This window comes from Lepidochelys kempii, chromosome 25, assembly GCF_965140285.1.
Source record: "Lepidochelys kempii isolate rLepKem1 chromosome 25, rLepKem1.hap1, whole genome shotgun sequence".
Classification (NCBI taxonomy): domain Eukaryota; kingdom Metazoa; phylum Chordata; order Testudines; family Cheloniidae; genus Lepidochelys; species Lepidochelys kempii.
This window is the reverse complement of record NC_136404.1, coordinates 7463638-7749834: the sequence shown is the minus strand read 5'-3', so window position 1 is coordinate 7749834 and position 286197 is coordinate 7463638. Positions and strand designations below refer to the sequence as shown.

Genomic DNA, 286197 nt, shown 5'->3' with positions numbered 1-286197 from the left:
TAACTAGCTGTACTCTTGAGGCCCAGGATAGATCCCTTACTGCTAGGTCAACCTTCTTCTTGGGGGGATGGATAGCTCAGTGGTTTGAGCATTGGCCTGCTAAACCCAGGGTTGAGAGTTCAATCCTTGAGGGGACCCATTTAGGGATCTGGGGCAAAAATTGGGGACTGGTCCTACTAGATGACTTCCTGGGGTCCCTTCCAACCCTGATATTCTATGATTCTATGACAGCTCTACCACCATAAAGGGATTGGGAGAAAAAAAATTAAAACTCCACTCCAAGTCTCACCCTCCCTTCAAAAGAGTCCTTCTCATGGAAAAAGCAATTTAAGGTCATAATTTGCCCCCCACCACACCCTCCTCTACTACCCATCACATAAAGATGTAAGAGTCAATTGTGCAGCAGACACCCTTCTCTGATCAAGCAGGAAAAAGTATTTTGGATGTTTCTGTGAAGAGTGGGAAAGAAATCCAGGCTTCCCCAGGAGCAGAGATGATGAAGAACCCTCAGAAAGGGCTGGCTGCTGATGAAGGATAATGTTACAGGAGTGCTCCATGACTGGACATATGTAAATAGTTAGTTGCTGGTGCCCAAGAATATGGAGCATAGGTCCTGGGGTTTTGTAGAGTCTTTTTGCTGAAAGTGCATTTTGAGAGGCACCGTAAGTCATCACAAATGTGGCAAATAGTTTCAGCCAAAAGGAAAAAAAAAAGTCAAAAATGTTTCACTTCAACTTTTTCCATTTCAAAACGTTTTGTTTTGAGCATTTTGAGATAAAACATTTCACTTTATTTCAAGTTTCAGAGTAGCGGCCTTGTTAGTCTGTATCAGTAAAAAGAAAAGGAGGACTTGTGGCACCTTAGAGACTAACATATTTATTAGAGCATAAGCTTGATGAAGTGAACTGTAGCTCACGAAAGCTTATGCTCTAATAAATTTGTTAGTTTCCAAGGTGCCACAAGTCCTCCTTTTCTTTTTACTTTATTTCAAAATAACCTTTTGTTTCAAAATTTGGTTATTGAAAAATCCCACACGTGCAAAAAACAAGGGTAAAAAAACCACATGAAAATGATCCAATCCAAATTTTAAACTGACCCAAGAGACGTGTTTTGGGTCACACTGAACATTTTGGTGGACCCAAAAGATTTTTTTCCCCCCCCGACATGGCAGAAGAGAAAACATTTTACTTGGAAACAAATTTTTCTAAATTTTTCTGTTCTGTCCCCAAAGCAAAGATATTGAGCTGAGTGAATAATTCATTCATTGGTATATAAATTATTCGCTCAGCTCAACCAATACAGCCTGTTGTTTTGCCCTGCAAATGGCGCTTTCTCTGCAGCTCTTTGTATCTGCTCTGTATGTGTCTGGGCGAGATCTGGGCCTCCTTCTGGTCAATTGTCTGAGGACAAATTGTGGAGCCTTATCTCACCAGCCAGCCTCAAAACAATCAGAAACAGGGGAGCACATGCAAGAATACAATACAGCCTGCCACTGAAGTAGAGAACTGACTCCCAGTTCTAGCCTGTCCTTATGGGTCAGCTGCACCTCACCTCCCTGGAATCTGATGCAGAGCAGTTGACGGGTGCAGTGCGCCCCGCAGCCCCTCCAACACATCCTGGCATAGGGTAGCACGCTTCCGAATGGTTGAATTTTTTCCCCAGGCTGCAGTCTTTGTGTCTGAATTCAGGATTACACACACACTACAGTACCAGCCCCAAACTCTGTCTAATTAGAGGCCGGGAATCTCCACAGTTCAGATCACACACTGAGCCCAGAAATCCAGGTGCTTCGCCTCACACCTGTCACAGCCACGTCGTGGGAAGCTAGGCCTAGTGGTCAGAGCCAGGGTCTACAGTCACAGGACAGGAGTCAAGAGTCAGCCAGGTCAGGATACCGGAAGATCAGAAGCAGGAGACAAACATGAGAAGAGAACTATGAATCAGTAACCAAAGTCAGGCCGGGTCAGTATACCATGGGGTCAGAGGCAGGAGACAAACCAGAGATTGGAACCACAAGTTGGATGCCAGGAGTCAAGCTGGGTCAAGGGGAGCAGGAGCGGGGTGGATCCCCATTTCATGAACAACTTCCTGTTTGTGTGCCAGGTTTATATAGAATCTGGGGCCCACTCCGGACCCCCAGTATTCTGCCAACCAGGTTCCAAGACTGGCTGCCTCTGTTGGGGTTCTGTGGTTCCTGACAGTGCCATGAGGCTGCAGATGAAGGCAGACAAGTTCCTGGGCAGAGGCCCCCTCGTGAGATTTTGTGGCATTCTGTAGTCTCAGCAGGAAGCACCCTGAGATTAGCCGGTCTCCTCACACCATGGTACGTCCCATCATCAGTCCTGGCTGATCCACCGATCTATGCCCCAGCTACAGATGCAGACCCAGCCAGCCCCGCAAAGGTTCTGGAGAGGAGGAGGGAGGAGCACTTGCATATGGGGCTTTGGCTTGGTTCATGGATACCGGAGCCATCTGTGCAAGTCAAATCTAGATCTAGCCCCTGGATGCATTAGCAATGGGTAGACAAAGAGATTCCAAACCTCCTCAGAATGTAGGATTTCCAGAGCAGAGGGGGTTGGCTTAGTTTCTCACAGACTGAGAAGCCAGCTCTAATCTGGGTCCAGGCTTTGAATCTGATTTCCAATTCTGATCCCATTTTCAGGGGTCTGGATCCAGCTGTAACTGGGAGGGAGCAAGATTTTTATCCAACCTTTTCAGGCCCTCACCGGAGTCTTGGCTTGATTTCAGATCTCTGAATGGGCCAAGGGGCAGGTGGGAGAGGAAGCTGGACTGAAAAAGCAGGCACAGTTCCCCTAGCCATATTTATGACTGTTTGTGTTGTGCGGCCTTGGGTCTGCAGTCATGGACCAGGATCCTGTTGTGCTAGGCACTGTACAGAACAAGTAGGTTTCATGCCATTGCTGGATGCTGCAGAGAGCTTTTGGCTATTCGGCATATTTCATGGCATGAGTTCTGGGCTCTTGGTGCTCAAGAAAAACAATTTGATCACAGCTGAGCTATTTCTGCTGCTGCACTGGCCCTTCTGGATGCCACAAAAGTCCGAGGTCAAGAATTTCCGCCCTGGTGCTTGTATTGAACATGTCTGGGTCCTGCCAGGGCACTATGGAGCATGACTAGTTGGGGGGAGTCCACCAGAACAGTGAACCACTCGCTAAGAGCGTCCTAAGTGAACTGTGCACGCTTGCTCAGTACAAGCGGTCACGGGGTTTGGGGTAAATAACACATGTTCTTAAGAGCCCATCATTCCATATTTACACGTTACAGTGTGTGTGAAACAGAATCATTTAACTCCGGCATGTGAACTCACATACAGAGGGCACTTGTTGCATAATCAGGGTGTTTTGCTTCTTCCTTGAAGAAAGAAAGAAGTTTAAAGCTAGGATGACCAGATGTCCCAATTTTATAGGGACAGTCCCGATGTTTGGGTCTTTTTTCTTATATAGGCTCCTATTACCCCCCGCCCCCGTCCCGATTTTTCACATTTGCTATCTGGTCACCCTAGTTAAAGCAATGTTAGGAGTTGAATTGAGTCCATGTTGCAAAAGTTTATTCACCAATATTTTAGTGACTTCTAAATTTCACTTCCATCATGTTCTCACACTTTCTACTCACTTTTCACAAACATTTGCTCAAGGGGTCTTTCCTTTGTACATGTGTGTCCATGGAAAGAAAATGGCTAGTCAGGCCAGTTGCTGAGATTCATTTGATCACATTTGCCCAAGGGGTCTTTCCTTTGTACATGTGTGTCCATGGAAAGAAAATGGCTCAGGCCAGTTGCTGAGATTCATTTGATCACAAAACGGAATTAATTTCAGGCAGAGGTAGGAGTAGTTTTGAAAGGTTAGGTCATCCAATCAGGGAACTGAAAAAAAATGCCACGTGACACAGGTCACCAGTCATATAACTCAAATATTGACTCACAAACTCCAAACCTCAAGGGAAGGAATGCAGGGAGCAATTTGAGGGAGTGACCCACCGGCTGAGATTTGCTCACAAAAAGTATTCAACAGACAATGAACAAATGTATAAGGTAACAACTGGGCTTTGCATTTCAAAGAAGCCAGGGAAGGCTTCTAGGAGCTTTGGGTGCCTAACTCTCTTAGGAACCTTAGAAAATCTCAGCCTCTGTGAGCAGAAAAATCTCTTTGTTGCAGGTTGTTCAGCTATCTCCAGTGAAGTAGCTGGTTGCAACACCAGAGAAGAAGCAGGAAAGTCTTGGATCTGGATCGAATGTTCAGATTAGGCATCTCAGTTCAGGCCCATTTCTAATAAAAATTCAAGGTCTGTAGCCTGAGTTTAAACTCCTTTGAAGGGTCGTAGAAGCTAGAGCTAAAAGACCCACTGGATCAATAAGTCTATCTCCTTGCTATAACCCCGAATGGGAGATCCATCAGATCCAATCCCTCGATAAAGCAGGCATCAACTAGAGAGAAGATCCAATCTGGGCACTGACTTGCTGCATGACCTTGGGCAAGTCCCTTTGCTTCTCCACCCCTCAGGTTCCCCATCTGTAAAATGGGAAGTCTCTTTAGTTCCCAGGGGAATTGGAAGAGTTAATCAGTCAATGTTTGCCAAGTGCTCTGATCTCAGCAGAAGGAAAGGGCTAGAGAGAGAGAGCACAACATTTGATCTTAGCTGAAAGGTTGAGCATAGTTGGAACTAGAAGGGACACTGTCAAAATAACAACCACACATTACAAAGGAAAGTCCCTTACCTGTGCTACTAACATTATTCAATAATTATTAAAATGGAAGAGAGATAAATAAACTAGCCCTCCTCTCACTGGGATTATTATTTGTTTCCTTATAACTAATTTATTATTCTTATTAGAGGTAGTCAAAATGGTTCAAGTTTTGATTTTTTAATTTTATTTAATTTAATTTAAATTTAGAGAAATTTTTCATCAGGGAGATCAAATTTCAACAAGGAAAAACCCCAACACCCTAAAAAATTTCTATGAAAAATTGTGTCAAGATATTTCCATTTTATCAAATTTGAGGGGCGGGGAGTAAATACATTTTGAGATTTTTTTCCTGCTTTCCCCCCTCCCAACTGTATCTGATGATGCTGGTTGTTACTACCCCTCATTGCTCAGTGGCAAGACTAGGCTGGTGTTAAGGGCCCTGTGCAGAGGTTGCCTTCGGTAGCATGTCTCCTTCCTTTCTGTTTCACTGACGGGGGCAGGATCGTGTTATGAATAATCCCTAGCTCGTACATAGTGTTTTTCATCCATAGACTCAAAGAGTTTTACAAAGGGAGGGTCAGTATCATTCTCAACATTTTACAGGTGGGGAAATTGAGGCATGGGTGGGTGAAATGACTTGTCCAAGATCACTAGAACCCAGGGGTCCCGAGTCCCTTTCCTGTGCTCTGACCACTAGGAAACACTGCCTGCTAATTAATAGATCAAGCCCTTACCTATGCAGGTCCAGCTGTACGTACCCATGTAAAATTTTCCCATGGAAGTCAATGGGGTTGTCAAGCTGCCCTGCCGTGGCTCAAAAGCATAAGTCCCAACCTCTGGGCAGTGTGTCAGGAATCAGGGCAGAAACCCCACCTTGGTAGTGAGTTCTAGACTTGGATTTCACCAACCAGTTATCGAGTATAAACTTCTCGGGCGCTGTAACAGCCTTAACATGGAGTCAGAGACTGTCCCCTTGGGTACTCCAGTCTGTCCTGCCACCCAGGTGAGTCTGGCTGTGTGATAGATGGTCCCTTACACCACCAAGAATCACAGCAATATTCAGGTTAATCTCAGTCCCAAAGGGTCAGTCACTTATCCCAGGTCAATTGCACCTTAAACCTGACACCGAGGACAACCCTTGTAGCCAATCCTATAATAAACTATCTACAGATTTAAAAATTTTATTAAAGCTAATGTTAAAAAATTATATAGTACACAGGTTAAGAAAAGAGTTTACTATATGGGGAAAAAGAACTAAGAAAGTTATGCACAAGGTTAAAGCAGGTAAACAAAGATACAAATGAGTTCCAGTCTTAAGTTTCAAAAGGTAATAGAAGCATCTATGATAAGCAAGCTCTATGTGTCCTTTAGGGCTAACCCAGGCCAAGCACTGGGGATCTCTTGTTTATGCGTAAGAAACCTTGATCCTCCATGTCCAAGCACCATAGAGATACAGTGCCTTCTTCTTAAGGTTTCAGAGGAACAACCGTGTTAGTCTGTATTCGCAAAAAGAAAAGGAGTACTTGTGGCACCTTAGAGACTAACCAATTTATTTGAGCATGAGCTTTCGTGAGCTACAGCTCACTTCATCTGATGAAGTGAGCTGTAGCTCACGAAAGCTCATGCTCAAATAAATTGGTTAGTCTCTAAGGTGCCACAAGTACTCCTTTTCTTTCTTCTTAAGGGTTTTTATTCCCTTCTCCCCATGTGCTCAGAGCTGCAAACTCAGCTGATGGGAGGAATTCACTTGCAGGACTCACCTCATGGGCAAGGGAGAGTAAACCACAAAATATTTTGTCCTCTTTAATGTTCTACACTAGTCCATCTGCTGTGTCAGGCAGGACTGAACATCTGCTGGAGACCAGCTTTCACACGAGTTAATGTCTCTCTCCTGGCTGGTGTTTTACAGTTACAGAGGCTCACAGTGCAAAGGTTCAAATGTTCCTGTAGCAGAGCATGACTCACCCTGCGACACCTCCTGCTAGTTGTCCTGGGAATTAGCTCTTTTTTCAGCCTCTGGAGCACCCTCTGCAGGCCAGTGTCCCGCTTGCCGCTGGACCTTGAGTCCCTCCTGGACGCTGGTGCCCCTTTCATGCCAGGGTGCTGCCCCCTGTCAGTACCCCCTCAGATCTGGGTCTCCCCCCCCAGAGCCCCCTAACCCTCTATCCCACAACTCACCTCAGTCTGTGGCTACTGCCAGTCACTATCTAGCCCCCATTCGCTGGGGCAGACTGCAGCGTACAAGCCACTCATCACAGGCAAGGCGGGTTTGGACCTGCTGCCTTTGCCTACCCTGGGCCACACCCTTGCACCTTTCTGGCCTTTGACAAGGCCGTAGCCTGGGACTTTCCTAGGCGGGAGCTCCCCAGCTCTGCTCCCCTGAGGTACTCTGTTCAGCTTCCCAGCAGCCAGGCCCCACTCCCCCTAGAGACAGAGCAAGACTGTCTACTCCTCGCCCACAGCCCTCTTATAAGGGCCAGCTGGGCCCTGACTGGGGTGAGGCCACAGCTGAGGCTGCTTCCCCATTCAGCCTTTCCCCAGCCACAGCCCTCCCCAGGGCTGCTTTTAACCCCTCTGGGCAGGAGCGGGGTACAGTTCCCTGCAATATGGGACACCGATGGTTAACGCCGGGGGCAACTCACGAGCATTCCATGAAGTTTAAACACCAAACACAGTCTTACCATCCTAATCCCTTCTTTCACTATGCTCACCCAGGTGAGCCAGACTGGTTCCAGCTCTGTATTTGCCAGTGTTTAATGGAGACACGGGGGGACCTGGCATGCGCTGGCATCTGGTCTGCCAGCGTCACAGGGGTGTTTTGCCTAAGGTCCCAGTCCGACAATGACTTACCCATGTGAGTAACTTTACTCACCGGAGTAGTCCCACTTATGCTACTCTAAAGTTAGCCACATGGGTAATGTGTTCGCAGGATTGGGTCCTCAGTCAGCACCGTAAGAGAGGGGGCCCGTTGTTATGCCCTGCGATCTGACCCTGCCAACACATCTGACCCAGCATAATGCAGACAGTCTCGCTGGATCAACTCTGGGGGCAGCTTCGCATGGAAGCCAGAGACGCAGGTTCTGTTCCCGGTTTTGCCACTAACCTGCTGTGTGACTTCACATCCCCTCTCTCTCCTCTCCTGCCCCTTGCCTGTTTCGACTGTTACCTACTGTGCGTGACTGCAGAGACTGTCACCTACTGTGCGTGATCCCCACAACAAAGCCCCGAGCTCAGCTGCAGTGTAGATAGCCGCTACTATCATATAAAGTCTACCCAGGGCAGTCAGAGGTCGGGCCCTTCGTTTGCCTGACTGTAAACGACCAAGATCCATGCGGATGGTGATAAAAGACACTGACAAATAAAATAGGCCATAAATAATAATAACAATATCATAAAAATTTCAAATATATTGAAAACCGGCCCCTTCTCTAAATATTGACTCGCTCTATTATTTACAGAGCTGCTGATTTTCTGTAAATGTTTAATGCCGAATAGATTTCTTTTAAAGCACAAATCTGAACAAATTCCACAGTTAAAAATCCATTGCACAGCACAGCATAATTTAGGGCCCGATCCTGCCAGCCTCGCTCACACAAGTCATCCTGCTGCTGTCACCTGGGGCCTAGTCCACACCCCACTGAGATACGTTTACATGGCACCTGGGAGTGAGCTGCCCAGCCCAGGTCCACAGGCAGGACTCGCGCTACCAGAGGTTGTGGGTCAGGCTGGAGCTTGCGGTCTCAAGCCTGGGGGGTTGAGAGCCTGAGCTGCAACATCAAAGCAATGTCTAACTGTTATTTTTAGCCTGCTAGCTCAAGCCTGTGGACCTGGGCTGGGAGGCTCACTCCCAGAGGCAGTGTAGACATACCCGTAAAGTTAATGGAAAGACTCCAGTTGACTTCATTGGGCTTTGGATCAGGCTATGACAATGGGTGCGGATAATGGGTGTTATAAGAAGATTAGATAGATAGATAGATAGATAGATAGATAGATAGATAGATAGATAGATTAGCCTCAGTAAAGTAATGCCATTTCATTACGCCCTGTGGCCATGCAGAACCCCATTCACATCAGGGATCCACCCAGACGGAAGAATTTGTAAGACAAGAGCCTAACCCCCACTGAAGCTGTCCACACATCAGCGTATATATTAGCATCTATTGTCTCAGGCAATATCTTTTATATTTTATTTCCTGTGATTTTTGCATTGCTCTGTGGACATGCCCAAAAGGAAAATCCACTGGTACATGAACCCCATTTAATTCCATTTAGAATCCTAATACACAATATGGTAATCGATCCATCTAACACACGTGCTAAATGTGACCATTCGTACAACTAGCGGTTGGAAAATACATTTCCACATAGGCTAAAGATCCACACACAAACCAACACACACCCTGCCAGGGCAGAATCCTTCTTAAAACTCTTCTCTGCCATAATGACTATAAAAAACTTGACAGTGGTTAAGCCGCTGATGTGCTCAGACCACAGCCTATCATGCTGACCAATGCTGTCTCACTGTTTCCTTGAGCTTCCCCATCTGCCTGTATCCCTCTGTTGTCTCTTGTCTTATCCTTAGATTGGAAGCTCACTGGGGCAGGGACCCTCTTTTTGTTCTGTGTTTGCACAGCCCTTTCGCACAACAAGGTCCCGCTCCATGACCGGAGCATCTAGCTGCTACTGCAATAAAACAAAAGAAGAATTATTAATAATTAAGGCTGCAAATCGTTCACGGAGGTCACTGCTTCTGTGACTTTCAGTGACCTCCATGAATTTTGCAGCACTGGACCACCACGGACCACCACGGCAGCTGGGGAAGCCCCAGGGCCAGCCACACCGGCTGCTGCTCTGGCAGCCCCAAGCAGCTGGTCCCTGGCACTGCCCTGGAGCAGCGGGCCAGGACCAGCGGCGGTGGGACCCGGGGCAACCCCCCCTCCCAGACCAGCAGCGGCGGGGCCCCGGGTCGCCCCCCAGCAGTGGCAGGGGCCACGAGTTGCCCCCCAGTCGTGTCAGGGACCCTGGGCCGTCCCCAGCGGTAGCAGGGCCTCTGGCTGCCCACCCCCAATGGAAGAGTCGCCCTGAGCTGCCCCCTCCTCCAGCAGCAGTCTTCAGGAGCGCCCCCCTCCCAGCAGGTAAGATTTAGTCACAGGTATTTTCAGTAAAAGTCATGGACAGGTCACAGGGCTGTGACTTTTTGTTTCTTGCCCGTGAACTGTCCATGACTTTTACTAAAAATACCCATGACTAAAACTTCCCCTTATTAATAATAATAACTCAGCCCTGGAACTCTGCCTCCTCCAAACAGTTGCTTTTCGTGTGAATCATGCCCAGCGTATTCTACTGTGAGCGGCAGGAGACACTGGAGGCACGTCAGCGAAAGGAACGGCGATCGCTCTAATAAAATAATATAATGATTTCTAATCATTATTTCCTAGCAGTGTGACCGACCCATCCTGTGCACCCAAAACAGCCATTGACGTTAACTGGGGACTGAGACCCTTGGCGCTGGGGGTGTCCCTTCCTGAATGCTTGAAAAGCAGCTAGGACACCACAGGCTTACAGACTAAGGCGGGTGGTGATGGTGACTGAGGGAGGAGCCCCTGAATGAGCTGCTGCCACTAAGAACCAGATCCTGCTTTCCTTGCTCCCCACCAGACGCCCCCAACCAGTGCCGGGTTTACAATGGCACCAGAGGCTCCATGGAGCTGGGCCCATGCTGAGAAGGGGCCCCGGCCTGCTCCGCTTGCCCTGCGCCCCGAGACCCCGCTGGCTCCCCCCGCCCACCACTTGATCCTCTCGGCCTGTCTGCTGGCTGGTTGAGGGCTCCTCTACACCCTCGGCCCCACCCTGCTGCTCCTCTCTGCCCCCTGGCCCCACCCCCCGCCCCTCTCCGCCCCCTGCCCCCACCCCCTGCTCCTCTCTGCCCCCTGGCCCACCCCCCTGCTCCTCTACACCCCCTGCCCCACCCCCCTGCTCCTCTCTGCCCCCTGCCCCCACCCCCTGCTCCTCTCCGCCCCCTGGCCCACCCCCCTGCTCCTCTACACCCCCTGCCCCACCCCCCTGCTCCTCTCCGCTCCCTGCCCCCACCCCCTGCTCCTCTCCGCCCCCTGGCCCACCCCCCTGCTCCTCTACACCCCCTGCCCCACCCCCCTGCTCCTCTCCGCTCCCTGCCCCCACCCCCTGCTCCTCTCTGCCCCCTGGCCCACCCCCCGCCCCTCTCCGCCCCCTGCCCCCACCCCCTGCTCCTCTCTGCCCCCTGGCCCACACCCCTGCTCCTCTACACCCCCTGCCCCACCCCCCTGCTCCTCTCCGCCCCCTGCCCCCACCCCCTGCTCCTCTCCGTCCCCTGCCCCCACCCCCTGCTCCTCTCTGCCCCCTGGCCCACCCCCTGCTCCTCTACACCCCCTGCCCCACCCCCCTGCTCCTCTCCACCCCCTGCCCCCACCCCCTGCTCCTTTCCGCCCCCTGCCCCACCCCCCTGCTCCTCTCCGCTCCCTGCCCCACACCCTAGCTCCTCTGCCCCATGGCCCCACCCCACTGCTCCTCTCTGCCCCCTGGCCCCACCCCCCAGCTCCTCTGCCCCATGGCCCCACCCCCCTGCTCCTCTACACCCCCTGGCCCCACCCCCCTGCTCCTCTACACCCCCTGGCCCCACTCCCCGTGCTCCTCTACACTCCCTGCCCCACCCCCCTGCTCCTCTCTGCCCCCTTGCCCCACCCCCCAGCTCCTCTGCCCCCTGGCCCCACCCCCCGGCTCCTCTACACCCCCTGGCCCCACCCCCCTGCACCTCTCTGCCCCATAGCCATACCCCAGTGCACCTCTGGCTCTGGGCAGTCTCTGCTTCCCAGTGGGGCCCCACCCGTCTCCCCGGAGCTGAGCCACTTGGGGCTGGTGCAGAAGCCTGGCCAGTCTCAGCCGGTGTGAGGGTGAACAGTGCGGGGGGGGGGCTTGGCTGGGCCCCTCCGGGCAAGTGGGTCCTGAAGGGGCCCGGCTGGGACCGGCCCTGGCCTGGCTGATCGCACCACTCCCGAGGGGCCAGAGCGATTCCCGGCCCTGGGACCGGCCCTGGCTGTGCTGCCGGCTCAGCCCAGCAGACAGTCACCTCCCAGCAGGGCCGATGAGGACGGCCGGGAGGCAGGGCGTGGGAGTGGGTCTCTTGGGGGTCTGGGCGGGTGCTGGGCTGCGAGGGGGCGGGGAAGATGTGTGTGTTGGGGCACTAGGGAGTGGGGGTTCTGTGGGGGGTGCTGGGCAGTTGTGGTGGGGCTGTGGGCAGTGGTGGTGTTGTGCAGGGCACTGTGCATTTGTGGGGGGGGATCTGGGGGGGGCGCTGGGCATAGTGGGTCCGGGGGGACTCTGGCCATGCGGAGTCAGGGGGGTGTTGGGTGGGGGGGCTGTGTGGCGCGGCATGGGCTCGCCCCCAAGGGGAAGGGGCATGTTGGCAGCACGGGGCCGGGTGGGCCACTGTGCGTCTGGCAACTGCCGGTTTGTAAATAGTGCCCTCGCGCTGGGCGGAGCAGGGCTGCCCCTGCCATGCCCCATTGCCCTTGGCCGGCCCCTCGCTCCTGGGGCTGACCTCCCCGCGCCATGGTCCATTGCCTCCGTGGGGGCCCACAAATATGTTTGGCACTGGGCCCACAAAAGGTTAATACGGCCCTGCCCCTGACACCATGGCTGGGCCCTACGCAACGAACTCAGGGCAGCCCAACAGGTCAACCCAAGCAGAAGAGTGAAATCTCTGTGATGACCCATTGGTTTCATTACCCGCCCTGCGGCACATTTAGTCTAGCCGAAACCACCGTTGGCATTGTCTACACATAGAAGTTGCAGTCGTTCAACTTAAATCGGTTTAATGGGTGCTTTAACTAAATCCATTCAAAAGCCAATTTAAATTAAATCAGGTTTAGCCAAGGAGCGTGTAGACAAGGCCTTAGTGGTAGCTTGTAGCCCTTCTTGCTTCCCTTGCTGTGGAGTGGAGGGTGAGTTAGGACGTGCTGTCCTGGGGAAATTGGCCAGAATAGCTAGTGCCGAATAATCTATTCCACAATAGCCATCCCGGAATAGCTGCACTACGAAACACACATAGATTTAGCCAGATCCTTGATCTTTTACTGAAGTGTAGATTTTACCTACCTCCAGCTCCACCAGCAACACTGGGGTCGATGGAGTGGACCCGAGGACAAAGGCTGAAGTGTACAGCGAGGGAGCTAAACGCAGTGTATTTTCCTGGTGTCGACAAAGCCATCGGGAAGAAGCGTGTCGCTGAGAGGGGGAGTCAGACGAAGCCAGTCTCTTAGTTACACTGGTGATGGCTATTAGACAATATGCCAAGCTAACACACCGAGTCCTTCTTGTCAGAGCCGTCTGCGTCCTGTTGCAGGGGCAGGAGACAAACAGCCCGAAAGGAGGAAACGAAGATTAAAGGGAGCGAGCGCCAGGCTCATGGCCATATGCATCTCGCTTTCGAGAGGTTTGTTAGCGCTAAAGAGGCCCTTTTATCCCTTTCCAAGGTGTTGTAATGTATCCCCTGCCGCCTTTCATCTCTGCCGGGCTGATTGATACTCAGAGCCCTAATGAGCATGACGGGAAAAGTGGTTTGGGCTGGGGGAGGGGGAGTTTGAGAGAGACCCCACTCCAAAGGTTTCAAAACACTTTCTGTGATACAGCTAATGAGAGGATCAAGGCAGAGAGCGAGGCAAGCGTGCAGGAGGGGAAGAGAGGGAAAGGAGGAGAGAGGGAAAGGAAAAGTGAGGGGGGGGGAAAAGAGGAAGGAGAAAGTAGTAGATGAGGGTGGGGGAGGGGCTAAGAGCAAGATCAAGGCAGGGTGGGGGGGCTAAGAGAATACTGGGGATGGGGCAGAGTAGATCTGATGAGCTCCAAATGGCAGCTGCCTCTTTCTGTCTTCCACCCTCTCCTCATCCCATGAACCTCACTTACTAATACGTGAGAGGTTGCTGACACAGGGCTCCTATTGCTGGGGCACTCACCCCAGTGCATGCAGTGGCATCCCTCTCTCCTTTCCTTCTCTCGCCAAGGCCCTGCCATCACTACTCAGCACCAGGGCAGAGCTCCGAAGCTGACACCAAGGGGCGAGAGCCCGCATGCTGCTCTAGCCTCACCCTGCTTAGCTAGAGCAATGTCCACCACTCTGCGAAGACCAGTGCCGTTAAAAGCCCTTCCTGGCCTGTGATGCACAGGAGGGTCAGACTCAGTGGTCTGCTGGTTTGGCCTTAAACTCTATGGAACAGAGTCTAGGAAACGAGGGTGGGATTTGCAAAAAGACCTAAGAGACCTGGGCTACCCATGGATTTTGTACTGGCATAACTATGCCAGTCGGTGCTGTGCAGTGATATAGTCCGAGCAGTGTCACTCCGAGCATGGCGGCAGGCTTACTGGTACGGAGGTGCCTTAGACCTGTCTGGCTTATTCCCCTTCCCCTACAGGACTCAGCTATACTGGCAGAAGCCCCTCTCTACTGGTAGGAATGCATCCAGACCAGGGGAAGTCCTGGAGTTTTCACTGCCCCAGTACATTCAAAGGGGTACAATTTTGCTGTGCAGGCAAGCCCATACGGGCACAAGTGCCGTTGGCTTTCAGTGGGATTTGTGCTCCTCAATCATTTAAGTGTGTTCAAAAATCACTTGCATCCTCTCCAAGGGTAAGGGGGTGTTAATGAGACCATCTTTTTGTCCTGTGTGTGCACAGCATCTGGTACAATGGGTCCACAACTGGGACTCCTGGGGGCTGCAGAAAAAATAAAAATAATAATAATTGATCATCATAACTGCATGACGAGCCCGGAGACCGACACTTTAGAAGGGTGGGGGGAGAGGCACCCAGACTGATGCAGAAGAGCCGCTTGGAGAGACAACCCAACAAGCTTAATGTTGCAGGAGTCCAGCCATGGCCTGTGTCTGTACAGCCCCGGCGCAATGGGCCCATTCTCGGATGGAGCCTGTAGGCCCCATACTAATAAATATACAAACACCAGTGCGAGAGGCAGACAGGCGGAAGGAGCAGGCATGGGAAATGGCTGCTTAGGAAGGAGTACTGCGGAAAGGGATCTGGGGATCATAGTGGATCACAAGCTAAATATGAGTCAACAGTGTAACGCTGTTGCAAAACAATTGAACATCATTCTGGGATGTATCAGCAGGAGTGTTGTAAGCAAGACACGAGAAGTAATTCTTCCACTCTACTCTGTGCTGATTAGGCCTCAGCTGGAGTACTGTGTCCAGTTCTGGGCACCACATTTCAGGAAAGATGTGGACAAATTGGAGAGAGTCCAGAGAAGAGCAACAAAAATGATGAAAGGTCTAGAAAACATGACCTCTTAAGGAAGATTGAAAAAACTGGGTTTGTTTAGTGTGGAGAAGAGAAGACTGAGAGGGGACATGATAACAGTTGTCAAGTACATACAAGTTATAAGGAGGAGGAAGAAAAGTTATTGTTCTTAACCTCTGAGATAGGACAAGAAGCAATGGGCTTGAACTGCAGCAAGAGCGGTTTAGGTTGGACATTAGGAAAAACTTCCTAACTGTCAGGGTGGTGAAGCACTGGAATAAATTGCCTAGGGAGGTTGTGGAATCTCCATCACTGGAGATTTTTAAGAGCAGGTTGGACAAACACCTGTCAGGGATGGTCTAGATAATACTGAGTCCTGCCATGAGTGCAGGGAACTGGACTAGGAGACCTCTCGAGGTCCCTTCCAGTTCTATGATTCTATGCCTGGCTCTGACAAGTGGACTCTGTGTATTTAAATAAAAACATTTGAAATGAGACAGGGGGATGGGTTCGGGGGGAAAAAATCCTCGTCTCTCAGTCTCTCTTTCAAAGCATGAAGGTGACACCCCAGAGCTAAAAGGGTCAGTGTGGAGAGAGCACGCCGGCACTCCTGCTGCCGTCTTCCCAGCTGCATTAGCAGCTAATGTGCATCCCTCACAGCATCCGTCTCTGCTGACGAGCTATTCAGCACTCCATCTGGGGAAGCGACACAGCAGGGGATGGGAGGCACAGGTGGGACAGGGTGGGGAGTGAGGTTTGGAGAGATGGGCCAGGAGGGATGTCCCGGAGCCTTGCGGTTCTCTTCTGCCAGGGTGTCTAATGGGGCCTCATTCCCCTCTCAGTTACACTGGTGTAAATCAGGAGTAATGCCAGAGGGGCTGTGCCGGCGTTGGTGAGACGGGGAGCAGGCCCCAAAGCCCAAATTCAGCCCTTAATACAGCCCCCTGCTGACTTTAGTGGGGGAGGACTGGGCTCAGCGCTTGGTGGTTCATTTTCTGGCCTAGATGCTAAGCAGGTTCCTAACCCCATCCCCCTGTTTTGAAAGAGGCAGGGAGGAGAGAAGCAGGGAGAGAGAGTGAGCTGTTTCTTGGGAAGATCAGACATTTAGGGCAATCAATAGGTATTGCCGTGACCCACGGTGCTGACCCAACTCACCCTCCTTTTCCTCCCCTGTTTCACAGCACCAGCCACTCCTGATCCAAAAATCCATATTCCTCTCTGATCTCAGGAGAAGAGCACTTACAGGGCACTCCTGATCGCTATCAACCACACACACACCTTTCTTTGTCTCCTTCCTCCTGGCTTCTCCTCCCACTGCTGATCCATTCCCATTTACACAGCCAAGGTCAGCTTGATGGCAGCAGAAGCACCTAATCAGCTGCGTGGCAGAAGCACGCCATTCGATGCACCACCGAAGGGTGAGGAGCAATGGAGCTGGGGGGTACCGGAGAGCTCGTCGCCCACCAGGGCATGGGGAACCCTGCCGCTCTTCCAAGCCCATGCCTGAGACGGGGTTGGGCCCAGGGTTGTGGCCGGGTGGGGGAAGAGGGGCTGATTTTCAAAGCAGGCCTCCTTTATTTGGGAGTACCATGATGATGCACCCACAGTGTGTTCCATGCTGGCCAGTGGGATGGGATCATTGGTCCAGCCTCCATCAGCTGGTAGCTGGTACCTATCAGAAAAGCTGGGCAAAAAGAAAGGCCCATCCCATAATGCCCCTGGGGCGTGATTCTGCACAGCACCTCCAGGAGGTGCAGTGCACCCAGCCATGGCCCATGTTTGAGATTCTGAACCATGCAGCTGCCTGGAGTTACCTGGGCTGCCCGTGGACGATCCACAGCCCAGCACCGGCCAGAAACCCCCATGCAGTGTCCTGGCACCCTACCATCCCCCAAGCCAGGGGATCTAGGGTGGGGGGTACAGAGCCAGCTTCACACACTGCTGGGGGGTTTCTCTGGACCGAGGGGCTGTACAGAGGTGCTGTGCTGGAGGGCACCTGAAACAAACTCCCAAGGTGTCCTCTCTCTGCCTCCTGTTGCTCCTGGGATGGAGTTTTCAGGGACTGTCTCTGCTTTGGTTGATCTACATCCTAGCCAGGGAATCACAGTGACTCCTTCCCAGCCACTGCAGGGTTGTCCTCAATGCCTGGGATTTTCTAGGATTTGCTTTTCACATCCCTCTGTCCCAGGGATGCAATCCTCATGTCCACAAAGGTTTGTGCCCCAGCTGCTCATCATTCTGCCGGTTTAGCTGGCCCTTGGGGTCACATCTGACTTCCTGCAAGACCTGGAGGGCAGCTACAGCTCATCAGTCTTGCCAGACGAGGGACTCAGCCGTGTATCCTTAAGCTCAAAGGATTGCACAGCCTTACAGAACAGTCACCCCCACTCTCCCTGACACAACACCCCACAGAGACAGAGATCCAGAGAGGTGGGGAACCCTACATGCTATCTGCCTTAGTTACCTGCCCCCCGCTCCCATAAGAGCTGAGCACCTCCCAATCTTTAATGCATTTATTCTCACAGCTATCAGGGAGGAAGGTGCTCAGATCTCTGTTTTCCAGATGGCACAGAAGGGCTAAGGGACTTGCCCAAAGGTCAGACAGGGACCCTGTGCCAGAGCAGGGAGTGGGAACTCAGGTCTTCCCCCATGATAAATGAGTGCCCCAACCACTGAGCAGGCCTTCCCCACATTGCAGGCAGGGCCCTTCTGTACCTCCTAAGCACTGAGGGTTTGCAGCTAGGCAGCAAATTCCCAGCGCCCTCCAGGAACAGTGCCCAGCACTCTGGGTCCAGGTCCCCAAGCATGCCAGCCACCTGCCCGAGGGGACATTTCCGGGCTGACTGAGTCCTTATCACCCTACCCTGCAGTGTTGCTGTGTGCAGTTAAACACAAAATTTAAGCTTCTCCGGAAGTCCCTGAAATAGGCTGCTGCTAAAGAAGCTTTTCTATCTTTCCGATCGCAGTGGCACTTAATTAGCCTTCATGCCAGAGAGACAAATGATTCCTCTAACAAAAGAGGGACCGAGCTGCTCCCCTGCCTCTCCCTCTGGGGCCCGTCATCTGGCAGAGCTGCCACCAGTCAACTGCTTTGCAGCCGGGCACCTACATATGCCAGTAATGGGTTTGGCTCAGGTCCTCAAATGTTGTCTTCATCACCTTGGAACCCCACTCACTTCCTCTCCTCCAAACACTGCAAGCTGCGGAGACATTCTAGCGTTTATGCCGCTCTTTCCCAAAAGTGACCCTCGCGGCACCCTGGTGAGTATCCTTCTGGCCATTTAACAGATTGGGAAACGGAGGCAGAGACATTGAGTGACTTGCACAAGGGCACAGAAGAAACCGATGTTAGCACCAGGGTTAGAACTCAAGAGCATCTTGCTGCCAGGCCTGCGTGCAGATGGCTCGGTCTCTCCACTCTGTGTGTGTGTTTAACAGGTAGGAGTGGGTGCTGCACCCTTCCGGTGTTGATCATACTTTGTGCACAGGCCACCAGACTCATTACACTGATGCCCTAAAACCAGGATTCAAATCTGCATCTCCCAGAATCCCACTAATCTCTCCTTCCCCTTGTCCCCCAGGGCTAAGACTGTTAAACAGGGAATAATCCCTGAGGTTCCCAGCAGCCTCATCTCCCATGCCAAAAAAATCACATCCAAAGGCCCTTTTAAATCTCCCGGGCGGGCCCCAGGGCTCCTAGGTGCGCGCGGGGTGGTGAAGGCAGCCAGGCAGGCATGAGGAAGCCCTGGCCGTGATGGAAGAGGGCACCCATCAGCGCAGCCAGCAGCAGCTCACTGGGCACCAGCCAGTGCAGGTGCAGCGCTGCCCAAATGTCAGGCAGGCCGCATCCGCACGGGCTGGGGGCCCATTGACTGTTCTGCTCTGGGGCCCGGAATTGCTGTCGGCAGGCCTGCAGGTCTCCAAATGTAACTGTAACACCATAATTAAGAGGGTGTGTTTCTAATGGGGTCCCAGAGGGATCGCTTCTTGTCCCCTAAGCTATCAAACATTTTAATCAGTGACCTGGAAGAAAAGATAAAAGCATCACTGATCATGAATAAACAGGGGAATCTCAAGTAGGAGTAGAGAGGTTATTTTACCTCTGTTTCTGGCACTGGTGTGACCACTGCTGGAATCGTGTGTCTAGTTGTGGTGCACACAATTCAAGAAGGATGTTAATAAATTGGGGAGGGTTCAAAGAAGAGCCACGAGACTGATGCCTTATAGTGAGACACAAGGAGCTCAATCAATCTATCTTAACAAAGAGAAGTTAAGGGGTGACTTGATCACAGTTCATAAGTGGGGAACAAATATTTGATAATGGGTTCTTCAGCCTACAGGTCTAACATGATCCAATGGCTAGAAGTTGAAGCTAGACAAACTCAGAGTGGAAATAAGGCATAAATTTTTAACAGAGCGTAATTGACCAACGGAACAATTTACCAAGGGTCGTGGTGGATTCTTCAGCACTGGCAATTTTAAAATCAAGACTGGATTTTTTTCCCCAAAAAGCTCTGCTCTAGGAATTATTTTGGGGCAGGTCTCTGGCCTGTGCTATACAGGAGGTCAGACCAGATGATCACAAATGGTCCCGTTTGGCCTTGGAATCTAGGAATTTGACCCTAGCCGACCCCAGAGATCAGAACTGAGCTTCCAGCCTGCAGAATAATAAGCATTACAGCCGTGTTCCTCTGGACCCAGCCTCTGAACCCACCCACCCTCCTTTCTCCACCATGTTGCTCTTGACATTCAGCATCTCCCATGGCTTTGCATCCACACTGGCACCACCAGATGAGATTCCTCAGCCTCTGTTGCCAGTTTGTGCTGCTGCTAAAGCTTCCCCTTCACCCCAGAGCCCTGCTCCAGCAGCTCACGGGTGTAAAAAGGACGCTAGGTGCTAGTGGTATCCCAGCCCCAACTGGGAGCATCGAGGGCTGTCCACTGTCAAGCCAGTCAGGGGTCTCAGGCCAGTTCCCAGCAGCCACATCTCAACAATCATTTATTAGTAGTAGCCCTCAACTGAGATCGTTTGTGCCAGGAGTTGCATGCACAGGAAGACACAGTGCCAAAGGGCTTATGCTCTAAGTAGACACGCGGTGGGAGGAGAAGTGACTAGGCCAAGGTCACCTAGCAGCTTGGTGGGCTAGCTGCGATTAGAATTTATGTCTTCTGAGTCCTCCTTGGTACTTTTCCCACTAGCCCACGTTGCCTCGGGAACACCTGTGCACCTGGGGGGAACTGACTGTTTTGTCAGTGGCAGCTGAGGCTCAAACGAGCGTACTCTGCTCTGCCCCATAGAGGGGGATCTCTCCAGAGCGGGACAGAGGCAGCAGAGGGGAAGCATGCCCTGCCATGCCGTAGGACGCACAGGAGGGCTTCAGTCTCAAGGGCTGCCGGGAGATGTGATGCCAGGAGAAACAGCCTGCCTCAGGGAAAACGTGGGACCCCGAACTCGCATCCCAGCAGGCTGCCCACTCTGCTGCTCCCTGCCAAGCAGCCTGGCCCAGATTGTGCCCCATTAGCTGTTTTCACCCCCTTTCCCATGAGGGGCATGGAGCTGCCTCCGCTCTGAACGAGGAGAGCTTTATTGATTTCTTCCTCTCGTTTGCCAAAGGGAATGGGTGATGGAGGGGGTGGAGTATTATTAGCAGCTTCTCCCTTTCAGGGCCAGTCAGCCAGAGCCTTTAAATAGATCGGAAGGAGTCCAAGGGCCTTGGGTTAATTGATTGGCCAAGCGGATAGGCGATCGTTCCCAGCTGCATATCGGTGATGCGCCGGAGAGCTGAGAGTGGCTGTCTCCTTCCATCCATCACTTGTCTTTGTCCCTTTGATTTCTTCATCATCTCCTCTCGGTCCATCTCAGACTCTCCCTCTCGCGCTTCCTCCTTCCACTGGGACCAGTTCCGCCCCCCTGCCCCACTGTTGGCTCCAGAGGGAACGGTGCACGAATGCATGCAACACACTGCCCCCTTGGGCCTGCATCTAAGGTCTACTTGGCCCCCGCCAAGCGCTTCTCCAGCTACCTGGATATCATCCCAGCTCACAGGGAATCTGTGAGTGGGATACTTAGGATGGCAACTCAACACTGCCCCCTCCCAGTCCCTGTCAGAGGGGCAGGGCCAAAGGAAGGGGGAGTGGCCAGAGCATTTCTACACTCCAGCTATTCCCACCTGCCGGAATGACTCCTTGGGGTATGAGCAGCTAGGCATAAAACTAGAGCAGCCTTCAGGCTTCTCTGACACCAGGAGCTGAACCAGGCCCAGAGCCAGGGAGCTGCAAAGGTAACACACAACCACCTTTGTCCCCCACCCTGCTCCTGCCCCAAACACCACTTGGATGGGCCCAAGAATCAGAAATGGGCTGGAGCCTGGCCTCCAGATCCAGACCACCCCAAATCTGGATCTAAACTTCCCAGCGGGCCCTTTTCTCTCAAATGGGCTGAACTGAAGGCCCCGACCCAAACATGCCCAGGCTTGGACGAGTTTGCATCTCAGTCTGAAATGTACAGCTTGGGCCCTTCTCCTTAGGCAGAACATCCTAGAGACTGACCCTCAGGGCTTTCTCGCAGGCAAGCACCCAACTCTGCTCCAGGGCACTTGAGGAAGGTCTGTTGCACACCAGCCTGGGGGGTACACACACCCAAGGGCAGACTGAGGCTGGAGGAGATTGCCTTGATGGATGATCTACATGGGAAGTGGATCAGTTCAGAACCAAGCCACAACGTTCAGATCCAGAGGTGAGATTCTACCCTCCACAGCCCCTATACATCACTGCAGCAGCTGAAAAAGCCCCACAGTTAGCAAGGAGGGGAGAAATCCCCTGGCAAAATCATGGAGAAAGCCATCTGTGCCCTCCCGCTCCCAAATCTATGGAGCCTAGAACTGGCTGGGAAATGGAATTTGACTTTTCAATTGTTTTGGAGGGTTTTTTTGCCCTGAATTGAGACAAAAAGTCAAAAATTTTGAAATACGTTGAAGATAGATGTTTGGAAACATCAGAAGGCCTTTACTGAAAGGCAACTTTTCAATGATGTCAAAACATTAGAACACAATCTAACGGTCAAAACAAAACGAAACAAGAAAGTCAGCCCCAGCTCCGCCATTTTGATTTCAAATCTTTTCGGAACTATTCCATTGGAAACCTCGTAGCAATCAACACATTCCCAGGAAGTATTTTGATTTTGACAAAACAGCCTTTCCTAACAGGCAACTGTTCCATCAATAATTTCTCGCCTGTGTCTCCAACACCCCTCTCGGAGGCCCAGCATGGAATCTCACCCCAGATCCGACTCATTTTCCTAAGGTTTGTGGCTGATTCGGCTTGATGATCAACCCCCGTTCCTTCGAGGCACTGAGCCCCAAGCCGAGAGTTGAGTGCCGGCCCCTCCTGTCAATGTCAGTGGTAGTCAAGCGCTCTCAGCACCTCACGGCTTCTTGAGCTCCCCGTCCTAGCCCGGTAAAGCTCAAGAGCAAACAGCGAGCTGCTTGGTGTCTTCGGGTGACACTGCTGTGATAGGGAGGCTACGTCGCTTATCCAACGTCTAAGTCATTGTTTGTGCCGTCAGAAACGTCCCATAGGATCAGGCCCTGTATTAATACCCAAGGTCTCTTTCCAGATAGGGAAATTATTGTGTGCTACGTGTGAAATTCGTTTGGCTTGTTAGGACAAGAAGAATCCTCTAGTGCAGAGGTTCTCAAACTCTGGTCTGCTCACCCCTGAGGGTCCGCAGACTATGTCTAAGGGGTCTGCAAAAAGTAATTATTACCATAGAATAGTGGTTTTCAACCTGTGGTCCGCATACCCCTGGGGATCCGCAGACTATATAAGATTTCCAAAGGAGTCCACACCTCCATTTAAAACTGTTTAGGAGTCCACAAATGAAAAAAGATTGAGAACCACTGACCTAGTGGTTAGAATTGGTGGGGAGGGGACTGGGAGTCAAGACTCCTGGGCTCTATTCCCATCCCTGCCCCTCACTTGCAAGTCATGTAGCTGTTCCATGCCTCAGTTTCCCCATCTGTACCTACATCACAGTAGGGTGTTTTTTATTCCATTCTTCATTTATACTCCAATAATGACTAGGCAGGATGGGCTGGGCACCACACAAAAGTATCATAAAAGGCATGCCCTGCCCCAAAAGAGCCAAGGCATTGTCTACACAGGAAGGTTTTTCAGTATAACCTAAGGAGTGAATTTAGACTGATACCTGTAAACCCCTGTCAAGGTTCCTTCCCCACTCTGAAAGCTAGGGTACAGATGTGGGGACCTGCATGAAAACCTCCTAAGCTTACTTTCACCAGCTTAGGTTAAAACTTCCCCAAGGTACAAACTATTTTACGTTTTGCCCTTGGACTTTCGCTGCCACCACCAAACGTCTAACACCGGTATTATTATTATTAGAAAAGAGTTTGTTTGGAAACGTCTTTCCCCCCAAAATCCTCCCATATCTTACCCCCTTTTTTCTGGGGAAGGTTTGATAAAAATCCTCACCAATTTGCGTAAGTGACCACAGACCCAAACCCTTGGCTCTTAAGAACAATGAAAAAGCAATCAGGTTCTTAAAAGAAGAATTTGAATTAAAGAAAAGGTAAAAGAATCACCCCTGTAAAATCAGGATGGTAAATACCTTACAGGGTAATCAGATTCAAAACATAGAGAATCCCTCTAGGCAAAACCTTAAGTTACAAAAAGACACAAAAACAGGAATATACATTCCATCCAGCACAGCTTATTTTACCAGCCATTAAAAGGAAATCTAACACATTTCTAGCTAGATTACTTACTAACTTAACAGGAGTTGTGAGGCTGCATTCCTGATCTGTTCCCGGCAAAAGCATCACACAGACAGACAAACCCTTTGTTCCCCCATCTCCAGATTTGAAAGAATCTTGTCCCCTCATTGGCCATTTTGGGTCAGGTGCCAGTGGGGTCACCTTAGCTTCTTAGCTTTTACAGGTGAAAGGGTTTTGCCTCTGGCCAGGAGGGATTTTATAGCACTGTATACAGAAAGGTGGTTACCCTTCCCTTTATATTTATGACAACCTCAAATCAATGGGTGTGAGGAAGTCTGGGATACTGGTGGTTGGACTCCAGCCCGTGTAATGCAGTGTAGATGCTGAAGCCCCAGGTTGGGATCCAGGGGTCAACGATTCCTAACCTAGGGTTACAAATGAGTGCAGACACTCACGCCCTAAAATAACAAACCTGGGATCTGCTAACTCGGATTCTGCTATCCCTGGGCTTACACTGCAGTGCAGACAGTCCCTGGGCAGGTCATGCCCACAGATCAGGTGCCAAGCAGAAACAGGGCAAAGAGCCAATGCCAGAATGGGGTGATTAAAAGGTGACTTTAAAAACCATCTGTCTCCTTACTTTCCATGTCCATAGACGGGGCACAATGTTGGATGATTGTTGTGCTAGGAGAAATACTCCGTGTGTGTGTGTGTGTGTGTGTGAGAGAGAGAGAGGGAGAGAGAGAGAGAGATGTAATTTGTGTGGGCTTCTCTGTGTGAGAGACACATCTGGGATTTGTGTGTGGTGTGTGAGACAGGTATGGGATTGGTGTGTGTCTCTCTGTGTGTGTACCTCTCTGTGTGATCGGTGACCTGGGCACCTGTTGTGGGGGGTGGGGAGGGCGGGAGATCTGTGCTTTGGTTTTGTGCCTGTCGGTGAGATCAGGGATGTCTGTGTGTGGACGTCCCTTAAGCTCTAGGCAATGTGTTGCTTCCAGCACTTTTAGGTTTGTAGGGACAAGCGGAGCTGGAAGGGCAGCGTGACAGGCAGCAAAGTTAACTGAGGAGCGGAGCAGGGTTTGCAGAGGTGCAGGGCTCTCTCTGAGTAAGCCACACTCTCCTTATACCTTGGGCTCCTGTACTTATCCCTGCCCTGCTCTGTTTTTAGCAGTAGCTTCATATCAGCATCCTCACCATTCAGGCCTCTTTAAAGCGCTTTGCGGGTGGAATGAATGTCTCCTTTTCTCTTTCACGGTGATGATAAAAGCTCTCTGGAGGAGAGACCAGACAGGAGCTAAGAAATGCGAAGCAGCACTTGGGAGATGTTTCTATGTGTGCATACACACGTGTGTCTCTCCCTGTGCATCCATGTGCATGTAAGTATGTCCCAGCCTGTCTTCAGGGCATGGATGTCCCATGGTTGGGCGTGTCTCTTCTGCGTGTGCATGTCTCTTTCCCTTAGAGCACGCGTGTGGATCTGTGTCTGTGTATGTATCTATGTGCTCTGTGTGTATGCACTTCTGTGTGTGTCTGTGTGAGAGTTTTATTTATTTTTCTCCTCTAAAGCAAAAACTAGACTCCTGATTGGGAGCAGTCTCTCTCTCTCTCTCTCTCTCTCTCTCTCTCTCTCTCTCTCTCTCTCTCTCTCTTTGCTGAGCCGCCCTCTTAGGACACCAAACAGAATTACTTTAACTAATCACTTAGCCCAGTGTCTAGCACTTGCCTCCCAGGATCTCAGTGTACTTTATACGCATTCATGGAATTAATGCACCCTGGTATTTTGTATTGCTAATAAAATGTCACTCATCACTGAAGCAAAACTCCCATTGGGTTCCATGGGAACAGGATTGGGACCTTAGTTTGAGTTGAATGAGAATTTTCGGAGTGGGGGAGCAGTGAATGAAACACACACCACACCCACATTCCCCCCCCCGCAGCCCTCCTGGCTTGGAAAACTCCCAGGAAGGCTAGTGGTGGGTGGAACCTCTAGCTTCAGCCTGGACAAGCACCCGAAGTTCTGCTCTTTCTCCAGGTCTTTTTGGGGACTGCAAACCTGGGGTGCTCCTTGCTCTCCAGCCAGATCATGAATCCCAAAAGAATGCTCTCCCTTGGCCCATCTGTTTCCAGACGTGTAGAGAGAGAATCGACACCGATTAGGAGAGCAAAAGTTAGCCCAACTTGTGCTGTGCCCTGCGCTACCCGGGTGGTCAAACTAGATCAGGGTTCTCAACCTTCGTTGTACCGTGACCCCCTTCTGACAAAAAAAATGACTACGCGACCCCAGGAAGGGGACCGAAGCCTGAGCCCGCCTGAGCCCTGCCACCCCGGCCAGAGCCCCATTGCTTGGGGAGGGGGGCAAAGCCAAAGCCCAAGGGCTTCAGCCCCAGGCAGGGGACCTGTAATCTCAGCCCCACTGCCCAAGGCTGAAGCTCTCAGGCTTCAGCCCCAGACAATGGGGCTCAGGCTTTGGCTTCGGCCCCTGGCCCCAGCAAGTCTAAGGCAGCCCTGGCGACCCCATTAAAACGGGGTCCTGACCCACAGTTTGAGAACAGTTGGACTAGATGATCACAACCATCCCTTCCAGCCTTAACACCCGTGCAGAAGAAATCGAAACGCCGCCCTGAGGCCATACAGTTCTAAAGTGACCACTAACGGCAGGAGCACCTTGGGGCCTGATGTTCAGGGTTGCCGTGTGCACACACAAGGCCCCTGGGCTTCAGCTGGCACTGCGGGGGCCCTGCACCCCTGCAAGTCAGGGCATTCACCAACCAAGTCACCCAGAATCAGATGCCTCTCTGGAAAATGCCGGCCTGAGGTTTTTAGCCAAGACACAGGCAAAAGGCCAGAGATACTGGAGGTAGCAATCCCTGGCCCCCCTCAGCTGAGAAATGGCACTTACCTGTTTGGGGGACGGGGGGGAGGGCTTGACTGATATTGGTAAAGAGCTGGGAGAACCTTGGAGAAAGATTAATTAATATATTTATTAATTATTAATTATTATTATTATTTGTTGTAGTAGTAATACGAAGACAAGCCTCTTAGGAGTGTGAACTTCCTTTTTGCATAAACACGTGTGCATTTGGCCGTGTGTGTGCCTGTCTGGGCAGGCTTGTGAGTTTGTGTGCACACGTGTGCCAATGGGTGTGTCCGTGGGTGTGCACGCCCACGTGCGGGAGTGTGCATTTGGGTTTGGGGTGGGGTTGGGTGGCTTTGTTTCCATACCGTTTTATTTATTATTCCTTGTCCATCGCCGGAGTGAAAAGCCAGGGAAGTGGCTAAAAGCCGGCTGAGAGCCTGGTGCAAGCTGCTCTTTGACGCCCGGGATATACTCTCCTCTCCGTCAGTTGAATTCAGATGATTATGTTTTTAATATTTGAATATGAAAGGGCGAGAAATCAATCGGTTGTGTGAGTGTTTGGAGTTCAAAGAGACTCACTCACCCAGAGCCCCCTGAGTCAATAACCCGGCGAGAATCAGGAAACTTAAACACACACGCACAAAGGGAAGCCCTACTCGTTTGTTTAATATTTCATGTGCTGGGGAATTGACTGGGGGAAGGTCTGGGTACAGGGCAGGGGATGAATCACAGAGTTGGAAGGGACCTCAGGAGATCATCTAGTCCAACCCCCTGCTCAAAGCAGGACCAATCCCCATCTTTTGCCCCAAATCAACTAAACAGCCCCCTCAAGGATTGAACTCACAACCCTGGGATTAGCAGGCCAATGCTCAAACCACTGAGCTACCCCACCCCCCGACTCCTGGGTGTGGCTGTCCCACACAGCACATGTCTGCAGGCTCTTGAAAGCCCAGCTGTAGGCACAACGCAGCAGTGCCCCATGCCAGGGAGGCTTGGCCCTTGGAAATGGGCTATAGTCCAGGGATTCACCCCATGGAGGCTGGTGGGGGAATGTCTCCTGGGATCAGGTGCCTTCTCTTTCATTCTGAGGTCTGAAAACAGGTCCACTCACCCTGGACCTTCATGTTTCTGGGCCTGTAACAACCCCACTGTGGACACAGTTGGACCTGGCCATTGCTACTTTTGGGGCCCACCATGACCCCCCCCCCACACACACACACACACCTCTGCCACCTTCCAGTAATTCTGTGACGGCCATGATGGGAAAGCTAGCTGTGCTTGCCAGGGTCAGCCAGAGCCCAGCACCAGCCAAACCATTTAGCAGACTCCTTTCAGCACATGGCACCTAGACACGACCACCCGCTGAGACGCCAGCCAGGTCCCCGGAGAGGCTGGGTCACAGGTAGCAGCCCCACCTGGCTAGCAGGGTTCCCTCCCACATGTGTGTTGAGGTTTGATAGCCACAAGATGGGGGGGAGGAATGGGTGGGCAAAAGGGCTGCAAAGTACTCAAGAATCCCCCATCCCGCTATGCTGTGCCCATGAAAGACGGGTCAGCAGCCCAGGTTAGGTGAGTAACAGGCAAGAGAAGAGTGACTGTGGGTATGTCTACACTACAATTACAAACCTGCGGCTGGCCCATGCCAGCTGACTCGGGCTCGCGGGGCTTGGGCCACGGGGCTATTTAACTGCAGTGTAGAATTCCGGACGTGGGCTGGAGCCAGGGCTCTAGGAACCAGCAAGGTGGATCCAGCTGCTGCCTGAGCCTGGAAATCTGCATTGCAATTGTACAGCCCCACAAAGCGAGGCCGAATCAGCTGGCACAGGCCAGCAGCGGGTTTTTCACTGCAATGTAGACACACCCTGTGGCTCCCGGTGTAGAACTGATCAATGAAATTGTTTTAAATTGTTCACTTTATTAATATAACTTCATAAGTAAAGTTTTAGAATGAAACTACATTCATTCATAAAACCAGGTACCCCAATAACTGGCTAATTGAGTGTTATTTTCAATCCAATTGCTGCTTAAATCACTGAAACTTGCACGCTTCAACACTGTAACTTCTGTTCCCTGTTTGCCATTCCTTACACTTCTCCATGTTTCAGAGTAGCAGCCGAGCTAGTCTGTATCCGCAAAAAGAAAAGGAGGACTTGTGGCACTTGTGGTACTTAGAGACTAACAAATTTATTTGAGCATAAGCTGTAACGAGAGTGATCACTTAAGGTGAGCTATTACCAGCAGGAGGGGGACACTTTTGTAATGATAATCAAGGTGGGCCATTTCCAGCAGTTGACAAGAATGTCTGAGGAACAGTGGGGGAAATAAACATGGGGAAATAGTTTTACTTTGTGTAATGACCCATCCACTCCCAGTCTTTATTCAAGCCTAAGTTAATTATATCCAGTTTGCAAATTAATTCCAATTCAGCAGTCTCTCGTTGGAGTCTGGTTTTGAAGTTTTTTGTTGAAGAATTGCAACTTTTAGGTCTGTAATCGAGTGACCAAAGAGATTGAAGTGTTCATGTTGTAACCCAAACTCCATTTGAACTTGTCCCAAACTCCATTTTAAAATCCTCACTTCATTTTTGCAAAATCCTGCTGTAATCTGATTAGTGTAGTTTAGCTGTGTGAATGAGGTATGTATGGATGATAAGGAGGACTTGTGGCACCTTAGAGACTAACCAATTTATTTGAGCATAAGCTTTCGTGAGCTACAGCTCACTTCATCGGATGAGCTGTAGCTCAGGAAAGCTTATGCTCAAATAAATTGGTTAGTCTCTAAGGTGCCACAAGTACTCCTTTTCTTTTTGCGGATACAGACTAACACGGCTGTTACTCTGAAACCTGTATGGATGATGGAAGCAACCTCCAGCCCCAGCCTGTCCTGATGAAATAAAGTGTAAACACCCACAGCTGAAGATGCAGACAACAGCCCTGACAAAGCAAGAAGAGACCACCCTAAAAAGAAAAGAACAAAAGTACAATTGAAGAAACATCAAAGCCAGGTCCGAGGCTGAAAGTCAGGTCTGCAATTGACGGGTGATCAATCACACCGGACCCAGAGGCAGCGTGACACAGCAAGACCTATAGACTGTGGATTCAAACTAAAGCCTACAAAAAGGATGTAGGAGATGGAAGACTTTGGAGGGTAACATTCTGCTGCCAGCATGGAAGGGCATCGGTGCATGCCCAACAGAGACCCAGCCCTCCCTTGTGCCCGGCTTTCCTGGCCAATTAGCCGCCACAAGCTACGAACCCAAGCCACGAACTCAAGCTGCATTCAGGACTATAAAGCAGCTGCAGAACATTTGGGGTGTGTGTGTGTGTGTGTGTGTGTGTGTGTATACATAGGTATAACAATATTAGTTATTGGTCTTAAATCAAATTGTGTTATTATAATAAACGTGACATCTTGTCTTATCCCCTGAAACGATCCTGTGCAGTTTTGTCTGCATAACACTGGGAAAGGCCCAGAGTTAATGTTCTGGGGAGGGATATCGCAGGGGAACGGGCATCGGGGGACCTGGGTTCTGTCCCTGACTTGGTAACTGACCTAATGAGTAACATGGGTAAATCACTTGCCCTCTCTGGGCCTGTTTCCCCTCCCACCCTTTGTCTGTTGAGAATGCAAGCTCCTCAGGGCAGGGGCCGGTCCTCACTCTGGGATTATGCAACATCTCGCACAATGGAGCCCTCTCTGCACTGGGCCTTCTAGTCAATTGCATAATATAATAACAACTCTCATACAACACACACCCCTCCCCCAAATTCCAGGGGACCTCTAATCACCCCAAACCAGCCGGCCCTCGGTTTTTCATCTCGCCTGGAAAAGGAAACCCCCAGCGGCGCCACTGGATGCTGATCGCCATTCTGATGCCATTGGGTGCTGCTGATCATTAACAAACACAGAAATAATCCTTGGCACTTGGTACTTTCCATCTTCAGAGCACTGGGCAAAAACTTGCCATCCAAATGGCAGGTTTGGGGCGAAGAAAACGACTTTTACAACAAAAGGGAAATGTTCACAAGAAATGGTCATTTTTCTTAAATGTGGGGGGAGGCTGATAAAAAGTAACCCCCAGATCCGAGGGGAGGGTTTGGTGACTGAAATTTAAAAGTTTTAAAGCAAAAATGCTCATTTTTCAGTATCCAAAAGTGAGGGGGGGAATTAGTTTTCAGTTTTTCAATTAAAATGTCCCATAATATTGAGGAAAATGGATAAAATTTCACTTTAATCAAAAATTGACTCTAGGGAAAAATAAAAATTCCCAACCAGGTCAGCTGAGCAAACCATGGGCCCTGCCTCCAAGTGAGAATCCTATCCTGGGGCTCATCTCAGCAGACCTGAGACATCCCAGCCCACGATTGATTGGGAGCCTTGTCTTACCCGACGCTCACCTGCAGGCAGAATATGATATACTAGGGCCGGCAGAAGTAGCCAATTGCCGTTCAGTACACCTGGCACAGCCGATGGAAACCCATATCAGGTGCCTTTGGGATACATGTTTGAATTTGAATATCACTGATACTCTTGAAAAACAATGTCTCAGTTCAGTTGCCCTGTCTACGGGATGTCAGATAATCATCTTCATTCACTACAAACTGGGCAACCAGTGACCTGGAGATAAATAAGAACATAAGAATGGCCCTACCGGGTCAGACCAAGGGTCCACCTAGCCCATGTCTTCCGACAGTGGCCAGTGAATCCCAGCCATCTATCCAGGGCAAGTACTTAGGCCTGATTCTACGTAAACTGGCACCAGCTTCATTGGCTTCAGTGGTGTTTTGTCCATTATACCATAAGAAAATTTGGGCCGTATTGACTCTTATTACCAATCCCCAGAGTCATCCACCCTCAAGTCAAGATGGGCCCAAATCACCCAGATCTGAACAGCTCTAACCTTGGGAGACGTCTCAAACATGATGCCACATTCTCATCACCAATTCCCAGTATCTGGTATGTTTCTTAAAGCGCCAGCTCCTGGAAACATGTGAATATGATCATTCATATGCTGTAAGGAGAGTTTAGCACTGGAATAGGCTTCCAAGGGACATTCTGGAATCCCCATCATTGGACGGACAAACACCTGCCAGGGACAGTCTAGGCTGACTTGGCCCTGCCTCGGCACAAGGGGCTGGACCTAGATTGAAGAGAAAAGCTTGAGAGCTTGCCCCAAGTACAATGCAAAGGCTCAAAACTCAGAAGGCAAATTAAAATAACACAAGATTTATTTTTCATTTTTAAAAATCTCATGATTTTTAAGCCAATCTCACGAGCTGGAGCTTAACCTGATTCAGCCAGGGACTGAGTGTTTTCCTGGCTATCAGCTTAGGCACTGACTTTTGGTTTCGCCCGTGGGTGCTCCTTTCCGCCCCTTCCCCCACGTGCGAGCAGTGAGTGGGCTTCGGGGGGAAGAGGCTGGGACTGAGGGTGGGCAACGGGGCCCACAAAAGATTAATCCTGCCCTATTGGTGCTGAACATCCCCTATTTCTTTTTCTGTGAGTGCTTGAGCTCGAAGTACCCACAGAATCAGCACCTATGGCTAGCAGGGATATCCAGAGTTATTGTAATTAGTGAGGACAAATTTGGGAAGAGGTATTGAGCCTCATGCTTCAGGCCTCAAGCCAGTTTCTAACAATGAAAGCTCAGGATGAGACCTGATGTGCAGGCAGATGAGGGGGAGGGATAGCTCAGTGGTTTGACCATTGGCCTGCTAAACCCCAGGGTTGTGAGTTCAATCCTTGAGGGGGCCATTTAGGGATCGGGGCAAAAATTGGGGATTGGTCCTGCTTTGAGCAGGAGGTTGGACTAGATGACCTCCTGAGGTCCCTTCCAACTGTGATATTCTGTGATTCTCCCAAATTTGCCCCTGCAGGGTTCTTACACCTTCCTCCAAAGCATCTGGTGCCTGCCACTGTCAGAGACAGGACACTCGGTGAGATGGACCTTGGATCAGATCCACTCTGATGGTGCCAACCTGCATCTTGTCACCATCTAAGATAGTACTGGATTGGAGAAATGTCATCCCTTCGACTCCATGTCATCTCTGCCAAGCTTGACCAATGCATCTCTCCCCCGACGCACACACATGCACGGGATCCAAGAACACTCGTTGAGGAATCAATACATTTTTTATGTTACATTAAAAAAAAATAAAAAGAAGACACACATTTAGCAGTGGCCCAAATTGCTGATAATTGCCTCCAAGTGCAATGCCTCAATACCTGGCGGCTGCAGGCCTGAAAGGCCTTTGTTTCCTGCTACAATCACCAGCCGGGAGCAATCTCACCAGACACAAAAAGCAGCCTGTTGGAAAAAGCCGCGATTTCTCCCTAATTTCCTCGCCACTTATCTGAGCTGAGTTCCGTGCAAAGACCAAGATTTTCCTCCCTCTTGGCCAAGCAGCTTCCCCCCGTCAAGGTTCCTTTCCCACTCTGAACTCTTGGGTACAGATGTGGGGACCCGCATGAAAGACCCCCTAAGCTTATTCTTACCAGCTTGGGTTAAAAACTTCCCCAAAGTACAAACTTTGCCTTGTCCTTGAACCATATGCTGCCACCACCAAGCCTTTTAAACAAAGAACAGGGAAAGAGCCCACTTGGAGACGTCTTCCTCCAAAATATCCCCCCAAGGCCTACACCCCCTTTCCTGGGGAGGTTTGAGAATAATATCCTAACCAATTGGTTACAAAATCATCAAAGACCCAACCCCCTGGATCTTGGAACAATGGAAAAATTGGTCAGGTTCTTAAAAGAAGGGCTTTATTAAGAAAGAAAGAAAGAAAGAAAGAAAGAAAGAAAGAAAGAAAGAAAGAAAGAAAGAAAGAAAGAAAGAAAGAAAGAAAGAAAGAAAGAAAGAAAGAAAGGTAAAAATCATCTCTGTAAAATCAGGATGGAAAATACTTTACAGGGTATTCAGATTCAAAACACAGAGGATCCTCCTCTGGGCAAAACCTTAAAGTTACAGAAAACAGGAATAAACCTCCCTCTTAACACAGGGAAAATTCACATAAAACAAAAGAACTAACCCGCCTTGCCTGGCTTATCTAGACTGGTTGCAATATTGGAGACTTGGATTAGGATGGGTTGGAGAACATGGATTCCTGTCTGGCCTCTCTCAGTCCCAAGAGAGAACAAACACGAAAACAAAGAGTACAAAACAAAAGCCTTTCTCCCCCCCACCAAGATTTGAAAGTATCTTGTCCCCGTATTGGTCCTTTGGGTCAGGTGCCAGCCAGGTTATCTGGGCTTCTTAACCCTTTACAGGTAACAGGATGTTGCCTCTGGCCAGGAGGGATTTTATAACCCTGTACACAGAAAGGTGGTCACCCTCCCCGTTATATTTATGACACCCCCCTTCCGTTCTCCCCCTCCTCTCGCCCTGTGCATCTGCGTTGACAGCATTCTGCACTTCGCTGGGGTATTGATTTGGCTCTCGCTCAAAGAGGAGCGAGCCAGGGCACTGAGTGGTAGAAGCACCCCCTTGTTGTCACGGTCCAGGCTCTTCCCCAGCCGTCTTTGCTCTGGGAAGAAAGAGAGAAACAGTGCCCTTGAGGGGATCGGGGAGAGGGAACCTCAAATCCTCAGTCTGCGTCTCTCTGGCCTCCCTGATCCGCTGCCCCTCTCCCCACAGAACAATCCTCTCCCCATATCCTGTCCCTCTCCAGTCTCCTTCCCTCCTCTTCCTCACCCCCCAGGCTCTCCACAGCTCCCAATGGAGGAGAAAACGCCAAGTGAAAACGTAGCTCTAAATACAAAATGGAGGACATGGCCTGAAGCATCATGGGACTGTGTGGGAGCCCTCCCCAGGCAGGGCCGCTGCTTAGGCACAGTGCTGAGGCTGCTTTGAGGGCAACATGAAAGGTGGCTTGAGAGCTGCTGGATAAACACTTTTGTTTGACCTCACGCAAACTCCTGGCCTTTCGTGGCTATGCGCCGCCTTCTCCCATGCCCACCTTTGTTAGCTTTCCTGAGCCTGGCAAAGGGGGTCTAGTCAGCCGAGGGAGGGGGTATTAACCCACACTGGAGGCTCACAAGACAAGCACTATAGAAACAATGAATTAAACTACACACCACCAGATCTCCTTCATGGGTCCTGAGAGTTCAGCTTTGCCAGCATCCGAGCATTAAAAACATCCCAATTCCGGCTCCCCCAAACTCACGAGATTGGCTTCAAAATCACGGGACTTTTACAAACAATACATTTGGTGTTCAGTGATTTGCCCTCTGGTTGGGAGGCATTTAGGGGCTCACGGTTCCCAGCTTTTTCCCACAACCACAAGAGCTAGGAGCGGATTATTTTTTGAAACACAAGCTGAGATATTCATGTAATCCCAGGGTGCCAGGAAATGAGGATTTAAGAAACCCCACAAACGTGGTAAAAGTTGGCATCAACCAGTGGTGCCTCATTCTGCCTGGTGATATTTAGGGAGAGTAAGCAAGGAAGAGGAGGGGCAATGGGAGGAGAGGAAGAGAGAGAACTGCAATGTGGCACTGGGAAGCTGGGAAGCCCTGAAAAGCTGGTACTGTTCTGGCAACTGATGGGTGCGCAGGCTAACAGATCAGCTCCCAAGGGCAGCAGGCTCTATCCCCATTCTCTGTCTGACACACATGCAGATAAAGGCTGGGCCAGTCAGGCCAAGGCAATCTTGTCTTCTTGCTACACACGCACGCCCAGGTAGAGCGGCAGGCCGTGTTTGATTCTTAGTACCACAGCACCTTGAATTCCCAGCCAAGACCAGGACCTGTCCTGGGTGCTGCACAGACACCCAGTGAGAGAACAGTCCCTGCCCTGAAGAGCTTCTAACCTCAGTAGGGGAAGGGCAAACAGAGGGCAAGTGACTTTAAAAAAGGGAAGAAGGAGGATCCTGGGAACTACAGGCCAGTCAGCCTCACCTCAGTCCCCGGAAAAATCATGGAGCAGGTCCTCAAAGAATCAATCCTGAAGCACTTGCATGAGAGGAAAGTGATCAGGAACAGCCAGCATGGATTCACCAAGGGAAGGTCATGCCTGACTAATCTAATCGCCTTCTATGATGAGATTACTGGTTCTGTGGATGAAGGGAAAGCAGTGGATGTATTGTTTCTTGACTTTAGCAAAGCTTTTGACACGGTCTCCCACAGTATTCTTGTCAGCAAGTTAAGGAAGTATGGGCTGGATGAATGCACTATAAGGTGGGTAGAAAGCTGGCTAGATTGTCGGGCTCAACGGGTAGTGATCAATGGCTCCATGTCTAGTTGGCAGCTGGTATCAAGTGGAGTACCCCAAGGGTCGATCCTGGGGCCGGTTTTGTTCAATATCTTCATAAATGATCTGGAGGATGGTGTGGATTGCACTCTCAGCAAATTTGCGGATGATACTAAACTGGGAGGAGTGGTAGATACGCTGGAGGGGAGGGATAAGATACAGAAGGACCTAGACAAATTGGAGGATTGGACCAAAAGAAATCTGATGAGGTTCAATAAGGATAAGTGCAGGGTCCTGCACTTAGGACGGAAGAACCCAATGCACAGCTACAGACTAGGGACCGAATGGCTAGGCAGCAGTTCTGCGGAAAAGGACCTAGGGGTGACAGTGGACGAGAAGCTGGATATGAGTCAGCAGTGTGCCCTTGTTGCCAAGAAGGCCAATGGCATTTTGGGATGTATAAGTAGGGGCATAGCGAGCAGATCGAGGGACGTGATCGTTCCCCTCTATTCGACATTGGTGAGGCCTCATCTGGAGTACTGTGTCCAGTTTTGGGCCCCACACTTCAAGAAGGATGTGGATAAATTGGAGAGAGTCCAGCGAAGGGCAACAAAAATGATTAGGGGACTGGAACACATGAGTTATGAGGAGAGGCTGAGGGAGCTGGGATTGTTTAGCCTGCAGAAGAGAAGAATGAGGGGGGATTTGATAGCTGCTTTCAACTACCTGAAAGGGGGTTCCAAAGAGGATGGCTCTAGACTGTTCTCAATGGTAGCAGATGACAGAACGAGGAGTAATGGTCTCAAGTTGCAGTGGGAGAGGTTTAGATTGGATATTAGGAAAAACTTTTTCACTAAGAGGGTGGTGAAACACTGGAATGCGTTACCTAGGGAGGTGGTTGAATCTCCTTCCTTAGAGGTTTTTAAGGTCAGGCTTGACAAAGCCCTGGCTGGGATGATTTAACTGGGAATTGGTCCTGCTTCGAGCAGGGGGTTGGACTAGATGACCTTCTGGGGTCCCTTCCAACCCTGATATTCTATGATTCTATGATTCTATGACTTGTCCGAGCCCTGGTCTCTGGAGTCCTACAGCCTTATCCACTAGGCCATGCTGCACATCTCTAGTTCCCCCACCCACCAGGCAGGCTAAGCAGGCTTGTAATGTGCCCATGCAGGGGCAATAGAAGCAGGTGTTTCCAAGGCACATGCCCCAAAGGAGATATATGAGCCTAGTGCGGGCTGGAAAGGCAAGTGTGGAGCTGGTATGATGGTCACCACCTTGGCTGACATGCCAAGGCCTGAGCCAGACACCTCTATCTCTTGGCGTAGGAGCTGCTACAGCTTGAGCAAAGCTCCTAACCAGGGCTGTAAAACACACAGTTTAGCGGGTTACACGGGCATGCCCCTTCCTTTGGCTGAGCCCTCCTCCTCCTCCATCTCCTGCCTTCAATACCTTTCCCCTTGCCCATCTCCTTTCCTTTTACTGTCTCCCCCCTTAAGTGATTTCAAAGCTGTTCAGTTTCTAAGCCCAATTACTCCAGCACGACACCCCGCTTGCGCTTGGAGCATGGTCCGCTGGTCCCCCGAGCTGCCCAGATGGCTGGCTGCATTCAGCCGAAGAGAGCATGAGGGAAGGAGGGCCCAGGCAAGGGAAATCAATATGCAGGGTTTATCTCTGTGCCCGGTGGTGCGTAGAGCAGGATTGGGGGCTTGCGGTGTTTTCTTCTCAACCCTCATTATTCCAAAAGACCCTCTGGCAGAAAATCAGCATGGGGTGAATCCACTGCGGAGCCAAATCCTTCCCCACCAATCCGCCTTCTCGGAGACCAGTGCTTGGGCTGAGGCTTTGCAGCTAATCCCAACCGTTAGAGGAAGTTAGAGAGATCCCCCCACTCTCCCTCCAGCCATCCCCCCCCCCCGGCCCATGATGAAGGGATTGTGTAAGCTGTTTCCCTGATGGCATCCTGAAATGTGTGTGTGTGTGTGTGAGAGAGAGAGAGAGAGAGTGCATACATGACCATGTATTTCCCTCCAAAGGATGTTTGAGTGTCCATGTGTGTATGCATGCATGACATGTGTCTGTGAGCACATGTCTGTTCTTGCGTGTGCAGCAAGCAGGCACATGACTCATTGTGTGCAGGCATGTGTGTGTATGGACATGTGTGGCACATGTGTCTCCCCAGGATGTTTGTGGGTGCATGCATGTGTGTGTGTGTGTGTATTCATGCCTGGTGGGTTTGTGTTGCCTCTGTGTGTTTCTGATGGACCTGCCTGTAAATGCCACTGTAAAAATTGATCTCTCCCTCCATTTTTCCCTACCCTGTAAGATGGTGTTAAGAGAGCATGCTAAGAAATTAACGACCTGCAAAGGAAGATGGAAATCTTTCTTCACACAGTACAGAGCTCCCTGCCAATGGAGGTCAGGGAGTCGAATCATCCCCACTTATTATTGTTACTTTCCTCCTCTTGAGGTCCTTGCTCCCAGTGGTCTCAGGCTCTTTACAGTCCGTAATTAAGGCCTCCCCACATCCCTTCTTTCCTCTGAAGCTACAAGTGCAAAGCAGATTTCCTTAGGGTCCATCTCCCCTGCAATCAGACATGTGATTGCAGCAAGTGTGGACACACCTAAGCTAAGGTCAATCTCGCTCACTTGAATAACAATCGCAGTGAAGCAGCGGCAGCAGGGGTTTCAACATAACCGGTACACCCAGCCTAGGTACTTACCAGCCTAGGTACTCCGGGACCAAGGTACTTACTCGGACTATTAGCCTGGCACGACTTCATTGCTATTGGTACTCGCACCAGCTGGATCAAAGCTAGCTCCGGTAGATCTACACATGCTGCAATCACACCTCCCAACAGCAGGGTAGACATCCTTAGAGATGGGCAACAGAGTCAATGGGCCACTGCCCTGCTTTGCAGGGTGAGGGGCACAGGCAGAAAGAAAGGCTGCAGGTAGCCAATTCACAATGCACCAGGGGCTGATGGGGCGTTTGGAATTTGCTTGGGCATTATCCTGTGAAAATTTCCAAGATTTCAGGGGGAACAAATCGTCCCAATTCAGGACAAAAAGTCAAAATCTTGAGAATTTTGGTGAACTGAAAAGCTGACAAAAGAATCAATTCAGGTCAATCATAATATTTTCTTTTGATGTTGACCCTTTTTTATTTTAAATAAGATTGGGGGGGACTCTAATTAGCTTAAATTTCAAAGTAAAAAGTCATTTCTATCCAGAGAACTGGAATCTTATGTTTGGAAAATTTCAAAATGAAACATTCTGATGATTTCAAAACTTTCTTTCAAACATTCTTAAAGTGGAGAAATCTGCCTCAATGGACCCTTTCCTGTAAAAAGTTTTGCTTTCAATGGGAGTGGCATTTTTGCATAGAATATTAGGGTTGGAAGGGACCTCAGGAGATCATCTAGTCCAACCCCCTGCTCGAAGCAGGACCAATCCCCAATTTTTGCCCCAGATCCCTAAATGGCCCCCTCAAGGATTGAGCTCACGATCCTGGGTTTAGCAGGCCAATTCTCAAACAACTGAGCTATCCCTCTCCCCAAAACTAACCTCCTCTGACCAAGGAAAACATCTGCCAAAACCCAGGATGGAACCAGGGACCTTTAGTCTAACACTCTCCCCACTGAGCTATTTCAGCTGGTTACATTGTTTATGTTGTCATGAGAACATTTGGCTGCAAAATTCCTGACCCACTTTGTTACAGGGCTTGGGCTGTTTCTGTCTGTTACATATGCATCAGTGGGGCTCCTCCCAAATGCAGTCATTAAGGTTGTGTCTCCGTTCCACCCACAAGACCAGCCCGAGTATTAAGAAGCAGAGGTGTAACCAGCTATAGTATCTCAGTATCTTGAAGGGTTTTATCCTCCCAACATCCCCACAAGGTAGACAAAGCTGTAAGAGGCACAGAGAAATTAAGTAACTTGCCCAGGGCCAAACAGGAAAACTGTGGCAAAGGGACATGTCCCCCAGTCTCCAAAGTCTGAGGTCAGCACCCTAACCTGTGGGCCACTCTTCCTCAGGAAGAGCTTTGTCCCAGTACACCCCTATAGCATCTCTCATTCTGCTCAATAGGAGCTATTTGTATCCTTCAGTCAGAGAAAGGGCCCCCTGGATTTAAGATGAGCTGGATAAGAGGAGGGAAATCAACTCACATGCTTCAAGGCATGAGATCTTCACAGGGATCAGGAAGGAAATCCCCTAAACCCAGGCCAGGAGCATTTCTGAGGGATGGGACTCACCCTCCTTGGAAGCATCAAGCACTGCAGGAGGCAGGCTACACCTTGGGTGTCTGAGCCACTACAATAAATCCCTGAGCCTTTTAAATCTGCCTTGTGAAACTGCTGACGAACCAACCCAGGCACAAAACCTACTTGCCTGTTCTTTGCCATGGTGATAAAAAACAACAACAAATATTTTACTCATCCATCCAGAAAAGAGGGGGGGGGGGGCAGGAGACAGAAAGAGATGCAGTCTAAAGCAGATAGAATTGCTCAGAGCAGTTGAGCATTATTACATGTATTATGGTGGCATCTCAAGGCCTCCGTCGGCTAGCCGCTGTATGTACAAACAGTCTGTGCCCCAAAGAAGGTCCAGTCTACGCAGACTTGAGTAGGGAGGGAACAGAGGCAAAGTAACTCAGACAAGGTCACACCGCAGATCAGTGGCAGGGCTGGGACTAGGCGCCATGTTTTCGGACCCCCACGCCCAGGCCAAAGCCTCTGGAGCACATGGGCACCTCAGAGCTTTCTCGCGTTTGCCCTCCGAGGAGCTTACCGAAAGCTGCCCAATCTCGGAGCTGCCCCATCCTCCTTTTAATCAGCAGCTGGTTGGCAAGCCCAGCGCACAGGCTTCCTCCCACTGCTCCTTACGGCCTGTCCCGTGATCCCTCTCTGCCCACGACGCTCCACCTCTCGTGTGCACACACGCCAGGTGCCCAGGCGAAGGTACCATTCAACTGACACGCCGCAAACCCTTCCTAACCCAAACCCTCTGCAGGGAGCTGGCTTCCAAGAAGTGCGCCGGCTTCCCAGACAAGCCTCCCAGTCCACAGCACATTTCCAGCCATACATAATCTAATATACGTTACCATAGTGCCAATCAATAACTCAGTAGGCCAGCTCCAAAATTATGCTCTTAAAGGGACTGTGCGCCTATTTCCCTTCCTCATTTCAATCCAATCCCCTGTGGTTCCTGGTGCTGGGCCCCAGGGAAGTGACTCTTATTTCAAAAGCACCGGGCAATGCTTGGGACAATGGGATCATAGAATATCAGGGTTGGAAGGGACCTCAGGAGGTCATCTAGTCCAACCCCCTGCTCAAAGCAGGACCAATCCCCAATTTTTGCCCCAGATCCCTAAATGGCCCCCTCAAGGATTGAACTCACAACCCTGGGTTTAGCAGGCCAATGCTCAAACCACTGAGCTATGCCTCCCCCCTACGATTAAGTCAGTCTTCTCAGCGATGACCAGAAGTTCTGGTTCTGTTCTGGTAGCGATCCCCAACCGGCCTTGCTGTCCCAGCACTAATGCTCTGGGGAACTCTCTTTATACCAGGCAGCTGCAAAGCTCTCAGCCTCAGGAGAGATGGTGTATCGCTCAGCCTGTGCTGGGTCGGTTCTGGTCCTGCTGACTCCACTTCAGATACAGCAGTTGGGTACATTTTCAGTGAAGAGCCTTGTCCGCCCTTGCCGGGGGAGAGGGAAGCGAACTGTAATGCAATTCATTCTGATGAATGAAAGCACAGGGCAATCCTTGCTCAACGCCCCATCGCTGACACATGTCCCCGACAGAGATACACACGAAACCCCATCACACACCAGCCCCTCCTCACTGCCACGCACCCTGCCAGTCACACGTACACACAGCCCACCCGAACACACTGCACGCACCCCATCGCATGCAAGCTGGGATCTCAGAGCCCCCACCTACCACGTGGTGAATCCCAGGCAGCGAAAGCCTCACTGACTTTTGTGATACTTTGTGCCCAGCGCCGAGTCAGATGACGACGTAAGAGTCTCAGAAGGACATTTTTAGTCCTCGTGGTTGAGGAGAAAAGCTTGAAAATGGGACCCCTAAAATCTCAAAAATCAGAAGACAAAGCAAAACAGCCCAAAGACATTTTTTTTTAAGTCTCGTGGTTTTTAAAGACCTGTCTCACGATTGCTGAGCATTCGGCATTGGCAATGCTAAGGGAGGGATACACATGCCCACAAAGCCAGATGATGCTGCAGTGACAGGATCCCAGTGCCAGCAGAACCCTGAGCTATCAGACATTGCAGCAGGGGGGTGTCAGCACTTCCTAACTGACCTGTCTCCTTCCACTTTCTCTGCGGTGTACACTCCTGGCGGATTTGTGGCTGGAACCCAGTGATGTGCGAAAAGAAATCCGCACGCATGGGGGGGAAACAACAATTTATATTGACCCCTGGTCAGCCAAAAATTGACACGTGCTTGGTTGTGTGCAGGGGGAGAAAGAACTAAAAAGCAAAAACTGGCAAGATTTCTCTGCAAAAATAAAAAATAAGTGAAATCACACGCAACAACAGCCCATTCACATTGCTGCTCAGATAGTGGAATTTGGTTAATTTTTATGGCAAAATAAATAATAAATAAAGAAGGCATCAGCTGCTGAAATGGACACATTTTGATGGTGATCAATTCTCCTAAACATCACCCATTTACAAGCAGGTTTCAGAGTAACAGCCATGTTAGTCTGTATTCGCAAAAAGAAAAGGAGGACTTGTGGCACCTTAGAGACTAACCCATTTATTTGAGCATGAGCTTTCGTGAGCTACAGCTCACTTCATCGGATGCATACCGTGGAAACTGCAGCAGACTTTATATATATACAGAGAATATGAAACAATACCTCCTCCCACCCCACTGTCCTGCTGGTAATAGCTTATCTAAAGTGATCATCAAGTTGGGCCATTTCCAGCACAAATCCAGGTTTTCTCACCCTCCACCCCCCCACACAAATTCACTCTCCTGCTGGTGATAGCCCATCCAAAGTGACCACTCTTTACACAATGTGCATGATAATCAAGTTGGGCTATTTCCTGCACAATTCCAGGTTTTCTCACATCCCCCCCACCCCCATACACACACAAACTCACTCTCCTGCTGATAATAGCTCATCCAAACTGACCACTCTCCAAGTTTAAATCCAAGTTAAACCAGAACATCTGAGGGGGGGTAGGAAAAAACAAGAGGAAACAGGCTACCTTGCATAATGACTTAGCCACTCCCAGTCTCTATTTAAGCCTAAATTAATAGTATGCAATTTGCAAATGAATTCCAATTCAGCAGTTTCTCGCTGGAGTCTGGATTTGAAGTTTTTTTGTTTTAAGATAGCGACCTTCATGTCTGTGATTGCGTGACCAGAGAGATTGAAGTGTTCTCCGACTGGTTTATGAATGTTATAATTCTTGACGTCTGATTTGTGTCCATTTATTCTTTTACGTAGAGACTGTCCAGTTTGACCAATGTACATGGCAGAGGGGCATTGCTGGCACATGATGGCATATATCACATTGGTGGATGTGCAGGTGAACGAGCCTGAGCCTCTGATAGTGTGGCTGATGTTATTAGGCCCTGTGATGGTGTCCCCTGAATAGATATGTGGACATATAATAGATATTATACATATATAGATGTCCACATATCTATTCAGGGGACACCATCACAGGGCCTAATAACATCAGCCACACTATCAGAGGCTCAGGCTCGTTCACCTGCACATCCACCAATGTGATATATGCCATCATGTGCCAGCAATGCCCCTCTGCCATGTACATTGGTCAAACTGGACAGTCTCTACGTAAAAGAATAAATGGACACAAATCAGACGTCAAGAATTATAACATTCATAAACCAGTCGGAGAACACTTCAATCTCTCTGGTCACGCAATCACAGACATGAAGGTCGCTATCTTAAAACAAAAAAACTTCAAATCCAGACTCCAGCGAGAAACTGCTGAATTGGAATTCATTTGCAAATTGCATACTATTAATTTAGGCTTAAATAGAGACTGGGAGTGGCTAAGTCATTATGCAAGGTAGCCTGTTTCCTCTTGTTTTTTCCTACCCCCCCCCCAGATGTTCTGGTTTAACTTGGATTTAAACTTGGAGAGTGGTCAGTTTGGATGAGCTATTATCAGCAAGAGAGTGAGTTTGTGTGTGTATGGGGGTGGGGGGGATGTGAGAAAACCTGGAATTGTGCAGGAAATAGCCCAACTTGATTATCATGCACATTGTGTAAAGAGTGGTCACTTTGGATGGGCTATCACCAGCAGGAGAGTGAATTTGTGTGGGGGGGTGGAGGGTGAGAAAACCTGGATTTGTGCTGGAAATGGCCCACCTGATGATCACTTTAGATAAGCTATTACCAGCAGGACAGTGGGGTGGGAGGAGGTATTGTTTCATATTCTCTGTATATATATAAAGTCTGCTGCAGTTTCCACGGTATGCATCCGATGAAGTGAGCTGTAGCTCACGAAAGCTCATGCTCAAATAAATGGGTTAGTCTCTAAGGTGCCACAAGTCCTCCTTTTCTTTTTGCATTTACAAGCAGGTACCCTTCCAGTGCAAAGGAACCAACTTACACAGAGCTGTGGACTGTACCCAAAGGGATTGGCAAAGGGTTCAGTCAAGGGATCCATCGTTCTCGGGATGCAGGGGGGCAGATTGGACCAGTTCATGGTAGCTTGGTGAGCTGTTGTGTTATGCTGGAGAATCTCGCTTTCATTAAAAACACAACAACAACAAATGTCATTAGCCTGTCGCGAAGAAAACCTTCCAAATGTGAACCAAGTATGAAAGATGTTGCCAGAAGCTGCAGACAGCCTGAAACACGGGCTCAGAGAGGTGTGACTTGCCCCGCTGAACATTCACTCTGAAGCCTAATGGTGACATGCTCCACATCAACCTTGTGAACTGCTTCACTGCCAAGCAAAGCATTCAAGGAAAAGGAGGGGCAATGACATTGTGATGATCTAATGAACCTGAGCAACTGGCAGAGACTGCAAATTATTTTCCATCTCACAAGGACTGGATAGAGTTTGGGGGCTACCAATGGTTACTTTTCTCCAACCACGTGCCCAGCAGTTGGGTCTGACTACCCTGCATTAACAGTGTAGAACTGGCCCACCTGCTTTGAAAGATGAATGGTTGGCACCAAGGAAACATGAAAGACCAAATGCCTCTGTTAGCTGCTTTCTCCTCTTCGATTAATTGGCAGCTGTTTCAGGCTGACGAAGGCTCTGAGCAGTGCCCCAAATGTACTGGTCTTTCTAGCACTAGAGGGACAGCTGGTTGGCAAATGTCAATTATTTCTGTGGGGAATGTTGACATTTGGGGGATGGTTCAGAATTTCCCACGAGAAGTTTCGGAGGAGCCAAAATCACCCCCTGCAAATATTTCCTCTTTATGAAAACCATTTGCAATTTGAATTTTCCCTTCTTTCCTTCAAATAAAACAAACCCCATTTTTTGGTGGAAAAAAGTTTCATTGAAAATCATGGTGACTGGCTCTAAGTGGAAGGCTGAGTTCTGGGCTAGAGATGCCCATCATCAAGCCGACAAGTTAAGAAACCCACTTGGCAACAGACAGCTGGCATGGCAGAGAACAGCTGTCCCAGCAGCCTCAGGGGGGAAACTTGCAAACCAGTCTGGGAATTGAGGGTGATCCCCGGGGCTGCTCCGGAAGCCCGGGACAATCAGGGGTCCCTAGCCTCACAGTCTCAGGGCCAGTGAGAGTCTGTCGTTGAGGAGAGACTGTCAGGGCCAGGGAGAGTCTGTCAGGCCCGCAGTGTGGGGCTGATTTCTGACTCCTTCCTCTTCCTTGCCACCCACATTCAGGGTCTGTCCAGATCCTGCCACATCCTCAACATCTCAGACCCACCCCTTTCTCTCCATCCCCACAGCCATTGATTGGCATCTCCGTCGTATCCCATCTGCCCCATAGCAACCTCCCCGCAGACCGACCCACCGCGTCCCATGCCAGTCCATGTGGAATACAGTCACTAAACCTATAGGCTTGTCCATGCTGGTTCCCCAGCTGATTGGTTAGTCTCTAAGGTGCCACAAGTATTCCTTTTCTTTTTGCGAATACAGACTAACACGGCTGTTACTCTGAAACCAGCTCCCTCTGTTACTTCCCATGTTAATAACTGTCCCCCTCCTTCACAGCGCTCCATAAAAATGGCCTCGCTCTTTTCATCGTGAGATCTCCAAGCGCTTTACAGAGGAGGCCCTTTTACAGATGAGGAAACTGAGGCACAGAGTGATAAAGTGACTTGCTGGTGCCTGAGCTGGGAATAAAACCTATTCCCAGTCCAGTGCTCTATCCACTAGGCCAATCTGCCGCTCCCAGCTTAGCTTCTTGTGTCAGTCCCTGTGCTTTGCCAGCATCCCCACCCCCATCTGCCTGTCAGTCAAGTTCTCAGTTGGTCCCTTCCAGGCCTGCCTCTGCACAGATTAACGTCCCTGAGCTCTGTCCCAAGGCCTCTCCCTACTCCCTAAATTCTGCTCCTGCCTACACTGGCCAATGTTGATTTGGAGAGAAAATCCCTTTGGTTGTTCCCCTTCCCTGTCCACTGTCTAACTGCCCAGACTGCGATCCCTTTGGGGCAGGGACCTCCTGTCTCCAATGTTTGGAAAGAGCCCAGTGCATCATGGGTGCAGCAGCAAACAAATAACCAGGGCTGATAATAACCCCTGTCCCTGCAGATTTCAGCCTCTGGGCAGAACTCCCTGCAGCTCACTGTCCCTACCCCGCAAGCCCACTGACCACCGCTGGGAGCGAACCAGTTCAGAACTCCCTCCAGCTCACCGCTCCTCCAAGACAGGCGACTGCCGCTGGGAGCGAACCAGTTCAGAACTCCCTCCAGCTCACCTCTCCTCCAAGCCAGACCACCACCGCTGGGGGGGGGAACCAGTTCAGAACTTCCTCCAGCTCACCGCTCCTCCAAGCCAGACCACCACCGTTGGGAGCGAACCAGTTCAGAACTCCCTCCAGCTCACCGCTCCTCCAAGCCAGACGACCACCGTTGGGAGTGAACCAGTTCAGAACTTCCTCCAGCTCACCGCTCCTCCAAGCCAGACGACCGCCGCTGGGGGGGAACTAGTTTTCTTGTCCCCCGGGAATATTTTCAAGAGCTCAAAATGTTTTCCGGTCTCGAATCAGCATGAAAAGTCGAGGTCCCACGGGGAAAGCATTCCTTTGTTCTCCGGGTCGGCCCAATCAAGGCGTGTCATTTCGAAACTTTTTTGTTCCTGACATTTTTTCGAGCCAGGAGATTCGTTGACCCCAACCCTGTTCCACAGTTTCAGTTTTGACAAATCGGCATTTTTTGACCCAAAGAAATGATTGATCAAAAAACTGCCAACCGGCTCTGCCCACAACTCCATCTGCTAATGTGCCCGGACAGGAATCAGTCCAGAGAGGCGAGACCGTCCGCTGCCCACCCCACCCCCTGCCGCCGTCAGGCCTGGGACTCCCCCAGCCCACTTCCCCGGGATATGGCACCTGATCAGAGGAACTGAGCCAGTCCGGGGCGTTGCACCCACCGCTAGATCATCAACGCTGCTTCCACTGAGGGGTTCTGGCGGGGAGCAGCCAGGGGCAGCAGAATCCAGGGTCAGTTCATCGTGACCTTTGGTGACCTTTGCCCCCTCGCCCTCCCCCGGGTTTCAATCCCATTGCTCCCAACCTGTGAATGCCAAAGAGGTTCAGATCCCCGTCTTCTCCTCCCCCCGCCCCCCCCCGCCCCCCCCAGAGATGCAACCACCATACGGATACAGAAGCCAGGACACCTCGGTCGTACTCCCACCACCCCGTGCCCCCACCCGTCCCCAGCATGCTGCCGCAGCTTGAGCAGCCTGGAGCCAGCCCCCCGAAGGGTGGCCGGGTTTCCGCAGCCTTGTCAGCCAGCCCTTCCGTCTTCCATTAATTCACTTCACACTCTCCGCATTGATTCTGCTCAGCTTTCTCTCCCCTCCCCCCACCCCGGTGCAGCTCTGCCGATGGGCAGCCGGGGCTGCCTGCTGCATGATCCATACAAACTCACTTACTCAGGGAAATCAATGGGCCAGAAAGCGCGCACACAGCACAGCACGGAGCCTGTCTGGGGATCGACCGCGCAGCAAGGAGACCCAGAGAACAGCACACGGCGTGCTGCCAGGGCTGGGCGCCCCATGGGGCGGGGAAGGGCACACGGCGTCCAAGTGCTTTCCCCACGGGGCCTGATTCCTACCCCCCCCGGGGCCTGGCACAATTCGGGCCTGATCTTGCAACATGTTGGGCACCTTTCAGCAAGTGTCCTTGGCTTCGCTGGCGGGAGCTGGCCTCAAAGCACACCCAGCCCCATCCAAGATCGGACCTTAAATCAGGGGTGTTTCCACTGAAGCAAAGATACCCCAACGTGAGATCAGAATCAGGCCCAGAAACCACCTGTGAGTGAATGGGAGGTGGGTAAAAGCTCCAAAACAGGCCAGTTTTCATTCTCCTTAAAAACTAAGTTTGGAAGTAGCTTAGTGAGAGAAACTAGCCAGGGTTATAAGGGTTAACATGGATTTGATGCAGTATATGTGCATTTGGGGGGAAGCACGGTCTAGTGGTTAGGGAGGGGGCAGCTGGGAGCCAGAATGCCTGGGTTCTAGTCCTAGATCTGGGAGTGAGTTTGTCTAGGAGGGGACTGGGAGCCAAGGTTCCTGGGTTCTCTGCCACTGCCTGACTGTGTGACCTTCAGCAAGTCACATCACTGATGTGTCTCATGTTCACCCACAGTAAAATGAAAGAATCCCTCTGTCCCACAGGGTTACTGAGGTGTAAAGCACAACCGTGCCTAGTAAAGATTGCCTGGTGGGGTTCCAGAGTGAACGTGTCCCGGTGACACCAGATCAAAAGTGGTTGTTTTAAAAAATAAAGAGATATCATTCCTCCAGCTCAGCCCAAGCAGTTAGCCAACGTTCCAGGCCTTGCAGGTTTTTCCCATTAGGAGAGACAGATGATGGAGGCAGGTGTTTCTGTAATGTAATCCTGTCTATTTACAGATAATGTACAACATCCTTCTTCCCCAAACACGGGAGGAGGAATCACACAGCGGGAGGCTGTTTCTTTGCTCACAGTTCCAAGCTTCCTTCCAGCCAGCACTCTGCCCAAAAGCTCTCCCTTGGCTTTCTCTTGGGGTCACACTACTTCTCTTGCTGTCTCTGGTGCTTCTGCTTGGTTTGCTCCTGTCTTTCCTGCTGGATTTTTCACTTCTGCCCCACATAGACACATACACAGTTGCAACCAAACCAAAACCCAGCCTTTGCATTTCCATTAAGTCTTTGGGTGGTGGCTTCTATTGTTCCAGCTACCACAGGGACACTTGATTGCTTCCTCATCTAGCCTGAATGGCAGGCAAACAGCACACCCATTAGCTTCAATCAAGTTTCACCCAATCTCCAGCATAATCACAATATTTTTTTCCAGCTTCCAGTGCCAGAGAGACCCCCTGGACTCTGAGAGTTAAGCCGGGCTTTTTCTGGCATCATCATTTAATAAAGATTCCACAGGCCAATTTCCACCCTTCGTGACACATGCACAGTCCCACTGTCTGCAGCAGATTCTCACCTCTGTCACAACCGCGTTATCAGCAATGAGGTCACAAAGGTGTCACGGAAGGCAGGATTTGGCCGGTCGGTCAGAGCTAACAATTCTGGTGCTGATTTAAGAGCAGGAGACTACAGAGCCTGGCCCAGCACATCTGCTTCTGTCATTTCTCACTGCACGCCAAGGGCGCGCATGGTGTGGGACGATCCCAGGATGCAGAGCGAGAGCGTCAGGGTTCCGGAAAGGGGAGCTGCCCCATCTCTTTGCCCCCTGCCTCCAGCTGAGCTGCTGCCACGTCTTGCATTGATGCTGCCATGCTGAGTGAGATCCCACCGGCACCCTGACTTTGCAAAGGGTTCAAATTGCTCAGACCCCTCGGGGCTCTAGGCCACTGAAGTCAGGGGCAAAAATCTTATTGCCTTCAGTCGGAGCGGGAGTGGGCTCTGGGTCTCCAACACGGGGTCGCTGATTAGCTGGGATGCCTTTTTGCCTTCTTTAAATAAACAAAGGGCCCGATCCCGCTGCCCATGCACCTGCTGAGACGCACCTTAAAGTGGCAAACTGTCCCACTGATTTCTGGAGCGCTACTTCCCGCTGCAAAAGGAAGGCAGCATGGCCTAATGGAACCCACCTGAGCCTGGGGGCTCGGGAGACCTGGCTTTCATGCCAAGCTCTGCCACCCGTGCATTGGTGAGCAAGTCACTTCCTGAGCCCATGGGCGGTGGGTGGCATAGGCTGGGGAAGGCTGTGTCTCTCCAAACAGTCCTGTCCACACTCCGAACACAGACCCCTTCCTGCCTGCTTCCAGTTCCCTTCCTCCTCTTCCATGAGCGAGAGGCTGGGGCAGGCAGGCTGGAGCCAGTGCTCACAAGGCCCAGGGCTGGGGGCGTTGGGGCTGGGGCCACGTTGCACCACCTGGCACTGTGGGCACTGGGACCGTGCCACCTTCCCGGCACTGGGGTTGGGGGCTCTCCTGCTGCGCTGCCCACCTGGTACTCTGGGGCTAGGGGCTTATGGGGGGGGGGCTGCCAGCTGCTGAGGGGGGCGGTGCTCTGGGCTCTGGCGGCGGAGAGGGGATGGAAGGGGAGGGATGGGACCTTGGGCAGAGGGGGAGGGGCCGGGGGCTAGCCTCCCCCAATGGCTCATTCACCTGCCACCCATGTCGGTGCCTCAGTTTCCCCACCTGTAAAACAGTGCTAACAATACTGGCCCTCCCTGGAGATCTAAGGAGGATAAGAACTAGGTTTTAGTATGATTACTTGCAGAGCTAAGGTACCACATGGAGCACGGAGGGCCAGGTTTTCCATAGTGTTCAGCTCCCCTTGTGACACTTATTTTCAAAAGAACTCAGCCCTCAAAACAATGCCACTAACCCAGCTCCGTGGCGGAGGGCCTCCCTGGGAGCAAAAAGCCCCTCTGAAAACCTGCATGATTGTTGGCACTCCACCTAGAACCAGACACAATCGTTAACGATCCATCTTACTCTAAGACTGCTCCTTCTGTGCTGGAAGGAAATCCTTGGGTATTCTTTTTGGATCACGGCAAGAAATCCATCTTCCAGCCCCCAGATGCACTGGGCTGGATTCTCATTTGCATTCTGCTCTGCCAGCCTGACGGAGCCTCAAAAAGAGAGCAAATTTAAGGCCCCTGTATGCTGCCAGACTGGCCTGAGTGTAAATGAGAGTTTGCCCCCATGTGGCTGGCGGACCCAACCCTGCAAACATTACCAGGCTTTCTAGCTGCACTGGAGTCAAGGAGATGGAGGTAGGAGGCCCCGCAATCGCAGGAAGGGTTTGGAGGCTAGCCCCTGTGTGGGCCCTGTCCCGCATCCCTATTTCAAAAGTCCTCTTCCCTTAGAAGGGACCAAGCCTTCCTCTCTATTTCGCGCTGCTCCAGGCAAACGAGGTACCCCCCGGGATAGAGGAGAAACCTGGCCCCTCTCTGGGACACAGGGTTGCCAGTTTTGGTTGGATGTATTCCTGGAGGTTTCATCACATGACATACTCAGTCTTCAATTCCTGGAGATGCCAGGACAATCCTGGAAGGTTGGCAAGCCTACCCAGTGGGGCAGCCAGGCCAGAGCCTGTGGCATCTGTTTGCCATGTGTTTAGTCCTTGCCCATTTTTCTATCTATAGCAATCCCGATGGGGGGAGCAGGAGAGAACAATAACTTGGCTGAAGACATCCACACACACACACACACACACACACACACACACACACACACGGTCAGCCCTAATGGTAAATGCTGGAAATTCCCCGGTTTGTGGGTAAGCTGGGCTGTTACGCAGGAGACTCAGAGCGCAGCAGCCAGGAACTCTTCCTAGCAGACCCCCGTCTCTGAGATCAGTGTGGTTCAGCACTGGAGGCGCAGCGTCTCTTCTTCCCAGACTTCAACCTCAAACCTTAAAAGGTGGGGGGATGGGGGTTTGAAGGGAGAAAGCCAGGAGCAGGAGAAGGGAGGTGGGGGAGCCAGGTTTTGCTTTATCATTCGCTGGAGGGCACAGCTTAGTGTCAGGAGCATCAGAAACAGCGAGAGTCCACAGCACCATCCAGCACTCATCTGATCATCCTTCTCGAGCAAACACACTGAGTCCCTTTGGGTTCACTTTGTGCATGTGACCATAGAAACTAAGGCCCTCTCTGCTTGCGGTGGCCCATAAAGAGGCTATAAGAGAAGGGATTTGCCTTGGTATCCCTTGGCCAAACTCTCCATTCTTTCCACTGCTGTTCCATGCACGCGACCGATGGCCTCCAGCTCAGAGGTGTTTTGCATTTTGTATTCCTTGGGCAAATTCTCCTTCTCTTCACTGTTGTTCCATTAATAGAACAATGCCCTCCACCCCAGAAGTGGCTGCATTTCAGTGCTGCTGTTTGCATCTAGTTTGTGAAGCACTTTAGGGTCCACGATGCTGCATAAATTTTCACTTACCAAGGGCCTTTACACCAGACGCACCGGATGAGTGACACTGCTATTGCATCAGGGTAAAACGCCCCAGACCAGAGCGCTCCACAACCCGGCGGGGTCAGACTAGCCCATGCAGATGTAGCTATCTAGCAAATAGAAGTTCAAGAGTAAGCAGGAGAGAAGTAGCCTCCTCAGAAAGAAAACCAGGGGGCCTGAGAAGAAAAGCACTGCTTCCAGATCCAGGCCTGGTCTACACTACTAAGTTAGGCTTCCGAAGGTTCCTAGAGATGTCTGCCTTCTTTCTTCCTCGGCGTTAGGACACTTTCCCACGCCACTCTGCGATGAGTTTGGCTAGCACCATTGCAGTAAACAGGCTAGTGCCATATGGGCCAGGGTGGCTTCAGGTCTCCAGGAGCAGCTGGGCTCTCTGTGGCTTTGTGAGTCTCACGATTGAGATATCAGCTAAAACCACCACCACCTCCTGTGGAAAATAAGGCCAGTGCTCAGTGCCTTTGCACTGTACTCGCACCCATGGAACTGGGACCGAAATTGTATAGCTTCATGCAACACAAAATCCTTCCCCCTTCCCTGGTGGGCCATACTCACCAGCGCTGGGGCTGGAGAGTGGTGCTGTGCAGAGGTGCTCCAAAGCTCAAGTGCCAATAAGCATTTCTTATTAAAAGAGATTACGGGAACGAGGACAGGGAGTTTTGAAACTTAGCTTTCCCTTGGGACTGTACATCCAGTGGATACATTCATCTGTTTTTATCAGCTGCTTCTGGTGTGGTGGCCTCCAGTGGGGAATGCCGGACCCTAATGTGGAGAAAGAAGAGGACTAGGGAGGACATGTTCTGTGAGATTGTACAAGACAGTGCTGCACTGGACTGTGGACAAAGAGCTTGGAGGGCCAATATGACCAAGCATGGAGAAAGAGAGAGAACAGAAAAAAGGTCCAGGAGTCCCACCAAGAGTGGGAAACGCATCAGGACATAATGGGGGTTCACAGGCAGCAGACCCAAAAACTGCAGACCCTGGTTGACCTACAGGTCCAAAAATCCCAGACTCTCCACTCTTTGCAGTCCTTGAAGAACTCCATGGTAGCAGCTCCCTACATACCACATGGCATCGCAGGCTGCATCGCTACCCCATCACTCTACGCTGGGGGACAGAAGGGAAAACCACAGCATCACATATCATAGAATCATAGAATATCAGGGTTGGAAGGGACCCCAGAAGGTCATCTAGTCCAACCCCCTGCTCAAAGCAGGACCAATTCCCAGTTAAATCATCCCAGCCAGGGCTTTGTCAAGCCTGACCTTAAAAACCTCTAAGGAAGGAGATTCTACCACCTCCCTAGGTAACGCATTCCAGTGTTTCACCACCCTCTTAGTGAAAAAGTTTTTCCTAATATCCAATCTAAACCTCCCCCACTGCAACTTGAGACCATTACTCCTCGTTCTGTCATCTGCTACCATTGAGAACAGTCTAGAGCCATCCTCTTTGGAACCCCCTTTCAGGTAGTTGAAAGCAGCTATCAAATCCCCCCTCATTCTTCTCTTCTGCAGGCTAAACAATCCCAGCTCCCTCAGCCTCTCCTCATAACTCATGTGTTCCAGACCCCTAATCATTTTTGTTGCCCTTCGCTGGACTCTCTCCAATTTATCCACATCCTTCTTGAAGTGTGGGGCCCAAAACTGGACACAGTACTCCAGATGAGGCCTCACCAATGTCGAATAGAGGGGAACGATCACATATGCTGACCTGTGAGAACCACAACTGGTGTATGTATGTAGCCACAAGGGATATGTTTGTGCACTGAAATGGACAGAAATGTTTACTCCCTTTCCAATTCTAAAGTTCCAACCTGTTGATTTATGTTAAAAGTTTGTCTTACACTGCCTGTGGGGTTTTGTGCATTGTTTTTCTGCACTGTTTTCCTCACTTAATAAAGTTCTATTTCTGGAAACTCAGATAATTTGTATTAGTTCACAACAAGTATTGCCAAACGCAGAATGGCAATCAAAGTAAAGTGTCCTCATAAATGCACACCAAACACCACTGTAATCCATAGGTTCAGGAGTACACCCAGTCATATTTACCAATGTACAGCCAAGCACTACACAGTTGTTAGCAGCACCCAAAGTTCCCGGCCCAGAGAACACGCCAGCACAGAACACTCCTGGGGCTGCCTGTTAAAGTGCTCTTTCAAAGCCTCCCTCAACTGCACAGCTCTACACTGGGCTCTTGCAATAGCCCTCACGTCAGGCTGTTTAAAGTCAGCAAACAGCTGCTCCTCCTGCACCCTGGCAGCAGCTTTTCCTCACAGATATTACACAGGACAAAACAGGAAGCTATAGTAGTTGGGATATTTTTCTCACTGAGATCCAAGCTAGTGAGTAAACACCATCAGCGTCCCTTCAGCCTACCAAAAGCACATTCCACTGGTCATTCTGTGCCTGCTGAGCCAGTAGTTGAATCCTCCATTGGTGCTATCAAGATAGCCAGCATACAGTTTCATGAGCCAGGGTAGGCTGGGTCCCTGTGACAGGGAATGAGGCCCTCAGCTCCTGTCTTCTTGTACAAATGGCTGTAACACCTCCGGTTTGTAAACACCGAGTGCAGTTTATTTGTGTTACCCCAACCACCGCCCCTTTACAGTCCCATGCAGCAACCCTATTCACAGTGCCATACAAACATCACCTCCTTTTGCCAGACAAATGGGAGGGCAGAGATCTCCCTTTGCCCTGGCCCTGTTGGCCTTTCTCTTTCCTTTCTTCCTGTTCACCTTTCTACTCTTGCAGTTAATGGGCTAACTAGCTCCGCCCAGTCCAGGCCGATCTCGTAATTACCCCCAGCTTCCCTCAATCAGCCCATTCTCTGGGAAACTAATTGGACTTACAGTGACCAGAGTGCTGGCTCTCAGCAGTCTCAGATCACGAGTGGCATTTCAATATCGCCCATGGTAATCTGCCGGTCAGGAAAGAACGACCCTGCTTGCAGCTTTCCGAACAAGTCCTGTGTTTTTAAAGATGTAAGTGCCACAGACCTTCCCTACCAGCCCACACTGATATCAGTGACACTGCCCTGGTGACCCACTTGGGTAAGTGTAGAGGAGTAACCCTTTCTGGGGATGTGCTGTGGGGCAAGGTGCCAAAGCAGGGGCACCCATGCCTGTAAGGCCCCATGGGTCTGGAACCCAGGCCTGCAGAGTGGCCAGGCAGCGAGCATCTCCATACTGCCACCCAGCAGCAGCAGGAGCCAGCTTACACCCCACTGCCCATGACCTTTTGTGGACACAGACTATGGGAAGTCCCGCCTTAAGGAGTCTGACAGGCAGCAGTCTGTCCTGATTGGCTCCCCGCCCTATATAAACCCAAGGGGCAATCCAGGAAGTGTACAGGTAATAGTGTGGATCTTCTGTAGCTGCCATGACCATTCCCACTCCTTGTTTCTGAGTTCCTGGCTTTGATCTTGGGGTGATTTGGACTTTCCCACCCTGTGACATTTGTTCCCAGCTCCCCTTGTTGGAAGCCTGACAGTGCCATCTCTTGCCCCACCAAAGTTTGAGAACCCCATTGCTGCAAATCCATCCGTTACATCCCGTACGTTGCTGAGAGTCACTGTCCTGTGCGGCAGGAGATGATTAATGGCCCTACACGGTTGTATGACAGCAGCTCCCGCTGTGGATTTTCCAACGCCGAACTGATTTCCCGCTACCCGGCAGCAATCCGGCATTGCAAGCTTCCAGGGTGCGAACGCCACTCACATCTCAACTACCAGCGCAGCTCTCATTCTGGTGCCCCTGCACTTAAGGGCCGGGGCAAGGTCAGTGCACTGATCCAGGTGTGCAGCTTTGCATACCCAAAAGTTCTGACACTTCTCATCGTCCCAAGCCTGCATTGCGAGGCGATCCCCCCAGTCCGGGCTCGTTCCTCGGGCCCAGAAACAGCGCTCCACTGCCTGCCGCTGCTCCATGAACACCCCCAATGTGCTTAAATTCTTTTTCACATGTCCCTGAGCAAACCGTCCTCGAAGAAATCCTCACTTCCCCGCATCATTACAGTATTTCTTGTGGGTCTGCAAGCACAGGAGAATCGGCATCCGCAGGCTCCGTGCTTCTGGCAGAGATGGTGGAAACAGAAAAGTGACTTGTGGGTTTGTGGGATATTTTTTTTTAAATATGCAAAAATTATGGGATATGGCTAATATTATGGGATGGAGAAAGTTGCATGCTGGGAACTTGACCCGTAGCTCCCAGAGATCCTTGGATGAGGCATTTCTATCACAAGAGATTGTGAACGTTTCCCAGAAGGCATTGAGCCAGGTAGTGGTATGTGGCACACTGGCTGCACCACACTTTGCAAAGACACACACATTCCTCGTGAGTACGCACACCGCCAACGCAAGCAGCCCAGTGTGCCCGCGCCCCAGCACCGTGCAAACATGGATGGCTGTCCGCAGATGTAACTTGCGTTGCCCAAAGTTCGCAGTGTAGGTACGGCCCTAGACTTCACTGCCACCAGCTACAACACACTGCTAAGCAGCCGGGCTTTTATTCCCTGCGGCCCTGGCACTAGGGGGCGATGACACACACAGCTCGCAGGCGGACACGCCAAGCCGCTTGGTTCTGCAGCACGGGGCTGGATGTTGCAGGGTAATGGGCTTCTGAGTGAGATTTCTCTCCTTTCCTGTTCATGGCTGTCCAAGACAGGCTTGCTGGCGGCATTTCAGGGCAGCTGATCCCACTTGGACCTGCAGGGACAGAGGCAGAACTAAAGGATCAATAAATAATGAAACAGGCCCGAACCTCTTTGCAGCACCAAGCTGGAGATTTGGGCAAAGGCCTAAATGACTCTTCTGGGAAGAGAAGTCTACTGTATCTCTACTGGGACAGGCCCGACAATAACGGCACGAGCCAATAATTTTCAGCCCTCCTGGGTAGATGGGGCCAAGCTTTGACACTCAGGTCATGGGATGGTCTGTGCAGCGGGGTTGGGGGTGTAGCAGGAAACCCAGCTACATCCCCAGGTGGGGAGGTGTGAGATGAATGGGAAAGCGTGTCTTATTCCCAGCTGGGAATTTCTTTCCCTGCTGCACCCTCCCTGAGAAGCCCTTATGAGAAGGGGTTTGCCCTGGTGTCCTTTGTGCAGAATCTCCTTTCTCTCCACCATGGCTCCCTGCACAAGAGTGAAGGCCTCCACCCCAGAGGCGGCCTCTGTCCCATCCCCACCCCAAGACCCAACTCTCCCCTGCCCTGCCCCTTGGTGCCGTCACTGTCACCCGTGCAAAGCGAGTGTGAACCACCGCCCCATCAGGCAGGTGGTGTTTTGCACCTGCTTGGCACGGGTGGGAATGACTGCAAGAGAGGCGGGGCCATGGATAACCAGGCCCCGGGCATGGAGTTTGCGGCCTGTCCCTGCATGGTGCCCACCCTGCGCTTGGCATCACTGGGGAGCAGAGATGGAGCCTGGGGCACCGGGGGTGCGGCTCATAGAAATCGGGGACCCAAGGGAGCCACGGCTGGGACAATTTCTCTTTTGTTAGCAAAGGAGATTCCCCACCCCCCTCCACCAATGCTCATTAATTTCCCCCCAACCCCATGAGCTACTCATTCCCCGCCCCCATTCCTTATCTCCATGTGACACTTTAATGAGTTTCTTCTAGGGGAGGGCAAACTGAGGCAGGAATCTGCGCTCCCCCTCCCTCTCCCCATTGGGTATCGATTGCATGAGGCCTCCGGTCCCTCCCCTCTCTGTCCCCCGGTCCAGCGGCAGCAGCCTGGTGACACTCGGTGGCCGGACACAGTAACACCAGGGAAGGAGAGGAATGGGGGGAGGGGTTCGGGAACAATCAGGCGCCCCCAGCACGCACCCGCTGGGCGCGGCAGGATGGCCAGGCTGGGGACATATTCTGGCACCCAGGGGGACGGAACCAGGCCAGGGGCAGGAGTGAGCTGGAGACAGAAGAGATGCTTGGCCAAGTGAATCCAGAGTCGCTGCCCAGGGTCCACTGGGTTGGCACCAGCTGCCCAGACAGCAGGATCTGGCCTGTTGGTGTTGGGCACGGCACCACGGCAGCTGCAGGCCACCCTCCCAAGCGCTGAGTGTGCCCATTGGGACGGGGCAGCCAGGAGCGGAGCTGGGACTGGGTCTCGCGAAACCTCCCGGGGCAGCCAGGGGCTTTGCAGAATCAGAGCAGAGGGCGGCTCAGAGCGGGAGCCCGTTTCCTCTGAGCCCCCAACCCGGGGCGGGCTCCTCCCTCTTGCAAGTGAAACACGGCTGGTTTCTTTTTCTTTGCTGCATGTTTTATGTCTCTCCTGTTTTCCCGCATGCTCTGGCCCTTCCTTTCTTCCTTTCATTTTCCCCTGGTCTCTGGTTCTTTCTCCCTTTCCCACCTTGGGACTCGTTGCTGGCGCTGGCCAGCCCGGAGAGGGCCCTCTGCATAGCAATGAGATTGATTGACCCGTGACCCCGGCCGGGGAAAGGCCTTCTGCCAGGTCTCGTAGGTCACTAAGATGCTGACCATCAGTGGTTGCCATGGTGATGCCGCCATTCCCCTGGGGGGCCTGTCCGGGAGCATGGAGGGGCTGGTCAGCGTGTCAGGCCAGGTGCATTAGTGGGGCACACGGAGGGGTGGGGGTAAATTCCAGGCCCCAGTGCAGAATCCAAATGGGCCAGATCATTGCGGAAGAAATTCAGCCCCTGCCCCCGCCCCCACCCCCACCAGGAGAGGGTGAGAGAGGGGTTGAGGGGCGAGGCAAGTCAAGTCTGAAGCTGGGCTTTGCACAGAGAGATGGACAGAGCCGGCGGGAGAGAGAGAAAGGAAGGGAGGGTGGAAAAAGAGAAAGAGGGAGAGAGACACATCTGCACGGAGCTGGCCCTTTGAAATCTGTGGGGAGTGAATCGCAGCCCTGTGAGGCCACCAGCTCCAGCTGCCATTAGCCACTAGCCCCTGCCCAAAGGGGCACCAGCCACTGGCTGTGTGGGCTAGGGCTGGGTGGTGCTGTCTAGTGGGTAGGGCACCATGCTGGGACACAGGAGACCTGGTGTCTATTCCCAGCTCTGCCGTGGATCTGCTGGGTGAGTGGGGGTGGAAAGTCATTGACCTTTGACCTTTTCTTGGGGGATCCCAAAGCACTTTGCAAACATTCATTAATTTCCACCACCCTCTGCCCCCGGCTGAGGATCAGTGTTCTATCCCTATTTTATTGATGGGAAAACCGAGGCCGGGAGCAATGAAATGTCTCCCCTGCTCTTCAACCAAGGTTGTACTGCTGGCCATGGAACCCAGGAATCCTGAATCCAAGTCCCCGGGGTTAACCACTAAGCCACGTTACGTTGCGCCGTCTGTGGTGGGAAGCCGCGGGCTTTCAGTGTGAACTTTATTTATTTATTTATTTTTAGATTGCACGAAAGCCAATAAGGGCCAAGTCAAGTCTCCAGCAGAGAGCGGGGGGGACGGGGGATGGGACGTAGGTTTTCCTTAACATCCTGCACTGAGCCACACACAAGCCGGCAGCTGCCTCCAGCAGAGAGGGAGCAGACTGCTATAGGTGCAAAGACTGTTACAGATCCACATAGACAGCCGAGAATTCCCACGTTGCATTGGGGCTGAGTTTGGTGGCTGGTCTCCAAAAGAGGTGGAAAGCCAAGTTTTCGGCACCCATCTATTGTGACAGCTGATTCAGATGGCTACAGGTCTTTAGAGATTCTAGCCCTAAAAGTGCCTACTACTGCTGCCAGCGGAGGGAATTACTCCTTTGGTTCTATCAACACAGGCTCCTGCTCTGAGCACTGAAGCTGGGCAGGGTCAAACCCCACTGGCCGCCCAAGTGCTCTCAGGCAAAAAACAGCCCCACTGAGCCGGGTTTCAGTCGCTGCTGGTGGGGCCATTACACCAGGCAGGAGTCCCACCCAATGTGGGTTTGGTACAAATCAAACTCTCTCTCCAGCACAACCGAAATGCTGTTTTGTTGGCAGCTGATGCAGCAAAGAATTACCATGTCCAAGCTGTCTTGCACACCCAGAGCTTTGCTGGTGCCCCTCAGTCCCAGCCCGCACCCCCCTACAATTCCAGTCCTTGCCTCCCCCCACATACCCAATTCTGCCAATGCCCCTCAATCCCGACATGCAGCCCCTATGCTGGGGCTCCTACCCACAACTCTGCCGATGCCCTTTGGTCTCAACCCTTAACTTCCCCTGGTTTTCCAGCCCTGGCCTCCCAGGGCGACCCTGCCAATGCCCCTCAATCCTTACCCACAGACGACCCCCCACGACCAGATGTCCCGATTTTATAGGGACCGTCCTGGTATTCTGGGCTTTTTCTTATATAGCTGCCTATAACTCTCCACCCTCTGGCCTGATTTGTCACACTTGCTATTTGGTCACCCAACCCCCCGACCCTCCTTCCCCAGAATCGCAGTTCTGGGCTCCCTCGAATCTGACCTGCTGCGTCCCCTGCTGTTCAAATCCTGCACCTCCCTTGCTTAGAGTCTTCCGCTTGTGCGATCACACTGGAGACTAACTCCCAACGGACCCGACGGAGACCCACTGCGCTCGTGTTGCTGGTGAACAGAGCCACATCTGAGCCAAGTGGAGCTGCTCCTGTATTCACCTGCCTAGGCCCTGAGCCTCTCAGGGCTCTTAGTAAAAACGGAAGAAGAGGGCGAGCGAAAACCCACGCTGGAATTTGGAAGCACCCCTTCCTTCCAACCCGGGGGATAGGGGTGCAAATGGGGGCCTCTCCCCCATTCATCTGTGGGTCAGTGCAGCAGGATTCACCCACAATGAGGCCTGGATCGATTCCTGTCTCCTAGTGCTAACAGGCCCCGCCGTGACCGTGTAGGGCCCCAGCACCATGGCTCCCCTGGCTCTCCCATGCTCCGGCCTCCTCCCCTTTCCAGAACTCTTTTCTTTCTTAAATGCTTTGCTAACATCTGGTGCCCCGGTTTCGCCCCTGTGACCTTTCCGCCTGACCTCCCACCCCGACCTTCCCATTCGAGCCTCCCCCGGGTAGGAAATGAGATGTTTGGAGTGAGATCATTAGGATCCACCTATTCACCGGCGCCTGGCTGCCACGAGCCACTCGCAGCTGCGGGCAGAGCTGGAGTCAGCAGGGGAATGGGACTCATTCAGCACCAGGGTGCCTGCAGGCCCAGCCTCTCCCCACAAGGGGGCGCTGTGGAGCACGGGGCAGAAACGCTGGCTGTGGGGCAACTCCCAGCGACTCCAGTCCCAGCGTAGCCCAACAGGGGGTGCTGGAGAGAGCCCTGGGTGTCTCCCAGTTATTCCACATAACTTGTCAGGGACGTTATCCCTGGTATGCAGTGTGATGGGGTGTATGAACCCCCCAGGGGTTAACCCTGGCTTACGTGCAGCCTGAGCCCAGTTGGATCACCAGCGGCACCTAAGGGGAGTTAGACCGAACTGATGATCAAACCCAGCTGTGGAGAAGCAGGATCCTCATAAAGGAAGGAGCAGAGGGCTTTGTGAAAAAGACCAGGGAGATGACCTGGGAGAGGAGGTGTTTCTGCTTGTGGGGATAAAGGCTGAGAACAGGCTAGGAAATGGACTTAGAGGGGCCTGAGCCAGGAGGAGGCCTGGGGGACTGTGCTGTGAAAGAAGAGAAGTGGGTGTGAACCGGAGCCCTGAGGAAGGAGGGTGGGGATCTGGGGGAGAAAGCCCCAGAAGCTGAGGGTACCAGGGAAGGCTGCGAACACCTGGATGCAGACAGCTGCAAGGGGACAACCGTGGGGGATGGTGATTCTCACTGCAGCGGGCACCACACGAGGGGGGGGGGGAGGCGGGCTGAGCCCAAAGGAGCACCAGGGTGGTGGGAGATGAGGGGTCGTGGCGAGCCTAAAATGGGGTTTGGAAAAGTGCTGGGAAGTGAGGGGGGCTAGAAGAATTGGAGCTTGGGTTTCATCACGGGCTCAACACTGACGATCCCGGGTGAGGAGTCGTGGGGCTTAGTAACCTCCAGGATGAAGAGACCAAACTGGGGAATCCCAGTCCAAATACCCCCAGCAGAGGGGGGACTGAGCCAGGACTTGGCCCGAGGGCTGAGTTGCAAGAAGAGGCAGACCACTGCCAGAGAAGGCAGCGCTGCTAAGCCACACCCTGCTGCACTCACAATAAGTCCACCCTCCCACGTGCAGATGGGAAACTGAGGCACAGGTCACCCAGTGAGTCAATGGCAGAGCCAGAAATAGAACCCAGGTATCCTGACAATAAGTGCCCCACTGAGACCTTTAGGCCGCGCTGAGCTAGCTGCCTGCTGCCATTTAACCACGTACTCCAGTTCCTCAGGATGCCCAGCTTGGAAACTTGAGCTACAGATGGGTTTAAACTGGAGCCATTTTATCTGACACTGCAGCTCCCCTGCGCCCTGAACTCCAGGGTGATCCCATAAAAGAGGAGCCATCTCCAACCCACACATTGGTTTGGGGGGTTGGCAAAACCCCAGGCAGCCCTGACTCTGCCGGGCACAGCATGGCCGCGCTGCCCCCAGCAGGCCCCATCACACACATGGAGCAGAGCAATGGGGAACACAGGGCTGGGCAAGGATGCACTGAGTTCATTCGTGCTCAGGGCCCAGCACCCTCTCCCCTTCCAATGGGCCACACAGGAGCGCCAGGGTCCTGTTCTCCCGTGTGCATGGTGGCCCGCACTGCAGGGTGAGAGCAACACTGCCTGTCCCACAGACACACCGAGGCGCGGCTCCCTGGACAGCTACAGCTGCTCTGCCTTACGGCGGCCGGCTCAGGAGCGAAGGGACTGGTGCTCTGGGCAGGGGGGCCAGCACTGTGAATGGCGGGGGGGGCTGGTACAGTGAGCATGGGGATGCAGAGCTGGTGCTCTGGGCCTTTGTGGGTTGGAATGGTCCCCGCCGGAGCCTGTTGGCCCGAGCCGGAGGCAGCCAGGGGACTCCGGAGTCTCCCTGGGATGGGAGAATGTGCTGGGGCTCTGGGATAAATCGCTCCAGGCTGAGCCGTGTGGTACGGGGCCGGTGACTGCGCTGGCCAAGCCGCAGGCAGTGCAGGAGTCCGGCCAGCCTCAAACTCCTCACCAGCAAAATGGGTCCCGTGACTGGACCTGCGCAACAGCAACAATCTGGGCTCGTGCAGCAGGCCCCCCGGCCAGCTCAGATCCATGCCCCACGGACAGGGCATCAGCCACGAACCATCCAGATCGCAGGACGGAGGGGAGGGGCGGCAGGGAGATCTGCCTGCTCTTTACTGGTACATCCAGGTCCCTGCACCAACAGCATTAGTCCAGGCACTGGGTCAGAGCTGACTGCAGCTGGTAGCTGGAGAGGGGGAATAGTCTGCTCATGCCAGCCCCATTAGGGCCTAGCTGAGCCAGCCCCACCTACTACAAGGCCTTGGGCAGGCGTCCCATGGGGATGGGCCAGGCCTCCGTCCAGCCGTGGGGTGCACGACTGTCCCTGCCCAGTGCAGGCAGGGAGAAAAGCACTGGGAAAGATGCCTAGAGATGGGGAGCGGGAGGGTAGGGTGACGACCAGATGTCCCGTTTTTGGACAGTCCTGGTTTTGGGGACTTTTTCTTATATAGGCACCTATTACCCCCCACCCCTGTCCTGTTTTTTCACAGTTGCTGTCTGGTCACCCTAGGGGTGTGGGATACGGGTGGCTGGGGGCAGAAGGGAGCAAGCTGGAGAGGCCGGGATGGAGGGACCAGGTGCAGGCCTATTTCTGGGGTCCCACTGCCCCCTAGTGGGGGAGCTGCACATTGGCACCTTCGCAGCACAGTGTTTGCTCTCTGACCGCTTTGTTCCTGGGGATGAGCCCCCCCCACTCCCGTGCTCCTACCCTCCAACCATCTGCCCTTCGCTAGTGTCCGAGCAGCTTCAACAGGCCGGGCGGGGCTCGGAGAGGGCAATCCTCGGGCACAGTCAATCCCTCCCCAGGCCAGGGTGGGTGTTGGGGTCAGCTGCCTGGTTGGAGCTGCCTGCCTGAAGGCTGGGCCTCTGGGCAGGGCAGGCGGCTCCGTGGGTGCACAGTTCCCCCCTGGCATGAGCCTGCCTCAGCACCCAGCATCCCCACCCCAGCCCCAAGGAGTCAGAGAGAGTCACTTCCTGGGGTCAAGGCAGGGATCTGGATGCCCGGGGCGGGGGGAGAAGTGACGCAGAGATGTGGATGCCAGGATGGGGTTGGCGGCATCTCAGGGATCTGGATGCCTGGGACGTGGAGGGGATACAGGGATGCTGGTGCCCGGGATTAGGGGGAGCACAAGGATCCATCCCAGATCCCTCTCCCCCCCTCCGCCCCCCCCCCCCCCGGCACTGCACTCAGCCCATGGCAGCAAGGGGAAGGGCTGGCTGCTCTTGTGGTTTGGGCTCCTGAATTCAGGGTCCGGCTGTAGCAGGAAGGCAGGTATCACCGGGGGGGGCTGGAACCATCTTTATAGTGTGGGTGCTGAGAGCCATTGAACCAAACTGTAAACCATGAATATGATGGAAATCACTTCAAGCCAGGAGGTGCTGCAGCACCCCTAGTGCCAGCATCTCTGGGTGTCATGGGGGCCTGGCCCCTATGACCTGCTGGCCAGCTGGGCTCAGGGGAGGGCAGGTGGCCCTTCTAAAGGGGAATCAGGGAGTGGAAGCTGGGCGAAAGTTGAGCTGAAGGCTGCAAGAGCGTCCCGGTCCCGGGGAACAAGCCTTGGCCAGGGAGAGTTGGGATGGGAAGAAGCGGAGGGAGCGGGTGGGCCTGGCTTCTCCCCTGGGAGAAGCCCCAGCACTGGGGTATGTGTGAATTGCATCAGAATAAATCAGAGCCCGAAAGGAAAAGTTTCCAGGGCTGTGGCGTGGGGGAGTCCTCAGGGGCCTCTGAAGGGGGGAGACAGAGGCAGGGGGCAGTTGGGCGTCCGGACAGGCCGGAAGCTGCAGTGCTCCCCGGAGCCGTGTGGGGCCTCAGCCCCCTCATGACCGGACCAGCCGGGTGCCCTCCAGCCCCACCCTGCAGGGCTCCGTCCCCAGGCAGCCTCGCACGCGCAGATGGCCTGTGGCGGCTGCATCACTCGTGCGAAAGGGCCGTGGCCCAGCAGCGGCAGTTCAGCAGCTGCTCAGAGCGTTTGGCTGTGGCTGCTTCTGCCCGTTCCAAGCCTTGGACCCAGCCCTGTCCACCCCAGCTCCGCCCCTACTTACTCCCACTCCAACCACTAGGCATGACTGCCCACACGCCGGCCTCTGACACCCCCCTACAGCTTGGCCAATGCCCTACCCATGGCTGAGCTCTCACCAGCCGAGGCCACGGTTATGGGCCCTTCGTGGGACTCTGGTCCAACTATGGGGGTCTGTAGCCACGTGACTCACTGGCACAGCGCCTCCTGCTGGTCATCTTGGGAATTAGCTCTTGTCCAGCCCAGAGCGCTCTCTGCAGGCCAGTATCCCACCTGCCTTAGGGCCCTTGGGCCCCTTACCCTGGGGTTCTGCCCCAGCAATACCCCCACTCTCTGGGTCTCCCCACCTTGCCTCACTGGGGCACAGTGCAGTCTGTAATGGCCACTCATCACAGGCAAGGAGGTTGGACCAGCTGCCTCTGCCTATCTCCAGGCTGCACCTCTGCAACCCCAGTACCTGCTTTGGCCTTAACCAAGGCCTCAGCCTGGGGAGTTACCAGGCTGGAGTTCCCCAGCTCCTCTTGCCCTTCCCCAGCCCTGTTCCGCCTCAGGTACCCTGCTCCCAGGCAGCTCGGCCCCTCTCTCTCCAGAGCTAGAGAGAGACTGACGCAGCTCCTGGCCCACAGCCCTCTTCTAAGGGCCAGCTGGGCCCTGACTGAGCATGGTCCCAGCTGCGGCTGCTTCCCGCGTCAGCCTGGCCTTTCACAGGAGCAGGGTAACTGCCCCGCGACAGGGTCCCTGCTTCCCCCTCCACACACCCAGCCTATCCCTGCCGTGGGCTTCGGCCGCCTTTGGACAGTGTGGGCCCAGGATCTGAGCAGAGGACATCCAGGCAGAGCCCAGCCAGCCGAGGGGGCTGGCAGCAGCCACACGCCCTGCAAGCGGCTCAGCCCCATGCCAGATAGGAATCTCTTCCTCCTAGCGGCCCACTCTCCTTTCCCTTCCAGCTGCAGCAGCATCAGGGGCCTGCTCCAGCAAGTGACCGACGACCACTGTTGACAGGGAAAAGTGCAAACGTGATGAGCCTGAATTAGTGCAAACAAAAAGGCTTCTGATCTACCTCCAGGACTGAGTTAGATCGTGCCTGGTAAACAAGACACGCAAGATGGGAAACCAATGAGTCAAAATGGGTGTGTCAGAAATTACGCCTAATTAGTGGATAAACTAATGAACAGCTGGGCTGTTCCCCCCTCCCTCCCTTTTGGGGTCCTCCAAAGAATGAGATGGTGGGGAGAAACATTGGCGACAGGGGGTGACCTTCACCATCCTGGCTAGAGGCGCCGACTTTGTGATTTCCTGGGGGATGCTTGACCCCCCTCCCCCGCTCCAGGCCCCGCCACCACTCCACCCCTTACCCCAAGCTCCACCCCCACCCTGCCTCTTCCCATCCTGTTCTGTCCCCTCCCCCGAGTGTGCCGCACCCCAGCTCCTCCCCCTTCTCCCCAGAACCTCCTGCACGCCGCTGAACAGCTGATCACTGGTGGGCGGGAGCCAGGAGCCATGGGGGGTGGGGGGAGGAGGAACTGATCTGCGGGGTGGCCGATGGGTGCTGAGCACCCACTTTTTTTTCCCATGGGTACTTCAGCCCCAGAGCACCCACGGAGTCGGTGCCTGTGATCCTGGTTGCTCCTCAACCATCCCCTGGGATCCTGGGCCTTAATCATCCTGAGAGCTGTCCTAAGCGGACCAGGCCAGAGAGAGGGACCGGCTCAGACTGAATCCCAAACACTGTCTGGAATATGAAACTTTCTCCCCTCCCTGCCCTCACGCTCAGTGGGTCCTTTTCCTTCCCCACTTTATTTCTCCTCTTTCCTCTCTCTCTCCTTTTGCCTTCTGGCTAATAAGAGTCTGCCTTAGCCAGCCAAGGTGGCATCTTTTGCAACACTGTTGTGACCAGAAAGAGGCAAATAAAAGCAATGCCCTAAACAACCCGATGCTGGTGCAAGTTTGCCAGGCCTGGGAGTGGCTGATCAGACCCGTGTTTTTCCAGCAGGGAGGTTGCAAGTGAAAGTCTGCACCTGAGCCCAGAAGCTGCATTTTCTATCTTTGCCGTTCTTTTCTCTCCCCTTTTGCGCGTGTTTCTTTCGTCTCCTTAGGAAGCGGGATCGGACTTCACTGCAGCAGCAACAACCGCTCCAACCACCTCAATTAACTACTCTTTTCCCCTAAAAGGACAGGTATTGCCATTTAAATGACTTTTCCTTCTAAGGCAGCATTTCTCAAACTGGGGGGGTCCCAACCCAAATGGGGGTCACAAGCCTATTGCAGCATGGCCACCCTTCCTTCCGCGCTGCCTTCAGAGCTGGGTGGCTGGAGAGCGGCGGCTGCTGGCCGGGAGCCCAGCTCTGAAGGCAGAGCCCCCGCCAGCAGCCGCGCAGGTGTAAGGGTGGCCTGGTCTAGTATTGCCACCCTGACTTCTGTGGTGTTGCTGGGGGCGGTGCTGCCATCAGAACTGGGTCGCACAGTACGGGAGGTGGGGCGGTCATCACAGTCTGCAATATTTTCAGAGGGTGTCCCAGTAAAAAAAGTTTGAGAACCGCTGTCAAGGCTCTCTCCAGCTTAAGGCAACAGGGACTGCGTTAAAATGACCGCCTTAAACTTTATATTTCAACCGCTTTCCCAGTTTCGCCTTTTCTGTATCTTTAACAAAAGGTGAACAGAATTTTAATGGGGTTCTTGCCATGGTGCTAAGCAGGCTGGGGTCTCCGTATAGCAAACCTTGTGAGAGCTCTTTAATGTTGCACCATTTCAGGGTCACGTTAACACCTTGCAATGAGGATGTGAAGGGGCCACAGTGCCTGGAGACTGCAGGGTGGGGTGTCACTGATGGCAGCATTGGGGTGGGGTAGCTCAGCCATTAAGCCTTCGCTGGAGCCCTCAGCCTTCCCCATATGAGCTCCCCTTAGACAGGCCTATAGTACAGGCGTGTGCAGAGGGGCAGGGAATTCTTCATCAAACCCCATCCCATAGGGAGCAGGCTGAGAACTGTCCCAGAGCCAAGTGGGCAGGATGATCAAACTGGTCTTTCAATGGTTATCCCTGGCTGGGACTTGTTAGGAAAATAAGAATCACCACCCTGGATCAGATACAGGATGCGTTTGGTTGAGTACCCTGGCTCAGATAGCGACCTGTACTAGCTGTCCGGGAAGCCTTATTGTGTAGTGCAGGGTTGTTGTGTGCCATTAAACAGCTGCTGCATTCCACCCCAGAGGTGGCTGCAATTCAGTGGTGGGATCCGTGATTCCTAGATATGCTTCATAAAGCAGATTTCTCTGGTTGCAATCTGACTAGCTGTTACTCTTCGATGCCTATTACTTTGTTAATAAGAAATGTCGGCAGGGAACACAAATTCTGCATAAGCCTGGTGTAAGGAACACATTGGCCCTCAGCAAAGTGATCAATGTGGTCAGTCCAAGCAGCACCCGCTGCACTAGTGATAAGAGACTGTGCAATGGGGGTTCATGAGGTTACTGATGGCAGGGGAAGGACAAGGGGATGGATCAGCCAGGGGAATCACAGAATAGTAGAATTGGAAGGAACCTCGAGAGGTCAGCTAGTCCAGTCCCCTGCACTCATGGCAGGACTCAGTATTATCTAGACCATCCCTGACAGGTGTTTGTCCAGCCTGCTCTTAAAAATCCCCAATGGCGGAGATTCCACAACCTCCCTGGGCAATTTATTCCAGTGCTTCACCAGTTAGGAAGTTTTTCCTAATGTCCAACCTAAACAGCCCTTGCTGCAGTTTAAGCCCATTGCTTCTTGTCCTCTCCTCAGCGGCTAAGAACAATTCTTCTCCCTCCTCCTTGTAACAAGCAGCAAATGCCAGCAAAACTGACAGCTCCTGTTCCTGGGGGCAGGAGGAGACCACAAGGGCAGGAGCCCTGGGTAATAGGCCCGCTGGCATCCCTACAAGGAAGTCAAGCAGCCAAGAGCTCCCCCGGTGCCACCCTTTCCTTTCCCCTGGCTGGGCAACCCCTGGGTGCTAACAGGCTGTCACGCTGCAGAGAGACAGTCCAGTAACCCTGGCTCCCGGCCGGCAGGCCCGTGGCTGCAAGATCACAACACTGGCAGACATAACGGAGTGGAGGGGTGGGAGGCAGGTGGGAGGCCTGTGTTTCTGTGTCTACATTGGCAGCTGGGGGGAAGGGGTGATTCCCAGCTGGAGATGACGTATCCAGGAGCAGAGTACGTGCTCAGCTGAGACCACAGGGGCACACTCAGGACAGAGCAAATATGTTTCGCTGAGCCGGGAATCCCAGCTCCAAGTGCAGACGTGCCCTAGAAGTCCCCGCCACTGGCCCTTTGAGAGCAGGTACAGGCCCCAGCCACATCTGCACTGCAATAAAAGACCCGCAGCTCAGCTGGCTCGGGCTTGGGGGGGCCCAAACTTGTGGTGTAGACGTTTGGGCTGGGGCTGGAAGCTGGGCTCTCGAAACCTTCCCCCGCCCCCTTGCAGGGTCCCAGAGCTCAGGCTCCAGCCCAAGCCTGAACATCTACACTGCAGTTCTGCAGCCCAAGCCCCATGGCAGCTGACCTGGCGTTTAATGGCTGTGTAGACGGACCTAGTCGAGTGGAAGGATGCAGGATGCCATTCTCGAGGAGAGCCACCAGGTGGTGCCACAAGCCAATCCGCTGGCGTGGAGTCAGGGCCGATCCATCTTCTCTCTTGCCAGGCGACGGAGCCAGACTCCCCGCTACATGCAAACCCTTTCCCATCGCCCTCTGCACCCAGAAAGGGGCCTTCCCCGCGGGCGTCTCAGCCCAGCTCCCAAGCCACAAAACCCAGCAGCACAGCTGGCATGGCCCAGGCCCAGGGACCCGCGATGGGGAGCACCAGGCTGCAAGCTCAGCCTTCATGGGATCATAGAAATGTGGGGCTGGAAGGGACCGCGAGAGGTCTCCAGTCCAGCCCCCTGCACCGAGGCAGGACCGAGTGACCCACCTAGACCAGCCCTGACAGGGGTTTGTCCAGCCTGGTCTTAAAAATCTCCAGTGACGAGGATCCCACAACCTCCCTGGGGAGCCTGTTCCAGAGCTTCACTTTCCTTACAGTCAGAGAGTTTTTCCTAAGATCTAACCTAAAATCTTCATGGTTGCAGATGAAGCCCAGTGCTTCTTGTCCTGCCTTCAGTGGACAGGGAGAATCATTGATCACTGTCCTTTTTCTAGCAGCCCTTAACAGATTTGCAGGCTGTTATCAGGTCCCACCCTCAGTCTTCTGTTCTCAAGACTCAGCAAGCCCAGTTTTCTTAACCTTTCCTCAGAGGTCAGGTTTTCTAAATCTTTTACCACTTCTGTTGCTCTCCTCTGGACTCTCCCCGATTTGACCACAGCTTTCCAAAAGTGTGACACCCAGCACTGGACTCAGGCTGTCCCCTGGCCGCCCAAACCAGCAATATCCACCCCTGCCACATTCACGTATTATAGAGTGAAATCTACCCAGCCATTTGGCTTCCAAGGCTGACACACTAATGAGCAGGGAACTCCAAGGGTCACAGTTAGGGTCAGCTGGTTGACGGGGGCAGAAGATGCTTATCTGACCCTTCTGGGAATTAGCCAGGTTTTCGGCGTGAGAGTAAAGTCAAGAGATGGAGAGAAAAACAGCTCTGACATGTACTTGTTGGCACGTAGGGCCAGACTGTCCAGATCTCAGGGCTAGATTTTAATGTGCTCAGCACCCAAGGACCTGATTTGCCACAGAGCTCAGCCTCCAAGGGGCCCACATGGGGGGACAAGCTCTTCTGAGAATCTGGTCCCTAGAGGCAAATGCCCCACTCGATTATATCCGTGCAACCCCACTGGAGTCAGTAGGCCTCATTCTTTTTTCCCCTGGTAAAGGGGGGTAAATCAGGAGCAACACCATTGTTGTCCATGGAATTGCGGCGGTGTAAATTCAGCGTAAGTGAACCGAGGATCCAGCCTTGATGGACAGCTGGGGGGGAATATTTAGCTGGGTCAGGCGATCTGATTTGGATACAATCAAATCCAGCCTTGAACCCAGCACTGGGTCTGAGCCCAAGGAAGGTGCCTTCTCTCTAGGCTCAAATCTGTTTAGTTCATCTTTTATCCTGTATTGGTCAGGTTCATGCTGCCCCTGGTTCTGGTCAGTAGCGAGGCAGAATTAAACCACCAGCGGGATACCAGCTCTCCCCAGACGCTCAACCCTGGAGGGCTGGAAAGCCCAGAGAGGTTGCAAGGAAGAACCCAGACTTTGGGGAGCTTATTTGAACTGAAGCCTTGAGCCTGATTCGGATCCAGCTCACCCTGGTGTAAGGCAGGAGTAACTGCACTGAAGTGTCAGACGCCGCCACCGATATCCAGGGCTAGTTTCCTGTGGAGCAGGGCGGTTGAGCTGGGTGAATAGCGCGGGCTAACGGAGTCCTCGGGAGTGCTGGAGCAATGGAGGCTGGGCCCCTTAGTGCTGCTGCTGATGGCCAGAGGGGGTGTCACTTGTCAGGCCTCCCTACATCTTCATGGTGCTGCAGCGGGCGCAGTCAGTCACCCCAGGGCCGAGCGGGTGTAAATGCTCTAGCTACTCTGGCAGCACCTCCCTGTGCACCGGTGCGCATGACTGCATGCGGGACCAGGCGATGGAGAAGCGACCCCACAGATGTAATCTGAGATCGATTTCACCCCCTGGCGTGGTGTGGATTGCACGTACCCTGGGAACTGCCCAGCTGCGGCTTGACTCCAGGTCTGTCCTAGCCCTGCAGCTTGCAGCTGGCCCTTCCTCCTCGCCCGGACAGCACATGGGGCGCCCAGCGTAGTCACTGTTCTTGGTTCCCTTGTGGCTGCCGTCACTGGAGCCGCAGAGGGTGAGCGACGGGCAGGGCTTGGCTTTGGGATTTGCAAGCCCTCGGTTCCACTTCCCTCTGTCCCATGCAGGGGCCGTGTGCTCTCAGAGCCACAGTCTGCGCTCAGTGTCGCTGATGGAAATCCGGAGTCACTCCCCTGGAGTTAACTCCAGCTTTATCCCTGGTGTCCCCAAGAGCAGGATCTGGCTCTGGAGACGTTTGGGGGAAACTTTGGGGAACTTTTCATTCAGCTCACTTGGATTCCCCCAAACTGGGAGCAGCTGGGAAGCAACACCTCCCCGCCACCCCCCAAAAAAAAAATGCTGCTCTGATGACATTCCCGGAACGGCGGTGGAATCCAGGGAGCATTACAGACTGGGGACGTTCCGAGATCCAGTATCCGTGCGGGGCAGCAGGCAGCTGGCGCACTGGCCCCCTAGAGACAGGGGTTACATCCCGCCTGCTGCTGCCTGTCTCAAACTCAGTCCGGGTGGAGGTGGATATAACTCTGCTGGAGGCACAGAGCCAGAGGGGAAGCATCACACTGGGGTCTCTCTCTAACGCTGCAATGGATGCTTCACTGGCCTCCCCACACCCTCGCCCCTCTGCAGGGGAAGCACCAGCCACATTCACAAAGCACCACGCCTGGCTGGGGGCCTGGCAGAAGTTTCGAGCATCTAACTACCTGCAATCACCAACCCCTATTACTGGGGGTGGTGTCAGTGGGCCTCTGAGCATTCTCGGCACCAAACCACGCTGCCATGGAGACAGAAGGAACCCACCAACCCCAAAACAAGCTATCTTGAGTCAGGTGCCTATTTGTTTCCAAAGGCAGCGTGGTCTAGTGGTTCTAGCACAGGGTTGAGGACCAGGCACTGCTGAATTCTGACCCTGATTCCATGGATGGCCTTGGGCAAGTGACTCCCCTGCACCACCCTCTGCCTCAGTTTCCCTATTTATAACATAGAGGTGGGCAAAGTGATATTGGGAACTGTGTCTTTAAGGGCTGAGCCTCCCAGGCAGAGAGTCTGGGCAGGGCAAAGCTCTTGCTTTGCACAACCAGTTGGACCCGGAGAGAATAAACCAGATCTCGAGCGAGTGCCTTAAGCGCTGAGTGACCCCTGATCCCCCCAAGTGGCACTCAGCGGGCAGGAGGGGTGGGTACAGTCAGAGCCAGCATCTTGTGCAGCCATTTATCCCAGTACAGTGCGGACACAGGGAGCTGGTTCTGACTCCCTGAACCTCAGCTTCCCAGCAGAAGCAAGAACAGCAGGGGGCCTGCTCTGACTCTGACCCCCGGCATCAGGTCCTTACTTGAGCTCCCATTCCCCCTTCTGTCCATGCCCCTGACCGTATGCCTGGCATGGGGGGAGGCCTGGCACAGGAACCAGCAGAATCTACATAAGGGGCATCTCCGCTAGCCACCAGTGGCTGTCTGAAGGCCCCTCTGCCTCACTGACTCAGCTCCATCTGGACGCGGTGGCGTTTCCCACCCTCTTGCCTTCCCACAAAGGGCTGGCCGGGGCGGCTCGGGCCCTGCATGATTGTTCAGCGTTGAGAGTCGGGCGCTGAGCAGGGAGCACAGAGCATCAGTCCACGTGCTCTGCACCCGGGAGGTGGCAGGGCTGGGGGAGGGGGGCTCTAACCAGCCAGTGCACCCGCCTTTCCTCGCGTCACGTTGGATCGCTTTCACCGCGGCTTCTCCACAACAACCAGCGTCCCCTCCCCGCCAATGCCCGTCCTCTGTGCCCGGCTGGCTCACCACACTGGAGAGGGGACCCCTGGCAGCGCTGGCTGGCTATGGTCCCAGTTGAGAGCCCTGGGATGGACATCCCCCGCCCCCGTTGCGGTTGGGCCCTGTGTAGTGGAAGTAACAAGCAATGACACCATTAGCCAAGGAGCCGCTGGCCGAACAATGGCTGTGAGCACACAGGACACACGGTGCCACTCCCGCCCCAGCGCTGTCGCTGCAGAGCCTGACTCTAGCCACGCCGGGTCCGGGCGATGCCCGCGGACCCCCACTGCAGGACACCATTGCTGCCTATGGGGGAGGAGAGGGGTCCGTCCCACAGGGTGCGGGACCCCGATGAGATTATACGGTGCTGGTGATTAATGCCAAGACCACGCTCACAAATTCAAAGCGCTTCATAAATTACACCCTCGTGTCCCAACAGGGGATCTGGGATTCTGGCCGGGGGTTGCGCCCAATGGGGCTCTGAATGGCCATCCCCTGGGGCTGGGCATTGCCACGTCTCATTTCTCTGAGTCCGGTGGGGCTACGCCAGCTACCGGGTGTGGAGAGCGAGATGGAGAAAATGGCAGGCTAAGCTGCAGAGCTAGCAGGGCTCCTACGCCTTTAAAATAATGCAGCAAAATTAGCAGCTCTGCAGTCATTAATATGCAAAAATGCAAATTAGGAGGTAATTAAGCTGCAGCCCTCCGGAGGATATTTCCATCATAATGAATTCTATTGTCAGGGAAAGAGCAGCCAGGCGGATTTATGTTGCTTCCCATGAATATAAAGTATGAACATCAAAGGCTTGTCCTTCCTGCCCGCTCTAACCGTGGTGTCTGGGCAGGGGCACATGGCAGGGCCATCACAATCCCTCCTGACCCACAGCCCGGGCTGCCCACCTATAAGTCAAAGTGAGAGCCAAGAAGCCGGGCACCTGCAACAGGGGAGAAAATGTTCTCTCTGCCGCCCCCCCACCCTGCCCCGCCCTCAGTACTGCATCCCCGCCGACAAATCCTGACAAACACAGCCGGTGTCGTTCTCCGGGCAGCTGGCAGAGAACCTTCCAGAAAGAGACCACGCCCGCAAGATGGAGGGCATAGGACTGCGGGGGGGGGGGGCGAGGTTCTCCTGCGATCGCTGGGACCGGCCCTGGTGACCTGGGCGTCCCTGCTAGCCCGCTGCCCTCTGAGTGTTTCTGGGGTGCGTGGGGGGGAGCGCGATCTTGGGGTGTGCCCATGTCAAGAGCGCGTGGAGTGGGTGCACGAGGGTTTTTACTGGGGGGGGGAGTCTAAGCGAGGGGGGAAGGGGAACAGGGCACACCTCCCTCTCAGTCCCAGCAGGACACACACTGGGGGACGCCCCAAGCTCTGTGTGTCTGAGTCTTTAAATCAAGACTTGAGGCCGTCCTCAGCCCGGGGCTCTGGGCCTATCGCGGGAGTGGGGGGCTAGGTTCTGGGGCCTGCAGCGGGCAGGAGGTCCCTGCTGGCCTTGACGTCTGTGAGTCTTCACCTGCTGTCGCACTGAGCACCCCGGGGTTCCTCTCCCATCACTGGGGACGGGGGGCCAGGGCCCTGCTCCCCCCAGCTGGACTCACCACGCTCAGTAAGCCCCACGTGGACCGTCCCAGTCCCCCGCATTGCTGCGCACACACACACCCCTTCTATGCTCATGGGGCTGGATACTGCCCCACTGAAGGCAGGTCGGTTCCCCGGATGCACGTGGGAGCCAAATCTGGCTGACTGGGTCATAGAAGGCAGAGACAGAAAATACTCACAAGACCCTCCCAGGGTCTCCATGGCTCTGCCTCAGCACCAGTCCAGCCCAGCGTGTCAGGAGACCTCGCTGCCATGGCCGACGTTGGCTGGATTTCCAGGATGGGCCTGAGAGCGGCTCATGGGCTCCAGGCCCTTTCCCAGGTTTTCTGGCCGTGGCGTTGGGGAAGCAGGCAGGGAATCCTGGCTGACTTCCAGGTCGGATTGGGGAGCCACCGAGAGGCAGAAATGAGCCAGCGGGGAAGCCAAGGAGCCCCATTCACTGATGGGGCAGCGGCATGAACCAGCCAAGTGTTTCCAGGCGTGCTCAGAGCAACCCAAAAGGAAATTGCTGGAGGAAGCTCTCGGCACAGCCCCAAGGGATGGTGCCAGGCACCCAGCAGTGGCTGGTACCAGCTCTCCCGGCCCTTCATGGGGGTCAGGGGAGAGGAGAGAGGTGGTGCAGGACATGAACAGTGGCCGGTGCGAGCTTCGTATCAGGTGTGAGTGGGGCACAGAATGTCAGTGACAAAGCAATGTTCAGTGCGTGTGCAAACCAAAGGCGACCGACAGGCCAAGCGGGAGCTGGAGGGAAAGCAGGGTGGGAGATCCATCAGCGGGGGACAGCCTCCTTTAGCTCACAGCCTCCTGCTTATTGCCTTCCCTGCAGCCCAGATGCTCAGTTTGCCCTATCCCCCCACTTAACCCCAGCTCAGGGTAAATCAAGTTGCTTTGCCCCCTGCGATTGTTTTCTGACCACGCCACACCCAATGTCGAAATGACCCCGTCGTTCAGATCACGGGTGAACGTGGCCAATTCACAGCGTTGGCCCAATGGTGGAGAGGCTCCTGATTATCGCTCAGGCTCATTGGTAGCATCCCAAAGGGGCTGAATAATACATCATTCTGTGGACAGCCGTGTCAGAGAGACCGTCAGGTGCGGGCACCCGATTTTCTCCTCTGTACCTTCTTTTTTGCTCCCCTGAAGGGTGGGGGAGCCATAAGAACTCGCGCAACTCACTTGTAAGACGTGTCTCACATCCCACCTCGAACGATTGCTCCACACAGAGGATAACAGTCTACTGCTGCAGCCAGCTAATGGGCTGACTCTTGTTAGGAGTCAGCAGTTTGGTGCTGGGTTCATACTCTGTTGGCGAGCAGGTTATTATGCTCACAAGCACATTCTCTGACGCTTAGACCCTGATTTCCAGAGGCAACCCACACCACATAAAGCAGAAGGGGAAGCTGCTGCAGCCTTGGGTTGGCTCGTTCAGGCCGTGGATGCTCATGCTTTAAGATCTGAAGGTTCCCAGTTTAATCTCCACTGTTGATGACTCACCCTGGACAGAGGTGGATTAAGGTTTCATGGGGCCCCGTTCACCTACAGCCCTGCCAACGGCCCCACCCCGTTCTGCCCCATTCCACCCAGGCTCCCTCCCCATTCCAACCCCCACTCCGGCCCCGCAGCCTGTTTGCTCCTTGCACTGCAGCCCCAAGACCGGAGAAGCTCTGTTCCCCCCGCCAGGGCCCTTGGGGCTGCCATGGGGAGTGAGAGCTCCCCCAGCTCTGAGGCCACAACAAGGAGCTAGAGCTCCAACAGTCCTGGGGCTGCAGCCAGGGTTCAGGTGCCAGGGCTTCTCCCATTGCCCCACGCTTCTGCCAGGGACCAGGGTCAGGGCACAGGGGTGCCCATTTTTCCAAGGCACCCCAATTAGCCAGAGCCCATGGGCACAGGCCCCTTTGGCCAATCCGCCGCTGACCCTGGACATTATGTTCCCATTCACTGGATTTGAACCTGTGGCCTAACAGGGAGGGTTGCTCTCTCCCTGAGCCATTCGCTGCCCCTGAAAGCAGTGGTTCTCAACCTTTCCACGCTACTGTTCCCCTCACAGGAGTCCGATTTGTCTTGCGTACCCCTAAGTTTCACCTCACTTGAAAACAACTTGCTGACAAAATCAGACACAAAAGTAGAAAAGTGTGACAGGAACTATTACTGAACAATGGCTGACTTTCTCCTTTTTATGATATTGTTAAACAATAAATCAATTGGAATATAAATAACTTATTTACAGGCGAGTGTATAGCATACCGAGCAGTATAAACAAGCCATTGTCTGCATGAAATTTTAGTTGGTACTGGCTTGGCTGGTGTTTTTTATGTCACCTGTTGTAAAACTCGGCAAATGTCTAGATTAGATGATGGACCTCCAGGAAGAGCTCTGCCTACCCCCAGGGGCACCCGTACCCCTGGCTGAGAACCTCTGCCCTAAAGCATGGTGGGTACAATCGTTTTGCAGCCATGTGTATCGCGCCCAAGTGTGCTGAAAATAGCCCTGTTTTTTCTGCCCTCAGGGCGTGGGCCCCTTGGCCTCAGACCCTCGGCGTCATCAGCCGAGACGCAAACTCCAGCAGCCGGCTTCCCGGCTTCTCGTTTCATTCATGGGACCGGCCGCGGCAGAAAACAAACTGAAACCCACCCAAAATGAAATAGTTGGCCCGGTGCCACCCTGCAGCTGCTGTCTCCTGTCGGAGCCTGGCATTTTTCAAATGTCAGGCAAAGCAGTGCGGGGCCGCGAGACACCCCAGCTTCAGGGGCCATGGAGAATTGCCGGTGGGGGGCAGCGGGGCGGGGGGGTGGTCAGAGATGGGTGCGTCAGGTGGGGGGAGGGGACGCCCACAAATCCTGCAGCTGTTACTGTCACAACTGAGCAAAGGTGGCAGGGCGGGGGGGGGGGGGGAGGGCTGGTTTTGAACCGGCTCCGTCTTAGCGCCTCTGTGGTTGAGGCAATAGAAGAAAAAAAAAAGAGAGAAAAAAAGAAGCAGGAAAGAAGGGCAAAGAGGAGCAGCTGCTACTGAGAGCCGGGAGCTTTTCTTTCAAGCCGCAAAGTTCACACTCACTCTGTTACTCGCCAGCAGACACCCCTACCCCCACCCTGGCCAAGAGGAAAGACCGGGTGTGGCCAGGGCTGGGGTGGGGATCTGGGACGATCCCCCTCCCTTCTTCTCTTCAAAGGGTGGCCGGAAAGGCTTCTGGCCACAAGTGAAAAGGGTGGCCAAAGCCACAGTCGCCCCCGAGAGCTAGAGAGGCCTGGGTGGGAAACCGCCCCCGTTGGGAGGGTGGAGATAAGAGTCACAAATGTCCATGTGGATCTACACACACACCCCCACATGCCCTGGGAAACACCCCGCCACGAGGACACAACAGACTAGACCCATGGGGATGGAGCTGGCGGCATACGGTATCTGGTGGCCCAGAGAATTGCTCTGCCATGGAAGTGTGTTTGTGTCACTCTCTGCCCTGGGGTCAGTGGGATTTGAAGCACAAATTCTGGTACTTGACACAAGGAGCAAGTCTGTGAGCTGGCAGCTGTAATAGACTCTGATTCCTCTTATGGGGCTCAGCCCCTATAGAGCGGAGGGGGAACAAAGATCAACAATCTGCTCCTGTGGGTTACCTTTGCAGGGTTTTGTGTGTAATATGGTGTCTGTATGTTGGGAAGCACGGGGGTGGGTGTATGTGTTTATGTGTAACATTGCTCATGTGTGTGCGTATGTATTTGTGGCTGTGGATGGAATGTGCGTTTGCGTTGGCGTGTGTGTGTGTGTGACCGTGTTGTGTAGGTAAGTGCAGGTTTCACAGTTCTGGGTCCATGATTGTAGCCGTGTGCGAGGGCGTGTACACTTTTGATTGTATGCCACACAAACCAAGCAACCTCGCAATCGCCGCTTAAGCAGCTGTGCACACAGAACGTACGCACTCGCAGCCCTGTGCCAATGCCCTGCAGTGGATTGCCCGGACCCAGGAATGTGGCAGCAGTGGGCATTGCCAAGTACCATCTGTGGCTGCAGGGCTGTGTTTCTGCAGCATCTCCCCACCACACGCACACACACCTTTCCCCCCACCCCCACTCCTCTGCAATCAGAGATGGCGATGCAGTGGCATCTTGAAAGTTATTTCATTTGTCACACGATTCCGGAGCCAAGTACATCGCTCAAGTCTCAGATGAGGCTCAGGGGAGTCGAGGCTGGCAGGTCGCAAGCTAATCACAGAATCCCTCACAATCTGCTACCTACAGTTTTATCTGCTTTACATTGTGAGGACATATCCTTCCTGCACCTTCATCAACTCGAGCAAAATTCCTGCTCCCCCTATCACCCAGACAGGGGCTGGGCCTAGGGCAATGGATCACATACAGGGCAGCTGACCCAACGCTTCCCCCACTGCTCCTACAATCCCCAGCTACAATGTGGATCATCTTCCACCTCCACTCACTCGCTTGTGCTGAGCGGCTGCAGGCGATGATGCAGGAGCCAGACAGGACCCCACTCAGCTGTCTGTGTAGTCACTGGTCAAGTGGTGTTGCCAAAGAAAATGAGTCAAGGCCGGGGGGTCTGAGTTGGTTGGGGACGCTCTGAAGAAGCTGGGACATCTCTATGAGCTTTTTCCCTCTCAGAGCGGTCTTTAGACCCAGTAGTCAGGAATTTTGCTGTTTCTCACTGAATTTGCCACTTCTCCAAGTGCTGGTTGTTTGTCAGCACTATAGACATCCTAGTCCATAATTCTGTTGTGTTTAAAAGAGTCAAGGGTGGAGAGGCACCTGAGGGAGGGGTTAGAGTTAAAGCACTGAGCTGACATGCAGCAACTTTCAGTCTTGTCCCGCACACGTGCTGGGTGATTTTCACACCTGTTGTGTGCCTCAGTTTCCCTGTCTCCCAGGGCTGTTGTAAGAATTAACATTTGTGGGATGCTCGCCTACTGCAGTGACGAGTGCCACAGAGACGCCTACCAGTAATTAAGGGCTCTCAGATTCTAATCCTAGCCCTGACATGGACTTTCTCCATGGCAACGGGTAAATCCCTGACACAGTCTGGACCTCGGTTTCCCCATCTTTAAACCAGGGACAATGCCGGCTGCACAGGGCTGTTTGGAGGATTAATTAGACAGTGAGCCGACCACAGTGTTTTTCTCCGCAGGCCATCTTGCTGGAGCATGGCAGTTTAAAGTCAAACCATCTACTACAAATGGGGAAATGGAGGTACAGAGATATGGCTTGACCAAGGATAAGCTGTGAGTCCATGGTGGAGCTGGAGGAAGGGTCCGGATCTTCTGACTCATGCTGTAAAAACAAGACCCGCTCTGAGCTTAGGGTGCATTGGTGGCTCTGGCATAGCCAGGCGGAAGATAAGGCTGTAGTATCCCTTTCACGGCCTTGTCTTGAGCCAGCCAAATCTGGGAGTGCAGTGGGAACAGGGCATGTTGCTCAGGCCCTGAGGGAAACAGAAGTGCCCATGCCACTCACCAGCAAGGGATCTATTGAGAGACCAGGGAATATTCTCCAGATGGAAAAATGGGCGCTGTGACATCCAGCGAGGGGCAGCTGCAGTGGGAGCCGGTTGGGGGAACCCTCAGGGCCGTAAGCAGAGAGAGATTCTAAATCTCTGAGGGGAGCACAGGGCAGGAATTGCTGACAGAGCCGACAGGAAGGAGGGCCGCGGTTTTAAGCCAGACAGTCCTGTTTTTTGTCATTTGCCCCCCGTTCAGTACTGGTAAAAAAAACAGACGTGGTTTTGTCCAGTATCATGCAAGGAGAACATAAGAATGGCCATACTGGGTCAGACCAATGGTCCATCTAGCCCAGTATCCTGTCTTCTGACAGTGGCCAGGGCCAGATGCTTCAGAGGCAATGACCAGAACAGGCCAATTATTGTCCAGTCGCAACTTCTGGCAGTCAGAGATTTAGGGACACCCTAAAGCATGGGGTAGTATCCCTGACCATCTTAGCTAATCGCCATTGGTTGACCTATCTTCCAGGAATTGATCTAATTCTTTTTTTAACCCAGTTATACTTTTCACCTTCACAACATCCCCTTGCAAGGAGTTCCATAGGTTGACTGTGCATTGCGTGAAGAATATGCTATCTGGAAGAGCACATCACAGTGCATGCGGGTTCACGCCGGCAGGGGGTGGGGTCACGCTGCCAGGGGAGGGGGTCACATCAGTGCAGGGGAGGAGAGGGCATGCCATTCCCAGCAGTACCAGAATGTCCAGTATTCTGGGGATGCATCAGTGGCCTATTGCATCAGTAGCCCCGATTGATGGGGCAGCCCCCCTTTCTCCTCCCGCTGCCTCCTAGGGGCTTGTCTGAAGCCAACTCCCAAACCTACCAAGGGGCTTCCATTTCAAACAAACACAGAGCCAAAAGACTGCCCCAAACAGCCAACTGTGGATCAGGATTCCCTGCTGAATGGTGAGAGAGGAAAACCGGCAACGGACCCCAGCCAGGGCCACAACACAAGGGAGACGCCTGATTCCCCAGAGCGCCCCACCGGGGTCTCCTACAGCTCGTCTCCAGCACTCGGCGGCACCTGACCCAAAGCCCTGGGCGACCCGCTCGCCTTCCAGTGGACGAGCCCCGTGCGGGTGCCTCTACCGCACAGCCCAGCGAGGGGCACAAAGCACCCGGCGGGAGCTGGGCGCAGCCAGGCCGAGCCCAGGCCGCGAGGTGAGGGACGCGGGGCGCGCACCGTTGCGAGGCGGCGGAAGCAGACGGTTGGGCGAGGAGTGCCCGTGTTTACATACAGTGACTTGCAGATCCTCCCCCTCCCCACGACAGCTCCTCTCTGAGGTTTGAGGTGACATCCTGCCTGCGCTCGTGAAACGGGCCCTGGGCCTCCGGGCGCAGGTAAGGGAAACCGCAGAGGCAGCAGCAGCCGAGGCAGCAGGTCTGGGGGGGTGCACAGCCGCGGGGAGAACCACTCCTTCCGAGCCAGGCTGCTCTAGAAAACACATCAACAAGGGCCTGCAGAAAAACAAGAGCCCCCGCGGCTCTCCCTGCTCCTTCGCGGGGCAGCGAGCAAACACCGTTCAGTGGGCACAGCACGATGCCGGGAGTTAGGACTCTTGGATTCTGTTCCCAGTTCTGCCGCTGGGCAAATCACATCCCCTCTGTGTGCCTCAGTTTCCTACCCACCCCCTGTCAGATGGGCTCAGTCATGCGGGGCGGAGGGGCAGGGGGTGAAGCATCACTCATGTTTCAGAGCTACAGGAGCCCCAAGGATGATGGAAACCTGAGAAAGGTAAAAGTGTTCTCATGAGGGGGCCAATGCCCTGTTCGGGGACTATCCACTGAGTCAGAGCCCTTTGCTTTGGATGTTTCTTTGGGTCAGGAGGGGTCAGGATCAGTTGTGGGACCTGAATCCACCCCTCCAAGCTGGCCCCTTCTGTAACACTTCAGTTGTGGTTGTAAATTGCAGCTCCCAATCCCCGCTGTACCTCTCCCTCCCTTCCCTGCCCCCAGCAGCACCTGCCAGCTCTTCTGGCACGGGCACAGCCATCTTGTACGCCCCCGATCCTGTGCGCTTTGCCCTGGGCAGAAGGAAAGCCCGCAGTTCCAGAAAAATCAAAGGGATTTTATGGTGCCTTCAGATCCTGCAACCTTGAAAGCAGGTGTGAGGAAAAGGCAAAGCCTTGGAGATGCCAGGGTGACTAACAGAGGAGCGTATTGCTCCTCTTTTTGTTTTCCGTCTTCTTGGCTCTTGCACAAAACCACCACCCCTTTCTTGCCTCACTGATCATGGAAATAAAGAAAAAGAGAGTACACACATCCAGTTGCCCCCTTTCCTCTGCTCCTTCCCAGCAACCTGGGTTTCTGTTTTAGGCGGTGAAAAAGCAGAGATGAAAGAAATGGAGATATCTGCATTAACCCCTTAATACCTGCAGGCTCAAAACTTCCTGTCTGGAAGTACCACCTCCTGTAAGGGATACGTTCTGGATTATGGCACAGGGATAGCGTGTGTACGTGCAGTACTGCTGGATTAAAGCGTTGTTAGGCCGTCAGCAGGGGAAGCCAAAATGCTCAGCATCTGGTTAGATCCGAGCATGCACCAGGATGTAGAGATAAGATGAATTTTCTGGTGGCTGCCAAGCTAACCTGAGGTCAGCATGAGCTGGGGCTGCGTGAATCTGGTGAAAATTGTTCCCCGGATTTATGTGCACCCACAAGTCTTTGCTTCTTTCATTTCAGGCCATTTTGTGCCCCTCAAATCTGACTCTTCTGTTGAATTTGATACATTGGCTCCCCTGACCTCCTGGGCAAAACAAGCAGATTTCAAGCATTTGAAATATCAGAGTTCAAATTTCAAAGCCACCTTTTGCTCCTTTACGCTGACAAAGGGGGTCCATTCCCAAGTGAAAAGTTAGTGGAATGCAGCAATTTTTTCAGCAAATGACACTTTTCGAGTTGTAACAGATCATGAAAGGGGAGGGGGAAGATTGCATTTCAAGTTGTTCCACCTTGTGGTGTGACTATTTTGCACAGTGCTAGTGACAGCTAACAGGAGAGCCACCCCACTGAATCATAGAATCATAGAATATCAGGGTTGGAAGGGACCCCAGAAGGTCATCTAGTCCAAGCCCCTGCTCAAAGCAGGACCAATTCCCAGTTAAATCATCCCAGCCAGGGCTTTGTCAAGCCTGACCTTAAAAACCTCTAAGGAAGGAGATTCTACCACCTCCCTAGGTAACGCATTCCAGTGTTTCACCACCCTCTTAGTGAAAAAGTTTTTCCTAATATCCAATCTAAACCTCCCCCACTGCAACTTGAGACCATTACTCCTCGTTCTGTCATCTGCTACCATTGAGAACAGTCTAGAGCCATCCTCTTTGGAACCCCCTTTCAGGTAGTTGAAAGCAGCTATCAAATCCCCCCTCATTCTTCTCTTCTGCAGGCTAAACAATCCCAGCTCCCTCAGCCTCTCCTCATAACTCATGTGTTCCAGTCCCCTAATCATTTTTGTTGCCCTTCGCTGGACTCTCTCCAATTTATCCACATCCTTCTTGAAGTGTGGGGCCCAAAACTGGACACAGTACTCCAGATGAGGCCTCACCAATGTCGAATAGAGGGGAACGATCACGTCCCTCGATCTGCTCGCTATGCCCCTACTTATACATCCCAAAATGCCATTGGCCTTCTTGGCAACAAGGGCACACTGCTGACTCATATCCAGCTTCTCGTCCACTGTCACCCCTAGGTCCTTTTCCGCAGAACTGCTGTCTAGCCATTCGGTCCCTAGTCTGTAGCTGTGCATTGGGTTCTTCCGTCCTAAGTGCAGGACCCTGCACTTATCCTTATTGAACCTCATCAGATTTCTTTTGGCCCAATCCTCCAATTTGTCTAGGTCTTTCTGTATCCTATCCCTCCCCTCCAGCGTATCTACCACTCCTCCCAGTTTAGTATCATCCACAAATTTGCTGAGAGTGCAATCCACACCATCCTCCAGATCATTTATGAAGATATTGAACAAAACCGGCCCCAGGACCGACCCTTGGGGTACTCCACTTGATACCGGCTGCCAACTAGATATGGAGCCATTGATCACTACCCTATAAGGTCAGTACGCTGGCCTCTCTCACGGTTGTGGTGCTCAATACTCTGGCCCCTCTTACAGGCTATCTGTGGCTTACTCGTGTAGTCAGCACTCTACCTTCCCTTACTCCTTCTCTGTGGTTTATTTGTACTCTAGCCTCTCTTAGGGCATCTCTATGGTTTGTTCATGAGGTCAGCACTCTAGCCCCACTTCTAGCTTCTCTATGTTTTTTTATTCATGTGGTCAGCACTCTAGTGTTTCTTAGATTATTTCTATGGCTTACTTATGTGGGTAGCCCTCTAGGCTAATTTATAGGATCTCTGATTTATGTGGTCAGCATTCTAACGTCTCTTATATGTTCCCTCTGACTTACTCATGTGGTGAGAACGCTAGCCCTCCCAGAGGCTCTCTATGACATCCAGGCTCAAGCAGACCATACTGTCTAGGAATGAAGCCTCCCATTCTGAGAAAGCTCCAGGGGCTACAGCAACACGGGACATCATGGACACACCACCCCAGGGCTCGACTGTCTGCACTGGCTCCCCCATTCAATACACAGTCCAGTTCAAGTTTTGATTCTGATATTCAAAGCCTACCCTGGGATTGGCCTGAACTACCTTCGAGGCTGCCTCTCCCTCCACCATCAGGACCTCTCATGATAGCCCAGTGACACTGTCCACCACTAGGGTAGCCAGGTGAGTGCAGGAGGAAGAACTTTCTTGGGAGCTGGAGTGAGGCTATGGAACTCCCCGCCACAAGATAGAAGAGACCCCTGGCTACCCCATGTTTTCACACTTAAATGCAACTCTCAGCTCGACAGTTTAGCTTTCCCTCAATAAGTTCTTCAACGCACACGCAAAACACACCCCTCTCTCTGTCTCACCTGAAAACATGCACACGCATGCATACACACACCAGCCAAGTAAATACCTCTATGAACTAACCAAGCTATTTCTCCTACTAGCTTGCAAGGAAGATAGAGAAGGAGTGGTCATTACAGTGTCACCAGCTCCAAATGTTCAAAAATCATTAGTTCAGCCCCCAAAACTCATGAGAGATTAAAAAAAAAAAAGAAAAAGAGTCGAATATTGGCTTCTTTATATTTGCTTTGTGGTTTAGGGCACACTCGGGTCACATGTTCATGCTTTTCTCTGCCACCATCAGAGCTAGACACTCACTTTTTGTTTATAAATGAAAGCGGAGATGCTTATGTCATCCCCTGACTCCGGGAGCTGAGGCTTTTAATACCAAATACAGTGAGAATAATAATAAAATCACAACGGCTGGCAAGACTGAGAAGTTCAGACAGGACAGCAAAGAATGGGGGCGGGGGGAATGAGTAGACAGAAAAAAATGGACAGACACAAGGCTGAATTAGGACTCCAAGTGAAATCCACAAACCCAAGCATCCTCGAAGTTTCCCTCATCCCAGGCCCTCCCCACGAAGGCCTGCTCAGCACAAATGCTCCCTGTGCAAACCCTGATCCCGTAATGGGGAGGTGAGAATGGGTGAGCCTTGGGCAGGGGAGGGAGAGCAGCTACCTTAGGTTTCTGGACAATGTACCCGAGGGGGTGGGGGATGGAGTGGAGGAGTCACCGGGAGCTAATTTCAAACTGAAGGGGCTTGACAGATGGGTCTGCCCTAGATTTAACAACCGGCTGCCGTTAATCTGGCTTCCTGCGCCCTCCCACTCCCTCACCCCACCCATCACACACATCACTTGTAACTCACTGCAGCTCCCTAGCTTCTCCTAGCTGCTGGGGTTGGAAGCTTTGCTTCACCAGCCCTGCAAGTGCCATGTGGGGCATGGAAAGGGGGCTGGCTTGAAGCCCAGGGTGCAAGGTGTTTTAATTAGACTTCCCAGCTCTTTGTGTAGCCCACAAAGCTTCCTTTGTTAGAGGACGGTGTCCTCCCCCAGAGTCCATTCTGGGTGGCCGCAAAAATCCAGTTCCACTTTTCCCTGCCCAGGGCGGTGAACCCAGACTCATTCCCTGGGGGCACACACAGAAATCTAGTTTGAGTGCTCCTGCCCCTACCCCCACTTATATGGACCCCTCTCTTTGCCCCGTGCCAACGCGGAGTTATTTAGCAAATCTCTTTGCAAGCTGTTGATGGGCACAGAGAAAGCTTGGAAATCAGAGTTTCTGACCATTCCACCTGAATCCTGGGAAACTGGTTGGTTGCAGTGAAGCCCCCTCCTCCCAGAGTACAGGAAGTTCTATTAATCAGCCCCACAGAACTTAAGTCTGAGAATAAAAGACCTGGCTCAGCTACTTTCTCTGTGCGTGTGGGGGAGACACAGATGCCAAAGAGAGGCAGGGCTGTCTAGTCCAGTGGTTCTCAACCAGGGGTACGTGTACCCCCAATGGCATATTATCGCCTAGGCCGAGAAGGCCTAGGCCTAGGGCGGCAAATTTGCAGGGGCAGCAAATTTATAATAGCTGCATTCTTGTAATTGCGGCATTTTCGCACAAGCCTGCTGTCCGGCGGATGCCTGTATCGTCATTCATTCACGTTGTAACTACGCAGCAAACTGACGCATCAGTGACGCTGCGATTCTACCAATCACAGCGCTTAGCAAAATGACCAAGGAGGGCGTAAACATACTCGTGACAACCCTCAACGTTAATAAGGTGACGGGAAGGAAGAAATGAAGCGGTTCTCAGTTAAAAAATAATGCTATCCAAAAGAAAGAAAGGGAAAATGAAAGGATAGCAAAAATGCGCAAAATAGATTCCTTTGTTGTATCAGTTAGTGCCGTTCACAAGGTCATATGGGGGCGGCAATTATTTCAGGGCCTAGGGGTGGCAAAATCATTAAGCCGCCACTGCGTCCCCCTGGGGGTAGGCAGAGCTCTTCCAGGGGGTCCATCAACTCATCTACAGATTTGCCTAGTTTTACAACAGGCTACATAAAAAGCACCAGCCAAATCGGTACAAAACTAAAATTTCATGCAGACACTAACTTGGGTATGCTGCTCAGTATACTGGACACGGAAATGTGAGGGCGGTATTTAGATCCCGGTTGATTTATTTTATAATTATATTGTAGAAACGGGAAAGTCAGGAATTGTTCAGTAATAGCTGCGGCCACATCTTTGTATTTTTAGGTCTGATTTCATAAGCAAGTCGTTCCTGAGCGAGCTGAAAGTTGGCGAACACACAACAGGTCACAGCGGTACAGTAGTCTGGAAAGGCTGAGAGCCACTGCACTAGTGGATAGAATACAGGACTGGGAACCAGGAACTCCTGGCCAAGTACACACCAAGGAAGTACACCATGGTTGGTTGCCCCCAGTTTATCCTGGCAGCTGTTTAAAACCTCCCACCCAGGCACCCTTTCAGAAAATTTCTTAGACTACATCTTCACTGCCAAAGGAGGTGGGATTTCTACAGCAAGATAATGAATGCACAGTGAAAACATAGCCTCAGCTTTGGGTTCTCAAATGAATTTTTGGTGTAATTTCACGGTGGCCACAGTTTTGACAGTTAAAATTTTATGCTAGGGACAGCCCAGTCAGGCGGTTATTTGGAAGTGTCATACAACTTTCCAGTGTAAAGATAAGGTGTGCTACGACGAATACCACAAACGCCACACTAACTACACCGACTTTTAACCATTTCTCATACTTTTTTGGTAGCAAAGTAACTGTGAATATCAATGAACTTTTTTTTTCTTTCCAAAGGCAAAGGGGGCCGGGGAGGGAGGGCTGGTTCCCCGCCACAGCCAGAGGCAGCAGCCCTGTAATGGGTCCACTTTGGACTGCTGGGTCCGCCGGCTGCTGCTGCTGCAGGGGGCTGAACTGGTGGCCATGGAAAAGGCCCCAGAAGTCATGACGGCTGCACATGAAGTCCCTGGTGGCCGCACTAGAATCACAACCAGAGAGTCTCAAGTGATCAGCACCCGGGTTAGCCTAGCCTGGGCGAGAGCAGCCACACTGCGAAGTCGGGCTCAAGTTACTGCGTCCCAGTCACTAGCACTTCTGGGGGCTCGTCCCACGGTACTTAGCACTGCAGTTCACCCAGCCGCTCTCTGACTGCTCCCCAGTGAATTGTGGGAGAACTTGTCTGTCCTTTCGGGCGCACAGAGGGGATTGTGGGTAGAAACTGAAGAACTATGGTAATTTGTGTGTCCTCACAGCAACAGGGCCGGGTTACCAGTCTGAATATAAGCAGTGCTCAGGTTTTAGCCAGGCCAGCTAGCCCAGGGGTAAAGCACCACCACAGTCAGGCCAGAGGCTTTTGTGTGTGGATGGGAGCGGGGTTAGGAGCAAAACCCGAGTAAGAGCCTGGGTTAACTCTGCAGTGAAGATGAGCTCTGGCTATCCCAGGGCATTCTGGGACAGCCAGGTAACAGTAGCCCCTGCCAATGATACAATATGAACCAGGCCTGGATGAGCATTTTCTGTCTAAACTGTTTTTTTGGTGGAAAATTGAGTTTTCACCCAAACCCAAACATTCACAGACAATTTTTCATTTTTTTTTCATCCAAAACTTTCAGCCGAAGACCAAAAGGGCCAATCGTTTTTTAGTTTTCAGACGCTGAAAAATTTTTGGTTCGTGGGGGGTTTTTTTCATGAAAAATTGAAATTTTCTGCTGAAAATTTTCACAAAATACAAATATTTTCAGAGAAGAAAAAAACAACATCCCCCAACCAGCTCTAGAATTAACCCTTTGAACCCTGGCCCATCTCCTGCAACTGATTCCAGGAAGCAGAGATTAATCCCTTCCATCATTCCTGTCCATCGGTCTTTATTACCTGGTGTCAGAAGGAAATTGCATCTTGGGCAAAAACGAAGCCAACAAAGACATCGGTGTCACTCAGTCTGAATGGGAACTGGACGAGCGCTGGAGGAAGAGGAAGAATGTGGCATGGCAGAGAAATCAGACAGGGTGGCATCTGAGGGTATGTTTACAGTGCTCGTGTAGACATACCTGAACTGGTTTTAATCTAGCTAGCACTGATCCTGGAGCAGTGAGGCCATGGCAGCGTGAGGTTCAGCATGCGTTGTACAAGCCCACAACCCTGGGTAATTCTTTAGCCCGTGCCGACATGCATCCTGCTGGGGCTTGCTTCACTTGCTCTGGTACCCAAACTAGCCAGATTAAAGCTAGCTAGGGTACATGAGCTGCAGTCACGCCTCGTGATTGCAGCATAAACATACCCTTAGATCGCCAACATGTTCCAGGGGGAGCATGAAGAGAACTGCAAACTGCTGGACCAAGTCATTCAGAGGGGTCAAGAATGCATGTGAAATGCCAGCTAGGAGAGGCACATTTTAAATAACCCACAAGAAACCCACTGCCAGGTGAGGCCATTGCTCGTTGTGTTGCAAATCTACTTAATAAAGCCAAGCCGTGTGAGTCTGAGCAGCTAACAGATGGGCTGATCAAAGGCCAAATTATTTGTGGTACAAGCGATAGGTGGGTCAGAGCCAGGGTATAGCAACAAATGGACTTGACTGTGCAAAGCACAGTGGGTGTTTGCAGGGCTAGCGAGAACTGCTTTGCAAAAAGGGCTGCAAACATGAAGGGAAAGAACTGAAATGCTTCTAAATGAAAATACAGACCCAGGCGTGAAGGGTTAAACAAAGGGCAGGGCCCCAGTTTGTTTGCAGTGAAGGTGAAGGCAATCACCATGCAACATAAAGGTCCAGCACAAGGGGCTTTGCAATCCAGTCAGCCTCTGGCCCAGCTGCCCCCTGGATGTTCTGTCCTGGGTCTTCTCCGAGTTTGACTAATGAGCAGGGCACAATGGCCAGGCTTCTGCTGTCCCTAGCACTGTCTTGCTGTCCCGTCTCGTTCTTCTCCTCCCATTGACTCCAGGCACAGCTCCTCCCTGCTCCTGGTTCAAGATGAGTCTACGGAATCGATAAGGCTGCCACCTCCTTCCAGGAATGTTTGCAAGAAGAGGAGATGGGGCTTAACGTCAGCTGGTTAACCCAATCAAAAGCCAGGCAAATGGGTAATGATACTCCTGGCCCTTAGTCTATCCACAGCCACTTTCACCCAAGCATCTCAAAGTCTGATGCACATACTAATGGGTAAAGTTTCACAGCCTCCCATGGTCCCCTGTGAGGCAATTCTTATTCTCCCTCTTCTACAGCTGGGGAAACTGAGGCACAAGCAGGTGAAGTGAGTTGCCAAAGGACATCCAGCAAGAGACCGGAAAACACATCCCAGGTGTCCTGATTCACACTCCCCTGCTTGAACAAGTAGACCACACTTCTTCCTAAAGGGAGAAACTGAGGCAAGGAGTCCCGGTTCCCAGCCCCCTGCTTCAACCCCAGGGGCTCTCAACCTTTTTCTTTCTGAGCCCCCACACACACATGCTCCACGCCCCAACTGTGCCACATCTGGGTCTCTGCACATAAAAGCCAGGGCCGGCATGAGGGGGTAGCAAGCAGGGCAACTGGGCCTCCCCACGCCTCCACCCCCAAAGCTAAGTTGCTCAGGCTTCAGGTGGCGGGGCTCGGGGCCCTGGGCTTCAGCCCTGCATGGCGGGGCTTCGGCTTTCTGCCCTGGGCCCCAGTGCGTCTAAGGCCAGCCCTGCTTGGCGGACCCCCTGAAACCTGCTCACAGCCCCCTGGTGGAGAACTGCTGGCCTATCTTTCCCTTCCTGAGCCAGCAACAGAACCCAGGAGTCCTAGCTCCCAGCCCCCATGCTTTGACCACTAGACAACGCAGCCTCCTCCAATATTATGATTTTGAACACGACACCTCTTGCTCCTAACTCCCCGTTGCCGTTTTCTGCTGCGTGGCCGTCATGTGTTCCCAGGCCACCGAAGTGCAGCTCACCCACGGCGCAAAGGAAAATACGTGGGCAGGGGAGGGAAACAGAGTTCCCCCTGCCAGCCCTTCGAGCAGCTTCTTCTGCTTCTCCTTTCCTTTCAGCTGCGGTGACGTGAATTCTTGGGGTTGCCAGCGTCTAATTATAACTGCGGCACCGTGCGGTTAGCTCCCCCACCCACGCACCACACACTGCCAGAGAGAAGCGAAAGAGAAGCCGGGCTGCCAGGCTGGGGAGAAGCAGGAGGAGGCGGCGGGGATGCCACCTGCACCAGGTCAAGGGCTTTCTAATTATGTTCGAGGCTCTGAGCCTGAGAGAAGGACTTTCCACTCGGGGTTAACCACAGTTTGCCTCCCTCATCCCCATTGGGGCTGCCACCTCCTTTAGCTCTCACGCTCTGCTCTGCTGTTCGCTCTTTCCAGAACATGCCCTGCACACGCCACAGAATCATAGAACCGTAGGACTGGAAGGGACCTCGAGAGGTCGTCTAGTCCAGTCCCCTGCTCTCATGGCAGGACTCAGTATTATCTAGACCATCCCTGACAGGTGTTTGTCCAGCATGCTCTTAAAAATCCCCAATGGCGGAGATTCCACAACCTCCCTAGGCAATTTATTCTAGTGCTTCACCACCCTGACGGTTAGGAAGTTTTTTCTAATGTCCAACCTAAACCGCCCTTGCTGCAGTTTAAGCCCATTGCTTCTTGTCCTATCTCAGAGGTTAAGAACAACAATTTCATAGAATCATAGAATATCAGGGTTGGAAGGGACTTCAGGAGGTCATCTAGTCCAACACCTTGCTCAAAGTTTTTCTTCCTCCTCCTTGTAACTTGTATGTACTTGACAACTGTTATCACATCCCCTCTCAGTCTTCTCTTTTCCAGACTAAACAAACCCAATTTTTTCAATCTTCCCTCATAGGTCATGTTTCTAGACCTTTCATCATTTTTGTTGCTCTTCTCTGGCCTTTCTCCAATTTGTCCTCATCCTTCCTGAAATGTGGCGCCCAGAACTGGACACAGTACTCCAGCTGAGGCCTAATCAGCGGAAGAATTACTAGAATTCCTAGAGCGGAAGATTTCAGAGTAGCAGCCGTGTTAGTCTGTATTCGCAAAAAGAAAAGGAGTACTTGTGGCATCTTAGAGACTAACCAATTTATTTGAGCATAAGCTTTCGTGAGCTACAGCGGAAGAATTACTTCTCGTGTCTTGCTTACAGCATTCCTGCTGATACATCCCAGAAGGATGTTCGCTTCTTTTGCAACATGCCCCTTCCCTGTACTGTTTTCAGACCTGAATGGGCCGTTTGGGAAGAGCCAGGTTCTGGAATGATCACGTGGAGCCAGACCCTGGGACGGGGCGTGACACCTGAGGGGGTCTCTGAAGAGGATGAAGGATGTGGGCTGGGCCAAAAGGAGCCTTGATCACGGTGCCATGTACAGAGGGGGTAGAACTGATCTCTCAGCAAGGGTTGCCCTTGGGAGTAATGAGGCAAAGAGAGTGACAGTCCTGCAAAATGGCTGTTTGCTTTGTCTCCTGCCTCAGCACCCCAGTCACCCCTATAAACAGGACACCAGAGGTTCCTGCAATAAAAGGAGAGCCCTGCGACTAACAAGCTAGGACTCAGGTGAACCCAGTTCAAGTCCCGCCTGTGCCAAGGGCCTCCTGTATGGTACTAGGTCCCTTTTCAGAGGTCTGCTCCCATCTGGGTACCTCAGGAAATGGCTGGACTTTTTGAAATGAACCCGTGGAGATCTGGCCCTGGGTGTTGCAGGAGAAACTGCTGGGTGCGGAGCCGTTTTGAAACCCTGCTCTTCGGTTAGGTGCCTAAATGGGAGCAGAGTTCTCTTGACAATCTGGCCCCAATTTGGGTGGAAAGTTCCTGGAAAGCTGAGCTTGAAGGCCCAGATCCTCAAAGGTCAATATTGAGGTACTGAAATGCAGGGAAGATAGGAGCCTAGACACCTTTGAGGGCCTTTCCACCCCTATGTGTAAAGCAGGGCTAAGAGGATTTGCCAGAGGATTCAGAGGAAGGTGTTCCTTGTCTCTCCCGTGACATGCAACACCTGGGCCATCCACAGGAGATCATAGAAAATCCAGCCCTTGAGCTCCTGCTGGGAAGCGGGGTCTGGGGCTTGCCCCGGTCCAGCGCTCCAGCCAGGGAGCAGGGTTGGGGGCCACTCCACACAGCTCCAGGAGCAGCAGCATGGCCACCCTCTGGCTCCTACACGTAGGGGCTGCCAGGGGGCTCTGCTCTGCATGCTGCTCCCACCCCAAGTGCCACCCCCGCAACTCCCATTGGCCGGGAACCACAGCCAATGGGAGCTCCAGGGGTGGTGCCTGTGGATGGGGCAGTGTCCAGAGCTGCGTGGCCGCAGCTCTCCATAGGGGCTGGAGAAGGGACATGCCGCTGCTTCCGGGAGCCGCTTGAGGTAAGCACTGCCTGGAGCCTGCACCCCTAAGCCTCCCCCCATGCCCTAACCCTCTGCCCCAGCTCTGATTCCCCTCCTGCCCTCCAAACGCCTCGGGTCCCAGCCTGGAGCCCCCTCCTGCACCCCAAGCCCCTCATCCCCAGCCCCACCCCAGAGCCCGCACCCCCAGCCGGAGCCTGCACACCCCTCCGCCCCCCAAGCCCCTGCCCCAGCCCTGATCCCCCTCCTGCCCTCAGAACCCCTCAGTCCCAGCCCAGAACACCATCATACACCCCAAACTCCTCATCCCCAGCCCCACCCCAGAGCCCACACCCCCAGCCGGAGCCATCACCCTCCCCCGCACTCCAACTCCCCGCCCCAGCCCAGAGCCCCCTCCTACACCCCGAACTCCTCATTTCTGGCCCCACCCCGGAGCCCGCACCCCCAACTAGACCCCTAACCCCCTCCCACATCCCAACCCCAATTCTGTGAGCATTCATGGCCCGCCATATAATTTCTATTCCCAGATGTGGCCCTCAGGCCAAAAAATTTGCCCACCCCTGGTCTATCTACTGCTGTAGGAGCCATTAAGAAACTTAGTGAAGAATATTGAAGCTGAATGCCGAGCAATGTTCTCCATCGCTGAGCTCGGTCAGGCGCTGGGACTGGTTCCCAAATGTAGTGATGAGAAAAGGTGGGTCATTGAAGACTGGTCATTGCACCACTATGTTTGCTGAAGGGAACCAGTTCTACACTGGGGTGGGGAGGGGAGGGGGCGGCGGGTTACCTGGGACTTGAGAGTAGTTTTCTCCTGTTTCTCACTTCTGTTATTGTGCTTAGCATGAAGGAAATGAACCCCGAGGAGCCAGTCACTTCACTTCATAGTGGTTTCTATTACTCCTAGAATGATGCTGAAACTTGATGCTATGTAATGAAACCTGCTAAGGGAAGAAATCTGGGTAAGGAAGGGAAATCCCCACACATGCCCCAGGGGGACGGGGCAGCATCCTCTCCCCTATCCTTCCCCCTGGGGTAAATACAAAGTGTGCTGACAACCATGCAGGGGTCACTAGGACTCTAGTCCCATGGCCTGGTGGATTGGCCATACCCATCTGTGCCCGGGGAGGAAGGGGTACAGACAACCAACACGCAGCCTCTGGAGGGACAATCTGTAGGCCTCAGACCAGCCAGAGGTTGTGATAGCCCAGGGGTTCTCAAACTGGGGGTCAGGACCTCTCAGGAGGTCGCGAGGTTATTCTATCTGGGGTCACCAGCACAAAAGTTTGAGAGCCACTCTGATAGCCCTGGAAGAGTAGCCCAGAGCTGCCCCTTGGAAAGGAATGGGACATAAATATCTCGGGGGGAGACCTCTTCCTCGCCTTCCCCACCCCCCAGAAACAAACCCTGCAGCAAGCAGAGATCCTCTGAGCTTGTAAAATACCCTACTTTGAGGGAGTGAGGAAATGGTCTAGTTACAATAAGAGGTAAGCCACCAAGGACTGGGAAACAGGCTTCTTGGGTTCTAGTCCCTGCTACTGATGTACCATGTGACAAGTCACTGGGGCAAGTCACTTTGCTGTTCTGTGCCTCAGTTTCCCTGTCTGTAAACTGGAGACAATGATGTCACCCATGGTGAAACACTCTGAGAGCCTTTGGTGGAATGTGATACCTGCCATAAATGCATAAACAACGCCAAGCTCTTGTATAGCATTGTTCACCCATAGAGCTTGCATCATTATCCCATCTTACAGATGGGAAAACTGAGGCACGGGTGGGGAAGTGACTTGCCCATGCTCACCCAGCAGCACAGCCAGGAATAGAAGCTCTCTTAACTCCCAGTCCAGTGTGCTAACCATTAGCCCACAATGCCACCCCATCTCAAAGCTCTGTAAGAGTTTTTAAAAGTTCCATTAATTTTGTTAATGTTTAGTTTTCCTGCTTTCTGTGGCTACTTTGTTTCCAGGTCCTGGCAGAAGAAGTAAAGCCCTGATGAGGACTGCTCTTGCTGTATTTCCACCCTGACCTGCATGGGGAGGTGCATGGGGAATCTCCAAGAGACCCTGATCCCATGACATTTTCAGACTCACAAGGGTTAGAGATGGCTGATCAAAGCATCTGCACTTGTGGGTACATTCCCAGACCGAACCTCTCCAAAGTTCACCCATCACCAGTGACTTAAAATACATGGCTGGAACAAAGATGCGATGAAACTGAAGAACAGGAAAACAAAACCAACCACAAGGAGATTCATTGCTCTGTAAAAGGAACTATGAGACAAATGAAGAAGTCAAAAAAAAAAAAAGGGAATTATCTGCATTAAAACTAAGGATGGCAAGGGTATGCCATGAAACCAGCAAAATCCTGGAAAGATGGACGGGATACTTGAAGGAGCTTGTTGATTAATCTGAAAAACTGGAGAATACAGAGATCAAAAGAGGAGAAGAAAAAGCATTGTATATTACATGTGGGAACCAAAAAGAGTGTTGAAAAGTATAAAGTGAGGAAAAGCAGCTGGGGAAGATGGGATTGTAATTGAAATCGTAGAATCATAGAAATGCAGGACTGGAAGGGACCTTGATAGGTCATCTAGTCCAGGGCTTCTCAGCCGATGGGCCGGGACCCAAATTGGATCACCAGAATGTTTCAGAGGTTGGCCTGGCAGCTCCTGCAGCTCCGGTCCCATGGGGCTGGCTGTGCTCGCCCCCTGCTCCAGGCACTGCAAGTCCGGGGTGCCAGCACCACTCAGGTATGGACCAGCCATCATGATGACGAGAGCCCTGGCAGGCCAAATCTGAGCGAGTGGCACTGCCATCCCGTGAACCAGGGCACAGCTTCACTCACACCGGCTTGGTCCAGTCAGGGGAGCGGCTATTTACTGGGTCACAACAAATCATAACCATTTACAGAGGGGTCCTGAGCCCACAAAGGTTGAGACCCACTGATCTAGTCCAGTCCCCTGCACTGAGGCAGGACTACGTATCACCTAGACCATCTCTGACAGGTGTTTGTCTAACTTGTTCTTAAAAACCTCCAGTGGGAGAGATTCCACAACCTCCCTGGGCAATTTGTTCCAGTGCTTAGCTACCCTGACAGAAAGTTTTTCCTAATGTCCAACTAAACCTTCCTTGTTGCAATTGAAGCCCATTGCTTCTTATCCTATCCTCAGTGGATAAGGAGAACAATTTATCAGCCTCCTCTTTATAACAACCTTTTACATATTTGAAGACTGTTATTAAGTCCCCCCTCAGTCTTCTCTTCTCCAAACTAAACAAACCCAGTTTTTTCAAACTTTCCTTGTAGGTCACGTTTTCTAGAGCTTTAATCATTTTTGTTGCTCTTTTCTGGACTTTCTCCAGTTTGTCCACATCTTTCCTGAAGTGTGATGCCCAGAACGGGACACAATACTCCAGCTGAGGCCTTAGCAGTGCTGAGTTGAGTGGAGATGAGTTCTCATATCTTGCTTGCAACACTCTTGCTAATGCATCCCACAGTGAGGTTCGCTTTTTTTCCAACAGTATTACATTGTTGACCCGCGTTTAGTTTGTAACCCCCAGATCCTTTTCTGGAGTACTCCTTCCTATGCAGTCATTTCCCATTGTGTATTTGTGCAATTAATTATTCATTCCTTCCTCAGTGGAGTACTTTGCATTTGTCCTTATTGAATTTCATCCTATTTATTTCAGACCATTTCTCCAGTTTGTCAAGATCATTTTGAATTCTAATCTTGTCCTCCAAAGTGCTTGCAACCCCTCCCAGCTTGGTATCGTCCGCAAACTTTTATCAGTGCACTCTCTGTGCCATTACCCAAATCATTTATGAAGATATTGCATAGAACCAGACCCAACACAGCTCTCTGCAGGACCCCATGCGATATGCCCTTCCAGCTTGACTGTGAACCACTGATAACTACTCTATAAGTATGTTTTTCCAGTCAGTTGTGGACCCACCTTATAGTAGGTTCGTCTAGGCTATATTGCCCTAGTTTATCAGGTCATGTGAGACAGTATCAAAAGCCTTACTAAAGTTAAGATATATCACATCTACTGCTTCCTCCCTTTCCACAAGGCTTGTTGCCCTGTCGAAGAAGGATATTAAGTTGGTTTGACATGATTTGTTCTTGACAAATCCATGTTGACTGTTACTTATCACCTTATTGTCTTTGAGGTGCTTACAAACTGGTTGCTTGATTATTTGCTCCATTATCTTTCCAGGTACCAAAGTTAAGCTGACTGGTCTATAATTCTCTGGTTGTCCTTATTCCCCTGTTTATACATAGGTACTATATTTGCCCTTTTCTATCATTTCATGATCTCTTTCACCAAAGCTGCCTTCCACATTCAAATTCTCAACCAATTCCTTCTTATTTGTCAGAATCAAATCTAGAGCAGCCTCTCCCCTAGTTGCTTTCTCCACCTTCTGTAATAAATGCTACAATCTCTGAATGAAGATTCAAAAACGTATTTGCTAGAACTTTTTAATCAGATGTACACACCAGGAGAACCTCAGGAGGACTTTATTCCTTTACTGAAGGCAAATAATGCTAAGGAATGTGAACATTGAACTATAAGCTCGATAAGCCACACACTTAACGTTTTGTTGAAAATTGTTGGCATGCAGATACGTCAACATCTTGCAACAAGAATTAGCAGAAGTCAGTTTGGTTTCCGCCCAGGAGCAGGCACAAGGGAGGCAATCTTTGCCCTAAGGGTCTAATGCAAGCGTGCGATAGAAGCGCAAAGGGGAATTTATATGTGCTTTGTAGATTATGAGAAGGCATTTGATAAAATCCGATGTGACAAGAGTATACATATTCTTGAAGAATGTAATATTAACTCTCAAGAGTTATAATTAATAAAAAGCCTTTCCTAGGGATACAAAGCAGCAATCCAAACAAACTATGAACTGGGTATTGCAGCATCAAGAAAGGCATACATGGAGGTTACATTCTATTTCTGCAACTATTTAACATGGATGTAAAAGGTGTAATGAGGGAAGGTTTAGAAGACATCACCCATTGCATGCAGGTCAATGGCGTATACCTCAACAGCATAAGCTATAGAATCATAGAATAGAATAGAATATCAGGGTTGGAAGGGACCTCAGGAGGTCATCTAGTCCAACCCCCTGCTCAAAAGCAGGAGCCATCCACAATTAAATCATCCCAGCCAGGGCTTTGTCAAGCCTGACCTTAAAAACTTCTAAGGAAGGAGATTCCACCACCTCCCTAGGCAACGCATTCCAGTGTTTCACCACCCTCCTAGTGAAAAAGTTTTTGCTAATATCCAACCTAAACCTCCCCCACTGCAACTTGAGACCATTACTCCTTGTCTTGTCCTCTTCCACCACTGAGAATAGTCTAGAACCATCCTCTCTGGAACCACCTCTCAGGTAGTTGAAAGCAGCTATCAAATCCCCCCTCATTCTTCTCTTCTGCAGACTAAACAATCCCAGTTCCCTCAGCCTCTCCTCATAAGTCATGTGTTCCAGATCCCTAATCATTTTTGTTGCCCTTCGCTGGACTCTTTCCAATTTATCCACATCCTTCTTGTAGTGTGGGGCCCAAAACTGGACACAGTACTCCAGATGAGGCCTCACCAATGTCAAATAGAGGGGGACGATCACGTCCCTCTATCTGCTCACTATGCCCCTACTTATACATCCCAAAATGCCATTGGCCTTCTTGGCAACAAGGGCACACTGCTGACTCATATCCAGCTTCTTGTCCACTGTCACCGCTAGGTCCTTTTCCGCAGAACTGCTGCCTAGCCATTCGGTCCCTAGTCTGTAGCTGTGCATTGGGTCTTCCGTCCTAAGTGCAGGACCCTGCCCTTATCCTTATTGAACCTCATCAGATTTCTTTTGGCCCAATCCTCCAATTTGTCTAGGTCCCTCTGTATCCTATCCCTGCCCTCCAGCGTATCTACCACTCCTCCCAGTTTAGTATCATCCGCAAATTTGCTGAGAGTGCAATCCACACCACCCTCCAGATCATTTATGAAGACATTGAACAAAACCAGCCCCAGGACCGACCCCTGGGGCACTCCACTTGACACCGGCTGCCAACTAGACATGGAGCAATTGATCACTACCCGTTGAGCCCGAAAATCTAGCCAACTTTCTACCCACCTTATAGTGCATTCATCCAGCCCGTACTTCTTTAACTTGCTGACAAGAATACTGTGGGAGACAGTGTCAAAAGCTTTGCTAAAGTCAAGATACAATACATCCACTGCTTTCCCTTCATCCACAGAACCAGTAATCTCATCATAAAAGGCGATTAGATTAGTCAGGCATGACCTTCCCTTGGTGAATCCATGCTGACTGTTCCTGATCACTTTCCTCTCATGCAAGTGCTTCAGGATTGATTCTTTGAGGACCTGATCCATGATTTTTCCAGGGACTGAGGTGAGGCTGACTGGCCTGTAGCTCCCAGGATCCTTCTTCTTCCCTTTTTTAAAGATTGGCACTACATTAGCCTTTTTCCAGTCATCCGGGACTTCCCCCGTTCGCCACGAGTTTTCAAAGATAATGGCCAATGGCTCTGCAATCACAGCCAATTCCTTCAGCACTCTCGGATGCAACTCGTCCGGCCCCATGGACTTGTGCACGTCCAGCTTTTCTAAATAGTCCCTAACCACCTCTTTCTCCACAGAGGGCTGGCCATCTATTCCCCATGTTGTGATGCCCAGCGCAGCAGTCTGGGAGCTGACCTTGTTCGTGAAGACAGAGGCAAAAAAAGCATTGAGTACATTAGCTTTTTCCACATCCTCTGTCACTAGGTTGCCTCCCTCATTCATTAAGCGGCCCACACTTTCCTTGGCTTTCTTCTTGTTGCCAACATACCTGAAGAAACCCTTCTTGTTACTCTTAACATCTCTCGCTAGCTGCAGCTCCAGGTGCGATTTGGCCCTCCTGATTTCATTCCTACATGCCCGAGCAATATTTTTATACTCCTCCCTGGTCATATGTCCAACTTTCCACTTCTTGTAAGCTTCTTTTTTATGCTTAAGATCCGCTAGGATTTCACCGTTAAGCCAAGCTGGTCGCCTGCCATATTTACTATTCTTTCGACACATCGGGATGGTTTGTCCCTGTAACCTCAACAGGGATTCCTTGAAATACAGCCAGCTCTCCTGGACTGCTTTCCCCTTCATGTTAGTCCCCCAGGGGATCCTACCCATCCATTCCCTGAGGGAGTCGAAGTCTGCTTTCCTGAAGTCCAGGGTCCGTATCCTGCTGCTTACCTTTCTTCCCTGTGTCAGGATCCTGAACTCAACCAACTCATGGTCACTGCCTCCCAGATTCCCATCCACTTTTGCTTCCCCTACTAATTCTTCCCGGTTTGTGAGCAGCAGGTCAAGAAAAGCTCCCCCCAGTTGGCTCCTCTAGCACTTGCACCAGGAAATTGTCCCCTACGCTTTCCAAAAACTTCCTGGATTGTCTATGCACCGTTGTATTGCTCTCCCAGCAGATATCAGGAAAATTAAAGTCACCCATGAGAACCAGGGCGTGCGATCTAGTAGCTTCCGCGAGCTGCTGGAAGAAAGCCTCATCCACCTCATCCCCTTGGTCCAGTGTTTATAGCAGACTCTCACCACTACATCACTCTTGTTGCTCACACTTCTAAACTTAATCCAGAGACACTCAGGTTTTTCTGCAGTTTCGTACCGGAGCTCTGAGCAGTCATACTGCTCCCTTACATACAGTGCTACTCCCCCACCTTTTCTGCCCTGCCTGTCCTTCCTGAACAGTTTATAACCATCCATGACAGTACTCCAGTCATTTGAGTTATCCCACCAAGTCTCTGTTATTCCAATCACGTCATAATTCATTCAGACCTCCAGGTCTGGGCTATGCCTTTGCCCTAGTCTGCCTTACTTCCTCTAGGGAAGAACTTCAGAACATACATATTGCCATGAACAATATCAGCAAGACACATGGAATGATGATGAATATTAGGAAGACAAAAAGTATGATAATAAGTAAGTACAGCAACACACAAGGTAGCCAACACCTACACCTTGACGGTGAAGTGATGGAAGAAGGCAATAGCTTCTCCTATATGGCAAGTCTAATAACATCAGATGGAAGATGTTACCAAAAAAAAATCAAGAGAAAGATACAGCTGGCAAACAATGCATTCAATAACTTCCAAAGACGTCTGTGTTGTTGAAAGCTAAGACTGCACATCCTCGTTAGCTTGCTCTAGTGCTACATATGGTTAACTCGCCCATATGGATGTGGGAGCTGAGCACTTAAAAGGAACACCAAGAGACGACTCAGAGGGTTTGAGTTTTGGTGTTAGAAAAGAATGTTAGAAATTAGTGGAATAACCAAAACTACAAATGAAGAGATGACAAGAGGGATGGATTTTAAAATAGCACAATGACTTGAGACCGTAGATAAAGGATTAACATCTTTCTGCAGACACGTAGCTCCCCGATCAGAGAGCAACTCACTTCAACCTCTTGTGCCATCAGGCAAAACTGCAGGAAAACCAGGAAGAGGAAGGTAGAGAGCCAGATCTGTCGGAAATGTTGTCGGACGGACTGATCTCCAAAGGAAATGGGAAGATTGACAGTTCTGTTATGACTGCAAAAGATGGAATATGGTGGTTGACAACTTCCACATCAGAGACATCACTAGAAGAATTAGACGACGTAATTAGTAACGCACACACCATTAAAACTCAGCAGCATTAAAACAATCAATTCAACAGCTCAACAGGCCAGGAACCTACCAAAACTCCTTTCTACCCCTTCATTGTCTAGGAAGCAAACCCTTGACTTCCTCCACAATCCTTCTCAGACAGGTGTCTTTGGCAGCATGCCTGGGAAAGATCATCTAATTGAGACCAAGGGGTCAGCTCAGGATATTAGCTCCTCGCAAGCTGGTGGTGGCTGGGCAGAGTGTGACCAGCTCTTGGCAAGGAAGTCTCAGCAAGCAGGAACTGGAATCAGCTGAGATAGGATGGCTTGAGGCAAGGCCTAGGGTGCCACATTCCAGAGGTATTGTGTGTCTTTGGGAGGAGCTCCACTCCAGGAAGCAGCCATCTGTGTCACTGAGTTTGGGAGGAGGCCAGGCAGCCAGCTAGCAGGGAACCCTTGGGAGATGTGAAGCCATGAGAACTAAGGAAGCTAGAGATGGGGAGACCTGGGGAATGGAGAATAGTAAGAAATGGGGGAATGGGAACCACTTTCCTGTCTTTTGATGGGGGGAAGCAAAAATATCCTTCAGCTAGAGGATCGAGGCAGGCACCTCCTGCCAGTTCTGCAGCTAGGGACTGTGTGTCTCATTTTCCTTAGCGACTGCATCTTGAATTTTGTGATGGCGGTAGGGCCTAAGGACCCCAACCAGGAATGAGGCCCCCGTTACACTCCCTGTTGGATTGGCTTCTGTGCTGAGCCCACCATCAGTGCCTCCCTCCCACTTCACTGTGCTCCCTCTAACCAGCAAGAGGGGGAGGCTAATGCTTGGAACAGCCCAGGGTCCTTCGCAGGGGGGGGCATTTCCACCAGGTTGCAAGGCAGGTGGCAGCAGGCTCTGGCCTTAAAGTTTGGGAGCTATCGAATAAAATCCTGATGCCCTAGAGGGTTTGGGTTTGGTTTTGTTCTTTACAGAGCTGTGTCCGGATACTGGGAAACCCCCAGGCAGAGCCTGCAGCCTCCTCCTGGCAGCCCCTTCCCAAGTGACCATGGCAGGGTCTGGTTTTGTTTGCTGTTTCTTTGCAGAGCCCTTCTAGCCTCTCTCACTCAATCGACTCTGCCTGAATGTTGCCCTGCAGTGAAATCCCTGCTTTCTAATAAGCAAAGGCAAACGGCTGTGAAATTGATCACACAGCCTATGAGCAGGCTGGGCTCCCTGTGGGATACACACCAAGGCTTCACTTTGCCAGAGCTCTGGAGGTGCAGCCTCAGCCCATTGCAGGAAGGGGAGAGGAGGTGCATTTCCTGAAGGTTTATCCACCCCCCGGAGAGATTACCCAGCTGTGAAGGGAACCACAGCTCCCTGGAGTTTACCCCCAGCCACGTGGGGCAGGTGGAATGTATTTTGCAGCACACGTACCTAGCTGGATATTTCTGAATATCAAGCGCTGGGTGACAAGGGTGTAAATCCACACTTGCTCTCTTGGCCTCCGCTCTGGACTGCTCTCTTGGCCTCCGCTCTGGACTGATGCTGGTGTCACTGACAACGGAGTTGGGCCCTGAGTGAATATTTATCCTTAGAGCATAACCAATCCCCTCTAGACTACACTGATTCCACACAAAGGGAAGAGCCGCTGGGAATATCCTGAGTGCTCCCTTTTCTCTAGAGGTTTCTGGAGACCTCAAATGCCTCATCATCATTCCGTCACAGCCAGTCTGTTAATAGCCCCATTTCACAGAGCTCACGGCACTGAGAACCATGACCTGCTAAAGTCTCTCAGCTTCAAAGGCAGGAATAGAACCCAGGAGTCCTGACTCCCAGCCTAGGCCTCCTCCTGAGCCACTAGACAATGCATCCTTGCCAACTGCAACTGCCCCAATGGGGAGCAGACAGAGTCTATCCCTGGAAGGGGCAGGCCCTTTAGGCTCCCAGTGAACAGGCACGCACCCACGCACGCACACTTCCTCCCTGCCCCTTCCAAGATTGCTCCCAGCCTCGTTTGCAAGAAAGAATACGGGGGCAGCCAACAAGTGGTTGCTTGTAACGTTCTCCAGCCCTGGGGGTGCGTAATAATTTTCAACCACTAGGTGGCAGAGCTCAAGTGTCAAGTGCTTCCCCATGGCCGCCTGCCATGACCTAAGACTACCTCACCCTGACCTCACTTTCCACCAGGAAAGCTCCCCACCCTTCGACGCCCCCCAAGGCAGGTGGGAACAGCGTCCCCCCAGGGAGACAAGCCGGGCGCGTCGGTGCTGAGCCCGGCCAGATTCAGATCCCGCTGAGAACAGGACGACTCTGTCGAAGTCTGGGGAATCCCTCTGGCTTGACCCCACAGCGAGGTCAGAGTCGAGCCCACCGTCCTGAAGCGTCTGCTGTTGCTGGGAGGTGGGATGGTGACGCCGCAGGGTCCAAGTCAGGGAATTCCCTGGCCCCTGCAGCAGGTGTCATGGACCTCGGGTTCAAATCCCAGCAAGAGGCCAGGTAGCCACTGGTCTCCACGCAGCTTACTCCGTGCATGTGTTTTCAGCTGAGACCTTGAAACCCAATGTCCTATACGCTGGCCTGGCCATTACATTTTTTTTTATTTTTATTTTCTTTAATTGCAAGAGGTGTTTGCCTAGGACTCAAAAGATTCAATCCTGCCTCAACCACCCGCTTGAGCAGTGACTGCCCTGGTGCTGGCCTCTGCTTCTGAGATAGTATCATTCCAGTGGTGGAGGGGTTCCAGGCGTTCCAGAGAATGAATGTCTTTTCCGCAGAGCAAGGCAAAACCCTGCACCCCAGGGAACAGAGAAGCTTTTCTCTAGGGATCCCACATAAATAAAGTTCTGGGTCGCCAAGCAGGGACAAGCCAAACTGAGCTGATAGAAGAATAAATGGGATACAGAGTAACTGAGATTGGAAGCTCTCTGGGGCAGGGACTACCTCTATGTTATATGTTTGCACACTGTCTAGCTCAGTGGGGCCCTGGTCTGCTGCGGGAGTGGTAAATTATGAAGAGGACATTGGGAAGCTGAGTGCAATCCAACGATATGTGTTTTAATACAGTTAAATGTAAATATGTACAGCCAGGAACAAAGACTGTCAGCCATACTTACAGGATGCAGGATCTCTCCTGGAAAGCAGGGACTCTGAAAGAGATTTGGGGGGCGTGGTGGATAATCAGCTGAACATGAGCTCCCAATGTGATGCTGGGGCCAAATGAGCTAATGCGATCCTGGGATGCATAAACAGGGGACCATCCAGTGTGGGCAAAGAGGTTATTTTACCTCTGTATCTGGCAGAGGTGTGACAACTGCTGGAATAGCGTGTCCAGTTCTGATGTCCACAATTCAAGAAGGAGGTTGATAAATTGGAGAGGATTCAGAGAAGAGCAATGAGAATGATTAAAGGATTAGAAAACCTGCCTTGTAGGGGTAGACTCACGGAGCTCAATCTATTTAGTTTAACAAAGAGAAGGTTAAGGAGGAACTTGATCACAGTCTATAAGTACTTACCTGCGGAACAAATATTTAATAACAGGCTGTTCAATCTAGCAGGGAAAGGTCTAAAACAGTCCAATGGCTGGAAGTTGAAGCTAGACAAACTCAGAGTGGAAATAAGGTGTATATTTTTCACGATGAGAGTAATGAACCATTGGAACAATTTACCAGAGGGCGTGGTAGGTTCTCCATCACTGGCAGATGTTCGTCTAAAAGATCTGCTCTAGGAATGATTTCGGGGCAGGTCTCTGGCCCATGTTATACAGGAGGACAGACTAGATTGGGGTGGGAAAATTTTTTGGCCTGAGGGCCACATCAGGTTTCCAAAATTGTATGGAGGGCCGGTTAGGGGAGGCTGTGTCTCCCCAAACAGTCAGGCGTGGCCCGGCCCCCCCCTCCTATCTGACCCTCCTGCTTCTCGCCCCCTGACGGCTCCCCTGGGACTCCTGCCCCATCCAACCCCCTGGTTTCTGTCCCCTGACCCCCCTGCTGCCCCATCCAACCCCCCCCATTCCTGACTGCCCCCCGGGACCCCTGCCCCATCCAACCCCCCTGTTCCCCGCTCTCTGACCGCCCCAACCCCTATCCACACCCCCGGCCCCTGACCTCTATCCAACCCCCCCGCCCCCTTACCGCGCTGCCCAGAGCACTGGGTCAGGCCACGGCTCTGCAACTGCGCTGCCCGGTCACCCAGAGCCTTGCGCCGGCGGTGCGGTGAGCTGAGACTGCAGGGGAGGGAGGATAGCAGGGGAGGGCCGGGGCAAGCCTCCCGGGCCAGGAGCTCAGGAGCCGGGTAGGATGGTCCTGCGGGCCGGATGTGGCCCACGGGCCGTAGTTTGCCTATCTCTGGACTAGCTCTTCGCTAGTGCTTAGCCCTTGACTGCACTGTCCACCAGGAGCCCACCGCTCTCGTTATTAAAGAGCAGTGCTGACTACTCCCACCCCCTGCCCGGTGTCCCTCGTGCATCCAGAACATACACCAGCTTCCCTGGGCTCTTTGGCAAGGCAAAGAATGCAGGGCTACGTGTGTGCAGGTGTTTGGTGGGGCCTGGTGATCTGCAGCCCTGGCCTTCAGTCCCATCAGTTGCAAAGAGGAGGGTTAAACACCACCAGATCACCACGCAGCAAATGGAGATTCAAGACCCAGCTTGACGGCAGATCAGGGAATCATTGATACCCCCATTCCCCTCTCTCCTTTCTTCCTGCTTCCTCTCACTCTCTTTCTCTCTCTGCCCACACTGAGCCCTGACCCCCAGGCAAAGCCACCGTTGGTTGTGAGAGGGCACAATCAGTCCCTTTCTCCCCTCCCTTCTTCCTCTCATTCCTCTGGCCCCTCGCCCCCCACACACACCCGTCACCCCATCTGTGGGCTTAGTTCATGAAAGAGATAGTACTGAAGTCGCTGATGCATGTGAGAACAGAATTTGACCCTAACAATAATAACAATGGCTCACACGTCTATGGGGCTCTTCCCATCCCTAGATCTCAAAGGTGGGGCAGTATCTTTATCCCCATTTTACAGGTGGGGGAAACTGAGGCACAAAACATGTAGCTAAGCTACCCCAAGGTCAGGCAGTGAGTGAGTGGCAGAGCCAGAGAACAGACTGCAGATCTCCCACCCCACCTCTCTGTGCTCAGCCCGCTGAGCTGGAGTTTTGGTGCTAAAGGGCAGGTGGCTCTGGGCTCAGCAAAGGAACGTGGTTCTCCGTGATTCATGTTGTTTCCGGCATTTCTGGAGCCGCTCGATCATGCTGCAGCTCAGATCCCAGCTGAGAGTTTGCAGCCAGCTGGTTTCCTCCCAATACAGAAAATGGGGAAACATCCCACCAACGCATTGTCCAAATGGGAAGCTAGATACATAACACTGGCCGGCACATGGGACTCAGCAATTATTATCTCAGAAAAAGAAGCTTACAAGAAGTGAAAGGTTGGACATATGACCAGGGAAGAGTATAAAAATATTGCTCGGGCATGTAGGAATGATATCAGGAGGGCCAAATCGCACCTGGAGCTGCAGCTAGCCAGAGATGTCAAGAGTAACAAGAAGGGTTTCTTCAGGTATGTTGGCAACAAGAAGAAAGCCAAGGAATGTGTGGGCCCCTTACTGAATGAGGGAGGCAACCTAGTGACAGAGGATGTGGAAAAAGCTAATGTACTCAATGCTTTTTTTTGCCTCTGTCTTCACTAACAAGGTCAGCTCCCAGACTGCTGCGCTGGGCATCACAAAATGGGGAAGAGATGGCCAGCCCTCTGTGGAGATAGAGGTGGTTAGGGACTATTTAGAAAAGCTGGACGTGCACAAGTCCATGGGGCCGGACGAGTTGCATCCGAGAGTGCTGAAGGAATTGGCGGCTGTGATTGCAGAGCCATTGGCCATTATCTTTGAAAACTCGTGGCGAACGGGGGAAGTCCCGGATGACTGGAAAAAGGCTAATGTAGTGCCAATCTTTAAAAAAGGGAAGAAGGAGGATCCTGGGAACTACAGGCCAGTCAGCCTCACCTCAGTCCCTGGAAAAATCATGGAGCAGGTCCTCAAAGAATCAATCCTGAAGCACTTGCATGAGAGGAAAGTGATCAGGAACAGTCAGCATGGATTCACCAAGGGAAGGTCATGCCTGACTAATCTAATCGCCTTTTATGATGAGATTACTGGTTCTGTGGATGAAGGGAAAGCAGTGGATGTATTGTTTCTTGACTTTAGCAAAGCTTTTGACACGGTCTCCCACAGTATTCTTGTCAGCAAGTTAAGGAAGTATGGGCTGGATGAATGCACTATAAGGTGGGTAGAAAGTTGGCTAGATTGTCGGGCTCAACGGGTAGTGATCAATGGCTCCATGTCTAGTTGGCAGCCGGTATCAAGTGGAGTGCCCCAAGGGTCGGTCCTGGGGCCGGTTTTGTTCAATATCTTCATAAATGATCTGGAGGATGGTGTGGATGCACTCTCAGCAAATTTGCGGATGATACTAAACTGGGAGGAGTGGGAGATACGCTGGAGGGGAGGGATAGGATACAGAAGGACCTAGACAAATTGGAGGATTGGGCCAAAAGAAATCTGATGAGGTTCAATAAGGATAAGTGCAGGGTCCTGCACTTAGGACGGAAGAACCCAATGCACAGCTACAGACTAGGGACCGAATGGCTAGGCAGCAGTTCTGCGGAAAAGGACCTAGGGGTGACAGTGGACGAGAAGCTGGATATGAGTCAGCAGTGTGCCCTTGTTGCCAAGAAGGCCAATGGCATTTTGGGATGTATAAGTAGGGGTATAGCGAGCAGATCGAGGGACGTGATCGTTCCCCTCTATTCGACATTGGTGAGGCCTCATCTGGAGTACTGTGTCCAGTTTTGGGCCCCACACTTCAAGAAGGATGTGGATAAATTGGAGAGAGTCCAGCGAAGGGCAACAAAAATGATTAGGGGACTGGAACACATGAGTTATGAGGAGAGGCTGAGGGAGCTGGGATTGTTTAGCCTGCAGAAGAGAAGAATGAGGGGGGATTTGATAGCTGCTTTCAACTACCTGAAAGGGGGTTCCAAAGAGGATGGCTCTAGACTGTTCTCAATGGTAGCAGATGACAGAACGAGGAGTAATGGTCTCAAGTTGCAGTGGGGGAGGTTTAGATTGGATATTAGGAAAAACTTTTTCACTAAGAGGGTGGTGAAACACTGGAATGCGTTACCTAGGGAGGTGGTAGAATCTCCTTCCTTAGAGGTTTTTAAGGTCAGGCTTGACAAAGCCCTGGCTGGGATGATTTAACTGGGAATTGGTCCTGCTTTGAGCAGGGGGTTGGACTAGATGACCTTCTGGGGTCCCTTCCAACCCTGATATTCTATGATTCTATGATTCTCTTGCCATCTGCAATTCTTCCCTCCCTTCTTCATCTCTCCCTTCCTTGCCCCTCGGCCCATCACGCTTTCCCTCCGTCACAGTCACTCCATTCCCCGAGAGTCTTTCTCCGCCTCGCTCCCGCCCTGCTATTGAACCTTCTCGCTTCCTCCTTTTCTCCTCTTCTCTCTCTCTGCCACTCTCTCCCCCCATTCCCCCAGCCCCTCTCTCTGCCAGCGAGCGTCTCTTCCTAGACCTCCACACAGAGCACACAGCCCTGGGACGTTCCTCTTCGGGCCTTCTGCCAAAACCAATGTGCTTTAACCTTTTCCCACCCAGCACACAGCTGAGATGGGCGGAGCACCCGGGGCAGCATCTTCAGTCCTTCACGTGGCCCCAGAGCGCTGCAGGTGGGGCGGGAGCGATGCTTGAGCTCTGTGCTGCTCAAGATACCTCGTTCTGCATGGGGGCGGCCGATGAAAGGAGCCCGCGGGACCTGTTTTCTTTCCATTAAGAGGAGATCCCCCCCACCCTCACCCCTGCGCACCAGGAAAGTACAAAGGGTTTCCTGTTCGTAGGCGGATTCTATACCTGGCCAGTGACGGCATGCGAGGGGAACTCCACCTGTAGGCGGATGGGGGGGGGGGGGGCTTCTTCCAGACACTTCATTTTTATGTTTTGTGAAGAGACTTTTCCAAACCCTGGTGCCCTGCAACAGGTTTCTGTGCAGCCCAGGCCTCTCCTGTTGCCTGCTCTCGGGCGGGCTGGCACAATTCCCCGTGGCAATACAGTCAGGCTGCAGAAACATCACGAGCTTGGCTTAAAAATCCTGAGATTTAAATAAAAAAAAAAAAAAACACACCCTTGGACTCGTTTTATTTGCGCCTCGTTCCTGACCTGGTCATGTTTGGAAGCGTTTCTCCACAGCCATGCGTGATGGGGCAGAGACCCTGGCCGGGCGCTGAAAGAGTTAACATGGGGCTGGGGGTGAATGGCCCCACCCGGCTGCACCAGACTCAGGGGAAGATGAAGCCCGGATGCTGGGAAAGGAGCTGGGTGGTCGCTCTAAAGCATCATAGAAGATGAGGGTTGGAAGGGATCTCAAGAGGTCATCTAGTCCAACCCCCTGCTCAAAGCAGGACCAACCCCAACACCAAGAAGCTCCGGTGAGAAGGGGGCTGCAGGGAGAGGGGGGCAGGATACTTGGCCATAGAGAGACCGGCAGGGTCAAAGAGGCAGTCCAGGGTGGGCAGCTGACCTGGGGGATCCTCTCCTGAGTCGAGAGCTCTGACAAGAGGTCAGGAGAGACATGGAGCCGCCAGCGGGGTGGGGCAAGCGCCGGTGGGCAGTGCTGATACTAGGGGAAGATCCAGACTCGCCGGGAGAGCGCCCTGGGAGGTGTTCAGCTGAGGAGCAAAGCGGGATGAAAGGCCAAGCCCTGGGAGGGCAGAACGTTTGTACTTTTAGTGCGGGATTTTGTCAGGGAATTCCAGGGGATTTCCTGTCCCTGCAAGGAGGGTAAGCCTACAGATGCTGTGGGGAGAAGGCCTGAAGAAAGGCTAATGGCATGAGTCCAGGGAGGCAGCAAGGAGCCTGACAGAGGAGACCTTGGCTACAGGTTGGTGGGTCCCCTGATAGCCAGCAAGGAGGGTAGCAGGAGGCCCCTGAGAAAAGGATACAGAGAAGTGAAAACCCAGAGGGAAGATTTAGGGACCACAGGGCCCAGTCAGGAAAGACATTGGACCTTCTGTTCTCCCAGAACGGGGGGGACTGCACTGGGACCTTGCTGAAGGATGGAGTTGTAAGAAGAGGCAGACCACTGCTGGACCACCTTCAGCAGGGGGCACTAGAGATGAAAGAGCTGCTACGCCATGTCTGGCCAGATGGGGCGCTCCATCAGTGAGGCCACCCTTCCACACCATGAGAGCTAGAAACTTAATTTCTTTTAACAAAAGCTGAGCTTCTCGCCTAATCCCAGGACTCCAGGAGCTGGGGCTTTAAGGAAAATACCAAGTATCACAAGAATCGTGATGAAATCACAAGAGTTGGCAAGGCTGAGTTACCCCTCACTTCCTGTTCAAAACTCTTGGGTACTGTTCCTGTGCATTGTTAAACAGCTGTCACATTCCACCCTAGAGGTGGTTGCATTTCAGTGAAGGTCCTTTACCTGTTTTAGACAGGATTGTAAGGCTGTAACTGAATCTTGTAAAGCCCCCTGAGATCCTTGAGTGGAGTTTCAAAGTGCCCCGGGTGTTTGTTCCGTTTCCTTTCCCAGTGGTGCCTAGTTTCTGACTGTGACTGGGTGGGAACGCTCTGCCTTCGGAGAAGCCTCCAACTGTCAGATTGCAAAGCTCATCCACACCACCTGATCGTCTTTGCTCTTTGCGTCTGGACAGATAGCTTCTCCGGCGATATTTTAGGGAACTTCAAACTCTGTCTGGATCTAAAGGTTGCACTAACCCATATATCACCGCACTGGCCTCTTTATGGAGACTCTATTCTCCGGTGCCACTGTGAATTCAAGTTTTGGGGGGCGATTTTTCCTCATTTTGCCCAATCCATCTCTTCCATCTGTACTAGCTCCCTTTGCCTCTGTCACGGTTCCTCCCCCACTCTGAACTCTAGGGTACAGATGTGGGGACCTGCATGAAAAACCTCCTAAGCTTATCTTTACCAGCTTAGGTCAAAACTTCCCCAAGGTACAAAATATTACCCCCGCTATCCTTGGACTGGCCGCTACCACCACCAAACTAATACTGGTTACTGGGGAAGAGCTGTTTGGACGCGTCCTTCCCCCCAAAATACTTCCCAAAACCTTGCACCCCACTTCCTGGACAAGGTTTGGTAAAAAGCCTCACCAATTTGCCTAGGTGACTACAGACCCAGACCCTTGGATCTTAAGAACAATGAACAATCCTTCCAACACTTGCACCCCCCCCTTTCCTGGGAAATGTTGGATAAAAAGCCTCACCAATTTGCATAGGTGACCACAGACCCAAACCCTTGGATCTGAGAACAATGAAAAAGCATTCAGTGTTTTACAAGAAGACTTTTAATAAAAAATAGAAGTAAATAGAAATAAAGAAATCCCCCCTGTAAAATCAGGATGGTAGATATCTTACAGGGTAATTAGATTCAAAAACATAGAGAACCCCTCTAGGCAAAACCTTAAGTTACAAAAAAGATACACAGACAGAAATAGTTATTCTATTCACCACAATTCTTTTCTCAGCCATTTAAAGAAATCATAATCTAACACATACCTAGCTAGATTACTTACTAAAAGTTCTAAGACTCCATTCCTGTTCTGTCCCTGGCCAAGACGACTACAGACAGACACAGACCCTTTGTTTCTCTCCCTCCTCCCAGCTTTTGAAAGTATCTTGTCTCCTCATTGGTCATTTTGGTCAGGTGCCAGCGAGGTTACCTTTAGCTTCTTAACCCTTTACAGGTGAGAGGAGCTTTCCCCTGGCCAGGAGGGATTTCAAAGGGGTTTACCCTTCCCTTTATATTTATGACACGCCCCCCAAATCTCAGCTAGGGTGAAACACTGGCTGGGATTTCTTCCTGGAGCTCTAGGAAAACAGAGTTAATAAGACACATGCATCTCTAAATATACTACCAAGTACATAAAGACTAACAATATTTTCCACATCTCAAGGACGATTTTAACCAGTTGATTCTGGGAAACTTTCACGGGAGAGTGCATCAGCCACTTTGTTAGAAGCTCCTGAGATGTGTTGGATGTCGAAATCAAAATCTTGGAGAGCTAAACTCCACCAAAGAAGTTTTTTGTTAGTTTCTTTGACGGTGTGAAGCCACTTTAGTGCAGCATGGTCGGTTTGCAGGTGGAAACGCCGTCCCCAAACATATGGGCGTAGCTTTTCCAGAGCGTAGACAATGGCATAACATTCTTTTTCAGTGACTGACCAGTTGCTTTCCCTCTCAGACAGTTTTTTGCTGAGAAACACTACAGGGTGGAATTCTTGATCAGGTCCTTTCTGCATTAAAACTGCTCCCACACCACGCTCGGATGCATCTGTGGTTACTAGGAACGGTTTGTCAAAGTCTGGGGCCCTTAGTACAGGGTCAGACATGAGTGTCGCTTTAAGCTTGTTAAAGGCCTTCTGACACTTTCCGGTCCACTGAACAGCATTTGGCTGTTTCTTTTTGGTTAGGTCTGTCAATGGGGCAGCGATTTGGCTGTAGTGCGGTACAAATCGTCTGTAATAACCGGCCAAGCCTAAGAAGGATTGAACCTGTTTCTTTGACTTTGGGACAGGCCACTTTTGGATAGCATCCACTTTGGCCTGTAGGGGGCTGATAGTTCCTTGACCCACCTGGTGTCCAAGGTAAGTCACTCTGTTTAGGCCTATTTGACACTTCTCAGCCTTAACAGTTAGTCCTGCCTCCCTTATGCGCTCAAGGACTTTTTGTAGATGTTCCAGGTGGTCTGCCCAGGAATCCGAAAATATGGCCACATCGTCAAGGTAGGCGACTGCATATTCTCCTAATCCCGCTAGGAGACCATCTACAAGTCTTTGGAAAGTGGCGGGTGCATTTCGCAGCCCGAAAGGGAGTACATTAAATTCATACAGCCCGAGATGTGTGATGAAGGCTGACCTTTCCTTGGCAGATTCATCTAGCGGTACCTGCCAGTACCCCTTGGTTAAGTCCAAGGTAGAGATGAACTGGGCCCGTCCCAGTTTCTCTAATAGTTCATCAGTGCGTGGCATTGGATAGTTGTCTGGGCGAGTTACAGCATTTAGCTTACGGTAGTCCACGCAAAAACGTATTTCCCCATCTGGTTTGGGAACTAGAACCACTGGAGATGCCCATGCACTTTCAGAGGGGCGGATTACACCCATCTGTAACATATCCTGGATCTCCCGTTCTATAGCAGTTTTAGCTTGAGGAGACACCCGGTAAGGTTGGACCCTAATTGGGTGAGCATTACCTGTGTCAATGGAGTGGTATGCCCGTTCAGTCAGTCCTGGGGTGGCTGAGAACGTTGGCGCGTAGCTAGTGCACAGCTCCTGGATCTGCTGTCGCTGCATACGCCCAAGGGTCATGGAGAGGTTCACCTCTTCCACACCACCAGCACATTTCCCTTCGTAATAGACACCTTCAGGCCACTCAGCGTCGTCTCCTCCCTGGGCTGTAAACTGACAAACCTTTAATTCTCTGGAATAAAAGGGCTTTAGAGAATTAATATGATACACCTTAGGCTTTCGGTTGGAGGTGGGGAATGCTATGAGATAATTAACAGCTCCCAGGCGCTCCTGGACCACGAATGGCCCTTCCCACGATGCTTCCATTTTATGGGCCTGGAGCGCCTTTAAGACCATGACCTGGTCTCCTACTTCGAAGGAACGCTCTCTGGCATGTTTATCATACCAGGCTTTTTGCTCTTTTTGAGCATCCTGTAAGTTTTCTCTAGCAAGGGCTAAAGAGGTTCGGAGGGTGTTTTGTAGGTTGGTTACAAAGTCCAGAATGTTAGTTCCTGGAGAAGGTGTAAATCCCTCCCATTGCTGCTTCACCAACTGCAATGGCCCCTTAACCTCACGGCCATATACAAGTTCAAATGGGGAAAACCCTAAACTGGGATGTGGTACAGCTCTGTAGGCAAAGAGCAACTGCTGCAATACTAGGTCCCAATCATTGGAGTGCTCATTTACGAATTTACGTATCATGGCCCCCAAAGTTCCATTAAACTTCTCCACCATGCCATTTGTTTGATGATGGTAAGGAGTGGCAACCAAGTGATTTACCCCATGAGCTTCCCAAAGGTTTTTCATAGTTCCTGCCAGGAAATTAGTCCCTGCATCTGTGAGGATGTCGGAGGGCCAACCTACCCTGGCAAAAATGTCTGCTAGTGCCTGGCACACACTTTTAGCCCTGGTGTTGCTTAGAGCTACTGCTTCCGGCCATCGGGTGGCAAAATCCATGAAAGTCAGTATGTACTGCTTTCCTCTGGGTGTCTTTTTCGGAAAAGGACCCAGAATATCCACAGCTACTCGCTGAAATGGAACTTCAATGATGGGGAGTGGCTGGAGAGGAGCTTTGACCTGGTCTTGGGGTTTTCCCACTCTTTGGCACACCTCACAAGACTGGACATAGGTAGAAACATCCTTGCCCATTCCCTCCCAGTGGAATGACCCCCCCAAACGGTCTTTGGTCCTGTTCACCCCAGCATGGCCACTAGGGTGATCATGGGCTAAGCTCAAGAGCTTGGCCCGGTATTTAGTTGGAACTACCAACTGTCTCTGAGGATGCCAGTCTTCCTGCTGTCCCCCAGAAAGAGTTTCCTTGTATAAAAGTCCTCTTTCTACAACAAACCTGGATCGATTAGAAGAGCTGAGAGGCGGTGGGTTGCTCCGTGCCGCCGTCCACGCTCTCTGGAGGCTTTCATCTGCTTCCTGTTCGGTCTGGAACTGTTCCCTTGATGCTGGAGACATCAGTTCCTCATTGGATTGGGGACATAGGCTTGGTCCCTCTGGAAGCGATATAGGGGATGGAGCTGTTTCTGTTGACTGTGAACCGCTCTCCGCTGGTGCACTATGTTGGGATTCAGGCTCCGGCTGAGCCTCTTGTGTAGGGTTATCGGCTGCTGCCAGTTCAGGTTCGGTGGGGCCCTCTGGTGTTGAGGTTGCAAGTACTGGATTCAGTGCTGACACTGGGTCTGGTGTTGGTTGTTTGGCTGGTTCCGGTTCTGGGACTGGTTCCGTCTGGGTCTCTGGGACTGGATCCACTACTGCTGTTGCAGACATTGGCCTGGGGTCCAGGTCCATCACCTCTGACCGGGCCCTGATAGAAGTTTCCGGAACAGAGCTAGGCCCCACGGCTTGTTTAGCCTGGCTGCGGGTGACCGTTCCCACCCTCTTGGCCTGCTTCACGTGATTGGCCAAGTCTTCCCCCAACAGCATGGGGATGGGATAATCATCATAGACTGCAAAAGTCCACATTCCTGACCAGCCCTTGTACTGGACAGGCAACTTGGCTGTAGGCAAATTGAAAGAGTTGGACTTGAAGAGTTGAATCGTCACTTGGATCTCTGGGTTGATTAAATTGGGGTCCACTAAGGAAGCATGGATAGCTGACACTTGTGCTCCGGTGTCCCTCCACGCGGTGACCTTCTTCCCGCCCACACTCACAGTTTCCCTCCGCTCCAAGGGTATCTGGGAGGTATCTGGGCCTGTGGACCTCTGGTGTGATTCCGGTGCAATGAACTGTAATCTGTTGGGGTTCTTGGGGCAGTTGGCCTTTACATGCCCCAGCTCGTTACATTTAAAACATCGTCCAGCTGACGGGTCACCGGGGCGAGGTGGGTTGCTGGAGAACGGGGTGGTGGGACGATAAGGGGTCTGGAGGGTTCTTTGGGAGGTAGGTGGGGCTTTGGGCGGCCCCCGGTAATAGGGTGTGGTCTGGGGGGGTCCCTTCTGGTCTCCGCTCCAACTGCGACCAGTTTTCTTCTTCTCTGCCACCTCCACCCATCTGGCTCCAATCTCTCCTGCCTCGATTACAGTTTTGGGTTTCCCATCTAGGATGTATCTTTCTATTTCCTCAGGAACACCCTCTAAGAATTGTTCCATTTGCATTAGGAAGGGCAAATTTACTGGAGATTCAACACTTGCTCCTGATATCCAGGCATCCCAATGTTTCACAATGTGGTAGGCATGTCGGGTAAATGACATGTCTGGTTTCCACCTTAGGGCTCGGAACCTCCGACGAGACTGCTCGGGTGTTATCCCCATTCTGACTCTCGCCTGGGATTTAAACAGTTCATACTTGTTCATATGTTCTTTAGGCATTTCAGCTGCCACCTCAGCTAAGGGTCCACTGAGCTGCGGCCTCAGCTCTACCATGTATTGGTCAGTAGAGATGTTGTACCCAAGGCAGGCCCTTTCGAAGTTTTCTAAGAAGGCCTCAGTATCATCACCTGCCTTGTAGGTGGGGAACTTTCTGGGATGGGAAGTGGTACCTGGAGAAGGATTGCTAGGGTTTGTTGGTATATTCTGCTGGGCCTTTATCCTCTCCATCTCCTCCACATGCTTCCTTGCCTCCATTTCCCTCTTGTGGGCAGCCTCCTGTACCTCCTTCTCCAGCCGCATGAGTTCTATCTGTCTTTCATGTTCCCTTTGTTTTTCCTCAGCCTGAAATTTGGCTAATTCCAGCTGTAGTCGAGCCGAGGATTTGGCCATTCTAACCTCTCTGTTTTTAACTAACTTTACACCCGAGGTTTAGAAATAAACAAACAAAACTTGGCTGTAAAATTTTGCTGTGCTGGAATAGAATACCTATTCTCTGATAGTGATTGTCAGCCTACAGAAAAAGACAATTCCCTTGTCTCTGCTCTGGGCCCAAATTAAAGCAAAAAACCTCCAACTACTTGGAAACCTGCTTACCCAGCCCAAAGAAAAAAAAAATTTCTTTTCAAACCTGTGCTCCTTGTAAAACAAAAAAAAAAATCAAAATCCTAAAAAAAACCCTGCCACTTTTGTCTCCAGGCAAATGGGTAGAGCACACACCCCCTATTTACTTTTAGGAAGAAAAGAAAAAAAAAACCTCTGGGTTGGAAGACTGTGAATTTCCCTGCAGGAGTTAAGTACCCTGCCTCCAGGCAAAGAAAACCTGCAATTCACAAGATAATCCCCTTTTGTCTCTGCTTGGCCACAAAGCAGAAAGAAACCAAGCTGCTTTCAGTTTCAAAGCTGCTTTCTGGACTTCCTAAAAATTCCTTTTTAAAATCTGTATTTCTAGTTCAAAAAATCTCAACTGGATCTCAAAATGATTTCAGGTTAATCCCACCACTGTGCCACCATGTCACGGTTCCTCCCCCACTCTGAACTCTAGGGTACAGATGTGGGGACCTGCATGAAAAACCTCCTAAGCTTATCTTTACCAGCTTAGGTCAAAACTTCCCCAAGGTACAAAATATTACCCCCGTTATCCTTGGACTGGCCGCTACCACCACCAAACTAATACTGGTTACTGGGGAAGAGCTGTTTGGACGCGTCCTTCCCCCCAAAATACTTCCCAAAACCTTGCACCCCACTTCCTGGACAAGGTTTGGTAAAAAGCCTCACCAATTTGCCTAGGTGACTACAGACCCAGACCCTTGGATCTTAAGAACAATGAACAATCCTTCCAACACTTGCACCCCCCCTTTCCTGGGAAATGTTGGATAAAAAGCCTCACCAATTTGCATAGGTGACCACAGACCCAAACCCTTGGATCTGAGAACAATGAAAAAGCATTCAGTGTTTTACAAGAAGACTTTTAATAAAAAATAGAAGTAAATAGAAATAAAGAAATCCCCCCTGTAAAATCAGGATGGTAGATATCTTACAGGGTAATTAGATTCAAAAACATAGAGAACCCCTCTAGGCAAAACCTTAAGTTACAAAAAAGATACACAGACAGAAATAGTTATTCTATTCAGCACAATTCTTTTCTCAGCCATTTAAAGAAATCATAATCTAACACATACCTAGCTAGATTACTTACTAAAAGTTCTAAGACTCCATTCCTGTTCTGTCCCTGGCCAAGACGACTACAGACAGACACAGACCCTTTGTTTCTCTCCCTCCTCCCAGCTTTTGAAAGTATCTTGTCTCCTCATTGGTCATTTTGGTCAGGTGCCAGCGAGGTTACCTTTAGCTTCTTAACCCTTTACAGGTGAGAGGAGCTTTCCCCTGGCCAGGAGGGATTTCAAAGGGGTTTACCCTTCCCTTTATATTTATGACAGCCTCCCTACAGAATTCAAGCCGCAACCTCCCTGGCACTAAGTTTTCTGGTAGCGATGGGTCTGGGATATGAAGTTTGAATCCAGTTTGGATCAGAACTTCAGTGATGTTAGAATAAGAAAGAAGCCCACATTCTAAAGCTGGCTGGGCGTTCTCTCCAGATACCAGGAAGGGGGAAAGTTTAGGATCCAGGATTCTGGTTTCGATCTCTGGTCAATAAAGCCATCGAATGAAACAGGAAGGAACTGCGAGGAAAGGCAGCTGCCTTATTGCTCATCGCTGCTAGAGATGGCTGAACATTTCAATGCAATTTTTCCACAACATTATAAATTTCAAAATAAGTAGGTGGGGCAGCATTTCTGCAAAATGTTTTCCCATTTTTTCAACGCAGGTGCTTTGCGCATCTCACCATTTTCACTGAGCAACATTTTTGCACCAAAAAAAAACAAAAAAAGCCCAGGCTGCTGGAAAAATTTCCACCTGCTCCTGAAAGTATAGAGCCAGTGAACGTTTTCATTGGAATTTGACACCCGACTTGCTTTAATAAACCCTTTGCTCAGCGGGTGCTGCTGGGACAGAGGAGACGGGCAAACTGTGCAATAGCACCAGAATAGAGTCGAGTTAGCCCCAAATGGAGCAATAGGTGGGGTTTAGGCTCTTTCGGGACACAGCCTTTTGGGGGCCGAGTTTTGTAGAATCAGCCTTCATGGGGGGTCTGCTATATTTTAAGGTCTTCAAAATTGCTGGGATTCTCTGAATGGTTCAATGCCTCTTATTTAACCTAGGATTGCCAGCTGGGTTCAGGGGGAACGCCTTTCCATCCTGACCTCTCCTGACTTGTATTAACTCATCATTACTTGTGTGAAGTAAGGGGAACTGGGTTTCTTTCCCCTACCCAGCTTCTCAGGGGCTGGGCAGACAGCGATCAAAAGATTTGTCAGTGACACTAATCAGGCAGCGTGGCATTCCCACTTTCGCTCCGTGCCTGGATAAGCAGAGCCCTCCCTGCCCAGGGTCAGCCGCTGAGCCAGGTCATTCTTACGCCCATCCCTGGTCCCGCAGGCTCCACTCGGGAGGCACAGACAGCAACCCGGGTCCCCGCTCCATCCTGCCCCTGGTGCGCTGCACAGCCACTCAAACAAAAACACTCTGGATGCCGCTGATCCCGGAGGCAGCCTCCATCCCAGCACAGAGCAACACCCGGCTGGGCGGCACGCATGCCCGGGCATCTCACAGCATCTCCGCCTCCTCCTCGGGCTGGAGCCGGTCACACCCAGAGCAGGTTGGGCGGGCGGTACAGCCATAGCAGCCCCGTGACCACCAGGGTGCGTGCGACAGGCTGGGGCTGACGACAAGGATGGTTTGTGGTTAAGCTGTGGAGCTAGGATGCTGGAGACCCAGGTTAAGATAATGGCTCTGCCTGGATAAAGGACGGCCTAGTGGCTAGGGAAGGAGACAAGCATTCTGGAGGCAGGGATGCTGGAACAATTTTTATAGTGGGGGTGCTGAATTGAACCAAACGGAAAACCCTGTATATGACGGAAGCCACTTCAAGCCAGGGGGGTGCTGCAACACCCCTCATTCCAGCACCTATGTCCGGAGGCCTGGGTTCTAGTCCCAGTTCTGTAGCTGACCTTCTGAGTGGCCTTGGACAAGTCACGTCCCCACTGCGTGCCTCAGTTTCCCCAGTTGTAGAATCGGGGCAATACTGCTGAGCTGCTTTGTGGAGCACTTTGGGATAAGTGCCTGGTTTGTGAGTCCAACCCCTAATTTGCAGGTCAGGTAATAATCCTTCCTTCCCGCTCCTATGTCCAGCTAGTCTACCCTCGCTGGAGGCTCTTCAGGGCAAAGCCTGTCTAACATTGTATCTGGGCAGCGCCTGGCACAGCGGGGCCCTGATCGTAGCGCGGGTCTCAAGGTGCTGCTGCTATAAGCTACCATCACACCTGCCACTAACTGATCTGGTCAACCTGAGCAGAGAGACCAAGAATCCAATGAACCACGGCGATGGGACCCCCTGTGGGAGCCCAAGAGAGGTCGCTCCAGGGCAGGGCTGTGGGTCTCTAGGCAGGGCCTGACGGGTGGATAAACAGCCTCCATTCTCCGCAGGAGCCCTTGCCCAGACACCGCGGCCACGCCCCAGCACCAGCTCACACCCGCGTCTTCCTTTCCCCCGCCCGCGTGGCACTCCCGGGAGTGAGGCATGTGACGCTGGGGGAGGCCACGGGGGCATTGGGCTGGGGCTGCCACTTGTGGCTGTCACTCAAAGTCACACAGGCAGCGAGTCGCTTCAGCTGATTGGAAACCCGCAGCCCCGAGACTCCGGATGGGATGGGGAGGGGCCCTTCCCCCACGGGACCCCTCCAGGCTGCAGAACGGCACGAAGGAGGCCGCAGGGCCCGGCAGCATGGCTGGGCCGGAGCACTCGGCCCGGAGCAAATCTCACTTTGACACAAGTGAACTGAAACTGCTCGTTCTCAGCCCGGGTCTTGCAGATGTTTGTCCTGCGGCGGGCCCAGAATGGGTTAGCCAGGAGGGTCTGGGGATGTACGCCTGCCCTGAGGGGAAGCAGGAGGGCATGGAAAGGGGCTGCGAGTCGGGATTGAGGGGCATCGCAGAGCTGGGGGGGCAGGACTGGACCCACAAGGCAGCTGTAGCTGAGGCTTGGCAGAGCGGTGGGGCAGGCCAGGAGTAGAACAGGCATTTCCTGAGCTGTGCCAGCAATGCCCTCGAGGGCGCCTAGGTGTGGGACAGCAGGAGGTGCTGTGGGGCGGGCGCGAGGGGCACTGGCAGATCTGTGAGTGTGGGGCGCTTGTTGTCTCTCTACCCCTGGCCCTGATACTCGTTTGCCTCCAAGGGCAGAGGCAATAATATCAGCCAAGTGCTGAGAGCTACGTCCCCTCCGCACCCCTCAGCTCACTGTGTTACCCAGATGGGGGCTCCCCTGAGACCTCCCCGGACAATGGGGAAGTGCCGCTCCCACCCGGCTCCAAACCCAACGGCTCCAGCCTAGCCCTAGAATGGACCAAACCAGAACCAAGCACCCCCCTGCCAGGCGGAGTAGTTTGGGTTCATGACTGGTTTGTGCCTAGGGCCCATGTCTAATAAAACCCCTTGAACGAGTGTGACGTGGCAGCCCAGGGACTCTGGGGAGATGTGGGGAGAGTAGGGTGACCAGACAGCAAATGTGAAAAATCGGGACCGGGGTGGGGCGTAATAGGAACCTATATAAGAAAAAGACCCCAAAATCGGGACTGTTCCTAGAAAATCGGGACAACTGGTCACCCTAGGGGGAGCATCATGTGCCAGCCTAATTGTGCTGTTATCTGGTGCTGCTTCGTTTCCTCCATCCCCCACCTCGTTAGGCCTTGTGCTCCCCCTGAGCTCAAGCCGCATAGCAACTCCTGCTGGCCGAGGGGCTCCCATCCCAACGGCAGAGTCCATGCCGCCATGTGGGTGAATGGGGGGTAGTAGGAAAAGTTACACCTCCGCTCCTTGTGCCCAAGATGGTGGCCACCTTAGCAGCCCTGGTCCTCAACTTCCTTCCAGGGTGGGGGAGAGGGGCCCAGAATGGCTGGCCCAGGCTCTGCCATGGCTCTGGGCACGGAGCCAGTCCTCCATCGGCGAATGCGCACAATGCTCTGAGGTCTTAGATCTGACTGATCACCCCAGAGGCAGCAGATAAGCAGCCCCGTGAGGTGCGGGCCTGAGACCCCCTTTGCCTCCGTCAATCAACAGAGCTAGAGCTTCCAAAGAGCCAGGGAGAGACAGTAAGAGGCGGGGCGGAGAAGACAGAAGAGGTCACCTCCCCCACCGAGAAGAAGCAAGGAACAAGAAGAAAGAGGAGGAAGAGAGGAGATCCCCTGACCCGCAGGCCCCAAAGAAAGAGGAAGAGAAGAGAGATCCTGAGCACCGAGGAGAGAGTTGCTTATCCCCCCGGCAGCCTGATCTCTCTGCTTGGCTACGCCAGAAGAATCCTGCTCACTGCTAATGGGGCTGTAACTTTCTTCCACAGCTTGATCATTTGCATTGACTTTGTCAGGCAGGGAGCGCGTTGGTTGGCAGTGCTGGGAACCCAAGCAAACTGTGAAGGACTTTGGTCTATCAGTGTGATTTCAGGCAGCCTCCTGGGACATATTTACTCTCATCATTCAGTTGATGGAACTATAATAGCGTCGAGGCTCGGTGCAGCTTTCCGAGGGTTGTCAGAGCCTGTCGCTAATAACAAACGACACCCAGAGGATGGTTTCAAACAGCCGCCGAGTTAAATTAATGATCCTTGATGGAGAACGCTTAGCAGCACTGTATCCCCTTCCTGCACGGATGCTCCTGCCGCGGACTCCATGGGCTCCACCTCCTTCTACACACCCTGGACAAGGCAAAACTTAGTGCTCCGAGTTGGAGTCGCCCTCCTCTCTTTTCCTCCTGCCTCTTGAGCCCACAGCACTGTGGTCCTCCGGAGACGTCAATCAGAGTAGGGCCAGGGAGACAGGGAACCAAAAGTCTACTGGGGGGCAGCATATTTGCAGTGCTCTGAAGCTTCAGGTGACCCCGACTAAGACCAAGGCCCCATTGTCCTGGGCCCTCCCCCAAGGAACTTACAGTCTAGGCAGGGTGGGAGGGGAAACTGAGGCACAGAGCTGGGAAGTGAGCTGCTCCAGGCCACCCAGTGAGTCAGTGGCAGACACAGGAATAGATACCAGGTTGCCAGATTCCCAGAGCCATGCCTTAACCTCTACCCCTAGGCCACACTGCCGTACTCTGGGGCTCTAAGGTACGTAGGCACCTGATCCCCAGAGTTTAGTCTCCACTGTGCTCCAGAAAAACTCCGCTCGGCTGCCGTGCAACCCTGTAGGTGCCTAAACTCGCTCACCAGGCAAGGGTTTGCTGGGATTTGTCACCTCTCCAGCGCAGGCCCTAACCGCCGGGCTAGGGAGAGTTTGCTGTGGGTCTCTCGCCAGCTTTCCTGACAAATGGTGGGGGAGGCGGGTGGGGAAGGGGACTTGCTCTGTAGCCTAGTGGGTAGGACACTCAGTGGGGAGGTGGAAGCTCCCTGTTTAAATCCCTTTCAGGGGGACGTGACCCAGGGGACGTGACCCACATCTCAGGTGCCTGTCCTGCCCCCTGGGCTAGAGGTTAGGAGGGAGGGCCGGCTCCCCACAGGTGTCTATCTCATTCTCTCCAGGGACGCCCAGGTGCCAAGCTGGCTGACTGCAGGCGGCAGGTCTCGGTTCATGGCCCGCGCCTCCCTCCAGCCCGGCCTTCGTCGCCTGTCTGCTCACCTCTCTTTCCTCCATTGGCTAGCTTGGGTGGCTCCCAACCTCACCTGCTGGCTTGGTGGAGGGGCCTTTCTCTCCCCATGCTGTGCCCAGGGAGCCTAGGCCCCTAACTCAGGCTTTGTGGAGCCCAGAGTTCTCCTGTGATTTTATAGACACCTAAAAGTGACCCACTGGGACACTCGGCATTGCAGCACCTAAGTCCCTTCATGGATCTGGGCCAACACAGCCTGCACTGATGTCCCTGGATACCACGGGCTCCCTCTCTTGCCGGGTAGGCCCGAGGCATGGGCGGCTGGTCTAGTGATAGTTCATTGCACTGCCAGGCAAGACACCCGAAATCCCCTCCAGGTCTGGCCTTGGCTGGCTCCCACTCTGGGCTGCGAGTTTGGTGGAGGTGGCTGGTCTGGGTCCTGGCTAGGGGGGAAGAGGAAGGGATTCTTCCCCTCACTCTGCTGAGAAGCAGGCTCTTCCATCTTCCTTGGCTAGAGGGAGGGGAACTTGCGTCGGAGCTGCCCTGTGGAGAGAGAGGAATTTGGGACTCCAGTGGGGAAGCCAGGTCCCACTCCATCCCCCAATCCCCTCCAGCCACTCCCCAACCTGGGTAGGAGCAGCCGGGGGTGGAAAATCCTGGCATGAGGTGTGGTGGGTCCATCTGCTCAGCCCCCTCTGGATGGGCTGTCACGGAGGTAGCTGCTCTGAGCTTCAAGGGGACTTTGTAGCTCACTGATTTTCAGAGGTGTTGTTGGTCCCAGGGTATTAGAGAGACAAGGCAGGGGAGGTCATATCTTTTATTGGACCCACTTCTGTTGGTGAGGGAGACAAGGCAAGAGCTCTGTGGAGCTCGAAAGCTCGTCTCTCTCACCTCATCTGGACCCATGGAAAAGAAGCCCTTGAGGAATTCCACCATGATTTCAACAATTTCCATCCCACCACCAACCTCAGCCTGGTCCAGTCCACACAAGAGATCCACTTCCTGGACACTACAGTGCTAATAAACAATGGTCACATAAACACCACCCTATACCGGAAACCTACTGACCGCTATTCCTACCTGCATGCCTCCAGCTTTCACCCTGACCACACCACACGATCCATCGTCTACAGCCAAGCTCTGCGATACAACCGCATTTGCTCCAACCCCTCAGACAGAGACAAACACCTACAAGATCTCTGTCAAGCTTTCTTACAACTACAATACCCACCTGCAGAAGTAAAGAAACAGATTGATAGAGCCAGAAGAGTTCCCAGAAGTTACCTACTACAGGACAGGCCTAACAAAGAAAATAACAGAACGCCACTAGCCGTCACCTTCAGCCCCCAACTAAAACCCCTCCAACGCATTATTAAGGATCTACAACCTATCCTAAAGGATGACCCAACACTCTCACAAATCTTGGGAGACAGGCCAGTCCTTGCCTATAGACAGCCACCCAACCTGAAGCAAATACTCACCAACAACCACATACCACACAACAGAACCACTAACCCAGGAACTTATCCTTGCAACAAGCCCGTTGCCAACTGTGCCCACATATCTATTCAGGGGACACCATCACAGGGCCTAATAACATCAGCCACACTATCAGAGGCTCGTTCACCTGCACATCCACCAATGTGATCTATGCCATCATGTGCCAGCAATGCCCCTCTGCCATGTACATTGGTCAAACTGGACAGTCTCTACGTAAAAGAATAAATGGACACAAATCAGATGTCAAGAATTATAACATTCATAAACCAGTCGGAGAACACTTCAATCTCTCTGGTCACGCGATCACAGACATGAAGGTCGCTATCTTAAAACAAAAAAACTTCAAATCCAGACTCCAGTGAGAAACTGCTGAATTGGAATTCATTTGCAAATTGGATACTATTAATTTAGGCTTAAATAGAGACTTGGAGTGGCTAAGTCATTATGCAAGGTAGCCTGTTTCCTCTTGTTTTTTCCTACCCCCCCCCCAGATGTTCTGGTTTAACTTGGATTTTAACTTGAAGAGTGGTCAGTTTGGATGAGCTATTACCAGCAGGAGAGTGAGTTTGTGTGTGTATGGGGGTGGGGGGGATGTGAGAACCTGGATTTATGCAGGAAATAGCCCAGCTTGCTTGTCATGCACATTGTGTAAAGAGTTGTCACTTTGGATGGGCTATCACCAGCAGGAGAGTGAATTTGTGTGGGGGGGTGGAGGGTGAGAAAACCTGGATTTGTGCTGGAAATCACTTTAGATAAGCTATTACCAGCAGGACAGTGGGGTGGGAGGAGGTATTGTTTCATATTCTCTGTGTATATATAAAGCCTGCTGCAGTTTCCACGATATGCATCTGAGGAAGTGAGCTGTAGCTCACGAAAGCTTATGCTCTAATAAATTGGTTAGTCTCTAAGGTGCCACAAGTCCTCCTTTTCTAATTCCAACACTGTTTTCCAATGCACCACAGGTGAGATGCTCTCATTTCACTGCTGGACAAACTGGGCTTCCTCACCAGCTTTCCAAGGTGATGCAACCGGCAGTAGTGGTGTCGGTGATGTTAGGTGGCACTTTCCCCTGTCAGTGGCGTAGCCTCAGAGAATGTCATACCGCTACCAGGTAACAACAGTACCTAGCTCTTTTGTAGCACTACTAGGGAGGAGAGGTGAGGCTAAGTGTATTAGTCTATGGACCAGATGCCGTGGACCCTAGTGGGAGTTTCACCTGAGGCAGCACTGCTGGAATTAGGTAAATGAAGACACAAAAAGCTGGTTATTATATCCACCATTAGTATTTATATTACAACTCGGTTCAGGATCCCCATTTCACAGATGGGAAACTGAGGCACAGAAGCCTCAGTCCACAGAGGTTCTTAGGCACCTAAAACTTAGACTTAGGCGCCTAAGTCCCAGTTTTAGGCTCCACCCTGATCCACAGAACTCCTGCCAAACCCTATTTCTGCCTCTATGTCCAGATACCTAACTCCTGCCTCAGCCCCAGCTCAATCCACAAACTGGGAGAAGATAGGTGGGAGAATGCCTATCCTGTGTGCAGGGCCCGATCCAGTAAGTGTGTGCAGAGGCTGCCTACCAGAGCAGGTCCCATGCAAAATCTGGCCAGAGGAGGCAACCACCTTAAAACTTTTAGCCCAGTGATTAGTGCACTCAGCTGGGACACGGGAGACCCAGGTTTAATTCCCCACTCTCTGCCACAGCAGGAGAAAGGACCTGAACAAGGGGTCCCCACTCTCAAGAAGTTGCACTCGCTGCTGAGCTATGGATAGTCTCATTAGGAGTCAGTTTCATGCTTTCTCTCTGCCCAAATGACTATGTAAGTATTTAATCCACCGTGGAACAGTCACTGGCCAGAGAGAGAGACACTAAAAATGACTCTGTGCTCCACTGGTTTGGGTACCCACATGGGAGACCGTGGGGCTCATCCCCCTGCTCCACTGACTCTTTATGGATTTACCCACAGTGGAACCGCTTCCGAGGGAGAGGCCAAGAGACCCCAGCAGTGCAGCTGAGGGTAAATGCGGGCAAATGGAGCTTACTCACTTCTCATGTAAGGAATAAAGCGTTTCCTGACTCCTGCTCTCTTGCGATAAGCACATCCCGGCTGTCTCTGGTCCCTTTGTAGGTGACAGAGAGTGCCAAAAATCCATTTTAATGGCACTTCCAGTTTTTGGCCCTGATGTCATCCTAGCCTAATCCCAAATCAAAATAAGGCATCTCTGCACACCCTTAGCACCTACCACGCCCGGAACAGCAAAGTTAATTCACTGACTTCTTTTTTTACCATTATACCGGGGGGGAGCCTTTTATCAGAACACCCCACAGCTCAGTTGCTAGCATGCTCTCCAGAGAGGTGGGAGACCCCTGTTCAAATCAGGTAGAGGGGGAGACTTGAACCTGGGTCTTCCACATCCCAGGCAAGTGCGCTAATCACTGGATGAAAAGCTACCCGTGGGAATTGCCTGTTCCTCCTCCAATCTCCTTCGTCTCTCCAAAGAGATCCACTGACGTACCCCAGGCCAGGTGGAGCCTGTACCAGAGCTGGGAACTGAAGCTCGAGTGCCTGACTCTGGACCATCTTTCCTCTCCCCAAGGAGCCCAGTGCCTTCGCTTCCATGCCCCCCTGTGAAAGGTACATGAGACAACATGGCTGCTGGAAGGAGTGTCGGACGTTTTAATACCAGGGGCAGGATCTCTTTAAAAAAAAATTAAAAGGTTGTGTGGGGGTTTTTTTCTCTATTTTGTCATCGTTAAATAATAATTAAACCACCATTTCCAGCAGAGACCACTTGTTTTAAATTTCCTGGCTAACGTGATGTAACAGCTGTGTGTGATGCAACCCCATGTGGAATGCATCATTCAGGAAACCAAAAACAAAGATGGCTTTCTGGCCAAATACTCTGCATGTCTCCCTCTCCCACACTCCCCCGCCCCATTCTCCCTGCAGCCCTCCCCTCAGCCACATGTTCCAGAGCTTATTCCTCAACTCGGCTTCCGCTGGTGTTCTCCTGTGCAGCTCGTGTGCATGCACTTCGTCTCTGCAGTGGAGGTCACACCCCATCACCAAATAGACCCAGATATATGAACACTCTTTCCTTTGATCAGACACACAGTAGGTCAGGGAGAGGGGCCACAGCTCCTCACATCTGCATCACAGCTCCGCCAAACAGCACCAGCTCATCCCTCCACTGTTCTCTAGAGCAGCACCTGACACAGTGCCTGTAGCTGGAATGCATGCAGATAATTCCCAGCTGCTATTCCCTGCTCTGGGGGATGGGGGGGTGGGCAGAGTTAAGGTTGTGCGGGTGTGTACCTTCACTCTTCATTCCCCGGTGTTCAGAAGTTGGCGTTTTGCTGAACTCAATGTTCTGTAAGGGCACGAGATCCACCCCGGGCCACCTTAACTCTGTGTTGGCCAAAGTTCTTGGCACAGAATTACCACCGTGTTGAGGAGGGAGTGGTGTAATTGTGCAATACCGTCCCTATTTCGCTGATAGTGAACACCGAGATTTATTCCATTTCATTGCATGTGGCGGACGCCGCCGTGAAACAATCCATTGATTTGTCTCCGAGGGAAGCTCCAAGCCGTGAGGCTCGGATGCAAGCCTTTCCCCAGAGCTGCAGGGCATTCTGGGATTTTCAAGGCCCCTCAGAGACTTGGGCCTGCAAATTCCATTGAAATTCAGTGGGATTTGGGAGCACCTCCCTTTTTGAGGATCTTTATCAAATCCCATCCTTGGGGCTTATCTTCACTGCACAGGTGTTAACTGTGTCCCAGGTTGGGCCTGCCTATCAATTCTTGGGGCTGTGTGTGGGGTGGTTCAATTTAAGCACTAACACACGGTGAGCAGAGCCAGGCCAGGCCCGGCCCTCGTGCCTGCAGGTGAGAGGCGGGACGGGCAGTATAAGAAGCGGGGCCTCCAGCTCAGTTGGAGGGAAGCCAGGAAAGAAGACAAACACCTCTTGCCTGCTGCAGCAGCCCTGCAACCGAACTGGGTAGCACCCTGCCCCCCAGAGAACACCAAGTCTGGAGAGGGGCTGCTGAGCTTGTCCGCGGCCACATGCCCCAAGGAGATGGAGGACACCTGGAGGCCGGAACCAGGGAAACCAGACTTTAGTCCAGTTTTGCTGTCGGTGCTCAGGTCTGCGTGTTGTGGTGGGATCCCCACCGCTCTGCCGCTGCCAGGGCCCTGGGCTGGGACCCGATGAAGTAGGATGGACCGGGTCCCCCTACCCCCTGTGGCCACCCAACCAAGGGGACACGTACCCACCTTAGGCCAAGAGGCCTGAGTTTGTCTGCCATCTGCCTGAGTCAGGAGGTCTGGTCTTGTAGCTCTGCTCTGCCAAAGCCCTATGGACCAGTGGTTCTCAAGCAGGGGTACGGGTACCCCTGAGGGTACACAGAGCTCTTCCAGGGGGTACATCAACACATCTAGAGATTTGCCTAGTTTTACAACAGGTTACATAAAAAAGCACTAGCCAAGTCAGTGCAAACTAAAATTCCTTATAGACAGTGACTTGTTTATACAGCTCTATGTACTATAACTACGGGGCAGGGGATTGGGGTGCGGGCTTTGGGTGCAGGCTTACCTCCAGAGGCTCCTGGTCAGTGGCACAGGCGGGGTGCCGTGGCAGGCTTCCCACCTGTCCTGGCACCACGGACTGCGCTGCGCCCCAGAAGTGGCCAGCAGCAGGTCCAGCTTCTAGGTGGAGGGAGCACAAGTGGCTCCACGGGGCTCTCACCCACAGGCACCTCCCCCCCACCTCCCATTGGTGGCCCAATGGGAGTGTGGAGCCGGTGCTCGGGGCGGGGGCAGCGCGCAGAGCCCCGTGGTCCCCCCCAACAAGGAGCCGGACCTGCTGCTGGCCACTTCCAGGGCACAGCGCGGTGTTGGAACAGATAGGGACTAGCTTGCCTTAGCCGGGCAGCACCGTCAACAGGACTTTTAACAGCCTGGTCGGCGGTGCTGACCAGAGCCGCTGCGACCCAGTGCCTTCCATTCCGCGACCTAGTACTGTGTCTCGACCCGCAGTTTGAAAACCACTGGACTAGACTGTTTGCTGCCCCGCCCTGCTTGAGGGCCAGGGCCTCCTAAACCACAGCCCTCGATTTGCTAGCTCCCTTGTGCGACTGGACTGACACCACAGTGACCCAGGGAGGCAGAGTGGCCTCCCTCCGAGCTAGGGAGGGACGATACACTACACAGCTCTGTGTAAGCTGTGGGTGGATCCAGCCCCAAATGGAAACTGAGCTGAGGGTCAAGGTGGGCTTTTCAAGGTGAGTTTTCCCTCATTCCCCATCTCTTCTGCTCTTCCCCCATATTTCCCAGCTTTCTCTCTGCTCCGTATGCTGCTCTGCGGCAGGTCTGGCTGGTGCTAAATTCATACAGACGTCACAGAGTGCTCCTTCGCAGAAGAGGTGCTGACAGCACCAGAATGACTTCTCCATATCCCCTAGCCACGTGCTTCATCCTTCCCCTGTAGGTACAAGAGAAAAGCTTCCTCTCTCTAGTCCATTCAGCACCCCTGCACGCACACCATATTGAACCCAATGAACACCGGTGGGTATCCCGAGACCCTTTCCTATGTGTCATGGCTCCTTTGAAGAATTCCATGCCCATTTGTTGTCTCTTCTGCCCTGGGTTTGGGACAGTGGGGAGGAAATCAGACCTTTTGGGCCAGACGCTTTTTTCCCCTCTCACAGTCTCGAGCAAACCCGCCCTTTAGATCTGGGGTGACTCCGAAAGAAAGAACAAGAGCGAAGAAAAGAGGAGCAAGGGAAGGAGAAAACAGGAGGTTGCACTAGGAAATAAAAAGTCAGCACTGAGGTATTTCGGCAGCATGGGCTTGGAATGTCTGACTCACAGCTGTTACTAAATGCACATATGAACTCTCTAACTTATTCCTTAAAGCCGTCAGGATGGGAGACAGAAACCCTGGCTAATCCATGCTAAAAAAGCTTTCTTTACAAGGATCATCCACCCACCCGCAATCCTTATCCCTCCCCCCACTCCCAAACTGCCTGCAACAGCTCACTGTCATTTGCCACACAATAAGGGAAGCCCATATGCACTCTGGTCTCTCTCTCCCCCATCCCACCACCCTGTGACATGCCAGTTATTTCCTCTGTAGTCTGACTGGGCAAATAGCTCCAACTCCCGAGTGGCTTTGGGTGACCAATGACACAGGGACGAGGACATGAGCAGGGGGTGGTTCTGCTCGCGAAGTTGCTCCATGGTGATGTATCTTCTGGGTCATGCACAGGCATCAACTAGGGGGAAGCAAGCCAACAGGCTAGTTCACCATTGCTCTGCATCTCAGACCTCCACGTACACCAGGGCAAAAGCGGTGTCAGTAATTTCCCTGCTGATATGGTGGCATATTTTTTAGAGGAAGGTTTCATGGCTGGCACACTATGCTGGGACTCAGCAATCTGGGTCAATCCCCAGCTCTGACACAGACGCCCAGTGTGAACTTGGCCAAGTCACTTAGGCCCTGATCCACAAAGGAAGTTAGGATCTCCTCCTTAATCCTTCACAGACTGTCTTCCCCTCTCCGTAGAATAGGAACAATAATACTCCATTTCTCCACCCTTGTTCTAGTCATATTTTAACCTCCTCAGGACAGAGACTGTCTCTTACTAGGTATTTATATAGCACCTAGAACAATGGGGCCCTAATCTTTGCTAGGACTTCTCAATATTTCCATGATAAAAATAATTATTTCCCACTCATTTTGCAATATGGTAAATGACAGTCGCATTTAATAAAATATTTCTTATAGAATCATAGAATATCAGGGTTGGAAGGGACCTCAGGAGGCGTCTAGTCCAACCCCCTGCTCAAAGCAGGACCAACACCCACTAAATCATCCCAGCCAGGGCTTTGTGAAGCCAGGCCTTAAAAACCTCTAAGGTTGGAGATTCCACCACCTCCCTAGGTAACCCATTCCAGTGCTTCACCACCCTCCGAGTGAAAAAGTGTTTCCTAATATCCAACCTAGACCTCCCCCACTGCAACTTGAGACCATTGCTCCTTGTTCTGTCATCCGCCACCACTGAGAACAGCCGAGCTCCATCCTCTTTGGAGCCCCCCTTCAGGTAGATGAAGGTTGCTATCAAATCCCCCCTCACTCTTCTCTTCTGCAGACTAAATAACCCCAGTTCCCTCAGCCTCTCCTCGTAAGTCATGTGCCCCAGCCCCCTGACCATTTTCATTGCCCTCCGCTGGACTCTCTCCAATTTGTCCACATCCTTTCAGTAGTGGGGGGCCCAAAACTGGACACAATACTCCGGGTGTGGCCTCACCAATGCCAAATAGAGGGGAATAATCACTTTCCTCGATCTGCTGGCAATGCTCCTACTAATACAGCCCAATATGCCATTGGCCTTCTTGGCAACAAGGTGAGCACACTGCTGACTCATATCCAGCTTCTTGTCCACTGTAATCCCCAGGTCCTTTTCTTCAGAACTGCTGCTTCGCCAGTCGGTCCCCAGCCTGTAGCGAGGCACGGGATTCTTCCTTCCTACGTGCAGTGTCCTTGCTGAACAAGCGTCCTTGTTGAACCTCATCAGATTTCTTTTGGCCCAAACCTCCAATTTGTCTAGGTCCCTCTGGACCCCATCCCTACCCTCCAGCGTTTCTACCTCTGCCTCCAGCTTAGTGTCATCTGCGAACTTGCTGAGGGTGCAATTAATCCCATTGTCCAGATCATTAATAAAGATACATATTCTGGGTAAAAATACTCTGGTTGCCATTAAAATATCAACAGGTGTCTATGGTTACCATGCAGTGGTAGCCGTGGTACCTCAGTTATTCTACATATTGGGGAATACTGGGGTATCTTGGACAGCACGGTATGGTAGCTCTCAGTAAATGGGGACTTTTCACCTGTATATTAGAAGTATTACTGTACTTTGCAATGAGACAAGGTGGGGTAAGTAACAACTTTTAGCACGAACTTCTGTTGGTGAAAGAGACAAGCTTTCGCACTACACAGAGCTCTTCCTCAGGTCTGCTTTACAGCGTTAGCCTAAAACCCACTGTAGGAAGACTGTCAGGAACTATAGTGTCTGGAATCCTTATTGTTGCCCTTTTATTTAATAAAGCACGGCCATGTCGTGCATTAATTAGAACGGGTCGAAAAATGCCAATTGTTTTTTACAGGAAAATTTAGAAAAACATATTTTCCCCATGACCCTTTTTCCAAAACAGAAATGGGGGTTTCTTTTTGAAATTTCCATCTGAAAATGTCACCAAGGGTTTCCTTGCCTTCTTCTAAGTGCCAAGTTTCTACAGCAAAAAAACCTGCGATGGACGGTTTTCAGCCCGCTCTAGCAGGGACAGTCCCTAATGCTGCAGCCTCCCCCAGTGCTACCCCATGGGGTTCACTCTCCCTGCAGCATAGTTTCGAAGGAAGCGATGACCATTCATAGATTTCAAGGCCAGAAGGAACCATTACGATCTAGTCTGACTTCCTGCCTAGCCCAGCCAGAGAATTGCACCCAGGATCTGCTGCACCAAGCCCATACCTTCAGATGGAGCCGTAGCATATCCTTTAGTAAGACACCCAATTTTGATTTTAAAACTTCAAGTGATGGAGAATCCATTCTGTCTGTCTTAGGCCAGTTGTTCCAATCGTTAATTGTCCTCAAATCTGTATCTTATTCCCAATCTGAATGTGCATCGCTTCAGCTTCCAGCCATAGGAGCTTGTTCAGTCTTTTCTGCTGGATTAAAGAGTCCTTCTGCTGTCGGAAATCTCTTTCCCGGGTGGGTACTTACAGACCGTGACCAAGTCACCTTTTAACCTTCTTTCTGATAACCCAATAGAGTGAACTTTTTAGGCTCTCATGGTAGGGCAGCTCTCCCAGCCTTTGAATCCCTCTGGCAGCCCCTTTCCAGTCCCTCTCTCATTTGCCAACATCCCTGTGTCATTATTTTGTCATCGCTTTGTTCTCCTTCCAATTTAACACTTTGTTTGTGCAGGTGGGTTGCCAACCCCGGAGCCTGCTGCTCTGTGACTGTCTACAGGTGAGCACAAATGAACATGGCCTGTGATTCCACCCTGCCCTTTGACATTATGCCTCAGTCCAGACCCCGAAGGACCCATCTCTAGGCCCTGTGTGTGGGTCCCAAGGGGCACATTAAGCGTGTGGGGTTGAACGAAGGGAGGGGTGGGAACTAACAATGGGTCTGAGACTCGCCCTGCACCCATTTCACAGTCATCAGACAATGATTTTTATTGTATCGCTGATCTTGGTTAGTGACCTGCCTCTAAAGTTTTCTCTCCCGCCACCAGCCCCTGGAGCCGGGGAGGCTGCATCTGCTGCTTGTCTCTGTGCCAAACACGGCACAGTAGCAAATGGAACAGGGCGGCTGCCTTCCCTCGGACGTTAGGCCTGGAGTCAGTGGCCGGGATTGCCTTGGCTTCCACTTCCCTTATCTGCCTCAGTCTACACATCTGCATTACCATGTCGAAGAGACTCATTCATTAATGAGCGTTTGCAGCATGCTTTGAGCTCCTTGGATGGAAGGCCGTAAACCCTGCTGGGCCTGCTCCCTTGTGAGCACACTTACCCCGGTGTGGCACGGCTGCCCCTCACTGCCCAGCCTTGCCCTCCGCGGGCGGAACAGAGAGCCCTGCCTGAGCAGTTGTACGATTCTCCCTGCACCCAACAGTGGAACACAAGGGAAAAGGGCGGGGCTCGTCTCCTATTCATAAAGCTGCTTGGGTGGATGCTCGTTAAAGGGGTGGCCCCGTTACTGTGATCCTATTGCCTATGCACCTGGTGTCTGTTCTGAATAGTTTCTCTCCCTGGCTCAGCTTGTGAGGACCCCCCGTGCCCTGCACACCTGCCACCCTCACACTCTCTCTGCCTTAGTCTATAATCCTAGCTCCACCATCCAGGGGCGTTTTCTGGTGACGTCCCAAGCCACAAGAGCAGAGCATGAGTCACCAGGGGATAAAAGGCCGGGAATGTGCACGCACCCACGCGGTGGGGGGTTCACAGCCTGGGTTAGAAATGACTTAAACAGGGACATTTTCCAAAACTGAACGACAGCGATGGTGCCAATCAGGAAAAGGGAGGGTTGGAGGGGCAAGAGGGCGGGTTAGTTCACCTGCGGGCACTGACCTCATTTTAACTGCACGTCCCAAAGCTTCCTGCCGCGGCTGGACATGTCAGTGCTCTCTGAGAAGAACAAGGGAGGCTGATTTTAGACCTGGCTGGGGATTTTTGGATGAAATGTTTTCTTGTGGAAAATGCTGCTTCTTCTGAACTGAAGCTTTTTGGCGGGAAAGGGTTGGTTTGGCTGGATTTCTCGTGTTGAAAAAAAACGGCGGGGAAAAGTTTCAGAGTTGTTGAAATGTCCCATTTCAACCATTTTGAAATGAAAAATACCATTTGGTTCAGTCTAAATGACCTTTGAGATTTAAGCTAATTATGCTTTTTTAAAAAAAACATTTAAAGAATTAAAAAGGTCTAAATTGAAACAAAACATTTCCCCATTCTTGAAACGAAATGTTTCGGTTGACTTGTGTGTTCTTTTCAGATTGTCAGTTCACAAAAACTTTCAAGATTTTGACTTCTCATCCTGATTTGGGACAGGAAACCATTTTGAAATCACATTTTCCCAGGACAGAAAAACCATTTCCCACCCAGCTCTGTCCAATTTCCTTTGCCTTAAGACTTCTTTTCCCTGCTCATCACAGTCACAGAGCTGGCAAGGTCTCCGGAGCAACTCCCGTGACCAAATGGCATATGTGAGCCTAGCTTCTCCTTATTCATGCTGTCTCCCCCCTCCGATAATAATAAATGGAGGCTCATACTCCATCTTGGGAGCATTCACTTCCCTGGAAGCTAGCTCAGTAGCATTACCCTTGTCTTACAGATGGGGAAACTGAGGCACAAAGAGGCGACATGATCTGCCCAGGGTCAAATAGCACATCAGGGAAAGGGGAGGAAATGGAACTCAGGAGTCCTGATTCCCATTCCTGCACATTAACTACAAAACCATCCATCCCCTGTTTGTCCTGCAATGTTTTTTTCTCCTCATTTTCCCTCTCTTGCCCCCCCCCCCCTTCTTTCTTCACCACAGTCTCTTTCTTTGCTACCACTTGGTCCTTCCCCACTGGCCCTGCTTCCTGCAATGGTTCCTCACTGTGGAAGCGATGGAGATGCGGAGGCTCGCGGTCAGTGACTTGATGATTGAGCAGGCTTGGAATGTTGTGGCTCCCATGACAGCTGTGGGGCCATGCCCAGTGACTGCAGGCTCAGTTCGGACAACTGGCACACTCTGCATCTGGTGCTTGGCCGGGGAGTAGGGCTGGGACCGATCCGTGGGCAGGGCCGAAACCATGTCATGGACCGACTGCCACCGCCTGGGATCTGAGGTTGGGGGTTGCTGTTCTTATCAGGCCAAAGGGCCTGTCCTGATGATCATCCCTGAGCATTAATGGATCCTGAGCATTTCCAGAGAGAGAACATTGTCCCTCCACGAGCCCACTCTATTGCTGACTTGGTAGGACGTTATTTTTCAGCCCAAAAAGAAAAGGAGGACTTGTGACACCTTAGAGACTAACCAATTTATTTGAGCATAAACTTTCGTGAGCTACAGCATCCGATGAAGTGAGCTGTAGCTCACGAAAGCTTATGCTCAAATAAATTTGTTAGTCTCTATGGTGCCACAAGTCCTCCTTTTCTTTTTGCTTTATACCACTGTAACTGCATCCCTACTGATGCAGGGATTGTACAGCTTTAACTATATGGGTAGCGACTTTTGCATGCAGACAAGGAATAGTATTAGGCTGAGGTCCCATTGCTCTGCACATCTTAATATTAAACTCCTGGGGAATGTTCCTTTGTTGGAATTCCACCGGGCTGGAGGAAAGGTTTGGGGGTGCTTTCCCTTCTTCCAAAGGAGCTGCCCCCTCTCTGAACCTGGCTGAACCATCCCCATCAGACACAGCCCATCCCTGGGGCTCATCCAAGTTAAGACCAAATGTTGTGCCTTCAAAATGGGCTAGATGGGCCCACATGACAGGTCTGGCTTGAACCATGGCTTTAGCCCAGGATTTTGCCCGTCCCCGCAGCCGCAGCAGTGGGTCAAGCCCCTTGACAGGCACTGAAAGAACAGAGTAAAACCAGGCCCAAGCAGCAGCCCTGTGTCCCTCCTCCCCAAGCACCAACCAGCTGATCACCAGTTACCCAGCCAGCCTTCCATCCACCACTGGGCCATCCTCCCAGCTCCAAACGTGGACCAAAGAGACGGTCCTGGCCACGAAGGGCTTCCAAGGGCTGGGGCCCTGGAGGGGATGTAAAGCTGCAGGGGAAGGGGAATACCGTCCGTGTGACTGTGCGTTTTCTATGTGAATGAAAGGTTGGTTTGTGAATAATTGTGACTGTAGGGAGCAATGCTGAGCTGGTCAGAGGACAGACCAATAATAACAGCACTTTGCATTTACATGTCACGTTCCATCTGGAGCTCTCCGGGAGCTTTACCAAGGCAGGTAAGCACCATTATTCCTCAATATACAGATGGGACACTGAGGCACAGTGACTTGCCCAAGGTCATACATACAGACAAGTCTCCAGGCCCTAGACACTAACCATTAGACCACACTCCACACTGCCTCCCACTTACAGCCCAAGTAGCTCAGCGGGTGTCTTCCATCTCTGTCTTCTCCGATTCCACAAACACGCTCACTGCTATTTGTACTGCACTACTCCCTAGGGCCTCAGCGGAGATCAGGGCCCCCTCATGCGAAGTGCTGTTTATACACATGGCAGGAGGCAGACTCGGCTCCAAAGAGTGCACCAACTAAATAAATAAAGGACGGATTTTAATCCCCATTTTACAGATTGGAAACTGAGGCGGGGAGAGTCTAAGGCCTGGATCCAGAAGGGGACTTAGGTGTGGTGATACTGAGCATTTCAATGCCTGACTTTGAGGCACCTAGAAAATCACTGCAATCCACAAAGCCCCAGTTCGGCTCCTAGGTTTCCTATACAATGCACGGGAGAGAGAAGCACCAAACAATGGGAGCCCCGTAAGGCAGCGCGCTAGGGTTGCGTAAGCTAGCAATGGGCGATGCTGATGGGTGTGGCCTAAGCCCCGACCCTTCATGAAGATCAGAACCTGCATTCAGGCAGCCACGAGGCGCCAATCTCTGCTTTCGATCTGCAAATGAGCACCCCTCTCCTGGAGTCACCTAAGCCGCGTCCTGTGAGGAGTCAGGCATCTTCCTCGCGACACAGAAACCGGATAGAGAAGGAGGTTCCCCCCCTTTGTAACTTTGAGCCCCATGATTACAGCACTTACCTGGGAGACTTTGAATGGGGAATCTGCCACCTGTCTGCTGAAAGCTCAGCCCCCAAGCTATGGGATAGAATCTGATGTGAAGCTCTCTTCCTCTTTGAAAAGAGTCACTAAAGCAGGGAGACTGGACCCGGGATCTCCCACATGGGTGCCCGAATCACCAGGCTACCAAGTCATTCTCACAATCAGGCCCAGTGACTCTTTCAGTAGGTTTTGTGACAGGGTCAGGCCAGATGGCTACAAGACAGTGCTAGAAGGCAGATATATTAGCCCCAGGTTAAGTAGGTCCCTTTTCCCTGGGTAAGGTAACAGGGAAGGTTCCAGAACAATCAGGAACTTTCTGGAAACAATTAAGGCAAACAGGCTGATTAGAACACCCGCAGCCAATCAAGAAGCTCCAAGAATCAATTAAGACAGGCAGGCTAATCAGGGCACCCGGGTTTTTAAAAAAGGAGCTCACTTCAGTTTGTGGTGTGCGTGTGAGGAGCTGGGAGCAAGAGGTGCAAGAAGCTGAGAGTGAGAAGGAGTACTACTGGAAGACTGAGGAGTACAAGCATTATCAGACATCAGGAGGAAAGTCCTGTGGTGAGAATAAAGAAGGTGTTGGGAGGAGGCCATGGGGAAGTAGCCCAGGGAGTTGTAGCTGTCACGCAGCTGTTACAGGAGCCACTGTAGACAGCTGCAACCTACAGGGCCCTGGGCTGGAACCCGGAGTAGAGGGCGGGCCCGGGTTCCCCCCATCCCTCCATTCCCCCAACTCCCTACTTGATACCGGAGGAGTTGACCTGGACTGTGGGTTCCACCAGAGGGGAAGGTCTCTGGCCTGTTCCCCGATCTACTAGGTGGATCAGCAGAGACTGCGGGGATTGTTCTTCTTCCTTTCCCCATGCTGGCCAGCGATGAGGCTAACTGAGTGAATGGCAGATTTGAGCCACGAAAGTGGCCAAACTGAGGGCTGCCGTGAACCTCTGAGGCGAGCAAATCCGCCAATAAGCACAGGACCCACCAGGGCAGAGGAGGAACTTTGTCACAGTATCCAGAGTGACACCACTTCAACAGGAGAGGCTGAGCAGGGGCACATCAAACTATCTCCTAGCTCAGGGGTTAGAGCTCTCCGGAGAGGTCAGAGACCCCCGTTCAAATCCTTTCTTCACCCTCCAGCAAAAGGGGGAGTTGAAGCTGGGCCTCCCACATCCCAGGTGAGTTAAAAGGTGGGCACTGCCTCCTCCTCCCACCAGATTTGGAATGGGGCCTGCTCCAGTAGGCACATGGGTGACTGCCTCTCTTCCCCTGGTTCATGGACCACGCTGGGCCTTGGGCAGGAAATAGGTGTCCAGATGCTTAGAGGGTGGCAACAGCGCACATGCCCAGAGGCAGAAACTTAGGTGCTAAGGGAACGTTTACCCTGAAAACTGGAGCACCAAGTGGGTTTAGGCACCTCCAGGGTTAGGCAGCTGTCCAGCGGGTGCAGTGGTACCGGGGACTTAGGCACCTAAATGTGAGGTTTAGGCACCTAGGCCCAAATCCACAGAGGTACTTCAGTGACTTGCCCAAGGTGTCTATAAGAGAGCCAGGAATTGAATCCACATGTTGTGGCCCCAGTCAAGTGCAATAACCAGGCCCCCACGCTTTCTCTTTGTGTCTGCAAACTTTAATCATATGGACTTCACGTACTGGGAAGCAGAGAGGACAGAGTATTTTTTCAGCTCCTGAGGGGAATGCAAAAGCCATTGCAATCATTTTGATGGGAAGTTTTTCTATTACTGCCAAAACCTTTGCTCAGATGAATCCCGCATCAGAGGTGGTTAAGACTGTCAGAAATGTTTGCATAGATCTGTTGCTACAGCAAGGGTGGGTATTTTGATTCTTCCTCTTCATTTCCCATGAACAGAAAACTGGACTAACAAAAGTGCAAAGACGCACCAGTCCCTCCTGATGGGAATTCTGCAGAATACATCTCACTGTGTAGCAGCAAAAGCTGTCAGAGTCTTGGCTGGCACATTGTGTTGCAGACCTCAGGGAGGTTTATCTTACAGTGTGATGGAGTTAAAGGTTGTTGGGGACCTTTTGTTTTCTGGGGAGTTCTGCTGTATTTGCTTAATGTTGTTATATTTCTCTACCTTCCCTTCTGGCCACCAGCAGCACTGGGTTTATTGATATTTTATTGCTTTTCATTACTTCTGTGCAGAGTGGCAAACATGGAATTGCGTTAGGTGGGCGGTTTTCAACCTTTTTTCATGTGCGGACCCCTACAAAATTTCAAATGGAAATCTTAGACATAGCCTGTGGCCTCCTAGGGGTCCACAGACCACAGGTTGAAAACAACTGCGTTAGGCGAAAACAATTGATGAATCTGTATTCTGGCACCATGGGATTTGTTTGATTTGTGCAGTGATATTAACTAGCACTGGTGATGCCCCCGCTTTCTCATGTTGGAAACACACTGCCTATCTGCATCACCCCCACCCCCATATGCCTGCCTCAGCTGTGGCTAGCTAGTGTCTGCTCCCAAGGGGCCCACGAGTCAAACAGCTGGAGGCTGCTAGATCAAGGTGTACTGGCAGAGCTGGGAGAGGACTGGAATTGCAGGGGGGCTGAGATGCCTCAGCAGACCTATGTGAGGGAGCCAGAGGTAGGTCAGGCAAGCTAGCACCTTCCCAAGCTTTAAGTCTATCCTTTCTCCCTGCTGTGCCTGTGAGCTTTACTGTGGGTTATTCAGCACTGCAGGGTGTCAGCTGCATTCCATACAAGTAAGAAGATAAGGGGTGAAAGGAAGCCTAGTGTAAACAGAGGGAGTATGGTCCAGTGGGCAGGGCACTGGGGTCAAACACAGCAGCTCTGGGTTCTGCTCCTGGATCTGCTCCTGACACACTGTGTGATCCTGGCATATCCATCTTCCTTTCTGTTCTCCGTCTATTCCACCTCTGTGCCCCTGAGGGGAGGTACTTTGCCCCTAGAGTGTTCAGCACAATGGGTCCCAGATCTCAGGTCAGGCCTTCTGGCACTGCCATAGTACTAAGTGGGAGTATGTCCCACTGCCCACATGAAGAGTCACTCCAGGGCTGAGTTGTGGTCCCTGCCCCAGGGAACGTGCCATTTTAAATGGACACTTACAACAAACCCAGCTTGAACCTTCTGGATATCCAGAGGTGCTGATCCCCCACCACCCCCATGGGGCTTGAGCTGAGGCTAGGGGTGCTCAGTACAAAAGCAAAGCTAGGCCCAAGGTGTCTCACATTGGGCACCCAAGACCAGAGGCTACTTCTGAAAATGCAGGTCCCAGCACACTGAGGAAAGCGGAGTGTGACGAAGGGCAGACTGATTGTAGAAGGCAAGCAGTGCACAAGTGTTAAAGGGGGAATAAAATCAAAGCCACCGAAATAACCTATGTGTTTGTAATGCTAGGGACTGTGGCTACACATATGCATGTACAAGGTTGGGATGGGCAATGGTGTGAATCTAGAATATCAGCATTGGAAGGGACCTCAGGAGGTCATCTAGTCCAACCCCCAGCACAATTGCTGGCTGGCTGTGTGCATTTGTATCTGCAAAGGGCCAGTAGACGCTGCATGTGGGCATTTGCATGTCCACACATTTATTTATACTTGGGTGTTGTGTTTGCATTGAAATTCGTGTGCGCCTTTGGATTGCATCTGTGTTTGCAGGGGCATTGTGTACCAGCGTGCCTGCATAAATAGATGAGTGCTGTTGTGTATATTTCTATGTGGACCTGTACTTATATGTGTTTGTTCATGGGAGCATTTGGGTGTGTTTGTGGGGCAGCCACCGGCGTGCACCTTTAAGTACGTGGGCATGTTTTCGTGTGTGTTCATCTCGGTCTGGGCACTGGTTTATGGAGGTATGGGTCTGTGCAGTCGGAGGTGGCTTGTGAGTTTATGTATCTCGACACGTTTGAGTGCATTTTGGTACGTGCGTGAGGCATGCGTCTGTAGTTGTGTGTTAGCCTTTGTGGAAGTGCATTTGTTTGTATTTGGATTGCTGTGTTTGCCCGTTTGTATGTGAACCTTTGCGTGTGTGTGTGCGGGCGCCAGGCGAGGGTGCACGTGTAGGTTAAGGTGTGGGTTTGCTCAACTGCACAGTTACCTGCGTTTGCCCACGTTGATGTTTCGGTGGGTGCTTGCGAGATGCACGCATTTATCTGTGTGTTTGTTTTATGACTGTGCACATGTACGTGTCTGTACTGCGCTGCCTGCAGGGCGGGTCTTTATGGCCCAGACCCTCATCGGCATGTAGGGCACCTAACTCCCATTGATTTCAGTTTAGGCCCCTAAATACCTTTGAGGAGCTGGGCCTTTGTGTGTGAATCTGTGTTTCTGGCCACCTGGGTCTGATCCCATGTCCTCCTGTCCTGCCGTAGCCACTGCGCAATGACAGAAGTCACAGGAGCTCAACGAGGGATGCTCCCAGACCCACCCATGGGCCCTCGGCACCTCTTTCCCTCTGGATTCTATTTCAGACTAACCCATGCTGCTGTGAGAATAATTAAGACTCGTAGAGATGGATGGGCCTGTCGGTAAACCTGTGGCAGAGGCAGTCTCTCATATTGCAGCATTCATTCCCTCAACTTTTGGGGGAGGGGCTTTAGTGTTGCCAGTTTCATTGATGGCTTCCAGGACTTCAAAGCTCTGCTGGAAGGTATCAGATGCTCTTGGAGACCTTTCATCCCTCCCCCACGACCACTCTCACTGCCTTCCATGGGAGATCCTTCCATGTATGGAAGACCCACATGTCAGGTCATAAGTGAAACCATACGACCGCTACAGGGTGCTCCGTCAGGAGGGGGATGGATTGCTCTCTCCCAGCTCCATGGTGTGTCATTCACATCCCTAGTAATGGAATCTTGTGTCCCTGGGAAAACCTGCTCTCAGCTACACCACTGTAAATCTGGAGTAATTCCACTGGCTTCATCATCATCATCATTCATTGCTTGCATCGTGGTAGTGCCTAGGAGCCCGTCATGCCCTGGGACCCCATTGTGCTAGGTGCTGCACAAACAGCGTACAGAGTTAATTCAGAGTGGTTCTGGTGTAACTAAAAGCTGAAAGTAGCCTCCTGATGAACTCAAATGCAAAAAGCCGCCATGTTTGCTCCCCTGTATGGGGAGCAGCTTGCGGGGGGGGCCCATTCACTCTCCTCGGGTTTTTGCAGCTATCTCACAGGAATTGCGATATTGCATCAGACCAACAGTCCATTGAGTTCAGCGTCCCATGAAGTGGTCGGCAGCTGGGTCACCAGAAGGTCTGAGAAACCCTACAATGAACAACTATGGAATAACCTGGCCGTCGGGGAAATGTCTTCACACGCATCCCAAACAGCTAGTGACTGGCTTAAGCCCTGAAGCATCCATTATGCAACTTGTTTGTGTACCCAATGTTGCCAGTTCTCACAATTTTATCCTAAGTCTTGCAATACTTGGTATTTGACGTAAGCCCCAGCTCCTGGAGTCGTGGATAAAAATGATGTGAGAATCTCAACTTTCATTTTTTTAAAAAAAGGAAGTTTCTAGCTCTCGTGGTTACAGAGAAAAGCTTGAAAACATGACCGCTAAAGACTAAAAATCCAAAAGGCATATTAAAAAGATCCCAGTGAGGATTGTTTGTAAAATCTTATTTTTAAACCAATCTTGTGATTTTTAAATGCTTGCGAGTGTTATCCTATCTAATATCACCATGCTCTCATTATCCTTATACATGTCTAGCCTTTCTTTGACTCTTACTAAACTCTCAGCTTCAGTTATATGTTGTGGCAGTGAGTCCCACATGCTAACTGTGGGATGGGGTGGGGAAAAAGCATTTCCTTTTATTAGTTTCCAACCTGTTGCTTTGCAGATTCATTGGATGACCGCCTCGCTCTCTCTTCAGTGAGAAAGGGCAAATAGGGATCCCTGATTTGCCTTCTCTGTACAATTTATTATTCTGTGTAAGTCCGTTATGCCCCTCTCTTATTATTACTATTTTATATTTGCATTATCATAACATCTAGGAGCTTCAGTCATGGACCAGCCACTCATTCTACTAGGCACAGAGCAAATCTCTAAACTGAACAGTCCCAGGGCTGGATTCTGGCCTGCCCTATATCCCCTGTCTGCTATTAAACAGCATACGAGGACCACAAAGGGGATGGTGCAGCCCCTGGAGAAATTCCCCCAGTGCAGAGATAGTGTAAAGCTGGCACAGAGCAGCCCTCCATCACAGCCCCTGGCACAGTGGCATGCCAGGGACAAGGCTGGCTCATGGTCAGAAGGGAGGGTGGCCCATATACTTTGCATTCTTAAATCTGGGCTGCAGAGCAGCCCATAGGCAGCTGGCTAAGACTCATGGAGTGGGGCGGGGGGCGGTGTGTGCAGGTCTAACTTATGCCAGAAGCCAAGATGTCCAGAATCTGGGAGGTGATTCTCCCCCACACAGGCACTCCTGGGGCCACACCTTATGTCCTGTGCCCCCAAAGATGCACAAAATCTGGCCCCTGCCCTTGTGGAATCGTCCCAGACCATGCCCATCTGGGATTTGAGGAAACAATGGCCATGAGGAATTGAAATGGGTTTGAGAGCCGCCCCTTGTGGCCTCTAAGCACCTCCCTCATGAGCGCCAGTTCAGAGAACTAGCGGGCAGCCCTGATTTCAGCCTCTGCACGACCAAACTTCCTCCCTGCACCTGCTTTGACACTGAAATGATTTGAAATTGAACAGAAATGGCTGAGGTTGGAGCAGCAATGAGACTGGGGCTCCGCTTCCTGTTCCAAACAGGGAGAGGTTAAAGTAAGTAAGAAAACACCGGGGCTTTGTTTTTCCTTTTCTAAGGCCTTGTCTATGCAGGACAGATGTTCAATTAGTTTTGAAACCCGGTGCAAACCCCTGTGTTGCTGGACACCCTTATTTCAGATTCAGGGCAGCTTATTTCAGTCAATTTAAACAGAACCAAACTGAGCCAATCTTGAACTGAAATAAGTGCATCCACTCGGGGATTTACACTGATTTAATTAAACCAGCCTACATTCACGTTAGGTTAAAGAAGTGCAACTTTCTGAAGGGGATAAACCCTAAGGCAAACTATTTTTAACATAGGTGTAAGACTATCCAGCTAACAAGGAAATGCTCAACCTCACAGGGTAACTCAGAGCGGAAAGAACATCTCTGCCTCTACCCTCACAGAGCAGGACCAGTCATTTTACCACCCTGAGAAAAGAGGTAGGTGTATGTCACATTGCTAGGTGTGAGGGGACTCCTCTCTGGGGTACCGTTTTTACTCCTACCCACTATTTCTTTCTAGCATGTGGTTTAGCACAGCACCCATCGCCATAGTATCTAAACACTGAGGTGTAATGAGAGTCGTTCTGATGGTGAAATGATGGCGACAACAACAAAAGAAAACGAAAATATGTTTTGCCACGGTTCGTGACATCCTGACTCTTCCAGCCCATCACTTCCCAAAGATGCTCCTCTAAAGAGTGAAAGGCAGGCGAGGGAAGAGGTGTGTTACGTTCATTAGGAGCACTGCGTTATTATTTATAGTACAGTTACAGGAGGTGATCGTTGAGATCAGGGACCCATTGTGCTAGGTGCTGTATGTGCATCTAGTCCAGAGGTGGGCAAACTATGGCCCACAGGCCTGCATGGCCCCTGAGCTCCCAGCCGGGGTGGCTCGCCCCCAGCCCCTACCCCGCTGTCCCCCCTCCCCTGCAGCCACGCGGGCAGCATGGCTTGCACCCGCCCACTTCCCAGGCTTTCCAACAAGCTTGTCCTGCCACTCTGAGCAGCATGGTGAGGGGGTGGGGGGGACTGGACAAGGGACAGGAGATCTCAGGGGGCAGTCGGATGGGGCAGAGGTTCGGGGAAGGGGGTGGTCAGGAGACAAGAAGTGTGTGTGGGGGTGGATGCATCAGGGGTCCTGGGGGGGCCTGGAAGGGGTGTGGATAGGGGTCGGGGCAGTCAGGGGACAAGGAGCAGGGGGGCTTAGATAGGGTGTGGGGTCCCGGGAGGGGGTGGTCAGGGGACAAGGAGCTGGGGGGTTGGATGGGTGGGGGATTCTGACGGGGGCAGTCAGGGGGCGGAAAGTGGGAGAGGGCAGATAGGGGGCAGGGCCAGGCTGTTTGGGGAGGCGCAGCCTTCCCTACTCAGCCCTCCATACCATTTCGCAACCCCAATGTGGCCCTCGGGCCAAAAAGTTTGCCCACCTCTGATCTAGTGAGACAATGCCTGCTCCAAAGAGCTCACACTCTAAACAGGCAAAGGTGGGAGAAGGAAGGATTATTAGCCTCATTTTACAGATGCGGCACAGAGGGGTTAAGACAATTTGTGCAAGATCCCACATGAACTTTGTAGCACCATGAGAAACTGACCACAGCTCTCCTGAGTCCCAGCCCAATGCCTTCACCACTGGGCCACAGCATTTCACATTATCATGACGTGCCTTCCTAAAGCACCTTATGCTTCAGAGTCTGGGTCCTCACCCGAGTCTCCGTGCCCAGCAGGCACTAAAATGGGATATTCCAACAGGACAGAAGAGGGTAACAGGCACCAGTGACCCTGCAAGGAGGGTGTTGTTACAGGGATCATTTTAAAGTCATAGGAGGAGGATGTTTTTAATATTGTGCATAAGTTTCGGCAGGGCTGCATGTGCACAAGAAACATTCAAAGCACCTCTGATCACATCATGCTGCAAAAAGGGTGGGGGACACCGCCTCCCGCCCGCACGTGTGCCCTGAGAAAGACTGCTCCAAGAGGATCCAATTAGGTCTCCACTCCTTAGGGTTCCCAATATCCTGGCCCAGAGCTAGCATCACCTACACAGCTGAGGGTCTGCCCCACTAGGGATGAAGGGAGCTGTAGCTCAGGAAAGCTCATGCTCAAATAAATTGGTTAGTCTCTAAGGTGCCACAAGTCCTCCTGTTCTTTTTGCGAATACAGACTAACCCGGCTGCTACTCTGAAACCTGTCCCTAAGGATTAAGGAGCCAGGGCCGTACTGATCCCTCCTGTAACCCTGCCCGGGGCAGTGGAGTTACCCCAAGATGGATTTGGTCTAACGCTGCAGTCATAGAATCATAGACTATCAGGGCTGGAAGGGACCCCAGCAGGTCACCTAGTCCAACCCCCTGCTCAAAGCAGGACCAATCCCCAATTTTCACCCCAGATCCCTAAATGGCCCCCTCAAGGATTGAACTCACAACCCTGGGTTTAGCAGGCCCATGCTCAAACCCCTGAGCTCTCCCTCCCCCCGCCCCAGTCCTCACACAGGCAAAACTTCCAGGGATTTGCCCCACTGGGTTTCCCTTTGGCCTGGCCCAGGGAGCTTTCAGGCGTAGGAGAGAGAGGGGGAGTGGGCTGGGAATCCTGGTGCTTTAGCTTTTGCACGGCACTCGTGAAAAGTGCAAGCCCCCCCCCCCCCGGCAGGTAAACAAGGCTTGGGAAAGGGATGCAGCAGCCTTCACAAAATGTTCCCTGCTGCCGCGCCCCTCCCCCCCCCCGCTCTGTTCCCTGAAGTCATCCCACACTTTTCCTTTCTTTCTTTCTCTCCCTCTCTCTCCACCCCGGGTCTATGAATCAGCCCCAGCCAGCCAGCCAGATTGATTTTCTGGTTGCCACCCGGGGCCTCCCGAGGAAAGGAGCCGTTGAGGCGGGACAAGAAAGTGGGGAGGGAGGGAGGGAAGGGGAGGCCGAGGAGGAAAACAGCGCCGAGCTGGCCGAGGGGTGCAGCGGCGCCAGGTAAACCGCGGGGAGAAACGGGATCGCACGGTCCACACGGCTTCCCAGGGCGAGCGAAGCGGGATGCCCATTGGTGCAGAAGGGGGCTGGCCCCTCGCAGCACGTTGCAGACCTCCACTCACCGGCCGCCCCTGAAGGGCTGAGGTTACTGTCACAGCCCAGGGCTCGCCTGGTTTGCCCTGGCTTGAGCAATCCGTGAGCAAACCCCTGGTACAGGCAAGCCAAGCTGCTGTTTGCACCTGTACACTTCACCCCTGCTTCCAGGGATGGGGGTGTGATTGGCGCCAGCTCACATCACGGCTTATCACAGTTCACCTTGGGTGCACTGGATGTTTGCTCTGGGGCAGATACCCCAGCAGCTGGCCGCTGATTTCCCAGCCATGGTAATTAAATAGGGACAAAACCAGAATCCATCACAGACACCCCCCCAGGCCAAGCGCTAATGTATATTCAAGGCAGAATTTTTCAACAAGTCCGTTTAAATGGACACAGTTTCCTTCCCCTTTAAAGTGCCTTTAAGTTTTAGGTGATGGCTAGTGGCAAAAGAGGGGCAAGTGCTGGGTACCGTGGGGGGAACCAAACAAACAACTCTCACCAGAGCCCTAAAGCAGAACACAGTTCCTGCAGGATAATGGGGAAACCAACCAAGCCTTCTGGCTGGAAATGGAGAACCACCGCCTCTACAAGTGAGACCAGGGAGAGCCATGGTACTAGGTGTACACACATTTCATGCTGGCTGGCTACCAGCAATGAGCGGCTGTGCCCAGCGTCTCTTCCATTTTTGAATCTTCTTCACCCAGAGTCCATTCCAGGACACAGGGATCCACCTCCAGTTCTTCTCCTCCCTCTGACACTGGTGTAGACTTTGTAAGATTAGATAAACCCACTTCCCCCACCCACAACAGCCATATGTAAGTTTCAGACCTAGTTTTTGTGCCCACCGACATTCTTGCTCTTTCACTGTGGTACCCCGTGCTACAGGCATGAGTCCTTCACTGAGTCCTTGCCCCAGCTGTTTACTGTTCTGGTTAGATACATGACCTGATGCAAGGAGGAATGACACCAGACCCAAAGGAGCGGGTTCTGGTTATACACAGCCAGCCAGCATTGTATTAGAAGGACACTCTGTGGTATTTCAAAAGGCAACAACACCCCCTGCCTATCCCACCTGCAAAGTTTTCAGCCCGCCTGGAAGTATCTACAGGAACTGCCGATTGCTGTGTTGCCCAGAGTCACTGGGAAAGACCGATGCTGCTGCCAAAAGTGGAAGTGCTCGCCAATAATGGGCATGGTTACATATTCTGATACTCACGAAGACGCCAACATGATCTTTAAAATCATTCACTGAATTCCCAACTTCTGGAGCATCGGGGAATGACCTAAAAATCACAAGAAGAGAGCAACTGCTCGGAGAGATGCGGGTAACACACACAAATGGCTGACCTTCGCACATTTGCACCCACTTAACCGAAGGAGGAAAGTTAAACCTGTTCCTCTTTGTGTGTGGACATTCTTACATGTGATTTAAACCTGGATCGTGTCAATTCAAACCACAGTAAGAACATCGCATCCTCCTAGTGCACTAGTTTAACATCAGACCTTTAGTTACACTGGTGCAACTTCTGTGTGTAGAGACGCCCTAAGACACACTCCTAGATCTAGATTTGACAGGTGGAACTTGTCCAGTCCCATCAGCCATAACTTCACCCTTTAACTCCCATCCCAGAACAGAAAGGGCAACTGTAGCTACTGACTGTTCAAGCCCCATAAGCTAAAGATGAAGCACAAGATAAAGACCACTCCCCAAACCTAATTATTTTATTAAAACAACAGTCTAGGAACAAATTGGGTCAGAGTGCAATGGCCTTCCAGAGCCCATCCATTCACAGTATGTGGCAAATCGAACAAGAGGACTGCAATTTTTTTTATCAACATCTTTGATACAAAGAGCATCTCCAAAGGCCTGTTAAATGTTACAGCATCATTACAAAGTTAAAACAGGAAATTAAAGGAGAGCGAAATCAAGAGGTGTCGAGTTAAAAACAGGGATTGGAAATATCTCAAAGTATCGTTAGTTTTACTGCAATAAGCACCTCAGTCATAGACCAGGACCCCACTGCGCCAGGTGCCCGACTAACAGAACCACCCAGCCCCCCCGGTGCAATGTAGGTATCTCAGTCTACATCACAGGATGTCCCAAACATGCTCAGTCAAGGTCCCTCAATGTCCGGGACTATTCAGAGCCAGGGTGAAGGAGTTTATGGGAGGGGATGGGTGCCTCAGCCCAAGAAAGATGGGCCAGCCCCAAAGCTCAGATCTGGTTCTGAACGTCCCTAAAGTTTGGATCCAGTGATTTGATTCACTGTTGTAACCTCCCCCCATCTGTCTCTATCCATCCGTCTCTTGTCTTGGATTTTCAGCATCTTGGTATCCAGGCCATCCTTTTGTGCTCTCTGTAAGCACAATGGAGTCCTGGCCTAGGATTAGGGCCCCAGGGTGCTACCATGATACAAATAAATAAGTAACCATGTGGTTTGGGCCAGGCACCAGGTCTCTTCCAAGCATGTCCCTTGCAGGGGAATGATCCAGGCTTCCCCAGAGCTCTGGATCCAGGGGACTGGAGGGTTCAGCCCCTCCCGCCTCTAGGACTAAACTGCAAACCTAACTTTATCTCCCGCCCCCCCAAACTAGAGCCCCCCCCCCCCCCGTCGCCCCCAGGCATGGCTCGGCTGCCCATGCCCCGCTGCAGACCGGGTGCGGCAGAGGACGGTGCAAGGGACTCTGCAATCGCAGCAACATCCCCATTTCTTAACTGAACAAAGCAAGGAGGTTAGCTTCCCCCAGGCGGCCCCCAGCAGACCCACCCAGGCCTCCGCCTGACCCCGCTGCTGGGGGAGCCCCTGGCAGAGCAGGGAGGGTGCGGGCGGCAGACGCAAAGCAAAGCCCAAAGCAGCTGCCTCTGGCTTCGCACAGTCCAGCCTCCCTGCTCTGTGAGCGACGGGCTTGCAGGGGGCGGGGCCGGACTCTGGTTGGCCGAGTCGCCTGCCACTCGCGGCCGCTTGGCCCTCCCGTTGGACGATGCCCTGCGGCCTTATCATTCCATCTCCCGGTGCTCCCATTTCGTCATGTTGCTGCCACCGCCCCCTGCCTGGCCGGCACTCTGCGCTCCGCGTCCCCCTCCGCCAGGAAACATAGTCCCGCTCTGCTCCTCCTAGCCCCACCCACCCACGCTCTGCTCCTCCTAGCCCCGCCCCCTTTGCTCCTCCCCCCCCTCCAAGCTCCTGTGCTCCCCCCCTCCCACCCTGGTATCTGGGCTCCCATCACCCTGGTATCTGGGCCCCTCACACCCCACTGGAGGGGCAGGGTGGCTGCCAGCGAGGGGCACGGAGCTGCAGCCAGGCCAAGGCACAGGCCCAGGGCCACCAAGGAAATCTGTAGCAGAGCCAACCACTGAGCCCTGCTCTCCTGGCTCCCAGTCCAGTGCCTCAACCGTCCTTCCCCCAACCCCCCTCCTTGCATCCCTGCCTCCTCTCCTCCCTTCCCCCATCCTTACCCCCTCATGCCACCCTCCCTCCACCCACCCCTGCATCCCTCCCTTCCCCCCAGCTTTTCCCAGTGTCCTCCCCAGCCGTCCTCCATCCCTTCCCCCCACAGCAGCCCCCCCTTCTTTCACCCCTCCCTAGCATCCCTTCCCTCAGTCTGCTCCTCCCCACCCCCCAAATCCCGCTGTCCAAACCAGCCGCCTTCACCTGTGGCTACTCTCAGCAGCCCCCCAAACCCCTCCCAGCCTCTCCTCCTTCCAACGTCTCACGGCCCCCCATTTCCCCAACCCCTCCACTCTCTTTGCCCCTGCCCCCAAGGGACACTCCGCTTTCCCCAACTCACCCCCCACCTTTCCCCTAGCTGCTGCCCCACAAATGAAAAGTTACAAAACTCCCACGGGGGGGGGCATCTCTGAGTGCGGGGGGGGGCATAATTTGTACAAACCCTAAAGCGTGTATGGCGGGCAAATGGAAAGAGAGAAAAAGAAGAGAGGAAACTAGAGAGGAGGGAGGAAAGAAAGAGAAAAAGGGCAGGAGGGTGTGGGGGGGCGAGGACAGAAAGGGACAGGAAAAGGGATAGAAAAGCGGGGAAAAGAACAGAGTAGAAAGAAGAGGGAGACAGGAGAGGAGATGGAAAAAAACGAAAGGGGAAAGAGCAGGGGGCAGGAATAGAAAGGGGGAGGAGAGAAGGGGCAGGAATAGAAGAAGGGGGGGCAGGAGGAGAGGAAGAGGGGAGAAGGGCAGGACGTGGGCAGGAGGGAAAGGGCAGGGAACAGGAGGGGGGAAGGGGGCAGGAATAGAAGAAAGGGGGAGGGGCAGAGGGCAGGAGAGGAAGGGGGAGGGGCAGAGGGCAGGAATAGAAGAAAGGAGAGCGAGAGCGAGGGGCAGGAAAGGAAGGAATAGAAGAAAGGGGGGAGGGGCAGGGGCAGGAGGAGAGGGGCAGGAATAGAAGAAAGGGGGCAGGAGAGAAGGGGCAGGAGAAGAGGAAGGGGAGGGGCAGAGGGCAGGAATAGAAGGCAGGGGCAGGAGGGGTTCGGTGGGGGCAAGAATAGAAGAAAGGAGCAGGAGAGAAGGGGCAGGGGGGTTTGGTAGGGGGCAGGAGAGAGGGGACAGGAGGGGTTTGGTAGGGGCCAGGAATAGAAGAAAGGGGGCAGGAGAAAAGGGGGAGGAGTTTGAGGGGGCAGGAGGGGGGATTGGCAGGGGGCAGGAGAGGGGATTTGGTAGGGGTGGCGGGCAGAGAGAAGGGGAGGGGTTGGGGGAGGGGGCAGGAATAGAAGAAGGGGGGCAAGGGGCAGGAGGAGGGGTTGGGTAGAGGGCAGGAGAGAAGGGGCAGGAGGGGGAGCAGGAATAGAAGAAAGGGGGCAGGAAGGGGGGGTGGCAGGAGAGAAGGGACAGGAGGGGGGTTTGATAGGGGGCGGGAGGGGACGTTAGTAGGGGCAGGAGGGGGGGTGGGCAGGGGAGAAGGGGCAGGGGGGGGTTGGAAGGGGGCAGGAGAGAAGGGGCAGGGGGGTTGGGGAGGGGGCAGGAATAGAAGGCGGGGGGGTTGGCAGGGTAGGAGGGGCAGGAGGGGGGGTTGGAAGGGGGCAGGAGAGAAGGGGCGGGGGGGTTGGGGAGGGGGCAGGAATAGAAGGCGGGGGGGTTGGCAGGGGAGAAGGGGCAGGAGGGGGGATTGGCGGGGGGCAGGAGAGAAGGGGCGGGGGGGTTGGGGAGGGGGCAGGGTAGGAGGGGCGGGAGGGGGGGTTGGCAGGAGGGGGAGGGGTGACAGCGGGGCTACCCCTCGCCCGGCCCGGCCCCGCCCCCCCCCCCCCGCGCGGCGCAGCTGGCCCGCGGCGGAAGGATACGGCGGGGGGGAGGCGGCGCCCGGCACCCGCACCCGCAGCGGCAGCAGCAGCGGCAGCCCCGATGTGCAGGCGGGGCGGGGGGGCTCCCAGGTCCGCGGCCGCCCCAGCGCCAGCAGCCGCCCGCGCCGCGGGGGGACGATGAGGAGCCGGCGGCAGCAGCAGCAGCAGCGGCAGCGGCGCTAGGAGCCGCGCGGCCCATGCGGAGCGAGCGCGTCCGCCGGCCGCCGGGCGAGAACAATAGAGCCCGCGGCGGGCTCCGGGCGGGACGGGAGCGGGGCGCCGCGGGCCCCAGGCAGCCGGCGCGGGGGCAGCAGCCGCTTTGTCCGGGGGCCGCCGGCGGCGGCGGCAGCGCCCGGGGGGGGCTCCATTCCCCTCCCCCCTCGGAGGCGCTTCTTCCTGAGCAGGTAAAAATCCTGGGGGGGGGGGGAATTTGGGGTGGCCCCCCCCGCCCGGCCCCTGCTGCGGGGAGTTCGGTGCGCGGCCGCCCCCAGCAGAACTGCTGCAAACTTCAGCCGTGGGGGGGGGGGCGTCCTCCCCCCCCCCCCCGGCCTCTGCGGTAGGGAGCCCCCCCTCCTCCGAAGTGCAAAACCCCCCTTTCTCGGGGGGGGGGGCGGGCGCGTCGCCTGCCGGGGGGGGCGGATTTAGAGGGTTGGTATATGGGGGGGGGCTCTTCCTATCTCTCTCCCCCCCCCACCCCGGGTCCCTGCTGCATGGAGCTTATTGTCCCTGCTCCACACACGCGCCGGGACTCATGCAAACTTCGGCTCCGCTCTGGGGGGGGGGGGGCTTCCTTTCTGCCCCCCCCCCGGTCTGTGTCCATGGAGCTTAGCGTGTGTGCGCCCCCCCCCCCCGAATTGCTGGAACTTCGTCTCGGATCCTTCTAGGCAGCCACACGGGAAAAGCTGGTTTTGGGGCGGGGGGAGTTCACTGCCCCCCCCCCTTTTTTTTTTCTGCCTTCATTTTCCCCGCCCCATTTCCAGGTCCCCCTGGTCGGGAGGCAACTGGCCGAGTTTTTCTGGGGGGGGGGGGGGACAAAGCCCCGTGGGCCCTGTCGAGCGGGCTGTTTGGTTTGGGGGGGGGACGACGACGACACCCCTCTTCCAGGCTGCTGTTGCACGGAGCGGATTGACCCCATCCTGGGGCTGCAGGCTAGATTTGTATGGAGGGTATGTGGGGTGCGGGGAGGGGGGGGGTCGTGCGTGGAGCTGGCTTCGGGCGGGGGGGGCTCCTCTCCAATCCCATCCCCACAACACCCCTCTAAAGGCCGCTGCTACCCACGGGCTTATTGTTCCCCCTCGCTCAAGAGCTGTTGTGAACTTCAGCCCAGCGTGGCTGGGTGAGTGAAGGGCCTGGCAGAAGTGGGGTGGGGTGGGGTGGGGGGGGGCTGCTTTCCAGTGGCCACAATCCCCCCTCCCCTCCAGCTGGACTGCTGCAAACTTCCTCCTGGCTCTGTAGGGTGTTTACTTAGCAAAGGATAAAAGTTTTTTTTTTTTTTTTTTGGGGGGGGTAGTAAGTGGAATAACTCTCTAGGCTCTTGTGCATTTTTCGTGTTTAAATTCGGGGGGGTGGGGGGGGAGTATTGTGAAAAGGAGGGTCTGGCAGAGCAGCTGGCTGGAAGAAGGTTCATTGTTCCCCTCTCCCAGCCAAGTTTAAAGAGCTTGGAGTGAGAACATGATCTCCCCCTCCCGCCCCAAACCACGATGGGAAAGTTGTGTGTGTGTGTGTGGGGGGGGGGGCATAGAGGGACTCTTCGCATTAAATCTTTGGTCCATCTCCACAGGCCGCTGTGGACCGTGCAGGGCCCCCGCTGCCTGCCGCGGGGTTTTGTTTCTCCTGCCGCGCGCCCGTAGTTGGCAAACTTCTGCTTGGAAGCGCGGCGGGGGAGGCGGCTCTCCCCTTCGTGCCCCTTCCTGCCCTCGCCCTCCCGGGGGGCCGTGTGCGTGGGGGGCCGGGGCCGGGGCCGGGGCGGGCTGTCCCTGCGTGTTGCATTGCGGGCGAGCAGCAGGCGCTCGGTAGGCCCTGTCTGGAGTTTGGGAAAGCGCTTTTGGGGAGGGAGGGAGGGAGGGGGGTGGGGGAGGAGAGGAGAGAGAGGTGGGGGTGGAGGAGCCTTTGTCCAAAGGCAATAAGGTGCACCTCGGCTCTGGTGGAAGAAACTCGGAAAGTCTCAGGTTGAAGTGCGTGGGGCGAGGGGTAATAGGGGAACATCTGCTGTGTGTTAACTCGGGAAAAGGGCTTCTCCGCTGGCATGCAGCGGGAAAACTGCTGTGAATGATTTCAGATTGAAAAATAACACTCTCCAGCAGCTCCATTTGCTTCAAAGGCAGAGGGCCCCCCCCCTCCTCCCTCCCTCCCTCCCGGCCGCCCGCCTGCCCGCCTGCAGTTTGCACTGGCTGCTGCTTGGAGGTTGGGGGAGGGAAACACGAATCCTGTTCACTTGTTAGCCCCTCTTCCCTTCCCCCAACGCTCATGGCTCAGCCCTGAAAAAGCCATTAAAAACGTTTTGCACGATGCACACTTTTGGTCGTTCTCACACATTCAAGTTTTGTTGTGTTTTTTTTTTTTTTAAAACAAAACCAAAGCAAACAAAAACAGCCCCAACCTTCCCTCTGTTACATGATCAGGGCAGGGCTTTTGCTTTACAGGACACTGGCTTTTTTTTTTTAAAGGCTAGGAGGGTGTTAAAAGTACAGATTTCATTTTTTTTGGTGGGCATATTGTATAAATTGCCTCTGCGAACTTAATAAAACCCTGTCTGTTGCTCCCAGCCCCCTCGGAGAATTGCAGTTGTCTGGAGCTTCTTAGGTGAGAGTTGGGTTTTGGGGTTTGGTTGAGCAGGACCCCTTCACACCCAGCCCTCCAGGTCTTGCTTTTGACTTGCTTCTCTGGGGACTCCTTGCCTGAGGAGGGCTGTTCTTTCAGTACCCACTGGGCAGAGGGAAAGGGAGAATAATGTTTTTCAAAGTTGCTTTAAAAATAATTGCCGGATGCACTGATGACACAAAGACAGGTTTTAAAAAAACAAAAATCCCTTGGCTTTTTTTTTAATAGTGGCAGAGGTCTTGTATGTGCTGGATCGATTTCAGCATATTTATTTTTTAAACCTCACTGAAATGTAATGGATGAGCCAGTGCTTCCTCGGAATATTTTGGAATACAGAGTTTTGTATGTGTATAAAAATATTAAACTTGTGATGAATGAGTTAAATTATTGTCTAGCTGCACTTGATAGCTATAACTGAGTTTTAAAGAGGAAGAAGAGTGAATTCTTTATCCCATCCCCTGCCTCCATTTCTACTCCTGAAGAAATATTTTCCTGACATGATGGGTTTGATCTCTCTGGCTATCTTCCTTTAAAAAACAATCTGTAAAATTGGTCAGAACAGTATTTACCTACTTTGCAAGATTGTTTTAAGGGTTTTATTTTTGGAAACCTCTTTGAAGGTGAAAATAATTATTTAACTTTATTTTCTCCATCTTTTGTGGGGAGTTTATTGCCTTTTTGGTAGGTAATTCTTGTTACCTAAGGGCTAGATTTTCAGAGTTGCCAAGCAGCCATAGCTCCAATCAAAATAAAATGGGAGCTCTGCACCCTGGAGTGGGGGAGGGCATGAAATCAGGCCCTTTTTAAACTTTAAAGAGAAATAGACAAAAACAAGTGGGAGGGGAACTCCCACAAACAGAAGGGGTAAAAAGCCCAAACCTGCCAAGAGCCTGAATGATAACTTGCCTGAACCCTTTGATAAATGAGTTGACTTTTTTTTTTCATTTGCTGCATGCCAGGAGCAACAGAATTGGTCTGAATTAGTGGAATTGGCAGCAAAAAACAAACATACAAGTGTGTCTGGTCAATAGAAGGCTTGTTCCTGCCTCTGGGTGCCATGTGAGGACTTTCACTGTGTTCTGAGGTGCAGAAGTTGGAAGCTGGGCATTTGCAAGGGATTTTTTTTTTTTAAAATATTCATCAGTGGGGTGGGTAGTTTGCTCTAGTCATTAAAATATCTCTTCCCCTCCCCCATGGTTTTCTTTAGGACTGCCACTGTTGAGTCTGTGGGAGTATGAATCAGCAGCAGCAGAGAATGGCTGCAGTTGGGACAGACAAAGAACTCAGTGACCTGCTGGACTTCAGTATGGTAAGCAAGCTCCTTTGAGGGGGGCCTTTAAAGGGACAGTAGCTTCATTTGTTTCCAGTGTTCCTGAGATCTAGAAGAATGGGCGGGGGAGAATGTGAGCCTGAAAAGTGAGGTAAATTGGAGATGATGGGTTTCAGATACGTTTTGTGCACTGCAGCTTGGTTCTTTTTTCTTTTTCTTTTCCCCCTTCAAGTTAAGCAATGGGGGACCCTGGTCAGCACGGAGTAAAGACTTTCCTTGCAGTGAGCACATGGTGATCTTTGGGTGGGGAAGTTCTGTGGAAGCAGAAAACATTAGTCTGTTCTGTTTAAATGCTCATAGCAAAATGTGCTGGATATGACTTCTGAAGCTTTGGCTATGTAACTGATGCAAGGATGTGACTTTGCTTAACAGTTAATTCATCAGGCTGTGTTTTTCCTGTTCCCAGATCCAAATTGTTAAATACGTGTTCTTCCAGATTATTCTATGTCAGTTTGCAATTTTGTGGAGCAGTTCTATATATATTTTCACAGAGATTATGTACTCCTGTACCCCTATTCCTCGCCCAAAAAACTCCTCAAAGCTCTACAGTAAAATTTTGAGGTGGTCATTAAAAAATAAAGTAATCGTGGCTAAGAAGTTACCCAGAGAATGTACGTGCTCTTTTGGGGTCACTTTTAGTAGTAGCAAACAAAGGCTGCAACCCTGTAAATACACAAATATGCTTAGCTTTACACATGGGAATTGTGCCACTGAAGTTAGTGGTACTGCTCAGGTGTGTAAAGACAAGTGCATGAGTAAGTGTTTGCAGGATCAGGGCCTATATGTGATGTTTGATGGTAATTGGTGGGTGACCTGTGGAAAGAAAAAGTTACTGTTTTGAACGCGAACTCCAGCTTGGTTCCTCTGTCATGTGCTGTACCCTAATGACACATGGCATGTCTTGCTTTGTAGATAAGCAAACCTACCATACAAATTGGAAAAACACAGCTCCACGGAAAGGAATAACCGTTAAATAGCAATGAAGACCTTATTCTTCTGGGTTGTTCTGGGTATACTTAGTTATTTGTCAGTGATGCCTTTGTGTTGATTTTTCTTCCTGTTGGGGTACAAAACAAGGGAGCATGGTCACAATTCCTTGCCCCTTATTTCCTTTATAATCTGTGTTAACACACTGCATCTCTTCTGGATCCCAGCACAAAGATACAACATAGATAAGAAAACTGCTGCAAGTTAGCTCTATTCTAAGAAATCAGTAAGAAGCTCCAAATTGCACAGGCATCCTATGTATCCACATGTAGTCTTATGACGTGTTCTCTTCTTAACCTGTACGAGAATTCCCACGGTGGTGGGACAAGATGAACTTCTCTCAGCCACCTACAGCTGATGGGAGGTTGATCTAATCAAAAAGTAATGGTAATATCTTTTACAGTTGCTAGGGGAGCTGTGACGACGCTATACCTCAAAAATACAAATATGTTCAGGGTTCATTGGGGAAGGGTGAGCAACTTCTTTTCTCCCTCACTTTAGAGGTCTCTGTTCCCTTTGGCAGGTGTACTGGAATTCACTGCTCGCTTGTATGTATGAGAGATCCAAGTTTTGAACTGCAATATCCATAATCTAGTTCAAGATTGGACAGTTTCTTATTTCTCTTCCTTCCTTTCCAAAAAGAATTCCCAACCACTATTTGCAACTTAGTTTATAGCAAATTTGAAAATATCCTTATTTGCAACTCCTGTAATTGTTTGGGGCCATTATAATAACACATTTCCCTTTTGTATTCTAAAACTCTCCCTGGGCCCAGACTTTGATATGGAGCTAAGATTTAATAAATTGGGTAAAATTGCTGTTCTCTTAAATTAGTGCAAATATGTAACTGTTGAAATCACTGTACCAGAGCCAATCCAGTGTGAGACTGGAATTTGGAGCATTGTGTCCGTATGACACTTGAATAGGTAGCTGCAGGCGTGCAGACCTTTTGATGTCAGTGGGGCTCCATGTGAGCACCAGGGTCTGTGGCTTGCAGGATTGGGGCCTGAGACAGTTTCCTGCATAACTCTGTTTCTGGGAATGGGTTATCTCCATAACAAATTAGGCCTGATCCTGCATTGTCAAGTCAGTGGGAATCGGTTAGTGAGTTTTGGAATTGGGCCTGTTGTGTCCATCCGCACTCAGACATGAACATACTTTTTTGCCTAAAGAGGTCTCTAAAAATAATAAATATCCCACTAAGAATGAGAATTTAAAAACCTACAATAACATAAAACTCACTAGCTAGTAGATAATGCTCGTACTGATACTTGTTAAGCATAGTATAGAAGTTACATAGTTAAATCTTTGGAGTATTGCAGGGTGCTCACATGTCTTGTAACTGGAATGTAACTTATTTGTCTCATGGTCTGGATCTCTTGGGGTTTTTTTCCCCTCCTTCATCTCTGAATAAGCAGGAATGAAAAGGTGTCCCAGTGATCTGTGTCAGAGTAGGATAAAGGAGTGAAAACTATTGAGGCCAGGACTTTGTGGTTCAGCAGCATCTGTTTAGACCAGTGCTTTCAATCTGTTTTTCTAGGAAAGAAGCGATTTCTGGACCAGCTCTGAGCTGTGTTTGCCACCCATTTGGGTGAATTTTCTGTCCTGACACTAATGGTTGTGTATATGAGGGCAGCCTAGTCTGTGAAAAATACTGTAAATAAGGTAAACTCTCCTATCCTGGGGAGAAGGATTTAGACCACAAAAAAAAAAAAGAGAGAGAAAATTAGGTATGTATTAAACTGCAAAAACACCCATCCAAAGCTTTCTACCAAAGTAACTTGCCAGTAAACGGTGAAAAGCAAAGAGTGTTGTAATGTCTATTTAAGTGGTCTGAAGTTACAACTCCAGACCAAACTCGCAGGCCTGTAGACTAACTGCTTTGGGGTGTGCAGATCAGAGTTCTTTACAAGTGCCTCTGAGCTCAGTGCCTCAAAATACAAGTGAATTTGTAAGCTTGCTTTTACCGCTGCATTCGTGGCAGCGGGCCAGAAGGGGAATCACAAATCTGGGAGAAGGCATCCCAGAAAAATTTTGAGTATTGGTTCAAAGTATTAAATTTAATTTTCCTTATTAGACTATAATTTTAATGATAGTTCAGCTTGTGGCTTGGCATTTCTAAGGCTTCATGTACTTGCCCTCTTCAGAAGGGGCTTCAGCCATAGTTAGGCTGCAGTCACAGCCAGGACTTTTGTAATCTAGCTTGTGGCTTGTCACTTTAACTTGCTGTCGTTCACGCCATCCAGCTTTATTCAGACAAGCAGCCATCACTACTGTGTGTGTCCATGGATCTCCATGCTGCCTAACTGCACTTGTCTCAGGGCATTCTGGGAAAATTTGGGAAGCTATCCCATGATGCCTTAGTAGGGAAATAGTCCTTGAGGGCGCACACGCAGAGCGGCGGAAGAACCAAGCCTCTGGTGTGGCGTAGTCTGGGGTGTCGTAGCGCGATGAGAGCTGGGACAAAGAAGCAGCAGCCAAACAATTACACAGGCATGGTTAGGGGTCTTGTCTGTGCTGCAGAAGTGTGCCAAACCAGATATGTGGAGGCGGCTGAGTGCCAGTCTAAGCCTCTGGCAGGGCGAAATGCTGTTAGCTGCCACTGTTAATAGAGTATTAACCATATGGTGTGCGGATACCAAGTACTATATGTCGTAAGTTGCTGTGTGGACAGGACTTTACCATAGACCGTAAAAACAATTCCATCTGGAAGAGAGCACTCTGTATTAAATGCTGAACCACATGGATTCAGCCACCCCATGAGGAGTAAAACTTTGTGTGCAAGGCAGAGTTGTGTCCAACCTTCCTAAAGCTGAGTAACAATTACCTGGCTAGTTTTGCATGGATAGACTTTTTTGTCTGGAGCTCCTTAAAACTTAGCTTCAACTACTTCCTAAAGTTAAAACACTAAGTGTTGTTAAAGCAGTGCCATATGTCTCACTGTAGCGAAGGCAGAGTGCCTGCATTTCCATGATAAAAACTCCTTTTTGTTTAGAATAGAATTGTAATAAAGTTCACTTTACATTTAAGTAGGCAAACAAAGCCTTAATTGGGAGGGTTTTCTTAAAGCAACACTTATGCCTTTGCTAATTTTGTTAAGTGGAATCCCCTCTATTCCCTCCTAATAGAAAAGAAGTTAATGGTTGGATATTTTATGTGCTCCAAAATAGCTTTCAGGTTTAACTTTTTTATTAATTTGAGACTTACCTTATGAACTAAAGGCCTGCTATGTCGTAATGAATTGCTCTTTAATAGCAGTAAATAGAATATTTTTAATGGACTTAGTATGCATGAGTAGCAGCTACATAACTAATGGCTGCTTTGTTATAGTCTGAGCAGGTGAAAAATTCACTTAAAATAAATTAAGTCTGGGTAAAGTGTTCCTAAAAGAAATTAATTGATTTTTCAAAATATATATTAACTCCATAGGCTGCAATGGCTGTAAAATCACTGAAATCTGTCAGCTAATAAACATATAAATAGGGCCCTATCAAATTCACAGCCATGAAAAACACGTCACGGACCGTGAAATCTCGTCTCCCACCATGAAATCTGGCCTTTTGTTTGCTTTTACCCTATACTCTACAGATTTCATGCGGGAGACCAGGGTTTCTCCAACTGGGGGTCCTGACCCAAAAGGGAGTTGCAGGGGGATCGCAAGGTTAACATCCTTACTTCTGTGCTGATTTCAGAGCTGGGTGGCCAGAGAGCGGGGGCTGTTGACCAGGTGCCCAGCTCTGAAGGCAGCGCCCTGCCAGCAGCAGCGCCGAAGTAAGGGTGGCAATATATTAATATATTGTTACGGTTAATATATTGCCAAGGGTGGCAATACCCTAACATGCCACCCTTATTTCTGCACTGCTGCCTTCAGAACTGGGTGGCCGGAGAGTGTCGGGTGCTGACTGAGGGCGCAGCTCTGAGCTGGGCTCCTGGCAAGCAGCTGCCACTCTCCCGCTGCTCGGCTCTGAAGGCAGCGCTGCTGACAGCAGCAGAGCAGAAGTAATGGTAACAGTACTGCAGCCTCCCCTACAATAGCCTTGCGGACACACCCCCCCCCAACTCCTTTTTGTGTCAGGACCCCTACAATTACAATACCATGAAATTTCAGATTTAAATAGCTGAATCATGAAATTTACGATTTTTAAAATCGTATGACTGAATTTGGTAGGGCTCCACATATAAAATAAGTGACTGGACAAATGAACTTATAAGCTTACCTCTTAGAACGTTGCTGGTATCTTAGATGCAACCATCCATTAAAATATATCTCTGTATTTTTTTCCCCACTTGGTTTGGATTTGTTTTTTATTGGATCCAAGAATGACACTGATATCTGTGGGGATAACCTTTAAGTAGTTGTCATCTGTCAAAGAGCCTGAAGGCATCTGTGCAATACTGTATACAGAAATTTAAGACGGGGGATTTTACATAACACCATTAAACCTATGTTGTTCAAATCCAACAAAGAACAAGTAATGAACCGATTACAAAATTGGAAGAGCTTGATACTTAGACCCTTCCATTGCTTACTGTGTTTTCCATCTAAATATTTTATTTTTAAAGTAACATTTAAAAATAAAAAGGAAATTCACAGTGGGTGGGTGAACTTAGATTTTGCTGTTGAGTGATACAAACTAACAAAGGCAGAGGACACTCTTAATCTGATTTACGCTATGCCCTTAATTGAAGCATAGCAGTGTGATTTTAAACCCACTTCACTGTGGAAAAACAGAAGTTGACAGTATAAGCATTATATTTCCTGCATTTTATCTATAATATATGGCTTGTAAATTCGTATTGAAGTAACATTAGTGTGCGGTTCCTTATTTATCAAATGTTGTGATGCTTTAAAGTCTCAGCTTGCTTTGATGAGTGATAGTTCTTTGATTCCTATGGTAATGAGAGCAGGAAAGGGTTACTTCAGACTCCCACTGACAGTATCTTTCAAAACAGACTAAGGAAGATGAAGGTAAGAGGTGGGAAGGCATCCCTCATTCATGTGTGTTCAGTGTGTGGGCGTGTTGGGGATTGCCAGAAATAGTGGTGCTGGGGGGAGACCCCTTTTGCAGAAGTAGAAGAGAAAATGTGTATTGCACAATGGAACAAAACTAGACATTTTCTCCATTGGTGTTTTCACTCTAACCTTGTGGGTTTTTTGTTGTTGCATCAGCAATTAAGCAGAAATGCTTTATGAAAAATAAGCAAACTGTGGCTTAAGTACAAATCGATGCTCGATATCAATAAATTCAAGGGCTCCCCCCCCACCCCCCCAAAAAAAAACAAACAAAAAACAACCCAGAGAGCTTCTTTGCAGTTCTTAGAAATGAAGATTACTGACCATTTCAGTTAAAGTAACATTTCTCCTGTCTCCAGGGGAGGGAGTAAGGCAATGTCCCTTGCTGTCTTACTGGGCTAATGAAGTGAATTTCTGACAATAACATTTTAGTATCCCTTATTTTAAAAATCTCTCTCTCTAAACTGACAGGCTGGGTGAGATAATATCTTTTATTGGACCTAGAAGATATTACCTCATCCACCTTGTCTCTCTAATATCCTAGGACCAGCATGGCTACAAAAACACTCTATATAAACTAACATTGCTGTTGCTCTAAGGAATTTCTTTACTAGCACTGAAAATCTAAGTGTCTTGTGAGCCTTTTGTTTAGATATTTTTTTAGTTGGATGTGTCCATGCTTGCACACGCATACATACATATTTTCACAAGTATGTATGGGAGTTGGGCACCCAAATTCCATGGCTTTTCAATGGAAGTTGATTGGCTAATTGGTCTTTCTGCCTTTGAAAAATCTCCCCCACATACTCCTGTATTTTTGAGATTAGTAACCAAAGCTGAGCAGACAACTGTGTGAAGGAACACTTCCTGGTCACAAGAAAGCATCAAATATGTCAGGGTATGAAATGCTGCATTTCTTTCTTAAAGTGTTATTGTTTAATCCTTAAAGTATTATAACTTTGAGTTATTCAGACATTATGAAGCTAAAAATAACGTAAATGATTTGATGGTGGAAGTGTCTGAGTTTAGTATTAAAAAACATTTTAAAATGTTAATTTACTAAGCATTTCCCCACTAGTTGTTTTACTGGCCAAAGCTCAATGAATGTTTTCTTTTCTGCTGCAGGCAGGTGCATATACATTTTTAAACAACAAATTTTTGGAACCCACCCAGTTTATTTTAAAAATATTTGTCCAAGTTAGCTGACTAGGTATGCAGTATTTTTGAGGAAGCTCTCTGGCAGAGGGAGATTAGCTATAAATTGTACCAGTAACAGTGTAGCAAACAGGTAGCTAAAATAACAGATACTGTAAAGCACATTAATCTTTCTGATCATGTGTTACATAATGTTGGAATCAGACTTATCTGTCTACAGATTCTTGCAGAATGTCCACTACCTTGGCTTATTTACACTGGTGCAGTGTCTCTGGGTGGAAAGGGAAAGTGGATGGCTATTTGATGTTCACATTTGGCCCCCAAAAGAAGAGGGACTAGGGGAAGAGGAGGGAGGAGAATCTTCTGGAGTCGTAAATAAGGTTGTGGTGCACTGAAGGTGAGCAGCAAATAAATGTGTAGCTTAGTCATCAGTTTTCAGAGTAACAGCCGTGTTAGTCTGTATTCGCAAAAAGAAAAGAAGTACTTGTGGCACCTTAGAGACTAACCAATTTATTTGAGCATGAGCTTTCGTGAGCTACAGCTCACTTCATCGGATGCATACTGTGGTAAGTTTAGAAGATCTTACTTTGTGTGTATATACTAAGGTCTTCTACACTTTCCACAGAATGCATCCGATGAAGCAAGCTGAAGCTCACGAAAGCTTATGCTCAAATAAATTGGTTAGTCTCTAAGGTGCCACAAGTCCTCCTTTTCTTTTAGTCATCAGTGTCTTCTCCAGCTCGAGTCACTATGGTAGCTGCTATCCTATATCCTAGAAAGATGTTAGGTTAGCACCAAATAAGGAGGGGGGGAAAAGAAGAGGAAATAAACCAGGTCTTCGTGTGTAATTTAATTTGCGGGAGGGAGTGGGGTGAACCTCTGTTTAGATGGAGAGTGGGTACTACGTCCTTTACCCTAATTTATTGATAAGGGAATGAACAAATACTTTGTGGCCTTGTGATCTTCCTAGAATTTTTTTGCCTCCTGTAATAATGTGGGAAAGAAATAATGAGCCCTAAGCACAGGGGTGGGAAGAGGAAACCTCTCTTTTCCAGTGCAAATGAGAAATATCCCAGAAGCTGCTTTTTCATGAAAAAGAAATTGGAAGGTCTGTGTACACAAAAGTTTACTTGCTTGGGAATAGACAGATACCAGCTCAGAGTTGGAACACACACTCTCTTTCTTCCCTACTATATCGACCAGCTGAGAAAGCAGTTGGAAAGATTTCTGCACTCCCCGTACTTTTATTTCTTTCTCGTCCCTCCCTTACCACAGCACGGCAAAGCTAACGTATTGAAATCTCTCTTCTTTCTCCCTCTCTCTCATCTTCCTGTTTTTCTAGATGTTCCCTCTGCCAGTGGCTAATGGAAAAAACAGACCCACGACGCTAGCGAGCACGCAGTTTGGAGGATCAGGTATTGTCGTCTTTTCCCCTTCTTAATGCCTCTTTTCAGAGTTAAAAACAAACCCAAAGCTCCAAAGCAAAGGGAGTTGTCAGTTTCGTGGATGCTCTTTAATGTATTTTCATGGTTCTATTGTGCTGCTACTGCTCTGAGTACCAATGTTAATTCCATAATCCCTTGTGTGTGCGTGTCCGGGAATCCTTTGCTGTTGTGTAACTGAGGTGAAACTCCATGAATAGCTAGAAGGTTAATTCTCTTGGTTGGGACTTTCAAAGAGGCCGAAGGGAGTTTGAATTCCAATGGGATTTGGGTGTTGGACTCCCTTCAGCCCCTTTGACAATCCCAGACCCTTTTGTTCTATTTCAGTAGATGGTACAAGTACCCGTTCTGAGTCACCCTTGCCCATTCATCTCCAGTAGCATGGCAGTGAGGGCCTGCTGGGGCTGGTATACTTCAGTAGTTTGGACACCCAGTTTTGAAAATCTTGGCCCTAAAGGTAGGCTCCTATCTCAATATTTAGGGACCTAAATAAATGCTTGGAATAACTTCCTCCAGCTGAGGGTCTGACCCCTGGTTTTCAGAAGCACTGAACACCTGCTGGGTGCTTGGCAATTTTGAAAATCAGGCCATTTATGTAAGTGCCTAAATACTGAGTTTGGGAGGATGGGGGAGAGTTTTCAAAAACATCAAGGGGATTTAGGAATGCAGATTCATTTAAAGACACTGGGGTTTGTGCTCCTAAACACCTTAGGTAATCCCTCGTGGAGCTTAACTTTTTCGACCGTTGAAGGAAGATTGAAAAAATTGGGTTTGTTTAGTTTGGAAAAGAGAACACTGAGAGGGGACTTAACAGTTTTCAAGTACATAAAAGGTTGTTACAAGGAGGAGGGGAAAAAACTGTTGTTCTTAACCTCTGAGGATAGGACAAGAAGCAGTGGGGCTTAAATTGCAGCAAGGGAGATTTAGGTTGGACATTAGGAAAAAAATTCCTAGCTGTCAGGGTGGTGAAGCACTAGAATAAATTGCCCAGGGAGGTTGTGGAATCTCCTTCATTGGAGATTTTTAAGAGCAGGTTAGACAAACGCCTGCCAGGAATGGTCTAGATAATACTGAGTCCTGCCATAAGTGCAGGGGACTGAACTAGATGACCTCTCTAGGTCCCTTCCAGTCCTATGATTCTGTGGGAGTCAGCTTTCCATGTCTGAAATGTTGGCACTAACTGGGAGAGGCTTCTTAATTCAGTATTAAAATAAAATACTCCCAGCACTATACTTGGTGTACTCTGGGGCTGTGTGGCTGCAACAGGCTTTCTGTGCTCAGGGATGTTGCATTTGTTACAGTTGTATGGGATGGGTGCTCTATAGAATAAAGTCTGTGGCATGCAGGAGGGTCTTGTTGCCTTTTATCCTCCTACCCCCATATTCCTTCTCCCTTAACTATGCCTTTGTCAATGGTTAAAATCTCAGCTTTTCCAATACTGATTAACTGAAGCCACCCAAGATGTGTAGGAGTGTCCCAGTCCTATAAACCTGGCTGTGCTAGTGCTCTTAAGAAAACCCCCAAAACACACTGGGATGGTGAAGCTCTGGCAGCATACGCTGTGATTGACTTGGGTAGAACTGTTAATGAGTATTGTTCAGGCTACTGGAAATGGCTCAGCAAGAAAATACTGCAGTCAAATGTCTTGCTTTTTCCACCTCTCGCGCTGTCGCCTACTGGGATGTCAGGATGGAGGGAGGCCTGGAGTTTCAGGAGCTCCTGGAGCCAGGCAGTGAGAGATTTTGGGTGACAGAGCTGGCAGTCTTGTGTGTGGAAACTTTCAATCTACACGAAGAAACATTGCCCAGTGGTGTCCCCGTGGCATCACTTACAGCTCTTCTGCCCCTGAACTTCAGCAGCGTTTGGGGCTTCCAGAACTTAGCTCCATCTCTAAACAGTTTTTTGAACAAACATTTTCCTCTATATACTTCAAAAATAAAGTTTAGGTTTTTTTAAGTATTAATTTGTTATAAAGCACAACAGGTTTTAATTTGATCCATGAAGACAAACACGGTATGGTGTGCGAGTGCTTCAGGGCTATTTAGTTTACCTTGACAATGAAAAAGACGGAAGGATATATTGAAAGCGGGTGGGGGGTTTAAGGAAATAGAGATGTTTCGGTAGAAAGTAAACGAGGGGTGTAATTTAACACCGGTGGAAGTTGATCTCTGTAGTGAACATTCCAGCTTACACGTCTCGTACTTTGCTGCTAAAATAATCAACAAAAGAGACACCACAAGCTCGTGAGAGAGCAAGCTTGCATTCAGTCATTTCCTGCTTGGCTGTTGGCTTGCCTACTTGATTTGCAGAGCTGGCCAGTTCATGACAAGGAGTAGGAGTGCTGGGGAAGTAGCCTGTGGTGGGCTAGCGTCTTTCACTCAGATGCCCAATGTCAGCCTGAACATGTACAATCTCCTCCGGCCCCCTCCCCTCCACAAGGTGAGTGAAAGGTAAAGTTGACACCACCCTTCCTCTAAGCCGCTGTTTTTGATATGGGCTTTCTGAATGGTTCATAACAATCATCAAGGAGTGATCTTCTACAATTGCATTAAAGGCGATTGCATAGCTGCCACTGTCCCATTCTCCGGGCTTAGTGGGAGCCTTCAGTTCTGCCGATGGGCATCTTGATTCTGAAATGCAGTTCAGTTCAGTGTTAATGGAAGGCTTTTCATGCAGTGAATGGCCTAGAGTCTCCCTTTTTAAAGGGTGAAGTGTATATTTTTCCTGTCAAGAGTTAATAAGTGACTTTTCGTTCTGCTTTTGGGTGTTAGTGTGTTTTCATGCCGACTGGTGGGTGTATAAATCTGAAGTGTAACAATGACCTGTCATACCATCCAGGGTCTTGTCTATATATACACACACACGCCTTGTACTAGTTAAACAGGTTTCATTTGAACTGGTGCAAGGTCTCTGTGTGTAGAGAAGACCCTGGATGGTGTGGTTGGTCATTGTTACACCTGGCTTATATTGATTTAGTAACTTACATTGATGTAAGCCAGTTGTAAATTGTTTAGTGCATGCACCCAGGGGTTTGCATCCATCTAGCTAAATCTGTTTTAAAAACTGATTTTGATTAAACTGGTGCAACTGTTGGGCATAAAGGCCTGAGTCGTGGTCTTCCTTGAGATCTCTGCTAATTTGAAGATTTAGATCTGTGTCAAGGGGGAAGAGTGCCTTCATGCCACACTTTAATTTGGTGATAGATAATAGCCCCCTATAGCTGCTAGCACCCTCACTACAGTCTCTCACTATAATGTAGGCTCTCCTTGCTGGACTACAGTGCTTTCTTTCAGATGAGTTGTTAGAATGTTTCACTCCCAGGTGGAAATCAGAACTGAAAAGAGCGAAGAAGCTATGCTTTTGGGTGATTTGGCCAAATTATCTGCACTTGATACAATAGGGTGGTCTTCCCAAACACGAGACTGGTAAATAGGCATCAATATTAACTTTAAAACAGTATTACAAGAGAATTGTTATGACAAAACCAACCAAGTTTCAATGCTTTTCAAATTCTAATTAATAATGCTCTCAACCTCCCTTTCCTGAGCTGTTGTCCCACGTCCTGTGGGATTTATTCAGACTAGAAGCTCCTCGGGGCAAATGTGGCCTCCTTCTGTGTGTGTAAAGTGCTAAGTAAATCCCAGGTGCTAATGTAGACTACTAAATATAAAAATGAGGAAATCCCAATATTAAAGTTGACATTTTCTGGGGCTAGTTTATATTTAAACACTCCTCCTTCTCCCCCTGCTTTGTCTCTTAAATCACTTAGGGAGAAATCAGTTTACATTTCCAGTGGTGACCTTAACTCTGCCCTGTCAGTCTTGCTTCCCTCCCCTGATTAGATGAAGGAAAATGGTTACCACATGGATGAAACTTGTGTTCCTAGTTGCACAGATCTTGCAAGCTGTGTCTGCAGGATTTTTGGCACACACAGGACTCCTCAGGAAAGGTAACATCTTCACAGAGACTTTTTGTGTTGCAACGAGAGTTTTCCGGAGTAAACATTTCAGACATGGGAAGGTATAGTTACCTAAGCCAAGATTTTAAAAACTGGAGTCTAAAGCTAGACTCTGTGGGGGATTACCTAAGGCGTTTAGGAGCACAAATCCCAGTGTCTTTAAATGAACCTGTGCTCCTAAATTCCCTTGATGTTAAAACCTCCCCTATGCTAAAAACTTTGTTTTCAGTTCTTTCCCCCTGCATATCCAATATATGCCAGTTGGCTTGAGTTTTAGACTTTCTAGGCCAAGCTGTCAGATATTTGCAATGGCAAAAAGATTAAGACTTTTCCAAAATTAAAATGCCAGTTATTTGATATATCATCGCTCACAGATGACTAACCTCATCCAACTGCCCTCCTCCTCAAAAATACTCCAGATAAATTCTGCCTCTGACAGGGCACAATGTGTATTACATTTCACGTGGAAATTACCTTTTTTAAAATTGACGTTTAAAGGGGCGGTAGCAGGTGGTGGTAGAATCACTATCTGTCCAACCTTAACTTTGGAGTTGCTACTGTTTTGGAACTGTCGGAGCAGTGCATGAGTTGCCAGTGGAACAGAACAGACAATGGTTGCTGAGTTTTCTATAGGGTCACAGTATCTGACTCGCTCCTTGCGTTATAAAGTGCTTTGGGATTATGTAGAACTTGAAAAGAGCTCTATGGGGAAAAACAAAACACCGGTGGTGGTGGTTTGGTGAGGTAATGCTGCACTTGGCCATCTTAGCCTCTTACATTTCTAAGAACTCAGTAGCATTGCTACATATTTCCACCAAATTTGAAGAAGGCTCAGGAATATCTTCGATTGGTTATAAGCATGCTGAGCTTCAGTTTTGTGTCTGGTTACTGGTAGCCCAGCATGGCTCCTGCTGATGGATTATTCTGCTTGCAACAAATAAAAGTTTGGCAATGAATGGCTTTGTTGTCTTGAGTAACAAAATTTGTTATTAAATTTGCGTTTCCTTTCTTGCTTTGTAGTCAAGGGAACATTCTAGCCTGAGGACTGTAAAAGGGAGCTGTGGGGGAGAAATCCCCTTTTTGCCACTATGCTGTGGTTTTGCCCCCTCACCTTCCCCCTCCTTTTTCAAAGTTTGTTTAGCACCTATTTGCTAGCAAGATTGGGAGCTGAGGTTTATTGTAGAGGGACTTGCTTTGATCAGGGCAAGTTCGTATAACATATTTGAGGCTGGCTAACAAGGGAGTTTTTCAAAGAGTTACAAGCTGGTGCATGTAACAAATTTTAAGTTATAGTCTACTGAACAAAGTCAAATGCATTCTCCCTGGAGGGAGGTGAGTCTACATCCCTTTTTAAAGCTCACTTTAAACAACATTTGGCCTTAGATACCTGTGGCAACAACACTGAAAGCCATAAATTCTGTGAAAGATGAGATTGTCTCTTTAATTGGTGCTCTGGGTGAGCTGTTTGAAGATTTGATTACTTCATATGGACATGCAACCATTTATTAGGCCACATCCTAAAGGTGCTGTTGATGGGTTCTGTGTGCATGGGAAGGGGGTAGAGAGAAAGAGCCACTCTGCCTTCTGTTGCAGATCTGTGGAGATTAAAGTGACACTTTATTCATTATTTAACATGCTGAGAAGCCAACTTGCACATCTTAAGTAAAAGAAGCTAAAAATTACAGTGAGAGAGAGTCTTGAAGAGCTAAATGCAGGGTCTTCTATTGAAATCCAGGCAAGGATTGAATTTCAGACTGATAAATGGTTGCCAGCACTATTCCCTGTAGTGAAGAAACCAGAAGCTTTTAATAGTTGGTTGTATAATGTTTTCCCACTAAATTAATTTATTTCCCACATTTGGATTATGGAAAAGTGGGTGTTCTGGGTTTTTTTGTTTTTGCTATTCTGATATATCGTGAAAGGTAGACGTGAGGTGCAAAAATATGACTTGATATTTAGCATTGACATTTCTGTACTGAAATTACTTATTTTAGGGTGTTTAATTTATTTTACTTGGGTATCATTTCTCATTCAGCAGCGTTGCAAAACGCTCCTTTAAAAACAAATTATCAGTCCAGGTACAATTCATCAGCCCAGCCCATATTTTACTGTGACCGTAGTTTATTATGAAAAAAAACCACATTTACTCTGTTTTTAAAGGAAAAAAACTTGCTGTGGTCAAGTAGAGTTTTGCGAGGGGGTTGGTAAACGTGTTAGGTGTCGTTAGCTTGAAAAATACATTCTAAGACGGAAGGATTCTGTATTTGCATTATTATTATTATTATTGTAGACCAACTGATGTGCGTTTTAGAAGATGAGGCACTTGGACTAAAATTTTCAAAAGTGTCTTAAGTGGCTTAGGCACTTAAGTCCATTTTCAAAAGTGAGGCAGGGTAAGTGGCTGTGTTCCATTGTCTTTTTCCCCAAGCACCCAAGTCACTTTTGAAGATGAGACTTAAGCTTCTTAGGCCGTTCCTATACTAGAGACCGCTGATGCAGCTGTGCTGTTGTAAGCTCTCCCGTGTAGCCACTCTGGCAGTGGGTTAATTACGTTTCCCGCATAATGTGCAGCGGTAGTGTCTGCAGGAGAGCGTCTCCCACCAAGGGTAGCACTGTCCACGCCGGCGCTTCTGTCAGTGTAACTTACGTCGCTCAAGGGTGTAGGGTTTCTTCACACCCCCGGAGCGACCTAAATTACACTGACAAAAGTGCTTGTGTAGACATAGACTTAGTCACTTAGTTTTCACTCTCTTTGGCCCGCTTCCTTGTGCCTTGCCTCACAAATAGAACTTCGTGGGGTAGAGGTCTGTTCCCCCCCTTTTCCTTGGTGCCGATTCTGGAAACCCGTGGACCAGGATACAGAAAGCAGGATTAAAAAAAAAAAATGGAGGGGCTGAGGGGAAAGAGGAGCATTTCTGGAGGGAAGGGAAGGGAATTCTAGCTGGCAGGAAGTAGCAAGCTGTGTAGAACAAAGAGAAGAGTAATATCTTCACACTTATCTCCATTAATCTAAAGTAACACCTCAGTTGACTCTTCAGTCTCTGATCCCCTCGTTATGTTCCTGAATAGGTATTCCTGCTCCCAGCACTTGCCTTGCCTTTGCAGTGGCTTCTCTTGCATCGCTGCAGTCAGAGCAGAAACATGGGAACAAGGCTTTTCCTTTTTTTTCTTTCCTCCCCGGTATTTGTCTTTCAGAGTTTTTTATAAGCAATGGAGGGGGTGGAGAAGGGGAGATCCTGAGGCAGACGCAACAGAATTCTAATCCGGTAAGGAAAGATGTGTTTCTGGAAGGAGTGCAGTGAAGGCAACCATGTTATCACTCAAAACAAAGATGCTCCAAGAACAAATACAAATATTTCTCTGGTAATTGGAGATATAACAATATAGTATTGTACTAATAGTTCTGTAGTTACGGTTGAGAAGGCACGTTCGTTACCAGTGAACAGAAGAACAGCCATGCTGGGTCATTCCCAATGGTCCATCTAGCCCAGTATCTTATCTTCTAACAGTGGCCCATGCCAGGTGCTTCAGAGGGAATGAACAGAATAGGGCAATTATTGAGTGATCCATTCCCTGTCCTCCAGTCCTAGCTTCTGTCGGTTAGAGGTTTAGCACACCTGGAGCATGGGGTTGCATCCCTGACCAGCTTGGGTAATAGCTATTGATGGACCTATCCTCCATGAACTGATCTAATTCTGTTGTGAACCCAGTTATAGTTTTGGCCTTCACAACATCCCCTGGCAAGTAGTTCCACATGTTGACTGTGCGTTGTGTGAAGTAGTATTTCCTTATGTTTGTTTTAAACCTGCTCCTGTTAATTTAATTGGATGACCCCTGGTTCTTCTGTTATGTGAAGGGGTAAATAACACTCACTTTCTCCACAACGGTCATGATTTTATAGACCTCTCTCCTATTCCCCTTTAATAGTCTCTCTTCCAGGATGAACAGTCTGGTCTTTTTAATCTCTCCTCATATGGAACTGTTCATCCCCCTCATCATTTTTGTTGCCCTTCTCTGAACCTTTTTCAATTCTAATATATGGATGGGGTGACCAGAATGGCATATAGTATTCAAGGTCTGGGCATACCATGGATTTATATAGTGGCTCAGAAATTTTCTGTCTTACTGATTCCTTTCCTAATAGTTCCTAACATTGTTAGCTTTTTTGACTGCCGCTGCACATTGAGCTGATGTTTTCAGAGAACTCTCCACAATGACGCCAAGATGTTTCTTGAGTGGTAACAGCTAATTTAGACCCCATCGTTTTGCATGGATAGGTGGGATTATGTTTTCCAATGTGCATTACTTTGCATTGATCAGCATTGAATTTCATCTGCCATTTTATTGCCCAGTCACTCAGTTTTGTGAGATCCCTTTGTAACTTTTTGCAGTCTGCTTTGAACTTAATTACCTTGAGTAATTTTGTATCATGTGCAAATTTTGCCACTTCACTGTTTACCCCTTTTTCCAGATCATTTATGAATATGTTGAACAGCACTGGTCTCAGTACAGATCCCCGCTGTTTATCTCTCCATTGTGAAAACTGACCTTTCGTTCCTATCCTTTGTTTCCTGTCTTTTAACCAGTTACTGATCCTTGAGGACCTTCCCTCTTATCCCATGGCTACTTACTTTGCTTAAGAGCTGTTGGTGAAGGACCTTGTCAAAGGCTTTCTGAAAGTCCAACTTCACTTTATCAACTGGATCACCGTGTCCATGTTTGTTGATTTTTCTCTCTCTCCCCCCCCCCCCTTCCCCTGGCCCCCAAGAATTGTAATAGATTGGTGAGGCATGATTTCCTTTTAAAAAGTCTTTCCCCAACAAGTCATGTTCATTTTTGTGTCTGGTAATTCTGTTCTTTACTATAGTTTCAGCCAATTTGACTGGTCCTGAAGTTAGGCTTGCTGGCCTTTTAATTGCCAGGATCGCTTTTTTAACCTTTTTTAAAAAAATTGATGTCATGTTAGCTGTCCTCCAGTCATCTGGTACAGAAGCTGATTTAGTGGTAGGCTATGCACCACAGTCACAAGTTCTGCAATTTCATTTCTGAGTTCCTTCAGAACCCTTGGGTGAATACCATCTGGTCCTGGTGACTTATTACTGTTAAATTAATCTTGTCTTTATGTGCATTTAACTTTCCGAAGGGAAAAAATTCACCCTTTGGGCTGAAATTTCTTTTGCTGGTTTTTCTACCTAGAGGAAGAAAATTGAGGGGGGAGGGCTGTGGAGTGAGAGGGAGGCATGTTCAGAATTTTTCAAACGGACAAAATTTTAAAGTGAGGAAAAGCACTATTCCCCCCGCCCCCCATGCTCTGGTATCTCCAAAGCTTTATTACACTCCTATAACAAACAACTTCTCTTTAGAAACTTCAGACTTGACTCGGGCCTTGATTACAAACAGAAGTTGTGCCCCTTTAACTGTACTGGTATAATTAAAGCAGTTGAACCCCTCTGGATGAGAAGGGGAGTAAGCAACTTTATGTCACTATCACTGCATCCACGTTGTGGATTGTACCAGTATAATTATCAGGAGGGCGGGGGAGGGGGAAATCGCACGATAACTGACAGTCAAACTGATACAAAAGCTGTGTGGTGACCAGGATTTAGTGCTCGGTGAGGGTAAATGCATGGTATTCTGTTTTCAAGAAACTTTTTAAAAAGGAAGAAAAAAATCCCCTTGCAGCCTCAAAATGCTCGTTTTATCAAAAATGAGGAAAAAGACATAAGCGTTGAAAAATCACCTACCAAGTATCATGTTTTTTGTTCGAATTGTCACATTTTCAAGGTTTTCTTTGCAACCATGAGGTCTAGAGCCCTTTTGTTTTTAAATGAAAGATGGTATTCTAGACAACAAGAAGGCAAAGATGCTAGTGCAATGTGCCGCCCTGCGTCAGCCCAATTCAAACCCTGCTCTCGTGGGATTATGTATAAATACTGTACGTGTTGCAGGCTTGGGTCCTAAATTGGTAAAGATGTTGCCTAGCTAGTCTGGACCCTGGCCAGTCACCCCTGCTCTCGAGTCCCTGTATGATGGCTGTCTGAATGTACAATCATTAGATCACATGATCATATCAAATTCTGCTGTATTGCATAGGCAAAATTTTGCAGTTGGCTCACTGTCACAACTGAAAGCCTTCCAGGCTGACTGGGCTCCTTCCAAAATGGGAAGATGGCTTTGGAAGGGGCCCAGCAGGTCTGGCAAGCATTTCTGGTGGACCTTGGTGCTGCTAATTTCAAATTCTGCATGTTCTGAAGGGGACCAGGCTCCAGAAAGCACACCGCGTGTACCTAAATCACACCTATAGTTGTATTGGAATTCTTTATTTTAAATTCACCTGCAAAAGTAAATTTAATTACCCTAGTACTAGAGGAATATTTAACATGGGCAGAAGTCAGGAAATTCATAGTTCTGGCAAGCATAACTTGCTCACATTGTATGTACATACATACGTGTGTGTGTGAGATATCTGCATAGAACAGGGGTGGCCAAACTTACTGACCCTCCAAACCGCATACAACAATCTTCAGAGGTTGGAGAGCCAGGGCGCACCTGCCAGGGCTTGGGGCTTCAGCCGTGTGGCGAGTTGGCAAGGCTATGAGCTTCAGCCCTGTGGGGAGAGGGGACTCGTGGCTTCAGCCCTGTGGGAGGTGACTGCTGCAGATTGGGGCTCCGGACCCACTCCTGCTGAAGCCCCAAGCTCTGGCAGACACACCCCGTGGTGTGGTAGGTGAAGAATGGGAGGGGGTGGGGGGCTCCTTGAGCCACACTTTAACTATAAAAGAGCTGCATTGGGCTCGCGAACTGCAGTTTTGCCATCCCTGGCATAGAATTCAACGCATTCACTGAGCTGTTTTTTACTCTGCATGGCTTTTGCTGTGACATGGTTTAGAAATTTATTTTAATGCCTCCGAAAGATGCCAGTAAGAAATTCCTTCTATCACTATGTTGCCCAAAGTCCTCAACTGGGCTCAGAACCTGCATTTTAAGGTCAGTACAAACACACAAGAAGCTAGGTCCCTGCCCCAGTGAGCCTACAGCCTCATTTGCAAGTTATTTTATTTCATATATGTACAGAGGGATGTCTAACATTGGCTTTGAGAACCAGTTTTTGAATTGGGCTTGTTAAATCCCCATCAGGTATGTACTGGTGTGTGTGTGTCTGTGTCTCTCTCTCTCTCTCTCTCCAGCGAACATGTAAAATGCAGCAGCACACTGCTGAGCCACAAATTTCCACTGAAAGTGGATTTTGGTGCTTGCCGTTTACTGAATCGCAGGCGAGTGTGGCTCTGATGGGGGATGTCTCGCCCTCTGTGGGCTAATGGGAGAGCAGCAAATCACCATTCCACTTCTCCTGATGCACAGTAATTTCCCTCAAGGCAGGTTGGGTCACTTTAATTTGTCTTCTGCTTCTCCTCAGCCTGGCACTCACTCGTTTTACATAGCTCCTCAGTCTGCCTGGACTTCATGCAAGAATCCCTGGATTCCATCCTTCCGTCTTCTTGCTGAAGCTCAAAAGTCCGTAATCCCTAACTGGCCTTCCCTTCGTTAGTCTGGACCAGAGGTTCTAATGCATGAAATTCTGTGTTCCAAAGCGTGTTGCAAAGTAGTGTGTTTCTATAGAATCTTTAGCTGCCTTGGCTAGCCAGACGCTTGCCCACATCTCTGCATATCAGGTTCTCAACCTGATGGGTGGTGGCCAGTCTGCCCTTTCCTACATTGCTAAGTAATAGAGGAGTCCCAGCTAAATGAAAAAGGAGGTCCCCGATATAGAAAAGAGTATTGTGGTACAGAAAAGGTTCAGAAGCACTGTAGTAAGGGGTCTCTTTTGGAAGACGGAAGGCTGGCTGCATTTCGGATACTGTTCTGCTCTCTTTCAGTTCTCATACCATTCATCACCATAGTATCTGAGCGCATTGAGCAATGTGACAAACATCTGTAACTTTCTCTTCGGCTGCCAAGTCTTCCCCATGACGTGAACCAGCAACATAGGCTATAGGCTTCCCCTAGGCCACCAGGCCTGCTGGATGTGTGCAGTTCTGGGAGAAGGGGCAGCCTGCCTTGGGACGCCCTTTGCTAGGCCAATCCCTTTCCAGTGGAGAAAGCCGCTTGAAGCCACACAAGCGAGTGCCCGTTGGCTGCGTTGCACCCACTTCTCCGGTGTTCATGACAGGCAGCGCAGGAGGTGCATCTCCCCAGAGCAATTAAACTTTAAAAAGTGGCCATTGTTTGTTAATGTAACCACTGCTGGTGTTCAATAAAAGGTGGCACACCAGGGAATTGAAGGGCTCTTGAGAGACACGGTGAAGCAAACAGGAGGTAGTTCTACCATGTGCAGAGGGGGATGAGGGCGAATGGCAGGCATCTGTCCCTTGCCTTTCCCATACAGATATAGTTCCACAATACTTTGGCAGTCTTGATTAGCATATTAGCTTCAGCAAGCTGAGTTCTATATGCCGCAGAGGGGAAAAAAGGTACTGTACTCCTTCAGTGTTGACTTAAAATTTAATTAATTTTGTTGCCAAATGAGGCATGAAATGCGGTGTGAAATATATAGCAGCACTGAATGCTTAATTGTACGGGGACTGGAAAATGTAGCAAGCACTGAGAGTAAGAGATCACCTGAGGCAAACGTGGGCACAATGTTCTGGTGATGTTTTCTTTTGGGGCGCCAATGAGCATCTGTCGACGGGCGGTGGCGAAGTAGAGAAAGAGCTCTGGTTGAAGTGTAGCCCAGCTGGTGATGGCCTTCCGGTGCGCTTAGTGAGAGCTTGAGTTACACACAGAAAGAGTAGGGGCTTGTCTACATGGAAACGCTATTTACGATTTCTTGTTTGTATAGTAATGTCTAGGAGCGCCAGTCATGGACGGGGACCCATCGTGCTAGGTGTTTGTACAGAATTAAAAGCACAACAGCTATTGTGCATTAGCTCCCCATGGGGACCCTGTTATTCCATGCGACGAGTGCCTCACTTCCAAAGTGGATCCAGGTACACTTCTCCTCCGCAGTAGCTATTTCACTGTGTAGATGAGCCCTAGGGTTCCTGGGCAGTGCCTATGACCTGATGCAACAGGGGTTGAGAGTGGAGGGGGGGCTACATTTCGGTGGTACCATCTTTGGGTGAGAAGTTAAAGGTAGGGGGGCAGGTTTATGTTAAAGCTGCTATTGCAATTCACCAGGGTCATATCTGGGCCAACTCTCGTTTCAATGGGTCTTAATTTATAAGACTAAACAGTTTTTCATCTTATTCTAATGCATATTGAGCAGTCTTGGAGCATGCGAGGTTGTGTGCTTATTTCTACATCTTTGCAAGTATGCGAGGTGCTATCCAAGCAGACACTGGCTTGCAAACTAATGCAGGGCTTGTCTGTACACAGATACTTGCTCATCCTTAACTTTATGTATGTTTTTAAGCTGGTGCAACCCCCTGTATGGAGACTTATTTCAGTTTGAGTGGCTTATTTCAGTTTAGCTAAAAAGTTAATTGGGAATAAGTTTAAACTAAACTCTTGAACTGAAGTACGTGGATCCACACAAAGGGGTTGTACCAGTCTAGTAATTTGGTTTAAAAACATACATTTAGTTAACCCACTACAACTTGTTGTGTGGATAGTCTCTTACATTGGTTTGGTTTGAGTTGATTTGGGAACAGGTTTAAGCTAAATTCATTTTGCGTGTCCGTGCACAGCCTTTTCCACCTGTTTAACTAAACTGGGATAAATGGTCACTGGAAGTTGTAAACTGGTGCATCTTCTGTATGTAGACAATGCCAAAAGTATTCTGTAGCAAATTCTGAACTTGGACTGGCCTTTTCTCTGTACTCATAGAAGGTAGATGCAGCAGACTTCTCTCCATGGATGTTGAGGGATTGGCATATCCTCTAGGCTAGAGAATCTTGACAGATTGGTCTTTTTATGGGGACCTGGGGAAGGCAGTAGAATTGGGTGTGACACCTCTTTCCCCCTCCCCCCTTGCTGCTTTGTGATGTACACAGAATGCCTAGACTGTGGTATTCTAATCATGCCTGCCTTGAAAGACTTTATGGTGCTAGAGAAGTAATGCCATAAGGAGAGCTAAGCAATTGGGGGATGGCAGTTTTAGGCTGGCTAGAACTTTGTGGAAGTTTTTGTTAATGCCTATTTGACTTCAGTGCCTAACAGGCCTTTTGGAGGAAGGATGTCTTTGTTGAAAATTCAGTGCCCCTTTTTGTCTGAGGGCGAGTCCAGTGTCAGACTTGGAGATCTAGCAAAATCAGGGAAGGTCAGATATTCCTGATATTTTGCCTTTATATGCACTAAAGACATGGAGGGAGGGGTAAACCCACTTTTTACCACCCCCGCCCTCCCCCCCCCCAAAAAAAAATCAAATACAGTGCAGTACTGTGTTCAACTTAAACTACTAAAAGAAAAAAAGGGAAAGAGATTTGACAAGGTAAGGGAACTGTTTCTGTGCTTGTTTCATTTAAATTAAGATGGCTAAAAACAGCATTTTTCTTCTGCATAGTAAAGTTTTAAAGCTGTATTATGTCAATGTTCAGTTGTAAACTTTTGAAACAACCATAATGTTTTGTTCAGCATTACGAACATTTCAGAGTTATGAACCACCTCCATTCCCAAGGTGCTCGGAACTCCGAGGTTCTACTATATCATTTTTTAAATTTTTTTTAAACAGAAAATTTTTTCCTGCAATCTGCTCAGGATATTTAACAAAACTCAAACTCCTAAATATTTTGAAATGAGAGAAACTCATTGAAAAGTTTGGCCCGGGGGATCATGAAAAATGTTGGAATCTTTGAAAATCTTTTCATTCTGCAGGTTTCAAAATGGAATGGCTTAAACACATTTCTGTACAGATTTGTGACTATTTAAGTTGTGCTGAAATTTGTTCAGGCCCCTGCCTCCAGCCTTTTAACTTATTTCCTGTAGGACTCTGCTGCTTCTCAAAAAGTGAGGAAGTTTTCAAAAGTTAGGAGTGCGGAAAAAGAAAAGAGAGAAGAGGAGGCCGCTCTTTTTACTTTCAAATTGAGTTGAACAATTTTTTTTATAAATCCAACACGTTGTCGAATTTTTGAGCTTTTGGGAAAAATCATTTGAAAAATTTCAACCTCTCTTTGGGAGGCATAAACTTAGATTTTTCCAGGCATCTGTGCTTCTTCCTTTATCTCCTCTGCAGGGCAGTGGGTGGCTTCCTGAAAACGGTACATCTTTAACTCTAAAATGTAACTGTCCAAAAATGGCATCCCCACGCTCCCTCGATTCCCCGCTCTGTGTAGTCAGACATGTCTGCTTTACTGTCCCAAAGCAAGTTTGTGTTACTTCTGTTGGCTCGGCACATCAATCAGAGCATGAGCTGGGTCCTCCCTGGGTCACTGATTGTTCTTTAACTGAGTTCTAGCTGCCAGGCCGAATTCCACCAAGAAGCAAACCCCAATGTGTCTCAGGAAGGTATCTTTATTATCTGTGGCTGTGCACAGCAAGAAAGAATGCCTGGGATCTGGAAAGTGAGCTGTGAGTTTGCAGGAGTGTCAGAGTCTCTGAAAGACAGGCGCTGAGCAGTAAAACACTGGACCCTCACGAGACTGTTAGAGTTGCTTTCCTGAATAGAACCCACTCTTCTGAGATTTTCCTACCAAGTATTCCCGGTTGGACTGACAGTACATCGTTTCTGAATTGCAGTATTCAATGCACACTGCCCTGATTCTTCCCTGTGGGTGGCCTACCTTTACCTTACTCCTTTGCATCACAGATTTTGTAGGTGTCATGTCAAAAACTATCGCAGAAAATAGGCCAACATCCTGCCTAAAAAGAGCGTGAGTGGGCTTCAGTTCTAGCATGCTTGCAGATCTCCATGGGTGCGATAATAGCAAGGAGTCCTTGTGGCACCTTAGAGACTAACTGGGTGCGATAGGCTGCCTGAGGCAAAACAGATCCCGTAGGCAACCCATCAGCAGAATGGCATCTTCAATAGTTAAGAGATCAGAAGCTCTGGAAGTAGAATTCTGAGTTTTGCCAGTTGCCTTTTCACCTGCTGGATTGTTCCAATATGGCCTATAGCCCTCTAATGCGGCTGTTCCCTTCCCATCACTAAATTCGTGGGAGACAGTTAGGGGGAGGGTTGACCTGTCTCGACTGATGAGCAAGACCATGGAAAAATGTGGTTACTAGGGTGGTAAGTATACAATCGCTTCCTAGCATAGGGAAAGCATGGAGTTACCAGTGTCTCTACCTCTGTATTTTTTTTTGTAAAGTGAGGGGGTCTCTCTTCCAAAGGCTTGTTAACGCCCTATTAACATTGTTATACAAAACAGCAGTATACCATTTAATTAGGAAAAATAAGTACTAACCTCCACCATATGTTGCTCTTCTCCTGATATTTGCATTTGAAAGTCAGACTGAATTTCAATGTGGAACTGGATTTTATCCAAATGAATGGCCTCCAAGTCTGGTGTTTTGTGAGAAGATAAATGTACATTCCTATCAAATTTGGTGTCTTGTTTTTTTAAATGTATTTAGCATCTTGACTTTATTTTTTAAACATATTTAGCAAGAGCTCCTTGTTCCTGCAGTTGCAGCTCAGTGTCCTGCACTTTTGCTCTCAACCCTAAAACTAACATGTCTAGCTGTGTGGCCCTCCCTACGTTCTCCGAAATACAAAGAGGCAAGTTCGAAGAGAAGAACTTACATTTTGTCTTAACCAGGACATTTTCAATGGCAAACTCCCTTATAGCAAAACTAATGTCCCAGCTACCCCGAGTCCTAGCACCTTTGATTTCCAGCATTTTCTTGATTTGGGGGTGAGCAGGAGTGAAAGGCCTAATCCACGTTACTCTTTTCTTCCCACCGCTGCTGTAGCAACAGCTGGAGCAGTACTGCAGGGAGCCACTGACCACCTTGTATGCTAGACCTGCCCTGAGCCCAGGACTGGACAATATGTCTGTGCTAGTACCCACTCTATGCTAGTGCTCTTACTGGTGGAGCAGATGCAGCGGGACACTTTAATGAAAGCAAGCCTAGCTTAGACACTGCCGGAATGTAACTACATTGGCAATGCTAGATTGAGGTCCTCTTTGCATAGTCCAGAGGCCAGAAGGCCTGTTTGTAGCCCGAGAGGAAGGATGGTGCAGTAGTTAGCGTACTAGCCTAAAATTCGGGAGATGCCAGTCAACATCCTGCTCTGCAACAGACTTCTTGTGTGACCTTGGGCAAGTCACTTCAGCATCCGTGTCTCCGTTTCCCATCTGCAGAAGGTGAATAGCAGCACCTCTCTACCTCACAGGGCGGATAAAAGCATTTAAAATTGTGAGGTGCTTGCATACTATGATGGCAATGGCCAATATGAGTGCCGAAGATAGATAGTTGCAACATTGATTTAAAGGGTTTTAAAGTCCCTACTTCAGTTTTTTTTTTTTAACCTAGTGACCTTTGTCTTCAGCTGAAGAGTGGATTTTTCTCCTTGTCTAAAGGGACATTTAAACCAAGTAGACTAGGTCCCTATTTTATGTTTTGAGGTAGCGGAAGGACACGCAAGTTTGTTACTGCCCTTTTTACTTCACTTATTTGGCAAATAGCTATTTAACTAAAAAGAGTGCATTTCACATCCTGATTCATTTCACCCCCTTTGCCTCTGTGAATCTTGCTTCAGAAAAATATTGTGGGAGTCCCGGGGTGTATTTTATATTTTTGGGGGTGGAATTGGTTGTCCCATTACCTGTTTCCCTCCCTCTTGGCCACTCAGAGATTGGCTCAGTCTTTAAGACGGCTTTTTGTTTTTGGTTTTTATGTCTTAATGCAGCTGAACTAAAATGATTGCATTACCAGATGCAGATAATGGAATTACAAGTCAGGAAGCACAAGTTGAAAAGTATTAAAAAAAAAAAAAAAAAAAAAGAAAAGAAAAAGAAAAAGCAAGTGACATACATTTACTGTCTAAAAGGATAGTTGGGAAGACCTTTCTCCCACGACTCTTCGTAGAATCATAGAATATCACGGTTGGAAGGGACCTCAGGAGGTCATCTAGTCCCACCCCCTGCTCAAAGCAGGACCAATCCCCAACTAAATCATCCCAGCCAGGGCTTTGTCAAGCCTGACCTTGCACAAAGGAATCTCAATATTACTGCTGCTCAGTGTTGTTCCTGGATCATCTAGTTCTTAATATGGTTGAGGAAGGGTAGCTCAGTGCTTAGGGCAATTGCCTGGGACTTGGGGAAACTCGGGTTCAGTGCCCTGCTCTGCTATAGGCTTACTGTGTGACCGTGGCAAGCGTCTGCACAGGGATAAGAGGCTGGCCTGGGTCAGCTGACTCTGTCTGGCAGGGTTCAGGCTGCAAGGCTAAAAATGGCTGTGTAGGCATTCAGGCTTGGGCTGGAGCCCAGGCCCTGTGAGGAATATACCCAGAGTGTCTCTTTGCATGCACGTAATAGCACTTTCTGACCTCACGGGGGTGGGGGGTGAGCCTAACTACAATGAAGGTGGTGAGGTGCTCAGGTACTACATTAGCGGGGCGGGGAGTTAAATAGATAAACTGCACTTGAGAATTCGGTTTGAATGCTTGTATGTCTATCAGGTGCCCGTCCAGCGCAATCCCAACAGAGATGTGCAGCAAAAGCCAATGTGCATTGGCTCTTCTAGACTGGATATTTATTTTCATAGTTCAGTGGACCAAGATGGAAAACAGATCACAGCGGTACTGCCAAATTCTATTGCAACGGTAATTTCCTTTCTAAAAGGAGAAGGATGTTGCGGAGTTAGTGGCTTCCCATTATTTTCCCCATTCTGAGCACTTTCTTGTAGTGGTCCCAGAATGTCAGGCGGTGTGTGGTCTGTTTGGTTTGGAATGGCTTTGCTTTGGTATTGTAAATACAAAGTCACTTTCCAATGGTGTGTCTGGCCCCCTCCAATGTTTGCACTCGAGTCGTGCAGTCATCCACACGCTGCACAGGAGTACAGCATGGGCTGACGAATGTGACCAGAAGTGCTAACTTGTGGTGTTCAAAGTGGCCATTTGCCATCACAATTTCTGTCTCCTTCGCTTCCCCCTGCTTCTGGGAAGACATTGGGTAGCTAGTGACATAATTGTCCATTCAATAACAAGTCTCGATGGAACAGTAGCATGGCCCATGGTGTGTAATTTGTCCTTGTTTGGGTATGTTGTAAGAAAGGAGGTGAGTCACTTTCCAGTGAGCCGGTAGTTGTCCTGCTCCTCTCTTGTTTGTGTTGTGTATCCAGCAGAATTATTTATAACTTAGCCAACATCCCGGGTCTATTGTTTCAGTAAAAAGCAGGAATGACTAGATGACTTCCTGAGATTTTTTTCACCACCCCCTCTTTTTTTTTTTTTTTTTAAACCCTGCTTTTCCTTCCAAGTATTATATACGCCAGTTGGATGCTTCCCCCCTTCCCCCTCTTGACTCTGCATTTGGGCTGTTGACAATCCCGCTGGCGGTGTTGCTTTAACTCTGAAAATCCTCCCGACTCAGGCAAAGGTGGGAAGAATCCCTTCAATGTATTACAAATACACAGACCTGGCTATAATTGGCTCTTACCATGAGTGGAGCCAGTGTGACAGGCGCTAAGCTATAATGCATGAATCCTAGAGTCCCAGGTCTCCAGCCGTGCTGTTAATTGGAGGGGTTAGCACCCACGTTCTTGTAAAAGAAAGTATCGGGAGCTGTTTTATACTTTAAAAATGTCTGGATACTAGGCATTTGGAGATATGAAGTTACCTCTGTGCCCTGCACTGGAACGAAGGTTACACAGCACTTAAGTCCTCCCCGCTCTTTATTTTGAGGGCTTAATTGGGATGTAGGTAGTGCGTACATCTAACGGGCCTAGTGTATTGGGGTGGAATGTCTCCTCCTGTGAAGGCCAATTCTAGCCCCAATGGAAGTGGCACCCATTTTAGCCAGGGTGGGATTTGGCCTGGGGAATGTTGAGGATGGGATGGGCATAAGTTAAAGCAGCCCCCCAGTTCCTCTTATCTTCTGCACTTCCTTTCCAGTGGCACCCCTATTTGACATGTAAAGTTTCCCATTTTGCACATCTGCTGCATGCCCAGTCAGTGCAAGTGAAGTACATTGGCGCCTTTCCACCCCGTTTTGTAACTGGCTGATACCTGACATGCAGCTTACGCCAGTGCTGGTCGCGGGTTAATTTGTGACCCTGGTTCTCTTTTTTTTTTTTTTGGCCAGAAGAATGGACTTCATGCCAAATCTCCTCCATGGCATTGTCCTCAAATGGTCAATCAAGGAAACTTACTTTTCTTTTTCTCCGCTCCCCCTTCTTTCCGTTGCCCCTTTCCCAGCTCAAGTGGTGCAGCATTGGTCCAAGGTAACTTTATATATTCAGACACAATAGTCCTCCTCTTTGTTCTAAGACACTTCCCTCTGGAAGTCAGTGGACAAAGACTCTTCTGGCATAATAGGGGTATCAATGTGGGATGCAGATTTGTTTTGTAAATTCTGCACTTTCTTCTGATCTATTTGGAGAGTGCCTGTTGGGTAAACATCTTTTGAGAACTACCAACAATCAGAACAATGCCCAAGATCCCATCTGTCTGTGTGAAACCTTGATGTTAAAATGGCTTACATCCCCATCTCCCCTTCTCCCCAATGTATTTTTAAATTGAAGAGTAAAACTGACATGAAAATGATTTGAATTCTTTGTTCTCTGTCACCGACTCTTTGGGATACCTTGATGGGAGCCCTTCCCTGTCCTGATGCTACCTTTTCCCTGTCTCCTTCTCTACTGATGTAATAATCAGCCTCTGGTGTTAGGGTGACTGGGATATAGGTCTGTGTGTGAGTAAAATGACACTGTCATCTTCGTGTGAAACAGCTGAAGAGGAAGAGAGAACACGTTGGTCTGCAGAAGTTTTCTCAGTTTCTGTTACTTTGGAACGCAAAACTTAACACTTGGTTATTTTTAAGTTATTGTTTTGTTTTAAGCCTAGACCAATGCAAGCTTGTGCTTGTCCTTTTACCCTCTTACAGCATTTTCCTAACTTGGGCAGCTCCAGACCAGACCACTCCATCGAGGATAGGAGCAGCATTGAGGGTGTAGAAAGTTTCATTATCCTGCATTTACTTCACCTCCAGTCTCAAAGCCCAGAAATGTGGCTTTTCCAGAATTCACTGCTCCCACAGAGAAAGTTTATCCAAGCAGAATTCTGAGACTTCGAAACTGTGGCAGTGTTTGCATGCAAAATAAATCGGCTTTGAGTGGGAAATGGGGCCCTTGAATTTTGTTGAATAGTTTTTTTGCACACTTGTGATACCCCATTTTGCTTTTCCAAATGCCTCCCTAAGCAGACCCACAGACCTGGGGCTATCGTGAAGCTCCTAGACAAATCGGAATTGGTCTGTTTGTCTGCAGGATGGCAGGCGACCGGGCAGTTGGAGACCTTGTGTTAATGGAGCCCCTTGGTTCTCGGCACATTTGTGCTCTTTCTAGAAGAAATTTGGTCTTTTCCAGTGCTAGTTTTATTATCCTAGTATCTCAGGCCTCCAGTTTTTTGAGTGCTGCACAGCACCTTGTGAGGGTCGTGCTCCAAAGAGCTGATAGCATAAACAGACAATGGTTGGGAGAGGAATTGGAGGCACAGAAAGGGAAAGTTGTGACTGCCCAAGGCAGTGATTGCCGGAGCTGCGGGGGGGCCGTGCCTGCGGATGGTCACGGTCAGCAAAATGTCTCACGGCCCACAGTCAGATTACCCTGATGGGCAACCTGCCGCCCACATGCAGCCCACCACTGGCTCAAGGTCATAAGCGTGGCAGAGGTGGGAACAGAGCCAAGGTCTCCAGAGTCCCTAACCAATCAGCTACACTGCCTCCCTATTATGTAGGTTTTTATTCTCCCAATGTGTGGTTCTCTTAGCCTAGGGAGTTCTGACCTTGGGAGATGGTACAGAAAAGAACATTAGGGTAATTCCCTCTGCTTTGTGGCAGGACCAGCCCAATACTTACCAGCTCTTCTTGTACTCCAGGAGTTCTGTGAGGCATCCCTGTTTCAGATGTGTGGTGTGTGTGTTAGGCGTTACGCCATTACTGGTTTCTGTTGTGTTCCATGCAGCTTCGTTAACTTTGGTGTAAAATGCTGCAAGGGTGATATCCTGCCTCTCCCCCCAGCACAACATTTCCCTGGAGCAGGAGGAAAAGCGCAGCCTGTATGGCATTGAATTCCCTTTTCCTGCCACTCCTCAAGTTTATAAAACAAAACAAAAACCAGCTAGAGCATTGACTTGTATTTCCCTCTTTGAGGGGATCTCAGTTTAGTACCCTTAGGTATGTTTTAGGTCTACACAGCAAGCGGCAACCTGCAGCGGACTCCAGGCTTGGGCTCTGAAGCCCAGTTGGCAACTTTCATGTGGTAAATAAGCACCCTGACTTTCACAATAAGCCACAAATCAAGCTAATCCCATTTCAAACCAAGCCAGTTCCTAAGAACCCCAATGCTCTGGGTGACTAGATCCCCCTGGTGTGCAGTCTAGGACTGTGGTGGGCCCGACACCCACCCCACTCCTTGCCGGGAGCTGATCGTGGGGGGAAGAAGTGACAAGCTGCTACAAGCCAAAAACTAGCCAACAAGCAACTCGCGAGCCAATTCAGCCAAAAACAAGCCCAGTTTCTTCATTTTTTCCGTGGGTTGGGTATGTCTGCTCTGAAGGGGGGGGGGGGCGGGGGGAAGAGGCAGCTTCAGAGCTGGAGCTTCAGTCTGAGACATGTCTACACAGCTGTTTTCAGTGCTGTAGCGTGTATCCCCCTCTGTGGTGCTGGCTCAGAGACTTGCTCCCTCAGGCTGTGTAGACATACCCCTGCTCTCCTAGGGTTTAGCACCCTTGTCTCCATCCTGGCAATGACAAATGGCACGGAAGTATCTAAAATGAGAACAAAAGTGCTACATTTTACTGCTCTCCTGGGGCAGCTCAGGAGCCAAGTTTATGAGCAGAACTTCTGCCCTTTACAAGCTTTTGTTTTTAAAAAGGTTTTTAAAGTCAAGCCCTTAAGACTGGTGCTTCGTACCCCAGAAAAGACTGAAAGAGGAGACTGTTCTGAACGCTAGGTATAGAGATTCATGCTGCCTCACCCTAGTGTGTGAAATCTTCAGGCGGATGGAGGCGACTATTCAGGCTTAGTGGAAGCAGAAGAATATATTTGGGGTAAATAGTTGTGAGCATGCCTACTCAGGCATTTAAGGGATAACCTCTGTTGTTTTGTATTGTGCAAAGGGAGGCAGTGTTCAGTTCTCCAGGGTCTGTTCTTGTGGCACCTTAGAATCAGAGAATATCAGGGTTGGAAGAGACCCCAGGAGGTCATCTAAGTCCAACCCCTGCTCAAAGCAGGACCAATCCCCAATTTCTGCCCCAGATCCCTAAATGGCCCCCTCAAGGATTGAACTCACAACCCTGGGTTTAGCAGGCCAGTGCTCAAACCACTGAGCTATCCCTCCCCCCAGGTTTGCCCCAGAGGTTGTGTGATCTGGGGCATGTCACTTCACCTCTCTGTTTCCCCATATATAAAATGGCTAGAATAGTATTTATCCCTCGGGGGGGTGGGGTGCTGAGGTTTAATTAGCATTTATAAAGTGTTATGAGAGCCACAGATAAAGGTGCTATAGGAAGGCAGAGCAATCAACAGCAGCCAAGACGATATGTCAAGGCAATATGTTGTAGCATCAGGCGAGGCCCAAGTAGTGTTGGGTGGATGTGCTGTTTTGAAAGAGACCTCTGGAATGGTGCACTGCCGCTGCAGACTTCACGGGGCAGTCTCTTAAGGGGGGGGGGGGGGAGAGGTGTGGTCAAACCCTGACTGGGAGGGTCTTTAAAAGGGATGCATATGTAAGGGAATGGCTCCCAGAGAAGGGAGCGTAACTAGAGATGCCGGATGGGATTTTCAAAGGCACTTAAATGTTACCCTGAGGCGGCTCCTGTGGAAGTCGGGCAGGGTTTTACCATTAACTGCAGTGGGAGAGGAGTTGCGGCAGTTCACGTATACAAATCCCCACCCCCCTGCTAACACACGGGAGTTTCGCTCAGGATGGCCTGGTCATGGCTGTAATGCACATTTCTCAAACCGTTCCAGGGGCCTTGGCTGGTCAGCTTTCATCGCAGCCCAACCTGGGCAGGGAAGGAGGAATTAGTCCATCCCAGAACATTCCTGAGGTGGGACAGAGGAGCACTTTCCGTGGCCAGTAGGAGGGGCAGGGATGTGGCTGGGGCAGGTTAACGACTCTGCAGCAGCCCTGGCTACCAGTTACTGAATGGACATGGGCATCCAGTGCCAGCAGTTTTGGGGCAGATTCCTGCCAGATGTCTGGCAGCACTGATTTTTGGGAGAATGCTTGGATAACTTTTTTTTTAAAGCTGATCGGTTGAAACTCTGCTTTTTCTAATTTGGGGGAGGGGTTGATTGTAAATCTGATGTCATTTCCCCCTGCTCTGGGTATGGCTTGGTAACAATGGTCTGGTTTTGTATTTGGGTGAAGGGTTTTGGCATTGTTTTATGTACACATGCTCCTGTTCTGGGAACAAATTGTAGCATCTGGAAGAACAGCTCCTCTTTTCCTCCTGCTTCCATGCTCTTCCCCACTTAAATAAATATATATCCCCTTTGAAGAAATACGCCATGTTTGGTGCGCTACTAAGAGGGAGGAAAAAAAGGGTTATTAAATAAATCAACCTGGTTAGCCAGTAGCTGGAGGAGTTTGTGGCTGATTTATCTGTTCCTTAAGGATTGTCTCTGAAAGAAAGTTGCACTAGTTTAATTTAAATTGGTTTTTAAACTGAATTAAACTGGTGCAAAACTCTGCACGGACAGTTTGAGTAGTTGATGTTAGGAGCGGTTTATATCCGTTTAGTTTTAACTTGGTGAGAAACCATTTTGGCTAAATTGGTGAGACCCACTTTAAAACCAAAATAGGGCTTCTTATGCAGCATTTTGCACTGGTTTAACTAAATTGGTTTAAAACGCCACACCATTTAGTATAAATTGGTGCAAATGTATATCTAGATGAGGCTTTGCACTTCAGAAAAGGGAGCATTCCATCTTGGATGTCAGAAAGCACAGTGTGGCTTTGTGGGTACTATGAGACTATACTATTAATAGATGAGCTATTCTGCATGCATTAGTAAGGGTATAGGTAACTGGCAATTTTCTTCAAGCCCTGAATCATCTTCTACCCAGCAGATTAAATCTAAAGGCCAGAGGCCACCATGAAAGATCAGAGATGGCCACTAGAAAGGTCCCAGTGCTGCAGCATCTCTGCTGTTGCTGCTCATTGCTTTCCCAAGCAGCAGCAAAATGAAATGTTAGAGGTTCTTGTCAGTTTAACTGCTGCACTTGGTTCTATATAGCAGTAGGGAGGCAGATAATCATGTTAATGTCACTTGCCTTCTGCTTGGGAGAACTCTGAGCAGCAGCTGAGGCACTGGAGCTGACAGTAGACTCTCGAAGACCGCACTATATTCTTGGGCTCTTGCTTGGTTCACTTCTGGAAGGTTTTCCTTGCAGCTCTAAGGCTAGAAAATTACTTTTTATTTTAAAAATGAGAGCTTACATTCTGCAAAAATTTAGAGTTTAAGCCTCTTCACTTGTCCTGATAGCATGGGTACGTAGATAAGTGAATTCTTCAAGCCCTGATAGCACATGTGTGCAGTTACTGAAAGGGCCTCTCTGCATTCTAAAAACCTCATGTGGGTGGACCTGGTCACAAATTATTTTCCCTCAACGTTGTTCAAATGCAGCTCAGTCTCATCTATGCTGAAAACCAAACAGTTTTCTAACCATGCTCTTTGTCCCTAACCTGAGTGATCTAGCCTTCATTTGAGAAATCTGCCACAGCCATTGGGGGATGCTAACGTAGGAGCACTTTTAGCACTGTCCTCTAGGCCTGGTCTGAGCTGAGCTAAGTGATGCAGGGTTAAATCCCCGGTGTTTTGTCTGCACTAGTTGCACCGGTGGTGGTTGGAGGATTCCAGTGAGGTCTACAAAACAAGCCAAGTTGAAATTTCTGGATTCAGACCACCCAGACCTTTCAGACCCTGAGACCTGGGTGCTCACGCTGAAGCACCCATGGGGGGGAAAAAAAAAGGAGGGGTGTTCAGCACCCACCAGCCACAGCTGTTTGGCGGCTGCTGGGAGGCACTCGGGGGAGGGCGAAGAGCAGCGAGTGGCGGGCTGGGGTGGGAAGTGGTGAAGGGGAGGACAGGGCCTCTGGGGAGGGGGCGGTGCCGGGGTAGGAAGAGGTGGAGTGAGGGCAGGGCCTCCAGCAAGGGGGCACGGCCTCAGGGCAGAGCAGGGGTGGAGCATCCACTGGGAAAAATAAGTCAGTGCCTGTATGACAACCTGAATTTTTATTCTGGGATGGGTGAGGGTGGTTGGTTTTTTTTTTTTTAAGTTATAGGGTGTAGTTAAGAACAAAAGACACTTAAGCTGAATGTCAGGGAAAACTTCAGTATTAGGAAGCTTACCAGACAGCTTTATTAGCTTTCTGTAGAAAGAAGTGTTATAGTCTGTCTAGACAAAGCACCAGAAAATGCAACATACTTTAGGGAAGAGGGATGGACTAGATAACCTAATAGGTCTTTTTTTGTCTCTAACTTGCTCCAGTGAATAGTGGTGATGACTTGTGTGAATTTCATTTAAAGGACGTACACTGGTTAGCATTTGTGGGTGTTTATGCATGTTTAGCAGCCCTGCAATAGACTCCTGTTTCACATGTTGCTTGCCCAACGACAGCTCAGTGGGGCGGAGTGTGTTCCAATTCCCGTTGTAATATTTCATTGACTGTAGTTCTTTCTCTTGTAAATGCTTTCGTGTGTGTCTTGGTTTTCCCACAGCAGGAAAATAAATCCCCCTTTTTAATAGCTCTTCCACAGACAGGAGCTCTCTTGCAGAACTGCCACATCAATATTTTTGGGGGGGGGGAAGGAAATTTTAAGCCGAAGAATCTAGCCCTGATGGGACTTAACCATTAAGTGCTGATACTAAAGGCTGCACGTAGGAAGCCATATATGCAGGGCACAACAATAACTTTCATTGGTTCTTGAAAACCCAGGAACTATGCTACATATTGAGTGCCATTGACTGGCATTTTATCTGTAACTACTATTTACATCTATACAGAGCGTTCCTATAACGTTAACTGCTTGGATAAGTGGGGAGGACCTTGAAAAGACTCATGAGCAGGGAGGGCACTGACCACGCAGATTTCTATAGTTGACGGCAGGGGTGGGCAAACTTTTTGGCCCAAGGGCCACATCTGGGTGGGGAAATTGCATGCAGGGCCATGAATGTAGAGCTTGGGCAGGGGATTGGGGTGCAGGAGGGAGTGCAGTGTGTGAGAGGGGGCAGGGGGTTGGGATGCAGGAGGGGTGCAGGGGGTTGGGGTGCGGCAGGTGCTCAGGGTAGGGGTTGGGGTGCAGCGGGGGTTGGGCTGCAGCAGGTTGCAGGGTGCAGCAGGGGTTCGGCAGGGGGCTCAGAGCAGGGGGTTGGGGTGCGGCAGAGGGCTCAGGGCAGGGGGTGAGGTGTGGGCTCTGGCTCAGTGCCGCTTACCTTGAGCGGCTCCAAGGTGGCAGTAGCACGCAGCGGGGCTAAGGCAGGCTTTCTGCCTGCCCTGGCCCCGCTCCACTCCCGGAAGTGGGCAGCATGTCTGTCAGTGGCTCCTGCTTGTGGGGTGGGGCAGGCAGCTCCACCGCACGCTGCCCTCGCCTGTGGGTACCACCCCAAAAGCTCCTATGGGCTGTAGTTCCCCATTCCCGGCCAATGGGAGCTGTGGGGGGCGGTGTCTGCAGGCAAGGGCATCACACGGAGCCCTCTGCCTCCCTGCCCATTCCCCAGGGGCCATAGGGACATGGTGCTGGCTGCTTTCTGGGAGCAGCATGGGGCCAGGACAGGCCGGAGCCTGCCTTAGCCCTGCTGCTCCACGGGGCTGGCAATCCAGTGGGCCGGATCTGGCCCGCAGCCCGTAGTTTGCCCTCCCCTGGTTTAAAAAGATGTTCAGGCTTTGCTTTTATGTGGTGCTGATAAACCTATGAAAATGTCTCCTCCTTGCTTGCTTTTTGTGCCCCAGTTTGAGTTTTCTCCAATGGGTTCCCTGCCCTAAAGCATCCCATGTTAATGCTGCTTCTGGGAAGCTGCAGGCAGTCTGGCTGCTTGCCCTAACCCTGGAGCTGAAGTGTAAGTCTCTGCCTGCTTGACATGTTAATCCACCCACTTGATGGGCTAAGGTTCTACAGAATTTAAGTTTTCGCTTGTCAGCGGAGCTGTCGGAGGAAAACCCTCCAAGTTTGGACGTGACCTGATGCAGTGCTGTCGGACCGAGCCTGCAGCTGGATAGCCTGGGATGTGTTGCGAAGAGCTGTCTGTCTCAATGGCGTGCTTGTCCAGGGTCACCCAGCGGGACACCTGCAGAGCCGGGAATAGAAGCCAGGTCTCCTGAGTCTCAGTCCAGGGCTCAATCCACTAGGCCTTACTAGGGATAAAGGTGTCTGCACGCTGTTTTAAATAGACTTTTCCTTCATGCTCTCCCGCCATTACTGCACAGCCTCGGCGGCAGAACTTGGGCTGAAGGCAGAATTGGGGTAGAGGCAGAGCTGGGCTGGGGGCTGAGTGGAGCTGGGGTTGGGGGTGGAGTGGGGCTGGAAGCATAGTGCTCCCTCCCCACCCCCCATGGGGCACCTCCAAATGTTCTAGAGGTTGCCCCACAGTTTGGGGACCACTGGTTTAAAAAAGAGCTACAAAGCCGGCTTCCCCTCCTTGACTATTGGTGCCTGGCCCCATCCTTCAACTCAGCCTTCAATTCAAGCAATCAGAGAATCTCAGGGTTGGAAGGGATCTCAGGAGGTCATCTAGTCCAACCCCCTGCTCAGAGCAAGACCAATCCCCAACTAAATCATCCCAGCCAGGGCTTTGTCAAGTCTGACCTTAAAAACTTCTAGGGAAGGAGATTCCACCACCTCCCTAGGTAACCCATTCCAGTGTTTCACCACCCTCCCAGTGAAAAAGTTTTTCCTAATATCCAATCTAAACCTCCCCCACTGCAATGTGAGACCATTACTCCTTGTTCTGTCATCAGCTACCACTGAGAACAGTCTAGATCCATCCTCTTTGGAACCCCCTTTCAGGTTGTTGAAAGCAGCTATCAAATCCCCCCTCGTTTTTCTCTTCCGCAGACTAAACAATCCTAGTTCCCTCAGCCTCTCCTCATAAGTTGTGTTCCAGCCCCCTAATAATTTTTGTTGCCCTCTGCTGGACGCTTTCCAATTTTTCAACATCCTCCTTGTAGTGAGGGACCAAAAACTGGACACAGTACTCCAGATGAGACCTCACCAATGTAGAATAGAGGGGAACAATCACGTCCCTTGATCTGCTGGCAGTGCCCCTACTTATACATCCCAAAATGCCATTGACCTTCTTGGCAACAAGGGCACACTGCTGACTCATATCCAGCTTCTCGTCCACTGTAACCCCTAGGTCCTTTTCTGCAGAACTGCTGCCGAGCCATTCGGTCCCTAGTCTGTAGCAGTGCATGGGATTCTTAAGTCCTAAGGGCAGGACTCTGCACTTGTCCTTGTTGTACCTCATCAGATTTCTTTTGCCCCAATCCTCTAATTTGTCTAGGTCCCTCTGTATCCTATCCCTGCCCTCCAGCGTATCATTTCAGTGAATGAAATGAGCCATCACTGGTCTCCATGCTCCTTGTTTGTGGGCCGTATTCTACTCACTGAGCATAAAATTCCTACTGAGAGCAGTGGGAGTCTGCTGTGAGTTGAGAGTGAGGCAGCTTTAGCTTCACATCCCTGACCCACAGAGCCAAGTCAGAAATATCACGTGGCCCTCCGTATGGAATGAATTTAACAACTTTGCCCTGGAGGTTGGGGCCTAGAGTGCAGATCAAGACGGAGGGAGGATGAGGCCCTCTGACAAGCTGCGGTAACGGACTATTGATTTTCCCTCATCTGCTCAGGTCCACAGATCCATTATGGTGGGATCTTCAACCTGCTCTGGAGGCCAGAGCAGACTTGTCTGGCCCTGGGAACAAGGCCCTGGCTCTCCACTGCTGCTGGCTTGCAGTCACTCCCAGACCCTCCCTGCTGCAGAGCAGAAACTGAAAACAAAATGAGCTGCTTCTCCGTTTAGCCCCAGAAAAGTTAGCGCCTAGCTGACAGTGTGACCCGGGGGTGAGTGTGTGTTACTCATTTCCCACTGTGCCCCCAATCCCCAGAGGGTATGAGTCTGTTACAGCCCCAGCTGCAAAACCTAGCTCTTCAGCTCAAGTTGTAGCGACGCTGGCTTTGAGCTCTGGAGGGCCACGTTTCGATCCCTGGTGTTGGCCAAGATGGTGGCTGTCGCCCCGCCTTGTCCTTTATGGCAGAGGGCGAGCCCTCTGTTCTATTTGTGCGCCCCAGCAGCTTGAGCCCAAGTTTGCAGCATGGCAGGTGAGCCAGAAAGAAGGTCAGGCCTGCCCTGTAGTGACTCCTCTGCACCCCTTGGAATAGAGCTGGAGATTTTTTTTGTCTGATGCAGATAGGAGCTGGGTCCCCCTGACAGGGTTCACCTGGGCTCTCCTCCCTCTCCATGTCAGAGCCTCAGTCCCACCCGCAGCCTCCTAGGGGAAGAGGGCCTAAACACTCTCTCTACGAGCCAGAGCAAGCCCATAAGCTCTCATTGACCAGAGGGCAGACTTCCCCCGTCTCATAGGCTGCTGCAGGAGATAGGAGTCCCTGAGTGGCCACATGGAGACTCAGGGCAGCTACGCGAAGTGGCCAGGGGACAGGCTGTCTCCATGGCTTGCTTTGTGCTTCTCCCATCTGCCTCAGATCATTCCTTTCTTGGGTTCCCCAGAGTCTCCGGTGCATTCGCAGGATATATCTACGCTGCAAAGGAAAACCCGTGGCACCAAGTATGAGAGCGGGTCAGTTGTCATGGGCTGCGGAGGAAAAATAAGCAGTGCAGAGTCTCCCGCTATGGCCAGAGAACGTTATCATATCATATCATATCCCTCCCTCCCCCCCCCCCCCCCCCGGGTTTCAGAGCTCAAGTGGGAATGTCTACAATGCTGGTTTTAGCCTTGCAGGACTTTGATCCGGGCTCTGAGGCTGTGTGCTGTGGGTTTTTCTTTCCAGCATAGATGTATCCGTAGAGCCCCCGTTCAGGCCCCTGAAGGAAATGTCAGCATGTTTCCTCTCTCAGTTCATTGTCTCACTTGCCGTCTCCTCCCCTAGAAGAGTGTGGTCTATGCCTAATGGTGTACCTGGCATGTGGAAAAATGGTCCTGTAGGCAGATCTGGCCTTCAAGGCATCTATTTCGCATACCAGGCAGTCGTGTAAACTACGTGTCCCCCTCCTGCGTTACTGACCTGTTTCAAAGAGCAATGAATCCTCCAACTCTCCCCTTTCAGAGTGGTCAGTCAGCAGTAATGTGAGGGTCTGCAAGACCGAAAGGGTTTGTTGTTCATGCCAGAGGCCCCTCTCTGAGGACAGTAGTACTAGGAGAGCAAGTAAAATCGCAGGCATCTAGGAGGGTCTACCAGGTGGCCACATGACCAGTTGATTCACTCATCCTCTTGAGTTTTCCAGCGAGAAACTGCTGAATTGGAATTCATTTGCAAATTGGATACTATTAATTTAGGCTTAAATAGAGACTGGGAGTGGCTAAGTCATTATGCAAGGTAGCCTGTTTCCTCTTGTTTTTTCCTACCCCCCCCCCCCCCCCCCCAGATGTTCTGGTTTAACTTGGATTTAAACCTGGAGAATGGTCAGTTTAGATGAGCTATTACCAGCAGGAGAGTGAGTTTGTGTGTGTATGGGGGTGGGGGGGATGTGAGAAAACCTTGATCTATGCAGGAAATAGCCCGACTTGATTATGTAAAGAGTTGTCACTTTGGATGGGCTAGCACCAGCAGGAGAGTGAATTTGTGTGGGGGGGTGGAGGGTGAGAAAACCTGGATTTGTGCTGGAAATGTCCCACCTGTTGATCACTTTAGATAAGCTATTACCAGCAGGACAGTGGGGTGGGAGGAGGTATTGTTTCATGATTTCTGTGTGTATATAAAGTCTGCTGCAGTTTCCACGGTAAACATCTGATGAAGTGAGCTGTAGCTCACGAAAGCTCATGCTCAAATAAATTGGTTAGTCTCTAAGGTGCCACAAGTACTCCTTTTCTTTTTGCGAATACAGACTAACACGGCTGTTCCTCTGAAACCAGATTAAATAGAATCCTTGGGTTGAGGGAAAGGTGCTCTCTCCACCCTCGGTAAAAGAGAATGGCGTTAGATGGTTTTCTTTACAGCACTGAATGGATCTGTGGACTTTAGTGCACAAGAGAATCTGTTGGTGCTTGCCTGAAAACCGCCTTTCTCCGAGGAAAGTGTCCACAGATCTGACTTATGCCTGTGAAGATTGTTCTGTTAGAAATTGAGAGCTTATATGGCTTTTGATTCAATTAAGAAACGTTGAAGTTTCTGTTAAGCTCTGCAGCATGTAACTGCTCTGTCTGTCTGGCATTGAATTATACTGGAAGTGAATTCCATAATTCATTGGCCAGGTATCCTTTGCTATTTGAAGTTATTGCAAAATGCATTGGTCTTTTGAGGCTTTGTCACACACCTTCTTTCCAGTGGCTGACAGATCTGGTTCTGCCTCTAAAGCAGCATATATGCTGAAAACTCTGCTGTTTCCTCTCTGTAGATTGGTGGACCTTGTTACTTAGAGGAATTTTTCAGGTAAGCTCAGATAAAAATGTTTCTATTCTAATGTGTTCTCTTAGCTTTTGAAGGGAAGTAAAATTTGGAATAAGGAATAGATTGTTTTGCAAAGATGAAAGTTCTCAAAAGAGCAGAGGAAAGGGGAAAAGAGCATATTGAAGTATTTAAAAAAAAATCCCATGTGGCTTTGGAATGGTGCTGCTTAGTAGCAAGTGGATAGAACTGTTCCTTTTTAATGAAATTTAAATAATCAATGGAATATTCAATTGCAGAACTATTTGGCAAAGCTCTAAATAGGTCACATCTGTCCTTTTACAAGCTGTTTTTAAGGCAAAAATCTCTCACCGGCCTGCATTATGTTGACCATACATGCTGTAATAATTGGCGCTGAGGGGGAAACATTTATCTAAAGTACATACATATTCCTAAAGTCCTGTTGTTCTGCCTACATTCACGTAAGGTTCTCTACTATCCTCTGATGATTGGGCTGGCTTACAATGTTTGGAGATATTGAGCTACTGAGGCTTTTCTGTCCTTGATGCACAGTGCTGTGAGCAGAACTTTGATGTGCACCTATTGTAAGGGGTCAAAATATGCATGGTTTCTATAGCAGTTTGTGTCTGTTTTCAGAGGAAAGAACCACAATGTAGAGTCCCAAGAGCTAAGAACAAGTAAGTTACAGAATTAGGCTTGTCATCTCCTGCCCGTTCCTCAGAAAGAAAGGAGGGGCTGGGGGCGGGGGAGGGAATCTTTGTGGCAACCATAGTTTTAAAAATATTTGCAAACCAAAGCCAGAATAAAGAGCTTTCATCAGTTTGCAGGGACAGGTGTGTTTAAGAACACTTTGTTTAGGAAAGTTTTTTTTTCATTGTGTCGAACAATTCTTCTTAGTCAGCCCTGCCTGCGGAATGAATCACCATGTCGCTTAAGCTACTGGCTATCCTACCAACCACGGGCTGCATCCTGCATGGTTCTGTGTGCCCTGTGCTCCAGTTCAGTGAGTGGGAGATGAGGCTGCTCTGTACCATGCAGGATTGTACACTTAATGCTTTGTTATAGAAGAATGCTCTTGGGTTTGACTCCATTTCTTCTCCTCCACTCGACAAAGACATGAGCTGTTTTTTCCTCTTGCTCCAAGGAAGTTTATCATGCAAGATGATGAATTGTTAGGAAAAATTTTACAGGCCATGATGCACGGACCCCTATCTTCCTCCAAAAGAAAGGCAATACATATTTATCGGATAAAGTGCCGAAGATCTTGTGATGCAACCTTGTGTTATGTAGGTGGCTGCCAAATTTCCATATGCCCTCATCTTTAATAACTTGTCTGATTCTTTACTATCGCTAACCCTTTCATCCGCTGACTTAAAAGTGCAGCGGAGGATGTGAGGTGGCGGCCTTTACATGTGTAAGTTAGACTGTTACTGTGATTTGAATGTGTGCCAATTTTTTAAGTTTCAGTGGATGTGATGGATAAAATAACCGTTATTTTACTTCACTTTGATTTAAAATGCATCGATCCAAAGCTTCTGCGATGCCAAATTAGCTTTTTTTTTTTTTTTTTTTTTTGGCTTGGGTGAGGCGGAAGTAGGCATTTGTCACCTGCTCTGATCTGCTCATTAAAGGTGGCTAACCAGAGCCGGGGTAGAACTCGCCTGTAAGACAAAGTTGTTATGGTTGTATCTTTGCAAGGTAAAAACCAAACTAATGTGCTGACTTTGAAAATACTCAGGAAGATGCATATTGGAGTGTGTGTGTGTGTGTACTTGCTTATAATTTTATTATATAATTGTCCATGTAAAATGAAAAGTCTTTTTATGCAAGTCTGTGTACAGAATGCTGGGGCATATGCAGCCAGCATGTATAGTATATTACTTCATTCCTTACTAGCATTTAAAGCTTCTATATATGCTCAGTAACAAAAATTCTTTCACTGGACAATGTTTGAGTTAGTGTCGGGTGCCTATTTATCTTTCATGAATGTGCAACTTTGTAGTAAAATAAATGAGATGGAAACAAATAAAGTGACCGGGTGTAAAATTTACACTACTCCTTTCTCCCAGAGAGTTTCTATTAAGTGGAATAAAAACTTTAATTGCGGATAAATCTGTGTCTACTGATATCATAGTTCTCGGTAGCAAAATGTTGGTGTCAAATGTATTGGACACACAACGTGGATAAAAGGTGTCTGCAGAGCTGCCTTTAAATCTAAACGTGTTTGCTGGTCTACAGTTACCAAAATGCACAGGGAGTGTTGGTGAGAGTGTGCGTCTCTACATAGGCATAATCTGTCTTGCATAGGTTTCAAGATGGTAGTTGTTTGGCTCTGAGGCCTTAAAGTGGACTAAGCTGTAGCATTTGGGACCTAGGACTCAACCAAAGGATTAGAAGTAGAGGGGCCTCCTGGTTTGAAAATGTTGGTATGGATTAAAATGTGTGTCTGATCTGGAATAGGATGTCTCAACTGGCACTCATTGGGATACTGCTGTCTTTGGCTTTTTGGGTGAAAATAAGAATACAGTCTATTAATAGGAAACGATTGTTCTCACAAGCCCCTTTCATAGATGGCAGATGTCCAGATGCTCAGATACCACAACGATGGGCATGGTATAAGTGCCTGAATAGAACTGAACTTGTTTTCTTCTGAGTAGCTTCTCTAATGTTTTTATAGAGTTCATCAGGTTTCATGATGGGTGGAGGGGAGCATATTCTAAAACTCATGTTCCAAGGGATCAGTGTTCTTTTTTTAAAAAAGAACATTTCATCTGTGGAGGTTCGTTCTCTGGAAGCCATTTTGTTCTCTTGAGTCTGGACATATGTTTAAATTGGAGGTGGAGAAAAGAGCTTTGACTGTCAGAGAGTGTCTGCCTGACAGGAGCGTGGCTACTTTAAATGGGAGAAGACCATACTCTGGTATAGCTGTTTACTATTGAGATTCATCTAAACATGACTGGATGTTTAGATTTACTTTTTTTAAAATAAATCATTAATTTGCTGTTAAATGTTTAAATGGCAGCAAAGGGATGGAATCAGGGATAATTTCCTATCTAACTATATTGAGTTTCACTTGACATTCCAATCACTAAATTCTGGCTTGGAGACTTCAAGATGGAATTAATAGCCTTTGTCTTTCTGCTATTTGGATTATGCTGTCAGCTCCACATTGCATGTGCAAGGACTTCTGCCTCTGTGCATTAGATTAACCAAGCACATGCTTCTCCTCCGACATAACGTCTAGTCACTACAGAGGTGCAAGCATTTTTGGGTGGTGGGCAGCATCTCTTGGCATTCAGACCTTTTCTTTCAGATACTCACATGGTGTTTCAAAATGCCATTGAGTACAACTGTTAATGAGACACAACTTTTTGAGCTACACAGAGCTGTTGTGTATTTCAGAAGCTTGTCTCGCTAACAGAAGTTGGTCCAATAAGAAAATATTACCTCACCCATCTTGTCTCTCTAAGATCCTGGGTCCAACATGGCTACAACAGTACTGCATTGAGCAGACACACAGGCCAAGACTTTTTCAGGAGCAACTTGACACTTTAGAAACACCATGTACCTTTAAACTGTCTCAAATTGGCCCCCAACTCGCTAGTGGCTATCGAAAAACCTTGGTCACGCTGATTCATCTACCCTGTGTGCGTTGATGGTAAGTTGAGAGCTGCAGTATGTGGTTCAAATGATGCTCAGATTCTGTGCTTCCATACAGTAGTTCTCGTGGAGTTGAGAAAATTAAAACTGGATGAATGGGGTCAGTGTTGGCAATTGTTCATTCCTGTCCCCCTCCCAAATACCTTTTTAAAAGCTGTATTAAAATATTAACTGGATTGATGTGGCCTGGCTGCCACGAAAATGTTAAGGATACTTTCTGTGGCATATGGTAGGATGGAATTCAAATAGAAATTGTACCGTTTGGTGCAGAAGTACTTAAAATAGCAAGAAGTGCAATATAGAGATGCACTGTACAATTAATTTTAATAAAGATTGCTTGAGAAGTACATAACACAGACTTGGGCCTGATCTAAAACTTAAGTCGGCCTCCCTAGCCACATTGTTTGGGTGTATGTAACGTTATCCCCGAGCACTGTAGTTAAGCCGACCTAAGCCCTGGGGTAGTCCATGGAAGAATTCTTCTGTCAATCTAGCTACTGCCCCTTGGAGGGATGGATTAATTACATGGATGGAAAAACCCCATTTGTAGTCTGTAGCAGGCGTCTACACTGCCGCGCTACAATGATACCGCTGCAGTGCTATAGCTGTGATGCTTTGGTGAAATCAAAGAAAATCCTTTGTTTACAAGGACGGAACCAAGGGGTTTAGGTTTAACACTTGATCTTGTTCATGATGGTGGTTACCCCCTTGGATTTTTAAATCTTAGTTTGCTTTGCTAAGATTTATGGGGAAAAGCCTCTTTTTGCAGGGAGGGAGGTGGTGCCTAGCACAATAGGGCCCTGATTGGGACCATTGGAGGCTCCCACAGCACAAATAAATTCTCTGAGGGACTTCCCAAATGTCTTGCACCATTTATTACTATTGCCAGGGCTGTTGCTGATTCTGTTAATGTGGATGCTGTCAATTTGGATTCATTAGGCCAGTAGGGCTGGTGGAGTCTATACAGAAAGACCAATCGTTATTTCCCAAGTAGAAAAGGAAAGGAGATGTTAATACCATACTGAGGTATAAAAATGGAGAGAATAAAACCCTGTGAGGGTTCTTGGAAGGGGATGTGTCTTGGGTGTTCATACACTGCAGTTTGACTTTTTTGGCCAGGAGGGAACATAATATCGACAGAATATCTGTGATCCCCTCGAGGAAGGCCCTGTTTGGAGGGACCTGCAGGGGAATGGAGTTAATTCATCTGATGGGTCTCTTCAGTCTGTAACTAGTATGGTGCTACTCGGCAGTCCTGTTTCTTCTCTATGAAAATGGCGGTCTTTTATGTCCAAGGCTTGGGGGGCACTATTAAGGAGCATCTCAACTGTGGGAGAAGAAAGGGGTTAACCCATGTTGAAGAACACCTGTAGGAAATGGGGTACTATGGTGCTTGGGGGCGCAGTTCCTGTTCTATGTAGTGTAGGAAGGAACTCGTAGGGAAAGCTGCTGCTGCCATGGTCTAGCTGTTGCCATAAAGCTCTGAGGCCAGCCCACCACTTTCTGAATGTGAGAGATGTTGACTGGCAAGGTGCACGTTAACCGCTGTAGAAATTCTGTGTCGTAATAGCTGTGTTGGTCCCTGAAGAATAGCTCTGTGGAGCTCGAAAGCGTGTCTCTCACCAGCAGCAGTTGGTCCAATAAAATATTACCACACCCACCTTGTATAAAAATTCGGGGCAGCCAGTCAAATTTGTGCTGCTTCTGTAGTGCACAGTCATTGGCCTTTCCTCCTTCCTTGCTTTGCAGGATCTCTGTGTTTGGTTAAACCTCCACACCAAGCAGGAATAATAGGCTCCCAGGTGGGTGGGAATCCGTGTGGTACAGTGTTTAAAGAAGAGGCTTGAGGGTCAGGATTCCACGCTTCATTTCTCCACCGCAACTAGGCAGGTCACTTAACCTTGCTGTGCCTCCCTCCCCATCTGTCAAGAAGATAACATGTAAGTATCTCAGGGGAATTGTGGCTCAAATAATGGTGGTAAAATGTCCCCCTAGTTACAAGTAAATTTTATTAAAGGTGCTAACAAAAGGCAAAGTTAATGCTAATTGTGGTCTTCAGCCCCATCTATTTAATGTCTTTCTGAATTAAAAACAAAATGTGTGCTTTTGCCCCTGTTCCCTGCTTTTTCGCCCATTTCACCAGGACTGGGGGATCTCTTGATCATATTGATGCTCTTCATTACCAGTCCTTCCCAGTAGGGTAGTTCCACACATCCACTGGCCTTTTGAAGTAGATGATTTGTAGACAGGTTGAACCTTCTGTTACCCTAGATTCAATCTTTATTGTTTCCACGCTGCTGCTTTTGTGCTCTGGTTTGGTCATTGTTGCGGCTTTGTTTTTACAGCTGTTGTAAGTGTTTTGAGCTTTAAAGCTTATTTTCTTCCCTCTGGTGGTGGTTACAGGTTTGTTTCTCTCGTTCCGTCCCCGCTCCCCAGCATCTTGCTGACTGTATTATGGGGCTCTGTGGTAGGACCCTTTCTGCTGTTGTGACCTCTTAGTTAGGATAATGTCTGTGCTACATCTGAGGTGTGTGGTGTTGGTAAATCTCTCAGGGGTGCCTACTATGTCTTGGCGGTGCCTATATTAGGGTAATGTATCTTATCTAAGTTGATTTCTCATCTAGAGTACTAAGGATGGTCCAGTGCCTATGGTACTAACCAGAGGCTTGGGAGACATGAGGTCGATTACCCGTTCTGTCATCCATGGGCACGTCACATAGTCTCTCTCTGCTTCAGTTCCCCATCTGTAAAATGAGGATATTGCTACTTCCCTAACTCACCTGGGTGTTAGGAGTGCCTCACCAACCCGTTACAAGATGTGGGCTCAGCTGGTCAATATTCTTTTGTCTTTTGACAATTTCGTTTTGGTCAAAATTTCCCACTTTCTTCATTTTGATTTTTTTCTATCAAAAACCTGTTTGTGGGGCGGGAAATTGGTGAAAGAGCAAGTTTTTGAGAGAACTTCCAGCACAAAATAAACTGACGTTTTCTGACCAATTCCACTAAGTGGCCAGATGGTTTTTGGATGCGTTCAGTTCCCGTCGAGAGAGATGGAAGCTTCTGTGTACTGAACACTTATGGAAAAACGGGACCATTAGGTAGAAATAGTAGAATAGCAGCCCTGATGGATGGTACCACATGGACTACATGAAAATAAGAGGCTCCAAACTTTATTTACAAGTCTGGAGCAGGCCTCAGTGTTGCAAACAAAATTTTTTAGTTGTAGACAACATGGCTAGAGCATTGGCCTGAGTGTAGAGACTTGGATTCTATTCCTAGCTGTGCTTTTCATCTTGGGAAAGTTGCTTAAATGTCTATGCTTCAGTTTCCCTGTTTTTAAAAAAAAACAAACCTGTGATGGGAAAACGATGCTTTAGTCACTTTTATGAAGTGTTTTGAGATCTACTGATGAAAAGCATTGTAAGTGCTAAGTACGATGTTATTAAATACACAGAGAACTTGGCTTGTATGCCTTCCGTCTTGTTAGATGGATTAATAGAAATATCTTGCTGGTTGAGTTTGGTAGCAGGGAAATCCAGCCATTGATCAGCATTGTCTTCGCTTGGCAGAGACTACTGGCCTGTTTGAGGTGAGGGTTAATTATACAGCTTGAGCTCAGTCTGTGTTCTGGGTCCCTTTGTACCGTGGCCGTCCTTATGGGGGACGAAGAAAAAGTTCCTTATTGGAATCTTTTCCAAGCTGGTCTTAAAACCTACTGGGTCAATAATGGGGCTGGGTGTCACACGTCCCATGGAACTGCGCAGACGAATCTAAGCCGAAATTAATAGGGACAGTCCGTTGTCAATGGTGACGTTTTGGCTCTTCTCTGACTACCAGTGTGTGATCAGGCGCACACTCCTCCACTGGGACTTTATTATTATTTTTTTTATATTAATTTATTTTATTGTTTTGTTGGTGGTGGTGGCAGTGTCTACTGGACTTAGCCGCACGTTGAAGGCTCTTGTGGGGTGTTACAAAGGTTCCTTAGCTGTCCTTTTGCTGCTGTTCCCTTCCACCTGAACATGCTCAGGGTGCTTTCCAGGACTGCCAGTTTGGAACACCACGAAACCTGTTTCCCTTCCTCTCGCTTTCTGTGCTGAGGCGAGTTCTAGCCATCCATGGACATGGACTCGTTCAGTCTCTGCTAGGGCAGTGGTTTGAGAGTGGGAGAAAGGGTACATCCTTCGCACTGATTCAAGGCAGCAGCCATGCAGCTTCAACTCCAACCCAGTGAATTTCTTTTGACTATAACGCCCAGTCTGCTTGTGGGGTTGTTAGAATGATGTTATCCCATCACCTTACGCCCTATGTTTCCTCTGACAATAACTGGTGGGAGGCTACTGTGAAACACCAACCCACCTCGCTTCCTCTCCCAGTTTCCCTGTTGACATTACCGACTCTCTTTTGGTCTGTCCTGCCCTTTAGTAGCAGTTGGCCTATGAATACAGACCAGGCACCACTTCTTATTCAGAGCACAAGCTGCCAGTGCGGCTTTGTTTTGAAATGTAGCGTGCATCATCTACAGAACTGTCTTCCAAAAGACTCTGTCTAGGCAAAGTACATTGTGTTTGTGTTGGAACTCGTGTTCTGGCTTTTTTTAACGTAGTCCACAGACTTGGTATCTCCCCTCTTCCCCTGCCCCCTTGTTGAAACCTCACACTGAAAGGATTTTTCCTCTGTTCATTATTTTCCACCCCATCCTCCAACACTTCCTAAAATTCTGCTCTGAGCATAGGCTATAACCATATAAAAATTGCTGAATGAGAGCACAAGGCAGCAGATGCAAAGCGGCGAAATTAATGATCACTGAAGTGGTGGCATCAGCTTTTTTAAGCCAAAAAATGATCACTGTGTGCACGTCGGGGGTGGGGGAGGCAGCAGCGGGCATTTCCCTTGGGGGTGAGTGCACTGGGGTTCAGGGCCTGCGTGTGAGCTTTTTGGAGAACGTTGAATAGTATCTGAATCTCTCAAATTCTCAGCAGAGATAAACGGGAGGGATGTGCCTGATTAAACCTTCTGGGAATCCATGTTAACGGGCAGTTGTAAGGTCCCTTTGTATCATCCTTGTTCAAATGACCTGGTCCAGAAGAGGGTCTGCCATGGTCATAGATAGGGCCCTGCCGAAGTCGTGGTCATAGGATTTTTAAAATCCTAAACATAATGATTTCAGATTTAAGTAGCTGAAATCATCATTTCCCGATATTGTAATTGTTGGGGTCCTGACCCAAAAAGGAATTGTTGCGGGGGGGGGCCGGACAGCAAGGTTGTTGGATGGGGGGGTTGCAGGACTGCTACCCTTACTTCCGCGCTGCTGCTGCTGAAGAGAGGCAGCTGCTGGCTGGGAGCCCTGCTCTGAAGGCAGCGCCACTGCCAGCAGCAGCGCAGAAGTGAGGATGGCCTGGTACGGTCTCGCCACCCTGACTTCTGCGCTGCTCCCTGCAGAGCTGGGCCCGCAGTCTGCAGCCACCCAGCTCTGAAAGCACCGCAGAAGTAAGGGTGGCAATACCGCCACCCCCCTAAAATAACCTTGCGATCCCCCTGCAACTCCCTTTTGGGTCAGGACCCCCAATTGGAGAAACGCTGGTCTCCCCCGTAAAACCTGGTGCTTTTGTGTGCTTTTACCCTATCCTATACAGATTTCACGGGGGAGGCCAGATTTCACAGTCCGTGATGCGTTTTTCATGGCTGTGAATTTGGTAGGGCCCTAGTCATAAGGCTTTGTCTGTCTCCCTTATTACTGTAGTATAAAGGGTCTGCTCTTAACACCTAGCATTCTGTGCTGTCCATCTGGACATCTCTCTCCTTACAAAAGAAGAAACAGGCATAGGAATGGCCACGTGCCCAAGGCCCCGCAGTAAACCTGAGCCAGGAATAGAACACCAGGACTCCTGACTCCCAGTGTTGTGCTCCATCCCCCTGGACCATGCTGCTCTCAGAGTGTGACATCTACAGCTAAGCTTCCTACTTTCCTGCACGAACCCAGGCATCTGTATTTCACCCGCCTCTTCCTGGGGGCAGCAGAGGGGAGATTAAGGTAGGCATGGTCTGTTGGAGTCATTGCGTTCAATAATGCTGTGGGCTTCCGCTGGTGCCTTCCATCTGAGGCTCTCGACCTGCTTCGCAGACGTGAATGAAGTGAGCTTCACAGCGCTCGCTGAGTGGCCTTGGGGGAGTCCAGCTTCAGAGAACAGACCCAGATCCCCTGACTTCGTGGCCTGTGCAGATCACTCAGAACAAAACCTGCTAATCCATTCCAGGCCCATCAGATCATAGGAAGTTTCAGTTTTCACACACGTTACTGTTTCCCTTCCCTCCCCATTGCATGTCCCCTCCCCTCCACCCCAACCTCCTCCCTTGGATTAGAGTTATAAGCAATGAGGTGTTTGCTTTGTGCTCCCTGGTGGATGGTCAAAACATTCTTACAGGTTAAGCAGGAAGATCTGATAAGTTTAAATTTTCTCTGCTCACGGTGGGAATCTTGTCTACCCTTTATTTCCAGGAGGGACCTGCACTTTGTTCCCCCACATCCGTTGTCCTTGGGTCTGCCTCGCTGGTAGCTGCTCACTTTGAGGCAGGGAGTCCATGAAATAGGAGCTCTTGCTAAGCAGGGATGAGGATTCCAGTCTGGCTCTTTGAACACTTGATAAAAGAGAGGGATGTGGTGTCAAGGGGAGGGACTTTCCTCCACCCAGGCACCATTAAGTATCCCTGAGCTGCATTCCAGGTGTTCAGCATTGCTTTTTTTCTTAAATTGTTTTGTCATGAGCCCGGAAAAGGAAGTGAACCAATTGTATAGGCCCATCCACAATCGACGTCCTGTAAACAGAATTTCATAGCAGCTAATGACTGCATTCCTTTCAAATCTGTTTTTTCCTATTCTGGGGCAGATAGCACTGGTTGCAAACTGTGCTTTATTTATTTATTTAACAATTCTGCTTAAAGGCCCTGGCTCATGTGAAAAAGAGAGAGAAGAACATTTCAGTGTTATCAAGGTGACTTTCACTGAAGGTGTCTTGTTCTTTAAGATGCATCTGTGGCTTTCTAACAACAAGAGCTGTGTGCATGTGAGTGTGGTGGTGGGGCAGCAAACGCTTGTCAGGAAAATCAACTTTGCTACTCTGACTGGGACTAAAGCTAATTACTAGTCGACTAATTTTATTGATTTCAAATCCCTTTTAGTGGAGATTTTGCTGTAAGGCTGATCGCCAGAGTGATTAGGACACAAAGCTGCTTAATTTGGAAGTGTTTATCAAGCAGCCTTCTGTCACCTCTGTTTCAAATCAAATTACAGTGGCACCCACTTCTTTATCTGCAATTCAGACTGCTTGCTCCATGACCCACCTCTGATGGAAGTAGACAGCATGTGCTTAGAGGGGGAAACCCGTTTCCCCTTGGGGCGTCTGGTGGTGGAGAAAAGGTGAACTGTATACACAGGCGTAAAAATACTAGACTGCTGACTGTGTGGTTTTGACTCCCAGCTGCCATCATGACACAGGCAGGAATGGAAGCTCATGGGCTTTTGTAGTGACAGCCTCTTAAAGTCATCTGTGTACACAAAAGGGCCTTTCCTGTCTCTCTCTCAGGTGCTTTGCTTGCTTCTGAATCTCTGGAGAGCTGCATTTACCCATGGCCCTGTAAATGCTCTCACGGAGCTGTATGTCTTATGCAACATACTGGTCTCACTAAACAGATCTTTGAAAGAAGTGGCAGGAGCACTTTTTATGATCACCGATGTAAAAGCTGCTAACCCTTCTCATGGTCGCCGTGCTGGTGTACTGTAGCCCTTTTCTCTCCATGCATGTATGCGCCGCCAAAGAGACCTGGTAAGTCCATTCTTGCTACAGCAGGTTCCCCACTTATAGAAGGCAGTACACACATTAGTGCATTATAGAAGCCATGTGTTCTAGTGATTGGTCTTCCACGTTAGTTCTGCCTTTTCCTCCTCTCGCTCCCCCCCAAATCAGCTTAGAACTTTGCCCCTTCATATTTTTCATTTCTCCTATGCCAAGACTTGCTGGGAGCTAGACTAGGTCTGCTTGGCGACTAGCTTCCCTTCTGATGGCCTCTAGCACAGGGATTCTTGAATGGCAACTTTGCCTTTTGTGGCACAAACTGTGCCTGCATCACAGCAGCCTGGGGGGAAAAAGCACAACCACTTCTTGGCTCCGTGCATTCTGGTTGCCACAGGGGGTTTCCATTGTGCCTGCCTGCAGCAGGGCTGACTGCCCACCCATCGATTCTTGCCCATGGCAGAAATCATTGGGCACTGTGGTCCATTGCAATGAGCCTTATCTGGATGCAACAAAAATACTCTGAAGAGGTTTGGGCATTCCCACATGGCATGTAGTACCAGAATGTCCAAGGGAGAGGATATCTGTCATCTCACCCCCACATCCATGGGGGGAGAGACACCTTTCAACTCTCTTGGGATAGTATCCTTGCGCCAGAGAGTCATGTGGGAAAGACTTGGTTGTAACGTACCGGGGGGCGGGGGGGGGGCAGGCAAACTTCTTTGGTTCTGCAAAGGGCATTTTCCATCTGTCTGGGGTGTCTGGTGCTTCAAGGCACAAAACGGCTTCCAAATGAACTCTTGTTTCTTGCAAGGATCATTCCCTGAAGCAAGAACATGAGTCCTTTGCTGGGCATTTTCTGTCTCTGGGAATCCAGTGCACTTGGGTCTCTGAGTTGTGTGTGGAATTAGCACGTGGCAGCTGGAATGTGGTAAAGGGGGGAGAGAACATGCATCCTTCTTACTGAATTTACTCACTCATTTAAGAATTATTTGTTTAAAGTGGCTTCCATCATCACAGTATCTTTCTGCATTGGGAATTATTCCAGGCACTAGAGACCAGATTTTTAAAGGTATTTAGGGGACCTAGTGGGATTTCTGAAAGCATCTAGGTACCTGAATACTTTAAAAAAAAAAAAAAAAAAAAAGCTGGTCCTAAATGTTCTGAAACTGCTTGTTTGTACTGCGTTTAGTCAAAAAAAGTACCTCTTGTTTTACCTCCATATTGCCAAATCAGAAAAACCTGCAGCATACTTCTGTGGTGGGGTGTATGCAGGATCAGAGTGCCTTCTTCTCAAATTTGAGGGTAGAAGAAACTATGGCTTTGAAGCTATGAAGGTGGGAAGTTATTGGGATTGATTATCACCGGTTTTGGTTTGTTTGGGGGGGTGTGTGTTTTTTGTTTTGTGGGGAAGAGATCTCCTTGTGGATTTAAGTAGAATGTTGATCTATATAATTTTGCTGTTTTCCCAAAGCAATGAAGAAAGAAGGGGAAGGTGGGAGGGGGGAAGCGTGTGTCTGAAGGTAACGTTGTCTCTGAATTCACTTTGTCTCCGAATTCACTGCTTTTCTCACTTGCAAGTAAACCCTTCCCCTGAATCAAGTCCCTTGGAATGTCTTCCATTTATGGGACCTAGGCTCCTTTTGTTGAGGGCAGACAGACAATGGAGAGGTCTGATAGTATCTCTTATCAGATGGAGCTTTTTTGCTGAGGTTAAACTTGGACAAAGTATTTTTATCAGTGCTGAGCTCTTATAACTGTAGTTGTATATAAGCTCTTTTTAGCTCCACCATAAAAATCGTGTATAAAAAAAAATTACTGTCTGACAGCTACATCTTATTCTATTAGTACGTTTTAATTAGAACATGAGCAAGAAATGCATTATGAATATTCATGATCAGGGTTATTAAAATGCATAATTAATCTGTGGGTTTCTTTTATTTTAATAACTGTATTAATGGAGGGGGAGGCAGTCCCTGTTTTTTGTTGTTTCTGAACTGGGAAGTGTCTTACTCTTGGCTAGTTTAAATGTTTTTATTTTAAAAGTTGGCTTAGAACAGCTGCGTGCGAGCATGTATATGTATGCATAAGTATTGCACGCACACAGCTACGTGGAAAGAAAGTTATTCGGGTTGTGAAGTCAAGCACCCAAAGTTAGGAAATGCCAGAATTAAATTTGCCTTTGCAGACCTAATTTAACCCCCTTCTGCAAATGCCTTAAGGTTCAGTCTTTAATGACACCATCACATTTTCTTCACAAACCCCTGCTTCATTCAGTGCACAAAATGGAAAGTGCTCACTTAGTGAGTAGCTATTAATATTTTGTTTTTCCTCATTGTTCAATGTGTGGCCCCAGGCCTCATATACTGCATGCGATCCAAACCCTGCTCTGAAGACAGAATTATTAATTTCTTCATGGGCTTTTCTCTGGTGCTCCTCACTATAGTATCTGAGTGCTTCACAAATGTGAACTTTTATTTTTACAACACACCAGTGAGATGAAGGGAAGGTGGGGTATTGTCTCCATTTTACGTAAGGGGAGCTGAGGGACAGAGATCAAGGTCAAAAGTATTCACTGATTTTGGGTGTACAATTTGAGAGACCTGGGCCTGGGTTTTCAGAGTACTGTATGTCTTCAGTGGCAGCTGTGAGCGCTCAGCACTTCTGCAAACTGGACCCTGGGGTCTCAAGTCAGGCACTTGGAAAATGAAGAACGCTATTAGTAACCATTCTGAAAACTTTGGTTTAAGTGACTTGGCCAACTTCACTTAGGAATTTTGTGGCAGGGATAGGCTCAAATTCCATAGGGCTGCAGAATTCAGCTGCATTAGCCGTGAAACCGTCCCTTCTCTTTCTGAAATCCCCGGCCTCATTCACTACATCTAGAGTGACCATATTTCCCAGAGTGAAAATGGGACACCCCGAGGGTTGCCTCATTGCCTCCCCCCTCAGGGCTGATCTGTGGGGGCCCCACCACAGTACCGCTTGCCTGAGCCCCACCGAACATTCCTCCACTTGATCAGCTGGCAAGAGCAAATTAGACAAATGGCCAGTTTTGCGCTCCTTCCCCCAATCACGACTTAAAAACCGGAACATATGGTCACCCTACTACATACATACCTTCCAACTTCTGCAGCAGCCCCCTTCACCACACACCTCTTGTTCATCCCCGGAGCAAGTCCCCTGCCTCGCTCAGTGCACAAGATGGTCCTGTGGAAAAATAGTATGTGATCATGTAATTAAAACCCATGCCACAATGCACGTGCGAATGGGAGCTGAGTTAATGTTGCACAGGCAACCTAACGCTGGCATTTCCGAGCAGTTGACTGCTGGACTTTGCAACCTGAATAATATTCTTTAAACTGCATTTTGTGTGATGTTTTCTGTATTTTTTTCAAAAAGCAAACTGAAAAAGCAAAGTTTATTCTCTGGTGTCCTATTGACGCCTGCATAGGTCATCAGCAGGGTTGAATCCTTTAGATCCATTGGACAGACCTCCCCCACTTGATCTAAGGGGGCACCTGACAGCAGAAGTAGGTTTGTCTTTTATGTGGACCAGCACTTGACGGTGAGGCACACTTTACTGGTGGATTTCACAGGTGTTTGCTGAAAGCAGAAGAAAGGTGAGACTTGGGAATCTTGGGTTTCATTCCAGGCCTTGGATGGGAGTGTGCTCCAGTGGGCACAGACTCTTTCACTCTGTCCCCTTGAACCTGTCCCAGTCCTGTCTCTTCCTTACCCCTGGCTCCTTAATCCAGTCTCCTTGCCCAGTCAATCCTTCTCTGGGTTCACTGACTCCCAATCTCCACACACCCAATCCCCGTCTCCTTGCCCAGCCAGTCCCAATTCCCCTCTCCTAGCTTCTCTTCCCCCCCGCCTCCCCTTGGTCTTTGCTACAGTCTCCCCACTCCTTAATTCCTTGTCCAGTCTCTTTGCCCAGACCTAGTTCTCTTCTTGCACACCGGTTCCTTGTCAGATCTGTCTTCCTTTCACCCTGTCCCTGCCCACACTGGCTCCTAGTCCATGTCCAGCCAGTCCCAGTCTCCTCACAAGCTCTTAGTCGGATCTTATTGTTCTGCCTCTCTCTCCCTCCCCCACCCCCCCGCAATAAATCCCAGTCTCCTAATCCAACCAGTCCCTTCTTCCTTGCCTAGCCAGCCTACCCTCTGCCTCCTTCCAACCCATTCTCAGTCTCACCAGCCTCCATGTCCCAGTCTACTCCTTTCTCTTCCCGTTGGTCTGCCTTTTATCTCCTCATCTGCATTCGAATCAGACAGCTTCCTTCTGTCTGCTGCCTGGGTGCCAGCAGAGGGGTCACTGGGAGCACAGGAGAGCTATGCTCCCTGCTGTCAGTTCTGGCGCCTTCCCCCCCGCCCAGAGTGGCAGTTACAGGGCAAGTCCAGCTTTGCCCCATAGCTCTGGGTTGGAGCACGTTCAGTTGCTCTGTGGGTACGGTGCACGTGCTCTCTGGTCACCACAAGAGCCGTAGAAACTGGTGCATGCTCAGTGAGGACATAATCTTCTGAGGTTTTAGCTGCTAAAGTCCTAGGCCATGTCTACGCTACCACTTTTGTCGGCGTAACGTATATCGCTCAGGGGTGTGAGGAAAAACGCCCGCCCGAGCGACATTTGTTACACCAGCATAAGTGGCAGAGTGGACAGCACTGTGTTGGCAGGAGAGCGCTCTCCTGTCGGCACAGAGCGGCGATACAAACAACCTTACAGCGGCACAGCTGTAAGGTCTCTAGCGTAGACATAGCCTTTGTCTCCAGATAGAGCATGCATGAACTGAGATTTTTCAGAAGTTTATAACTTGGCCAAATTTGGACAGATTTTCACAGGAATGGCAAAAGACAACCAGGCCACACCCTTACCAAATTTCGAGTCACTGCCCCCAAAGAATGGGGGCACTTGATCTGTTCAAAGGAAACATCACCTGAGGTTTTTTGGGTTTTTTTAAAATGGGCAAAACTTATTTTTCCCAGACTTGTTCTCCAACTGCTAACCCGTTTTTTGGCTGAAATTTCTTCACCATAATAATCCGTCTGAGGCAGACACCCAGAACGTCAAATTTCAGCCTGAAGTTGGCAAAGTTGTAATCAACTGAAGACAGGGTCTTACAGTGGGAAGTATTGTGCAAACTTAATAATGGTCGACACAACCAGCCCTGCTTGCAGTATACACACATTGACTTACATGGATGTGCGCACATAAGTATTTAGGCCATTTTGTTTGTGTGCTTTATCTGGAATCCAGAATAACAATTCCAGAGCTGTGAAGCTTTATTCACTGGTAGTATTAAAGGGCAATAACCTCAACTCCATTAGCTCTTCACACTCCTCGGCAACCACCCGCATGCATGCACACTGATGGCTGGAGGAGGAACTCTTCAGTTTCCTCTTAACTGTTGGCTGTACTGAAATCTGACCATCACTGTGTGACTGGGTTACAGGAGCAATCAGCTTTGGAGCAAGGACAGGCTTTTTATCTGGAGTCGGAGTTGGCTAAAGAAAAGAGGGGGGAAGGGCAAGGCCCAAGATGGGTGTTGTGGGAAGGCAGGCCCTCTTCTCATCCTAGGAGGAGAGCCTTTGCTTGCACCTAGGGGTTCATCTGAAAGCCTTTAAAGGCCTTGTCTACAATTGAGAAATCTGACCTGCTAAGCGCTGTTTGGATTCCCCCTGGCGGGTCTGTAACATGCCACAAGCACACACCGAATATGGCTCTCAGCAGTGGACGGCGTTCGTATCCCCGTTTGAATTGCCCTTTGCCGTGAGCTGTGTTGGCTGGCTCCACTAGTGTGCTGCCAGGGCAGGCGGGCGGGCTGGCAGCCACTGATTCAAACAGGAGGCCAGAGAATCAATGATGGAATGCATCAGAGAAACGAGGCTGCGGGAGCTCGTACAGCGCCTAGCGCAGCTGGGCCTTGGGGCTCTCGGTGCCACCCTAATACAGATCTAATCAGGGGCTCCACTGTGATATCCTTCGAGAATGCCGGACGGGGACAAGGGCTACTAGTGCTGTTATCCCAGCAAGTACAGTGCCATGATACAGGGTTGTATGGGCTCTTATTGGACTGCCCTATATTCATCTGCTCCTTCCCCTGCACGTTTCCACAGTGCTCCAGCCCTTCCCATGAGCTGCACAAGGAAAACAGGAACCCGCCCAGTGCTTGCATCACATGACCCTGTGATCTTAAATCCCAGACTGGTTCTCTTGTTCTGATATCTTGCCCTAGTTGCTTGTTGCCCATTTGTAAGTGTAATAAAGTTGATGGTGCACTTTTGACCTCTGTATTAAAGGTTCCTCTAGCATACTTTATTTGGAAGTAGCTCATGGTGACACTTAATGGAGGGGACCTGAGCCTCTTCACTCTTGACAGTCACCATCAATTCCAGTATCTGCTGTTCTGATTCTTTGGCTCTCCCCCTATGTTACTTGGTACGTCCTCCCCAGCCTCTTAAGATGCTTGAGAGAAACTGTGACCAAAGAGTGAGCTCTGACTGTTCATCCTGGACTTGGTTTTGAGGGAATGGCCTGAGTTTCCAAGGGCCTTTGACCCTTTCTCCCATAGTCCCCCTGGGCTCCCAGAAGGTCTTGTGAAAACTCTCACAAGCGCCTGCTCTTTAGTAAACTGGTGGATAAGTACCCAGGGGGCAGTGCCGCTAGAACAGCTAACTGGAGTGCTGTGTGTGTGGACATGACTGCACTGTTTACACTGGCTGTTACCCACAATTCAGTTCTCGAGTGCTTTGTCCTTTGTCATGTCTTCCCCTCCCCCTCCATGCAGAGGCTGAGGTGGGTGAAATGAGACAAAGTTGGTGGCTGGCGTCTCCCAGGCCTCACCCAAGCTGTCCAAATGCTTTGGAAATACTCCTGAAACCAACATGAATAGAGCGAGCATTTCTGTCTCCTGATTTCTATTGGTGTTTGCAGGGTATGCAGATGAATTGCTTTAGAAAAACACATTAGCAAAGCAAAAGTTTATTCTAGGAAGTAGGAGGTGGGAGAATTGGCAGTAATTCTCCCTAGTATCCAAGGTATTATTAGAGGCTTATCCCTGCTCTGCACAGTAATCACATTGGAAATTTTTGATTAGAAAACAAAATCTAAATGAGAATTATGAATATTCATTAGGTGTAGAGATTAATATGCATAATTATGCAAATTAGACAGCAATTAAACACCAATTCTCTGGGGAAATGATTAACACAAAGGCACAGAAATAGAAGGATGTAATTTGAAAGAAGTTTCTGGTTAAATGAACAGTAAAGGGAGCGGAGGAGACAAATATGGCGTGTTTGCCATAATAATAAGCTTTGCTAAAATGAAATTGGTGCAACCACCGAGACATTTTCACCACCCCATTTCCACCCCCATCCCAATACACACCCCCTGTTTGCTCTGCAGTTTAATGTATGGAGACACTGACTGAAAGGTATAAACTATCTCATTTTATAAAGAAAAACAATGCAAGTCCTTAGGTTGGTTGGTTTTTAAGCTGGCTTGTAACTCATGTTCTAAGAGATGAGAACATCTGAATGTAGTAAGAATCTTACCCCAAGCACTGCTGGATTTTTATAGGGCGTAAGCAACTGACTTCCAAAATGCCAGCTTGATGAGGTGTCGAGGGCTCTTGGTCCTATGTAGGATTTTGTGTAATGCTCAGAAGATGATCTGAACGCACAGGGATGCATATTCCAGGCATAGGCCAGAGAAGAAGGGTGGTATGATGATCAGCCAAGACTAGACTTTTCCCCCTCCAATATAAAACCTTTCCACCCTCACCCCTTCAGTTTTTTAAGTGTCTATCAGCGGTGGATTAGGGAGCTGCTGTTTATTGTGACGCATTCGCTATAGATTGTATGTTGCCACCTTTCCAGCCTGGCTGTGATGTGTACTGCAGCTCTGAGCTGTGAAGGCAAACAATCTTGAGCTGGATTTTTCGCCTCTTGCACAGAGGGAGGGAGTGGGGGAGTGTTTTGGAGCTGCTTGAGATGAATGTGAATTTTTAATGTCAACATCTCTTTAAATGGCGACTTTTTGCGGGGGGGGGGGTCAAGTGTAAGGTTTGAAATAGTGAAATTGGAGTTAGAGTGAGTCTGTTTGATAATCTAAAAAGCTGATTTGTGGAAAAACATTGCCGTCTGGGTGCAATGGCTGTTGGGTGGGGGGTGCGATTGTTTTGAAGTGTGTCCTTGTCAGAAATGTGTATTTTATATGTAAAAACGTATATTCAGAAAGGACAACGTGGTTGCCAAACGCTTTTGTGAGCTGCTGCCCATTGTGAGCAGTTTTATGTATGTAGTGTGTGTGTGTATATATTTTAAATTGTATACACAGCTAGACCTGGGATTTTCAAAGGAAACTGGGAGTTTAGAAGCACAACTGTTTTGAGAGTCGAAGAGGCTGGTGCTCCTAGATCTGTTAGTGAAAATCTCTTCTCCCTCCCACCCCAGTACCAACTCCCATTGAAATTCAGTGTAATTTGGGCACCTAAGTTTGTTAGACCACTTTGAAAATCTTAGCCCTACAGTTGTGAAGTTCATAAACTCTGAATTGATCCAGGACCATATAGAATATGTACTGCCTTGTTAAACATGGATGCAAGCCTTTGGACAAAGGCAGAGGTATTTTATCTCTGTATCTAGCTGACTCTCAAAGCCTGTGCGTTAGCTGACTATCTTAAAACTGAATGGGAACCCCAGCCACAGTCCCACCCACTCCAAGAGATCAGCTTTCCTAAACTAACCAGTGATCTTTCAACCAAGTATACCAACACAAGCCTCCATCTAGATGAACAGTGGCCTCTGTCCTGTGTCTCTTGTGGCATTTTTGGGTTTACCGACAGTCCCATTCAGCAGCGTAGTTTCTTGAAGTGTGAGCCTTAAATCATACCTAGCATTGCCCATAGGTGGCATTAACCGCTGGAGCATTAGGCCTGTATGGCCAATAAAGCCTATTGGTACCAGTTAAAGGCCCTGTCTCCACAGGAAAGGAGTTTTTTGTGTGTAACCTTAGGTGTGGATTTAAGCCACTATAGTTACACTGGAATAGGAATGCCCACAGTGGGGTTATACCAGTATAGGTAGCTTGGATTCAAACTAGTTTGTCGCTTGGAAGGGTTTATAGCAAAACTGAAAAAGTGCTCTCGTGAGTGGGCAGTGCCTGCTCTATAAATGGTAAAACTTTCCTATGTGGAGACATAGTTCATTACCTACACAGTCGCCAATAAGTCATGTTAGGCGTTTGTCTTTTGGAGAGGGATTCAGAGGGGGAGGTTTGGGGCTTAATTCTATTTGCAAAGGATCCTCGTGCTTAGTTTGACTAGAGAATGTTCTGACCAAATCTTTTGTGCTCAGGTGCTGCTCATGGGCCAGGGACACAGTTTTATGCTCCTCTGGGGTGAAAGTAAAGTTTCACTCAAACAGGCATGAAAATGCAGAGGGTGAGGTTGTGTCTAGGATAGTGCACACCAACAGCTCAAGTGATGGTCTCATTTAGGCTGGTGCAAATCTCTTAACTGTGCTGAAGGCAGGAGAGTTATTCCTAGATCTGCAGAAGTAGAAAGCAGAGCAGAATTTGGCCCTGTGAGCGAACAGTTTCAAGCACAGATTTCAGTTAATGTACAGTTCTTCCCATTGACATAAATTGGACCATGTGGCAGCAAGGGGGCACCTGCGTTAAGTTTTTTAATGTGTAGTCCTCTTAAATGTTGCCCTCTAGGAAGACCAGATTTACAAGCTATTGCTTGAATCATGCAAAGGTTAAAAAACACTTCCCCCCCCTCTCCCACCCCCATCCCTGGTTCTCGAACATGTATACAAACTCCGCAGGGCTTGCTTTGAAGCTTGCTAAATAAGCTTTCAGCTCTCAGCTGAAATGGGGAGGTTCAGGGAGAGGGTCGGTCACAATAAGTGGAAATGGTTTATTAATGAAAATATTGTTTTGTTTGTGGAAGGAAGAGTTAATTTTGAGAGGACACTTTTGGGGGTTTGCTGATAAAGCCAAAGTAACCTTTGTTCTCCCTGTTTTTTGGTAGGCTTGGATGAAAGGCCGGGATCGGGTTCCTGGGGTGCAGGAGATCAAAACAGCTCTGCATTTGACCAAGGAAGGGTAAGGATGAAGCGTAAACAGGGACCTTAAACAAAAATAAACAGGGTCTTTATGGTGGCTTCTCGGCTTGTATTCGTGCCCAGTCAGCTTTAACCTGCAAGCGTTGTTCTTGTCGTTCTAGTGATAGATCCTCGGCTAATCCCCTCAGATAGGTCATTTCTGCAGTCATTCTGCAGTGGTGCTGGTCGAGAGAAGGTTTGTCTCTTTATTACTGTGACAACAACATGCCCGTAAGGCCCTGCCGGCCCGAGCAAATGTTGTGGCAGCTTTCTTGCAAACCTTCTCCTTGTTGAAAAGTATAGTGTAGTTTAGATGGCACCTGGATCAGTGTTGACTTGGCTTGTCCAGACAACCCTGCACTTCCTCGCTCATGCATGGACTTGCATTTTAAGTTAGAGGAAAGCAGTAGTTCCTGATGGCTGAGTGGGGAGAGCAGGAGTATCAGCTTGGCTCTGAGTTGAACATTTTTAGCTAGGCATCTAGCACGGATTACTACAATTGTACCTTGTGTGCATTTGGCACTCCAGCTTTCTCCAAGTGGTGGAGGAGGGAGGCTGAAGTTGGAATGTAGTAATAAGGCACCTAAAACAGCAGCTTGAATTGGCAGTTGATGGTGCCAGGTGTCCAACCAGAACACCCCCAGCCTGCAGAACCTTGGAGTAGCCTGGCTCTGGAACCAGACTCTGTGGTCATTCTGGGTGTGGGATCTGCTGCCATCCCATTAAACCTGCTGCTGCCAGAACACATTGAGCATCTGTATCATCTCCCAGCTTTATCAATGCCCATGATGAGTGCTCATCCCAGAGGTATTGGAGGTCCCTGTGTAAGAGAGCGGGTTACAAGGGTTACAGTCCAACAGATTGACACGGAGCTCTCAGGGAGGGAATGGAAAGCCATGGGAGGCGGGAGGAAGAGAATTGGAAGTGTTTGCAGGGAAGGAATTGAGGCTGTGACAGCATATAACTGGGGCCCGAGGAGGGGAAGAGAGAAAAGACATTAACTTAATTGAAATGGTGTTTTTTTTGACAGATGCTCATGTTTTAATGGGTTTATGTGATTCGTTTTCACAATGGCACCGTTCCCTTCCCTTAGGTCAGCGATGAAACAGGCACCATGTCGTTTCTCATTTTTATAGACCTCCCCTCTTCCCCCCCACCCTCGCCCCTTATGGCTTTGGGGAGGGGTGGGCTGGGTAGATGCTATGGCCCATTTCTCCTTGGAACAGGAGGAATTGCTCACACGGTGCCTGCCAAGTGCCGAGGTCCTTCAGGCCGGGGGCGAGTTGGGTGGGAGCTGCCAGCGTGAAAGAGTGTTTTGTTTCTCCTCAGGGAGCTGTTCTTGCGGCTCTTCTCCAAACCAGCTCACTTCCTTGGAAGCACTCCTGGGCTTCCTGCTGTTCCCGGGTGCTGAGACGTGTGAAGAAGGGAGATGGAGAAGCCAGTGCATTATTGTTGTCCTCCTTCACCCATAGCTAGGGGTGGATGCTGGAATGAATCCTCTTGTGGTCTGGAGTTTGAATCCCCATATCACTGCTGTCCCCTTTCTAGGATGAACCAGTCTAAAACTCCCAAGTGCAGACACCTCTGAACTGTGTGTCTTTGGAGGCAAAGGGGGAAGTAGTTTGAAATCAAGAGCCAAATGTTGTGGTTTGGGTCCCTCTTTATATTTAAACCCAAGTTACATAAAAATAATCGGATCTGGATTTTGCTCAAGCAAGCTTCCAGGTGGCACAACTGATGTGACTCTGGGGCTAGTTGTTTTTGATTGAGACCCACGCTAGCTGGGGGAGTGGCCAACGGCAAGCCTTGCCCTGGGAGTTCTCTACTTTCCACTCATCATCCATTGTCACTGAGAAGTTATGGTTTATTTTATTTTTTCAATCTCACATGTACAATTCTTGTTTTGTGTTACATTAGCAGGGCTATGGTGAAGGCGCCCATTATGGAGAACACAGGGACCTATCATCTCACAACAGCATATCTTCATCACCATTCCTGGGAGCTGGACTAGTAGGTAAGTGCTGCGTGCTGTACCTCTGAGCAAGGTTGTCATCCTACGTAATGCAGGTGAATTAAAAAACCCAATGAAGTGGTTAATCCAGAGTGTTTGCACAGACCATAATAATCCACCCAAACATCACCAAAAGTTGCTGTTGTCAAACCTGCGGCCGAATGAGTTGCTCTCTAGGAGCTCTGTCATTGTTTTATGGATGCACAAGGGCCTTTGTATTTTACATGGTGGTGGTATTTTTTTGATCTATCACAGTAGCATCTAGAGTCCCCAGCAGAGATCAGGGCCCTGTTGTGCTGGGTGCTGCATAGAAACATAGAGTCTCTGCCCTGAAGAGCTTACAATCTAAATAGCCCAGACAGAGAGGATAGGAGGGGAAACCATCCAAGAGAGGAGAAGGGATTTGCCCAAGATCAAAGAGCCAGGAACATAACCCCATTTACAGCACACACCTGGGGCTGTAAATCTACATTAGATGATGATTTGACTGCATATGAGAGCTGGTAGCTGTTTTCTGCCCTCCTGCCCCCCATGCCACTTTGTGACATTTTTCCTAACCTGCACCATGGCTCAAAAGGCCTTCCTTTCTCACCCGTTTCCACTCTGCGCTTGAAGTGACCAGCCTGGGGTCTCGTGCTTTGCACGAGTGCTGTAGTGCGACCTAGTAGTATTGGTGTGTGGGAGAGCCTGGTTTCGTTCCCCATCTCTCTTGACACCCTGTCCAGAGTGCAGGATGCTCAAACAGCCTGGAAAGAAGGAAGTGCCATGTACATTTTTGCTCAACGCTGGCCCCTCTGGTTGACCGAGAGGCGTTGATATCCAACCTTGATGTTCTTCTCCTCGTTCTTTCTTCCCCCCCAAATGTTGCTATGTGCATTCCTGGAAGGGAAGTTTGTTTTGTTTTTAAGGAGCTTTTTTCCACAGAGGTCCTGTTTGGCAGGTGTGACCTTCAGGGTGTTCCTTCACACTGCGGCTACCAGATAGTGGAGATGATGGGGGGTTAGCCAGTCTCGCCTGTGTGTCAAGTGCTCTGCACTCCTCTAACTTGGTCCTCCATCCCTATTTGGCACGTGAGGTCCCCGCACTCTGTCTCCTGCTGTCTCCAGAGGAGCCAAGATAATCACTGAATTCTGCTGAGGACCTGCAGAGAGCCCAGTTCTTCTCCTCGTGCTTCTCTGACTGTCTGGGTCAGGCAGCAGCAAGGGGACCAGGCCTCTTTAAGTGCCTTGCTCCTGCTTGCTCCTGCTCACATCCCCTCTTTCCCCAGAGATGGTGATTTGCGCACAACTGGGCGCAAGAAGGATGCGTGACAACTTACCCCCTTACCTCTACAGACTTGGGGGATTAAGAGCAGAAAATATCCATCCTGAAGGGCTTAGAGAGCTTCTAATTACATTAGGCAAGGAATCCAGGTTAGATGTCCCCTCCTTTCCCTTAGCAGCAGTGGTTAAAACCCTCTTGTTAACGTGGCCAGTGTGTTTGCTGAGGTGAGTCTGGAAGTGGGGGAGGAAGGCTATTACTGGCAGTGAAAGGCGAGGGGGAGCTGTATTCTTTAAAAGAAAATCCCTGCTAAAAACGGTGGTTCCTCCTTCTCCAGAGCGAGGGAGAAAGAGGAAGAGAAGGACTTAATAGATCTAGGAAGCAAATGTTGGCCAATTTCCTCCTCCTGCTCTGTATGTGGTGGAAGAGGGAAGCTGTCAGATCCAGGTCACCAGAGACTGACTCTCCAGATAGTCCATCTCTAGATGTTTATTTCCCCACTGTGGTCAAAAGGGGAATTTCCAAGTTAAGTCTCCGGGGTCCCATCCAGAGGAGGAAATGAAGAGTACCTCTGAGCGAGCTATTTCCTGGTTGGATCAGAGGAGGTGGCTCCTTGCTTTCTGACCTGGAGGTTGTAATAAAAGCAGAGGTAGAGTTTCTTAATGACAACAGAGAAGTCCGCGTGAAATCCTTCAGGTTTGGGGGAAGAAAACTCTTTATGTCCAAGAGCCAAACGTGGCTCCAAGAGTTGCCACTGGCTAAAAGTGGCATAATTCCTAAGATTTCTCATGGAGCAGGTGAACAGGAGCTGCTGCCTTGAGGAAGAACAAAAAGGTTTCAGCCCCAGATGTCTGCAGCTATGAGATCTTTTGCCCAAAAGATAGGCTTACTGTTAAAGACAGAACTCCAGGTTTTTTGCTAGCACATCAGATATTCCCCTAATTCCACTGCATACCCATGCATACTTTCATGATACTTGGGCCTCTGCTACGTGGATTGATGGGAGTCTCCTTTAGCTGTCGCTAGCACTTAAGGACCTCTGAATGTCTGTCCGTAGCACCCAGAGCCCTACGAACTCTTAGTGGGTCCCGATGAGAGGTCAGTGCTGCACATTACAAAATTCTTGGGGACTGTGACTTGATCCAGGTCTCCCAGTACAGTAAAAAGATCTAATCTTCCAGGAGGCTTGTGACTGGAGGCAGAGGCTGCAACACCAGAAATGAGGCAGCAGGGAATGGACTGGTTTAGAAAGGGAGAGGAAAAAGCTGGAACTTCAGTCATTTTCATTCCCAAACTGGAATGATTAAAAAAAGTAATTCATGAACTACTTTTCCCCCAAAATTCAAAATTGTGTTCCTCCTTTTTGCCACTGCATGTGATAGGCTGGAGGGTGGCTGGGCCAGGGCAGGGTTTTTTCACTTTTTAATCCCCACCCTCCCTCCGCCACACACACTCAAAGTTCTGAAAAGTTAGTGGCAAAAAAGAGAGAAATGGAAAATGTGTGTTTGGGTAGCCCTGGATAGCCTTTATTCTGTTGCATTCAGCAGCGGGAAGGTGGAAGAAACAAAAAATGAAATTTTGAAATCTATATTTTCCAGATTCTGGCTTCAGTGGCAAACTAGAAAATTAAAAAAAAAATTAAAATTTAAAACAAAAACACAGCAAACTAAAAAACAGCTCAGAGCTTTTTGGAAAAGTTTCCAGTTTGAAAAAAGATACTTTTTTTTTTTTTAATGGATGGGGGTTGGGGTGGGGAGGAGAGAGTTTAGAATGAAAAATGTACCAGCTTTACTAACAACACGGACAGGCAGAAGATGAAAGGGTGTAGATAGGATGATACAAGCAATGTGGGGAGAGAGCAGAGAAGGATGTGAGATCACCCTCCCAATTGGCCATCTTCCAATCTCTTTTTCCAAGAGTGCAGTTTAAATCCATTCCAAAGTCTTACCATCTTTTTATTTCCTCCAGGAATGCCAGAGGGCTCTAAAAGAGACTCTCCTTTCAACAGGAGCAAGTTCTGGGCTAGAAATTCCAAGACTGGGTGGGATGGGTAGGGGGAACATCTTCCGAATTCTGGTTTCTGAGAACCCTGAGGAATTGTGGAGTTTGAGCAGCGGGCAGCTGTCAGTTTGCATGGCATAAGGTATAGGGCAGCCCCACTGCCATGGGCAAGAGGATGCAAGAAGTGGTAACTCCCTCTGCAATTGTTCCCTGGGTGTGTGCGGTTTCCCAAACTGCAGATCGCTGCCCCACAGGCTTCAAACTTGTTTACTGAAGCATCTGACAGTGGGACCAACGGTTCTGCGTGTGTTAGCGATGGAATGCAGTCAAGCCCTGCTGCTTTTAAAAATAAATAAATAAAACCATCCTTCGTTGCTGCTCCGTTTTCTACCTGCCCCAAAGAAAAATGGTGGAGAGGCAAGAGGCACCTTGACACAGAAGGCGTTAGGCAGGCTTACAAGCTTGTAGGAATTCAGCGCTTGAGAACCCCATCAGCTTGAGCTTCAGGAAACTTCATGAGCTCTGTCAATATTTGGGCTGCATAGCCCAGTGATCCCGAAAATTCCTTTGATTCGTGCACCTACGTTGGCCGAATGATCCATGGTGGCATCTTCATGAAGATGGGTGTAGCAGTGATCACCTCCTTTGGAATAGTGGAGGATTTGCCCATCCTGCAGACCTGGATGGCAGCTTCCTCCCAGGAACCAGCTCCAGACAGACTATCGGGTGTCCTGTGATGCAGGTGGTGGAGTCCCATGAGTTCGTGCCTAAACTTAAAGGAGACTGGTTTAATTCTAGCTTGGAAAGTCGTGCGGTTTTGGAGCAACAGTGGACACCAGCTACAGAAAGGGGTGTTTTTTCTGTCAGGGATTGGGTTTTGTGGCACTCCATTCTGCAGCTCCAGCAACACTGACAACAGCTGCAATCCAGTCTCCGCTCAAGCTGTTAGGATCCTTGGTGTCGTGCATCTCAGTTGCTCCCAGGACCAGGTTGCATCGGAGACTCCTGCAGGGACTGCTGCTGACAAACTGTTCTAGGTGAGCCAGGATGTGAAGAGAGAGGTTCAGATACTGCAGGAGGAAATGGCCATTTTGGTGGAAGAAGGTGGATGCTACACAACAGCGTATCAGGGCATGTTAATCCAGTTTTCCCACTGATGTGTTCCAGTACCAAGGGCTGAAGTGGACAGGCTGACCGAGTAGGGTTTGATTGTGTTATGGACACTCTGTTAATAGGAAGTAGTGGTGGTTCACAGAAATCGTGCAGCACGTGCGTGTTAGGAAGATCACATAGCTTTGTGAAAAATCATCATTGGAAAAACATGACATTACAACACGAAGCTACGTTTTGGGGGGAAGGTTGCATGAATCGCAGCTGCTCCAGAAAGCAATGGCTCCATGTCGATGGATGGAACTTAGCCTGTTACATCCAGACAAATGAGTGTGATTGTTGGAGTGTCACTGTATACTTCCCAACAGCACATGTCCCCTTTCTCTAGACGAAGGATGGCCAAGACAAAGGGTGCCCTTTCTGAACACTGAATGAACCTGTCTTGTGCATTTCTTACCATTGCTTCATGTTCCCTGAGCTGTCTGTGTGACCAGGCTAATGCAGGCAATCACGATGCCCAGAGAGCTCTTGTGTTCAACAAAACGTGAGCTCCTCGGCTAATGTTTTTCCCAGTTTGGGCAGGCCTGAGACAGCATTGGGTCTATCAGTGTAACCCTTACAACCTGGCTGTTAAGGGACTGCATGATGGAGGATGTTTGGCCATTGCCAGGAATTGTGTTGCTTCTACCATGTGCTCTTGAGTAGTGTGAAATATTGGTGTAAAACATGAGAGATTTAATACCTGAAAGGTTTGAGAGATGGGACTTCTTACTAATGGGTCTGGAGTGTTGTAAGCACTTGAGGCACAAATAACGGATCAGTGGCATCTTTAGGTGCCTTTTCCCTGGTGCCTGATCATCCAGAAGTAGTCCAGGTCCCAAGAGTTGCTGTGCTGAAGTCTCTACAAAGCCAGAAAACACCATGCATAAAAGCTGGTGTTGGCATTGTTCTCTGCACCAGCATGAATTGTGGCAATGTCTGTGTACCTTTCTGTCCCACCAACGGTTGCCTTGGTGGCTTCCTCATCTGAGGAGAAGTTCAGAACTTTGGACCTTTGCATAACTTTTCGCCTGTTACTAAGATAAAGTGGTGATGAGCCTCTCTAGCATTTACCTCCAGTTTTACCAGACTCACTGTTGCCAGCTTTGTCACCCAGATAGATGTAATTTCTGTCATTGAGGGGCAGCCTGGCCTGATTGAGTGATTGGGGGATGAGGGGGAGCTGGGTTCTATTCCCAGTTCTGCCATATAACCTTCCCCTCTCTCTGCCTGTGTCCCTTTCCACCCATTGTCTATTTAGATGGTTAGCTGTGTGGGGCAGGGACTGTCTTGCAATGGGCATGTGCAGCGTCTGAGCTTGGCGTGCCCCGCTAGCTGCTGCCGAAACACACACATAATTAATAATAATTCCTCCAAAAAGGGGAGGATGGGGAGAGCACGTTCTGTAAACTGGCTGTAAGCAGAGCAGTAAAGATTTGTGCTAAACTTGTGAGCTTTGCAGTTGCCAGCGCTGGGTGTTGCCTTCCAAGACGTAAAAGATGTAGTGCCCATCTTTTAAAAAGGGAAGGAGGAGGATCCTGGGAACTACAGGCCAGTCAGCCTCACCTCAGTCCCTGGAAAAATCATGGAGCATGTCCTCAAGGAATCAATTCTGAAGCACTTAGAGGAGAGGAAAGTGATCAGGAACAGTCAGCATGGATTCACCAAGGGCAAGTCATGCCTGACTAATCTAATTGCCTTCTATGATGAGATAATTGGCTCTGTGGATGAGGGGAAAGCAGTGGACGTGTTGTTCCTTGACTTTAGCAAAGCTTTTGACATCGTCTCCCACAGTATTCTTGCCAGCAAGTTAAAGTAGTATGGGCTGGATGAATGGACGATAAGGTGGATAGAAAGTTGGCTAGATTGTTGGGCTCAACGGGTAGTGATCAAGTGATGCTGCTTGGCAGCAGTTCTGCAGAAAAGGATCGAGGGGTTACAGTGGTTGAAAAGCTGGATATGAGTCAACAGTGTGCCCTTGTTGCCAAGAAGGCCAATGGCATTTTGGGATGTATATGTAGGGGCATTGCCAGCAGATCGAGGAACGTGATTGTTCCCCTCTATTCGACATTGTTGAGGCCTCATCTGGAGTTCTGTGTCCAGTTTTGGGCCCCACACTACAAGAAGGATGTGGAAAAATTGGAAAGAGTCCAGCGGAGCGCAACAAAAATGGTCAAGGGGCTGGGGCACATGACTTATGAGGAGAGACTGAGGGAACTGGAATTGTTTAGTCTGTGGAAGAGAAAAAAGGGGGGGTTTTGATAGCTGCTTTCAGCTACCTGAAAGGGGGTTCCAAAGAGGATGGATCTAGACTGTTCTCAGTGGTAGCAGATGACAGAACGAGGAGTAATGGTCTCAAGTTGCAGTGGGGGAGGTTTAGATTGGATATTAGGAAAAACTTTTTCACTAGGAGGGTGGTGAAACACTGGAATGCGTTACCTAGGGAGGTGGTGGAATCTCCTTCCTTTGAGGTTTTTAAGGTCAGGCTTGACAAAGCCCTGGCTGGGATGATTTAGTTGGGGATTGGCCCTGCTTTGAGCAGGGGGTTGGACTAGATGACCTCCTGAGGTCCCTTCCAACTCTGAGATTCTCTGATTCATCTGTAACAGCTCAGTGGAGCTTCCTCTGCAGCGTGGGGACCGGGTCACCTGCTGGTTTGAACTTGAGTAAGTGGTGGATTCTCTGTATCTTGAAGTCTTTAAATCAAGATTTCAGGACTTGGTAATTCAGCCAGCGGTTCGGGGTCAGTTACAGGCGGGGATGAGGTTCAGTGGCCCACGATGTGCAGGAGGTTAGACTAAATGATCCCCTCTGACCCTTAAAGTCTGAGTCTAAAGTCTTTAATCCTATTGGGCTAATGTGAAGAGTTTTCTGCATGCTAATCAAATGTGTTCTGCTTTAGCACTGGTGGTCTAGAGTGGATACGGGGCACTGGACTGGGAATCAGGAGGCTGGGGTTCTGTTCCCAACTCTGTGACCTGCTGTGTGATCTCTGGCACATCTCTTCCCTGTCTGTGTGAGCTTCTGTTTCCCCTCCCACGTTTGAGCTGTCTGTCTTGTCTGCTTAAGAATGTAAGCTCTCCGGGACAGGGACTCTCGCTGTGCGTACGTATGGTGACTGGCACAGTAGGGGACCGTGCTTTGTGAGGCCTTTCGGTGTTATAACACAAATAAATAATAGCTCCAAAAGAGGGATTTGCATGTCATTTGATCGGTGCAGCATTTCAGATATAACATTCCTGATGTGTCTGGTCTTTCCTCGTTTTCTAGAGGGCTTCTTGATCATCCAAGGGCATGCACAGATGAATACTCTTACACTGTCATTGAAAGGAGCAATGTGCATGTTAAACTGGCTGTACAAAATCACCTCGCCCCTTCCACACTTTTCTGAGTTTCCAGCGTCCTGTAAATAGCTACATGTATAGAAAGGCCTGAATCGCTAATGTGTGTAAAAGGGATAGGGGAGGAAGTCCGGGAAGAAAACCCCTTTTGGGCCATCAGAAAGAAGAAACACATGGCACAAGACCAATATTGGGGCCTTCAGTCCTTTAAAAGGAATCACAGCCCAGTCCTCTCCCTTTGCCATTTACAGACCTTTGTGGGGCAGGGGCGGGGTGTGAATCCCAGACTGGTAGGGCCCTTCTTGTTCTTGAACCCGCTAATCCAGAAGGCGGGGGATGGAGGGGGAAGAGCTTTTTAATAAGCAATCTTTGAAATCAGTTGCTCTGTTCACCATTCACCCTCAGTGAAGGGGGGGTGTGGGGGAAATTGTTTAAACAGCAGGGAAACTGATAAGCCATAACAGATTTCTTTCTAGTAATTATTTCTAGTAATTATCTTCTTTTCAGAGAAGTGTTTCTAATCGGGTGTGCATTGTGAGCTATTGTGAATTGCGTTCTTCCTGGACAATGGTTTTAATCTGCCCATGGACGTGGGGGTGTGATGACTCCCCTTTTTTTAACATTTTTTTGTTAATCGCTCCCTGTGCTTTCCCTCCCCTCCCCGCAGGAAATAATTCTAATAGAATTACTGAGGTCGGAACAGAAATTTTTTTTTTTTAAATTCCTTCAGACTTGCTGCGTCAGCGCTTGGGGTTGTGAGTTGCTGAGTTCATTGGATGGGGGAGTACATATGGGGCGGTGGGGAGTGAAAGAGGGAGTGCTGCTTGCTTCTGGGGCTGGGTGATTTGAGGGCATCCATGTGTGAACTCCCAGGGGCCTGGCAGAACTGCAGGATGTTCCCTGGCTGTAAGCACCTGCACTTCACCAGGGAGGCTCATCTGCAAGTCCACAGAAAATGCAAATAGCCTTTTCTTGGCTTGTTCCTTTGCTTGTCCAGAGGCAGAAACACTGAACTGGCATGTTAGCTTAATCGGGCCGTCCAGCTTGCATTGTTGTATGTGACATACTGTGCGTGCCCAGGGGTGGGTGTGAAAGTTGCTGCACGATATAGCTCAACATCCTGCTTAGTGACATGCCTGGAAAGGTACTTTCAGTGTAAACCCTTATTTTCAGGGTTTGCTGATGTCGGGATAAATGACCATCTGGGATGAAGCTTCCTGTTCTGTCCTTGTCCAGAAGTGAATTCAAATGTTGCCTTTTTTTTTAAGAGAGAATTTGCAAGCAGAGAATGGAAATCAGTCTGGCAGGTGTCTTTGAAAAGCTAGTTACCTGAGCACTGATGCATACCATGTTACATTTTAATTTCAGACTAGGCATGTAGGCTAGTCGAGTGGTTAGGCAGCAGTTCTGCGGAAAAGGACCTGGGGTGACAGTGGACGAGAAGCTGGATATGAGTCAACAGTGTGCCCTTGTTGCCAAGAAGGCTAACGGCATTTTGAGCTGTATAAGTAGGAGTATTGCCAGTAGATCGAGGGACGTGATCATTCCCCTCTATTCAACATTGGTGAGGCCTCATCTGGAGTACTGTGTCCAGTTTTGGGCCCCACACTACAAGAAGGATGTGGAAAAATTGGAAAGAGTCCAGGAGAGGGCAACAAAAATGATTAGGGGACTGGAACACATGACTTATGAGGAGAGGCTGAGGGAACTGGGATTGTTTAGTCTGCAGAAGAGAAAAATGAGGGGGGGATTTGATAGCTGCTTTCAACAACCTGAAAGGGGGTTCCAAAGAGGATGGATCTAGACTGTTCTCAGGGGTAGCAGATGACAGAACAAGGAGTAATGGTCTCAAGTTGCAGTGGGAGGGAGGTCTAGGTCGGATATTAGGAAAAACTTTTTCACTAGGAGGGTGGTGGGATCTCCTTCCTTAGAGGTTTTTAAGGTCCAGCTTGACAAAGCCCTGGCTGGAATGATTTAGATGGGGATTGGTCCTGCTTTGAGCAGGGGGTTGGACTAGTTGACCTCCTGAGGTCCCTTCCAACCCTGATATTCTATGATTCTGTGTATGTAGCCCTTCGGCGAAGAGCGTGCCAAGTTTGAGGGGAGGAAATCAATTGAGAAATTGCTTATTATAAACAGGTGAAAATAACATACTGCAGACCCTCTCTGGCAGACTTGTGTGAGCATGTGCGTATACAGGAGTCCAACAGAAATGTGGACGGGGAGTGCAGGGAGCTGGAGGAGAAATAAAGGATGGGGAAACCACAAGCCTTCGCCATGTTAAGAACTTTGAACAGTTGACATTCCCAGGTATAAAACATTAAGCACTTAAAACCTTTCCATGAGGCTAAAAGTCTCCCAATTCTCTCTTCACTACCTGCTATCCCATAAGTGTTGTCCCCCTATCTCTTTCTTCCTCTACGCATGCTCGCTCGCTCTTTGGACCTGTCCAAGTCTGCAGAAGTGGAACTCTGTAGTTTTGAATCCCGTACGATCTGTCAGAGCAGGGCTCCCCTGGCCTTATGTAGCAGCCTGATTCAAACTTTTGGCCTTCCTTCAGAAAACAGAAATGTATAGCTTCTTTTTAAAGAGAGAGTGACTTTGGCAGCTGAGCTTTAGGGGAGTCGCCCCCAGAAGAATTGCACCATTTAAAAAAAATCCTGAAACTTCAAACGTCCTCCACCCCCGAAGTTAAGATGGCTGGAAAGATTTGAGGCATCCAGTTCCCACTTCCAACTGATCCGTCTTTTCTCAGTGCAACCCTATCCAGTTTACGTTGCCCACCCAATCTCAATTTTGCTTCCTAAAATTTGCAAAAATGTGAAAAATTCAAAATAAAGTATGTAGGGGATCTGTTTCCTGCATCTCCTGTATTTTTCAAGGGTTCTTAACATTTGGGACTGTCTGAATTTTTGTAACCAAGTGTAATTTTTTGGGAGGAGGTGGGAGTAGGGATTGAGGGTATAAACTGTACTCCACTGAAACGTACTTTAGTCCTCGTTTTTGTTGAGGTGAGTTTTTTTGTGGGCACTCAGCCTGGTTCTTGAGGAGAGGGGGAACCGATTGCCCAGAGAAGAAACAATACACTGTTTTTGTGATCCCCATGGAAATGTTGGCTTTTTCTGTACAACTCATCAATAGAACAGTAGGTGAATTTCAAAAATCTAGATATTTGTTAAAATCAGGAAGATTCTGTCAAACATACTCATCTCTTCCCCCCAACCCTGTGAATCAGATCTATTGCCTTAATTGCTGACAGCATTAGACTCTACAATCTCTTGTGCTTCCCAAGAGGGTTGTTACTTAATTTTTTTGTCTCGCTGAAAAAGGAAGTGTTTTCAACCACCAAAGTTGTTTTCAAACAGTGAGAGTCACTTGAATCCACAAAAGCCAGGAAAGCCTGAATTGAAGCTGACCTGTCTGTTGTTTTTTCAGAGCACCATTGTCCTGCCAAATGCCTCTCTGTTGATGGTGTAAAATAGATTGCTAGTACCTAGCCATACTCTGTATTTATTATCTGAGTTAGCTGCTGGACAGGAGCAAGTGATTCTTAGTGCAAGATTTTAAAAGTGTGGAAATTTCAGCCCTACTGTATGAACCTGCATGTGCATATTCTGACACTTGGGAGAGTGTCAGACAGAAATGTAACATTGTTTGAAAAAGAGATTTGCCGTTTTAATCCGGTGCGCAATAATTTCATTTTTGCTTTGCATTGTGAGCATTCGCACACTTGATTTTAATGCTGTTTGTTGCCTTAAAATGGTTGCGCTACCTGATACTTGCCAACGATGCTTTAAAAGTCACTTAACCAACAAAGTGATACATGTAAACAGCAATATATTTGCAGCGGGGGAAGCTTGTCAGTTGCTTACCAGATAAAGCGTTCTGGAATTACCCTGGTTTCCCTCCGATTTAGGACTAAGCATGATCTGCCTGACACAACCTGTTGAGTTATTTCTGTAAAGTTTCAGGATCTGTAGCAAATATAGCTGTTAAGCTCTTTTAAAAATTAGGTCGTTTAAGAGATCCACCCTGTGACATTTTGACCTTTGTTTACTTAACATTTAAGGCTGTGGAACAAAATAGTAACATGGGCTGGAGTATTTTACCATCCTTAACTGTAAGTGAGGTGCATTGAATACACCTGCGGCTCAGACTCTTGTTTTGGAAGAAGTGAGAACATGCTGTCACAATGCAGGGGCGAGGGCCTGCAGAGAAGAATGCAGTGAACAAGTTAAATGCTGTCTCTGCTGGAAGTGGCATGATGAGTCTTTTTTGCTGGGTGGGTGGTGTTGTTCCTAGCCCCCCAGACCTTTTCTGCATGTGGGTGGGTTCAAGTTTCATGCAGTCAGTCTGATGCTGTCTGAGGTGGGAGCACACCAAAAGCACCTGTGGGGTTCCAGATAAAAGAAGAATGCCATATAAGCCACCTTCTGGCTTTTCAAAACCAAGCACCATCCTCCTTGGTCCTCACACCTGCCTGTCTCGAGAAGCATCTGAACACACACATTTGCTTCTGCCCACCTTAAGAGAAAAACCAGATTGGGAGAGTTCTCTTCCTCACCCTGTTTGCTCCCAACAGAGAGATCCTGTTAACTGGGGGAAAGGATGTGTCTTTAATCATGTTAACTCCCCACCAGGCTACAGCGAGGCCAGCTACCACCACTTCACGTGTCAGCCTGCATCCTAACAGAGCTTTTCTGTTTGCTAACTAGATTGGGCATGTCCTGGTAAGCAGAAATGTTGGGGGTTTGCCGAAGAGTTTGAGAGTTCTCTTAGTGGAAAGGGGAGATTTGGCTGAATGACGACTACCTATAGAATTTAATGTGTTCAGCAATTCCCTGCTGACGCTGCCTCTTGAGTTGTGTAGACCCAGGGGATACAGTGCTGGTGAGCTTGTTTTGGCTTGCGGGACACTCGCTCTCCCCCGCTCCCTTGGGGCACTCGTAACACATCGTAGTTATGGCTGGTTGAAAACTTTCCGTCAGAGCTGATTTTCAATTAAAGGAAAAAGTCAGTTTTCCATGGAAAACTTCAGCTGTTTGTTTAAAAAACAAACACAGGAAAACGCAAAATTCTTCTTTGAGTCGATGTAGACACATATTCCACTTCGATCAGTGCGTGCCCAGTGTGCGGGAGCCAGACACTTTTGCCTAGCAGTACCCACGGGGGGGCGCTCATGCCTCGTGGCCCCTCCCCTGGCTGTTGGAGGTCGTGCTGCCCCAACCCCCTGCAGTTCCTTCTAACTGCCCATGGCTGGAGCTCCATGTGGTTAGAGCCTCACAATTAGTCTTATTGCCTGGTGGGAGTTACATTTCAGATGCCTCATGCTCCCGTTCTCTAGGGGCCAAACTCCCTGGCCAGCATCGTGGCCATAAAACTGCCATACTGTAGCACCTCCCCTCGACAAGAGAGGACACTGATGAGCTGGGACAGCAGCGACCAGACCAGTGAGCCCAGCCCATGCAGTGCTGCAGCAGCATTTCAGAACCGAAATATTTCTATCTTCAATTTTTCACTGAAAACACACAATTTTCTGCAGGGAAGGGGAGAAACACCCCGTTTCCTAGCCAGCTGTATTTTTAATTGCTCGCCCCGAGGCAGGCTGCCAGTGTTACTTGGTAGTGGTGGGAGGGTGGTTGTAACCTTTTTACCAGGGCATATCCCCTTGGTGATCATCAGCTAGAGAGAGAGGCTTTTCATTTCAAACAGGCTCCTTCAGTGTTAGGAAAGGTCCTGGATTTCCTCCCAAGGCATGGAAGTTGTGAATGCCTGAGTTCCTCAGGTTTGAATGGGAGGTCAAAATTCTCAGATAAATACTTGCCACTTAAAAACAGTCCCAATTTCTGGAGGTTTTAATATCCAAGGGGAAAAAATAATGCCCCGCTCCCCTCCGTCTGAGTTTGAATTCAGCATTAAATCCTTGCACTGATAGCGTACCAAAATGATTTTTGCTGCTGTTTGGACAAATACGTGCAGATTATGTTAGTCAGTCATGCTTAGCTTTTGGTTTTTTCCCTGGTTCCCTGGTTCCACCAAATTTGGATGACTTTTTTTAGTTTGTCTGGAGGGGTGGTTTTGTTTTTTTTCGCCCTCTATTCTGAAACTGTCAGTTTCCATGGCCACGAGCAGTTCCCTACATCACTGCAATTTTTTTTAAAAGGACCAACTGAGCCCTGCTGTTCTTGAAGGTAAAAGATCTCCTGTTTTTGCAGCAAACTATTATCTGCTTCAGTTGACATCCTGATGAAGGGCAAGAGAAGCCAAAATTTAAAGATGGGCTTTGCGCCCAAATAGCGAAGGCTCTGAGTGAGTGTATGCAGCTTTGTAGGTGTGTTCAGCTCCTTCTGTAAATTTATACAAAATGCTGTTTTTTTTCCTTCACCTTTAGGGAAGAGCGGTGAAAGAGCTCCCTACTCAACGTTCAGCAGAGATACAGGGATGCCAGGACTAAATCAGGTAACAATCATAATAATCAATAAAAATGCTTTAATTTTTTTAAAAACGGAATGAATTTGGGGGGAAAAGAGCTTAAAAATAAGGACCGAGGTTTTTCAAAGTAAACTGGGGGATTTAGATACTCATCTACCATAAAAATTAAATGTGAGGCTGCTTTTCAAATCTCAGCCAGTGGCTCTTGTTTTGTGGCTTCAGTTTTGTGTGTGAGGTTTAATCAGAAGTGTTGAGTTTAAGGCCCTGCCTATACACACAAATTACACCACATCAGTTTTTAAACCTGTGTAACTAAACTGATACAAAACCCTATGTAGACTCTTATTTTAGTTTGAGTAGCTTATTTCTGTTTAGCTTAAACCTGCTTCTAACAGACTCAAGTTAAATTGATATAAAGCCTCTTTGTGGTGCTTTAAATGCCCACACAGCCTTTTACACTGGTTTAATTAAAATGATTTAAAGTGACTCCTTTAACTAAAGTGGGGTAACACTGTGTAGAAAAGCTGCCGAAGGGTTTATGCACCCAGTTCCCATTAAAATTAGTGTGGGGTTCGGTATGCAGATCTCTTGGGACTCTTGGGAAATCTCAACCTAAATTCTGAGTGCTCTTCTCTGTTTTCCCATTGCATTCCTGTCTTCCGTTTACCCAGGGTTGGCTCAGTAAGTCCCATTGTGAAACTCATGGTTTTTTAAATGCCTAAAAAATAGAGCAGCATAATTGGCTAACTTTCAAGAGAAAGGGGCAACTTGCTCTTATAATGGGGGGGGGGGGGAGACTGCATGCACAGTTTTTCCCTGGGGAGGGAGAGAGTGAACCACACACGACAGATGGGAGTCAGGTTGCTCAAAGTCTGTCTGTCTGCTACAACTGGGAATACGCCTCCCCACCTGTGTTGACTGACAAGTGCTAGCTCTGTTGGAGCTAGCGTGCTGAAAATAGCAGTGTGAACACTGCAGCATGGGCTAGCCACCCAAGTCCAGACCCAGGAGCCAGGTGGGCTAGTATGCAGGTGGCTAGCCCATGCTGCAGTGTCAGTGTGCTGTGTTTAGCTTGCTATCTGGAAAACAAAGCTAGCATGCATCTGTCTAACCAGCTTAATATAGGCCTCAATCCTGAAATGCAATTCTTACAGGAAGATCCCTGCACCATGAATCTCAGGGGGGCTGTGCTTGGCTCACATGTGGATTTTACAGCGGAATCAGGGCCGTAGCATATGCTAGTTTGGGGGGAGACCTGTTGACATCCTTCTGTATGTGGGGAGGCCATCTAGCTGGAGCTAAGTTCAGTAATAGTCAGGTTATCTAGCTTCTTGCCATCAGCCCCCTCAGTTAACTCTTTGGGGAAGAAGTGAGTCCCTCAGCTCAATCCTGCGTTGCTAATGCTACCCTGTGTGAACATCGAGTCACCACTCCAGTGCTCTACAGCGTAAACAGTCCGACCACTGCATTCAATTGAGTGGCTGTTGGCTGGGCAGCTTCTTTTATAAAACCCTTGTTTTAATTTTACACAAATTTGTCATAATTTCCTCTTCTCTGAACTGAGGATGTTTCCTTTGCTGAAACAGCTGTGCTGTTTGGCTGTGCCAGAGTGGATTTAATTTACCACTGAAGCTGCTAAAATAAAAATGGGACAGATGCCAGACCTTGCTTTTTAATGTTATGATTTTGTTGAGGTTTTATTGGGGGGCGGGAGAGGGGGGAAGAGGATGGTTATAGAGTAACAGAAAGGGGGTGGGAGGGATGGTGTTGCAATCTAGAGGAGGCCTCTCTAGCCTGGAAGTGTTGACGGGGAGGGTGGGTTCAGATCAGATAGCAGCCCACAGGAGGAGACCATTTGCTGAAACTCTCCGGGCCTGGTTGATAGAGGATAGACACCAAAATTCTGTTGTAATTGAGCATCAAGGAACCAAGCGGCTGGTATCTGCACTGCTCAGTCTCTCTCGAACTCTGGGAACAGTTGTTACTGTTGATTTGGTTTGTGCTGAGTTTCTAACCTGCCTGGCGGGCCGGCTAGCGTCTCTTCTAAAGCTTCTGAGAATTGTTGCACAGCAGATGTATTGTGTAGGCTCTGTCCTCCCAGGGACTGGACAGGCAGCCTCAGAGAGGAGCACATTCCTCTCTCAACCACCCAGCTCGGCATGCTCCAGATGGGGGGAGGGGGTCTCCAAGCTGCTCTTCCATTTAACCCTTAACTACCCAGCAACAGTACAGAGATGGGAATTGGGTGGGGGGAGGGGCAAGGAAGGAGACTCACTAATTCCCTCAGAAGCTACCTAGGAACTAGGGCACTTTTTTGCCAAAACAGTTGAACTACCTGTTTAAGGAGCAAAACGGTAACAGCTAGCAGTGCTAGCTAGCCCTTTGTAATCTCCTCTGGGATGCTTAGGTTTTCACTTTCCTTGGCTCTGTGGTGTGTAGCCTTTTCACACAAAGGTAATATGACCAGTGGAACAGATTGCAAGAATTTTTTTACCAGCTGTGAATACATGATCTTCACCCAAGCCCCCTTCCCGAGGAGACTGATTTCAGAGCAGTCTTTTTTCAATAGCCCGCTATAAACATTTTTCCCAGTTTCAGAAAAGCTTGAAATCCTCCTTTACTGCAATTTAGCAGCCTCAGAAGATGCACAGGGAATAAGCTTTTATTATTTCTAGGCCCTCTTCTATCCCCCTAAATTTCCAAATAAATATAGTAAACCTTTCTCCTAAGCTAAATAAAAACAACTCACTAAATACGCTCCCTACTGAGTGCTACGCACGGGCTTCCCCCTTTTGAACATGCAAAGGCACTTTGGTTTGTGAGACTCGTACTGTGTTGCAGGGAATGCTGGGTTTGCGCTGCTCTGCACAGCTTCCAAGGTCAGTTTGTCTAAACAGAAGAGGCGTTTTCTCCTTCTTTAACAAGGAAAAAAGAGGGGGTTGAATTTTCTTACTAACATACAGCAGAGAAGGAGAGGCTGAGAGAGAATTATTTAAAAAAAACAAGCCCAACCCAACAGACTGTTCTTCAGCATTGGGCAGGCTGGCATTTGGGTTAATCATTGCTTCAGACTGCACTGATGCTTCTTGTGAAAGCTCCCCACCAGCAACGCTCCTGGAGATGGAGATACAGTATGGCACAATGATAAGGCACTGGCAGACCTAGGTTCTGTTCCTGACGCTGCCACCGGCCTGCTGGGTGACCTTGGGCAAGTCTCTCTCTCTGCATTTCTGTTCCCCCATCTATCGAATGGGGGTATTGATACATAACTCTTTTGTAGATCTGGAGATGAAGTGATACGGAAGAGCTGGATATTATTATTGAGTGGCAATAATCGCCCCGTGCCACCCACCACAGCTCCTGTTCAAGGCAGGCTTTTTATTTTGAAAAGCTCCCAACGTAAATCTCTCCTGCTAAACTCTGTTTACAATCTGTGAAACCTCCAGCTGCTTGTGAAGTGGATTGTGGGGTTTGAGAGGGAGCTTTCAACCACTGGCCTTTCATCAGCTGGGAGGCAAGAAACAGGCTGAAGCCGTGTAGGTATTTGTGGTGCAGATTAGACACAGCAAACACTTTCTGCTTACATCAGACCAAACCGAAATAGTATTTTAAAAGCACAAACCTGTCATAGAATATCAGGGTTGGAGGGGACCTCAGGAGGTCATCTAGTCCCACCCCCTTCTCAAAGCAGGACCAATCCCCGTCTCCTCCTTCCGCCCCCCCCCCCGCCTTAGTGAGCAGTGAAGTTCACTCTCATCATCCGCTACCACAGAGATAATGGTAAACTCATCAAATCTTGGGCCTTCATGAGAATCATCTTTAAGGCCAGAAGGGACCATTCGGATCATGTGCTCTGACCACCTGCATACCATAGGCCAGGGAATCTCACCTGCAGGGAATTCCTGCATCCTGCCCATGGCTTGTGCTTGAGTTAGAGCATGTTTTTAGAGAGGGAGAGAGTCCATCTTGATGTAAAGGCTTCACGCGATGGGGAATCCACCAGGTCAGTTGTTAAAATCCACATACTATTAAAAGTTGTGTCTGTCTTCTAACCTGAATTTTTGTTGCTTCAGCTCCCGGTCATGTCTTCAGAAGGCGCTCCTCTTGAAATGCCTTACAGGACCCTGATTTCCAGAGGGATGGGCGCCTGGCACTAGCTGAAAATCAGACCCTTTTAATGCATGTGCCCCGTTGAGCACCCAAAATCATGGGTCACTTCTGAAAATTCTGGGTTCAGGTTGTAAACTGGGATGGAGGGTGGGGTGGGGAAGAACATTTTGGTTCTAATGGAATTTCCTAAGGAAAATAAGTCATTGATAGTCTAGAGATCTAAAAGGCATTTAACCAGGGGTTAACCACTCTGCAGAGTAAACAACTGAAGCAGAGCAGGATAGGATTCAACAGTTTAGCATACTGAAAGGCTATAATAATCACATTCTAATGTGAATCAGTAGATCTGAGATCGGAGCCCTGTTGTGATGGGGTCTGTATGTACATATTGTCAGAGACAGTCCCTGCCCTGAAGAGCATACAGTCTAAATAGACAAGGCAGATCAAAGGAAGGGTGGTTATCCTCAATTTATGGAGGGGGGACTGAGGCACAGGGAGTCCATGGTAGACCAAGGTACCAGCCCAAGTCCTGAGTGCTGTTGACCACAAGACCATCCTTCCTCTCGTCCTTAGACTCAGTAGCCTTGTCTGTATTAAGCTGCTTGGGAAATCTTCCGCTTTGGGCTTCTGCAGGGGCTATCGTCAAGGGACCCGCAGCACCACTCTTGCTTCTGTCAACCACTTCTGTTGCCAGAAGCATTTCTCTCCTCCGCCGCAGGAGCGTCTTTTGTTTGGGTTTTTTGTTAACCGTGGTGTCTCCTAGACCAGTTCTGAGCAGGGTTAGATGAGACACTGGTAACAACGTGGATACCCCATCTATGTGAGCTCTGCTGCTATTGCTATCCTGGAGAATCTGCTTAGCGGTCCCAGTGCAATGCCTTAAACTGAAAACCTGTCCTTTCTCTTGTACTGCTCGGCACCATCACGCACACTCGCTCGTCGATGCAAATGACCGAATGCAGCCAATTGACTGCAAATTAGATAGACATCTAGGTTCTGTCATTTGTGCTCAGTTAATTACACCAAATAATTGTGGGTGCAGATTTAGAACTTGGAGTTCAGGCATCTTTGGTAAACATGACTCGAGTTCTGGATGGCTTATTTGTTTTTGCCTTTTTTATGGCTGGTTGGTTTGATTTTTAGGTTGAGGTGCTCCAAGGCAGCTTCTGTTATCTCTCAGTGACTGTGATGGTTTTACAGCATAATGACACGGAAGGGTTTGTGTGTCTTCTTGTTTGCAGACTGGTTTCCTGCCCAGTGAAATGGGAATTGCAAGTCCAACCACACTTTCCCCCACGGGGGTGAAGGGAGGGTCTCAGTATTATTCCTACCCAAACAACCCTCGTAGGAGAGGTGCTGACAGCAACATAGGTAAGTCACCGTGAATGTCCCTCTGGTGCAGCAATGCTGATTGTGAGATAATGAGACTAGGATGTCTTCTCTCTTGATTTGCACTTTAAATTGGTCAAGCTGACCGTGTTGGCCATAGAAATGCTCTACTGTCTTGATGCCATTCATGATATAGAAGTTAGATCTCTTGAGAACATGGATCTGTGCATGAATGCTGCAGGGTTACATAGATGTGGATCTGGCAAACATTTGAAAAATTCATTGCCAGACTGGGTTATGTAGCATCTTAGCGATGTGTGATTTCCTCCACTCTGCAGGCAAATACCTGCCAAGATTGTAAAAAGTGACTAGTGATTTTGGTTTCCCAACCTAAGACAGATTTCCCGTGGGTAGGTGCTCAATCCTTTCTGAAAATCAGGACCCTGTAAGGTGTCTCCAGTTGGGCTCTCAAAATCACGAGTCACATCTGAAAATCTTGGCAACTGTGTGAGTGTGCCCCTCTAACCTTTAACCCTATTGCCTCTGCTCAAGTGCCCTTTATATAAAAGCTACTCCCAGTGAACCTTGGCTGCCAGGAGTGATATAGTAACAACGTTTAAGTAATAGAGTAATACAGTAAGCAACACAGAGTCCTGATTATCAGATAGTCATCTACCTGAGGAATTTGAAGGCACTGAGTTGTGCCTTTGGCTCTAAGCTCTTGTCTACAGAGGGAGTTGTTTCTGCTTAACTCCATCTGTGGACTCTTATTCTGGAATAAGAATGCTGTGTTCCTGTTTAAACTTAATCCAACATGATTTAAACTAAACTGGAACAAAGTGCTCTTATTCTGGAGTAAATGTATCCGCACATGGCGTTACTCAGGAACAGCTGTTGTGCTTTAATGAGGATTAAGGTAGGGTGTGAATTTAACTTTCAAGTGTAGACAGGCGCTCATGTTCCAGTGCTGATGTTACCTGCTAACACCCCCCTCCCCCCGTCTGAAATTGTTCTGTGGCTGCTGATTTTGTCTCTGCACTGCAAATGGAGCCAGATGCAATGTAACCCTACATGCAGGTTTTCCCGGGTATTTTTAGAAAGGGGAATGCAGGGGAGGGTACTTGCTTTGATATTCAAAGCTTAATTAATTGCATAAGAATTTCACTGTTTCAGGTTTTCAGCTCCACTGTTTAAATGGATTGAGTGGTTCTGTGTTATGAATTCTTCTCCTAAGCTAGAAAATGTATGAATGGGCACAGTCCCTCAACCTCCGCTCACACAGCAAACACGTTGCATTTGGTGTCTAAAACTCTCACCTCTGACTAGGATTAGCCTTAATTCTTCATGAGAAAATCCATAAACCCTTAGCCTGAGCTTCTAGGGTTTTCCCCCTGAAAATGTCCCTTCCCACTATACCCTATCTCTTACCTTAAAAACGCTACACTGTTTATCCCCCTGATTTGGATCTGAGACCCACCTCTTCTGTCTTCATGGGCAAGTCAGTGCAGTAGCCCTCCATCTCTGGGTAAAGTCCTAATGCCTGATATCCTATCACAGTGCCTTTTGCTAAGCAAGTTATTTTTTAAGGAGCAAATGACTGATGAGCTCACTTGTGATCTATGCCATCATGTGCCAGCAATGCCCCTCTGCCATGTACATTGGCCAGACCGGACAGTCTCTACGCTAAAGAATAAATGGACACAAATCTGATATCAAGAATTATAACATTCAAAAACCAGTAGGAGAACACTTCAGTCTCCCTAGACATTCAATAACAGACTTAAAAGTGGCAATTCTTCAACAAAAAAAACTTCAGAGACAGATTCCAATGAGAAACTGCAGAACTGGAATTAATTTGCAAACTGGACACCATCAAATTAGGCCTGAATAAAGATTGGGAGTGGATGGGTCACTACAGAAACTAATTTCCCCCTGCGGGTACTCACACCTTCTTGTTAACTTTTTGAAATGGGCCATCTTGATTACATTGGCCTCATTAGCACTGCAAAAGTGATTTCCACCACTTCTTGTCACTGGTTGAGAACAGCCCACTTCCACCTTAATTGGATTAGCTTGTTAGCACTGACCCCTCCCCCCGCACTTGGTAAGGCAACCCCCATCTTTTCATACGCTGTATATTTATACCTCTCTACTGTATTTTCCACTCCATGCATTTGATGAAGTGGTTTTAGCCCACGAAAGTTTATGCCCAAATAAATGTTAGTCTCTAAGGTGGCACAAGGACTCCTCATTGTTGGAGCTCACTTGTGTTCAGGTTGCAGGGTGAGCCAAACATTGCTTGGGTTGATTCCTTTCCCTTCTTCTCCCAAACCCTCTCTAATGAACCTATTGGCACCCTTTCCAAAAATCAGTAGCTTATGCGTGGCCTTTTATCCTGGGATAAGTGAGCCCCTGTTATCACGGCAGCAGCTAACGGGGGGGCTGTTTTAATATTCTCAGGTCAATTTCTCCCAGGAAAACACGGCTGTAAAGAGAACAAGCAGAAAACAGGAGCCGTTGGACCTGAGACATTGCAACACGCTATGTCCGAAATCAGTTTCCTTTTGTACAGCGTTACCAAGGAGTTGTAATCAAAGAGGTGCACTTAATGCTGTGTCTTCTATCAGTGGCGGCTTTACTTAGCTGCACTTTGTGACTAGCTTCCAACACCCTGTGGGGCTTCATATCCCAATAGCGTCAGCAGCCAGCCTGTAACTTATCCTTTCAAAGGTGGTTTCATATCCTCTGTTCTTATTTCTTTTATTTTTTTTCCACACCAGATGGCCAGCCTAAAAAGGTTCGGAAGGTGCCCCCAGGACTGCCCTCATCGGTAAGCAGCACTGAACAGAAATCTGCTCTGCAGATATTTCATCTAGTTATAGTTAATGCAGTATCTAAGCTCTGTTACATCTTCAGGTTGGATCTTTCAAGTTGAAAGATCCACATCCCCAACAGTTTTAGTATGGACCGGTGGCTGCTAAATCTCATTTTAACTATATTCCCTACTGCAGCAGTAAGTTATGTCCCTACAGATTTGGTCACCATTGATCCAAGTGCTGTGGGGGGGGGGGTGTATTTTGGGGGGTAGGGAAGAGGTTTACTGGCTACAGTTTAGTGTGTCAGAGAAATGGGAAGACATGTAGGGGGAGGGAGAGCTCAGTTGTTTGAGCATTGGCCGGCTAAACCCAGGGTTGTGAGCTCAATCCTTGAGGGGACCATTTAGGGATCTGGGGCAAAAATTGGGGATTGGTCCTGCTTTGAGCAGGGAGTTGGACTGGATGACCTCCTGAGATCCCTTCCAACCCTGATCTTCTATGATTGGTAAGACCAAGTTCTGTGCAGATGCAATGGGGCCGTAACCTGAGAGAAGTGAGTGTTACGCTTCAAGTGCAGAATAGCTCTTGGTAGTACCACCTGGGTTGCAGGGCAGGAAGGGGAGGAGAGGGAAGCAGAAGGCCCGGGTCCGACACCGTCGCTTGTAAGGTATTACTGTACAGCCAGAGCCACCTTCTCTCCAGTACCACCTGCACAGTAAAAGGACGGCCTATCGGTTATAGCCCTGAATTTCTTGGCTCTTGTCTGTCTGACGTTATGTGGCGAATGCCCCTATGAAATGTAATATTCCACACGAGCAGATTTCATTCCAAAAGGGAAACCAAACCAGTTGTAACATGGGCAGGCAGCTGGGGCCGGTCCAGGTGTGCAGGAATGCCTGTGTTGTTTTATAAGAATGCCGAGCAGCCTGTAGGAATATGTTAGCCATACTTCTGTGGCAGTTATTGGGGAATAAACTGAACAGTGTCTTTATGGCTGGAAGTAATGGAATCTCCAGGAGAGTTAATTGGAGTGGACTGGAGGGTTCTCACACAGAAGGGAGGGGAGCAGAGCAGCTTTGCATTGGCCAGAAGCACCGAAGAGCAAAACTACGTTCCATGCTCTAGCTTTTGCTTGACTGCCTGTGTGTGGATGGATTGCAAACTTCAGGTGAAAGTGGAGGTGAAATTCTCTTGAGTGGAAGACTTGTGCTCTTCTCTGAGTGCGTGCCGTGAGCCTTCCTGTCTGCTCAGACTACACAGGCCCAAAGTCTCAAAACACGTGGGATGGACACACACTCACTCCTTCGTACAGGGAACATAAAACCGCTGTGGTATTCCTTCCTTTAGTGTAAAGCACAGTCTGTAATCTCAGTTTCATGATTCTGTATTTCTGAAGTAAAATGTTTTCTACGGTGAAAGTCCAGCAGAACACACACACAATTGGTTTGGAATAGAGGCAAGTTTGGGACTAACCAATGCCGACCCCCAAAATGAAGGACACTTGAGGGGCTTCTTATTGCAGGCTGTGCCCTAGTTTAGCTGCAATAAGCATCCTCTGTGGTGCATTTTAAGCTGCCCTGTTCAAAGCGAATCTGAATTCATACTGTCCCTTCAGGTCCAGGTGGAACTCGGAGCAGTTGAATTTGGGTTAGCTCCCAGAGCGTTCATTGGAGGTAGTATATGAGAAACGTATTGCTCCTTAGCAGATGGCCAGTTAACCCTGCTGGTTACAGTTATTGGCTTCAGTTTTCAAAGGAGGTACTAGTGATTGTGGAGGCTAAGGGGTCTCTAGTTTGAAGGGGCAGGTTTCCAGAGGATGGGTGCTCAACATTTCCTGAAAACCAGGCCCCTTTACCGTCTCTCTAGCATGGCACGCGGAATGCCGAGTCGCTTTGGAAAACTCTATTGAAGCACAGACACGGTGCTCCAGGATGAGTCAGGCCCAAAGAGATGGTAGTCTCACTACACGGGATCATTCTGCTCAACTGCTGGGCCAGGCACAGAGTTGCTCTCTGGTACTGGAGCCAAACTGGACGGCAACCCCCTCTTTTGCCTTTAAACAAATTCTGAGCCAGCCCAGCGGCAAGGTGGGGCGAATGTGCATGTGGCTCTGTAAACAGCATGCCCCTGTTGCCGGAGAAACTACTCTCTTCTTCCCACCCCAGCTAAGGGAAAGTAGGGTGGAATTTACTAGGAATAATATAACCTGTTCTGTTCTGCATCCCTGGAGAAAAGATGGAGGGTCATGTAATCCTTAGCAAAGTGCAGCAGCCCCTGAATTGCAGTGGCAAGGGACCAGTGGAACATAAATGGCTAGAAGTCACGTGTGGGAGCGCACACCCTCTTCTCTTCCAGTGCAGGCTGCTAAAGCGAATTTAGCTTCACTTTTTCATAGAGAATTATTTCCCTGGTCTAGGGGTGAGGGAGTGTCTGCTGTCTCTTCTCTGCCCTACCTCCTCTTCCCTCCTTTCCCCCCTTAATTTTTTTTAGACCTCCATGAGGTCTAAAACCCTCTTTCTTCAAGAGAGAGAAATATGCACCTATACACAGAATTAAGTATGTGGCCAGTGAGGCTTTGCCCTCCTAATGGGCAGCTGATCAAAGAAGTTTTCTCGTCTGAGGTCGTCTGCAAACATTCAGCAAAAGAGCCTGCTCCATGTTATCACTGGACCCTGTGCAAAGTAAATAGGTTCATAAACATCTTATTAAAATAAAGTACTTTAATCTTAATTCCATAACTGCTTTGAAAACTTGGAATGGTCAGTGGCTGAAATAGTTGAGGGTGGCTGAAGCAGAGGAAGCGCTGCCAAAGGCAGCATGAGATGCAAACACATCAGTGAGTTAAAGAGCGAACTAGAAAAGTTAGTGGAAAGCATGGAAGCCAGGGGATGTTGCCTACTCCTTTGATGGCAAGGGAGATGGGATGGAGGTAGGCTGGTCTTTCTTCTAACTAGCAGGTCTGGCCATGAATGGCCCCTCAGGTGTGTCCTGTGGTCACGCTGTTGTACATTAGCACATGGTCGTCCTGAGTTTTTTGCCCTTGTGAAGTAGCAGCTCTGGAAAACAGCAAAGTCTGCTGCAGCTCTTATTCTCTCTGTGCCGCTGTGCGTTCGCCACCCACACTCTCCTTTCTTTCCTTTGGGCCCGAGGAGCCGCATTCTTTCCTGTGCTGCTCTGAGTAATAAGTCAGGGTGGATGTGACCATGTCTGGTGGCTGGCTGCATAGTTTGGATGGCACAATAAGGAATGGGTCCCGAGGCAGAGAGTCTGTGTCTAATTACCCCATGTGCAAGAATCACCCTGAAAATAGGCCTGGGGCCGATGCACTTAAAGCCTGCTGCCATTGAAGTCTGTAGGAACTTTCCCATCCACTTCAGCAGGAGAAGGATCAGGGCCTGACTGAATAGTGCTGAGTGTGATACAACTGGCAGCTGCTCGGAAGGGTTCAGTTGCATCAAAATCCATTCGGTAAAAGTACAGCTAAAATCCTATTGCTTGTGTGCCAGATATCCCGCTCTGTATCCGACACCTGCCTTTCGCCTCTCACAAGCCACCTTAAAATTGCTTCTTGGATACACCAAACTCTGTATGACCTATGACAAATCGTATCAGTTTGCCACTTGCTTGGTTTAAAAGATGGAGGAGTTACTAAGTGAAATTCTTCTGTTGTGCAAAAGATCTGAATAGGTGCTCACAATGGTTCCTTCTGGCCTTTGGATCCATATATCAATGACACTGCCGCTGCTGCGTTTTCCCAACAAAGGGAGTAAAAACTTGTAATCTGGGTCAACGAGAGATTCTGCTCACCACATGCGCACCAGAGCGGAGACACACGCGTGTTGATCCAGCATTTGCTCTGCCTCCCTGAGACACTAGCCAGCCCCTACCTTTTGCTTTTTGACCCAAGTCACATTTCTTAACCATCCATGTGCCCTTGTCTAGTAGAGATCTCAGATCACATACATACATACAACTTGAAGCATTGTCTGGCTTTGTCTCTGAGTCCTGTGGAAACTGGCTTCAGTGCTCCTAGAATAGTAGTTTGTTTGAAGATTCTGTTGCAGTCAAAAGTATGGTGGCTGGCAACTATTCTAAGTGTATAAATTTACAGTCTGGTCACTGCTCTGTTTAATATTAGTCTGCAAGGTTGCCTGAAGTCCCTCACTGGTTTATGCATTTGAACAAGAATAACAGGGTGGGAGAACCAAAACACCCTGAGAATCCCAGTGCTGGTGAATTTAATGCGGTTTCTTGGCAAGCTCCCTCCTTTTACTCTCGGTGCTAGCAATTTTAAACACAGGAAATGATCTCACCTGTAGGTCCCAGAGGTCTGACTCTCTAGCTGACAGAGGCAAAGGCTGGGGGGGGAGGAGAGACCTGGCTATGATTTACTGTTTCCTGTGGGTCTGCGTGTGGATTCTGTCAGGTCCTCCCAAGTGCAGAGGATTTTGGAGGCTCGTCAGCTGCTTTACATATTTTGAAGGCAGGCTTAGAGGGCTCTTATCTCTGTGCATGGTGACTTTCAGCAAGCTGGGGATGCTAGTTGGGGGGGGGGGGGCAGCTGATGGGTTGGGTGACTTGAGTTGAGCGGCCGTCTGCCCGCTCTCTGGAGGACAACAGACAGCGTTAGCTGATGGAACATCTCTATTTCCAGCTCCCCCTCTTCTCCCCTCTCCCTTAACCCCAACTAACATACTCTTAGATGTCTTTAGAAAAAGCTGTTTGAAAGCCTCCTTATTATTTAACGCCGAAACGAAAGATTTCCAGGGCTTTTCTTTCTTTCCTAGAAACATCCTCTCAAAATGAGCGGCTTGAATTTTATGTATCTGTTGTCTCCAGGCTTTAAAAAAAAAAAAAAAAGTGTGTGCGCGTGTGTCCACACTCCCCACACACACCAGATCTACCTCGCACATCCAGGGAGCGCTGATGTGTCGAGGCGGTTGCATGAGTGAATTGCATTGCGGTGGGTGTGGAGGACCTCGGAGCGTTAATGAGTAATCGGACTGAAATTTGACTCCCTTGAAATAGAGCTGGGGGCGGGGTGGGGAGAGTTCAAAGCCAGGAATGGGGGGTGCCTATGTGCCTATGGGAGGAGGCAGGGGGGGTGTTCCAGCTGTCTGGGAAACAGCAGGGTGCAAACGTTGGACACCTTCGGAATCCTGCTTCGGCTTCCTGCCTGGGTGAGGATATTTCTTACCGTTTTTTTTATTCTCGCTCAGGATTTATTAAATATGTTAAACCTCCTTTCCCCACCCCCACCCCTTCTTCTTCTCCTCCAGTGCTGCACAGCTGCCTGGAGACTGGCCAGGTGCCAGGGGCTGGCAGATGGTGCAGGGCTATTAGATGTGCTTCATTCGATTCCCTGTCCCAGCTCCCGCTATTTAATCAAATTATAGGAAAAGTCAATTTACTGGATTCTTATTCTTTGTAGCCTGTTCCATTCCCCATCTCTCCCCACCTCCCTGCCACAAACACGCGCAACCCACCCACACCCACACACACTTTTTTTCATGCATTCCACTTCAAGGTTTGTCTCTGTGTTGAAATGGGGAGATTCTTGGATACACACAAAAGCAAAGGGCTTTTAGGTTGTTGTTTTTTTTTTTAAGAGGGCGTGGGGGCCAGTTGTCAGCATCTGTCAGTTCTCTCCCTTCCCCCTCCCCTCTGTGGTTTTTTTATGAGTTTATGATCTAAATTTGTGCTATCAGGTCAATAAAGACTCCATCTGAACTTGGCGATCTGTTGAAACAGAAGGTCACAAGTTACATTCTCTGCCGTCTCTCTCTCCTCCAATCACCCAGAGAACACTGCAGTTTGGTGATTGCTGCTTCTGGGTACAAAGCAGCAGGAGACGCACGGGGGACCCCTATAGGAGTGAGGGGAGCAATAGGGACTTTTACAGCTCTCCCTTAATTCAGTTATCACCTTCAGATTAGCCCAAAGAGTTGTGGAACATGTTAAAACAGTGGGGTGGGGGTCGTAAATCTGCTGTGTGAGCTGACGAAGAGCTAGTGGATGGTGGGGGGGGTTTTTGTTTTTAAAGATACACTGGTGTGTAGTATTGGAAGACAACCGACTTTGGAGCATGGTCAGGGGGTTTGCTCTCTAAGAAGAGAAAGCGAAGGGGCAAGGGTATATGAGAGATAGAACAAGGGATTTTTAAAGCCTCTTTGGAGGACATGGTTCTGAGGTTTTTCTGTTTTTTTTTAAAGATGGAGTGTAAACATTGTCCGGAGCCTTGTGAAATTCATTGCATCACTCCATCCAGGCATGCGCTGGACACACTGGGTATCAGTGATTGTTGTTTGTCTCAGCTGTGGGTGCTCTTCTTTAGATGGTGCATTTTGATGCCTTCGTCTCTGGGATGGCTAGTCTGAGAAGCAGGAACTGAAGGTGCAAAGGGATGAATTTATTTTAACAAGAGTAATTACCGATGCTTTTCAGAGCACATTTTTGCTGTCTCCCTGTTAAAACCCATTTTCTCAGTGGTTTGGGCAATTGTAAAAATAGAGCCATTCTTCTACTCTTCCTCATTGGCACTTTGTACTTGCGCCAATAAAAATGTTAGAAGTTGCAGACTGGGGGGAGGGGGGATCTCGGGGGGGAAATAGACCCTTGCCACATCCCTGCTGGCTTCCCTTACAAACAGAAATGCTTTTCCAGTCATTTGATGAACTGAGAATGCCCGGAAAAGTTACTGCAACCCCCGGTCCCTGCTTTCATATGTATTTAAAAAGAAAATAGTTTCAGAATGAATCAATAGTGATGAAAATAGGTCCTGGGAAGGTTTTCGCATCAGTTTAAATGGCATTTCGGTTTATTTGCATATCCAGTGTGCGTTTGTTCAACACATTTGAACATCAGCACACGAGACATTTGTCTTCAGTGGGCTTTCTAGCATCCATTTGGTCAATAACCCTTTCTTTGCTACCTGCCTCTATTCTCAAAGTGCTACGGAACACATGACGTGCACATAGCTCCACTGCAGTGTTGCTGTAGCCATCTACAGAAGCAGGCCTCTGCAAGTGTCCTTCATTTTGAGGGACAACGCTCCTTTGAGTCCCTTAGTTGCGCTGAATAAACGGAATAGGTGTTGGTTCCACCTCTTTTGTTGTTGGAAATCCTTTACTGCAGAAGTAAAGGTTCATGGGGCTGACCAAGAGTTATTTGCCCTAAAGGAAGGAATCCCGCAGCATTCTAGATTCCGTGCAGGCATCATTGTGTGCGTGTGCGTTCGGTCTCCTTCGTTTGGAGTCTTTGTCATGCAGTGGGCCATGTAGGCTCCTGTTCCCAAGAGCCTGGCCTATGTGGAGAGGATGATGCTTTTCAGTAAACTAAGCCAGGGCTTGCAGGTGTCCCGACCTGGGCTGCGTCGCACATGCTGAGCGGCAGGTTTTCATGCCGCTCAAACCCAGCACTGTACCCGTGCTGCTGGGCTGAGCAGCTGGCCTGCAGTGGGGTGTGTCAGTAGAGGGTTTGAATGGAATTTGGAGGTGACTTCTGTCAAGGGCTGCCAGGGGATGAAGAGCCTCACTGATGAAGACCTTGGCATCTGCCTCAGTTTCCCAATCAGTCAAACGGGGATAATGAATACTTGCCTCCTTTGCAAAGCACTCTCAGCTCTCCAGATGAAAGACACTACGGAAGAGCTGGGTATAGGTGACAGTGAAGCCTTTTTGGTAAGGAAAAGCAGATACAGGAGCAAATGGGTCCAGAATACTTGCCTCCCATTTCCCTCTGAATCTGACTAGGGACTGGGGTTTAACATCCAGATATAATCCTTGTGGTTACCCATAAAAAGCCATAACAACAGAAAAGGGAACTAAAGAGGAAAGCTGGAACTTCTCGCGCTGGCCTGTTCCGTCACACACGGGGCATGAAAGATCAAAAATGTAGGGCACGTTTCTGCTTTCACTTCTTCTCCACCCCCTCCCGAGTGTTGGCAGCTGCGCGTCAGTTGGATTTATTCGATGAAAGATTGATTGTCCGGGTGGAAAGGGTTGGTTAGGTGATCTCCAGCCCACATATGAGACGTGATGAGGGATGCAGGAGGCCAAGTTTAGTGTGACAGTGGGGGGAGGCACCAGGGAGAAGGGGACAGAGTTAAGGTTGGTGCCCATCTTAGCTGTGAGGATTTCCTGAATAACTTAGTGTATCGCTTTTCAGCTTTAACTTTGGCTGAACTTCTTCCTTTTTCTTTTTTTTTTTCCCCTTTTCTTTTTGCTGTGGGAATTGGCTACATTATTAGCCACAATAAATAGATTAAAGGCTATCTGGTGGGGGAAGGTAGCCTGTCAGGAAAAGGCAGAGGGACGAGGGAGAAGAGAATCTAGAAGGCACGAAAGCTATTTGAATGGGCAGGCCCCTCTCCCGACCTCATCCCCCTTCCGGCCCTTTGCAGGTGTATCCATCCAACTCAGGTGATGACTACAGCAGGGATCCAGCTGGATATGCCCCCTCGAAACCTCCCAGCACTGTGTATCCTGGAGCCTTCTACATGCCAGGTCAGTAGTTAATGCTGGTGACCCCAGCTTCACAGCAGCTGCCCCCTATCCTGTTACCTCCAAAGTAGTGACAGAGGGGATTTCCTAGCAGCGTGTGATGCAGTGTGTGGGCGGTGGTGGGGCAGGCATGCGTAAAGCTCACTTGTAAATACGTACACCCAGTAATGCCATAATCACCGCCATTACATCGGATCCCAGGCTCATGGCTGGTTGTAGCCTCCTGACCTACAACCTTGTCTTGCAGCGCACCTGAGCCCTGAGGCTGTCCTGCAGATTGTAAGCTTTGCAGGGCAGAGACCTTCCTAGCGACCTGCCTGGTCCATTAATGCGGTCCCTAAATGCTGTCGCGCTACAAATAATTTACTGCACAACTCCTGTGTCCGCACAGAGTGCGTGCCATCAGCATTACTCAGCTAGTCTCCCCTTTCCCCCCTCTGCCGCATGGGATTCTTGCCCTGCTGATGTTTCTTGTGTGTTGCAATTTTACATCCCCGGAGTTGACATGGTTGCTTGCCTTGCAGATGGACTTCATAACTCGCCAGATCTGTGGAGTTCGTCCGGCACCATGAGCCAGTCGAGCTATGGAGCCATGCTGGGAGGCTCCTCAGCTCCTCTCACACAGTCCAGTGGCTTTAATAGTTTACATCAGCACGAACGGATGGTAATGTGTCTCCGGTGATGCCATAGCGTTGAGCAGAGTGTGAATGTTTAGGTGGCACCATGTAGTTGTCAGAGTAACAGCCGTGTTAGTCTGTATTCGCAAAAAGAAAAGGAGGACTTGTGGCACCTTAGAGACGAACCAATTTATCTGAGCCTAAGCTTTCATGAGGTACAGCTCACTTCATCGGATGCAAAGCTTAGGCTCAAATAAATTTATTAGTCTCTAAGGTGCCACAAGTCCTCCTTTTCTTTTCATGGAGTTGTAGGAGCACAGGGCAGAGTGCCAGACTCTTGGGGTCTCTTCCCAGCTCAGCCACTGACTCACTTCCCTGATTTGGGTCTCAGTTTGCCTGGCCTGTTAAATGGGAATAATGATTCTCACCTTCTATGGAGCAATTTGGCGAGACTTTTGTAGTCTGACAAAGGGTATGTCTGTGCAGTGTTGCTGTAAAATACTCTTTCAACCGGCGCTAGCAAGGAGCGGACTTTGGTGTTGAGTGAGATCCCAGGCTTCTGTCCCTTTGTAAACATACTGATGGCTTGTTCTTTGGCAGCGCTCTTTGAAATAGCAAGATGCTCTTATGCTGCTGTTCTGAAAATACGGGTCATCGGCCTTGTAAATGTCTCTGCGAGGCCCCTCACCACCGCATCCAGGCCCTGGCAAACATTAATGTAGTTTGTCAGTGACCAGGAAGAGTTACCCCTGTTCTGTAGCTGGGGGCACTTGGGCATAGACATTGAAAGTGTCTTCCCCTCCCCAGCTAAAGCAGAGCACTTCGGGTTTATCCTGCTGTAGGGGTGTTCACTCGATTGTCCAAATGTAACCTGCCCAGTGCTAGCTTGGTGATCAGTTTAGATCTGCTCTGAGAATTATTTTGGGAGCGATCGAGGCCTGGGTGGTACAGGAGGGCAGACTGAACTGGACAGAGATCAAACTGGTACCCTCTGGCCTTAAAATTTGAGACTGTCTAAAATTAGGTGTTTACTTGGCCCTCACTGCAATAGTGTCTCACGATCTTCAGGATATTTATCTTCTCAACCCCACATGTGATGCAGGGAGACTAAGTGACTTCTCCAAGGTCCTAGATTTCCTGACTCCCACTCCTGGTGCCTTAGCTACCAGACTGCCCATCCTCCCTCAGGGCGAAGGCATGGATGCTGCAGGATCAGCTGTAGAAATGAGAGCCTGCATTCCAAGCCGTGGCTGCCGTTTTCTGAAGTGGGGGAGTGCAGTCGTTCCCGCTGGGGGTGGGGAGGGTGTCTGTGCGGTGCGTGGGCAGGTTGCCTATTCTGAAATGAACCCATCTGCTTCTTGGCCTTCCAATTTCTCAAACATCCCCCTTTTCCTGCCTCTCTCCAGCCCCCCCCCTTCTCCCCCCAATTCAAAAAAATTTGCAACAATGAATTTCAGAATCTGGAAACTTTCCACCAGCTCCATAGCTGGTTGTGATAAGGGGTTGCGGGGAGGGAGAATTCATGAAAACGTCCACAATTTTTGCTGATTTTGGAGGGTGTTTTCTACGCGCGTGCGCTCTCTCTCTCTGAACACACTCTCTGACTCAGCTGCAGTTGGGGACTTTCCCCACCACTCGAGCAGCAGCAGAATCCCCCTCAGTGGCAGTAACATGACAGTGTCCTAAGTTCCCTGTAAGCCACACAACAAACTATCAAGGGCCGCGCAGGCAGGGAGAGGTGCCCTTCCCCTGGCCCAGCCCCGCTGGAGCTGCCATGGCTGGGGAGAGGCGCCTCTTACTTGGCCCCGAGCTGCTGGGAGGAGTCCTCTCTCCCCACTGCAGCCCCGGGGCAGCCTGCACCCCCCACTCCAAAGCCTTCACTTCTAGCCAGAGCCCTCACTCCCTGCACCCAACTCTCTGCCCCAGCCCCAAGACCCCTCCTGCGCCCTGAATACCTCATTCCCAGAGTCCTCATCCCCCTCACACCCCAACCCTCTGCCCCAGCTCTGAGCCCCCTCCCACACCTCAATCCCCTCATCCCTGGCCCCACCCCAGAGCCTTCACCAATATCCGGAGCCCTCATCCCCCTGCACTTCAACCCTCTGCCCCAGCCCTGAGCCCCCCCACCCACCCCCAAACTCCTCGGCCCCACCACACATCCCCTACATATTGGTGCACATAAAAAAATTCATTCCGATGTATAAAATTCGAGGAAGTCCTGGCGACGTCCACTGTCTCCAGCCGCTGGAAGGCAGTGCAGTCAGGTCAGAGATTTGGTCCATCAGAGGGCACAGTTGATCCACACTCACTAACCGCTACATTGCACCTTGGCGTGGGTGCTACCTAAATCCTGATGTGCTGTGGACCGTCCCAGGGGATGTCTCATGCCTCTTCCCCTTTCTCTTTTCTAGAACTACCCGATGCATTCAGGAGAAGTTAATGGCGGACTTTCCTCTGTGTCTGGCTTTCCCTCTGCCTCCACCCCTTATGGCGTGCCCAGTCACACGCCGCCGATCAGTGGGACAGACAACATGATGGGTATGTACACGGTTTGGCAAGTCTTGGGCAGAGGCCACTGACATTTCCACCCTCCCACTGCATGCAGGTTAATCCAGGAAAGGTAAATGTCTAATGCATACGGAGGTGTGGGTTAAAGCCACTGTCTGGGACGTTCGAGAATAATGCTTGCACTCCGTCTGTCTGCATGACGCACCCTCCCACCCCCCGCAGCCTCTGTGCCCAGAGGTTTAAGTTGCTTGTTGCTTTCGATCCATGCATGTGTTTTCACACCCAGCTCATGGGTCCCAGAGGGAAACTGGAATCTGTGCAGTCGCTTCTCGGAGGCGCGACCACTGAGCGAGTGGCAGAAAGGAGTTAAACCGGAGGCAGGTGGGGAAGGTGCAGGGGGAGATCTTCATCCAAATCAGGAATAGAAATGTTCGTGCTGCATTCAAATGCCACTTTAAACCCCTGAGTGCTTTAATCTCTAACCCTGCTGAACCTGTTACAAAACCTGTTACTGAAATTAACTTCACGATCCCTGGGAGCTGAGAATCTTGACCTTGATCTTTTTTTTGTTCTGTAGCGAAACCCTTGTTTGGGGAGAGGAAGGGAACGGGACTAGGACTGTGGGGGCTTGGAAGGTGCCCTGTTACAGTAGGGTTTGCTGTGTGGGAGATGTTGACTGGCGCAGTGCCTTTGACCTGGGATCTCGTGCTAACATCCCTGCAGCTCCAGGATGGCAGCCACAGCGGATATTGCCTGCTCCCTGCTGCTCAGAGCAAGACTCTCAGGCCAGTGGCAACCAAGGGAGGTGTGGAATAAAGTGGGTCTTTTTAAAACTCTGAATAAGAAACTTTATCCTGCCTTCAGCTGCTGACACCTTCCCCTCCCAGGCTCAATAGGAGAGACTGCTTGCAGACACCAAACTACAAGGGTCAGCTTTTCTTTTTAAGCGCCCCTGGTTTTTTCCAAAAGTGACCTGTTCTGATTTGAGCTCTTCAGGCATGCGCACTCCAGCCAGGACCGGAGGGGTAAGGGCTGTGTTCTCTCTCCCTCCCTGCAGGCAACAGAGGAACCACTGCTGGGAGCTCAGGAGATGCGCTTGGGAAAGCATTAGCTTCAGTAAGTGTTTCTTGCTCTGGAGTCTTCCTCCCAACGCCCTTCCAAGTCAGCAAGCATTGGAGTGGGGTTGTTAACTTGACCATCTTGCTCCCTGCCCTGGAAAGGAGAATTAAGCGTCCCTGTGGGTTGGTGGTTCAGGTGCTTGGAACCATGCAGCTCTCATGTTGGGCTTGTTAACTGGCAAGGAAAAGAGGAAGGATGGCCTAGCAGATCAGGCCATATATGTCCTTGAGAAGTCCCGTAGTGTCTGCCTGTTCCCCAGCTGTAAAATGGAGATGATGCTCTTTCCTTCCCCAAAAGAAGAAATAAAAGATTTAGCTGCTTGACACTATGGGAATTGGGGCCATAGATACAAAGAGGAGGTGCCTCATGGTCACTCCTGTATTTACCGTCACCACCCAACTGTGAAGTAGGGCACAGCGAGAGAGCTGGGGCTCAGGGTACGTTAAGTGACTTGCTTATGGGCAGAGATGGGAACAGAACCCAGGCCTGGCAAATCCCAGTCCAGTCCCCCTCCGCTATCCACCCTCTCCATGCCTGTTGCTGTGATACCTTGGGCACTGGGTGTAGCTGATGTGAGTGGGGCTGTTTAAAGTTCACTGGGCGGTGCTGACTCTCGACCGACGGTCCGTGTCGGGCCAACCGGTTGCTTTCAGTTAGAGCTCAGGCCTCGCCTGGCGCTGCGTGCCACAGATCCACCCGGCTCGGTCCACCAGCCCCCAGTGTCACCCCACGCGGAAGCCAGCTTCGTGCAGTGCCTGCCCCCACGATCACTCCTTGGGGGTCTCTGCTCCCTGAGGTCAAACACCACGGAAACCTCCTCACGTTGTGAGAGCCCAGCAACGAAGGGGGCAAATGGAGGCACCTGCTGTGGGGAAGGAGCTGGGGGGGTGTGGTGGGGGAGGAACGCAGCAATAGCATAGATACCAAGGTTAATTCTGGCCAGCAGAGCGCTTGGGGTTGGGACCGAGGAAGCATGCTTGCTGTGTAGATGGAGGGCTGGGGCAATTGGCAAGGGTGACGTAAAGAGACTTGCAAGTCCGTGGGGAAGTGCTGTAGGCAGCTGTGGTACATGCGGGCTTAGGGCAGCGAAGGGTTTGCAGCTCTACAGGGCCGGGAACGCTCTGGTTCGACGGCGTAGCTGGCTGACTGTGCTTTGTTTCTCTCTCGTTCCAGATTTATTCCCCAGATCACTCTAGCAATAACTTCTCTTCAAACCCCTCCACTCCCGTGGGCTCCCCTCAGGGGCTTGCAGGTACGTGCTCGATGCGCTGATCTCCTGAGAATTGCTTGAGCAACATTTCTACAAACCTGATCAAACCAGTTTCATTGTAAAAGGGGGTGGGGGGGGAGAGAATCTTTTAAAAAAAAGTTTTAAAAACAATAAACCCAACTCCTGTGAATTGCCTGGTTTGGGTGTGGAGAGACATCTTGTCTCTGGTTTTCAAAAATGGCTAGTGATTTTGGGTACCTGGCTTGAGGTGTCTGGAATGGGCCTTCTTATGCTGAGCCTTCTCCCCCATTGCAGAAATCATGCCTCTTTAAGGGGTATCCGGGTGGGCACCAAGAATCACTAGTCACTCCTGAAAACTTTGGCTTTTGTCTCCAAAGAAGTGACCTGGCAGGAAATATTCTAGCTGCCCGTGCATCTTGCCGATGTCCAGCGATGCTGTCGCACTGAAGTATAGCTTTGCTGCTAGCTGCGTGAAATGTGCATCCTCTTTCCCTGCCGAAAACCCTTTTGCAAGCTTCACTCATCCATGTGCCGTTTGAGCTACCCCTGTTCTCTGTGAACTGAGCGGGTGCCTGTGGGAGGGGCTCCAGGTTCAGGAGGAGGTGGCTGTTCAAACCATTTTCAGAACCTGTTTTATACTGCGATTTAAAAGAATCCTGGCAGCCTGCTGCAGGTGCCTCCTTCTGCAGAAGACCGAAGCTCCCAGTTCCTGCAACTGGGAGCCCAACCTGAATCGTTCTTGGGTCTGTCACTGGAAATATCTCAAGGCGTAAAGATGCAGGAGACCTCTGTGCTCCATTCTGTCGGACAGAGGGAGAGCAGTACAAACCTGCACTCGTTTTCATATGGCATGACCGGCACAGCTGAACTGGGGGCATTGAATTGTTAGATCCCTCCATCTCGCCACTCTGGTAACAGCTGGGGGTTATGCAGGTACCTGGAGGCTGCCCTTCTGCTGTGTCTAAATCCAAAAGCAGGCACACATGCAGGTGTACCCACAGCATGAATGCCTGTATGAAAACACTGAAGGGCAAAGAATCTGCAATGGATGTTGATAAAAGCAAAAAACTTGGCTTTCTGAGAGAGAGGATTTACAATAGGGGCTAAAGCACTGATATGAAAATATAACACTACTGGGGTAAGGGGGAACTAAGGAAAGAACCTATTTGTCTGTCTGTATGTATGTATGTGTTATATCTTTCCCAGATTTGATGCTTTGCTTGACATTGGGGTGAGGATTGTTAGCTTATTTCTCTCCACAACCCTTGAGTTTCCCACAAAAATGATTCCTGCCCCATAACCCTCTTTGGCCCAAGAGACACAGGTACATTTACGCAGGTGGCCTGCCTCCTGCGGGGCTTTCCGCTCTTTGCAGTGTTCTAGCCCCATCTAGCGTTGCATTTGAGGGCTGCATTTGAAATTTATCCAATGTGCGGTTTGTTCCAGGCACTTCCCAGTGGCCCCGAGCAGGCGGACAGGGTGCCTTGTCTCCTAGCTATGAAGGGACTCTCCACACGTTAGTAAGTATCGCGTTGATCATTTCTACTCGGTTTTCTCTCTCTCTCCTCCTCCTCCTCCTCCCCCCCCCCCCCCCCCCCCCCGCAGTGAGCAGCGATTAATGAAATAACACATTTACTGCTGGTTGGTTGGAAATGTGGTGGGGGAGTACAAAGGAGAAAACCGGTGAACCCAACCCCGTGGCACCCATTGTTTTTCTGAACAGTGGTGCACCACTGGATTACCCATCAGATCTAGCCTGCGGGCCCACTGTGTACTGGAGTGCTTAACACTGGAGAAAAGCTTTCAGTTGCAAACATAACGTCATCGGCACTGGCGGCAAGCCACATCGCCCAGACTAGTGTCCTGCTTGACACAGCTCAGCACCGGGTGCTTAAGAGAAAAGTGCAAGAAAACACACCCTGAACACTGATACAATAACCTACCTGAGGTGGGAAGCTTTCTCCCCAACCTCCAGTAGATAACAGAAGTGTGAGGATTTACAGCCTTTATTTTTTTTATCCTTTCTGATACGACTCCTAGATGTTCCTTTTATCCATATAACGGCTTAATCCCTTCTTGGAATCCCTCACTGCATTGTGTCGGGGAGTTTCACAGGCTAATCATGCCCACTTTAAAGTTCCCTCCCCATGCAACAACACTTAAGGGCCCCACAGCTTGCTTGCAGAGTTTGAGCACAAGGAGCGTTATGGAGGTAGGAACCCTTCTCGAGTAGCCTTGCGATGCTTGTCTGTTTTTGCAGCTAGTGGCTCTGTTGAGGCACAGAGGCGATGGCCAGAAGCCAGGCAAGCAGTGTTCTTAAATGTTAATGGAATCTTTATTTCTCTCCACCACCCTCCCCGCCCCTCAAAGCAAAACAAAATGGAAGACAGATTGGATGAAGCCATCCACGTGCTGAGGAACCACGCAGTGGGCCAGACGGCTGCCATGCCAGCCAACCACGGAGATATGCACAGCCTGCTGGGATCGGCCCCTGGTCACAGCGCCTCAGTGGGCGGGCTCAGCCAGGCCTTCCCCACTTCAGTTATGCCTATAGGGAACAGGCATTCGAGTCTGGTGAGTCAGGACACTGGTGGTGGTGGCTGCGGTAACGCTAGATGCCAGGGCCTTGTGCTGGGAGCTGTACGAACACGTAGCCCAGAGACAGTCCCTGCCAGAGAGCTTACAATCCAAGGCCCCGTCTACACGCAGACTTGTACTGGTTTAGTGCAAACCACTGTGTGGATACCCCGATTTTGGTTTAATTCAGTTTAGCTTTAATCCTGTTGCCCAATCAACTGAAGCCGAATCGAAATAAACCACAGGCTTAAACTGAAATTAGTGTGTTTGTGCAGGGGGTTGTGCTGGTTGGTTTCAGTGTGTACCTTGAGTTGAACTGATGCAGTTCTCCATGTAGATAAGCCCTGAATGTAGGACTCCAGACCACAGCTGGATCCAGCAGTCAGCCTGGGGGAACCCAGGTTGTCCATGAGATGATACTGGTCACCATGAAAAGTGGAGGTCACGTTGTTGTCTCCTTCTGGGTTAGGGGTGAAAGCTTGAACATGGGGATCTCCCTCTTAGAATAAGCCCTCCAAGCAGGGATAAGTGGGGAAGAGAGACAGTAGACCCTGGAACCAAGGGTGTTTCGGCAGAATCGAGAGCGCTTATAACAGGGTTTACTTGCTGAGTGACTCCTGGGCTTTGCTCGATTGTAAGCCCTTTGAGGCAGACACGGCCTCATCTTCTTGCTTACTGAATAATTAACCACATGAGAAGAGTGTGGCCTGGTGCCCTGCCTGCTCAGAGGGGCTGAACTCCAGAGTTCCCCTAGAGGAATAGCTGCAGGATGTTCTCAGCCTGTGCAGTGCAGGAGGGTCAGGCTTGATCACGGGGGTACCTCCGGTCCAAGAGACTTTGACTCTGTGAACAAGTGCTTGAGGGGGTTCTGTGCCTTGAAGGGAGAAGGATCAGGAGCTTCCTGCCGGGGTGTGAGCATGAGGAGGGGCAGGTGGAGGTGTTTCAAGCTTCCCAGGTGCTGTGTACACCCAACTGCTCACTTAAAAATAAGGTGCATGGCAACCTTTGGATTAGAAGCTCCTCTGAGCAGGGATTGGGTTTCTTACAGTCCCTGGGTCTGTGAAAAGGGGCTCTTGGCACTACTGCGATATCAATAATTACAAGTTCCATGTCCATGCTTTCGGAGAGGGCTGAGTTGTTCTCCAGCAAGGGCTCCTTCTCTGAGGGGGTTTGGTGGTGGTGGGGCAGTCCCTTGGAGATGCATCAGCCTGAATCATAGACGTTTGAGATGGAAAAGATCTGCTGAGGCAAGTCCAGCCCATGCCGGCGTGTCCCCTGCAGCCTGTTCTCCAGGCTTTGTCTCACCTAATGTCCCAAGCGCCGGGGCCTCCTTTGGGAGATGACACAGGCATGGTTCATGCTGCTGGGGATGCTTCCTACGATTTGGTCTAGTCTGAATTGTCTGAAGCATGAACAGGACATGCCTCTTCCCACTGAGTCTGGCTTTTCTCCGAGAGGAGCTGGTATGGAAGCAACTTTAAGCTATTCCTCTCTACCTTCTGCCCACCTAGGCTTGGGGTGAGAGGGAGGGAGCCCGGATCAGGCTGGATGTTGCTGGGTGTTGGAGAAAAGGAACACGTAGGTGAGGTGTTGGTGCAGACCACGGCGCCCTCCTGGCTCCAAAGTGGTGATATTCGGCTTGAACAGTGCCTGGTATCTCCTGGCTCTCCTATTTGCCCTTAAAGGCTGCTCTGCTTTTTCTGCTGTAGGTGGGAGGAAGTCACCCTGAAGACGGACTGTCCAGCAACCCGAGCATGCTCCACAACCATGTTACGCTTCCATCGCAGCCCAGCTCGCTCCCCGATCTCAGCAGGCAGCAAGACACATACAGCGGTAAGGTGGTGCCTCCCCCAAGCCTTGCCCACTTCTTTGCTGGCTGGTTGACCCTGGCTCATCGGGGGTAAGATGACCCCAAGACCTGGCTCTATGAAAAGCATGAGCCCAGTGGAGAAAACAGTGCGAGAGAGGTTCCCAGCCGCATGGCATGCGTATGGGCTAGAGCGGGGAGCGTGTGCTGTGTGTGAGCCTTTGGGCCAGCACCGCCCTGGAGGCAGGGAATACTGCAGCTCTCACGTGGGCAATGTCCGGTGACTTTCCATGGTACGTTCTTCAAGGGTCTTCAACACAGCTTCTAAACCTGCACATGCAGCCTAGGACCTGCACTCAGCTGCAAATCGCTCTTCGAGCCCTGCCTGGTTTGTAGTTGCAGTTGAGTTCTGATGCTGGAGGGCGTTTTGGGCAGGGTGGGCGTTACACTCTGCTGTGTCCCCAGAAGCTTGTCTTAGGATATGTGGACAGTACCAGCGAGGGGTGTGATTTCCCCTGCTCACGCACACATTCTCGCACCATCTGCCATCAAGACAGTGCACGTGTAAATAGCTGCAGAAGCCTGGGCAGTGGTGACAGAGACCCAGCTGATTGCATACCCGCTGGTTCTGCTGCGCACGGTGCTGCAGCTGGGCTATTTATACTTGCAGGAGCTCACCAAGAGCTGGCACTAGCGTGTGTCGCGGGGGATCAGACTGCTAGCGCATGGTGTAGACGTAGCCATTTGAGATAAAGCCTGGCCTTGGCAAACCCACCCACCCACCCTCTGTTCCGTGCACCGTCAGTGCTGAGTGCAGAACGAGTCTATCGGTGGCGTCTGTGCCTTGACTGATGTTCACCTCGTGGCCCGGCTGCTTACGGCGAGCTGTGTGGATGGAGGCGTTGAGAAACGTGCAGTCTTGGGAACTTCGCCTGCGAGGAGAGGTCCAAATCCCAGCTGGGCCAGCTCCAGCCCTCTCTTCTTCCCAGGCTGATTGACTGAGTTCTGTGCAGTTTTTGGAGTGAGGGTCTCTCAGATGAGAGCGTAACTGGCAAGGCCCTGCCTCTTCTGCATGGGTCCAGACACCCAGTAGCGCTTTATCCTGGGGTTGGTGCAACCCCCAGCATCCTCTCTCAGTAGCTGGTTGCCTACCCTTCTCCCCAAACATGGTGGTTTGCATGGCTGTGTGTGTTTAGGATACGAAGGATCCTGTGCAAATATACTAGAATTATCCAGCCTATTCATAAGTGTCAGAGGAGACAGAGATGTGTCTGGAGCCCGTCACCTTAGCCGCAGTTGCAGCGAGGAGCTTTCCCTCTGACCTATCCTGCCCCAATCGGATCTCGCTCAAATGGCCATGTGCTGCTTTGATGCCATTGCAGGCTTGACGGGGCTGGGCAGAGCCAGTGTCTCCTCGGGAACCAGTGAAATAAAGCGGGAAGAGAAGGAGGATGAGGAGAACACGTCGGTGGCCGATAACTCAGAAGAGGAGAAGAAGGAAATGAAGCCGTCACGGAACAGAACAAGGTGCTCTTTGAACAGGTCTCTCCCTTCATTTATTCTGTTACTGGAGGGGGTGCTGTTGGGACAGGAGGGAAGGCTGGGGTGGGGAGGGGGAGGCTGTGTGTGTGTGTGTCCTGTTGACCTCCCTGCTGATAAGAACATGCTCGCTAGCTGGATCCAGGGATGCTGTGCCAGGGCCCTGCCAAGCCTCAGGCTCCTGCGCGGAGACCAGCACCGCCCCAAGCTACCCCTGCTTCCCATGGGGGAGGAGTCTGAGGCCACCTCTTAGGATTTACGACACTTTGGGAGGAGGAATGGCAGTGCTGGGCCCATCCTCCTGCGTCTTCTCCAGCCCTGGTAATGCCCCACCTGCCCACCTTTTCAGGAATTCCTAGTGAGCAAGAAACAGGCCAAGCACTGGAGATCAAAGCAGGCTGCAGCCCAGCTGCCTGGGTGGTCTTGGACGTTAGTCAGGGCTGTGCTGGAAACGGCCGACTGCTCAGCTGACCTCAGACAGACCCATCGCTAGTTTGTCCGCAGCAGGAGGTGGAACCTGAGTGGTCTCGTCACTACACACGTCCGGGCTATATGGATTCTCTGTCACGCAGCCAGTTATGTGGGAATAGCCCGACTGAATCAGACCGGGGCCCATCTAACCTGGTATCCTGTCTCCAACACTGGCCAGCTCCAGCTGCTTCAGAGAGCCCAGCAATGGGCAGTACTGTGATAACCTGCCTGGAGGGGAAATTCCCTCCCCACCTCTGTCAGTCAGTGGCTGGTTCACACCCTGAAGCCTTCCCCAAACTCTGTATTTTTAATCTTTGCTCTGCATGCTGACATTACCTGTGTGTGTCCGTTCCTGTTTCTGGCTATGCTTAGATCGTGTGACAGTGAGTTCCAGGGGTTAATTGCACTGCTCTGTTCTGTTCCTGGGAACCATTCCCATTTATTGGTTTTAAATGGCATCCTTTCTGTGTAATGGAGTCCAAGGGCAAATGGGAGCACGGGGATGCTGTGTGCCAGGGCTGGAAAGGTTCTAATGCTGGCAGGAGACGCAGGGCGCTGCTCCCGCTCTGTAGCAGCGGGGCGGGGGTGGGGTTCCTGGACACATTCCCTTCAGCGCGGAGGTAATCATGTTGCTGCAGATGTGTTTTGTTGTGAGTTGACCAGTGCTGAGCGTGCACACGAATGTCCCTGTCTCATTCTTATTTCAAACCATTAGTCAAGATGAGGATGAGGAGGACGATCTTCTTCCCCCAGAGCAAAAAGCCGAGAGGGAGAAAGAGAGGAGGGTCGCCAATAATGCCCGTGAGCGTCTGCGGGTCCGTGACATCAACGAGGCCTTTAAAGAGCTCGGACGCATGTGCCAACTCCACCTTAACAGCGAAAAACCGCAGACCAAACTGCTAATCCTACACCAGGCCGTATCAGTCATACTGAACCTGGAGCAACAAGTTAGAGGTCAGTGAGGCTCCCAGAGTGGTGATATTTTACGTATCTGATCGGCACGGGGCTGTCTGTCTGTCTCCCCTGTGCCGTGGTGCTGCGCTGTTCTCCTTCCCACAGTGCCACCTTGGGCTCTCAAGGCCCTTTAAAGTGTCTCTTTTTAATTTATTTATTTAATTTTGTTTTCTCTTTTGCATCCCTGCTGTGCTCTCGGGTTTTGTTTTTAAAGCCATTGCACGTGCTGCATGTTGTTCGTTTGGATGCACAGGGGTAGCTTCCCTTCATGGAAACCCGTGTGCACTCTTAGCACTGCTCTAATGTCTCTAGGGCGCTGCCCTAGCTTATAACAGAGTGAGGTTTCCCTGCCGCTGGGCCATAAAGAAAGGCATGCATGAGAATGAAAAAACAGAAGGTGACAGTGTATCCAGGGGCTGCTTCCCTTCCCAAGCAGTACTGTGCCCGTCTTTTCTCCCTCTTTGCAGCAGCTATAGGAAATTCCCTTCCTCCTCCTCTCCCCCCGCCCAATCCCAGAGTGGGGATTTCTGCTCTCCTCCGGTTGATGCTGTAATAGGCAGCTCGGCTAGGTAGCTGCTGATGCACCGGGGGGGGGAGCTGGGAGGAATTGCAGGCAGGGTTAGGTGCAGCTGTGTCTGGGAGGAGGTGTGAGGCACTCCAGTGGGAGGCGCTGGTGTTCAGAGTTGTGAGCGGAGAGGCAGAACTGGCCAGTGGGTGGAGAGCTCAGAGGAGGGGCAAGCCCTCCATACTTGGACATCTTGCGTCTCCGAGCCTGCTGTCTGTGAGCAGTTGGATTCCAACTGTCTGTGGGTCTGACGGTCCTGGGGAGCTCTCTGCCATTAGCAGCACCTCTTTAACCGACTCTACTGGGGAGACAGACACTGGTTTGGTCCTGAAGCCATTCTCACTGCCAGGGCAGGAGAGCTTTACCGGCCTGTCTAGTTCAGCTTATGCCTACTGTAGGGGTTTCCCCCAGGGATGATTTTCCCAGGCTAAGTGGATCTCTGGGTGCAGTCACTCCAGCCAGAGGGGAAGCTGTCGGGTTTTTTTTATTATTATTATTGTTTTATTTCCTGCTCTGAGTAGCAAGGGGTTTTTGCTGCTTTGTCTGTAACACTTGCCGTGCATGCTCCCTACTAACTTCCACCCCCAGTCGCCATTGTTGCAGAAGCGTCTGTGGCCAGTTAACCCCTTTCCTTCCTGCAGAGCCTGTGGTCCTATGAATCCATGGTTTGTGCCTGGCTCCTCTCCCCCCTGCTGGCCTCTGCTGTTTCACTGTGACGCTGTTGGAGTCCTTTTGTGCCTCTCTTCAGTTTGTAATTTTTTGCCTTTCATAACGTGTATTTTTTCCTGTCTCCCTTCCCCCCACCCTTCCTTTTATTTTTATTTTTTTGTTCTGTTCTTTCCAATCTCCTACAGACAGTCCCCAGCCGTGACCTCTCGGTGGTCCCACTCTCTACCTTGTACTTGCTGCTTGCTGATCGAGACGGCGGGTGGGGAGGGCGGGCGGGAGAGAGTTGGCACCGTGTTCACTTTGGTCTCCTCACGCTTGTCCTTTTTTAAAGCCTTTCTCAGAGGTGGAAGCCCCCGCCTCCTCCATTGCCAGCGAATACCCATGCAGTGAGCTAGGGCACTGGTCCCCCAACGCCTTCGTTCTCTGGGCTGCGTCCCAGGAGAGAGGGGCCCCATCTCCCCTGAATGCCCTGCCATGCACTTCCCAGACCGGTCCCTTCTGAGGGATGCCATGATGTCAGGTGGCTCCGAGCCCTGCTTGTGACGGGGCCTCTGACAATAGTCAGGTTGCAGTATTTCGATGAAAAGAAATGCAGCAGTAGTTTAGAGGCAGCGTAGGTGTCACTGTGGCTAGAGCTGTGCTATGAAACAGCCGGGCAATGCAGATCTGTGCAGTGCATTGGCCTGGCCCCAGCTTAGTGGGCTCCATGAATGGGGGCTAGGTACCCAGTGCTCCGTTCCCAGTATGGGACTGAATGCAGCTTGGTCATGCTCACCTGATAGCATCAAGCAGCACTTGTCTCTAGCAAGCAGAGCGCTCATGGGTAGAGGGGCAGGAGATGGCAGACGGATGCAGCTCTATTGAAGGCAAAATGCAGAAGGCTTTGCCCGTGTAGGAGTCCCTGCTGGGCAGGGGGCTGCTGAGCTGGACACTGGTGATAGGTATGACTGCGAGGCTCTCTGTGAGCAGCGAGAGTCGTTACTAGGTTCTGCCTAGCGTCAAGGAGATGCTCGTGTCTTTAGCCGGCTGAGAATCCAGGTGACAAGTATTCTCCAAGGCCCTGGCACTCTCCCAGCAGTGGATTTCCTGGCACACTGATCCTGAAAGCCTGGTTCGTGCGGCTGGAGGGTCTGAATGAGCCGGGATAGTCAGGAGTGGGACTAAGCACTGGTCCCGTCTGTTCAGTCCCCGTGCACCACCGTACGCAGCTGCTACCCTCTCCTGGCTGATGGGCTAATCCCGTCCGGCTCCTCTGGGGCTGAAGGCAAAAGCCAGACTCCAGTTTGAGGCCTTGACCCCAGGACAGACTTCAGGCAGTTGTTCTTTCCTGTGAGAATTTTGCTCTGGGGGAGAAGATCGTCCCTGCATCCAAGGGGGGGAGGCAGAGGGGAAAGGCGCTGCAGATGAAACCAAGCTCTTCAGGTGCTGCCAGCATGTCTCTGCGTTGCAGGCCACCCCTGCCCAGGCCAAGACCTGTCGGCTTCTTGCTCTGTCAGGACGCTGCCAGAGTAGCAAAAACAATGAGATGCCCCATGGAGCCTCCTCACTCAGCTTGCAAGGGGCGAGGACACCATGAGCTCATGACCCTGGTTTTAAAGTAGTCAGTCGCTCCTTAACACTGACTTAAATTCTCAAATTTCCAAGCTGTCTGCCTGATTCAGTGGGTAGAGCAAGATCTGGGTTTGGTTCCTGCCTCTGCCACTAACCATGGCAAGGTAATTCCTTCTGTGTGCCCCCATTTCCCCACCTGTAAGATGGGTGTCGGACTGACCGACCAATCAGGGCTGCGATATGTAGTTGAAAATTTTCCATCAAAGCTGCTTTTGACGGAAGATTGAGCTTTCGACTAGACTAAACTTTTCACGTTAGGTGCCTGCTATCCACTGAAAACTGAGGTTTCTTCGGAAAAACTGAAAAGCAAAACGTTTTTTAGCTGAAAACCCAAAACGTCTGGTTTTCGACTGAAAATGTCCACGCGCAGTCAGCGTCTTCCCCATGCGAGGAACGCCCCGTGCACGGACTCGCCCGGAGGAGGAGCGCGGGGTAAGCACGCGAACCTGAAGGCCCCTAAGGCCGTGTCGCACCTCCTGCCCTCCCTTTCCGCCTGTCGGCCCCCGCGCCGGCCCGCTAGACCTGCGCAGAGAGGTTGGCCTGGTGCTGGCAGCACCTTAGCTTGGCTCTCTGAGACAAGGAACCCGCACGCCGGGGTTCCTGTGAAAATTGGGGGAGTTCCTTTCTCGGTTGTCAATTGGCTCCCGCAATGCGAGGTTGACTGAGCTTTTTGCAGTGGACCCTAGTGTCGCTACCAGCACGGCAACTGACCGGCCCCCGTCGCTTACACCCTCCCTGACTAATCCCTGTGGTGCTGTGAACCCAGCAGTACAGACGAGGCCCTGTCACTGGAGGACAAAGATCTGAGGGACCGGGAGAGGAGAATGGCCAATAACGCCAGGGAAAGGGTGCGTGTACGGGACATTAACGAGGCCTTTAAAGAGCTGGGACGCATGTGTCAGATGCACTTAAAAACGGACAAAGCACAGACCAAACTGATCATCCTACAGCAAGCGGTGCAGGTCATTCTGGGCTTGGAGCAGCAAGTACGAGGTATGGTAACAGGTGACAGATGCATTTTTGGGACCTTTCTCTTCCCATCCGTTTCTGTGTGCCTGTCTCTGGATATGTATTTATAACGGAAGCTTTTGTTGCAACTTCGAATGTTTGCCATTCCAGTGGGGAGCTGCAGTGGAAAGCACTTAGGCTGAGATTTCCAAGGCCTCATCTATGGGATCTGAACACGCAATATGTGGAAATGAGGCATCCGGCGTCCACGTGGAGGCTTAGGAAAACTCAATCTTAAATGTCTTCAGCCCACCATCTCTGACCGTCTGTTTTTTTTTTAAACCAGTATGCATTAAATTGGCCCGATATTCCTGCAGGGGAAAGAAGTTTTGCTCTGGCAGGGGGTCCAGTGAGGTAACTGCTGCTGTTACGTGGAGCAGAAGGGTATGAAAGAGCTTGCACTGGGGTTACTTCCTTGTGCATTCCACTGCTTCTCTCTTGGGACTCCGGGGTTTTTTTTCGGATGCTGTTGCTCCATGATGCTGTGGCATGAATTGAGTTTTTTCCCCACCCTTCCCCCTTGCTCTTTTTGGCATAGAGCGCAATCTGAACCCTAAAGCAGCCTGTTTGAAGCGTCGGGAAGAGGAGAAAGTGTCCGGAGTAGTAGGAGATCCCCAGATGACACTTTCAGCTTCACACCCTGGTCTAGGAGATGGTCACAACCCTGTTGGACACATGTGAAGGTATCGTCCTCTGCCCGCCGGGTCCCAGCACTCGGCTGTGTACGTGTCTCTGAAATCTGTGCCAGGCTCAGTGCAGGTCATTATTTAACAGCTTGGCTTTCATCACTCACTGAAATTCACAGCAACCAATGGAGCAAACTAAAATGCATGATTCTGGCCCCTAAGAGCTAGCCCTTTAACTCTGTCAATCACCTCCTGTCTGAAAATACTGCAGTAAAGTTAGAGATCTCCTTTAATTGGTCTTTGTCAATGACACACATGGAAACATCTAATTCCTTCAGTTACTGACTAGGTTATTCTCTATCCCCACCCCTCCACAACACCCCTAGGGACAGCGTAATATCTAACTGAGTTCTATTTGTGTGCACAAAGAGCATCCCCGTACAAACAGTCTCTCTCTGTGTCAGGAACCTGAAGGCATGCTAAAGCCATGTGTGCTCCAAGAGCCCGTGCCCTGTTAGGAGCAGCGGAGCTGCTGCGGTGAGCAAGGCAAAGTATTTTCAGACTGTGTTATAGGCCTGGACGCTTCACTCAGTCCCTCCCTTCGGAAATATAATTCCCCCCACCCCCTGCTTACAGAAGCGTGTCGTCCCTGTATCCTCCTGCGTGTGCAGGCCATATTTAAAATCTGCTCGCTGTGACGGGGGATTTAAAAATAAAACCGTTTCCTATCCTCAGTGCAGACTCCAAGCAATGAGCTAGCACTGATGTTGCAGCAAAGCCATGTAGCACTAAGTCTTCCCTGCTGAGGTTGCAGGCAGTATAGACCCTGGAGACCACAGCACAAGCCTGGCAGCTGATGGCCCAGTGCAACTGTAATTTATTAGCTATTAAGAGGAGCTTGAGCAGTCCTGCTCATCACCCCGTGTGCTCCCCACCTTCCCCCCAGAAGATGCATCCTGAGTGGTGGCTGAGGCAAGTCCCTGGGGAAAAGACCAAACTGAAATTCTGATTCCATTTAACTGGGGCTGTAACAGTTTCTGGCCCGGCCCCATAGCCGTTTAAATGGTAGAAGTACGTGTTGAGGGGAGGGAGAGCTCAGTGGTTTGAGCATTGGCCTGCTAAACCCAGGGTTGTGAGCTCAATCCTTGAGGGGGCCATTTAGGATTCTGGGGCAAATATTGGGGATTGGTCCTGCTTTGAGCAGGGGGTTGGACTAGATGACCTCCTGAGGTCCCTTCCAACCCTGATATTCTAGGATTCTTTGATGTATAAAGCCTTTGCGAGTTTAGGCACACTTAATAATGTCGTCCATCCCTCCGCACGCACTCGCTCCAGATGTTGTAAAGGCAGCTTTACAGTTTATATGGCCCTGATCTTCAGCAAAGGACACAGGCATGTGCCTGGCCGTAATCACACGAAAGAGATGCTCACCCAACCACAGACAAATCTTAATGGTGGCTCTGTATCATCAGAGCACTGGTGTGGACAGGAAGCACTGTCATTAGCTAGGTACAATGAGCAGTTCCATTCGTGGCTGTCACTCAGCTGCCGTGCTGGGTGCGGGGATAAGTGCAAGTGGAATAGGACAGCTCACGTGCCTGCTGATTCTGTTTGCAGTGCAGTTGTAGCTCTGTCTCAGAGGAGCAGCCGTTAGTCTGTAGCCGCAAAAAGAACAGGAGGACTTGTGGCACCTTAGAGACGAACCAATTTATTTGAGCATGAGCTTTCGTGAGCTACAGCTCACTTCATCGGATGCGTCCAGTGGAAAATGCAGTGAGGAGATTTATATAGACACAAGCACAGTGAGAAGTTGGTCCAGTAAAAGATGATATGCTCACTTGGGTTTTCCTCTTTTTTCTTTTTCTTTTTTTACTTTTGTTTCTCTTTATTTGTAGATCCTTTTTATTCCCCGGATACAGAGATGGGTAGGAAGCAGACCCTCGGTGTGACCTGCAACCTTCTTGAACCATAAACTTTAGTACTGCTAATACTGACACAGGAGAGAGGAGCCTGGCATGCTTTACGGGGGGGCGTTCAAAAAAGAAACAAACACTTGGTCAAAAACAAAACAAAAAATTGCCTTAAGTATAAAGTGTGGAGCCGTCAATACATATCACTCAGTTAACGGGGGGAGCATCCTGTTCTCTTGGCTTGTTCTCAAGCAGCCAGCAGCAAAATTGTGCCTAAGCTTAATATTTCTTTCTTTTTTTTTTTTTTTCTTTTTTTTTTTTTTTTTTTACAAAGGACGTTAGTTACGAGGTTTTTTAGGTAGAGCAGCGTAGCAGTGGCCGCTTGGGTTTTTTTAGCTTCTTTTGCATATGTTTTGTAAGCAAAAAAAAAAAATTTTTTTTGTATTAAAAAAAAAAGTCTTGTACCCCCTCTCCCCCCCTGCTTTTCTGCTGCTGTTTCTATAGTTGATGTTGCATCTTTAGGATCAACCAGAATATTAAAATTGTATTAAAAGAGACTGGATATAAAGAGAGAGAGAAATTCTCCGATTCGGCTCTGAAAGCCACTAAATGCGAATGTAGCCACGGGGGGGGGGGGATATTGCTCCTTGCCTGGCTTGTACCTTCCATTGTAAAAACTCACATGCTGAATTTGTCATCTCTGCTTCGGCCACTTCTCATTGGGGAAAAGGCTGTTAAACGACAAAGCAAGTTACGGCAGCTTACATCAGTGGGTCTCTGGTTTCTCGCAGCCTCGGTAACCAGGAACCACCTTGGGTGGGGGTGGGGGGGTGTCTCTGCAAATTGCTTTTCATTCGCAGGGGGTCCCTGGAGATTTGGGCTCCTTCGTGGGAGGTGAGAGTGAGAAGCGAAGAGGCAAAGAGCACAGCTGTCTTCTGGAGCTTCCCCGCTAAAGCAGGACGTGTGGCTATGGTTGGCAGAAAAAGCTGCCGAGAGAGAATGGACCCGGGGGAAAAGGGGAAACCGGGGTATTGGTAAGTGAAGAAGCGGCACCCCATGTACAGGAGAACCCGGGGACACCTCGTTCCCATGCAGCTGAGCAATCACCCGCCACCAGAGCCACCTCCGTGGGAGGGGAGAGATGCCGAACAAAGAGAGGAGACAGAACAAAGATGGAGAGCAGGACTGAGAACAGGCAGAACAAAGACACCAAGGAAACAAGGCAAAGAGAACAAAGAACTGAGTGTGGCACAAAAGCCAGGGTGGCTGGGCTGGAGGCTGCGGAGCCCCCCGGCATGGCATTGGCTGTGCCCCCCAGCAAACCTCAACCTAGGTTCTGGGTAGAGAACAGAGCGAGCTGGAGCATGGGCGTGTGAGACTCCCTCACAGCACCCCTGGGAAAGCAGCGATTCTCCAGCCCATCTAGACGGAGTGTCTCCGTGGGGAGGCAGCTCCTGTCACTTCGTATTTGGAACTGGCAACTTGAAAGAGCCACAGGCAGCTGCAGCAGGGTTATTTCCCCCGCCCCCCCCCCTTCCCTGTTTAACCTGTGTCAAAACCAGCTGCTGGCTTATCTCCAAAGCACCCTCAGAAGCGACTTTCTCAGCAGTCAGCTCTTCTGTCTGCCACTTCGCTGCCGGCCCCGGCTGGACAAAACCACTTTCCTGTGGGTGTGGATTTAGCCTTTGGAGGCAAAGGGATGCTGCTCCTTTTCCATACTGAGCACAGAGAGGAAAGCACGCAGGTTTTCCCCCTCCTAGCAAGACCTTCGTGGCATCCTGTGATGCTGGGCAGCAAAGAAACAGTCCCCCACTGCAGCAGCTTTACTTTCCCTTCGAGGACATCCTGGCTTTCTGGGGTTGCTTGGCTGTTTGCTCTGCTGTGCCAGGACCCGGACCCCTCAATGCAGATGCTAGAGCCCTTGGCAGGCAAGATGCCCCATTGCATTCTGGGAGGACGAATGAAGTGACGTGCTGAGCGTGGGCCGTATCGGCAGGCCCTGGCTCCGTGGAGCAGAGCTGACCCAGAGCTGATGGGGCTGAGCTGGGCTGGAATTAGAGCGGCTCCAAAAATGCTTCAGATTTGTGACCCCACCCCCAACAAAATGTGGGAAGTTGTCCCCATATTTTCTCCTCCAAAAGCAGGTCCGAAATTCTTTATGACCAACCCCGCCCAGCTCTGCCGCCAGCCTGGTCTGGCTCAGCTCTTGTGGGTCCGCCTGGCCTAGTGCCTGCAGTGCTTCCGCCTGGCCTAGTGCCTGCTTGTTAATGCCGCCTGGCCCTGCTGTGTGTGAATCTCCATCTCCTTGGCTGGGCGGATGAGGCATCTGTCTCCTGAGTTTCTGAGGTAGCAGGGTGGCTTGGCTTGTTGGATCACTACATGGTTTATCATTCAGCTTCCTGTGAGGACAGAGGCTAGGAAAGCAGGCGCAGGGCTGTTTCACCAGGTCCTTTCTCTTCCTCCTCTTTCTCTTCACTTCTATAATTCTGTGGAACTGGTGCTACTCTATGGTCAGTCTAGGGTGTCCCCTCTGAAGGAAGGAGGAGGGTTGGTGGGTGGGATTGGATATCTTGGCACATCCTCATCACCGTGGGCATTGACTTAAGCTTCTGGCTTTCCTCTCTTCTGACACCTGCCCTGGCCTCGTGCTCCAGCGAATATCACTGCCTCATGTCACGCCTCCCCCCTCTCCCCCAACGGTCTAGGGAGTGCTCAGCACCTCTGGAAGTCAGCCGCTTGGCTTCCAGGACTGTCTCATTCTGTGGTGCTGCCCAAGATTTAATTCTGGAGTCAGTCACAAATTTGGCAACAGGGTGAGATGATTTCTTCCTGCCCACCCCCTTGCGTTGGGCATCCAGAACATCTGACTCCAGGCCCCCCACCCCTTCCTGATTCCCCCGCAACCATGACGCTCCAGGGGCTTTCTGCAGAGGACAGTGCTGCCTGATGGCAACTCTAGGATGTTGCCATAAGCAACTCTAGGATGCAACCATAGGGCTGCAGCCACATTCTGTGCAGGCTCTAGCCTCACTCCATGCTAAAGTAACCGTGTCCATGCGGCCCCTGCAGTGCTGGAAGGTGGCTGCTGCTTGCTTATGTGGACGGGATTAAAATTGAGAGCACACCCAGTAGGGGAAGCCTGTTTCAGCCTGTGTAACTACTAGGGTTAAAATACTGTTCCTTCCCCGGGGCCTTCTGCCCACACCAGCGAGAGGAGAGAAATTCAAAGGAGAAATGGGGTGAATCTTGGCTAACCCCCCATTGTCAGGTGTTTTGTGGGGTGGGGGAGACAGTAAGTTAGTCTGCAGTGTTTGATCCTGCTCTTTGTATCACTCACAAGAGGCTACACTGCCCATAAAGAATTTCTGTGCTGCCCATCTCAAAATCTGTGCCACTCGCTGAATCTTTCCAGTGTTGCTGAGGGAATTGGGCCCTGTCCTCTCACAGACCACAGCCAGAGTTTTATAAAAGGTCTTAGTTTGGCTGCACCTTGGCCGTAGCCCTGTCCCCACTGCCAACCTCCACCCTCCTTAGCTGCAGCGTTACTCCCCCTCCCCAGAAGGCTGGAGTGGTGCAGGAGCCCTCTCCCAATCCACACCTGGAACGCTGGCCATTGCGGCTCAGCAGGGTTACGGGGGCCCTCTGCTGTCTAAAGCTAATGTAGCGAAGCCTGGACTCGCCACAGCCTGCCCCTTCCCTGGAGCTGGGGAAAGTTTAAGAAACTTAAAAATTGCTTTTTTTTTTTTTTTTCCCAACCAGAAACCCAAAATATGAAAAATGTTTGTTTGGTTTTTGATTTAAATGAAAAAATTGTTTTCAATTTTAAAAACCCCAGAAAATTTCAACCAAAATGAGAATTTTCTGTGAAAATTTACGTTTTGGCCAAAAAGGTTTGGACTCTTTCCCCACCTCCCTTCTCCCCCAAGTTCTATGTAATACTCTGGGGAGATCTCTGACAAGGCTCTCCCAGCTCCCTGTGAATTGTTCAGCATGACTTGTATTTGCCAACTGTCAAAGGAGCCTTAGACACCTCTTCCATTCCTGTTAGTGGGTGGGGAGTGGCTAAATCCCCTAGACCACTTTGCAGATTTTAACCTCTGTATCTAGGGGGGTTAAAACCCCAGTCTGGGCTTTGGAGAATGTAACACTGGATGAAGATCTGGCAGCTGGTCTTTGCCCCGTGTATGCTCTAAAATGAGAAAAGTTGCTCACTACATTCAGAGTTTTATAAAGGATCTTAATTTGGCCCCACCTTGGCCGTCCCAGTGAGAGGAATTTGGGAGCCCCATGTTCTGCCTAGAAGCAATCCTGTTGGCAGAAATCAACATCCACATAGCAGCATTGGGTGCAGAGTTTGCAGAGTGAGAGCAGATGGCCAGTACATGCACATCATGCTTGCTATATGCCTGATGTTTTCACTTGCCCACTCTTGTCTCTGCATCTGTGCAAAGGAGGAGAAAGTGGGAGTTCCATAGCCGCTGAGATGTAAAGTTCTGGGAGATGTGGGTTGTCATCAGAAGTCAGCTGGTTCTTGAAGGGATGCACTCTGGCAAAACTTAGCCCCCAAATTTAGGTTTTCTAAATAAAATTCCTATAAAATTTAAGGCCCACTGGAATGTTCCCCCTGGATTTTTTTTAAATGCCTATAGAAAGAGTTTCAGAGTAACAGCCGTGTTAGTCTGTATTCGCAAAAAGAACAGGAGTACTTGTGGCACCTTAGAGACTAACCAATTTATTTGAGCATAAGCTTTCGTGAGCTACAGCTCACTTCATCGGATGCATAGAAAGAGTGTTGATGTTCCTCTGCAGAGTTTCCTGCCTGACCATTCCTGCTGGGAGAGTGCAGGAGCACTGCAGATGAACTAGCTGATATTTCCATTGTCCAGGCAGAGTGGTGCAATCGAACGAACACCAAGCATGTCAGGGGGAAAAGGTAGTTCGTTCCTGGCACGTTCACCTTTAATCATCAGAGCTGGGGTTTGTAACATAGCCAAGGAAGCTTGTTTTCTAAGAGTGAGCTTTAACCCACATGGCATCCCAAGGAGACCGAGCTCACAGAGCACCAAAAGACTCTCCAGAGCATCGCAGTGCCCAGTATGAGGAAATGTGAATGTATTGTTGGCAGAATACTCTCCATTGTTGGGATCTGGCTTTTTAGTGAAGTCCCTTTACCAGGAGAATTCCAGGAGCTGAAGGCCTGGTACTTCTAGAGAGCTGCGGCCAGCATGAGAAAACAGTAGTGTCCGCATTGTACTAGCCGTGTGCTCACGGCCGATAAATTACTCCTGGGCACTTGCACTTAGATCCATCTCTGTGAGCTTGCTGACAGTCGCTCACCCTGGATCCATTTTTCTCGCTAACCACCCCTCCTCCTCCCTCTGCCTTCCCACCCACTGTGGGGAAAATTGCCCGTTTTGCATAGTAAAAAAGCAGATCCAATCTTTATTCTTTTTTAAAGTCTCGCCCCTGCATCACCTGTTTTTGGTGCAGCCATTAGCCTTGCACCAAGAAATGTGACCAACTCTTGAAATTTGACAAAGTAGCAGGCTGTTTTTTTGCAGTGGGAGGGGCAACAAGAAGGGGTGGCTAACACCATTCTCCCCCCCCCCCAATTCTCTCTTCCATCAGTCCTATGCATCCTTTTCTCTGCATTATGTGCTCAGAGCTGCCCCCGATTCTCCGCTCCATTATTGTCCAGTATAAAACACCTGTTGACTTAATCCATTAGTGTGGGCGGGGGCGGACTTTTGTCTTTAGCATAGATGATGTTAAGCTACCTCCAGCAGCTGCAAAGATATAGAGGGAAAGAAAGGAACAAAGTTGGCGTATTCTGAAGTCAGTGCTCACTTTGGCATTAGCCTATGGAGAGGGAAAGTACCGAAATGAGTGAAAGTGTCTAAGAGCAAGAGGGCAGTGCAGGGAGACGCTGGCTTCCTGGTCCTGCAACTGGATGTTGATCTTGGACTATTTGGCCTAGGTTTGAGGACATGCTGGTTTTCTCCCTTCAGTCCTCTGAAGGTTTTTCAGTCTAGGATTTAGTTTGTTGGATTGATACAGGTTTCCCTGGCTTTTTACCTGGTAGCAGATGAGCTCTGGCCTAGTTCGACTTAAGAAGAGCAGGGTACTGGGCCCATGTGACGAGGTCCCAGCGGGGTGTCTTCGCCAGCACTGGGGGGGCAGTGGAGTTAAACATGCATGGGACACGGCAGAGCCGTCTTGTGGAAGCCACCACTAGAGCAGGTGTTTGTCTCTTAGTGTTCGCTCAGTTTAACGCTGAGGCCAGCGGGGGCGTGTGGAATGTTTGGCTCGGCTGGAGTTGAAGGAAGGGGTTCAGAGGCATTTTATTTGGTTTGCTCCCATTAGAGATGAGCAGCTTTAGAGCGGGCGTGCTGGAGCACAGACAAAACCTTCTGCCCACCCACCTTGCAACAGAGCCTCACCGCCCCCCTCCCCTTTGCCCAGGGACCCTAATGAGTACCCCAGTGCTCAAGCATCCACTTTCACTGTGGTCTCTCCCCCCTGACACGCATGCACCGGGGGGGGGGGGTGTCCAGGCACTAATGGAGTATGGGGACTGTGGGTCACTAACACTGAGAGATGTGAACTCTTGCTCCTTGTCCTCCCTTTCACTCCCACCCGCATCCTCCTCGGACTGCTGCCGACGGAACCCAGCTTGAAGGGTGTATCGTGGCTTACGCCCTCCAAAGGCAGGGCATAAGCTTACCTGACCCCTGCTCATAACCCCACAGTCCCTGCCAGTAAGTCCCAGGGAGCAAAATTCCTCCTCAACGCCGAAGTTGGCAATCCGTTCCTGCCTGAGAGTTGCCCTTGTTAGACAACAGTGTCCAAGGACTAGGCTGATGTTGCTCGTGTCTCTTCAAGCACAGTCGTTCCTTCATTCGGTGTCTCCAGAGGGTGAGGGCAAAGGGAGGCAGGTGCTTAAGCCCACATCCATCTCTGCATCACTTCACTTGTGCCATGAGTGGGTTGTCAGCAGCGGGGATTGAACCTTGGCCCTTTGGAGCTTAAAGCGCAGGCCTCTGCTGCCAGAGCTACAAGCCCCCACTCTGCCCGCCAAAGCTGTAGCAGGCTCATCCACTTCTCTGTGTGCCTTAGCCACCAGTACAGGGGGCAGAGCTGGCCCACTGGGTGAGAACTCCAGCCTCGGCTCAGGAGCCGGGCGTCCCTTAGCAACTCAACATTTAGTTTTAGAACGGAAAAGAGAGAATCTTGTTCTCCGTAGTGCTAATGACAGTAGCCGGTTCTGTGACAAAGGCAGCAGTGCCTGGGGTGACTGGACACGGCTCCCGCCCTGCCCTGGGCTCCCTTCCCGTCAGAAGTTAGCTGTGGTTTCCATGGGCTGCTAAACTCACAGCAGAAGAACCAAAGTGATTCTGGCTCATCAGTGCCGTTGGCTGTTGAAAACCCTCCCCAGAGAGACCATGGCACAAGACAAAAGCATGCGGGGTTAAGGCTGGTTGTATGGAGCACGGCCACCCCTTCACAGCTGGATCCCAGCTGCAGGTGACAGACGCTAACCCACAACGTACCAGCGTGCAGCTCAGAGCCTGTTGCAGCTATTTTAAATACTAGTAAAGCCAAGGGGCCTGTGTCTCTCCCGTGCTGCACCATTGAAGCCAGTGGGAGCCACTGACTTTCATGGGATTGGAACCCCTTCCAGCTCCCTTCTGTCCTAAAATTCATTCCTGAACTGGGGCCTGATCCTGAAGGAGGTTCTAGGCCCCTTCAGTGGGCGCTCAGCACCTCTCTGGGTCAGGCCTGTGGTTCCTGAGGGAAATAGAGAAATGGCAGGTGGAGCAGAGCACTAACATGCCAGAAATCCAGGTGAGGTGCATCAGTTGTGAGCTGAACCATGGCTTGAATGAGCTGCAAGGCTCTGGGAGCTAGTGAGGCTTGGAGCAAACGCTATTCTTTATCCGAACCGGACTGTCCCCACCCCAAGCAGAGTCCTTGGAGAAGGCCTCTGCCTCACTGTTGTCATATGCAACCCTCTTTCCTTGATCCAAATGGCCCTTCAGCTTCCTCTTGCAGTCAAATGTTTGCACACGTTCTCTGCACGCTTACCGAGTGGCCCAAGAGTCTCAACTCCACAGTACGTTTGTCCGAGCCCACTGGTGCACTTGGGATTCAGCTTCTAGGTAGACTTGGCCCTGCCTCAGTGCAGGGGGAGGAGTAGCGACCTCTTGAGGTTCCTTCTAGGCCAACATTTCTGCGATTCTGATGCATCGCACAGTCACTCCGTTCCAAAACCAAATCTGCACCGTGCACTGCTGTTTGCTCTCGAGGGAGAGCAGTGACCCAGAGCTAGGGGTGAGTTGTCAGAGTGAGTGGAGAGAAGTGGTTTTGCAGGACCATGCTGTCAGCCCGTGCAGGAGTGTGTTGGTGGCTTTTTCTGCATTAAAGCCCAGCAGCAAAAGCTGGATTGGAGGAGGTGCCATGGGCTGCTGTCTGGGACAAGGATGCTTCTGTCCACACCTCACCCGGTTGTCTCTTCCAGCTGGTGGACAGATGCCAGTGAGCAACGTCCTTCCAGCTGTTGCTCTGAGCCTGCCTGAGTATCCTGCAGATTGCTGCAGCTGAGCATCCCAGCTGAGACCTTCCTGGGTCTGTAGTCTGCAGTGAGCCCAGTCCTGGCTGAGACAGGAGCTGGACTAAGCTTTGCTTGCATCCACATGCACCATCTTTCCCGTTCACTTATGGGCTGCCATCAGCATCCACATCCTCTCCCTTCAGTTTCTCATCGGTTTGCAGCCACAGGGGCAGCAGCCTGGCTGAGGAGGTTCATCTTTGGGGTTCTCCACATCCCCATCCAAGGTCCAGGAGCTCATCTCTACCAGTCCAGGCTAGTAGCTCAAGGGATAGGCTAGGTAAGGGCCACTCTAATGTCTAGCACAGTGGAGCAAAGCCCTTGGGGCGTGGGACAGGGGCCGCCTTAGTGCCTAAACAGCTGGCAAAAGAGCAGCCACTTCAGCCCTGTTTTGCCCGTCCTAGACAAGGCAGCGGTGAAGCCTGTAGAAAACAAACACTTCTTCCTTTGGTGTCGGCCGCCTGGAGCTTGGGAAGGTTGAGCTCTGCTGTAAAGGAATAGCTGCCTGCACAAGTCCTCAGGAATGAAGGCCACACATCTCTGCTGGAGCACGGTGTGCCACGCAGACCATCTGTGGCCGGGTGTAGCAGGCTGCGGGGGTGCTGCCCCCGTTAGCATCGGGAGGGGTGTGGCGGGGCAGAGACGTATGACGATTGCTCCAATGGCTCTTATGTCTTGCTGGTGCCATGTGGCATTTTGGTTCTGGCGCTACCCAAGTTGCTGACAGCCTCCTGTCTGCTCTAGCGTGGAGTGTACAGGCCCTCGGGTGGGGTGATGTGATCTTTGCGCCTTGCAGAGGCTTGGTCTCCAGGGAAATTTACCCTCACCGGACGTGTTTCCCTTGCCCACATGGTGGTATGTGGATAATGTGTGAGCCAGATGTGGTGAAATTGACTAATTTGGAGTAAGTGAGGTGGGGGAGGTACTTTTGTTGGGGCCCTAGCTTGAATTCAGCCCATCTAGACTACTACCCAATGTGGGTTCGGCATCCTCCCCTCCTGGGGGGGTCTCTGTCAGTATGTCTCCTCATGTGCTTTCAACCACCTCCTGTCTTTCATCTCATGATGCTGATTCCGTTCCAGCCAAGCATCCGTTCTCCTGGTTAGGAAAAACAATACTCCTTCCACCTGTCGTCTTTGAATCAGCCACATGGCAGCTGTGGTCAGAGAGCCACCTGCCTTGGGCAGGGGGAAAGTGGTTTCTAGTGTCCTGCTGAGCGGTTGCCTGCAGGAGAAGGCGCTACTTTGAAGGGGGCATCATGGTTGAGTGTCTGTCGGCATGATGCAGCCCCCTCTTCTTGTCACTGCGCCTTTAGCAGCATCCATCCCCGTTCTGTCCTATTGCATCCACTGAGCTGCCCATGGGCCCTGCATTTCAGGAGGGATGCTGACAGATTTCCCCTGGGGAGCTTTGAACAGGAGGGGGAGCCAAGAATCTCCCTCCATTTAGTGCCAGATCTTTTTAAAGTCCTTTTGGGAGCCCACCAGCTCAATCAAATCTTGTGTCTTTGGGGGAGGAGGAAGGGAAATGCAAATGCAGGAAATAATTTACCTGCCTGCATCTTAGCATTTCTCTTGGTTGGGGGCAGGGAGAAGAGAAAGCAACACCTGGCAACGTTGACTAAGGACAGTACTTCCATCAACCTGCATTTAGTTCATTGCCTATGGGAAAATGACCCATTTTCTAGAGAAGACTCAAACTAGCTTAGAAAATAAAGTGCTACTTGATTCCCCTTTATATATTTTTAGTACTTGGGGGCGGGGCAGGGCAACTGTAGGGGAAACGCCTGTGGAAGCTGTTTATTTTTAACCCCTTAGATGGTTTCTTTTGGCCTTTAAAATAAAAATAAAATAAATTGGTTCTGGCTTTTGATGTTCATGCTGCCTACCTGTAAATCCAGATGTACTTAAGTGGCTGAAAATCCTTGTTCTTAAATCAGATACACATTATAGTTTTGAACTATATATATAGTATATATATATATATATGCCTAACCCAGCAAAAAAATAAAGTATTTGGGGGTGGGGAAATGCATTGTTCTTTTAAATGAATCACAATTGGGGGATAAAATTGTGTTTCCGAGTGCCTCAAGATATGAATTGTTTTCATTTTTTTAAAATAATTTTATACAAGTGTCAAAACAGCTGGCTGGATTATTTGGAATTTTTAAATAATCCTAACTTTTTTAAAGTAGATTTTGAGAACTGTCCTGTATATAACAGTAATGTAGCAATAAATGTGACATTTTATAACAATATTACTTTTTTTCCCCATATCTGTCTTTCAGATGTTGTATACCTATGAATGAAAAGTTGTAATAAAGGTTTTACCTTGTACTAAAAACAAAGGTGTGTATTGGGCGCTGTCCCTCTCGATTTTGTTACTGTTTGGTTTTGTGGTTTGGCTGTACTGGCGTTCAACCTCCAAGATCCACATTTAAGTAGCTAAAGTTTGGCCTGAACTTCCAAATTGCTAAGCTATTCCCTCTCCTGCCATGTTCAATTGTTCCTTGTTTCTCTGTCTCAAGGTTTTATCCTGCTGTCTATCACCACAATATCTGGGTGTCTTCCATGTGCGGTTCCTAGCAGATTGTGTGGACTCTCTGGCACTTCTCCCTTTTGGGGGTCTGAACCCTGCTTGGGGGAGGGTTTGTGGGGTTTCCATTGTATCTTGTGTGTGGGGTGGTGGGTTAGCAGGGCTGTGTCATTCTTACGGTTTTTTGGAGGGGCACCATGTACTTTAGGCCCAAAGTTAACTCTGCTCCCTGTAAGTTGGGGGCCTCCCTCATTTTGTTGCCTAAAATAACGAGCCTCAGAAATCCCAGCCCTGACTCTGAAGTGATGGTTCATCACACAAACCTGAAGGGACCCGGCAGCACTTGCAGTTTCTTGCACGAATAATTTGAGGTTCCCTGGTTCTGCGGCCCTGTCCTGCAATGGGCCGTTGGCAGCCGGAGGGCTAGCTCAGTGCCCATTGATTGTGCATCGGGAAGTCCGGTCAAACTTATATTCCAGGGCCTGGCTATAGATTTAGGAGACTAATTTCAGGCCACCGGCTTGGGAGCCAGGCTTTATTAAGGGAAAAAAGACCTCATTTGTGCTGGGGACTGTGCACTCTCCATTCCCACTTAGGGATGTAAAATGTTAACTGGTTAACCGGTAAGCATTAGTCTTACCAGTAACCCACCTTAACTGTTCACCCGACTGGCCAGCCAGTCCTGCACTGGCTGGAGTACCCAGCTGCTTAATCAATTAACTGTTTAAACAAAGGTTTCCGAGTAGCAGCCCTGTTAGTCTCTATTCGCAAAAAGAAAAGGAGGACTTGTGTC

General features: G+C 50.0%; 1 protein-coding gene across 10 annotated transcripts; it reads left to right on the top strand.

Moving 5' to 3' along the window:
* Positions 1 to 155187: 155187 nt before the first annotated feature.
* TCF3 (transcription factor 3) lies at positions 155188 to 282518 on the top strand. Of its 10 annotated transcripts, none has more exons than XM_073323788.2 (20): positions 155188 to 155545; positions 159169 to 159270; positions 167790 to 167862; positions 222027 to 222100; positions 224017 to 224113; positions 238253 to 238320; positions 243645 to 243774; positions 246513 to 246562; positions 254950 to 255052; positions 255574 to 255713; positions 258078 to 258204; positions 259232 to 259290; positions 260467 to 260545; positions 261971 to 262044; positions 262895 to 263098; positions 264811 to 264934; positions 266291 to 266435; positions 271487 to 271710; positions 272264 to 272408; positions 274247 to 282518. In XM_073323788.2, exons 2-19 carry the CDS (start codon positions 159196 to 159198, stop codon positions 272404 to 272406), a joined length of 1989 nt encoding a protein of 662 aa, XP_073179889.1. In that variant the 5' UTR covers positions 155188 to 155545; positions 159169 to 159195; the 3' UTR covers positions 272407 to 272408; positions 274247 to 282518. The 10 variants fall into 10 exon arrangements, with proteins under 10 accessions (XP_073179889.1, XP_073179888.1, XP_073179887.1 ...); XM_073323787.2 differs by having other exon boundaries at positions 271484 to 271710; XM_073323786.2 differs by having other exon boundaries at positions 155189 to 155545; positions 266291 to 266450.
* Positions 282519 to 286197: the final 3679 nt, after the last annotated feature.

Coding starts and splice junctions, on each gene's coding strand:
- TCF3 (XM_073323781.2), top strand. CDS start 159,196: ATGAATCAGCAGCAGCAGAGAATGGCTGCAGTTGGGACAGACAAAGAA. Junction 259,291..260,466: donor TTGGGAAAGCATTAGCTTCA/GTAAGTGTTTCT, acceptor CTCTCGTTCCAG/ATTTATTCCCCAGATCACTC. Junction 260,546..261,970: donor CTCCCCTCAGGGGCTTGCAG/GTACGTGCTCGA, acceptor GGTTTGTTCCAG/GCACTTCCCAGTGGCCCCGA.